At 44.8% G+C, this 288358-nt stretch overlaps 1 protein-coding gene across 1 annotated transcript; it reads right to left on the bottom strand.

Moving 5' to 3' along the window:
- Window positions 1–3383: 3383 nt before the first annotated feature.
- On the bottom strand, window positions 3384–129956 carry TMEM164 (transmembrane protein 164). Its single transcript, XM_088482925.1, has 6 exons — window positions 129178–129956; window positions 55058–55107; window positions 50965–51031; window positions 28467–28545; window positions 14847–14947; window positions 3384–4637 (listed from the first exon to the last, which is right to left on the bottom strand). Exons 1-6 carry the CDS (start codon window positions 129571–129573, stop codon window positions 4431–4433), a joined length of 900 nt encoding a protein of 299 aa, XP_088339051.1. The 5' UTR covers window positions 129574–129956; the 3' UTR covers window positions 3384–4430.
- Between the last annotated feature and the right edge of the window lie 158402 nt (window positions 129957–288358).

Consider the following 288358-nt stretch of genomic DNA (forward strand, 5'->3'; position numbering starts at 1 on the left):
CACAACATTCAAAATAACTGGGCGACTATTGCTATGTAAATAACCAATATTGAAGTCGGTTATTAACAAAATAAAACTTAAACTAGCAAAAACTGTATGTTGTAATAGATTATCTGGAATGTAAGGACTATGAGTAGCAATGGAGTGAGACAATAACCAAAACTCAAGTTCTAGGTTTTATATGCATAGGGACTGATGAGGAGTTGACTGTACGCCCATTTGTGGAGTGCATCTTGCATGTTCCTTACTACGCATGATTCAGAAATGGGCATATGCCAAGTGCAGATAAGGCATGGTCATACACATTTCTGTCTCATCTCCAATACTGACTGAAGCAGCTACCTAAACTGTAATGGGGCATTCTTACATAGGCAATTGTCAGCAAGGGTGTGCTGACTTAACTGCGGGTCGATTTGGACTTAAGTATAGATATGCCTGTTTATCATTTGCACTAAGTATAGACTGGTGAAGGTACACACTGATGTTGACAAGAAGCAGCAAACCAAGTAAACAGACTGGGGTAGCCACCTGTGTATCGCAAAGATATGGGCAATATACGTAATGCTAGAGCATCGATTGCCAATTTAAGTTAAATCAGCATCACGCCCATACTCTGCAATATTAATGTTTTAAACAGCATTCAGTTCCCAGACAGTTAGTGGACAAGCTGAGACTCTTGATACTGAAGGTGCTGTCCTCATTGATTGACAACTCTGAAAGCAAGAGCCTGGTCAGACTGATTGGGGATCTATAAATCAAAAAACAATTGTGTACAATGGCACTTGAGAAACAGTAAATAGGATAAATAAACTTCACTTATATCTCAGGTGTTTCTGATGTTTTTTCCACAGGCGTATATACACCTCAAACAATAGAAAGAAAAATGGAAGTAGCATGATAGAGTTATTACAATGAGCCAAAAGTGTTCTTGAAATTGGAAGAGGTGAGACCATCATAAAAACGCCACCTTTAGAAATAGGATTCAGATGGGGTCACACCCTAATCAAAGCACTTACAGTCTCAGGCTGAAATATAGACATGTAGACATGAATGATTTAGATGGTACAAAGACCTTAGTGGACACATACCATTCTTTTTGTATCAGTAAGACCAAACAAAAAATAAAAATTAAAAAGAAACCCAGGTACTTGTATACTTTACGGACTTAATGCAGAGAGAACCCAATTAATGTTTTAAATGGTACTTGTGTACTTTATGTACACAAGTACCGAAAGTTGTCCCCACCTAAAGAAGAAAATTGTCCCCTCGCTGCATTCGCCACGCTTTGGGCTCGATGGGTCGCCACAAGGTTATATTCCCCCTCTATGCCCACTTGGATGGTAAGGAATGACGCTAGGCACTGGAAATGACGCTGGACACTGGCTGATGACATCAGGGTCCTCTCCGTGAAGGGGATTTAGACATTAACATGATTAATATTAATGAGTGTTATGTACTTTACGGAATCATTGCAGAGAGAACCCAAGTGCCGAAACCCATTATCCTAGTTGGGTGTGCATGTATCGCTCAAATTTTATAGACTTATTTGGTGAGTGCGGACATAAGTTTGCTCTATACCGGAGGTTCCCAAACGCGGTCCTCAAGGCACCCTATCAGTTCAGGTTTTAGAGATATCCATGGTTGAGCACAGGAGGTTAAATCAAATTGACAGAGGTACTAATTAAATCACCTGTGGTCAAGCATAGATACCCTTAAAACCTGGAAAGAGTGTGCCTTGAGGACAGAGTTTAGGAACCTCTGCTCTATACAATTATAGAACGCACTCAAGGCATTGAAGCAGTTTTAGAGTGCTTGAGAAGATGAGAAAGGCATTGGTTTTACCCATCAGCATAATTATTTCCTTTTTAAAGATGAATTGTAGTCAAAAGGTTGGCACAGCAATGGGCACTAGGTTCTCCCCTAGTTATGGTAACATTTTTATAGACCTTTGGGAGGATAAAACCCATATGGGGAAAACCTAGTGTCCTGGCCTCGTTACATAGACAATAACTTTATTTGGAAGGGAGACCGTGCTAATATAATAGAATTTGGTACCTTTTTATATAGTAATAATTAGAATATTAAATTGACTTTTGATATAGGAGATTAACTTTTTTTTAATGTAACTATTTATATTGAAGACAATAAGAAATCTACAGGCTCTTTATCCTATGGTCAATTCAAAATACTTAGATGTAACTGCATGGAATTGGATGTCTTAACAGCAGGACAATGACATGAAAAAAGTATACTTAGCATGTGGTTATGACAAAATAGGGTTAAGAAAGACTTTGAGGAAGCTAAGAATTTAGAAATTCGATTACTTCTCAACAATAACCCACTAAAATTTGTTTACAATGGACCACATGTGGAGTCAATCAACAAGCATTAGTCGTAGCACGCATGCTGCAATACGGGCACTGTATACTGTTGACCAGGAACTATGTCATATCCGGGTCCTGCAACTGAAGCTGGGCGCTGCGTCCTCACCAGAAGTCCGCAGAAAATTGCAGGACACGCAGCCGTGGAAAGAACAGTACCAAGGATTACTAATGGGCCATTTCCTTTTATGTACTGTGGGATATTGTTAATTCATACAGCGGGATTTGTGCCATTTGCTTAACTTGAAAGGAAGATTGGTTAATTAGGAAGGGTATATACAACTGGACTGAGCAGACTTCCTCCAGACCTGAGAAAGCCCTCCTAAGAGATCTAAACATGTTTGTTGGGGTTATCTCCTGCAACTTGATGGTTTCTTACATGGAATGGTAGAGGGACTTCTATTGGTGACTGGGTCCCCGTTTAGATCTTACTGCAAAATGCCATCCACTTTCTGGTGTGAGCCCAATCCTATTTTGAGGATATAAAATAAATGTATTTATATATATATATATATATTTATATATATATATATATATATATATATATATATATATATATATATATATATATATATATATATATATATATATATATATATATATATATATATTAGGGATGAGCGGGTTCGGTTTTACTCTGATCTTTTTATTGGCTATCGCCGAACACGTGTTTTGGATAGCGAATTAAATCGAGCCGAAATTGCGGTAAAGTGGCGATAAGAACCGAGTAAAACCGAACCCGCTCACCCCTAATATATATATATATATAAAATTGTATTTCTAAGAAAAAGTTTTACACTATGGACCTTTTTTTACTTAGTGGAATATCCTATTTGTGAGAGAAGGAAGCAGTTCCAGTACTGTATCTAGCATTCAAATCTACTTACCTATATTTTAAGTGCTTTGATTAGGGGGTGACCCAGTCAGAATTTCATTTCTAAAGGTGGCGGTTTTATGGTGGACTCACCATTCCAATTTTAAGAACACCGACTCATGGCGATAACGGTGTTCGGTTTCCAGTTTTTGTCTCTATTGTTTGAGATTATATGCCTGTGGAAAAGACAAGAGACACCTGAGATATAAGGGAAGTTTATCTACCTTTTTTACGGTTTCGTGCCATTGTACTTAATTGTTTTTTGATTTATTGGTTCATTGTCTGGAGCAAGGGTGTAGCTCTTCCTATGTTGTGCATAGGTAGCACAACATGCACACTGGGAGATGCTATATGTTTTTGTTATTTGACTGGAGATCTAGGTGAAGCCATTTTCAAAGTAACTTAGAGTTAGCAAAATCATTAATGTGTGTGTTACTAATGAAATGATAATCCTTAGATGTACAAAATATTTCTTGATAACGATGAAAATATGTCTTACCAATGTGGCAATCAGATCACCTCAATTTCAGAAAAGACCTACAAGCATGCTATGCATGTTATAGGCAGGACCAGTGAATGAAAAAGGACCAGGGGCTAGCTTTCAGTTCTGAACCACAGTAAAAACATGTATAAAACAAGGCAAAGCCTCTTAGTTTGCGAAGGGTAAAACGTTCTGCCTTACCATAAATGCAGGCCTAGATAAGGCTTTTAAAAAAAATATATAAATGTGATTGCTCTATTACAGCACTGCTCATTCAGGTAAAGCTTTATATAGCTGGAGTGGATTTAGGTGTCTGTTTAGTGCTCTATAAGCAAGCCCCCTATAAATAAAAGCATACTCTTTTGTAACAGACTAAGTATATATACATAAAAAAAAAAGTCATTTTCACAGTCCCCATGCAAAAGCCATCATAGCCATTGGGCAATTCACTGCTCTGCTGATAAAAGGAAACCATTTTGGCTCATAGGGCAGCAAAATGAGGAGGAAATGTTCATAAAAAATTAATCCAGTACTGGACACTGTGGCTCATTCTGTAAGGTCACTTGTTTATGCAACTTGAAGTCCGTAACACTGTTAAATCATCAAAGTGCTGGTAGCCCTTTTAACCTCTACAGATTAGATCCACATTTTGGCTGTGTAGAGGTTAAAATCTGACCAATCCTGCAGTGGCCTTTTAATCAACTTTCTTTCCTGAAGAGGGAATCAGGTACACAAGGAACCTGTAGCCCGGGAGCCCAGAGGAGAACAGGGTGACAATCAGCTTCCCGTGAACCATGGTCATAATAGTTTGATGTCCTGAAGCCCATATACGATACCACGGCCCGTAGAATGGGTCAGACACAGCTGGGCACAGCATGTTGTTCAAGTTTACTTCAGTCATCTATTGAAAAAGCATAAGAAGTGTGAAGTCAGTACGTATAACCGTACCGAGGATGATGAAATGTTACTAAAATACAAACATTTTCTGCAACAATCTTCACTTTACAGAGAGTCCACACTACTTAACCTAAAGGCCTTAACAAATACAGTCGACAAGACGTCTGATTTAAATGAGCCACATCTAGATTTATTCACATAAAACTCCAAATTTGAAAGGAACATAATATTATTAGAAGTCAGTTTTTCAAGGTCACATGCACAGGGATAAATGGTTCTGTCTACATCACAGAACTCCAAAGTAAATACTAATATAATTCAAATGAATAACAAAGTGATCAGTAAGCACAGTTTAGACAAATAGTGTTCCCGCTAGGCTGTTTCAGCGGGGTGTCGCGTCCTGCCTGATTTGAAGATGCTGAAACTCGCCCTACCCTTAAGGCAGCACCCTGTTGAAACAGCCGGCCCTACCAGTGGGCCGCAGTGTCCCGCAGGGGGTGGGGGTGGTTGGCAAAAGATCCGGTGAAACAACCCCCGGCAAGTGAATAGATTACGGCATCTATTCACACTTGGGGAGAGCTTGGGGCAGCCCAGCATCTTTGGGAGTGCTGGGCATGACCACTACAGTGATGAGAAGGGGGCGTGCATCTTAATGACATTCCCCCTTTTCTAGTGGCCAGAGTCCCTTTTTCAGTCGCACGCAGATGAGTATCCTTCTGCGATAGTCGCCCTGCTCACGCTAGAATGAACACTAGACAAATCTTAAAATTTACTGCAGAGGTACAAGTAAGCCATAAATAAATTCTTGCAAGTCCTTTGTCAAAACAAAGACAAGTCTGCAAACTGTGATGTAACCCTGTAGAACAGTGTTTCCCAACTGCAGTCCTCAGGGACCCCTTACAATGCATTTCTAAGCTGTCCATACATTAGACAAACTTTCTTTCAAATCCTCCAACTGGCCAACCGTCCAACCAAAAACCATGCTCCACACTCCTAATCAACTTTTTTTATTTTTAGACCTGGTTTTTCATTAGACCAGCGTAGTTCTTTCCAGCTTGTGATGTAGCAGAAGTAGGCGGACACCGTCTCCCTACTTCTGCATGTTTTGAATAAATATTGTATGTCTATTTTTTTTTTCAATAAAAATATGAGATATGGTAAGAACTTACCCTTGTTATCTCTATTTCTACGAAGTCCATAGGGTTCCACAGGATACCTTGGGGTATAGGTGTGACGTCAGTCGCAGGGCACCAAAGAGTTAAGCTTTCAGCCTCCCAGGATGCACTAGGTCCCCCTCCTATACCCCGCCCCCGAGCCAAGGCACCTCAGTTAGTTACCAAGCCATAGGCCGGAGGAGGAGAAGGAAGAGAGAGAACAAAGATCTGGACACATAAAAGAATCACATTCTCACCAGAGGGAGACGGAAAACCGGTGACCAGAGCAAAGCCCATCTGCAGCACAGGTGCGACAGGGCGGGAGTCCTGTGGAACCCTATGGACTTCGTAGAAATAGAGATAACAAGGGTAAGTTCTTACCATATCTCATATTTTCTACTTCAGGGTCCATAGGGTATCCACAGGATACCTTGGGGATGTCCCAAAGCAGTATCCTTTAAGGGTGGGGACGCTCCTGTGCAGAAAGGAGAATCCACCGCCCGAAGGAAGCATCCTGAGAGGCGAAGGTGTCAAACCTGTAATACCTCACGAAGGTATGGACAGAAGACCACGTAGCAGCCTTGCAGATCTGAACTGCCGAGGCACCACGTCGAGCTGCCCACGAAGGACCCACAGACCTAGTGGAATGAGCCTTCAGAGAAGGAGGGACCGGTAGGCCTTCATGAAGATAAGCTTCAGAAATAGCCATACGGATCCAGGCTGCCAAAGTTTGCTTTGAAGCAGGCCAACCCTTTTTACGGAAGCCAAAGAGGACAAACAAAGCGTCCGACTTCCTAAACGAAGAAGTGCGGTCAACATAAGTCCTTAAGGCCCGCACAACATCCAAAGAGGCCTCACCCACGGAAAGACCCGGTGAGTTAAAGGCCGGAACAACTATTTCCTCGTTAATATGAAACTGGGAAACAACTTTGGGAAGAAACTCGGGCCGAGTGCGGAGCACTGCCCTGTTCCCATAAAAAACCAAGAAAGGGGGTCTACAAGAAAGAGCCCCTAACTCAGAAACACGTCTGGCCGAAGCAATGGCCAGAAGGAAAACAGTCTTAGCTGTTAGCCATTTAAGATCCACTGAGCCCAGTGGTTCAAACGGCGGTCCTTGGAGAGCCCTCAGGACCACAGCCAAATCCCAAGGCGCCACAGGTGGAACAAAGGGCGGCTGAATGCGGAGAACACCCTGCATAAAGGTGCGCACATCCGGGATTGTAGCAATCCTACGGTGAAACCAGACAGATAGGGCCGAAACCTGTACCTTCAAAGAAGCAAGGCGAAGCCCATGATCTAGTCCCGCTTGCAGGAAGGCGAGAATCCGAGACAGACGAAACTCCCGCGGTGCATAACCTCTCGGTCGACACCACTGGAAGAACGTATGCCACACGCGATGGTATATCCTCGCGGAAGACGGTTTCCGAGCTCGCAACATGGTACGCACCACAGAGCTGGAAAACCCCCGGGACCTCAGCATGGCCGTCTCAACAGCCACGCCGTCAAAGACAGCCGAGTCAGGTCCGGGTGAAGGCAAGGACCCTGAGACAGAAGGTCCGGTCGTAGCGGCAACCGCAGAGGAATGTCCACGGACAGACCCTGAAGGTCTGAGAACCAGTGCCGTCTGGGCCACGCGGGAGCTATCAACAGGAGCGTCCCTCCTTCCTGTTTGAATTTCTGGATTACCCGTGGAAGAAGGGAGACCGGAGGGAACAGGAATGCGAACCGGAACGTCCACCGGACGGACAGAGCATCCACCAGAGACGCCCCTTCGTCTCTTGTGCGAGACCCGTACACCGGCAACTTGTTGTTGTGCCGGGACGCCATGAGGTCGATTTCTGGAAGACCCCACCTGTCCACCAGTAGTTGAAAAACGTCCGGGTGCAGGGACCATTCCCCCGGATGAACGTCCTGGCGACTTAGAAAGTCCGCCTCCCAATTGAGCACTCCCGGGATGAAGACCGCTGATATGGCCGGAAGATTGCGCTCCGCCCAAACCAGGATCCGAGAGACCTCTACGAGAGCCGCCCGACTGCGAGTTCCTCCTTGCCTGTTTATGTAGGCCACGGTGGTAGCGTTGTCCGACTGGACCTGCACCGGGCGACCCTGGAGAAACCGCTGTGCCTGCTGGAGAGCATTGAAGACCGCACGGAGTTCCAAGATATTTATTGGAAGCTCCGCTTCTGTCGGCGTCCACCTGCCCTGGAACAAGTGTGGACCCGAAACTGCTCCCCAGCCCCGAAGACTGGCGTCCGTTGTCAACAGGACCCAATTTGGAACCCAGAACGGACGTCCCTTGTTGAGGTGGGTCGTCTGTAACCACCACGTAAGGGACAGGCGAACCTCCTGGGTGAGCACAATCGTCTGGGACTTCAGAGACTGAGTCAGCCCGTTCCACTTGGACAGGATCAGGTGCTGCAGAGGTCTGGAGTGAAACTGGGCGTATTCCACCATGTCGAACACCGACACCATGGAGCCCAGTAACCTCATCGCCGAGTGTAAGGACACCCGGCGGCTGTGCAGACAACTGCGCACCCTTGACTGTAAAGCAGAGATCTTGTCCTCCGTCACGAAGATCCTTTGCTGTCCCGAGTCCAATAAGGCTCCAAGATGCAGAATCCTCCGAGACGGGATTAGAGTGGACTTCTGCCAGTTGATTAGCCAGCCGTGCCGTTGCAGCAGTGCAATGGTCAGGTCCAAGTGGCGTAACAGGAGCTCTGGAGATCCTGCCACCAATAACAGGTCGTCCAAATACGGCAACATGCGGACTCCCTGCAGCCGCAGAGAAGCCGCCATGACCGCCATCACCTTGGTGAAAACACGTGGTGCTGTTGCCAGGCCAAAAGGTAACGCCCGAAACTGGAAGTGGTCGCTGCTGATTGCAAACCTGAGGAACTGTTGATGGCGCCAAAGAATAGGGACATGCAGGTAAGCGTCCTGTATGTCCAATGACACCAAGTAGTCCCCAGGTTCCAGCGCCAGAATGATGGACCGTAGGGTCTCCATCCGAAACTTCGGGACCCGCAAAGACTTGTTGAGTGCTTTGAGGTTGAGAATCGGACGATATGACCCATTGGGTTTCTGTACCAAAAATAGATTTGAATAGAAACCCTGGCCCCTCTGGGAGAATGGAACCGCCACTATAACTCCAGCCTGGAGCATAGTGTGCAATACCTTCCGCAGCTCCGTAGCCTTGTTCCGGTCTGATGGGAGACCCGTGGTGAAGAAGCGAGCCGGGGGTCTGTGCCGGAAGGAGAGGGCGTATCCGTGGGAAACCACCTCCAGAACCCAAGTGTCTGTCGTAGTGGTCGACCAACACTGGGCGAACTGTAGCAGGCGGCCTCCCACCCTGGGATCCCCCAAAGGGAGGCCCGGACCGTCAGGCCGCAGGCTTGTCATCTGGCTTGGGGGCCGGACGTCTGGTACTCCATGCCTGCTTCCGGGGCTTGACCGATTTCTTAGGGCCAGCCTGTCGAGGAAACGACTGTGGTTTGGGCCTGCCCTGGGCCCTAGATGACCGAAAGGACGATGGTCCCGAACCAGAAGGAGCAGCGGCCGACGGGAGACAGGCAGATTTGGCTGCCGCCAGCGTGGCCACAATCTTATCCAGATCCGGACCGAAGAGAACTTCTCCGGTAAACGGCAACGCTTCCAGACCTTTCTTGGAATCTGCGTCCGCCTTCCAGGATCGCAGCCACAAGGTGCGACGAGCAGCTACCGCTGCTGAAGAAATTCTAGACACCAGAGTACTAATGTCTAGAGCCGCCTCGTTGATGTAGGTGGCCGAATCACGGAGATTGCCAATCAACTCCGCCTGATCGGCCGGACAGTCGGATTCAAAAGAAGCCTCTAATGAATCCGCCCAGCGCTCCATCGCTCTGGCAACCCAGCAAATGGCCATAGCCGGCCGTGCTGCCCCCCCTGCAAGGGAATAAGCGGACTTCAGGCAGATTTCTACCTTGCGGTCCGTAGCATCCTTAAGGGAGGACATGGATGGCATCGGCAATGTGGCACTACGGACAAGACGGGTCACGTGAGAATCCACCTGTGGAGGGGATTCCCACTTCGCAAAATAATTATCCGCGAACGGATAAGCCACCGCCAGGCGTCTCTGCGGCTGGTATCTTTTGCCAGGTTGTTTCCACGCCTCCTCTAAATGGTCCACCAACTGACCCGAAAGAGGAAAGACTGTGGCATCGCCCTTCACATCTTTGAAAAAGGCATACTTAGATTTAGCCGCTGGGGGAACTTCGTCCTCAATCACCAAGGCTGTGCGGACCGCCCGAATAAGTCCAGGAATATATACTTTGGACTTAGCATCAGCGTCCTTAGTATGGAGAGGTTCCTGATCGTAAGGATCTAGAATCTCCCCATCATCAGACGTCCCTTCGTCATCCTCATAAGGAGCGGACAGAGACGCCACCGGCCTTTTATGAGACCGCATCACAGACTCCCCTTGCAACACATCCGACAAGTGCTGTACAGAACTCGTCAGGGAGTTAACCCACGCTGGCTCCTGAGAACCCGGGAGCGGGGAAATAGGGAGACTGTGGGGTACCACCAATTGTCGTGGGAACCCCTGCATGGGTGACGACACCACAGACTGCTGGGACAAACCCATCGGAGTAAACGCGGGCTGCGGAGCTAACTGGCCCACTAAAGCTGTTAACGCCTGAGCGAAACAAGCCCAGGGCGGCTCCTGTACCGGTGCTGTAACCGTAATAGGCCGCGCCATGGACAAACACTGCCGGCAAAGGCCCTCCGCGCTACCCTCCCCCTCCGCTAACGGTACTTTGCACGTGGTACACTGTAGCCGGAGGGGAAAATCACTTTCAGACATGATGGCACCACGTATGTGACCTCTCTCACCAATTAAGTATTAAATAGGCGAGAGACCACCCTGCAGCACCGCACCGCAAGGGCTTTAGCAGAAAGAACAGGGACAGTAATAAAGCTGACAGTTTAGAGAAGAAAAGATTACAGGCAGCAGCGCTAGCACAGTCACATACAATGCAGAAAAATAACAATTCCTGCACTAACAGCGCTGATCAATCAACTACACAGACACAGGGCCTGGTAGGACACAGCGCTGCATACACAGACCTGACCACAGCGGAGGAGAGGTATGCGGGGGGACCCAGACCACGATGCTTCCTTCCAGCGCTTCCAGCAGCGTTCACCATGCGTTCTGGAGAAGATGGCCGCCGAGGAGCAGAGAGGAGGCTGGCCTGGGGGAGGAGCGCTGCCACAGGACCAGTCGGCAGCATGCAGAGAGGGCTGTGTGCAGCGGGGGAGGCGCCGGCTGTGAGACAGGGAAGGCGCGCTCCCCTGGCATGCATTTAACCCCTGGGACGCCGCAGCGCTACCGCTCTGCTGCGGTCCGCTGTCCCAGGGGGTAGTGGAAGCGCAGGTTGGTCGCCTGGCTCCACGCTGCAGCCAGTCCCCAGGGAGCCCCCTGCCTGGGGACTTAGGACCATGTGATCAGCGGGGACCCACCGCGGGACCCCGCTGCTTACCTCTGTCCCCCTTGAATCCGGCCATGGTCCGGAGCATCTGGGGTCACCGCTAGCTGTGACCCCAGACGCCCACCAGCATCCCCGGATCAGTACCGGCGTTCTGGTACCGGCGGGGTGTAGGGAAGACAGCATGGACGTCAGGACTGACTGTCCATGCTGTTCATCCAGTTGTGCAGCCACAGCTGCATGAAGAATAAGCTTCAGGGGCTCTTCTAGCCCCCACTCCAACAGGTGCACCCGACTCCGGCCGGGCACCAAACTAAACTAAACTGAGGTGCCTTGGCTCGGGGGCGGGGTATAGGAGGGGGACCTAGTGCATCCTGGGAGGCTGAAAGCTTAACTCTTTGGTGCCCTGCGACTGACGTCACACCTATACCCCAAGGTATCCTGTGGATACCCTATGGACCCTGAAGTAGAAACTTTTTTATAAATTTTTTTTTTTTTGCACAGCTTTTGTATAGAGAACTACAGATCCCAGCCTGGTCGGGCGGCCAAGGCAAGCTGGCACTTGAACAGCAAGTGCAAGCCTCCCCTTGTACCTGTAGTTCAGTATCTCCTGAAGCAATTATTTATTTTGAAATATACCCTTTGGACGACTTGCGGACAGCGTTACCAAGTATGAAATAAATGAAAAATTGAAGAAAACATTTGGGGGGTGAGTTCCATTGCTGTTGCCAGTGCTAACACACCATTGCAAAAGCAACTCGTCTCCTCGTGTGTGTACACACTGACAGTTATATTGCTCGTTCCACTGAACGGGCGCTTTATCTGTAGTGCATCAGCGGGTGTGCGCAGGTCTGCCCTGCAGAACAGCCAGTGCAGATATATGGACACGTCTGGGTGTGTACGCGTGACCCGCCTACCGCCCCTACACCTGCTGCAGGGTCCACTGGTGACTGATATCTCAACTAGGCAGGATTGAGCCCCATGACTTATAATGAGTGTAATAGCTCAGGTCTAATCATACAGTGTACTATTCACAGGATCAGGCTGTTCCCTAATGATAGGTCATTAAAGACACATTACCTTGGAATCCATAGGTGTTCTATACAGGTTCCTTCAGTTTAATACCATGGAGTGTCGTGCTCTTGTTACACAAACATACATATATAAACATACACACATCCAGTAAATCAACACTTAACGTCTAAATTCAAAACATGTTGGGGTTGATCTTCATTTGAGCATGGTGGCTCTAATCCAAATATATCCAGAATAAGATGCTCTCACCAGACTTGCAGAGTAGAAACAGCAGGACTTCAATCACAAAATAGCCATCAGACAGAGATCAGATCAGATCTGTTTTATGGCTATTTTGCAATTAAAGTCCTTCTGTTTCTACTCTGCAAGTCTGGTGAGAGCATCTTATTCTGGATAGATATTAGGGCACAGTCGAGCAATTATATTAAGGCTGAATCTAAAAAAACTGAATTCTCCTATAGAGAACTAAGGAGGGGGCATGGAGTTTAAGGGGCTACAACTCAAAAGCTATTGGAGGTACAGAGCTGAAATGTGGCAATAAGGATTTGAGAGTAATCTAAAGTTCCAACTGGTAGCGGGTGTTAGCTGTGGCCGGGATCCAGGGAAGGTAACGGGCAGCGGTGGTGCAGGCTGCAGGACCCGGGGGAGGTGTGCTTCTGTGTAAAAACAAAAAAAATTAAAACCTGTGTAACAAAAAAAAAAACCCATGACCGATCGATATTTAACCCTCGTCGCCCACACACACACTACACAATTATTGGGGCGATCTGCCACGATAATTGTATAGTGAATGCCCAGCATTAGAATGAAATGGAAAACAGAATAAGAGGCTATTCAGACAAATTACTTAAATCAAAAAAAATTTACAAAAATGTAAAAAAAAAATTTGTCCTATTTCCAGTGATAGGGACCATATGATCAAATATCTTTTTTTCTCATACAGACAGATGTCTGACATAGGTATATGCCCAGCATAAGACATGCACTGTTAGGAGTCCCTGAGGGCTGGGAGTTGGGAAACACAGCTGTAGAACTTTTGAATATTCAGAAGATGGTAAATATCTCATAATGCAAAAACAATTCAACTGACTGTAAAGGAACACTAAGGGGCATGTTACCAAAAGAGTAGAAATAGAAAAATATTGCACTAATATCATCACTGTTTAATGAATTGCACATCTAGGTGACAATTCAATTAGAGGCAAGCGGGACAAGCGATGTAGCAATGGTGTGAAAATGCCAGAAACTGAAACCCATCTTGCCCGGACCTTGCACAGCTTTGCCATTACTAAGTGTGAATATGGTTTTGATCAGTTCTTAATGCGATTAATTTTTTTTCTAAATGTTGTGATGTCACCAAACTCACTAAGTGGCGTATTTATCATTGGTGGCCATGGGGACCTGAAATCCTATGATTTTTCAGGGCTATTTAACGAACATCCCTCGCCAGCAGCAGCCTCCGATAGATCATCCAACACAATCTGTCGATGGGGTTAGGTAATAGGGTCGCACTCCAAAAAGCACTTGGTAAATTGGTCCAGACTGCAGTCCTTATTGTGAATAATGATGGCGGTATCCTACTTTAGTTTGGGTAAAGCTAGAGATCTCTTGGATATTTTCAGTGTCACAAATTTCATATATAGGAACTATAATTAAAGAATGGTGAAACTACAGCTTCTGCATATTATTAGAGAGGATCCCTTAATAAATACGTCCTAAGACAGGTTGGGTATGAAAATCCAGACAGTGGTAGCCTGAACATGCAGAATCCCGACGGCGGCTGTAAGTATACTAACCCTCCCCCCCTCCCTTGGGGGTGCCTAACCCTAACCGTCCCCTGGGGGGTGCCTAACACCCCCCCGTCCCCCCACCCAGTGGTGCCTAACCTTAACCCCCCCCTCCCAGCAGCCTAATCCTAACCCTCCCAGGAGTGCCTATCCCTAAATCCCCCCCCCCCCATCGTGGCTAACACTTACCTGGGTCCACTGTCTTACGATCGGGATGCCGGCTGTCGGGATTCCAATGCCAACGTACCTACACAGCCAGGGCAGGCAATGAGGGCACATGTGTTATCCTGATCCCTAAGGTGATAGTGGCGTCGCCATATCGACGGCCGGCATCCCATCTGCCGGCAATATAACTACTATTCGTAGTTTTTTAAATTTAGCATTTAAACTGTAATGTACGCTTTATGGAATCTGCTCTGACAGAGAACCGAAACTGCTGACTTGTTATATTTTTCCCCCATTATATATATGTACACTTATAAATTACATGAATTGTATAGTAATGTTTGTCATAATTTCAGTATTCATTAGGAGCACATGTGACATGCAGAAAAGACTACACAGCTTTTATATGGAGATTGAATCCCACTTAAATTGTTTATACTAAGAGTTATTTATATTGGTTTCATAACATTATCTCATGTAACCAGTGTACAGTACATTGATTTTCTTAAGCAAATATTTTATAAATGTTACCGTACCACTTTCAAAATTTGTCTTGCATATGTTATCTGCTTTATCTACTGATAGTCTGGAAGTCCTAAAACACACTCACCAAGCCCAGGATCTGGAGAAGGCTGAAGTGGTAGAAGAACATGAGTCCAGTTGCTAGAATTGCCCACCAGAAGTTACAAAGTGGCTCTGGTGTGTACACACCTAGAAAATATTGATATTATAATAATTATAAGCCAAGCAATGCATACAAGTTACATTTAATATACTGTAAATCATATATAGGTGTTGTCGAGGCTTGTTAAGGTATACCTATAAAATGTAAAGATCCCTAGTAAATAAAAAAATATATAGGTATAGATACACACACACACACAAAGGGTGAGAAACAAGTGCTCTATAGTGTATTAAATTTAGTATGATTTGAGCTCCATATATGTTATGTGTACCTCAATAAAATCATATATAAGCTCATCAGGGTTATATATCTTTCCCGGATTCTTTCAAGAGGACTTCTCCCAGGTCTCAATGGACAATATACCAAGATGTACCTGATGTCTTTACAACGGTATAATGTTCTCCGATATAGATGTACTAGGAAAAGGGTATTAACTTCAATATATTCAGAGAAGAAGGAAATTATTATGTGTACCGTAATTACATAGTTTAAACGCTCAAAACCAAAAGGTGATCTTTCAAACGGTCATCAAGGTCATCTCTCCCAGTGTTAGGGTTTACCAAGATGTACCTCCCCTGATCCAGATCAGCCCCACAATGCCTCCTCAATACCATTCAAAGTTTATGGGGATATTATAAGAATAATATGTACTCTTATGGTATATTTATCTTCAAATGATAGGGAAGGTACATCTTGGTAAACCCTAACACTGGAAGAGATGACCTTGATGACAGTTTGAAAGATCACCTTTTGGTTATGAGCGTTTAAACTATGTAACTACGGTATGCATAATAATTTCATTCTCCTCTGAATATATCAAAAGTTAATACACTAGGAGGTGGCCTCTACCTCACCCCCCTTTTTCCTAGTACATCTATATCGGAGAACATTATACCGTTGTAAAGATATCAGGTACATCTTGGTATATTGTCCATTGAGACCTGGGAGGAGAAGTCCTCTTAAAACAGGAAAGATGTATAACCCTGATGAGCTTATATATGACTTCATTGCGGTACGCATAATATAAATATTATATTATATATATATATATATATATATATATATATATATTAGAGCTCAAATCATACTAAATAATTTAATACATATAGAGCACTTGTTTCTCACCCTTTTTAGTAATCTTCAACCCTTTTGAGACAACACAACGCCAGTCTTCTGGGAGCACTAACAGTGGCCACCTGAATATAGGGAGTGTATTTGAAAAATATACGTACTTTTGTATTGTAATTTGTTTAAAGACATATAGTGACACTCTGAAGATTGAAGCGCTTTTACAGCATTATTGTAGCAAACCTTGCCTTTTATACCACTGTCTGTCTGTCATATATATATATATATACACACATATATATATATATATATATATATATATATATATATATACACACACACACATACACACACAGACTTTGGTATAAAAGGCAAGGTTTGCTACTCAGTGTTACCCCCGGTAATGGCTATGTATTGAGATGTCTTGAAAAAGATTTGTGACAGGGGCCGTTAAGTCAACTTATATGTACATTTTTATGGATTAAAACATTTTTTTTTATTATTATTGGTGAGGGCCTTCTTTATGAATTTTTAATCTTAATTATAAGGCCCTGTAGAAGGGGATGAAATTGACAACACAATGCATAAGAAACAGACTAATTAGCCAGTACATAAATTCCAAAAGATACATAACAGTGTGCATAATTATGTAGAGAAGTCAAAAAGATGAGTGTGTGTACCAGGGCTGGCTGAAGTGGTACCATGCCATAGGGGACAAACCACAGGGCTGACTGACTCAGAGATTGGCACTATGCTCGGTTCTCATATTCCCTGAACTGCCTGAGGCTGGCCTGGTGTACTGGATAACTGTGTCCCATGATGTTACGGTCAGAGACAGATCCAGAATACAAAGCCCACCCCTACCAGTCCTGGATGCAGGAGAAAACAGAAAGGCACGGCTGGTCTGCACTGTGTACTGGAGCAGCAGCGGCATCATGTTCTTTTGCTTGCAGCTCAGCTAAAGCTGCCCACACACAAAGATTTTTTACCTGATCTGGCCGATTCAGACACATTGGAATGACAGATCGGGTAAAAAATGCCCAAATCGTGAGTCCCCACTCACGATCACAATGCGATGCGCGCCCCCACAGGTCGTGCCGTGCTGTTCGGCAGATCTGACAATCTAGGACACAATGCACTATAAAAAAAGTCTGGCTGCAGAAAATCGGATGAAGATTGGACAGCATATCGTGTGCTGAGAGAGTTTCAAGGGAAATCGGACACATCGTTGGATCGTAAGTATATCAGTCTGTGGGCACCTTAAGTCTTTCAGGAGAAGAGAATTTCAGGATGGCTGTAATTTTACCTCTGTTTGTGACTCACATGTGATGCTTATTTTTGTTGTGGTTAACCACCATTGTACTGTGGGGTGAAAGATATATAGGGCACTGTGGGGGCAATGGTATATATGGGCACTGGGGGGATGCCATGATTTATTTAGTGCTTTAAAAATTTGAGAACAGGATGCTAGTAGAGGGGGGGGGGGGGGTTAGGGAGAGAGATCAAAAAATTCTGAGATTTCAAGGGTCGGCACGTTTAGTCTCACTTAAAGAGGTGTCTCAATTATCCAGTTTCTCACTTATCCAGGTTCAATAAGTGTTCCTCATTCTTAGAGGTTCTCAGTCCTGTAAATCCAGGTACAGACAGATAGGGGTATTCAATATGGGTGCGATAACATCGTTTTTTGCGTTAATATCACTTGTTTTAGTTTTATACCGTATTCAATTTCAAAGACTCATCGCAGTTTTGAAAAGTCTTTGATAAAAAACGGTGATAACTTTTCACCATGGAATAGGTGTTGAAAAAAAGTGCAGAATTGGGGTTTAGGGGTGCAGGCTTAAAAAAAATAGCCTGCACCCCTGAGATTGACATTTAAAAAAGAACTGTGTCAAAAAAAGTAAAAAAAAAAAAAAATAGGGACACCCCAAAAAATGAATGTAAAAATTGGGGTGCAAAAAAAAAAAAAAAAAAAAAAAAATGGGAAAAAAATTGTCTAACAATAGGGAAATAGGTTCAGGACTATTCTGCATGTATGCGGCAGGTGTTTTCTAGAATAGAATTATAGCGGCAGGTGCACAAATGCAGAATTTTTAGAAAAATTACTTTAGGGACACCAAAATATGCTAGTACCCATTTTCATGTACCCCAAATTTGATGGGACCACTTAAAAAACGAAAAAAATATCCTAAGTGCTCTTCTGCATCACTTCTTCAATGTTGGAAAAAAAAAACCTGCTGCGGCTATTTAAATCCCCGACTTTCAATTAAAGGCTAAAACTGGGGTACCCATAGTGTTCCCCCATGTTTTTACAACTTTAGGGGTCTTACAATTATTTTAAGGAAAAATTCGTAACTTTACGCAAATCCAACTTCGGAGTTTCCCGTTTTCGTTAATTTTATTTTGAATACGGGGATAAGCGGGCGCCCGCACCATACCTTTACGCAGAAAAAAACTCCGATATGAAACGTTAACTTCGCCAGGGAAGTTAACCTTTCATATTGAATACCCCTCAGAGACTTGCAAAACCTGTACTAATCTCAGTTACAGAGGTTCTAAAGGCGGTAGTCTCAGTTATAGGTTAATAAATTGAACTAATCTCACTTAAAGAAGTCCTAATAGCAATCGTCTCCGTTATAGAGCGGATTATTCCTAATCGAGAAAAATAATCGATTAAAAATCAGTCTCAGTTAAAGAGGTTTGACAGTCCCACTAACAGAGGTTTTTTGGCGCACAAATGCCAGGACCTCACAATTAGTCTCAATAATAGAGGTTTCCAACTTATCCAGGTTCGACTATTATCTATAAATTAGCAGCTCCTCTAGGCAAATCCCCTATTAGCACGGGATCAAAATGATCAAATACATTCTAACAATGGACATATTAAATTAGAAGCGAAAAGCAGAGATCCGCGAAAAAGTATCTCAGATTGCGACTTTTCGCCAGGCAGAAAAGTATCTCTGTATTCAATTCCATTCACTTTTCGCGTATGCGGAAAGTCAATGTAATGTAATAGGCGAAAAAGATTTGCCTCTGAATAGGAGAAAAGTGCAACATTTTTATTTAGTGGTGCAAAGGTGGGCAAACCACTCAGAACCCTTGGAACAGGCCCCCAAAGGATAACTGTCAAAAAAATCCCTAAAAATAAGGAACACCCCACAAAAAGTAGTTTGTACTTTTTCGCCCCCAAATTCAAAGTGGGGGGACAAACATAAAAAGTAGCTAAATAGACATTTTGGGGGTCTGCAAGTATGGGTGAGGTGTTTTTTTTTTATTGTAGGTGTTTGCTTAAGGTGCGTTTTTAAGTACCCCAAATTTGACAGGACTACTTATTTTCTCAAAAAAAAACTGCTTAAAGCTATTCTTCACCACTTGTGCAAAGACGCTAATTAGAAGCAATTGCACCAACTGAAGTACCCCAAACAGTTTAATTTGGGCTAATCGGGCACTACTACATTGATCCCCAATGTTTCTGCATCTTTTTTTTGGAGGGGGGGGGGGGTTCAGTCTGATTTCCCCGATTCTGACACCATTTTTCACCTGTTCGGACTTTGCGTCTCCGTTTTTGCGACTTTTGGAAGTGAATAGGGCGAATAGCGGGTACACGCACGATAAGTTTCCGGGGATAAAATACGCAATGTAGGCGAAAAGTCCGGCAGGCGAAACTTTATCGCGTACACAAAACTAATTGAATACGCCCCAAAGTCAGGAAAGCACTCAGTGGTGTGTGCTTAGAATACTTTTAAAACCAATAAAGATATCAATGTCTTTACAAGATGAATCCGCTTATCTGAGGTTTTTAGTACATCATATTGTCGAAGCTGAATAATTGGCTGAGACAAGTTCAGTTTAAAATTTAATCGTGGCGATGCCATCTTGTGACTGGCCGCAAGACGCCATCTTGAAAATGAGATTGCAAGACGCCATTTTGCGAATGGTGGCCTAAGCGCCATTTTAGATAAACTCACATTTTAGTACATGTGGCGATGATACTATTAGCACCATGCGATTGCATTTTTCACCATTTCTCATACACACATTAATACGTACAATTGCGCTGTTAACTAGTCGCATATTAGCGAATGCATAGGACTTTGTATGAAACCGCTGTTTTATTAGCTTTATGCGCACGTATCTGCCCCAAGTTAACTAGCGTCCTTATATCAAACCCTCAATACCCACACATTACATATTCACACATAAGGTTCAATAAGCTTTAAAGTGTATGATTTAAGTTGGTTCAGTTACTTTAAATGCTGAGAAATAAAGAGATTTGATAACTAAGGTATTACACATGCTAAACAAGTCGTGTTTGGTCTTGTACTGATGCATATTCTTTTTACAGTATTCCGGTGTTATCGGTGGGGAGGTCGCATCATGCAAACTCGAGTTATGGATCACAGAACCTACAAGCAACAAAATGTATATTTCAGGAACAACTGTTAGGATGTTGCAGGGGGCGTGAAGAGAAAGATCTCCAGCTGTTAGAGGCAGGGAGAGTCTATTTGAACCAGCCTGTTAAATGTGCTGTAACAGATGCTTCTCCCCTGGGAACCAATGACATCAGCAACAAACTTCCCTATTGTCCTGTTTATTCTGGGGGGGTATAAATATGTGTGCACGAACGCTGGTTCTGAGTCTTCGTACTGAACACTGTATGACTAGGGGTCTCTTGCTGATGCTTATCTCCGGGTCCGGAAGCGCCTGCGTATGTATACTGTACTTGGGTCTGTATAATTTCCTTTTGCGCCTAAATTGTGTCTAGATCAATTGCGTGTAACTGTCTGAACTTTTACCTGAGTAACACTTGTGCTTTGGAACCACAGATTCCACGTCTAAGTCTTTATTTATGGTATGACTGCGTACGCAAATTAGCGTCATCGTAAGAAGGTATAGGCAGGTCATTAGAAGGTATAGGAAGGTGTGTATAGAGGTTCTGATCCAGTATCGTTAATATGTATACCCCTAACCAGGAATCTTCCTTTCCAAACAGAGATAGAAAGAAAGAAAATACTTTCAAACCAGTCTAAGTGTTCTCGTCATAAAGAAGATCTATGGCGAATGTCTTAAAATCTTTCGGATTCTGGAATTAAAGCCTTTCAACAGAAAAAAAACAAAAAGATGGTCCATGGCCACTTACTGTTTAGTATTTGAGAAAAGAGGATTTTCTTATACTCACCGCAAACTCCCTCCTCCCCTATTTAAGCCCTACCATCTCCTCCAGCTAGCCAGTTATTGATCTAACAAAGCCAAAAGGAGAACATAAAATCGCGTAAGGCAGGGGTTCCCAAACTGTGTGCCGTGGCACCCTGGGGTGCCTCGGGACACTTGTAGGGGTGTCTCAGGTTGGTGGTCCAACAGCAAATCAAATTATTTATGGTCAATGTAATGTAAATATGTGGACAAACAGAAGCGTAAACCTCTCCCCCACCACATAACTGAGCCTAAGGATGACAGGTCAGCACAATTTACTACCCTTTACTACTTCACTACATTTTTTTCTGAATTTCTCAACAAACATTTGGCACCCCTAAGTGCCGGGAAAACAATGCTGTTACTACAAAAAAGTTTGGGTACCACCAGAGGTGGACTGGGCCGGGGGGCAGGGTGCCATCTGCCCCCCGGGCCGGTACAATGTTTGTATTCCACGGCCGCCTGACTTTCAGGCACGCAGTCGCAGATGATGCTTCAGCTCCAAGTCCGACAGTCTGCTGCCCAGCTACGCTGCTAGAGAGATCTGAGACTAGTTACAGAGGCTAATAAAAAATGGCTGCCCCCATACCAGCTACAAGCTACAAAGAAATGGCCGCTGTCGACCAATGGGGAGCCAGGTTTCCTTTCCCAGGAACCCTAGAGGCCGGAAAGCGGAAAAAAGGGGGCGAGGCTTGTTGGGGAGTCTGTCAGGGAAGAGGAGCTGAAAAATAAGTTTGATCGATGGCACCCAGGGATGAGAGAGACAGAGGGGGCAGAGGTGAGGAGTGATCCAGAGTGCAGGAGAGCCTGCTTACTATCTTCTCTACACTTTTAGGTACCAGGTAAGGGGAGGGTGGAGCTTATGTACAGTGTATGTGTGTCTATCATGTGTATCTATCTATCTATCCATCTATCTCCTATCTATCATGTGTATCTATCTATCCATCCATCTCCTATCTATCATTTGTATCTATCTATCCATCTATCTCCTATCTATCATGTGTATCTATCTATCCATCTATCTCCTATCTATCATGTGTATCCATCTATCCATCTATCTCCTATCTATCATGTGTATCCATCTATCTCCTATCTATCATGTGTATCCATCTATCTCCTATCTATCATGTGTATCCATCTATCCATCTATCTCCTATCTATCATGTGTATCCATCTATCTCCTATCTATCATGTGTATCCATCTATCTCCTATCTATCATGTGTATCCATCTATCTCCTATCTATCATGTGCATCTATCTATCCATCTATCTCCTATCATGTGTATCCATCTATCTCCTATCTATCATGTGTATCCATCTATCTCCTATCTATCATGTGTATCTATCCATCTCCTATCTATCATGTGTATCTATCTATCTCCTATCTATCAAGTGTATCCGTCCGTCTGTCTGTCTGTCTGAGCAAATCTGTGGTTTGACATTTCATGAGGGAGAAGGAGAGTTATCAAATTTGAGGTACAGCTTTTAATCTGCAATGGGGGGGTCACATCTGAGGTAGGAATTTTCATAATGGGGGTTTGGGTCAGTTAAATCTGGGGTCTAATTTAAAAAGGGTGTAGTGGCCAGATTGTGGATCTGGTTTTATGTCTAATCTATAGAGGTCACTGTTATGGTCTCTATATTTAAGAGAGGACATGACTAGTATACTTTCTGTTTTTTTTCAGATGGGGCTGGTGGGTTATGTATTTGTTTATAGCTCTTTCATATAACAAGTTTGTTCTATTGCTATTTAACCCACAACCATATTAGATACACCACACCTCTGAGAAATTTATTATGCTATTTTTTCCATCGCAGTTATTTGGCAGAAAATCGAGGGCCTTATGCTTCTGTTTGCCCCCCAGGTTTATAGTTGCCAGCCAGCCCCTGGGTACCACTAGCGTAAGGTATAACTCAACCAACGTGCCAGAGGCACATGCAAGTTAACAAAAAACAAGGGAGTAAACTCAGTGTTCCTAGATGGACTCAAAATAATTGTTTTGACGGAGAATGCAAGAAAATCCTGGTTTCCTCTTTCGTCATATCTGGGAACACTGACTAGTATACCCCAAAAAAATCCCTTGTCCAAAGCTAAAAAGTTATCCTAAGTAATTTTGTTCAAAAAATGTATGCGGTAACTGCCCAGCTGGTGCATAAAGCCGGGTACACACTAGACTATATGTCATCCGATCCGAAGGATTGGAGCGACATATCGGGCACATTGTCTAGTGTGTACCCGCAATGTCGGTAACAAGGGGGTATGTTTATAGGGAACAACTATGGTCCAAGATGACCCTCTTCCGGGGCAGGGCATGGGTTGCAGCAGGTGAGAGACGCTCAAAATAATTGTGCTTCTTCCTGCAGTCACTAAATAAATATCTGCCTAGCTGGAAAAGATAGGAGGGCTACTGTTTAGTACCTACTTCTCAGCCTTTCCACTTAACCCAGCATCAGTGTTCCCCGGATAATTATTTATAAAGAAATCTTCACTATAAAATATACATTATATAGCATTTATAGCCAATGCAGTATGACCCCACTTATGGTGTGATGTTGCACGGCTACTTGTCCTACCTTCCCTAGAAGGCGTGAACTCTTCACAATGGCGTCACCTAGTGGAGGCAAGTCATGCATTTTTCACCCTACACATTTGGTCTATAATGAGACTTCCTCTGCGGTAAATCTAACTGCAGTTGAAAGAACCGTAACCTATTATTAACGATTGCATCATGTTCCACAACGGGAATTAGTGCACTTTATTCTCTCTGCTAGCAGATATATATATATATATATATATATAAATAGATAGATAGATAGATAGATAGATAAGAGAGATTATATATAGTGCTTATAAAAGTTTTAATCATACAAAACAAACAGAGAATCCTGTCTGTAAGCATGCAACATTCGTACCTTAAATCACACTGAGTGGGCTGATTACCATTTGGTTTCAATGTAATTATACCCGGCAATATATTAACAGATACTATACCCTGTGGGATTCCTGGAGACCTTGAAAAGGGGAGCAGCGGCTTCAACATAGGAGCCTAGTGCAGACATCACATCCTATATTAGGATAATGAGTGCTGGACTAACTTATTGTATTTCCATTCTTTAATTTTATTGAATATTTTACAAGCAAATGGTAATATGAGCATCTGCTTATACTGTTTATATACACATATACATACATATATATATATATATATATACACACACACACACACATATTATATAGATAATGTAGATAATGTAGAGAAAGACAAACCGATAGGGCCATTAAATGAAGTGCCCCATACATGATTATTTAAAAAAAATAAAAATCTGTAACCATGTTAGGATGACAAATTAAATTAGTGAACAAGAACTTCAAACCTTTCCCAAAATGAACACTAGATGGCAACAACATGCAATATTTTACAACAGAAATAATAATTGGGATGAATTTGTATTCAACAATATTAGAAACCACTGAAATACAGGAGGACGTTCAATGCAAAAAGAATAGTGCAGCAAAGAAAGCTTCATTGCTTACAGTTTCATATAATGAGGAAATTCAGTTAGTCCCGGTAAAATCTTGGTTGGCATGACATGAGGCGCGTATAGTAAGGTCATTTTGCTTACTGTGCATTTTAATTGTTAAAGGCTTATCCTGGCAGTTGAACAATAATTTTCTATGACGCTAGGGGCCATATTCAATTAGGCTGCGAAAACCCATACTTTATCGCCGATGAAGTCATTTTCGCCGATTTCACTTTTCCCCGTATTCAATTTCAAAGACTTTTCGCAGGTGCGAAGTGTCTTTGGCAAAATCCAGGGATAAGTTTTCACCATAGGATAGGTGGCGAAAAAAAAGTGCAGAATTGGGGTTTTGGGGTACAAATTAAAAAAAAGTATCCTGCACCCCTTTTACTGTTCCCTAAAGGTATTGTGTCCAAAAAAAATTAAAGTTTAACAGGACATCCCAAAAAAAGTACTTTCGTTTTGGGGGCGATAAAAAAACAAAAACTGGGGGTCAAACTTCTAAACCAGCGAAAGAGTCAGGTGTTTTTTGGATTGCAGGTGGATTATTCACGATTTTTAAAACTTCACATTAGCCACTTTAAAATATGCTACTGTGTTTCCTCGATAATAAGACCTACCCCGAAAATAAGTCCTACCCTTACTTTTGAAAAACGGTCCAAAATAAGCCCTAACAAAAAATAGAGGAAAAAAAAATAATGGTAAGTAAAGAATTGTAAAGCAGGACTGAGGCCATGATGGGGATAAAAGCAGGACTGAGGGCATGATGGGGATAAAAGCAGGACTGAGGGCATGATGGGGATAAAAGCAGGACTGAGGGCATGATGCTGTCAATGTTAATTAAAATAAGCCCTACCCCGAAAATAAGCCCTATGGAGTTTTTTCGACCAAAAAATAAAATAAGACAGTGTCTTATTATCGGGGAAACACGGTAGTACCCATTTTCATGTACCCCAAATTTGATGGCACTAGTGGTTTAAAAAAATATACAAAAAATTGCTAAATGATAGTCTTCACCACTATCTCAAAAGGTGCTAAAAAGCACCTATTGAGACCATTTAAAAAACCCAAATACCTTTAGCAGGGCTATTCGGGGGTACCCATAGTTATCCCCATGTCAAACCATCTTTTTGGGGGTGTCAGGCTGATTTCCCCAAAAATGACAGGACTTTTCGTACATTACCTTATCGCTGGGTCCCGTTTTTGCCGATTCCAAATTGAATGCGGGGACACGCGCGATAACTTTTCACTTGCAACACCTCCGATGATGGTGAAAAGTCCGGAAATTGACTTTTCGCCTCAAATTGAATATGGCCCTAGGTGTGTTAAGTGTGAGGGAAAGATGGGCAAATCAGGCTGTACCCCAAAAAAGTGCAAACTAACATAGGATAACAGTATAGAAGTATATTAGTGGCCAACACAAAGTATATGGGGCGCTTCAAAAGGTGTCAAATGGCTGATTTTTGAATTTTTTAACAGTAAAAGAATAGTAAGCAAGTGATTTTTCAGAAAATTAATGCTCTAGATCACAGGTTCTCAAACTCGGTCCTCGGGACCCCAAACGCTGCATGTTTTGAAGGTCTCCTGACAGAATCACAAGTGAAATTAGCTCCACCTGTGGATCTTTTAAAATGTGTCAGTGAGTAATGAACACACCTGTGTACCTGCTGGGTGACCTGGAAAACGTGACTTGTGTCGGGTCCTGAGGACAGAGTTTGAGAACCACTGCTCTAGATCAGTGGTTCTCAAACTCTGTCCTCAGGACCCCACACAGACAACATTTTCCAGGTCATGCAGCAGGTGCACAGGTGTAGTCAATACTCACTGACATTTTAAAACATCCACAGGTGGAGCTAAATATTTCACTTGTGATTCTGTGAGGAAACCTGGAAATCATGCACTGTTTGGGGTCCTGAGGACCGAGTTTGAGAATCTGTGCTCTAGATGGATCTGGGGTGCATAAAAATGCCTGTAAGTTGATTTTTGTGTCATTTTAAGCTACAAACACCTTTCCCACATATACCAGTCCCACATCATTTAACCCATTCTGCAGAATATCACCCCAAAATGCCATTAGCCAAATTATGGCACTAAAAAAAATCTTCTAAGCGCCTAATTAATCATTAGGGGGCTGCCCCAAGGGTTCTGAACCAAGTTCCAACATTTTAACCTTAAAATAGGGAATGTCTCCAAATCTTCCCCTGCTCAGGGGCTGCTAACTAAAAGGCATGTTAAATTCCTATGGAGTGGTAATGCAACTTAACATATGCAGCTATATATCAGGCTAATTGAATAAGGAAATTCGCTCCCAGCAATGTTAAGTCGCATTTACCAATTTAAGTTAGTTAACACTCCTAATTGAATTTGGCCCAAAGAATGCACTACACAAAGAGAATTTCTAAATAAAAAAAATGTATTGCAGGGGTTCTTGAAATACAGGTGCCTGTCACTTTGTGCCATTATAGAACAGAGACCATTGTGCACAGATACAGATCACGCTTAACGCCAGGACAATAGTGAGTACAACAACTAAGTTCACGTTCTCCAATGCACTCTTAGATCTCTCCCTTATGTATCATAACATTCCAACTAAAGACCATATTGCCTCTTTACAGAGATTGTTTAAATCACACACATCAGTTCCTGCTGCTATGGTGAAACTTACAAGCTAAGGGCCTGAATCAGAGATGTACGTTCATCATCGGATGAACATACATCTCCGATGGTAAGGGGTCTGCGTATGTGCAGAATGGGTCCTGTGATTAGTCTTGTAGACCCATCCAAGCCACAGTATGATTGACATGCTGCGGCGTTTGGGGGTGCGGAGCAGGGGCATGGCTGGTCACCGTACCCAGAAACAGGGGCGTGTTGCCCCCTTTTTTCAAGAGGGACGAGGCCAGGGTCTACTACTGTGAGTCTGTGATAGTCACTTCAGAGGCCAGAAATCTGTGGATGCAGATTATTGGCCTCTAAAGTGACCAGCACATAGGTCAGGCTGTGGGAAGCTTCAGCTTCCACTGCCTGACCAAAGGAGCAACAAACGCCGACCATCTCAGCCTGCGACATCAGTCGCAGTGCTGGGATCGCAAACGCAGCAAGGAGGTGTCTGACACCTCCTTCTGCATTTGCATTAAGATGGATGGAATTGCAAGGCTGCTTGAATGTGGTTCAGCAATTCCATCCATCTCTGAATCAGGCCCTAAATCTAACTAGCCCACCTATACACTTGAGTCAAATTCATTAGATGCAAATTAACAATTGTAAGCTTGCGGGTCCAGTTTTACTACTGTTTTGTTTCCAATTGTAAAGCACAACGGAATATGCTGCCCTACATAAATAAATGTTAAGAAATAATAATATAAACAAGTATTTTTTGGATGGTGGGAGGAAACCATGTAAGTTTAATTATGCTTGCTCCGAACATGGGGAGAACATACAAATACCAAACAGATCGGGTCCCTGATCAGAATGAAACACATGACCCCAGCATGTTCAATCATCTTAAACACATTATTAGCATATTTACTACTTTTAATGGAAAAAGTGTGTTGTTTTCATTTGTGCATCAGCATGTGTTTGTATTTTGATACTTAGCAGTTTGTGATGTAAGAAATCAAAGACAAAACAATTAGATTTAAGTAACTAAACTGCAAGATACAAATATAAATAATATAACTGGATGTATTCAATTAAATACTGAGTATAGTTTAAACAAAAAGTATAAAAATCCATGCGTAAAGGAACAGAGGTTATTGCAGGTCATACCTCTCTTCCGCAGCAAGTAGATGGGAACAACGTACAGCAAGATGTGCTGAATATAATACACCTCAACTTCGAATGGCAACTGCAATTAGAGAAGAAAACAAGAACCAACACGTTTAGCCCTTCTTATTGTGAACTCAGTACAGGTGTCTCTAAATTGCTCCAACCAAAGTACACAGAAACATCCTGACAGAAATATGAACAAGAGAACTATTCACAGATGAAAAGGGGAAAGGGCAAGAGTAAAGATTATTTATATATTCCTGCCCAGCTACCAGACGTGTCCCATGGATAATAGTACTGCTTCAGATGGTGTGTGGTTACTGCCTGGTACGGTGCCATCTCAGGCTTAAGGAATTAGTGGCAGTCTTTTCTGCAGGTTTTTCATACACTTTACTTTAGAGCTGTGAGGGTGGAAAAGGTTGGCAAATAGATCACATCAGTATTCAGAAAACCAGATGGCATTCAAAGACTTCACCAAGCACGTTTCCTATAGTCCAGATACAGGACCTGATGTACAAGGCACGCTGGATGTGCCGCAGTTCCTAATAATCCAGCCAGAGCACGCAAAGGTGCACACTTCTCCTCCACTAAACACAAATTAGAGGAAGGCCTAGGTGCGTGACGAGGAACGAAAACGTCCAGAAAGTGTAAACTGCTTTCCCATGTTGAGCTGATGGCTTCTTGAATTTTCTCTTCCTTAAATGTAGGTTTCTTCAGAATGACGGGTAATAGAGGTTTAAATATAAACAACTTTGGTTGTGAAAGCATCTGCAAACAACTAACCATCCGGCCTCCACATGAAACAAAGCCCAAAAAGCAATGCAGACTAAATTATTTACTAGAGCTAAAAGAACCTGCATTAAATCAATGCTTAATTGCATACAGTGGGTCTTACTCAGTCTGAAATCCTAAATGAGATTTTGTTTTGGTCTCACATTGCGATTTTACACATTAGGACAATTTTTAGCAATCCACGTCTTTTTATCAGTTCCAAACGTGACTTGAGACTGTGAGTGACTATGGAGCAGAGACTGTGGCTGGTCCTGGAGTTGCAGGAAGTAAGCATGGGTGTGCAGCCGCAAGAAAGTACAGTAAGGTCATGGTGTGGGCATGCAATCGCATAGTGCGACTAAAATGGATGGTAAATAAAAATTGCAAAAACAGCCCTCTAAAGAGGTCCGAGTTGCATGTGTTCAGTATAAAGTTCATAGTAAAGACTGCATGGGAGTTCTGCGCTGACAGTATAGAACCTTCTTATATAGACAACATAGCAGCCTCAAAGAGAAATGGCTAGCTTCTTAAAGGAAAAGACAATGAAAAAGAATGTATGAGGTGCTGGTGTTGCTATAAATCAAACAACTTGAGCCCAGTTTTAAACATTATGGCGTCCATGTACTTTTAAAGTTTAATGAAAATATCCCCACTATGTACCAAGTGGAACTCGCAGGGACAACGGTTGCGGTTACTGCTGTCCCTGCGAGTTATATCCCCGGCATTTAGACGAAGTCTTTCACAGAAGTGAAAGACTTCCCCGGGGGAAGCAGACACTACGCATGGTGTCAGCTTCCGGAATTGGCCGCGTGCTGCGGGAGAGAGAGTGAAAGATCTCTCTACTGCCCCTCAAGCCCCCATATGCTTACAGTAGTTTTCACCATCAGCTTTGCTTATTGGCATTTAGTACATAGGGGTCAGATCATAGCCCCCATTGATAATAATGGGGACTGCGATCTGCAGTGCTAATTAGCACTTTGCCGGAGAATGATGTGAAATCTCAGGCACTGTGCTTTTAGTACAAAGGTTCACTACATAAAATTATGCAGAAAGTGCAGTTTGACACATAGGCCCGTAAGGGTATTCTACTTTAACTCATAAAATGTACAAATTAGTACAATAAGTATATATAAAAAATTATATACTAAAGCAGAGTTAAAAAAACGAAATACATAAACTTATATGTAAATTTAAAAAACTAGTGACGTCAGAGTAATAATTTGTCTCTGAAAATATGGTAAATTTGACAGTTCCAAAGGAATGATGTGAGAAGCGGATTTAGGGGAAATTCAATTGTTTATCTGGCGTTGGTTAGTAATGGGCACCTGATGGAGGAATTCAATTGTTGCTCTGATAAGATGTGAGTGCCCGTGGGCCAGACATTTCTGCTCACACCCTCCTGAGGTGGTGGGCAGAAATTTATTTCATTTATTATCAGTTACTTACATAGCGCCAACATAGAACGTTGTGCTTTACAATTGGGAACAAACAGTAATAGTCTGTCCGTTATTACCCAGTCTTGTTCTAAGATACGAGGGCTTTGCTCGCAAGCTTACATTCTATAGGGAAATGGGCACTGATACAAGGATAGGGGCTACCTATTCGCAAACAGTGTGTTTTGGGTGCCCAGACATTTTTTTTTTTTTTTTTAAACTCTACTCATAAAACATACAAATTAGTATGTTAAGACATATACAATATATAATAAAGCAAAGTATGATACTCAAAGGGGGCAATTCAATGGTTTTTGCCAATGGCTCTGACTAATGAGGTAGCGAGCAGAACTGTGTGATAAATCTGTGGTGTGGGTGCCCAAACTGCTGTGTGGACAACCTAACCAGGACAGACAGGTTTAGACGGTTTACAAAACCCAGTCTAATTGGGTGAGACAAGAGTGATAATAAATGGGCGCCAAAAACTCTTGAATTGCTACATTGGGCGCAAATTAACATGGCTAAAAAAAATAAAATGTATGGCCCCTTAATGCTTAAAACTGGGCTCAAGTTGTTTCATTTATAGCAATATATAACATCAGCGCCTCAGTCTTTTTCAAATGTGAAAATATGCCCATTTATGCAAGACCTCTACAACCAATGCATCAGTGTTTTAAGTGATTTTACACTGCAGTATACACAAATAAATAATGCTTATCTGCTATATCTGGCCGCTACCTGTAAACACAATTGCACTTTGTACTGTTACTTCAAACATTTAGCAAATGCATGCACTCGTAAACAAGTATCATCTCAGCCAGGAATAACAAAGGGAGGGAGAGGCATCCTAAGGGGAAGGAGTCATAGCTTGATATTTGCGTAAGTGACAGACTCAACGGGGACGATGAAGATGTTTTCACCCATGGTTGTGACTAATGTGCCACCAGACAGAGCAATTAAATTGATGCTCCGTACAGGTGCAAATGCCGCGGGTGGACACATTTCTGCTACCTCATGCAGTGGCAAGCACAAATGTGAGAAAAGTCCTTGTCTTAAGGTGCCCAAGCTGCTGTTTGGGCGCGCTAACTGGGACTTTAGATGGTATTAACCATTTTACGCAGCCAAATCCGGTCTATTTGGGCAGGACACGTGCGAAAATAGGATTTTGGTACTTACTGGTAAATCCTTTTCTCTGATTCCACAGGGGCACTGGAGGTGCTTACGCTGGGGTATAGAGGCGTGGTTAGCTGGAGCTGGCACTTTAAATAATTTAGAAGTGTGAAGCTCGTCCCCCCTCTATTCCCCACAAGCCCTCAGTTTAGAAAATGAAGACCGAGAGGAGATGGAGAACAACCGGAATGAAAGGAAGAGGATATCACACAACAACAAAACCATCCAACATATGGAACAAACTGAACAGGCAGGCGAAGAGCGCTGAGGTGGGCGTCCAGTGTCCCCTGTGGAATCAGAGAAAAGGATTTACCGGTAAGTACCAAAATCCTATTTTCTCTTTCATCCACTAGGGGACACTGGAGGTGCTTACGCTGGGGACGTCCCAAAGTTTTCCCCACGGGCGGGAGCGCTATGAGGAACCTGCAGTACAAGGCGGCAAAACATGATGCTGAAGCCGCAAATGTATCAATTCTATAAAACTTCACAAAAGTTAGCACTGAAGACCAAGTGGGCACACGGCACAATAGTAAAGTAGAGGCACCCCTAGGTGCTGCCCACGACGTACCCACAGAACGTGTGGAATGAGCAGACACGGACATAGGAGGTTGACTATCATTGCTGACATGAGCTTGACAGATTGTCAGTCTAAGCCAACATGCCAACCCTGTTTGGACGCTGGCCAACCCTTCCGAACAGCCTTATAAAAGGACAAAAAACAAACAAACAAACAAAAAAACAACAACTCAGACTCGCGTAAGGACACCGTCCAAGCAACAGAGGTGGAGAGCTATAACCGCATCCAGGGTAGAATAAATACCGGAGTCCCCTACCAAAGTAGGTACCACAATAGGCTGATTTATGTAGAAAACAGACAACCATAGGAAGGAAATTAGCTTGCGTCCTGAGCCCCGTCCTATCATCATGAAACACAAGGCTTATAAAACAGAGCCCCCAATTCAAACCCCTACGAGCCGTAGCCAAAGCCCGGAGGAGGACCGTCTTCCAAGACAAATACTTAATATCAACCTCTTGGGAGGTTCATGGAAGACTGAAGAAACAAAAGTACCAAGTATAAGACTTAAGGAGCCATAGGTGGTACAAAGGGTGGCTGCACCCACAACACCCCCTGAAGAAAATCTGCGTTGCAGGTAGGAGGGCCAACCTGCGTTGAAACAAAATAGAAAGAGCAGAAATCTGCACTTTTAATGATCCTAGGTGAAGACTAGAATCTAATCCCGTTCTGAGAGAAGTAAAAACAGGATAACGAAACACCCTTGACGGAAGGCCCCGACTGTAACACCATATGATAGAAGAGCGCCAGATGCAATGATAATGCGCATCCGAAACCAGTTTCCTGGAGCGAAGCATGGTGGGAATAACAGAGTCTGGGATGCCCTTTCATCTAAGATATCGGATTCAAGAACCACCCCGTTCCACGCAGTTGTGCTAAGTTGGGGTGAACTAAAGGACCCTGCTGCAGAAGGTCCGGATGAAGAGGAAGCAACCCGGATGGATATCCTGGTGACTTAGGTAATCTGCTTCCCAGTTGTCCACTCCCAGGATGAATACTGCCGACAGGATTACTGACGGACTCTCGGCCCACTAGAAAATCTGAGATACTTCTCACATTGCCACACGACTTCGAGTGCTGGCCCGGCGGTTAATGTAAGCGACAGCCGTCGCGTTGTCTGACAGAACTCGTACCAGACGGGACCTTAGAAACTGCGCTGCTTCTAGCCGAGCATGGGAAACTGCTCCGAGTTCCAACACACCGTCTTTTCTGTAGGGACCACCGATGAGAGTAATAGTAGAGGACCATAGTTCACCATCCTCCGTGCTGGCGTCTGTCGTATCCACCAGAGGAGTGCCACCCTGGTTGCAGGGGCCAAATGGATCAGTTGATTTAGATGCAGGCGAGACCCTGATCCCTGTGTCAGCAGGGCCAGCTGGAACACTCGGAAGTGGAATTGTCCGAATTGTAGTGCCTTGAAAGCAGCTACCATCTTCCCCAAGAGACGAAGACCGAGAAGCAAGGACACCCTCCTTGGTCTGAGGGCTAGCTGAAAGAGCAGCCGGATGCCAAGTCTTCAAAAAGGAAAAACCTCTGTAATGCCGTATCTAGGATCATCGGACTCGGATTGGGTTTCTTGAAATTGATTATGTCAGTGAGGCATGGTCCAAGAGAAGTGGTCCGATGGAGCCTTGATTAACTGATCGACATGACAGACATAATTTTAGTGAAAACACTGGGAGCCGAGGATAACCCGAACGGCAACGCTCGAAACTGATGGTGAGTTTGCAAAATCGTAAAATGCAGTAAAGCCTGATGCGGTTCCCAATTTGGGACATGGTGATGCACATCCTTTATATACAGAGAAATGAGGAACTCTGCCGGTTCGAAGCTTGCAATGACAGACTGAAGTGACTCCATAGTGAAACGATACAGCTTCAGATACTGTTTGAAGACTTTAGGTTTAACAGGGGCCTTGTCCATGGACACCGGCAGACTCGCAGAGAAGAACCGATGTGGAGTGGAAACGTCGAAATCTATTCGGAACCGCACGGAAAGTAGCTTGCGAATCCACGGATCTAAAGAGGTCTGGTTCCAAGCTTGTTGAAAAGTCTGTAAGCAAGGTCCCATCGCAGGAGATCCCAGGTGGGATGGGAGACAGTCAGCCACCTGTTGGTCGACTCGTCTTTGATCCTGTGGACGTGTAACTGTATGTGGGCGACCTCTACCTCTGCCACCCCTAATGTGCGAGGGGGTACCTCTGGCCCTTTAACAAAAGGGATGCATGAAAGGAATGAAATAAGGGACCAGTGTAAGTCCTCCTGGGTGACGGAGCATTCTAAGGAAGGAAAGGAGACTTACCCCCAGTGGCTTGGGATATCCATTTTTTCAGTTCTGGACTAAAAAGCATATCACCTGTGAACCGTAGACCCTCAACAGCCCGTTTGGAGTCTGCATCCACCTGCCAAGAGAGCAAGCAGAGAACTCTGCGGGCAGAAACAGCAGAAGCGGACATACGAGCACTGATCTGACTGATATCATGTAAACTGCTGACTCACGGAGAGTTCTGCTAGTAATCGTAACTCTGCTCTAGAAGTATCCAAGCCCATAATCAACTGGTCCACCCAGCAGTTACAGCATTGTTAACCCAGGCGCTATCAAGCGTAGGCCTAAATTGGGCTCCTGCTGCTGTAAATGGATCGCAGTGTTTATTCCAACTTGCGAGCAGAAGAGTTGGAGAGCCACAGTAGTATTTTTATGATCAGTAGGCAGCAGAAAAACAGCCACACACACAACTATGTCAAAACGCTGCAAACCTTTACTGACTGATGCAGGAAGTGCTGCGACTTGTCCAGCAATCAGCCTTTAAGCAGCCACAAGACTATAACCGATCACATCGCTGGTTACGTGAGTGGCCCGGCAAAGGAATCGTTGTTTCCTTAAAAAAAAAAAAACGAAAAAACAAATGCATCTACTGGAGGAGGTGTTTTCCACTGTTCCATCATGGATAATGGAAATGGATAGCCAATGTGGATTTGGAACCGCTTATCCAGTTGTTTCCAGGCCACAGAGAGCTTGTCTAGAAGCGTTTGTGTGAGCTGCAGGAACTACTTCCTCAGGTAGATTAAGGATCTGCCTGACAGCTAGAATTTTAAGGCTCCACCTCGAGTGACAGATTCTAAATCCGGCAGCGCGGAGCTGCGAGGGGTTCCTCATACGACTGGAGGACAGTCGGCAGAGGACGCTCACTGCAGGCTTATGATAGGCAGTGGAGGACAATGTAGAAGTGGTACACATAATCTGTACCAGTCCAGATATTTGGTTAACCCTCCTATTAGCCGTCAATTCTGACGTTACAGCCGTCATAACTCCTGCCATGTCAGCGGCCCATGGAGGAGTAGGCGATACAGTAATAGCCACAGAGGTTTATAATGGTGTGTATATATATATATATATATATATATATATATATATATATAGTGGGAGGAAACCGGAACACCCGGAGGAAACCCACGCAAGCACAGTGAGAACATACAAACTCCACACCTAAGGGCCGTAGTGGGACCCACGACCTCAGCGCTGTGAGGCAGCAATGCTAACCATTACACCATCTGTGCTGCCCCTTGTGTTACTAAACAAGCATCACATAGCGTGGTGTCAACAGCAATTGGCTTAGTTTGTTGTTACATTTAGAACAACCAAACATTTTCTGATAATTGGTATACACACACAGCCACTCAAACAGAATCAGTACAGAGACAGAAGGCTAGTGGGAAACAGAGGAGGAGGTTCACACCACTCCCTCCCAATAATTCAGATTCCCTGGACCTTGTACACCCCAGTGTTATCTTCACAGACCCTTTTGGAAAGGATCCTGTAGAAGGGGTGTGTGCCAGGAGATCATCCTTCTGTCCACACTGTGTGGCTTCTGCACTCTCCTGTAATATGGAGAGATGCAGGTAGTGTGTTACAACAGTGTGGCTGCCGTTTCTAACAGCCGCTTGCCGCGTATAGAGAGAGCCCGCTCACTAGACTCCGCCTCCTTCCTCCTCCTGAGGCATGCAGTATGGCTGCTTAACGCTGGCCATATATCAACTTCCCCCTCTGACTGCCCCGCTTGCCGCTCTACTAGCGGGGAGAGGGGAGCCTGTGTACCGCTGGCTGCAACACCTGTCAGCCCCTCTACAGCCCGCGATGTTCTAAACTAGCGGGGAGAGGGGAGACTTAGTAGATAGAAAGCAGCGCTGTAGCGCTGCTCTAAACCAGCGTCGGGAAGCAGGGCGAGAGATGCGCAGCTGAGTGTACTCACCGCGCTCCCTCAGAGGTCTCTTCTCTAGTTCAGCTCAGCACTTCTTCTTCTTGTGACCTTGTCACTGTGTAGAAGTGTGCTGTGGCGATAAGGAGCTGTCAGTTGCTTTTAGGATAAGCACTGTGCACTCCTTCCTGCTCTACTAAGAACAGGGCGCCAGGTACCCGGACCCCACCTTTAGAGAGGTGGCGAAGGGTACCTAATATAGTGTAAAAGATGTAGTAAAAAAAACTAACCTAAATTAAAATAAAAATGAAATGTATTGCTGGAGCACAGCATATTGTGACCAGCTCCATGAGGCACATTTTCTAAACTGAGGGCTGGTGGGGAATAGAGGGGGAGGAGCTTCACACTTCTAAATTATTTAAAGTGCCAGCTCCAGCTATCCATGCCTCTATACCCCAGCGTAAGCACCTCCAGTGTCCCCTAGTGGATGAAAGAGAAAAGGATGTGGCGCGATAAAACAATTAAATCGCCACCCACTCTTCACAAAAATGCAAATGGATTTGAGATTGCCCTGTGATTACGGATGCAACAGACTCTGAATAAGGCAGACTATCTGTATTTATCCTTGAAATTCTAAGCTCGTTATACACTGCATGGTTTATCGCCTCTAATCCATATATCTTTTGAAGGCAGGACATACAGATTGGATGCAATCAATGGGCCAAACTTGGTGCGTGCAACTTGATTGTGAGTAGATCCACAAAAACTAGAAGAAAATTCAACAAAAACAAACAGGTTCAACTTCAAACAACCTGGAAATTCTGGTGTCTTACTGCTTAAAGAAGATAAACCACTTTACCTCCCAATTAACTGGATCGCTAGGACATGAAGGAGTGTAATCCTATAATCTACTGTTCAATATCATTACCACATCCACAACCACTGACAGAAATATCCCTGTGATTCACATTTATGGATGTACAGCGTCAGGCACGCCTCTATGAAATCACACAGTGACCAGCAAAATAAAAAAAAACGCCAAATGTGCAAGGGATAAACAGATAAATACTTTTTACTATATTTACTTCCTAAAGGTTACCCGTTCTCAAACAACTAAAGCAAACACTTTCCAGTAGTTGTTAATTAATCTTGTAAAGGCGAACTCAGACTTTGAGCATCTTCCACTCAAGTTCCTCTATAAAAAATAAGATTTATGGTAGACTCACCATTGATAACGCTTACTTCGAGGTCCATAGCGTCCACAGGGATACTATGGGGATGATGTGGTTGGAGTGATCCAGGCACCAAATAAACAATTAAAGTTTTCAGCTGCCAAGATGCCCTGTGGTATCCACAGGGATACCATGGGGATGTTCTCAAGCAGTTCCCCTAAGAGTGGGGATGCTCCTGAGCAGAAAGGAGAACTAGTCACCCAAAGGAAGCATCCTGAGATGCAAAAGTATCAAAGGCGTAAAACCTGAGAAAAGTGTGAATAGAAGACCACGTGGCTGCCTTGCACAATTGCTCAGCAGAGGCACCTCGGCTAAACGCCCAAGAAGGTCCTACAGACCTAGTAGAATGTGCTTTCACCATGTTAGGAACAGGGAGATCAGCCTGTGTGTATACCCGAGAGATAGTGATATGTAACCATATATAGCCAGAGTCTGTCTGTTAGCTGGCCATCCTCGTTTGTGAAAACCATATAACACAAAAAGAGTATATGATTTTCTAAAAGAGTTTGTACACTCCACATACATATGGAGAGCACAAACTACTTCCAGGGAGGCTTCAAAATACTGAAAAGCTGGAACCACAATCTCTTCATTCACATACAAACGGGACACTACCTTAGGAAGGTAACCCTCCCTTGTCCAGAGAACAGCGCTATCCTGGTGAAAAATCAAAAATGGGGAGCGACAAGCGAGCGCTACCAAATCAGAGACTCTGCGTGCAGAAGAGATAGGGGAAAAGAAAAAAAAAAAAGTGTCCTCGTTGTCAACCATTTCAAATCTACATAGTCCAGAGGTTCAAATGGGGGAGCTTGTAGCCCCTTGAGAACCAAAGAATAAACCCATGGTGCTACAGGTGGGACAAAAGGAGGCTGAACTCTGAGAACTCCCTGAAAAAAAATTCTAACATCTGGTAAAGAAGCAATCTTTCTCTGGAACCAGAGTGACAGTACAGGTACCTGCACTCTCAAAGTGGCCAGGCGGAGACCAAGGTCCAATCCAGCCTGGAGAAAAGCAAGTACCCAGGAAACCCTAAACACCTTAAGGTTAGGAAGGCTTTCGTGCCCTAAGCAGCGTTGAATCACAGAGCTGGAGAATGGAAGACTCAGAGCCACGCCGTCAAAAACAAGCAAGGTCAGTCCGGATGCAGGCAGGGACCCTGCGTTAATAGATCTGGCCATAGAGGAAGAGGATACAGACTGTCTATGGATAAATTCCGTATGTTGGTGATCCAATGACGTCTGGGCCAAGCAGGAGCCACTAATATTACTGCTCCGCCTTCCTGCTTGAATTTCCTGAGAACCCCTGGGAGGAGGGAAATCGGAGGAAAGAGATACGCCAGCTTAAGGTCCCATCTTAGTGCTAGTGCATCCATGAAGACTGCTGAGGGATCTCTGGTCCTGGACCCGTACCTGGGGACCATGTAGTTGTGACTTAATGCCATGAGGTCTACGTCTAGTAGGCCTCATCTGTTCACCAGTAGTTGAAAAAACCCCGGGGTGGAGAAACCACTCTCCCGCGTGTATATCATGACAACTTAGGACTCCCGCAGAGATGGCTGGAAGATGAAGTTCTGCCCAAATCAGAATATTTGTCACTTCCCTCATGGCTGCATGACTTGACATGCCTCCCTGATGATTGAGAAAGGCTACTGTGGTCACGTTGTCGGACTGGATCTGGACCGGCCCTCCCTGGAGCAGGTCCTGTGCCACAATGAGTGCTTTATGTACTGCTCAAAGCTCCAGAATGGTTATTGGTAGAGGACTTTCCTGATTTGTCCATCTTCCCTGAAAGATGTGATGACCTGTCACTGCCCCCCATCCGCAAAGACTGGCGTCCATGGGGAAGCACCCAATTTGGAATCCAGAATGGGCGACCTCTGTCCAGATGATCCTTTTGTAGCCACCATGAGTAAGAGAGAGACAAACCTATGGCGTGAGAAGGATCCTCTGGGACCTTATTAGATTATACTGTCCGTTAAACATGGAGAGAATCCATTTTTCAGAGGCCTGGAATGGAACTGAGCATACCCCATGTCGAAGGTGGATACTATCGACCCCAGGACCTGCATCGCTTGCGTACTTGCAATGATAGGGCCGCGATCTTGTCCTCTGGTAAAAACACCCTATGCCTGAGAATCGAGAAGTGCACCCAGATGTACCATCTGCTGTGTTGGAGAAAGAGAGGATATCTTCCAATTGATGATCCAGCCATGCTTCTGTAGACAGAAAAACACACAAAGTATATGGGAGCTGGTCTGTTTAACAGATCTTACTTAATCAAGCTGCTGCTCTCTCTGGGAGGGTTGCCAACCTCCAGTAAGAAAATCACAACAATTTTATAGAAAAAAAAATAAATCCTTCTAATGAGAGAGCGCTGCTTAATCAATATTGAATCGCCTACAAATGAGTACATAGATACTAAAAATAATACAATATCACATAGAAATGGGCACATGAATAGTTAAAACACTATAATATTAATGTGGATCCATGATATTAAACACTCAATAAAAAAATATAAAATAGAAAAATATTACATAAGAAAAAACAAAAAAACAAACAAACAATCTGTTTGGTCCCTTACTGATGGTCAGAAAAATTGCTCAATGGCTACGTTCCGGAATGCATTGATAATATAAACATAGTTCATAAATCCAGCGTATGTTAGTATTTGGTAATTGAAAAAGTCCAGTAGTAATTACAGTATGCTTGGTTAGTACATGATCAGTTATGTCATAAAGATAAAAGGCTCGTTTTAAAACATCCCCCCTTCCAATCCACTTAGCATATATAACAAGCAGCCAATTATAGGTTGAAATGCTGCACAGGGTACACAGTCCCAAAGCGTAGCAGACTTGCATTGGCAGGTACCGGTACCTATTTAGAAGTTGTCCGCATATAATCAGTTCACCACAATGGTCAGCGTGTCTAGCCGAAAGTGGGGGCCGCAATGAATATTGATTACGCGTTTCTCCGCCTCCAATATCAATCAGCGGCTTCCTCAGATAGTTCCCTGTTCCTCAAGAGCCTTTATTTATACCTCCGGCACTTTTAATTAGGCACAGTGCCGCGCATGTGTACCAAGCACTTCCGCGTTCAGAGCCTCATTTTCGATATCATCGCTCATCTGGTGGCCATCTTCTATTGTAAATCAAGCCTCGCTCTCATTACTATCGGGCTTCTGGCAGCCGTGGAACTAACTGACCAAACCTCTTTCATCTCCGGTCACCATATTGTTCCAATATGGTTCCACAGATCTAGCTATCTCCATACTTCCCCTCTTAAAGACTAACAATACCGACATGGACCCCATCACCCTTAAAAAATATATATGTCCATGAGCATCCTATATAAAAAAAATATATTTATTAACAATGTACACTCATGTAAAACCTACAAATAATCCTATATTATTCATTCATAAGTTGGCCACCATAAAAAATGACGGCCATATCCCTCTATATAAATAAAGAGGTTTTGACAATAATCCATTTTAAATACCATATAAAAAATTAAACATTATATATACCCATATATCCTCTATACAATAATTAAGTGTTTATGACAATATTTTAATAAGACCAATTACAACCTCATTAAACTTTGTGGCAAACAGGTCATCATGAAGGGATAGCCATACACCTATAAGAATATTCTAATTATAATAAACAAAGGTGGCAATTATAAAACCCTTTAGAATCAAGGTATTAAATTCAATTAGGAATCCACTCGAAAATTCTAAATATAAACCTTACAAAAACCCTTATTAGGGAATCATATACTCCAATTTATTGTTCAAAAAATCTAATGAGGTTGCTCATTAGACATAGAGAAATTAAAGTAAAAGAAATACAACAAGAAATAGAGAAAATTCAAGGCCTTCTAAAAAGTTTTGGCAGCGAACATGGCTTCCAAGATAGAGATAGTAAAGTGAATAAAAATGTGGAAGATTTTGAAAAATCCTTAATGTCAAGGAAAAATGGAAAATTCACTACAGACCAAACAGATTATGAAAAAGGTGAAGTACACTCATTTAATAGAGGAATGAAATAGAGTATATTCAGATTTTAATCCTTAAGCTATACAAAAGAATCACCGACCCCCCCAGATAGAATAAATATAATTCTCCATATAGATTACCAATTTAGGAATAAGAAGGGAGGTAGCTATGTCCAAAGTAGGGATCATCATAATGATATAGGGCCTTCCTTAGAGGATAGGAGATTTTGAACCAAAATGATCCAACACATGATTCATATACACCTAGATGGAGACAAATAGAAAATATGAGAAGGGGAAGGAGAGAGTCATTTATTCAATATAGGGAGTCACAGAGAGAAGGATTTTTTTTTTAGGGGAGAGCTACAGACATGCAAATCGCCCAAATGGAAATCAAACAAAACTAAGTTGGCCAACAACAATACAGAGACCAAGAATCAGGGGAAAGAGAGGAAAATCAAATAAAAAGTGTACGCCTGAACTAAATAAGAAAGGAATAGTCAATCTGTCTTCTAAAGTGTTGACTGAGAAAGAAAAAGCTTCTAGAAAGAGGCCTCAATTTCACACCCACATCAAAACCAAATTTGTTCGATCTATTTATTGATTTGAATAGATATGTAAGGACTCTAAGTAGGAAGCGATATTTTGCTATAAAAACACTTAACAAAAAGGGAGAGATAGGGTCCCCTATCATCCAAGATAAAGATGATGAGATTGTCGATATACTAGAGTCCTTAGCCTCAGAAACATCGGAGGAAAATAAAATAGAATATCTATATGATGTAAGAGGAGGGATTGAATAATAAAAATAAATTAAAATCAGATTTCTATCCCCTCCAATATAGGGGTCCATATGTTGAAGCTTTTATGAGGCTACCATGGAGCAGTTCAGAGTTATGTGCAAGAAAACAAATAAGAAAGCCCCAAAGAGTAATCTAAACAGCAAAGAGAAATTAGCATTGAAAAAACTATGTAATGATTCCAACATAGTTATTAAACAAGCTGATAAGAAGGGGGAGGGATGGGGGGAATCGTTATTCTGAATACTCTGGACTACTCCATGGAGGCCTATAGACAGTTGGATAATATGGTTTTTCTACAAAAGATTAGATTAGATGGTAATCCCACAATACGATTTCAGAGAGAAATGAGATATATGCTGGAAAATGCCTTGCTGGTGGATGCGATATCCAGAGAAACTTTTTTGTTTTTGAACAATACCTCACCCGGTTATACCCACCTTTTATTATTTGCCAAAGCTACATAAATCTATAATTACCTCACCTGGGAGACCCACTATCTCAAGTGTGGGTTCTATGACAATCTCTCATCGTTTGTAGATAGTCATTTACAGAAATATGTAAAGAATTTAAAATCATATATTAAAGACACTACATATTTTTTTGAGACTCATTGGGGATATGAAATGGAAACAGTTATCTTATCACATGCGATGTTGAGTCTTTATATTCAAATATAGAACACGATTTAGGTATTGGAGCTGTGGAATATTATTTATCATCAGATAATTTACTTTCTGAAGATTTGAGAGGATTTATTTTGCGAGCAATTAAATTTATACTTAATCATAATTATTTCACTTTTGATTCACATTTTTTTCTTCAGACTCGTAGTACCGCCATGGGGAACAGATTCGCTCCGAGCTATGCCAACCTATTCATAGGCAGGTTTGGGGACCACCATGTGTGGGGGCAGAATCTCGGGGCGGGTCTGGTCCTCTATGGTAGGTACATCGATGATCTTTTCTTTATTTTGGATGAGAACACTATATCTATATATGATTTTTTAGATCAAATGAATCACAATTCTTTTGGGATTAAACTCACTAGCACAATACACCAGTCATCTATTAATATTTTGGATATCGCAATCACCATCAAATATAACCAGATCACAACTGAAACCTTCATTAAGGAGGTTGATCAAAACAGATATTTAAACTATTGGAGTAATCATCATAAAAATTGGAAAGATAACATACCGAAGGGCCAACTTTTGAGGCTAAAAAGAAATTGTTCTACTCCAGAAGCTTTTTCAAGACAAGCAGAATGTTTATATAGATCTTTTCTAGATCAAGGCTACCAGGTCTCTCTGTTAGATCAAACTCTAAAAGAAGTAAACAGTATTGATAGGACCAACCTATTGAGGGAGAACCAATTTGGAAATAAGAAAAAGAAGGGGGAGGCTAATGGAAGATCGATGTTATTTACCACTAAATACAATGCTAATGCATAGGAGATAATAAAGATTATAAAAAATTATTTCCCGCTTTTGGAACTAGATGCGTTATTAAATAAAGTACCAGGATTGAGCAGTAATGTTATATTTAGAAAATCTGATAACTTAAAGCTGAAATTAGCCCCTAGCCTCTTTAGGAGGAGTAGATCAGTAAAGAATGAAAAAAAGGAGGTACCTCTTGGTAACCACAAAGACCAAAAGGATTCTACAAGGAACAAGGGAGTGTAATACATGTAGAGACACAGACAAGAAAAGTATAGAATTTGAGTCTTGTCTCCTCAAAGAAGTTTCTGATAAATAGCTTTATAAATTGCAGATCCACATTCGTTGTATATCTATTAGAATGTGGATGTGGAATGCAGTATGTGGGCCGGACGATCAGGTCCCTACATGTTAGATACACGGAGCACCAACGGAACAAAGAAAGTCAGGAACAATACTCTATTACAGACATATTTCGATATGTGAAGCAGGTCAGAGTGATAACCTCAAGATTAAGGCTATTGAACAGGTGAACAAAACTCTGAAGGGAGGTGATGGATACATTAAATTATGTAGGAAGGAAGCCTATAGGATCTTTCGGCTTAAGAGCTTGTCCCCATTAGGTCTGAATTATACAATAGAGCTAAATAATGTGTAGCTACTTATATAATTTAGTCTGGTTTAGGTCATCTCACGCGTCATATAGGGGACATCTAGGTCTCTCATAAATTCAAGATTATTACCTTCCTGGAGATTATAGGTTAGAGTCTTCACATTTTATAAGATTATGGCGATTAATATAGTGTTGTAGATGGTCCTTCCATTGAGGTATCCATTTATAAACTATAAATTAAAATATATGATTCCCTATAATGGTTTTTGTTAGGATTTTTATAGAATTTTTGAGTGGATTCCTAATTGAATTTAATACCTTGGAGCTAAAGGGTTTTATAATTACCACCTTTATTATAATTAGAATATTTTTATAGGTGTATGGCTATCCCTTCATGATGACCTGTTTGCCACAAAGTTTAATGAGGTTGTAATTGGTCTTATTAAAATATTACTGTCATAAACAATAAATTAGTGTATTGGGGATATACGGGTATATATAATGTTTTATTTTTTGATATGTGGTATTTAAAATGGATTATTGTCAATACCTCTATTTATATAAAGGGATATGGTCGTAATTTTTTATGTTGGCCAACTTATGAATGAATAATAAGATAGGATTATTTGTAGGTTTTACATGTGTACAGTGTTAATAAATAATGTTTTTTTTTATATAGGATGCTCATGGACATATATATATTTTAGGGGTGGTGGGGTCCATGTCGGTATTGTTAGTTTTTAAGAGGGGAAGTATGGAGATAGTTAGATCTGTGGAAGTTAATGTGAATATGGCCACTGGAGATGAAAGAAAGGCTTGGTCAGTTAGCTCCCTGGCTGCCAGAAAATTAATAGTAATGAGAGCGAGGCTTGATTTACAATAGAAGATGGCTGCCAGACAAGCAATGATAATGAAAATGAGGCTCGGAACGCGGAAGTGCTTGGTATACATGCGCGGCACTGTGCCTAATTAAAAGTGCCGAAGGTATAAATAAAGGCTCTTGAAGAACAGGAGACTATCTGAGGAAGCCACTGATTGATATTGGAGGCGGAGAAACGCGTAATCCATATTCATTGTGGTCCCCGCTTCCGGCTAGACACGCTGACCATTGTGAACTGATTATATGCGGACAACTTCTAAATAGGTACCGGTACCTGCCAATGCAAGTCTGCTACGCTTTGGGACTGTGTGCCCTGTGCAGCATTTCAACCTATAATTGGCTGCTTGTTATATATGCTAAGTGGATTGGAAGGGGGGATGTTTTAAAACGAGCCTTTTATCTTTATGACATAACTAATCATGTACTAACCAAGCCTACTAGAGGAAGTCCTACTACTTACACTATAAAACGGACTTAATCTCACTAATTTAAAATTTACTCCGGATTTAACAGGTTGTCCACAATACTAATAACTAGTGGAACATGCTGTTCAATGACCATTAGACCTGGATAAAGATTACTAACATTACAAATACTAATTACAACTGGACATTTTCAATTACCAAATACTAACATACGCTGGATTTATGAACTGTGTTTATATTATCAATGCATTCCGGAACGTAGCCATTGAGCATTTTTTCTGACTATCAGTAAGTGACCAAACAGATTGATTGGTTTTGTTACGTAATATTTTTCTATTTTATGTTATTTTTTATTGAATGTTTAATATCATGGATCCACATTATTATAATGTTTTAACTATTCATGTGCCTATTTCTATGTGATATTTTATTATTTTTAATATCTATGTGCTCATTTGTAAACGATTAAATATTGATTAAGCAGCGCTCTCTCATTAGAAGGATTTATTTATTTCTATAAAATTGTTGTGATCTTCTGTAGACAGGCAATGGTCAGTTGGAGATGGTGTTTTAAAACAACTGGACACTGTGCCAATATCAGGTCATCCAGATATGGTAGTATTCGGATTCCCTGACGCCTGAGATAGGCCGTTATAACCACCATTTATTTGGTAAAGACCCAGGGGCCGTAGATAGACCAAAGGGCAGTGCCTGAAACTGGTAATGTTGTTGCAGGCTAGCAAAATGTAGAAATTGCTGGTAGGATGGCGTAATAGGCACATCCAGATACGCATCCTGAATGTCCAGGGAAGCCATAAAATCCCCAAGCTCCATTGCCAAAATAACTGACAGAAGAGTTTCCATACGGAACTTGGGTACACGGATAAGGCCTTGACCGTATCTGATGGAGGATTTGTGCAATAAAACTTCTGGGGAGGATGCATCCAGAAAGTTAAGGCATACCCCTGAGAGACCACTTCTCGGACCCAAGCATCTGTTTGATGCCAGTACTCCGTAAACTGAAGAAGTCGGACCCCCAACCTGGGATCCCCCAGTAGGAGGCCCACCCTATCAGCCTGAGGGTTTGTCGTCTGGCTTAGAAGCTGGACGTCTGGCCGGCCCAGATCTCTTAGCTTGTCTCATGGTTGTCCTGCGAAAACTAGACGGCCTGGAAGAAGATTGTTCCTTTGCTCGTCCCTGAGGACGAAAGGACTGAAAAGAAAACTGGCTAGACTTTAATGTAGCTGTAGATGGCAGACCTGAAGCTGCCAGAGTAGCTATTTTATCTAACTTTGCTCCAAAAAGTATATTTCCATAGAAAGGTAAGGATTCCAGAGCCTTCTTTGGTTAAGGGACTGGAAATCTGATACAGGGTCAAACGGACCCTATGAGTCACCACTGAAGCTGCTGATGCTTTAGAAGTTAAGAGTCCCACATCTATTGCAGCTCCTCCCAAATAGGAGGCTGCTTCCTATATGTCAGAAATATATGTGAGCTGTTTTCTGGTAGCATCTGGTAGAGAAAACTCCAATGCCCCGTCCTTTCTTCAACCACTTTGGCTACCAAGGCTCCAGCAATAGCTGGATGAGTAACAGTTCCAGATGATGAAAATATTGCCTTAAGACCTGTTTCAATTTCCTGTCTCTAGGATCTTTGAGAGAAGATGCTGACGGAATAGGCAACGTAGCATTCATGACTAAGTGTGTCACCTAAGCATCCATAGGAGGGATTTCCCACTAGTACATTCAGAAGCTGGGAAAGGATACAATGATTATTATCTTTTAGAAACATAAAAACAGTTTATCCCGGTTACCCCATGCCTCTTCCATAATGCCGCGAATCCACTAGGCGATTAAATAGGCGATTGAACGATAACTATATGGTTATCGTTCAATCGCTTGTTAATTGCCCGCAAATCGGGCATTTAAATGTCAAAAACGACCAGCAATGCACGTGCCCGCTGGTCATTTTTGCCATCTATCATCGCCCTAACATGCTGGTCAACCTGACAACCTGATTGTCAGGTTCAGCATGTACTGGGATGATGGATGTGCCTACAACTGAACGACTGAACGTTCAGTGTAGGCAAATCACAGACATTGTAATCGTGCTCTCGTTTCGATGTCTGTTAGTGGATATGCACCTTAAGTTCAGCGAGCTGCTCGGATTTAGGAAACATAGCTTTTACCACGTTCCATTGTTTAAACACTGGAGCCCCCTTACTAGGAGCTGGTTCATCATCCTACATATCTAGGATTATTTAACCGCCTTCACCAAAGATGGAACATCCACTGTAGAAATATGGTTCTCCTCTCCCGAGGTAGACCCCAAAGAAGAACCCTGCACATCATCTGATTCCTCCAATGATGCATCTGAATCCATATGCTGAACAGACCTATAAAGAGATAACTTCCGTTTAGGCGCTCAGGAGACACTGGGGTACCATCAACTGCCTGCGGTACCCCTGCATGGATGACGACACAACCGACTGTTGTGATAACCCCATCTGGGGGAACGCAGGGGGCATCACTAGCTGGCCCACAATGGTTGTAAGTGCCTTAGCATAACAAGCCCAGGGCGGATCCTGCACAGGCGCAGTGACAGAAATCAGGCGTGATATAATATAACATGCCCTTCTCCCCAGAAAATTTTTCCAGCCGGGTGGCATCATGAAGTAGCTGGGCGGGGGCCTTCGCAATAATAAAATGTTTTAAACCTTGACCTTATGATTTGAAATAACATTTTATATATTAATTATCCTCTTTTTATTAGAGGCCCAGTCGTCTGATTGTGGAAAATCTGCAAAGTCTGTAGGATCTGGTCCTTTTTATACAGCTCCCAGATACTGTCCCCACTTGCAGGCTTCCAAAGTGCCGGGTGGTAGGCTGTTTCTTGCCGGGTGGTGCACCCGCAAAAAACAGCCTGGGGAGAACACTGCTACATAAACCCTCAGTGTTTCCATCACCCTACGCTAATAGTACATTTCATGTGGTGCACTTTAGATGAAGAGGAAATTCACGTTCACTCTCAGACATGATGAGTGTAACAGAGTGTATGTGACTCCCCTCACAGATAAATGCTTTTACAGTGAGGCAATGAACACCCTGCAACACTGCACTGCAAGGGCTTTAGCAAAGGAAGAACAGGGATAGTAAAATGGCTGACAGTCAAAAGTGAAAGTACAGGCAGCAGTGCTAGCAGTAAGTCACATACAATGCAGAAATAAATCCCTGCACTACCAGCATATGATCAACTACACAGACACAGAGCCTGGTAGGAAACAGTGCTGCATACTCTGACCTTAATCGCAGGAGAGGTATGCGGGGGGACCCGGACCACGATGCCACCTGTAATCAGTGTCCAGCAGCGTTTGCACACTTCTCTTGAAAATAGCCGCCGAGGAGCAGAGAGGAGGCGGGCCTGGGGGAGAAGCGGTGACACAGCCCGCCAGACCGCTATGGAGAGGCACTGTGCAGCGGGGGAGGCACCGGCTGTGAGACAGGGAAGGCGCGCTCCCCTGGCATGCAATTAACCCCTGGGACGCCGGAGTTTAGCCGCGGCCCACTGTCCCTGGTGGTCTAGTGGAAGCGCAAGTTAATACCTGGCTCCACGTTCAGCCATTTCCCAGGGAGCCCCCAGTCTGGGGACTTAGAACTTATCGGCGGGTACCCTCCGCGGGACCCAGCCGCTTACCTGCCCCCTTGAATCCGGCTACAGTCCAGGTAATCTGAGGTCACCGCTAGCTGTGACCCCAGACACCCACCAGCATCCCCGAATCAGTACCGGCGTTCTGGTCCGGTGGAGGAGCGACACCATAGACGTCAGTACTGTCTATGCTGTGCAGCTCATCTTGTGCAGCCACAGCTGCCTTGAAGAACTTCAGGGGATATTACAGCCCCCCTCTGTAAAAGGTGATCCAACTGAGCCGTGCACCAACGACACTGGTTTGCCTTGGCTCAAGGGCGGGGTATAGGAGGGGGACCCCAGTGCATCCTGGGAGGATGAAAACTTTAACTCTGTGGTGTCAGATGTCTGACGTCCTCCTCCTATACCCCAAGGTATCCTGTGAATACCCTATGGACCCTGAAGTAGAAATATACTTTCCTGCATGCAATGCTTCCGGAAGTCCTACTGAAAGGCCGATGCCAACACTGGTGCTGCTAAGTAGGACCGCCTTTTTACATAAGATTTGGGAGGGGGTGGAATAGGCACATTTAACTAAGCATGGTAGGAATAATTCAATTACATTATTGCTATGATGGTGCAAAACTCTGATCATTGATGTGCTTAGCTCCCAATCGTCAAGGCACAGCTCAACCAAATAGGTTCCTCCCATCAGAAAACACTATTTTACCATTACCCACTGATGCTGCCAATTTCACGTGTAAAAAACCTCCCCAATGATAAAGCACTTAGGGACCACAATATGGTGGTATTACATGCATCTCTGCTCAAAAATGAAAGCATATTACATGCACACTCACTTTCGTTCTGCCTCAACCATATACCCAGACAGCAGTATGGAGGATTAGGGAATAACCTATACTGTATTTGCTGAATTACAAAGAAATAAACCTATCACTGGGTATTAAAGAGCGCAGTTTATATATTTAATACAATTTAATAAAATACAAGCAAGTACATAAAAATCCAACAGTATATAATACACACATATAAAAGAAACAATTCTAAATCTTGGCAGAGCATAGTCCTTTTAGAACTTTATAAGTTTGCAATGAGCCAAAAAGAATCAGCAATATATTTGCTTATGTTCCTGGTAGCTGTGCAACTCCACAGTCTGACTGTCACTGCACAGGATAGAATATTTGCTTAATTGTAAGTATCCCAGGTTGGGTTGAAGATACTTTTTATTTTGCATTCCTTCAAAATGGCTTAAGAGTAAATCACTAAAAACAAACTACTAGGAGAAAATAGCAGGGACTAGTATAAAGCACAGGATACATACCAATCGTGTGTTCAGCACTGGAAACACCAAAGCAAGAAGGGCCCCATTCAGCATATGCATCTGCAACCTTCAAAAAAATAACGTGTTACATTTTACACAGGGCAATGTGGTTTCTTTTGTAAACTATTGAAATGCAAGAATCCACAGAGGATATATGTGACTATACATAAAGCATATAGCAGTCTTCAGTTACAGAATTCAAAGACATTATTTAATATCCATACAATTTACTAATGAGGATGTTGCTACTTATATTATTTGTGTGTTCCTTTCAATAGCGAAGTGATCATTAAATCTGAAATACAGTTGTAGGTTTAATATGGAAAGGGAATGGGGAAGAATAAGAAGTTGCATCAAATGAAGATTAAAAGATTCAAATTAAACCGCAACACTTCTTTTTAACTTCTGCAAACATTGCAATGAGCGAGGTCATAACAATGAGGGGCGTAATGAGAATTCATCCTGTGTATCCTAGTACAGGGACAAAAGGAATAAGACTGTTTGTTAAATGTTTTTTATAGCATTAAAAATGCTAGGAAAAAAACTATTTTAAGTTATTTATATAGCACACATATATTCCACACCGTTTAAAGTATGTGAATTGGTATAGCAATTTAACGCCTTAGTTTCCATTTCTAGGGAAGATTAACTTATGCTGGCCATACACGCTACAATTATCGGGGCGATCCGCCTGATATCGGCGGATTGCCCCGATAATTGTAGCGTGTGGGGGGGGGGGGACCGAGGGTTATTATTGCTCGGTCGGGCATGCTGGATTGTCCAGCATGCCCGTCCGATGCGATATTTACCGGTAAACTGTCGGCCGCATCGAGCAGTGTATGCCCAGCGCGGCCGACAGACAGACATTTCCTGTGTTCCTTCCTACGGAAGGAACAGGGAAATGTCTCCTCCCCCGGGGGCGGAGCACAGATGTCGGGCTGATACACTGTGAGAGAAATCTCACAGTGTATGCCGGCGACATCTGGGGCTGGCAGGCTGCCAGATAAAATGTCTGTTGGTCTGACAGACATTTTATCTGGCCGTGTATGCCCAGCATTAGAAAGTGGTTGCAACCCAACCGGAGACCCATCTGTCAACACACAATATTTACGAACAATTCCAGTCAGGATTCAAGAGAAGGGATGGTACTGAAACAGCTTAATGATCTCCCGATGGTACTGGCAACCTGATGGATTGTTCAATCTTAATCCTCCCGGACCTTTGCAGAATTTGATACCATAGACCATGGGATTCTAAGAGTGTCTGAAGAATTTTTGTGGACTGGATGGCACAATCCTTACATGATTCATATTGTTTCTCACTGCCAGGTCACAGAAAGTGTCTTCAGGAGAAGGTGAGTGCCAGTTGGCAGAGAATGAATCCTGATAAAACAGATTCTGATGATAGGAGCTCAAAGTCTAAAGATACATGTTTAAGGTGAGTACACACCTGACAGATATATCTGCAGATGATGGTCGTTCATACACACTGAAAGGCCATCATCTGCTTGTGCCCTTGGGTCAAGACAGCCGGTGTCGCTGTGTGTGTACGGTCGGCTTGCAGACTGTCCGTACACACTTGCCGATGGACAGATATGTCTGTAGTCATATCTGTCCATCGGCTGTGCAACACAGCCAATGCGATATGACTGTTAACGTTCACCGACATATCGCGGGTACACACTGGCCGACGGGCAGCAGATATATTGTCCAATCAAAAGATCGGCCAATGCATCTGTCAGTGTGTACCCAGCATTACACAAGCATTTCTTTAATGTCCAAATATTCTCTAAACCCCCCCCCCCCCCCAACACAAATGCTTATTACTGCTAATTGCTGCACTGTGTGTTTAGGTCTTTATTTTGTATTACGTGTTTTCTAACATGCAAATGAAAAAGCGTTTTGTATCCTATGGGGAGAAACACGCTATATAAATAATTAGTTCCAATGATCCCATATCCACAAGCATTGGTGGTCAAGAGTATGATTTTTCCATTGTTTTATGGCACTGTATGCGTGAATGGATTAGAGTCAATGAAGTGTCCCCCTAATGATACCTCAGCAATTGTTTGTTACCATCACATGTCAAATACGATCATGCAGCAGCAATGCACTAACGCTTCAAGTAATGCCAGTGGGTATGCTGCTTATGTGCCGAGGGTAAAAGGGCAGCAAGAGGCAAGCAGCCATGTTCCTTATGTAAGAGAATTCCTCAGATACATAAAATAAATTTGGTATCGCCATCTGCTAATGTATTGTTTTTTTTATCTAAGTTCAGTGTCTCACACTACATTGATTAATGTGTTAGATTGCACGTAACAGTCATTTTATATCTGTAATGCGCTGAGCTGCAGTCACAAGGTTTCTAAATGGGGTGTGGTATAGAAGAGAGACAGTGTCTAGACAGACACTCAATAGATTGTCTGACAGCAGATGGTAAGACAATAAGTCGACAGGTACAAAAGGAAGACATGACTAAATGGTCGACCCACATACGGTCGACAAAAAAAATAAATAAAAATGGTCGACTATTTTGTAATTTAAGTCTAATCTTCACCCGAATCCTCCCCGTAGTGTCTAACCTCTCCCAGGTGCCCAACCCTAACCCTCTCTAAGTGCCTAAACCAAACCCTAGCCTAACCCACCCACTAGTGTCTAACCCTAGCCCTCATCACGAACCCTAAAAATGTTGAAAAAAAAAAATAATAATAATGTCTTGACGAATTGTGTGTCAACCATCTGCACTGTCGACCGTTTGTCCATGTTGACCATCTGGTGTCAACCTATTGTCTATCTAGACATTGTCGTTCTTTAATCCGGATATCTTCTAAATGATCAATAGATTAGCAATACTAATTTTTAGCACGGGAAAAAAAAAACCTGCATTCATGGCTCACCTGTTTTTAGTAAAACTACCTTGGGTACTTTGTCATAGAACGTTATATAGATCACCATTTTTCAAGTATTCCAGCTGCAACTGCCTGCTGATAAATGCAAAGCAGGGCTCCCACCAAGGGTAGAAGAGAAGCCACCAATGAGTGAGAAGCCCGAATGTAGCCGAGATACATACATACACGAGTAATATAAAAGTCAAATAATTTCGTGCACTGGATGCCAACATTCAGCACCTTGTTAAAAAAAATCACTAAGTAATCACTCTGGTATTTAATATAGCTATTTAAGTGAACTATATTTCAACCTCAATAATTATATTTATTCATTTAAATACACTATGCATCATACATTTAAGAACAGTGTACTCGCTGTAATGGGAGTTTCTAGTCTAGTGAATACTATAAAAATAGAGCGCAGTCATTTAACTTACAAAAGTGATGAACTTACATCTATTTTGTAGCTAACACCGTGCCATCTTTATAGGAGCACTTTCATGTTAAGGTCCATCTATGCTGTTCCTTCCGTTTAGTGGAGCCCAGGAACTGGTGCTGAGACAGTTACTTCCTGAAGCTTTAGCGTTTCAGCAGTACAGCACAGCAAAAGATAATACTTTGTCAACCAATAGGAAGCTACAAGCAGAGCGCCCCCATCTAACATACATATTTGGCAACTTAACACACAACGAGCTGAATAAGCTGGGAGCGATTTCATAAAATTGAAGCAGTACTGGGAAATACTGCTCCAGTGTGCAGAGTCCCTGGGGCTCCGCTAAGAGAAGGAGCTGGTCAGTTAAACTTTAATTTGCTGGTACATGTAGAAAAAAAAAAAATATATATATATGATGTGCAGGCTCGGATAGGTTCGAGTTTGCACGTGGAGTTCGGATTTTTCCCTCCAAAAAAACGGAACTCAGAAAGAGGCAAAACGTCATCTTACATGGACGAACATCATCATTCCTGGACAAAAAGGAATGATGATGTTCGTCCATGTAAGATGACGGTTTGCCTCTTTCTGAGTTCCGTTTTTTTGGAGGGAAAAATCCGAACTCCACGTGCAAACTCGAACCTATCCGAGCCTGCACATCATACATACATACATATATACATACATATATATATATATATATATATATATATATATTAAACAGACTTATTTATATTATTTTAACATATTCCAAAGTCAGTAAGCAAAGTACTCACCTGAATACTATTGTGGCAACTTTACATGGGGGACATGCCAGGAGAAATATCTGCAATGCAAAATGAGGAAGAATTGATACTGTTACTAAAACATAAGGGCAGAGAACATCTATGTGAAAATGAGACTTTATATTAAAGGTTAACAAAGCTCATACAAGGCTTCACATCACCATGGACAGACTGGCACACAGCTGAAGGGCAATCGCTTTGTCACAAGGTCACACAGCTATCCACAGTGGTGGCAGGTTAGTGTTCATCACAGAAGTGTCAAACGTTCCTACTGTAGGTGTTTAAACACATTTATCCACTGACAAATGGAATGTACAACCTTTATTTCCTATGGATATATACATTTCACATAGGTTTCGTTTTTTATTAATTTGGTCATTGAGTAGAAGTAAATTAAGATAGCCATACGCAATAAGTCACAAATGTGAAGTAAACAAGAATTCCCACTAAGAAAACCATGGCTCTACCATTAGACAATTACAGATAAGGTAGCTGACACAGGAGCAGAACATCAGAGGAAAAGCTTGATGTAAAGGACAATAAGCGCGATTCAATTCAATGCGATATTGAATAGCCCCTGGAGGGAGCTCCCGGACTTATTCAATTCAGCGCGGTGTTAAGTCGGAGAATGCCAGTTCTCGCGACTTAACCTGGGGGGTTAGCCGCGAGAGCTGGCCTTCTCTAACTTACGTGCCAGCCGCACAGGTGTTAGCACTGATTGAGTTAGCTGCGGGGCCAATATATAGAATGTATCGCATTCCAGATATTGGTAAATTTGGCAGCATCACATCCCCCATAGAAACCTATGGGGGATGCAGCTGCCAGCGCTAATGGAGGGATCACAGCAGGTATCGGAGAAACCTGCTGCGGTCCCTCCTTAATACATCCGGGGGATACTTAGTATTTGAGGTAAACCTCCGAAAATGGGTGTTTTCGGGGATTTTAACTCAAATACACTTTGATAAATGGGCCCCCATATGAGATATTTGCAGACCCTGAGGGGTTAATTTAATTAGAAGCGATATGGGTTCCGTAATCCGTTTTTACAGCACTGCGATTTTCTTTTGCAACTGAGATGTGACCATGCCAGACTGGGTCTCCCTGACACAATCACAGCATTCTATATACCCCTGCTATCGCAGTTGCACTCTTTTGGGGTTCATGATGAATTACCCACTTTTTCATGCACTTCTCCATTAGCCACGATGCTGCAAATTTCCATCTCTAAACAATTTTTAAGCTGCGAATACACTTTTGCAAGATTGCTCCTAATTGAATTGACCCAGCTGAGAGTTCCACAGTATCAAACACGGTTACATTCAGCTTTAGAGTAGGTATTTAATAAAGGCTATTACCAGGGCATTTGGGGGAAGAGTAAGATATGGGTAGGCAATAGAACACAGAAAGGAACCTTTTACAGAACCTATTCACACTTCTGCTCTATGACACAGCTGCAATCTAACTGATGAATGTTCAAATAAATGTATCATCACCTAGGATATTCTAGCTATGTTCACTGCGAAACAAGCTTACATAAAAGAACAAGTAACGAGTTAAAAGAAAACTCCCATCAATGGATAGCAAAAAATGCATACAGACCACCACATTAAAATGTCATTAACGTTTAACAATTGGGTTTGTACAAAAAATACATAACCATCTGAGTTCTCATTGTACATATTGATCTCTCTCTGCTTAATCCTTCATGCGTGTATTGAGAACTTTTATCAGTTATTATAATAGTGGGTGCAGTACATCATGTCTGGTGTTGCAGCCACAGCGTAGTACTCAAACACCATAGTCAGTGTTACAAGACTGATGCAGCCCCAGTGCACCTTTTCCAACATTGCCACCAACTCTACTATCAGCCTTTAGAAGTCAGCCACATCCGCCACCCTGTACTATCGTGATCTGAGATTTATTGTCCACTAAGAGTCCCGAGTGGGAGGCTCCATACTCTGGAGAATCTGCTACACTACTGTTCACAAGGCCTGACATTAATTAGAACACCAGGAACTTCTTGCAGCCAGAATCAGATATGAATATGCCATGAAACTGACACACAGACCATACAGGCTCGGAATCTAGCAGCAATCACCACCATTCTCTATTTGCTGTGCAATCGGATTCTCAAAGTTTACATTGCTGAGATGTGACCTATTTGTGCAAAAAAACAAAAGATTTCCACAGAAATCTTACATTTGTAGCCTAAGAAATTATTCTTGCTGTCAAAATATTGCTCTGCTCCACAAGTCTCAGTTAACCCCAGCCCTCTGCTCTGGACTAATGTCATTGCTATCACTAATAAACACACAGTACTGTACTGTCAGCAGAAACTCATTCTGTCTTCGTATAAAAACAAACAGACATATTATGCAGCACAGTTACCTCCTTTTCACAAACTTCCAAATTAGAATTTGGTGTTTAATAGCAGAAGAAGAATCAATAATCACATGTATTGCCTCCACGGCCTATTAAAGCCACCAATGAAAACAATTTCCTAATAATTATCCATTAACTACTTCACCTATCACCTTCCCTGATTTTTTTTACTTTACTTTATATGCCAATAGCCAGAAAGTCAGAGGAGGTGACTTGCATCATTACTTATAAAAATTAACATCAGCCGCAAAAAGATAAATAATAACCCTGCCTATCCACCATCTCACTCTGACGACCCCACTCCTATAACAAGGAGGAACATTCTGTCCTGACTTAAAGAGATTAAAGACACGAAGCAGAACACAATGAACGGACCAGGTGGAATTCTGACTTAAAGGGCAGGAATGCAACTGTTTGCAGCTCCCTTTGCGCCAGTCGAAGCTATTTAATTGTTGCTCCTATCGTGCGCGATCAGCTGCCAGCGCTCCATTTCAGCTCACAGCCCCAGGGGGTGCGAGCCGAAATGGGTGCAAAGTGACCTATGGGCGTCCAAACTGCACTTTTCGCGATCGCACCCAGCCCTTTGGTCGGGGGAAGCCAATTTACGTGGCTAAACCTGGCCAGTTTGGGCGCGATCAGCGCGAAAAGTAGTAACAATTGAAAAGCACCCACCGATCTCCCGTCGCTTTAGACGGGAGATCCAGACCACGAAAACAATTGCATACCGCCCAAAGAGTTGGTCACATAACAGGAAATAACAGAGACCAAATGCTACCAGCTATGCTAAGAAATTTACAAATAGTCCAAGATGATAGAGATAAGGCCCATACAACTACAACTACAATGTATTGCCCCAATTCCCCGTTCGACTGATGAATAGGGAATCTGCAAAATCCAATATGTTGGAAATACTTGATTCACATATCCCAACCAAAAAATTATCAGGTTTGGTGAGGCGGGATTTTTTATCATCCCCGATCTGAAAATGGATCACCGGCCATTAATGTTTGCATTTTTGATTGGCATCAGGGAATTGCAGAGCTGATGTATGGCCCGCATTAGGAAAAATAATCTTTATTATTTAACTTTCACTGACCACATACAAGCATTGCTCTCAGATGGAGCAAACTGTGCACGTCATCCCTAACTGCAGTACTACTCAACATCAGGACATAAACGAGGGGTGATTGAAAAGTTTGTGGCCTAAGGTACAATGAAATGTGCTAAACAGTTATTTTCACATAAAATTGAATTTTTAGGATTAGGGTTAATAACTGCTGTTTTTCTTTTACATGCATTTGAAATGGATAGGATGACAGATTTTGAAAAAAATAAATGTAATTGCTCATCGCGCAGTCATTCGCTACCTGAGGACATGGCTATGACGCTAGCGGAGGCTGCGCCTTACAGCATGGTTAAGAAATGGACAGCAGAATTCAAACAAGGAGATGATCCCTGTCCAGGGAGGTCCATTACCACACAAGAAACCATTGACAAAATCCGTGACATGATATTGGAAAAAAATCGAAGAATAACAGAGAGTTACATTGCCAAACATCTGTGTATCTCCCAGGAACGTGTTCATGCCGTTATTCACTACGAACCCTGAATGACAAAGGTCTCAGCACAATGGGTCCCAAAACTTAGTATTGATCACAATCGGAAACGTCTCCCCATCGGGTTCTGTTAGATTCTGAGAGGTTTCTTTAGCAATTTGGAACCATGGATGAGACTTGGGTGCATCACTTGCAACCTGACACTAAAGAACGATCAAAGCAGTGGAGGCATCAGGGATCTCCTGCTCCAAAGAAGATGAAATCAGTGCAGTCTGCTGGAAAGGTGATGGCCTCCATCTTTTGGAATGCAGGAGTATTGCTAGTGGACTACCTAAAAAAAAAAAAGTAAAACTAACACCAGGACCTTTGCTGATCTTTTGAAGCAGCTACGACAAAAAAAAAAAATAAAGAAAAATCACTGTGGGAAATTGGCAAGTCACTGGTGGTCATGACAACCATCCAGAATTGTGGATTTGAACTGCTTGAAACCCGCCTTATTCACCTGATTTGTCACCCTCTGACTACTACCTCTTCCACAAACTGAAAAGCGAGCTTGGTGGTCGCCATTTTGCCATGGACAATTACGTAATTGAAGCCGTTGATCAGTTTTTGAAGGTACAAGATGCTGACTTCTACAAAACAGGGATATGTATGCTCCACGACGCTGGTCTAAGTGTGTACATCTACAAGGGGATTATGTTGGAAAATAATGCAGTTAAATTGCCTTCAAATAAATCCTTGTACCTTAGGCCATGAACTTTTGTATCACCCCGTGTATTAAAGAATAATAATAATAATGATAATAATAATATACCACTAAGGAGGCCATTTTGTGGGAATCTTAGAAACTTTACGTCATCACCTTTAATAAATAAGCTACAAATTTCCCAGGAATGGTCCCTAATACAGTTCATCACACTATTGCTGCAGTCACACCAAACAGCCATTCTAGGTGAGCCAGTTCCCTTGCGGAGAGCATCTTTTTCGCATAAAAAAAGCATCTTCGCTGCAATCATTTCAGGAGACTCCACTGATTAAATTGATAAGTGACAATTGTATATCTATCTATGTTCGATTGAGTCTGAATCTGTATATGAAATGCTATGATGCAGCAGTCGCAGCGTTTTGTTCAGGCCAAGTTCCATTGTGCTTCATATACAGAGTCAGACGCACACAGATATACAAGTTTTGCACATCAATTAGTGAAGTCTTAAAGTGGATCTAATTGCGACAAAGACGCATTTTTGCCCAAAAAACATGAGTCGCCTGGGACCTGGCAGTTTATTTGCGTCAGGCATCTTGCGACTCATTGAGGCTAGGGAAATTGACTAAGATGGGAGTTCTATTTAAGAAGTGATTTTGCCTACAGTAACCAATCAGATTCTACTTCTCATTTACCTAGCACCTTCTAGAAGATAACACCTGGAATCTGATTGGTTGCTATGGGCAATATCACTTAATAGAACTCCCATTTTAGTAATTTACTCCTAGGTGTCCGAGGACACACACGTATCTGACTATACATAGGTATTTAAATCATTTACATCCCTTCTAAGGCAATATAATATTAGGTATAGATCGGAGTACCAATTGCGCATCCAGTGCTGCTGCTGCCGCCGCCACCCCACTCGGCCCCTCCCCCAGTGAGACAGTGCCTGCATTTCCATTTACCAATTCAATCCCGGGGATACCGGGATTGAGTATTTTTCAATCCCGGGTTATCAGAAATCAGATATCAGAACACCCTTCCTACAGACATCACAAGTTACCATTCTGGGATTATCCACAAACTATATATTTGTTTTTCCCAAAGGAGTGTTTGGATTTTGGGACACAATCAGTGACACTTTCCCGGTCAGGGATAGGATTACCTTGGACTTCTAGTCAAATCCTATAAAGAACATCCTACCCACAGATTGACTTTTTGGACTTGTGTACACACATTTTTTCACCATAATACATTAAGATACACAACACTTATCAGGAAGATCTCTGAGCGCACCACAATTTTATGTATAATTTATGTTCTTTAAGAGATTGGGATATCTCTATAAGTGGAGCGGCTGGAGAGATTCTAACCAAAAGATTTGGAGCGCAGTAATTCCTATCTGTAATAGCATGTTGGGAATAGCAGTTTCAGCTGGAGAGCAGTAAGTTGGCCAGGCCTGGAATAGTCGTTTCAAGGTGCTCTGGTTTTACACATTCCAGATCTGGAACACTTTGTCCATCTGACCTGATCTGAATTAGCTTAAGAATGGGAGAACTCTTACTAAGCCTGTGTTTGCAGTTTTCTCAGTACCTTTAGAAAACAAAAAAACAAGTCCCATTTCCCAATCACTTATTACCACAAATGTGTATTTAATATTCTCATTTTGCTGCAAGTTATTACCACTGTATCCACAATGAATATGGAATGATATAAGACATTTTTTTCTCTCTCAATTGGTTTTGGCCCCATAGTAGAGCATATATAATTGAATTTGTTACAGCAGAGGTTCTCAAACTCCGGTCGGGATACTGGTGCTGGGATCCCAACCTGTCAGCATCCCACACGCCGGGATGCCGACTGCATCCCGTAACAAGGTATGGTACGTGTATCAAATGCAATATATTATGAGCCTCATGAGGAACTACTCTGTGGGCTCCCTGGGCAGACCAACCCCTACTTAACTGCTGACTTAACAGTTTATCTGGTCTTCTCAGTGATAACAACTCTCCTGGATACTAATCTCTCTGTGTGATACTTCCCTTCCCAGCTTTCGCTCTTATTTGAAAAATTACACCACAGGTACTATCATTTGTTATTTCTTATTGGCAGTTGCATATTATTACAGTAACTTTGATTAGCGTCAAGTTTACTATTATTGTGCTACTGTAACTGATTTGGTGCTTTTAGAACACACTTTAAAAAAAAAAAAAAAAAAAGATTTGCAACGGTTACTTGCCAATGCTATACATTATGTTCTTCAAATGTCTCTTAAAAATAAGGACTTTCCTGTTATATTCTAAAAAGGTTTGTACTATTTTGACCATTTGCTTTCACCATTTAATATAAAAGTATTTAAACAAACAATACAGCAGTTATTTATTTTCTGTAGTCAAAATGTTCTTTTGTTGAAGGGAACAATGCTAATATTCAGGCATGCACTAAGCAAGCAATTCCAAACATATGGCCTTATAATAACGAGTGTCTCCTGCTCAGCACCTGCTATACTGTACACCAACCATCACGTCACACTGTGATCTGCTCTGTGCTAAGATAAACATTAAAGAAGTGGTCCTTTTGTTATATGTGAACTGCTATCCCTAGAGAGCATCCCCAGGGTATGGTGACATTCTGTAACAAGAGGTATCATCACCTAACAGATACAATAAATATAGTCTTAAAGAATAGCCACCTGAATCCTCAACATACATGTGCAAAACAAAAAAACTAAAAAACAAAAAAAACTTACTTGCACATGTTCCAGGTGAGCAGTTTCTACATTTATGATAACAAATCACAGATGCACGCAACCCACTGCTAGGAGACAGGAGCTTAAAAAAAAAATTGTGTTTTTATTCTCTGATAGCGGATTGTGTGATATGGTGTATTTCTAGGTAATCATCATATGCAAAACACAGCTCTGATGAAGAAGCTATAGCAGCCCCTTACTATAGTATACAGCCATGGCCCAAAGTTTTGAGAATGACAAGTATTAATTTTCACAAAGTTTGCTGCTTCAGTGTTTTTAGACCTTTTCGTCAGATGTTACCATGATATACTGAAGTAAAATTACAAATCATTTCATAAGTATCAAAGGCTTTTATTGACAATTACGTTAAGTTTATGCAAAGAGTCAATATTTGCAATGTTGACCCTTTTTCAAGACCTCTACAATTTGCCCTGGCATGCTGTCAATCAACTTCTGGGCCATATACAGACTGATGGTCGCCCATTCTTGCCTAATCAATGATTGGAGTTTGCCAGAATTTGTGGGTTTTTGCTTCTCCACCCGCCTCTTGAGGATTGACCACAAGTGCTCATTGGGATTAAGGTCTGGGGAGTTTCCTGGCCATGGACCCCAAATTTTGATGTTTTGTTCCCCAAGCCACTTAGTTATCACTTTTGCCTTTTGGCAAGGTGCTCCATCATGCTGGAAAAGGCATTGCTCATCACCAAACTGTTCTTGGATGGTTGGGAGAAGTTGCTTTTGGAGGATGTTTTGGTACCATTCTTTATTCATGGCTGTGTTGGGCAAAATTGTGAGTGATCCCACTCCCTTGGCTGTAAAGCAACCCCACACATGAATGCTCTCAGGATGTTTTACTGTTGGCATGACACAGGACCGATGGTAGCGCTCACCTTCCAGACAAACATTTATCCATATGGTCCAAACAATCTGAAAGGGGATTCATCAGAGAAACTATACCCCAGTTCTCAGCAGTCCAATCCCTGTACCTTTTGCGGAATATCAGTCTGTCCGTGATATTTTTCCTGGAAAGAAATGGCTTCTTTGCTGCCCTTCTTGACACCAGGCCATCCTACAAAAGTCTTCTTCTCACTGTGCGTGAAGATGCACTCACACCTGCCTGCTTCCATTCCTGAGCAAGCTCTGCACTGGTGGTGCCCTGATCCCGCAGCCAAATCAATTTTAGGAGATGGTCCTGGCACTTGCTGGACATTCTTGGGCACCCTGAAGCCTTCTTCACAACTACTGAACCTTTCTCCTTGAAGGTCTCGAGGATCCGATAAATGGTTGATGTAGGTGCAATCTTACTAGCAGCAATATCCTTAACTGTGAAGCCCTTTTTGCACAAAGCAATGATGACTGCACGCGTTTCCTTGCAGGTAACCATGGTTAACAGAGGAAGAACAAGGATTTCAAGCTCTACCCTTCTTTTAAAGCTTTGAGTCTGTGATTCTAACTCAATCAAATTGCCATCATAAAAACTGAAGCAGCAGACTTTGTGAAAACAAATACTTGTGTCATTCTTAAAACTTTTGGCCATGGCTGTATAGCAAAAAATAATTATGTACACTACAAACCTCATCGGCCAGTGTGTACCAGCGATATGTCTGAACGACATCGTTCACAGACATATCGCGTCGGCTCTGCTGCACAGCCAATGGCAGATATATCGACCACCCGTACACTTGCAGTCGAGGCCGCAGGGAGGGGGGCACAACGCAGATGACAGATGATGGTTGTTCAGTGTGTATGAAAAACCATCATCTGCAGATCAGTCAATCTGTGTGTACCCAGCTTTAAACTTCATAAGAACTGATAAAGAAAAAAAAAAAATAGGTGGGATCCAGCAGTTTGATATGTGAAGGGTGTTTGTACCATGGTCACACTTTCTAGAACTTAACTTAAGGTGGGTACACACCTAGCAGATATAGCTGCAGATCGAGTGATTTGTAGACTGTCCATCCCCCTCCCGGCGGCAGCCATTGCATACACACTTGCTGATGGACAGATATGTCTGCAGATATATCTGTCCATCAGCTGTGCAGCATAGCCAACACGGTAGCCCTGTGAACGACATTCACAGACATATCGCTGGTACACACTGGCCGATAGGCACCAGATATATTGGCCGATCAATAGATGTACCCAGTGGGTACTTATACACTAAACTACCTCGCATCCCAGACAAAATGGAATTATTGAATGGATTAAGAGGGATTGGTAGAAATGAAATAGAAATAAAATGTTGGCATTTGTAGCAAACAATCCAATTTTATTAATTTTGTTTATGTCTTCTAGCATCCTGAAAAGAATGGGAGGACAGTAATGTGCATACAGTATTAAAGGGAAACTTAATTTTTTTTTTTTTAACACAAGTGCTATGTAGTATATTAGGTTCATTAATAACTGTCATATGCATGTTAATGTTTCCACAGGTAAAAGATTATATCAGAGAGATACATCTTCATTAGGATGAATAAGCATTATAGATTAATAAGAAAACGTACAGATAATTTAGCTTTAACCTAAGTTTATTCATAATTCAAGATTGTAAACATTCCAATGCAACATAGACCCGATAAATTGATGAGCCTAGGATGAGAAACCCCGTATTAGCATCTTCTATACGGAAAGAGCTGTGGATTCATAATATATTTATAATGGGGCCTTCAGAATTCAATACCCATAATGAACATGCTGCCCTTAGATGAACTACATGTTATGTATACCATTACAATGTGATGTATATTATTTTAAATAAGAGGATTTTATTAAGGACAACACACTTATTTTATGCAAATTATATCATAGGAGAAATTAAATTCTGCACGAGTTTGTTAAGCTCCCAGGATGAGTGCCCAGAGCTATTCAACTGCCCGCATCACACCCGGCCCTTAAGTTGGTAGATGCAGTCGAGGTAAACTGCATTTTCTGACATAAGTGTCGGGTGCTTGTCTTTTACCGCATGCAATAACACTGCGACTAGCCCCAAGGCACTAGATAAGTAGAAATATGGTAAGAACTTACCCTTGTTATCTCTTTTTCTACGAGGTCTATAGGGTCCACAGGAAACCTTGGGGTATAGGTGATGACGAAGACATCCGGGCATCATGCAGTTACATTTTTTTCTCCCAGAATGGATGCAACGGGGTCTGCCTCTATACCCCACCCCCGGGCCGGAGGCTCCTCAATTACGTAGCAAGCCGGAAGAGGATAAAAGAGAGAAGAAAGTCTGGAACACCACTAGAATCATTCTCACACCAAAGGAGACTAAGCCCATCTGAAGCACAAGGGTGTCAGGGCGGGCACCCTGTGGACCCTATGGACCTCGTAGAAATAAAGATAAGGGTAAGTTCTTACCATCTCTCTATTTTTCTACTTCAGGGTCCATAGAAGGTCCACAGGAAACCTTGGGGATTTCCAAAGTAGTACCCTCAAGGGCGGGGACGCTTCTGTGCAGACAGGAGAATCCGTCGCCCCAAGGAAGCATCCAGAGTGGCAAAGGTATCAAAGGTATAATACCTCAAAAAGTTCTGGATAGAAGACGACGTGGCCACCTTACAAAGCTGTACACCCGAGGCACCACGACTAGCTGCCCACGAAGGGCCTACAGGCAGAGTAGAATGAGCAGTAACAGAGGGCGGGACTGGAAGGCCCTTATGAATGCAAGACTCAGAAATAGTCATGCGAAACCATCTAGCCAAAGTTTGTTTATTGGCTGGACATCCTCTCTTGTGGAAGCCATAAAGAACGAACAAGGAGTCCGATTTCAGAAGAGAACTGGTACGATCCACATAAATCCTGAGGGCACGTACCACATCCAATGAGGCCTCCCCTGCCAAGAGATCTGAGGACTTAAAGGCTAGCACAATAATTTCTTCATTAATGTGGAAACTAAAGCCCACCTTAGGAAGGAACCCAGTGAGAGTTCGAAGCACTGCCCTGTCCCTATGAATAACTAGAAATGGGGAACGACTAGAGAGAGCCCCTAAATCAGAAACTCTTCTGGCGGAAGCAATGGCCAGAAGAAAAATTGTCTTGGCAGTAAGCCATTTGAGATCCACTGAACCCAGTGGTTCAAATGGAGGGCTCTGGAGAGCCTTAAGGACAACAGCCAAATGCCAAGGCTCTACAGGAGGGACAAGGAGGCTGGATAGGAAGGACCCCCTGCAGAAAAGTGTGGATATAAGGAAGAGAAGCAATCCTTCGCTGGAACCCCACTGAAAGGGTCAAGATATGGACCTTCAGTGTAGCAAGGCGGAGACCAAGGTCTAAACCCGCTTGCAAGAAAACCAACACTCTGGGTATTCTAAACACCTGGGGGTCATAACTTTTTGGACAACACCATTCAAAATAGGTATGCCATACCTGGTGCTAAATTCTAGCAGAAGCAGGTTTACGTGCTCTGAGCATGGTGTTAACCAGAGCCGGAAAAACCTTTGGACCTTAAGAGGGATGTCTCAAGAGCCACACCATCAAAGACAGACGACCCAGATCTGGGTAGAGGCCAAGACCCTGAGACAACAGGTCCGGACATTGAGACAACAGCCACAGAGTGTCGATGGAGAGACTCCGAAGATCTGAGTATCATGGACGTCGGGGCCACGCTGGAGACACCAGCTGGACCATACCTCCCTCGTTTGAACTTCCAAATTACTTGAGGAAGGAGGGAGATTGGAGGAAACCGGTACACAAACTGGAAAGTCCACTAGACTGACAGTGCATCCACCAAGAGAGCACTGGTGTCTCTTGTCCTGGACCCATACTGAAGCAGCTTGTGATTTAGTCGAGAGGCCATGTGGTCCACGTATGGAAGGCCCCACCTGTTCACTAGGAGTTGAAACACTTCTTGGTGAAGAGATTACTCCCCTGGATGTACGTCGTGACGGCTGAGGAAGTCCGCTTCCCAATTCAGCACTCCTGGAATGAACACTACAGATATGGCTGGTAGATGGCCTTCCGCCCATGTCAGAAGGCGTGACACCTCTGTCATTGCCACCTGACTTAGAGTTCCTCCTTGACGGTTTAAATAAGAAGATTGCCCACAGTTCCAATATATTGATTAGAAGCGCAGATTCCTCTGCGGTCCACCTTCCCTGACAGGAGTGGACCCATCACTGCGCCCCAGCCCTGAAGACTGGCATCTGTCGTCAGAAGGACCCAGTCAGAGATCCAAAAGGAACGCCCCATGGTGAGGTGAGCAGTCTGTAGCCACCAGGTTAGCGACTGGCGTACCTCTGGAGAGAGCACCATCATTTGAGTCCGTATATGATGGGGAAATCCATCCCGCTTGGAGAGGATCAAAAGCTGCAGAGGCCGGGAATGAAACTGGGCATACTCCACCATGTTGAATGTCGACACCATGGATCCCAGTAACTGCATTGCTGAGTGGACTGACACACTGCGATTGTGAAGGCATCTGCGTACACACGTCTGCAAAGTGGAGATCTTTTCTGTCAGAAAAATCCTTTGCTGTTGTGAATCCAACAGGGCTCCCAGATGGAGCATCCTTTGAGACTGAATCAGTGAGGACTTTTTCCAATTTATCAACCACCCGTGTACCTGGAGTACAAATATCGTTAGCTGCAGGTGGTGGTGAAGTACCTCTGAGGACCCTGCTAGTAGTAAGAGGTCGTCCAGGTATGGAAACAGGTGGATCCTCTGCAGCCGCAGATGGGCAGCTGCCATTACCACCATGACCTTTGTAAACAGCCGAGGTGCAGTTGCAAGGCCAAACGGCAGAGTCTGAAACTGGAAATGTTGTTGTGACAAGTGAACCTGAGAAAACATTGGTGGGCTGAAATAATCGGAATATGCAGGTATGCATCCTGAATATCCAGGGATACCATAAAGTCCCCAGGTTCCATGGCCAGTATAACTGAGCATAGGGTCTTCATTCTGAACCTGGGTACCCTGAGGAATTTATTCAGGAACCCGAGTTTGAGAATAGGACGGTAAGAACAGTTTTGCTTCTGGGCTAGAAAAAGGCTGGAATAATACAGTGTTCCTCTTTGGGACATCGGGACCGGTACAATGACTCCTGCCTGTAGCATGGATTGTACCACCTATTGAATAGCCAAAGGATTGTCAGCGTTTTATGGAAACCCTGTGCAAAAGAATTGATGGTGAGGCCTTCTGCGGAAGGAGTGAGCGTAGCCCAGAGAGACCACTCCCATCACCCAGGAATCCGTGGTAATTTATTTCAGTTCGCCCAGTACTGGTGTCAGTCGGCCTCCCACCCTGGGGTCCCCCAGGAGAAGGCCCATCCAGTCAAGCGGAAGGCTTGTCATCAGGCTTGGCAGCCGAATGTCTGGTACGCCAGGGCTGCTTCTTAGGCCCGGCAAATTTCTTGGTGGTGGATGGCCTGGGAAAGGACTGAGTTCTAGCCTTACCTGGGGCCCGATAGGTCCGAAAGGAAGGAGTCCGAACCCCTGAAGAAACTGGAGCAGAAAGCAGACAAGCAGACTTCGCTGCTGCCAAGGTCTTCACAATCTTGTCCAAATCAGGGCCAAACAAGACTTTATCATCATAAGGCAAACATTCCAACCCCTTCTTGGATTCTGCATCAGCTCTCCAAGAACGGAGCCACAGAGAACACGAGCCACAATGGCCACCGAGGAAACCCTGGCATTTAGTAGGCCAATATCCAATGCTGCCTCATTTATATAGGTAGCCGAATCTCAGATTTCCCACCAGATTCAGCTGTTCCCTGATAGCATTAGAGGCTAAGGATGTTTCAAGGCTTTTAGGTTAACATTCCATGGCCAGAGCCACCCAGCAAAAGGCCATAGCTGCTTTGCACGCAGCCCCTGAAAGGGAATAAACAGATATAAGGAATACAGTTACCTTCCTATCTGTAACATCCTTCAGGGACGACATGGAAGGCATAGGCAGTGTTGCACTTCTTACCAAGCGCGTGACATGGGAATCCACCACCGGTGGAGTCTCCCATTTGGAAAAATAATTCTCAGCAAAAGGGTAAGCAGAGACTAGATGCTTCTGCAGTTGATACAGCTTTCCAGACGTTTTCCAAGCTACCTCCAAGTGATTCACCAATTGGTCAGACAATGGGAATGTAGCCTCAGTCACCTATTCTTCCATGAAATAGGAATGCCTAGATTTTGGGCGCAGGAGACTCATCCTCCTCAATGATCAGGGCTGCTTTTACAGCTTGTATTAGCCCTGGAATATATATATTAGACTTGATCCCCGCCTCCAGAGGAGGTAGCTCAGAGTCAAACTCATCCAGAAGCAGTCCATCATCAGATGACATCATCAACATCCCATACAGTAGATTGTGACGATAGCAAGACCCTTTTAGCTGGTCTGCTGATAGGTGCGTCCTGCTGGCATATCTCGGTCGCACCCTACAATATAGCAGGAAATGTATTAACTCCACTTAGGGGGTAACACCTGTGAAGGTGTAGGAGGTTGCAGCAGGTTTTGCGCTGGCAAAAGGTGCTGTTGTTCAAAACTGAACTGTGGACACATAGGAGGGCCTGCTAAATGCCCTGCAATGGTTGTTAGTGCTTTTGCAAAGCACTCCTATGGCAGCTCCTGCTGCATGGCCGAAGCCTCAGAAGAACCCGGGGCAGTGTAACACCAGAAACACAACTCCTCAGAGTCCCCTGCCCCTAACACTGCTGTACATTTTTTACAGCGCATTATAATAGGGGTTAATTTAGTCATATCACTCTCACTGCCAGACATAGTAAAGAGGATCACTTAATCAGAGACTGAGGGCCTGATTCGGAGCTGAACGCTCTGACCAGAGCGCTCGCTCTGAATCACGGCCCTCCTACCTTTTTTTGGAGCGTCCTCATGGACGCTCGCATAGCTGTGGATTACCACCCACAGCTATAGCGAGCGTCCATGATGCATCGGGCTTGCGACGGAGACCCTGCGGTAGGGTCTCGCTGCCGCAAGCCCTGGAGTGATTTTGGCTCCATCAGAGCCAAAATCACTCCCACTGACATCACTAGTGATGTCAGTGGGGCCGGCTTGAGACGGTAGGCGTTCCCATGGGAACGCCTCCGTCTGGCAGGCACGCCCACCAAAGGGGGCATGCTGTCAATCAACATCGACAGCACGCCCCCTTTGGTGCGAGACCCGGAGCGATGGTGAGCACGTCGCTCGCCGGGTCTCGCGCATGCACACGACGGAGCTCCCTCCGTCGTGCACATGCGCAGTGGGCAACATCGACCCGCTTGCGAGCGTCCTGCCGCTCGCGAGCGGGTCTGAATGACCCCGAGTCTCAGCTGCGACTTGTGCCACACCCGCACCAGACCCGTGCTTATGGCCTTTTCAGAATAGCAGAATAGGTACAGGGATAGCAACAAAAGAATGATAGTTTTTTAGCAAAGAAAACAGACAGAGCTAGCATACAGTCGCAAGAAAACAATAATACCTGCACTTAAAGGCACTTTCTTAAATCAACTACAGAGACTTAGCGTCTAGTAGGATAAAAAGTGCTACATACACTGACCACCAGCCAGAGGAGAGGTATGTAGCGGGACCCGTACTCAGCACTGCCTGTGTAGATCAGCGACACACAGCCAGGAGAATGACCATCGAAGAACTGACGGGGAGCAATGCCGGAAACAGGAAGCCATCACAGATCAAGCCAGACCACAGTGGAAAGGCGTGTCCAGCAGCGGGGAGGAGCCAGCTGTTAGACAGGGAAGGCTGCCTCAGCTTGCCAGCGTTTAACCCCTGGGATGCTGGAGTGTTCCGAAAACTCCAGTCCCAAGTCCCAGGTGGCTTAGTGTGGACGCGGGACTCAGTGCCTGGCCACACTTGCTGTCATCCCCAGGTTGTGTCCCCCAACCCTGGAGGAAAAAGACTTCGTCTCAGCAAAGCACCACCGCGGTGCGTGTCGCTTACCTGCACCCCTTAGCGTCCAGCCGCAGTCTAGAAATCCTCCGGGGTTCCTGCTAGCCAAGACCCGAGGCGCGTCGAGAGGCACGGATCAGTACCGGCATCTCAACACCAGTGGGGTGATGATACGGCCGTGCAAACTTCCACTAGACTGTTCACACTGACCGCACTTAGAAAAACTTGAAATGTTCAGGGCTGTTAGTAACAGCCCTACTGCAATACAGTGACCCGACTCCGGCCGGGCACCAAACGAAGCTGAAGTGCCTCCGGCCCCGCGGCAGGGTAGAGGGATGCCCCGTTACATCCTGAGAGAAAAAATTTAACTGCATGGTGCCCGAATGTCTTCGTCGTCACCTATACCCCAAGGTTTCCTGTGGACTTCTATGGACCCGGACGTAGAAAGAGCAGATTTGTGCTCTTACCTCAGGTGGCTGCAAGCAGAAATCAGCTAGCTATGGGTTTACAGCGCAAGCAATTGAATAGCTTTGTGCACTCAAACGCACGCTGAATTATATTATTAATACTAGATAAAGATAATCTGTCACGTAATAAACACATGTGGTAACGTGAATGCTGCTTCATGCATGCACAAGGTTATGTTAATGACATATGGGGATGGTGATCTATACAAGATCAGTTTCCCCATCTGTCTAATTAACAATCATTAAGTCCAGGAGGAGACCCAATTACTATTTACAGGTGAGCACAATGCCTCTCGGCTGACGACTCACTGTGCAGCCAAGAGAGCAACTACCATGGGACGTGAGAATAACGGCACTCTAGAGGGTATATTTACTAAAGTGAGGGCTTATATAAGTGAAGGTGTCGCCCATAGCGACCAATCAGGTTCTACGTATTTAGCACCATTATTCTAGAAGATAATAGCTAGAATATGATTGGTTGCTATGGGCAAACTCTCCACTTCTATAAACCCACACTTTAATAAATATACCCCTGTGTGTGGATCTTAATCCTCCTAAATTTTATGCTGCTATGTGAATTAACTTTTTACTTACTGACAAATATTTTTTACTTTTCTAATCAATTCTGATCATTCAAGGATACCACAGACTTATGGGGGGCATCCACTAGACGATAAAGTTGAACGATTGAACGATAATGATAAAATCGTTCGATAATCGTTCGATAATCGTTCAAACATCGTTTGCAAATCGTGCAGAATTGTTTCTAACGATGTACGATGCGCGCTCCTGCTGGTCGTTTGATCATCTCCTCCATCGACTGAACACGCAGGTCAATTTCACTTAATTGCTTACAAATCGTTTACACATCGTTCACGCTGAACGATCAAACGATGAACCACTGTCTGCCCACTATAGCTGAAAGCTCTCAATCACAGATTCAAACAACATAGTTTATCCTTAGATCTTTTGCAAATCGTTTGCAAATCTTTTGCACATTGTTCAGAGTGGAAGATCAAATTTCAGGGGAAACTTCAAGGGAAAATCGTTAAGAGGTTGGACAGGGATAAAATCGTCTAGTGGATGCCCCCCATAAGAAATATCTTGTTTTGGCATAAAATCCGCAGTGATGAACTTACCTCCTACAGCCTGAGAGCATGTGTAATGTTAGTAACATATACCGTTCATAAAATGGAAACAAAAAAGTTAAACTGAATAAAAAAGGTGCAATTAATTTTTGTAGTATAATTGAAACATGCTTGTGTTCCCTATAAGGCAGGAATGGGCTATGTATTTTACATTATTGTAATATACCAAATAAAACTAATAGCATTTAGTTTATGAAGGAATATTAACTACACTGGATACACTTCTTTCTTTTGTTTCATGCATAGTTGCAAGATTGTGCATATAAATTAATGATTAGCAAACACATGCATCAAACCAATAATTAAAATGATAATGAATGGTCCAAAAACTTCCAACCCAGCTGATAAATACATTAAAAACTATTGCACTGAATGACAACATGTGCACATTGCCAGCTGCATTGGTTGTTCAATTGTGTCCCACTGACAGCAATGAAAGGAAGCACTACTTTACAGACTGCCAGTGTCAAGCTATGAATTGCAATGCATGAGGGTTGATGTAGTTTCATGCATGCAGGTTTACAGTAAGTTATGCAAGCCATGTACCTCCTTAACATCTTCAAATTCAAACAGCAGTCAGAGTCGGGAACTGTTGGGAGGACATGAAAAGGCTATTTATTATTAGGGAGGGAAAATCAAAATAAACCATCTTAATTCACAATAATACTGAAATCTCATATATATAGTTTTATTGTTATTAAATGGGACTTCCTCTTAAATATGAACGGTGAGAATTTATTTTTTCTGTATACATCTGTTGCATGCTATGGATGAAGACCTATCCTACTACAGCACATTGAGCAGAAGATACTCAATGGTCATCTTATAACAAGACTACTTGTAAAGGATAAGCAGCATTTGCACCAACCTTGAGAAAGCACCTCCCTACATGAAGTGTTTGTGTGTGTGTGTACTGTGCAAACTGCTGCAAATCCTGAATAGGTAAAATACATAGTGTGTGTTTTGGATTGCGTGCCAAAACGAATATTTAAGATATGAAGTTAAATTAAAATAAATATAGTTACTAATCCTCTTGTTTACTTGTGGTAAATGGACTCCTGTAAACACATTTGCTACATCTGATGAGAATGGTAAAGAAAAAGATGCAAGTATAAGATTACCATAAGGAAGTTGCAAAAGTATTTTGATATAAAAATGGGAAATGAGTCACTGAGGGCTGAAGATTTCCCCTATCTGAAAGAGAGCTGGTCTTTTCCTAGGAATTCAAAACAGTCACCCATCATAGAAAAGAGAATTGTAAGCAAAATGCCTTCTTTTCAGATAACGGATAATTCCAGCTTTAGATAATACTTGTGAATCAGCTAACCTATACCAAGAAATGTATCAGGTCTTTTGTTTTAATATTGCAAGAACTTTTATACATACTTCTATGATTAACAGTAGTCTGCATTTTATCTTTTAGAAATGCAGTCACAGTGGTCTAAGGGACATCACAGCGTTATACAAATTGTAGCCATGGACTAAATGTGCCATCAGCCATTACATGCATGCATGCAATTATACTATTGTGCTAGCACAAACTGATAGAATTGGGAGAGGGCAAGCAAGACAGTTCTATAGGTCTCATGCTCAGAGCAAGCAAATATTATTGCAAATGGGACCAAGTGTACAGTCTGTACTAGCGGTAGGCAATGTCCGACACTCCAGCTGTTGTGGAATTATACCTCCCAGGATACCCTTACCACAGTCTTAGCATGCCCTAACAGCAAAACTGTGCTAAGGTATGCTGGTTATGTGTAATTCCATAGCCTGCCCCTGGTTCTATACTAAAGCTCAAAGTTATCAAGTAAAATATATTTTTTTTAACCCAATATATTTATTGAATTGCATTTGCTTGAAAATGGACATATATAATGCAAATAGCCCATACAGACTTTTAGGTTGTCGGATGTATATGACCTCAGTGTACTGGGGAATTTTGCTTCTTTCTTTCCTGGAGGAAATATCTGCATCTCTACAAGCTCTCAGATTTCAACCTGTACAGACTAGACATGCTGCTTCTGACTGCCGCTAGCAGCAAACATATTATACTTAACCCTTACGCTGGAATAGTACCGTGACTAAGGTATTTGAAATCCCTAAACCTGTTAAAGCATATCAGGAAACACATAGGAAAGCTTTGTCCAAGGTAATGAAAGCAGGATGCTCCCAAACACTGTCTGTGCCCACACAGATGGTGCAATGTATCCAGTCACAAATTACTTTTTAATGCCAAGAGCAGCAATCTTTCATTAGACATGAGATCCCAATAACAAAACAGCACATCACTGGTACAGGTTTCTTCTCAAAGAGCAGTAAATCGATGTAGTTGATTTATGGATTCAAAAATATCTGAATACACCAATGTATAACCAGGGGTTTTAGCAGAACATTTATAGCCAAAACCATGGCATACAAAGTGTTCATTCTAGCACCCTGCACCTGTCACAACCCGTGCAGTTTCTCTTTCCTGCCTGGGGTGTCACACTCTGCTCTGGTGCTTCTAGCACACTTTGGTTTGTATCTCAGCAGTTTGTTGCATCATCTCTGTGATAGAAGCACAGAGCAGAGAGCATCACCCCAGGCAGGAAAGAGAAACTGTACGGGTTGTGACAGGCGCTAGAATAAACACTACACAAACGATTGATTATACAGGAACATTACAGTACACCTACAAAGGTGCTGAAACAAAGATTGTCAATAAACCAAATCTTACTTTTCATTATAGCTTGGTACAGTGAATCTATCCACACCAAACCTCAACAGCTTGCTACATGGGAAAAAAAAAAAAAACCTTTTCGAACATTGATGAATTTACACAAACTTTCGATAATTTCCGGCCATTAAAGTGTTCCTATGTTTACGCCAGTACTTCAGTACCATAGAGTAGATTCCATTTTTAGTCAAACTGTCACCACCAGTTTTTCAACAATTTCAGAAACATACTTCAGAAACTTTAAGCCAAAATAACATGTCTAATAACTGTTTGTGGGTAGGTCACAATTTTTTTTTTAAATTACACCACTGTACCTGGTCTGAACTAAAAAAACAAACACTAAATATAACAGACTGCTCCTTATGTTCAAATCAGAAGTCAGTGAGTTACCTTAGGTCCAGATTTAGTTTCTCACATATGTGTACTTCGCATGACAACAAAATATGAGATACAGGTTAAGTCTCCCATATCCAAAATGCTTGGGACCAGGGGCATTTTAGATATCGGAATATTCTGTATGTTGGAATAATGCATACCATAATAAAATATCTTGGGAATGGAACCCAAATCTAAACACATAATGCATTTATGTTTTATGTACAGCTTTTACACACAGCCTGCCGGTAATTTTATACAATATTTTCAATAATTTTGTGGCTCAAACAAAGTTTGTGTACATATATGAAATTCATTTAGGTTTCATATACACCTTATACACACAACCAGAAGGTAATTTTATTCAATAATTTTTATAATTTTGTGCTTTAAACATTGTTTTTTTGATGGTTTGTACACAAACTAAGGTTTTACTATCTCAGTCATGCTAAAAATATTACGTATTTCGGAATATTTGGATATGGGAGACTCAACCTTTAGTACTGTGATAAAATGATGTAATGTGGTTCCCAAAACTGCACTAAAAGCAAATAACACAATTGAAATGGATTGGCATGTTTGTAAATACAGAAATAGTGTATTCATCTACCCACCTTGTAAAAGGGCACCCAGTTATGCCCAAAATTTGCAGACAGATAGATCCTGTTGGTCAGTACTCAATGGAATTGGCCCATTTTTAGCTGACTTCAGTCATGTATGACACCTCTAGGCATGGTTTAGGAAATATTAAAAGTATATTGACTCGTATGATTCCGGATTACTTCAGTAGTTCGTATTTGAGTAACTATATATCAAAAAGGTATACTTTAGAGCACCATGCTTCCTAATGTAGAATATATATTAACATACATACAAATAAAGAAAATATATATAATTTATTTGATAATTGTTATGCATTACATACTATAGACCAGCGAGAGATCCGCAGCACCACAACAGCAGGTAGAATAAATGCACATATGGAAGTCCAGCATAGTACTGGCTACAGTGTGCAGAACATTTAGACATATTATAGAATTGGATGAAATAAAAGAAAATAGAAAAGTGCTTGTAAGTTTGAGATTTTAGAAGCATGTTAAAGAATTATCTAGTCTGTGCTCCAGTGCTGGTAGAGAAAGGAGGATGGCACTACCTTGTGAAACCACATTATATCGGTTGAGTGCTATACTATGGGGGAGCACAGACTGTGTAATGGTTAGCATTACTGCCTCACAGCACTGAAGTCGTGGGTTCAATTCCCACTATGGCCCTGTGTGGAGTTTGTATATTCTCCCTGTGCATGCGTGAGTTTCCTCCCACAATCCAAAAATATACTGGTAGGTTATTTGGCTCCCAACAAAATGAACCCTAGAGTGTGTGTGTGTGTGTGTGTGTGTGTGTGTGTGTGTGTGCGCGCGCATGTGGTAGGAAACACAGAGTGTAAGCTCCACTGGGGCAGGGACTGATGTGAATGGCCAAATATTCTATTCTAAAGCGCTGCGGAATATGTGTACGCTATATAAATAACTGGTAATAAAATAAATAAATAATACTATGTATAAGTGTAATGAGAAGACTAGCAAGGAAAAGGATCCCAAAGATAAACCATACCTGTGTAGAAATAAAAAAAACACTGCAAAATAAAACAACTTCTTGCAGCTCTTTGGAAAATCACTAGTATGTAATATGGCAGTGTTGAAAGCTTTCCTGTTTCGAAGAGATCTGTCCCCTGTCTGACTAGACAGGGGCAATGGAGTAAAGAGGAAGACAACACTGAACAATCTAGATTGGACACCCTGCTGAAAACATCCCCTAAGATATGCCTAGTATATAAAGTGAACCTTTAAATTTGTAGTAGAAATGGACATTTCTTATGGTTTTATACAAGGAGTACATTGTTGAGACAGTGTGTAGCCTTCTGGGGGAAGTAACAAAGCTTCTACAGTGTGAACTGGGCCTACCTGGGAATAACCCAGGTTAAAAGGGGTTTGACCTGGGTCACATCTGGGAATAACCACTGTTCAAAATCCCGGGTCAGACCCGGGATTTTGGTGTGCAAGGGGTATAATTGAAAACGCATCAAATCTTTAATGCCAACTACTTCAGACACCCTTCAACAGGGCAAAATAATTATCCCATACTGTACTGAATACTTTTATTATCCATTACATAAGCTCTCTGAAGGGTGGGTGCCAGGCATATTCAATACAGGTGAGGTCCATCCAAGACACCTTTTACTTGCAATGAGTTGTATATAGCCTACTACATTGCATTATCAAGGGTTTTATTTGTAGAATTTGAAAGTTTGTCTGGTCTGATGTTATTCTTTTCCCAAAAGTAATTTCCTATGACAATTAGATTAGGGATATTTCTAGCTCTTCAAAGAGCAAAAAAAAAAAAAAAACACTGGATTCCCCTTCAACCACCAGCTCATAGGATGGAACTACAGGTACCAGGCCTGAGTCAAAAGGAACCAACAAGTACACACATTCACATTGTTAGCTGTAACAGGGGTGGAAAAAAAAATCACACCTGAATAATACAATCAAAAGGTTAGTTGGAGCAGGTAAATAAATATTGCTGCTACATTTGAGTTAACACCTGGCATTTTTCCCTGCCTATTTCCTTAAAGTGGACAAATAATATGAGATATGGTAAGAACTTACCCTTGTTATCTCTATTTCTACGAAGTCCATAGGGTTCCACAGGATACCTTGGGGTATAGGTGTGACGTCAGTCATCGGGCACCAAAGAGTTAAGCTTTCAGCCTCCCAGGAAGCACTAGGTCCCCCTCCTATACCCCGCCCCCGAGCCAAGGCACCTCAGTTAGTTACCAAGCCATAGGCCGGAGGAGGAGAAGGAAGAGAGAAAAAAGATCTGGACACACACAAGCATCACATTCTCACCAGAGGGAGACAGAAAAACCGGTGACTAGAGCAAATCCCATTTGCAGCACAGGTGCGACAGGGCGGGAGTCCTGTGGAACCCTATGGACTTCGTAGAAATAGAGATAACAAGGGTAAGTTCTTACCATATCTCATATTTTCTACTTCAGGGTCCATAGGGTATTTCTGTGCAGAAAGGAGAATCCGCCGCCCGAAGGAAGCATCCTGAGAGGCGAAGGTGTGAAACCTGTAATACCTCACGAAGGTATGGACAGAAGACCACATAGCAGCCTTGCAGATCTGGACTGCAGAGGCACCACGTTGAGCTGCCCACGAAGGACCCACAGACCTAGTGGAATGAGCCTTCAGAGAAGGAGGAACCGGTAGGCCTTCATGAAGATAAGCTTCAGAAATAGCCATACGGATCCAGGCTGCCAAAGTTTGCTTTGAGGCAGGCCAACCCTTTTTACGGAAGCCATAGAGGACAAACAAAGCGTCCGACTTCCTAAACGAAGAAGTGCGGTCAACATAAGTCCTTAAGGCACGCACAACATCCAAAGAGGCCTCACCCACGGAAAGACCCGGTGACTTAAAGGCCGGAACAACGATTTCCTCGTTAACATGAAACTGGGAAACAACTTTGGGAAGAAACTCGGGCCGAGTGCGGAGCACTGCCTGTTCCCATGAAAAACCAAGAAAGGGGGTCTACAAGAAAGAGCCCCTAAATCAGAAACCCGTCTGGCCGAAGCAATAGCCAGAACGAAAACAGTCTTAGCTGTTAGCCATTTAAGATCCACTGAGCCCAGTGGTTCAAACGGCGGTCCTTGGAGAGCCCTCAGGACCACAGCCAAATCCCAAGGCGCCACAGGTGGAACAAAGGGCGGCTGAATGCGGAGAACACCTTGCATAAAGGTGCGCACATCCGGGATTGTATCAATCCTACGGTGAAACCAGACAGACAGGGCCGAAACCTGTACCTTCAAAGAAGCAAGACGAAGCCCATGATCTAGTCCCGCTTGTAGGAAGGCGAGAATCCGTGACAGACGAAACTCCCGCGGTGCATAACCTCTCAGTCGACACCACTGGAAGAACGTATGCCACACGCGATGGTATATCCTCGCGGAAGACGGTTTCCGAGCTCGCAACATGGTACGCACTACAGAGCTGGAAAACCCCCGGGACCTCAGCATGGCCGTCTCAACAGCCACGCCGTCAAAGACAGCCGAGTCAGGTCCGGGTGACGGCAAGGACCCTGAGACAGAAGGTCCGGTCGTAGCGGCAACCGCAGAGGACTGTCCACGGACAGACCCTGAAGGTCTGAGAACCAGTGCCGTCTGGGCCACGCGGGAGCTATCAACAGGAGCGTCCCTCCTTCCTGTTTGAATTTCCGGATTACCCGTGGAAGAAGGGAGACCGGAGGGAACAGGTATGCGAACTGGAACGTCCACCGGACGGACAGAGTATCCACCAGAGACGCCCCTTCGTCTCTTGTGCGAGACCCGTACACCGGCAACTTGTTGTTGTGCCGGGACGCCATGAGGTCGATCTCTGGAAGACCCCATCTGTCCACCAGCAGTTGAAAAACGTCCGGGTGCAGGGACCATTCCCCCGGATGAACGTCCTGGCGACTTAGAAAGTCCGCCTCCCAATTTAGCACTCCCGGGATGAAGACCGCTGATATGGCCGGAAGATTGCGCTCCGCCCATACCAGGATCCAAGAGACCTCCACGAGAGCCGCCCGACTTCAGGTTCCTCCTTGCCTGTTTATGTAAGCCACGGTGGTAGCGTTGTCCGACTGGACCTGTACCGGACGACCCTGGAGAACCCGATGTGCCTGCTGGAGAGCATTGAAGACCGCACGGAGTTCCAAGATATTGATTGGAAGCTCCGCTTCTGTCGGCGTCCACCTGCCCTGGAACAAGTGTGGACCCGAAACTGCTCCCCAGCCCCGAAGACTGGCGTCCGTTGTCAACAGGACCCAATTTGGAACCCAGAACGGACGTCCCCCGCTGAGATGGGTCGTCTGTAACCACCAGGCAAGGGACAGGCGAACCTCCGGGGTGTGCACAATTGTCTGGGACTTCAGAGACTGCGGCAGCCCATTCCACTTGGACAGAATCAGGTGCTGCAGAGGTCTGGGGTGAAACTGGGCATATTCCACCATGTCGAACACCGACACCATGGAGCCCAGTAACCTCATCGCCGAGTGTAGAGACACCCGGCGGCTGAGCAGACAACTGCGCACCCTCGACTGTAAAGCAGAGATCTTTTCCTCCGTCACGAAGATCCTCTGCTGTTCCGAGTCCAATAAGGCTCCAAGGTGCAGAATCCTCCGAGACGGGATTAGAGTGGACCTCTGCCAGTTGATTATCCAGCCGTGCCGTTGCAGTAGCGCAATGGTCAGGTCCAAGTGGCGTAGAAGGAGCTCTGGAGATCCTGCCACCAATAAAAGGTCGTCCAAGTACGGCAACATGCGGACTCCCTGCAGCCGCAGAGAAGCCGCCATGACCGCCATCACCTTGGTGAACACACGTGGTGCTGTCGCCAGGCCAAAAGGTAACGCCCGAAACTGGAAGTGGTCACTGCGGATTGCAAACCTGAGGAACTGTTGATGGCGCAAAAGAATAGGGACATGCAGGTAAGCGTCCTGTATGTCCAATTACACCCTGTAGTCCCCAGGTTCCAGCGCCAGAATGATGGACTGTAGGGTCTCCATCCAAAACTTCAGTACCCGCAAAGACCTGTTGAGAGCTTTGAGGTTGAGAATCGGACGATACGACCCATTGGGTTTCTGTACCAAAAAAAGATTTGAATGAAACCCTGGCCCCTCTGGGAGAATGAACAGGCATTATAACTCCAGCCTGGAGCATAGTGTGCAATACGTTCCGCAGCTCCGTAGCCTTGTTCCGGTCTGAAGGTAGACCCGTGGTGAAGAATCGAGCCGGGGGTCTGTGCCGGAAGGAGAGGGCGTACCCGTGGGAGACCACCGAGAACCCAAGTGTCTGTCGTAGTGACCGACCAACACTGGGCGAACTGCAGAAGGCGGCCTCCAACTTTGGGATCCCCCATAGTGAGGCCCGGACCGTCAGGCCGCAGGCTTGTCATCTGGCTTGGGGGCCGGACGTCTGGTACTCCATGCCTGCTTCCGGGGCTTGGCCGATTTCTTAGGGCCAGCCTGTCGAGGAAAAGACTGTGGTTTGGGCCTGCCCTGGGCCCTATAAGACCGAAAGGACGATGGTCCAGAACCAGAAGGAGCAGCGGCCGACTGGAGACAAGCCGATTTGGCTGCCGCCAGCGTGGCCACAATCTTGTCCAGATCCGGACCGAAGAGAACTTCTCCGGTAAATGGCAACGCCTCCAAACCCTGTTTGGCATCTGCGTCCGCCTTCCAGGATTGCAGCCACAAGGTGCGATGAGCAGCCACCGCTGCTGAAGAAATTCTAGACACCAGAGTACTAATGTCTAAGGCCGCCTCGTTGATATAGGTGGCCGAATCACGGAGATTACCAATCAACTCCGCCTGTTCGGCCGGACAGTCGGAATCAAAAGACGCCTCTAATGAATCCGCCCAACGCTCCATCGCTTTGGCAATCCAGCAAATGGCCATAGCCGGCCGTGCTGCCCCCCCCCCGCAAGGGAATAAGCAGACTTCAGGCAGATCTCCACCTTGCGGTCCGTAGCATCCTTAAGGGAAAACATGGATGGCATCGGCAATGTGGCACTACAGACAAGACGGGTCACGTGAGAATCCACCTGTGGAGGGGACTCCCACTTTGCAAAATAATTATCCGCGAACGGATAAGCCACCGCCAGGCTCCTCTGCGGCTGGTATCTTTTGACAGGCTGTTTCCACGCCTCCTCTAAATGGTCCATTAACTGACCTGAAAGAGGAAAGACTGTGGCATCGCCCTTCACATCTTTAAAAAAGGCATACTTAGATTTAGCCGCTGGGGGAACTTCGTCCTCAATCACCAAGGCTGTGCGGACTGCCCGAATAAGTCCAGGAATATATACCTTGGACTTAGCGTCAGCGTCCTTAGTATGGAGAGGTTCCTGATCGTGAGGATCCAGAATCTCCCCATCATCAGACGTCCCCTCGTCATCCTCATAAGGAGCCGACAGAGACGCCACCGGCTGTTTATGTGGCCGGATCACAGACTCCCCTTGCAACACATCCGACAAGTGCTGTACAGAACTCATCAGGGAGTTAACCCACGCCGGCTCCTGAGAAACCGGGAGCGGGGAAATAGGGAGACTGTGGGGTACCACCTATTGTCGTGGGAAACCCTGCATGGGTGACGACACCACTGACTGCTGGGACAAACCCATCGGTGTAAACGCGGGTTGCGGAGCTAACTGGCCCACTAAGGTTGTAAGCGCCTGAGCGAAACAAGCCCAGGGCGGCTCCTGTACCGGTGCTGTAACCGTAAGAGGCCGCGCCATGGACAAACACTGCCGGCAGAGGCCCTCCGCGCTACCCTCCCCCTCTGCTAACGGTACTTTACACGTAGTACACTGTAGCCGGAGAGGAAAATCACTTTCAGACATGATGGCACCAAGTATGTGACCCCTCTCACCAATTATATATCAAATAGGCGAGAGACCACCCTGCAGCACCGCACCGCAAGGGCTTAGCAGAAAGAACAGGGATAGTAATAAAGCTGACAGTTTAGAAGAAAAGTTACAGGCAGCAGCGCTAGCACAGTCACATACAATGCAAAGAAATATCAATTCCTGCACTAACAGCGCTGATCAATCAACTACGCAGACACAGGGCCTGGTAGGACACAGCGCAGCATACACAGACCTGACCCAAATCGGAGGAGAGGTATGCGGGGGGACCCAGACCACGATGCTTCCGTCCAGGCTTCCAGCAGCGTTCACCATGCGTTCAGAGGAAAATGGCCGCCGAGGAGCAGAGAGGAGGCTGGCCTGGGGGAGGAGCGCTGCCACAGGACCAGTCGGCAGCGTGCAGAGAGGGCTGTGTGCAGCGGGGGAGGCGCCGGCTGTGAGACAGGGAAGGCGCGCTCCCCTGGCATGCATTTAACCCCTGGGAAGCCGCAGCGCTACCGCTCTGCTGCGGTCCGCTGTCCCAGGGGGTAGTGGAAGCGCAGGTTGGTCGCCTGGCTCCACGCTGCAGCCAGTCCCCAGGGAGCCCCCTGCCTGGGGACTCAGGACCATGTGATCAGCGGGGACCCACCGCGGGACCCCCGCTGCTTACCTTTGTCCCCCTTGAATCCGGCCATGGTCCGGAACATCTGGGGTCACCGCTAGCTGTGACCCCAGATGCTCACCAGCATCCCCGGATCGGCATCGGCGTTCTGGTACCGGCGGGGGTGTAGGGAAGACAGCATGGACGTCAGGACTGACTGTCCATGCTGTACATCCAGATGTGCAGCCACAGCTGCATAGAAGAAAGCTTCAGGGGCTCTTCTAGCCCCCACTCCGACAGGTGCACCCGACTCCGGCCGGGCACCAAACTAAACTGAGGTGCCTTGGCTCGGGGGCGGGGTATAGGAGGGGGACCTAGTGCATCCTGGAAGGCTGAAAGCTTAACTCTTTGGTGCCCGATGACTGACGTCACACCTATACCCCAAGGTATCCTGTGGATACCCTATGGACCCTGAAGTAGAAATATAGCATCACTATACATTTTTATCCCAAATTTACCAGCAACATATCACTGGTACGGCCAGTTTACAGATGCGTAGTTTACAGGAAGCCAGAATATGGGCTCCAGTGAGACTTTCATTATAAAAAGAAAATTTCACTTAGAAAATACTTTAGCTTAATATCATCCTCCCAAACTGATTGAGGCTTGGTAAATCGGGTAAAGCCATATCTACAGTGAATAACACGTTTTCTTTTCCCCTTTCATAAAGAAGCTTTATACATATAAAATTCCTTTACTTGGGAATTCTTAGCTTTGATCAACACAAAATAAACATACCAACTGACAACTAAACTTTTTTTTTTTATTTATTAAAATAAAAAGTAAATACATAATTCAGCCCTTTTGCCAAAAATACCTCAAAAACACTGGTGCAATCACTTGCCTTCAGGGATCTCGTAATTGATAGGAGTCCACCAGTGTACAATTACAGTGATTCAGTTGAATTGTAAGTAATTACAATCTATCAGCGAGAGGTCCCACAGGTGGATATTGTGCATTTGCAAACAAAACTCCGTCACGAAGATCAAAAAAAATTCAAAGCAAAATCAGAGAAAGTCAACTATGGGGAAGGACATAAGATTTAAAAGCCTGTCTGTACACTAAGTCCATAGAGAATATGGGCCTGTCCTCAAAACGGAGCACCCATGGAAGGTGCACTTGTAAGGAGGCCCATCAAGAGGTATTCAGGTGTACAGCTTCCCCCGACTGAGACAACTGCCTGGGCACTTCACAAATCACTGCTCTGCAGGATGGTAGCAAAAAGAAAGCCATTGTACAATAATCTCAATGCAACCTGTCCTAGAGTTTGCCAGAAAGCAGATTGTACAGATTGGCAGAAGCCTAAGATCATTACAAGAACACTATTATGCAGTATGGTGTTGGCAGCACAGTACTATGAGGATGATTATTGGCTTAAGGTAGCGTTTCAAAATTGTGCGCTGCGGCACTTTAATGTCAACATTAAGTGAGAAATGTCAAGGGGGAAAAACATTGTATAGCTACTGAATATGTAATGTACACATGAAGTGCCAAAAGTCACAGGATAGCAGTATATAAAGGTAATGGTAGGTGATGTCACCGTACTGTGACATCTAGGAAATGCCCGACCAAGCTGCTCATGGCAAGGCAACGTGAATTATCAGGGGTGCCAGTGTGTTTAAACACTGTTGCAGGGGCGTGCATAAATTATCCACAGCGATGCCATATGCAGCTTTCACTGCGTGCGATGAGGTTAGCAATTTCCAAGGTCTAGCCTTGTGCAATTGTGCGTGAGGCTCAGATTGTACTCAATGTTACAGATGGTTTCGCAGTCTCGCTAAACATAGATGTGTAAGATAATGTGGATGTCCTTATGCTGTGCTGAGACGGCTTAGCAAATCATCGCAGTGAGACTGTGTGCATAATCACAGCCAAGATCACGGTTGCGATCCTTGCTGAATCAATGTAAAAACACAGTAAAATTGAGTGTATAATCTGGTGTATATTTAGTTATATTATATTGTTTTCCCATTGATAGGTATTTGGGTAGATACCATTAGCCATATATTAGTGACCTGTATTTACGCCTAAGAAATTTGGGAAATCAACGTAATAAAATGCATTAGGGAATTAAAGGACCATAAAAGTAAAAACAGAAGTGTGAATTCCAGAAAGGTTATACAGATTTATATAGAACTGGTGTTTGACAATGTAAGCTTGCATCTTGGTCTATCTATATATATATCTGTATCTATATATATATTAGGGGTGAGCCGGTTCGGTTTTACTCGGATCTTTAAACTGCATTTTATTGGCTATCGCCTATCATGTGTTTTGGATAGCCAATATAATAAATCCGAATTTGCGGTAAGGTGGCGATAAGAACCGAGTAAAACCGAACCCGCTCACCCCTAATATGTATATATATATATATATATATATATATTAGTATAGCTTCTTAAGAAGGAAAAACACTCTCCAGGTTTTCAGCAAAATTATTCAGTATTTAATGATTAGAACAATATAATTTGCCAACGTTTCGGTCCACTACGGACCTTTGTCAAGGCACAATAGCTTCTGAACATCAATAGGTCACTAAGAGGGAGTACATATAAACAACGTAAGCATTCATAGTCTGACAGGTCCTTTAAAACACATAAGTTCAAAATATCTTAATCCATGATCGATATCTATAGGGAGAAATATGCCTAATACAACAGTAGCATGATATCCAATAGAAGCCCAAACAAAGGAGACTATTCACAGCAATGAGTGCCAAAACAAAACCTTAATGCAGCAGCTATTAGAATACAGGGATCCAATATGCGCTCCAATGTGGACTATAATAATAGCCAGGGAGGGGGGACAATTTCAAATGTGTAGTCATATAACACGCAACATGTACATAGTTACCAAGTGGATAAGGGTATGGACAATACAACCCCCAGGTGTGTATATTGCACCAGTATGCATGAGGGGGCTGTTAGAGCCTAGAGGGTGGAAAAAAGTTGTCTTACCTCAACGCTGGTCTATCAGGGAATATGCTGATGCTGGAGCATGATCGGAGCTCAGGGTTTAAAAACCCCGTGACCGGAAGTGCGTCACCTCCACTGGCAGACCGGAAGTGTGCAAGCGCGATTATATATGTTCTAATAGATGCCAACTGATCTGAATTACTGAAGTAGCATATCCATAGGCATATATACTCACTGGTATCAGCCTATTGGATGGTGCTAGGGAGAAAGTCTCCAAGTCCCCTTGCCACAACCGCAAGTGGGACATGCTATAGACAGGAAGTGGGGCACTTTGGCATAAGCCGGCGGCCATCTTGTGTGTGGCTAGGGATATATAGTAATAACTGTCTATGAGCATTAAAAGGATCTTAAGTAATGGGCAGCTACTGATGGTACTGAAACTCCTAAAAAGGAGCTGAACAGGTGTTATTAGGGATATAAATGCCATAGGTGCATATTATGTATACCCAGCCAATAAAAATTGTAACATGGACATACATATACACACGCATATTATATATATATATATATATATATATATATATATACACACATATATACACACACACAGATATAGATATATATATATATATATATACATACACACACGGTCAGTTATAGAAATCAGAATAAAGGATTTTTTTATGTGTAGTAGGACCTGAGACTAAGGGACCTGGGGGTACAGAAAAAACATGTGGATCAACATCATGAAATGATTTACATTAGGTGAACAGTACAGAAGAATACAATGTTAGATTTAATACTTGGTACCGTATATAAATAAAGTAATTTTCTGAGAAAAATACCCAATGGGCAGTTCTCATTAAGTCCACGTGGTGCCACAGTGTCAAGCCTGTAGATCCACCGGCTTTCACATTTTTTAAGTAGAGCCAGTCTATCACCTCCTCATTCAGGAGGCGGCATCCAGTCAATAAGTTTGCATTTGAGGGTTGCTACCTGATGTCCCATCTGTAGAAAATGTCAGGCAACAGGTGTATCCGACTGACCACTGTTATAGGCAGCTCTGATGGACGCCCTATGATTGGTCATGCGTTCCCTGAAGATCCTGGAAGTAAGCCCAACGTAGTAAAGACCGCACGGGCATATGGAGTATGTAAATAATATGATCCATTTTACAATGGAGCTTCCATTTAATCTTTATGGGTACACCCGTATGGGGGTGAGCAAGAGTATTGCCCGGAATCATAGAACTGCAGGTCACACAGCCTCCACATCGGTAACTACCGGGTCGGTTCTGCATGACTTTGATGATAGAGTTACTAAGTTCAGGGTTCATTGATGGCCTAAGTAGCAGTTGTTTCAGGTTGGGCCCTCTTTTATATGCCATCATGGGCGCTTTGGTGTTGGTAAATGGTAGGGTAGGGTCTGATTGGATGATCGGCCAATGATGTCGGATTGATATTTCTGTTAATCTGAATCTGTTGCTGTACTGGCTGACATAGATGACATGGTCACCATCAGTAAGTTTAGGTCGAGGGTTTGTATATTTATTTCTGGCCTTGTTTAGACAGCTCTTAAGTAGAGAATGTGAGTATCCTCTTTCTTTGAGCCGAGCTGTCATTTCCAGGAGTTGAGTGTCTTGCCGTGTTATATCTGAGTTGTTACGTAGCACCCTAAGGTATTGCGAAATCGGGAGGCTATCTTTCAATGCAGGGGGATGATGACTCGTTGCCTCTAAAAACATATTCCGGTCGGTATCTTTCCTATAGAGGGTTGTGCCCAACTTGTTTCCATCCCTGTATATAGTGATATCTAGAAAGTTGATAGACTCCTTGTCAATGTGGTGGGTGAACCTTACTGGATGCTCCAGTGCGTTTAGTTGTTCCACCATTAGGTTAAATGAACTGTCGGTGCCTCTCCATAGCAGGAAGATATCATCAATAAATCTGAGAAAGAGGACTACCTGGGTGTCATAGTGTGGTATTATGTAAGTTTCCTCATATTTGGAAATATAGATATTGGCGTAGGCTGGCGCCAAATTCGACCCCATGGCTGTGCCTGAGCATTGTATGAAATATGTCTCTTTGTATTTAAAATAATTGTTACATAGGATCAATCCGGCTAGATCCATGAGGAATCTCATTTGTTGTGGTTTTGTTTCAGCTCTAGTAAGGGCATCCTCCATCGCTAGTAATCCATCTTCATGCGGAATGATAGTATATAAGGAGCAGACATCCATAGTTGCCATCCAGGTGTCTCCTTCAATAGTGATTGCTTCCAATTTATTAATAAATTCTCCAGTGTCTTTGATGTAACTTGGTATTTTGATGACTAAAGGTTGTAGATAATAGTCAACATATACAGCGAGTGGTTGGAGGAGCGATTCTCTGGCTGAGATGATCGGCCTACCTGGGGGTTTGTTCAGGGATTTATGTATTTTCGGCAAGGTGTATATTATAGGGCATATGGGATGATGCACCGTCAAGTATGCCAAAGTATCCTCATTGATTAGGCGTGTCAGGAGGGCTTCTTGTAATCTGGCATCTATTTTATTTTTGATTTCATACGTGGGGTTATGGTAAATTTTATTATATGTTTTCACATCCATAAGTTGTTTGAGAATTTCTTCATTGTAGTCACTCCAGTTTTGGACAACTACTGCACCCCCTTTATCCGCCGGTCTTATTACCAGGTTCTCATTTGTGCGAAGATTGTTCAGTGCCTCTTTCTCGCCAACCGACAAGTTATTGTAATATTTTGGCGTATCCCTGATGTTAGTTTCTTGATTAATTAGGCATAGATAGGTTTTGATGCTGGGGTTAGTGGAGGTTGGGTCGAACTTGGATGGATTTCTAAATGGATTATAGGGTTGTTGTAAAGTTGTGTTCTTAAAATGTTCTTTCAATCTTAGTCTACGACCAAATTTGTAGTGGTCAATGGACCAATTGAATTAATCATGCCTATTGGTTGGAACAAAAGATATACATATATACACTGTGTATGTATGTGTGTGTATATATATAACAGAATTTAGGGTGCTTGCAAGTTATCTGGATCTCTCTTCAGAATACAGATCAGTAGCGTCTCTAAATTACCTTTCCAGTTGCCATAACAACATTTCCTGTAGCTTTAATGAGTAATTCCTCTAACCATGCAACGGCAATTAAATTATTAGCCAGACCTAGTGACTTTAATGTCCCCTGGCATCTAGAAAGGAGTTCCTGCTTGTAGAGGCATCAATGGAAAAATTACAGATGTATAAATATACATAGAATTTTCTCTGATGTCAGGTCTACGTGCAGGGTAAAGTTTTATTTAGCTATCTGGCTAATATGTATATTCCTTTTGTGAAATGGTAGAATAGCTCAGTCTGATAACAGATTTAGAGGTACCAAATGCTGTCACTTTTTGGGCAAAAATGTAATAAAGGCTAGGCGTGAATTACATTATTTTTTCATTGCAGAATTTATTGTTTATGAAATTATAAAAAAAAATGATGTGAAAAGAAATCAAATATTTTCAAATATAAACAAATGGTAAGACAGAATCATAGAGGGTAACTCAAATGAATGCGGTGGTGGTTGAAGTAATCCCTATACTAGTGATCCAAACCTACAAGAAAAACAAGCAGTAAAGCAATTAAAAGGGGATCATAGTTTAGTCATTAAGACAGCTGACAAAAAGGGGACAGTAATCTTACAAGATAAGGAAAATTATTTGAAAGAAGCTTATATGATTCTCAATGATTTGTCTACACTTATGACAGACTTCCAGCAAATCCAACTAGTCAATTTCAAGAGGAGTTGTTCAATCTCTTAAATAAAGCAAAATTAGCTGGTTTCATTTGTAAGAATGAATTTGAGGACCTATTTGTTAAGAATCCTAGGACTCCTATTTTTTACCATATCCCATAGGTGAACAAAAATAAGGAAACCACTCCGGTCGCCCGATAATTTCGGGGGTTCAGTCACTAACTGCCAATTTGTCGCACTTTATAGATTTAAAACTACAGCCATATGTTAAAAATTTGAGATATTATTTAAAGGATTCCACAGATCTTTTAAGAACTATGTGGTCATCTTTTTATTGGTTAATAGTAGATATGCAGGTGTTACCCTTTTCATGGGGAATGGAAGAATGTATCAAGGCAGTTGAGAAGATTCTATCTAGTGATCCGGATGTGTCATTAGCAGAAAAGGAGTTTCTGACAAAAAAAGTATATGCTTCAATCTAAAACATAATTTCTTTGAATTTGAGGGAGAATTCTTCTTGCAAAAACAGGGTATGGCTATGGGCACGAAGTTTGGCCATGTCTATGCCAACATCATCATGGGGGAGTGGGAGCAAAAGTATATTTAGGATTCCAAATTTGACCACACTAATATTAAAATTGTATTGCGCTTTATAGACAATCTTATAGTGATTTGGACAGGAGATTTAAACAGCATAGATAATTTTTTCTCTCATATTAATGTGAATGGCTTTAATTTAGTTTACACACAAACAGCACATAGATTGTATTGACTATTTAGATGTATTTTTGGAAGGTGAACCAACTAAAATCATTAAGACAAGTACACATTTTAAAGAGATAGATGCAAATAGCTTCATACCTTCATCTAGTTGTCATTTTCAGCCCTGGATTCAAAATGTATCTTAAGCCCAATTTCTGAGATTAAAGAAAAATTGTAGCGAAGAGGCCCAATTTTGGAATCAATCTGATAAATTAAGAGAGTGGTTCACTGAAAGGGGATATGCCGAAGAACTTATATCGGAAGCAGTAGTAAGGGCTTCGAAACTAAAAAGAGAGATTTGCTTAAAAGAGAAACCGGTTCAAAGGAAGAAAACTGTATTTAAACAGTAGACCATTCAAGTTTAATAGAGAAAACAGAGTGATTACTAGAATCTTGGAGACACTGGAATATTTTGCTGAAGGATCCTATTTTGGAACCGAATATCCCAAAAGAACCTAATTTAGTGTTCAAAAGAGCAAATAATTTAAAGAGCATATTAGCTCAGAGTAAGCTTAAACCCACTAGGGAGGGTAAAACAGAAATTCAGGATAAGCAGAAATTCTTGACAAAGACAACGGGTTAATTCAATTTCTCTTGCAATAAGTGCATTTGCTGTAAATTCATGGAAAAAACCTTTCAATTGGATTGGATATGATGAGAAGTAGTATTAAATTTGTGACACCATCACATGTAATACTGATTTTGTTATTTACAGAATCACCTGTGTGGTAAGGCTTATATAGGCAAAACTAAGATGACTTAAGATACGCATACAAGAACACTTGCAAAATGTAAAAAATAAGAACTTCCCATTTTCTTCCTAGACATGAATCAGAAGACAAAACCTTGACTTTCACTGAGTTGGAACACATTAGAGAGAATCCTAGGGGAGGTAGTAGAGAACTAGGGGTAAATTTACTAAAATTAGAGCTATTAGAAGTGAGTTTTAAAAGTGATGTTGCCCATAGCAACCAATCAGATTCTAGCTATTATCTTCTAGAAGGTGATCGTTAAATGTTAAGTAGAATCTGATTGGTTGCTATGGGCAACATCACTTTTAAAACTCACTTCTAAAAACTCTCACTTTAGTAAGTTTACCCCCAGATCTCTCAAAAAGGGAGTCATTTTGGATCTACGTGCTGAATACACTTTCCCCTAATGGTCATAATGAAGGCATTGATAGTGTAATTTTTGTAAAATTGAAATATAGAGATAGATCTCTCTTTGACCAATAGTTCTCTAATATCGACGTATTGTATTAAGGATAACAATATTTTAAGAGCTTGGTATTATGAAGTTACGATCTCATATTGAATCCATGTAGCATTTCTGTATTTTTATATTATTTAAAAGCTTACCAAAAGGGGTGACGATATGATTTTTTCAGATAATGAATTTTATTGGTAATGGTTGTAAGAATTAATTTAATATATGGGACTTATTTCAGTTGGTTAAAAAGGTTTCAATTATATTTTTTGTTGTGAATATAATTTATAAGATGGCTGTTAGAGTACATAGGGGGCATTATTACTAAAATATTTGGATTTAAGGAATTATGGAGAAAGGAAGTATAATCACATGATTAAAACTTATTAGTATTCTGATTTTCACAGTTAAGGGTAGAAGTTATATAAAGTACACTATTTGAGAATGAGTCTTTCTTGGGATCAGTATATTAGGGAAATTGGACATTTAAGTCTACTAAACATGGGGAGAATAGGTTTTATAGAGTTTTAAGTAGATATATTAATTACATGGATTAAAAGTTATTGAGGGGAATAATATAGGACTATTATAGGCCGAAGCAAAATTTATGGGTGGTGAGAGGGACCTAATAGTTTAGATTTGTAAATAAGGGGGTTTGTATGTTTTAGTAGGGCAATAGTAAGTCCAGTTTTGTAAATATGTATAGTTTTTAGGTACATTAAAGCCTAATTGATAATACCAATGTTCTTCAAGGTACCGATAAAATGGCTGCAGACATGAGATAGACTATAGGATGCCGGTAAAATGGCCGCCATCAGTGCCGAGCGAGGGAGAGCTCTAACAGGAAGCATGTTCCCCGTGCACTTGTGTTCTTGCTTTTGTCTCCCTCACTGTATATCGCGAGAATCCAGATCAGCCACCCTCAGTTTCAGAGAGGTGGAACGCAAACTGCGTGTGTGCAGTGCATGTTGGGAGTTGGAGTCTCTACCGGGAAGTAAAGACACTTAAGTTTATATCTTATATTTTTTTGATTATTATAATGAGTTTCATTCATAGATCGGAACTATAGAGAGTCCGCCACTGGCTGAACCGTAGGAGATAATAGTTAGAACAGTTCAGCGGAGCCTAAGTAGTTTTTAAAGTTTTTTTCCACATTATTATTTATTATTATTATTATTATTATTATTAGAGGAAGTGATGTCATCCCCAAGAGAGGGATATAAGGAGCTCCTGGCTAGCTTAGGTCATTCGACAAGGCTGGTTATGCACGGTCACTTGGATTTTGAGTAAGTACTTATTCGATTCCTTTTGTTGATTCTGACTGTTTATATTGGATCATATTAAATGTGTTAAACTGTGGGGCTTTTGTATTTGGCTTTTTTTTTTTTTTTATAATATGTCTATTAATGTCAGTTGTATAGATACAACTTTACGTTTATATGTATTGGATTATACCATTATGGGAAGTAGAGTGTTTAGTGATTTTGGAGCATTATGATAATTATAGAATATAAATGATCATCAGATTTTAAAGATTAAAGGTGGTAAAAGTTATTGGTTGATATTACTGAAAATTGTATATATTTGACAGATTTTTCCCTTTGGGACTTGTTTAAGAAAACATTCAACGTTACATCACAGAATTAATTAAGCTTTTGAATTGCATTGAGGTATGTATACTTCGTTTGTATGTTAATTTTAGAAGAGTTGTTTAGGCATTGATGTGTCAAACAAATATATGTATATGGAGATGTACAATGAAGTGTAATAGTATATTGTCAAGTTCCACCCACTCTGTTTGTTAAAGATTTACCCCTGATGAAGTCCTGCTGAAGGACGAAACGTGTCGGGTTGAAAGTGTGTTTAACAGCGGTTAATCCACGGTCACGAGCTCACACCCTTTGGGTGAAGCAGGGGTATTGATACCACCGACCATTTTTACGGCCATTAAACAGCATCTTGTAGAATACATCAATGTAAGCATATTTACTATGTTCTGCTTGTTTAATGTCCAACAAACAGTTTTTAAACATCTTATAACGTTTGGTCATTCGGCCGTTTCTTTGGATGTGTTCTCTAGTGCGAAGGTTTATTTTCAGAAGCTCTGTGGATTACTCCTTACCTCAAAGGATTATTTCCAAGATTTTAAGAATCAAGCAATATTGCAGGAAGATCCTTAAAAGAGATATTTTGGACTTGCCCGTACCTACCATCTATCTATTGATTTGAAGGTTTTAATACAGATTGATATCTAGCATAATGAGCTTTTAAAGTAATTGTGAAAACTGTATATTTGGAGCGCCCTTTGTCCTATTTTTATGTATGACATAACATTTCCTGTAGCTTTAATGCGTAATTCCTCTAACCATGCAAAGGTAATTAAATTATTAGCCAGACATAGTGACTTTAATGTCCCCAGCAATCTAGAAAGGAGTTCCTGCTTGTAGAGGCATCAATGCAAAACATTACAGATGTATTAATATATACAGAATTTTCTCTGTCATGTCATGTCTACGTGCAGTGTAAAGTTTTATTTAGCTATCTGGCTAATCTGTATATTCCTTTTGTGAAATGGTAGAATAAGCTCAGACTGACAGCATTTGGTACCTCACAACCTCTCCGGGTAAAAATGTAATAAAGGCTAGGCGTGAATTCAATAATTTTTTCATTGCAGAATTTATTGTTTATGAAATTATAAAAAATGATGAGTGAAAAGAAATCAAATATTTACAAATGTAAAAAAAATGGAAAGGATACGGGGGGTGATTCAATTGAATGCGGTGTTGAATAGTGCCGTGAAGTAGTTCCCGGAGCTATTCAATTAACTGCGCTGTTAACCCCAACTAGAGGATTTCTGCTCACAACCACCGGAAATGCGAGCAGAAATGTGACTAAACTAGGACCGCGATGCTGGCTTTGCGCTTAACGCTTGCCTAACAGCATCGCAGCCAGTACTTAAGTCCGGAAAATGCAGGTTACCGCTTTAGGCACCTTAACCTGCATCTCCTGACTTAAGTGCAGGGGCGCGACTGGGACAATTGAATAACTCCGAGATACTCATTCCCGGCACTATTCAACACTGAGTTCATCTGAAACACTTCCATGCAGTTTAAAACAATGTACAGATGGGAACTTCTCACTTGCCCAACATACCTCCAGTTTTTGCTGTTGAAATGGAAATTTAATTCATTTTGTCTCCTTTATTCAGGATAATGATAATTATATTATTATACAGTACACACTGCATGTTAATAGCATAACCGTCCTTCCTTCAGCTGCATGCTGCAATAGGTCTGGGGCACGAGAAGCGTGACCCAAAGAGAAAGCCACCCAAGAGTATGCATAGTGCAATATATGGTCCGACAGCAGAAATGGTGTGGTGTAGCAATAAATGGATCTCTATGCTGCACTACTTGCCCAGAATGGGGGCTTGGGGATATCTTGAGAAACTGTTCATGAGCAAGTAGTTACTGGTGCGCAACATTTTTCTGCTTTCATGTTTTGTTGAGCTGCAGTCAGTCAGTATTTGCAAAATTATAATAAGGGCGAATTCAATTCAGTGCAAGTTTGTTAAGCTCCCAGGATGAGTAGCCTGTAGCTAGTCAATTGCCCGTGCTGCAAACCCGAAACTAGCGGATTCCTGTTTCCACCCTCCTGAGGTGCAAATAGAAATCCACGCTAACTAGTGCGCCCGATGAAGGGGTCAGACTGGGGTTGCAAAACAGTCCTGGCATAAATCCCTGACTCTCACTCCACAAATGCGCACAATCACGAAAATGGAACATGGCCGCACTGAGGCGTGACCTCGACGCACATCTCTGTCTCTCAGTGTCATGGCTGAGCAGTGTGCCGGGAGGCGGAGCTGCTCACGCCAGGGTTTCAATCCGGCCCAGGCCAACAGGCTATCGGCCCTTCTGGCATTTGCCAGAAGTGCCAGGTGACCAGTCCGGCCCTGGGTCAGGCCCTAAAAGTATGGTTTCTATACCATATTAAATAAACATTCTCACTAGGAAGTATAGGGGGCATGTAGTGGCTGACGTCTTTCCCAAACTGTAGTCCAACATCATCAGATTATGAATGCTTTCCTTCAGCCGTCAGACACACTAGTGTCAAAAACCCCAACATTTCTGAATATTTCTGCTATCAGGTGAAAAACGTTTAAAAGCTAATTCACTCAATTATGTAACTTTTGTTGAAAAAAAGTAATCTAACACTGTCCTAAGGCTTTTTACAATGGTGCAACCCAGTGTTACGGCGATCAATATATCGATGCATCGCTCGCGCCCTACACACCAAGATCTGCATTATGACGATGCAATGTATTACTACATGCTGCTTGCAACTACACCACGTCGTTCATTGAATCATCCCATCTGAGGTGCAGCACAGCAGATGGGATGATGCAATGAACAACAGCCAGAAACAATGGATCAGGCGTAGAGACTATACAATGTTTACGATAAATTGTTCCGGTCTGCATTGGGACGATATATCATACAGTGTGTACCCAGCTTAAGTGTCCGTGAAACTGGGGGCGTGGCCACAGAGAGCATGTAATAGCACATGTTTAGGTGCGCTCTCCGGATCAAAAATATCCGTGCTATAATCCTGTCAGCTCCACCGGGAATTCATAGCGGTGACTGGCTGGCAGAAACACTAGTGGCCGTTGAGAGCAGCTTTGTCACGGCTGCGGGCGCAAACTTACCCGGCTAGAGGAGATTGAGGTGGACTGGGCCTGTCCGCGTGACCTGCCGACGCCATCTTCCCTGCATGTGCAGAGTCCCGGCGGCGGCTTGTGACTGCGGGTGTTTCTTCCCGGCGGCTGGCGGCAGAGAGGCAGTAAGGCAAGTGGTCTCCCTGAGCTGCTGATTATGTGAGTAGCCTCTACTGACCTTGAAAGTGGGCTCAGTCTGGATGCTTATGATACAAGGCAGTGCTTTTACACTCACACAGAATTACACAGGAGGGGCCATCCTCTTATCCATCATATCTCCTGACAACTGCTGTTCTTAATATAATTCCCACCTGTATCATCAATATAGAAAGAGTTACTCTTTATATATCTTCCTCTACACTACTATTTTAAGCCCTATACAGTAATATACGGCTAGACCCTCTCATATATACTCTAATGATGGGGAAAAATTCTGCTGCTGCAGCAAAGCTAGAGAAATTCTCCAGAGCACCTCCTGCTCAATCCACTTCTACTGCACGGGGTGATAACTCCCCTCCTACATCTCCAGCAGAATCGGTGGCCTCGGTTGAGCCATCAGACGCTGCGCTTCAACGCGTTCTCAAGGCGGTGACAGCCTGTGTGACTTGCTGTCAGAAAAAATTGGAAAAGTGCAGTCGGATCTCTCAATTATACACCATGACCTGCAGTGTGTGCGTGAGAGAGTTGGTGAGGTGGAAATACACACTTCCACCCTGGAGGATAAGATAAGACCCTTGAGTGTCAAAGTTGACTATGGGTTCACAGCTTCTTTCTATACAGGAGGAAAATGTCTGACATGGAAAAACGCCTGAGGCGCAATAATGTCCGATTCGTGGGATTACCAGAGAAAGGAGGAGGGTCCCAATCCTGAAAAATTCCTGCATAAATGGCTGTCTGATATGTTTGGTTCTACTTCTTTCTCATCCTAATTTTACAATTGAGAGCGCTCACAGGGTGCCTTCTAGACCCTTGCTGCCTGGGGCGCCAAGGCAACAAGGACCCCACTAATAGCAAAGTTCCTGCACTATCATGACTGGGACTCTGTCTTCAGTTTGGCCCGCACTAGTGGTCCTTTGCAATGGAACGGGACTCGTATCTCAGTGTTTCCAGATTTCGCTATGGAAGTTCAAAGGGAAAGGGCCCAATTTGTACCGATAAAAAGGCGCCTACGGGACCTCAATATTTCATATGCCACGTTATACCCATCTAAACTCCGTGTAGTTGCTGATGGGGAAACCAAATTTTTTACGACTCAGAGGGAGGCAGCGCTTTGGCTGGACCATCGCAGACCCGCCAGGGATGCAATGGCTAATGATTGATGTCTGGCTCTTCATAAGCCAGCTGTTAACATCCAGCAAATGTTTTTTCCATCTTGATATAGTTTATAAAGTTTGTGCTTTAATTGCTTGAATAGACGAATTATGTATATAAATTAGGGCCTACTGATGTTGACGCCACATATTTATGAATATACTCATAATATCTGTTATTTCATAATGTCTGGGTAATATATCCATTCGTTCCATTAATAATGGTGGGATTTTTAATCTCGTATTAGTAGATTGATATATGTGATTCCGCTGGTTAGTTATCGACCAATCCTACACTGTATTTTTCAAAGACGTGTGTTTATTCCCAGGGGCCGACTCAGTGTATGGAGGCTTCCGAGTGTTTTGTTCTATTGCCATTATATATTTTGCTCCATTTATTTTGTTGGTAGTAAGGTAATAATAGTATAACTGCATTGCCTAGTTTAGTTTAATAGAGTGGGGTAGGGTGTTCAGGGATGGGTATGCCTAGGTTGGGTTTGGTATACAGGGTGGGGGGCGTTCTAGGGAAAAGGCCACTATCAGTTGATATGTGATATTTTATTATTTTTTTCTGTGTAAAGGTTTCCTTCTGCTATGTGTGGTATTGCATGCATTTTCTCTGTATGTTTCCAGGGCTAGTTAGGTACTTTCTAAAATATATCAAATGACGGCATTGCAAAAGGTTAAATATTCTCACTTGGAATGTGAGGGGTTTAAACGATAACATCAAGAGATCATTAGTGTTCAGGCAGGTGAAACCGTATGCTTCAGATATAATCTGTGTTACGGAAACTCATTTGATTGGAGGGAAATTGATGTCTTTAAAAAAGCTGTGGATTGGTTGGACATATCATTCCACACACACTTCTGCATCCAGGGGCGTGTCCATATTAGTGCAGAAATCTGTCCAATTCTCAATGGAGCAGGTGCAGTGTGATGCCTGGGGTAGATATGTATTCATAAAATGTTAAATTAATTCTATATCTATATTGTTACTGGCGGTATACATTCCACCACCATACTCATATGAGGTTCTCAAAAAGGTGGCTGAATTTTTGGCTATATTCCCTGACACACCCGCCTTGTGCCTGGGGGATTTTAATAATATCCTAGACCCATTGCTAGACAGGAATAGAATGTTGGCTCCAGATACACAGGGGAGGGGAACTGGTTTTTCAAGATTGGCCTGGGGAATGGAATTGGTAGATGCTTGGAGGATGAGATATCCTAATGTGAAACAATATTCTAGTTTCTCTTACCTGCACTCAACATTCTCCAGGATAGATATGGCATTAGTTACTACAGGCTTATTGCCGAGAGTACATAAAATAATGTATGAGAAAAGGGGTATATCCGACCACTCCCTATTGTCAGTCTGTCTGGACATGGAGGGACAACGCAGTCAATAGTTTTGGAAATTCAACCAGTTCTGGTTGTCACGCATGGGACCTGGGATAGATGGCTAGATTCTCCGTATAATCGGTCGGGAGTGTTGGACCCTTCTCTTTCTTAGCGTGTAGATACAAGAGGAAAAAAAAATGTGCGGCGCTGTATTTGATGTCATACTTATGTTTACAGTTGTAAGATTACCACGTATACTGGTTTGAGCTGTATGCGGAGGAATTTTGGTAATATACAGTGATATTTGAATAACAGAGAAACCACACTTGTATGTAATTTTTATTTTTCTATTTTGTTTTATTGTTTTTAGTAAGTAATGTTTTATTAATGCAAATGTGTTTTTTTTATATATGTATATTCAAAAGGAAAAAATGTAATAAAAAATTATTGGATTTAAAAAAAAAAAAAGTGGCAGACAGCATTCATACATTGTACTTGTGGTATTGGAATGAAACTGGTGTTTAAATGGCCAGAAATTTGCATGTACAAGAAAACAAAAAAATAACAGCCAGGTTCATGGAACAATTACAAATTGGGTACAAAAAAAATACACGACAACCCTAAAGAAGTAATTTCAATAAGTGAAACACAAGGATAATGCTGAAGCATCAATATAAGAATATCTCTCACACACACAAAAAAAGAATGGCACAGGCCTTTTTCAAACACTGCATGCGGCATTGCTCCAGTCCACATTATCCTGCCAGCTGTGAATGAATCTCTTTCAATATGTGATTCAGAGTACTAGATGGGGACAGTACTGAGACACACACATTATGTTAGAAAGACAATGATAACGTTCCTTCAGGGAATGCATAATTAGTACCAGAAATCGGTCAGCAATTAGTTCTGGCAAATTATTCAAAGCAAAATAAATGGCCAGCCACAAAAGAATAAAGACACTGCAAAGTCAACTGGCTTGCAATAAATAATTTGAAGACTTTGTACAATTTATGCGGTTTACATCAAAGTAAAAGCGACACACACTTTAATTCTGTGTGTGCGCGCGTGCATAAATATATATATATATATCTATCTATATATATTTACACACACAGTCAGGTGCATAAATATTGGGACATTGACAGAATTTTCATATTTTGGCCTCTATTCACCACCACAATGGCTTTGAAATGAAACAAACAAGATGTGCTTTAACTGCAGACTTTTGGATTTAATTTGAGGGTAATTACATCCAAATCAGGTGAACGGTGTAGGAATTACAACGGTTTCTATATGTGCCTCCCACTTTTTAAGGGCATCAACAGCATCAATTCTTCTAGGTACACTTGCACAAAATCAAGGATTTTGTAGGCTTAGAGTCAAGTGTATGATTAAGCAATCACACCAAACAGGTGATAATGATCATCATTTTCATATGTAGGTTGAAACACAGTCATTGGGCGGAATTCAATTGATTTTGCGTCCCGCATCTCCCGTCTAAAGTGACAGGAGATCGCGGGCCGCTATGCAATTGTGCCAGCTTTTCACGCTGATCGCGCCCATAGAGGTCAGGTTTAGCCGCGTAAAGCAGCTAAACCCGACCAAAGTGCTGGGCGCGATCGCGAAAAGTGATGTTTGGGCGCCCAAACATGTCACTTTTCGCACATTTCAGCTCTCATCCCCCAGGGCCTGCGAGCTGAAATGTAGCGCTTGGCAGCTGATCGAGCCCGACAGGAGCAGGAACAGAATAGCTCCGTCGGGCGCGATAGGGGCTGGAACGAATTGAATTCCGCCCATTAACTGAAACAGCTGTGTAGGAGGCTTAAAACTGGGTGAGGAACAGCCAAATTCTGCTACAAAGGTAAGGTTGTGGAAGACCATTTCATGCCACAGGTCATACACCATGACAAGACCTGTGAATAGGTATCTATGAATAGAAGGGATGCATTTTGGACCAATCAAAAGACAAACTACATGCCAAAAGGCGCCTGTATTCTCACCTTTTGTATTTCATGAATATTTTGGGGACCGACAGTCCCAATGGAGAATTAGGAGCTGCCACCATGATTTCGGGGAGGTGTATGAGAAAAAATAAATTCTCTGCTGAGACATAAAATACAACGGAACTAACATTTTGGGGTGTAGCGCCAAAATTAGTACCCATTTTATATACACACACACACACACACACACACACGTGAGCCAGCACCTAAACCCTATTGGAAAAGCATAATGTGTATTTAAATCTATGTGATACCTAGAGCCAAATGCTCATATTTTTGAAAGTCAGCGTAGGGACTGACCAGAATGGGAAGACCAACAATACTTTGGAACCAACATTCCCTAGAATCATAAGTACAGTTTGGAATAGAATGGTGAGTGCTGAGTTTATTTTATATATATATATATATATATATATATATTAATTACAGACACACATACATACATTTATTGATGGACAGTAATTAAAGTGCTGGAGGGTCTTATGATGCCCATAGTCACTAATCTCAAAATCCTATAAAACATAGAAGCTGCTCAGAAAATAGTGTGTACTGCATACTGAGTAGCAATAGTTCCTATGCAAACATTCATTAGATTTTTACATTTTTGTTAAATTGCTATAGTAAAACATGTGTCTTAGCGACAGGCCGTGCAATGACAGAATGAAGAACAAGTATCAAGTAATTACATAATCTCTGAGGGGAATTCAATTCAGTACAATGGATGAGACTTGCCATTCTTGAACTGCATTTCCATAACTGGTTCATATATGCGTGCAGTCATGTACCGAAGCAATACCCTGTGGCACATCCGCAGTGCATCTTATCCCGAAGGATTTCTGTTTTAAGGTGGTGTCCAAACGGCGCTTTTCACTCCCTACTTAAAAGCACGGTATGCAAACGCTGCTTACTAAAACAAATTATTGCAGTATAATAGTAAGGACGTCACACTGGCACTTTAATCACTTCAAAATGCAGATGACAACATTTTGGAAAAAATAAAGCGTATTCAATACCAATGAATCTTAACTGAAATATTTTATAGTTGAACAGACCCCTTCACAGATTTTTAGGAGCTCATTATCAGCTATGATCTGTAAAAGTGCTGGGCTTTATAGTAAAGGTAAATATGTTAGGAACACTAGGTATCAGCTCTCCTAAAGTTAGAATAGCATGAACTTTAAAAACACCAGTGATGAATGGTGAAGATAGGTGACCCTTTAAGGGCCGTATTCAATTAGCCGCGATAAGTCAGTTTCTGCGGAAAAGCATCGCGAGTGACGTCATTTTGCCATGCGAAAAGTTCCCTCCGTATTAAATTTCAAATTCTATCTACAGTGATCCCCAATGTCAGACCATCTTTTGGGGGTGTCGGACTCATTACCCCAAAACTGACAGTACTTTTTGCATATTACAGTTTCGCCGATTCCCGTTTTCGCAGATTTCTAATTGAATACGGCAGAAAGCGGACACGCGCACGATACTTTTCCGCATTGAAAACCAGCGAAGTGGTCCAAAAGTGCTGCATGCAAAAAGTATGGCCCCAAGTTGGATTCATTATTCCCAATAAAGCGATTTACCTGGGTGGACACAAAATCTAACGATGTGCCTGTGGCATCAACTGCACAGACACAGGACCTAGCAATGTGTCTGTGGCATCAACTGCACAGACACAGGACCTAGCCACGTGCCATTAGTTGCATACACACAGGACCTAGTGATGAGCCTGTGGCTTCAACTACATACACACAGGACCTAAGCATGTGTCTATATCAACTGCGTTAACTGTAGGACCTATTGATGTGGCTATGGCATCAACTGCATAAACACAGGACCCAGCTATGTGCCTGAGGCATCAACTACATACACAGGATCTAGGGATGTGTCTGTGGTCAAGAGTTGGCCAGAGCGAAGAGTAAGTGCTGTGTCTGTAGTCATCAGCTGCCTGGAGCCAGAAAGTGCTCGTGTATCTATGTACCTACCTCGTGTATCAACTTGCCTATTGTCATAGCTTCTATCCTTACCAATAACTACAATTGCTCATACGCTATCATTAGTATGTAGTATAAACCACACCATTTCTTAAATGAAAGCCTCATTTGGGTCATCTTTACATATTCAAATGTCATATGACATTTGTTCGTATCATGAGTCCCTTGAGATACAGCTCTGCAAAATAAGTGTGGATTTTTATTTATTTATTTATTTTAACACAAGTGCATTTGTTACTAGCATTTAGAGTGGTTTATCCACTAGTACTGGGTTACCCACAGTAAACTAGGTTTGTGCAATAATAAATATTCCATCACTGTAACAACATTAAGAAATCTATTGCAAAAATGATGTGTATCAAGATAAACATCCTGTAGAAGGAGCACAGGCATAACGCAACCAATTACTCAACCATTCCTACACATACCTGACAGATTGCAATACACCCGTCTCACCAATATATCTCGCCTAATACTCTGATCACTTTACACAGGTTTTAATCATACTGATTTCACTACTACTAGACTGAGGATTTTGCCTTAAATACCTATTGTTTTCCTTAAAAATAAAGGTAGGCTTTTAAGGTAACAATCATGAATTTATAGGCACAGCAAAAGAAATCTGAAACTTTTTTTTTTTTTACTTGAAAGCCTACATTTTATGATGGATTTGATCTCCTGAACACTCAAACACCAAAGTTATTGATTTCACATGCATAAACCTACTTCTGTCTTGACCTAGCTGTGAGCATTTGAATCCTCAGCTAGTGAACAGAGGATGGGTTTTATTTATTTTTTGGTGGGTGGGACATGATACCATCATACTGTTATTCTCTGCTACCACAGGATTACATGGGACTGGTATTTCATACCACGGTATTACATGGGACTGATATATCACCCAACCCTTAGTTAAACATGATCAAAACACCAAAATGCACTCTGAAAAGTGATATGCAATTAGATCACTGTTACACTGCTAGCAAACACGAACAGCAAAGGCAGGGGGTAGTCGATAAAAGAAGCAATGTGTTTTAGGGACATAAAAGCTTATATGCAATTCACTAGTGGGTAATTCTTCTGGTGATGCACGGGACAGCTACACAATTTCAAACGACAAACTTCGCCAAAATACCAAGATATTAGTGGGTCTTCAGTTATTAGGGTAAGGCATTGCTACTAGGCAATTAAGAAATAGTTGTTATATGAAAACTTAACAGACCAGTTTAAATGGAAAACAAATCTAAAAGCATGTGATGCACGGGACTCATAGAAAATAATAACAGAATGTAATGAATAATTCTGTGAAGTGTGAGGGTACATGCTTGTTAAATGCATTTTCTATTTAAATATACTTCAGAGATTGCTTTGGTATAAATTAAATTAAACAACTATGATATTGTGATTTTTTTTTTGTTTTAAACCAAGTGATGCACGGGACTTGTGTGAATTATTACGTGTTTTCCAGTCTTGAAGGCTGTGTTTAGCATTTTCGAACAATGATTTGGGCAATTTTATGCTTGGTTCAAAACATAATAGTCAAATTACTTGTTTCTACCATGGCCGGTGGATGGAGCTGTAGTTCCAGGCCCTCCATTGTAAATAGGCCCACAGGTTCTCAAACTGGCTGGCCGAAGTTCCATCCACCCTACATGGAATAAAACTGTCTGCCGGCACCGCCCCCTGGCCCGCTCAGACTAGTTATTGCTCATCTCAGTCAGACGACTGAGCTGTCTGGTCAATTTCTAATGGTCTCTGCTCTGTAACTCCGCCCACTGACAGCTGCTGAGCTGCGCCCAGTGGGTTGCCCTGCTGTAACGCTGAGATTCCCGATTTGTGCAGGAAGTCCTCAGCAGTGTCTGCTGTGCACCTATTGTGCAATCTGCTCACGATTTTGCAGAACTTGTGAAGTCACTGATGCCGGCCGCAAGAGTCCTATACATTGGTGAAAAAGACATTCCATGTAATGATGAGATCTGGAAATATGCAATAAGTATTCCAGGAATATCCAAGTTACTTGGAATTAAATGCACAACAAGCAAAGAAGTACAGGTGTATTTAAATGCAGTATCATCCAATAATGAATTTCAGTTTCAAGTCACTAAAAATGAAAGTGAAAAGAAACTGATTGTTTGTAACTTACAATGGATAGCAGTATCCTGGGGAGGAGACACGGGTTATTGGATCTGAAGTTGAAGTTTCATTAATGATTCAGCACAGTAGAACTAAACAGTGGAAATGGCCAACACAGGAGGATAAGGTGTTTTAGACCCAGGACAACATTGTAAGAAAGATATAGCCTCCAGAAGTTGCAAATTCAAGAGGGTATTACTACTTTCCAGATTTAGTTTGAGGTGTGCGATGCACAGGATACTTTTGTTTCTCTATTTTAGAGCAAATATAAACAATTATCTTAATTTGCTCATGGATTTTAGTTACATATTCAGACTACAAAAATGAGCTGTGGTGGTTTTGTTTTGTGATGATTATTATCAGTACAGTATGAAAATGTTGCCTTTCACAGTGATGCACGGGACAGGGCACTATTAAGATTTTTAATTTGAGTAATTATGTTTTGAGTGACATTGAAAATGCAGTGTTGTCTAAAGGCCTTAAGTTTGCACCTTCAAACAATATTAATTATTTTGATCTTTTTATTGATCTACAAAAATTTATTCTGAAGTTGTCAATAAAGAGGTTTTTTGGAGTTGAAGCAATAAATAAAGTGGTTCCTAATACCACGTTTAAGAAAAAAAATCAGTTTTTAATACCTTTTTCCAAGGGTTGCTTTGTAGAAGCTTTCTACAAAAATGATATCCATGATATAGATAACATTAAAAATAATCCTGGTCATAAATTTTAAAATAATATTACCCCAGAAGAAAGATCTGCTTTAAAAATTCTACAACAAAATCAGGATATCATAATCAAACAAGCAGATAATGGGGAGGATTGGTGATTCTGAATAAATCTAGCTATATTAAGGAAGGGTATAGACAACTCCGTAATGGAATCACATAAGACTCTTAAAAGTGATCCATCTCAACATCTTTTATGCATTCAAGACTTTTATTCATCAGTATTTGAATTTGGGTGTTATCTCAAAAGAAATTTCAGATTTTTTAATCAATGAAGAATATTCTGTCCCTGTGTTATATTTACTCCCCAAAATGCATAAAAATAGCATTCATCACCAGGGCGTCCAATAGTGGCAGGGACTAATGCCATTGCTGCCAATTTGTCTGCAAATATTGACCACTATTTGCAACCTTTGGTGTGTAAAGAAAAGTCATTTAAAAGACACCAAAGATATTCTAAATAAATTAGAAACTGTGTGTTGGGAGGAGAACATGTTCTTCGTCACAGCAGACGTGTCCTCTCTTTACACCATAATTTCTCATTTAGACGGTATAGAAGCGATTGAAAAAAAACTTTAAAATCTACAGTTTTGGACATTCAATTATGCAGATTTCTTGTTGAATGGAACACCTTCATTTTGCATAATAATTATTTTAATTTTGATGGTCATTTCTTTTTACAAAATGTTGGTACAGCCATGGGCACCAGGTTCGCGCCCAGTTATGCTAATTTGTTGATGTCAAGGTGGGAGGAGTCCCACGTCTGGAGTGAGCATGACTGGAGCGCGAACCTGGTGCATTGTTGGAGATATATAGATGACATTTTGTTTATCTGGAGAGGGGATAGATCCATTTTGGAGAGTTTCTGCGATTATCTTAATTCTAACACCCTCAACATTCAGCTTACCTATGTTAGTGATATTAAGGTGATTTTTTTAGATTTAACTATTGAGATCATTGATGGACAGATTGCCACATATAATTACAATAAACCCACTGATTCCAATACCTACATAGCTAGGAAAAGTAATAATCTACCACAGTGGTTAGACTGAGTACCTAAAAGGAGGCTACGCCAGAACTGTTCAGATCCAAATGTTTTTTGTAAACAAGCCAAAGCAATGGCTAATAAATTTATTCAGAAGGGTTATAAAGCAGACTCTCTTAACCAGACGGTGAAAGATGTAGTGGAAATGGATAGGAGAGAATTACTCAAGGATAATGTTAAAGATTTACAGGCTAATAAGTATACTATGTCCTTTTGCACTACCTTCAATACACAATATAAGAGTGTTGAGGGTATTAAAAGAAACTGGAATATTCTTCTTAAGGATGAAAGCTTAGAAAAAGTTTTACCTGTTCAACCCAAATTTATATACAGACATGCACCTACCTTTAAAAATCGATTAGTATCTAGTGTTGTGCCAATGGACAGAAATAGATTTTTTCCTAGAAATAAAGGCTTTTACAGGTGTGGTGAATGTAAACTATGCAAAGCTTGCCCTAGTGGTATGTCCAAAATACCTGAATTTCAAACTCAAGGAAAAAATTATAAGATCACGGATTTAATCACATGCCATACACAGTATGCCATATACGCCATTAAGTGTTCTTGCAAGATGGTATATGTTGGCAAAATGAAAAGAGCATTAAAAATAAGATGGGCAAAACATGCAAGGAATATTCTAAAAGGGTCAGAAAACCACCCGTTCTCAGCACATTTTAAAGACTAAACATGACAGTTCGCTCAAAAAGCATTGTACGCTTTTGTGACATCTCTTTAGTTAAGGATAATTGGAGGTCTAATAATAAAGATTTGCATTTAGCCCAACAAGAAATGAGATGCATATGATCTAAATACCTTAAAACCCGCAGGTTTAAATAATTTTTTTGAGGTTAAGTGGTTCTTTAGTTTTTTTATTATTATTTTATTTAATTATTATATGAAATATTTATTCATTTATTTAGGATTGTCTAATGGATTTTAGTAGGTATATATATAGGTTTTGCATTATATGTTTTATAATATTCCATGTATTTTTTATGTATATTATCAATATATTTATTGTCAAATCTATTGAATGTAATTTGAGATATGTGAGGGTGTCACTCGGGTTTTCTACTGAGGTTTATTCTACAACCAATCATAGTTGTTTCTAAGGGTTGTTTACATAGCAACCTATTAAATACTATGTAACCCAGTTTATTCTCCCCAAAGTATTCTAAACCCCGATCACATGACCCGTTCAGCCGCGATCACGTGATCTCAATAAACTTTATTGAGATCTGTGTTCTATAAAACAGGCCTCTACATGGGCAGTGCGCCGCTGTTCTCCCTGCTATCGGAGAGCGCGGCTGACGAACTGGGCTGTGGAGCAAGGTCTGATATATTCTATTTAAGGTTAGTTACAGTTATTATTTTTCTCCGTTTATAACACAGAGTTGGACTTCCGGTACCGCACTTCCGGTATTGGGGCATTTAAAGTCCCATTTTACATCTATGCACTCCACTATGAAAAAGACATCCAGGGGTGTCGAAACATGTCAAGAGGAGTGCCGGTGGAGGTTTTTCCATAGTACCTGAGGCTGGATCCTTTGTATGTATTCATCACGGTGGAATACCCGGGTTTCATTGTTTTGTTGGTGTACATACCTTTGTGAATGCTGTTTATCAGCTATTTGGTACGGAGGCTAAACCCCCACTTTTGAGATTTTTTTCTAATGTTTTAAATAAACTTTTCTGTTAAAACCTATTACACCATATCCAGTATCTTTCTTATTTTTGGGAGCCTTTATGAGATCATATATGAGTTAAGAAGATAAAGAAACCTTTATAAGTTTTCTACCTTATATGACAAAGTTGTGAGTACGCACTAGTAATACAATTGAAATGAATGGAAAATTGCTATTACATAATTGATACCAACATCATGGTTCATCACAATAAAAAAAATTTTTGGATGACTCCAAGTTGGTGGTGCACCCTAAAGGTTTGTGCTAAACACATATAAAAGTACTTTCTGCAAGTAGCAGAGGAAAAGGACAAATATGCCTTTGTAGGGGCACTATTATGACAGATAATTGTTTATATATGGATGATGATGGAATGATTAGTGTGAATAAAACTTAACGTTTAATATACACCTTTAAAAGGAAGTTCTCCCCAGAGAGTGATGTGTAGATATAACATAGAAATCTACTAAGGACAGAAAAAAACAATATAAACGTCCTTTGAAGTGTAAATGAGTATTATTATTTATTATTGATAAAATTCAATGAGTAATCAGCTCCTGTTAAGGGTAATGAACATTCTAATTAACCCTAATTCAATCTACAGGGAGGCACATATGATTACTTCATACAGTACATATCTGGCCAACTATAGTAGTTTTTAATTAGATCTCTGTTGTGATCGACATATACATAAATGATAGTCGGTCAGAAACAATTGTATATTGTAAGAAACCACACTATGATAACTAAGAGAGATGATTTATTAGGATAATCCAGCAGCTTTGAAATCTGTGTCCCCTGTAGATGAGTGAGGGATATATTGTAATTAAATATCAGTACACATATATAGACATTGCTGATAGTTATATGGAGACACAGACTTTATCACTAAGTGGATTGTGTTTTGGAGGACTTATATCCCAAGTATGTTAACTCATATTGGTTTTAGCACATATGCTAGGTGAAGAATAGCACACCTTGGAATAGTGATAAATGCATATATTAAATTGCCATATAATATCAGCAGTTTGCACTGTGAGAAACAAAGTGATCTCTCAAAACAGAAAATATGTATTTGCTAAAACCAATATGAGTTAACATACTTGGGATAAAAGTCCTCCCAAATACAATCCTCTTAGTTATATGGGGGCACCGTCGGCAACCCCCCCTCCCCCGCACTGCCATTGAAGCAGCAGCCACGGCTCATGTAGCCGCAGCTGTTGCTGTGACCCGATCACTGTGGCCAGCAGTGATCGGGCAGCCAGCCCCAGCCTCAGCTCCTCCTCCTCCCCCATGATGCCAGTTTTGATAAGGGCATATGTGTGTGGGTGTGATATATATATGTGTGCATACTATATATATATATATATATATATACACATATATATACATACACACACACACACACATACATATACACATATATATCTGTAGATATATATATATATATATATATCTCTAGATATATATATATATATATGTTCCAATAATCCGGCACTTCTTAGCTGTTAGTGCAACTTGGTGTGCTCGTGCTGTTTAAAATACAAGTCCATGCACGGCACTACCAGTGAAAAAAGTTTTAATAGGTACAAGTTTGTACCTCCATTAGTACATCCAGTTCATTTACACAGCGTAATAGCAACGTTTCTGGATCCCTCCGGACCCCGTTCTCAAGCTGCTGTGGTCATGGCAATAATGTGCAAAATGACAGTCAGTTTTTTAAGCTATATGGCAGATTTCATATTTAAATTTGAAAATACTGCATATTGGGTAGAGTGAACAAAGATAAGGTAATTCCAAACAGTTGCAATTTACAGCACAGTGTGCTGTGAAAGCTTTGTTATAAAATGTAGCTTAGCTTAGATTTACCTCTAAGTAGTTTCTTATACTTTGGAATGTGTACATTGAATAAAAACAAATTGCTGATTAGTAAAACTTATTTTTTTGTAGTTTATGTTCACTTTCTGGAGAATTGCCCTAGTGTAAAAAATAGTAGCACATCCTGCGTTAATAACATCAGTGAGTAAAGATCGTTCTACGGCACGATTTGTCTGGATAAATAGTGTAGTTGAGCACCAGCTCTGAGGTGCATTGATCAGAATTAACGCCAAATACAACCAGAAGGTTTAGACACTTCATACGTTCAGGCCCTTGCATGTACCCCATGTGAGATGTAGAATCAGGGTTACATGTGTAAAACATATCAGCTGAAATAAGCAGAAAAAGTCCACAGTCCAAGAAAATAAGAAAGAAGCTATAATGAGTCTCCATATATTAATAGCGAACAATATCTGAAAGTGATGTCCTTTTGGGGCTCCATACATGATGCGATAGCAGTCCACATGCACACTATACGCTGAGAACATTGCAACATGTATTGTTGGGTTGCTGCTAGTTTAAGCAGTGTGGATAAGAACTGTGCAATGACTATGCTGGTACATCACGCCCCATTTGCATGGCGAAATAAAATCTAACTGCACAGCATTGTATAACCTGTCAGTTCTCCATTATGAAATCACATGTAAACAGTTAAGAAATGACACACACACTACTGACAGAATGTAAACGAAAACCACACTCCATACAATGGGGTAGGAAAATTATATTATACAAGTAAACATGCAACAATAGATTTCTTTATTTCACTATGTGAAAAGGCATATGCCAAAATAAAATCCCTTCTTTATGTTCTCAGAACACACCTCAAACACACACTGTTAAACATGAGATGGTAAAGTCTATTGAATAAAGAGTTACTGGAATCCAAAGATAATAAGGGGCGCATTTATGAATGATCGCATTTGCAATGTGATCTGGGCATGACATTACCACCCATGATCGCATTGTAAAATGCCATGATCAAGCCATGATGCATCATCCGACTCACGCAAGGACAGGGGCTCAGAAATGAGCCCGTCCCTGCGATGTGCCCGGAATGCTGTCGGGGTCACTGCACGTGTGCAGTCGCACTGACTGGACATGCACGGCTGCCTCTATCTTGCATTAGTCATTCTCACAGCCAAATATTCATAGAGCAGTTTATTCATCCCATGAAATTAGCAGAAACATAAACCAGATTGAGCAATGATTTCACATCATTAATTTTGGTATTTTTGGAAATTATATTGTTAAGTTTGAGTTGAACTTTTTTGTATGTATATAATAAATAAGACCCACATACCGTATATACTCGAGTATAAGCTGAGGGACCAGGAGCGGGAGTTTCAGGTAAGTGATTTTTTTTTTTTATTACGAATCTCTCTACTTTGGGGGGGTGGGGGGGGATTACTACTGGAGGCACTGAAAGGGGGGATTACCACTGGGGGCACAACCAGGGGGAATTACTACAGGGGGCACTACTAGGGGGAATTACTACTGGGGGCACTACCAGCTGCTGCCATTTCCCACCCTAGGCTTATACTCGAGTCAATATGTTTTCCCAGTTTTTTGTGGTAAAAGTAGGTACCTCGGCTTATATTCGGGTTGACTTATACTCGAGTATATACGGTATAAGCATTCCATTACCGATGCAAACAAAGGGGGCAATTCAATTCATTGGGAGTTAAAGAGTGCCGAGAGGGAGCTCCCAGAGCTATTCAATACACTGATGTTTACTGCATCAGGAAGCAGCCAAGTCTGAGAATACCGGTCCTAGCGACGGAAGTTGGGTGTTTAGCGCCGCTCTAAGTCGGAAAACAGCCTTGCAGGCGGCACAGGAGGGAGGGTGCGAGAAGAAAACAGGATTTTTGTACTTTCCGTTAAATCCCTTTCTCCGATTCCACAGGGGACACTGGAGTCTCAGTACAGTGGGGTATAGATGTGGGATTACCGGGAACTGGCACTTTAATAAATTTGAATAGTAGCTAGCTCCTCCCCCTCTATACCCCTCTACAGGTCAGTCTTAATAAACTGTGCCAGAGGAGAGCTGGAAATAGAATAATAGAGGAGAAGAGAAGTAGAACATAGATAAACAACAAGCAAATATGCAAACAGACCTTGAAGAAAAAAAACTGACTGTCCAAACCTGGCAGAACAATAACAAATGCAGGTGGAACAGCGCCGGGTGGGCGTCCAGTGTCCCCTGTGGAATTGAGAAAGGGATTTAACGGTAAATACCAAAATCCTCCTTCATCCACTAGGGGACACTGGAGTATCAGTACAGTGGAGACGTCCCAGAGCTCACATCCCGGGCGAGAGAGGGTTGAGAAGCCTGCAAAACAGCACGGCCATACTGTGAAGCAGATGCCGAAAACGTGTCAAACCGGTAAAACTTTGTAAAAGTATGCCGGCCCAACCAAGTGGCCGCTCGACAAATCTGGGTCAGGGAAACCCCGCGGGTAGCCACCCACGAAGGACCCATCGAGCATGTAGAATGCGCTGTGATGGAAGTAGGTGGTTGCTTTGATGCAGCCAGACAGGCTTGTCTGATTGTCAGACGAATCCATCTAGAAATAATAGCCTTAGAAGCCGGACAGCCCGACCGCGCCATATATCGAACAAACAGCGTATCCGACTTCCGGAGGGATGCCATCCTATCAACATAAATACCGGAGAATCCTCTTTAAACACCGTAACCACGATCGGTTGATGTGAAACACAGACACTACCTTAGGCAAAAATTATAACTGCGTGCGTAGCTCTGCCCTATCTTCATGAAAAATTAGGTAAGGCAGACGACAAGAAAGCGCCCCTAGCTCAGACACACACCTAGCAGATGCGAGTGCCAACAGGAGAACCACTTTACAGACTGTGGAATTAAAATTTTTATCATGGAAAGGTTCAAATAGGGAAGATTGGAGAAAAGAGAGGACCAAATCCAAATCCCATGGGGCCGTAGGAGGTAGAAATGGAGGTTGTAATCTGACAACCCCTGTAGAAAAGTCTGAACATCTGGTAATATGCTAGTCGCTTTTGAAAGGAAAATCGACAAAACCGATACTTGAATTTTTAAAGATCCCAGACGAAGACCTGCTGATAAACTAGCCTGTAAAAAATGAAGCAGCCTGGCCAAGTTGAATTCTGACGCAGGTGCACCCTTGCGTTCACACCAAGCGACATATGCCTTCCATATACGATGATAGTGCTTAGAGGCAACTTCCTTTCTAGCCCTTAACATAGTAGGAATCACCCTGGAAGGGATACCCTTCTTTCTTAAGATAGCCCTTTCAACAGCCATGCCGTGAAACGAAGCCGCTTTAAGCCCTGAGAAATAAACGGACCCTGTTGCAGTAGATCTTCTTGCAGAGGAAGAGGCCACGGGTCGTCTATCAGTAGAAGACGTAGGTTGGAATACCACGCCCGTCTGGGTCAGTCTGCAGCCACCAACAGAACCTTTACCCTTTCTCGTTTAATTCTTTGCCGCAGACAAGGAAGGAGTGGGAGTGGTGAAAACAGGTAGACAAACTAAAACTGCCAAGGAGCTGTTAAGTACATCCACCGCCACTGCCTGTGGATCTCTTGTCCTGGAGCAGTAACGTGGCAGTTGATGGTTCTCGACGCCATAACATCTACCTGAGGGAGAGAAACGCTGAATCAGTTGTTGGAAGACCTGTGGATTGAGCATCCACTCTCCCGTATGAATGTCCTGTTGACGGAGGTAATTGGCCTCCCAATTTTCTACCCCTGGTATAAAAATTGCTGATATCGCTACCGCATATTCCTCTTCCCAGAGAAGAATGCGGCTTACCTCTCTCATGGCGGACCGACTCTTGGTACCGCCCTGTTTGTTGATGTACGCCACAGCCGTTGCGTTGTCAGATTGAACTCTGTTGAAGGGCCAGGCCATCAGAGGATATACCACCTGAAGAGCATAGAACACGACCCTTAGCTCCAGAATGTTTATGGGCAGTACAGCGGCCCTGAAAGTGGCTTCCCTGAGTCACTGCCTCCATCCTCTCAAACCTCTTGCCTGCTAATAGGTGACAGGAATTCAGCCACCAAAGGAGAGATGTCAGAGTCCTAGGTGACAGCTGAACTCGCTGGTGAAGGAAGAGGTGGGACCCTGACCACTGAGAGAGGAGGTCCAGTTGGAAAGGACGGGCATGGAACCTCCCGTATTGGATGGACTCGAAGGACGCAACCATCTTTCCCAGAAGGCGAATACACAGGTGCACTGACACCCTTCAATGTCGTAGTATCAATCGCACCATGTGTTGGATGGAGGTGACTTTTTCCTGTGGATGATATACCTTCTGCTCTACTGTATCCAAAATCATCCCTAGGAAAGGCAGACGCTGTGTAGGCTGCAGATGAGATTTTTGGTAATTCAGGATCCATCCGTTTTGCAACAGTAGACTCTGTGTTACCCGGATGTCCTGCAGTAATTGAGACTGAAGGAGCCTTGAGGAGTAGGTAGTCCAAGTAAGGGACGATAGTAACCCCTTGTATCCGAATGGCCATCATTGCTGCCATGACCTTCGTGAACACTACTGGTGCTGATGAAAGACCAAAAGGTAAGGCCTGGTATTGAAAATGAGAGGCCCGCACTGCGAACCAAAGGAATGCCTGATGAGGAGGCCAAATGGGTATGTGGAGATAAGCATCCTTTATGTCTACAGTTACAAGAAATTCGCCCCTCTCTAGCCCTGCAATGACGGATTGCAGGGACTCCATCTTGAACTTGAAATTCCGCAAATAAGGATTGAGCGGTTTCAAGTTCAGAATGGGTCTCACAGAGCAGTCTGGCTTGGGAACCACAAAAACCTTGACCTTGCAGGTGGATAGGGAAATGCACTATTACTCGAGAAGACAGTAGCTTTATTGCCTCCTGTATAACAACCCGTTAGTCCACAGATGCCGGCAAATCGGTTGTGAAAAAACGAGGAGGTCGGACGTGAAAATCCAGCTTCAACCTCTGAATAATGATGTCCCAGACCTACGCGTCCTGGCAAAACTTGATCCAAACTTCTTTGAAATTGCAAAGGCGAGCTCCCACCCTGGGGGTCCCCCAGGAGAGAAGGGAGCCAGTCATGCTGGAGGCTTAACTGAAGCCTTATCCTGCTGGGAGGAGGATGCAGTGGCTCTACCCCTGCCTCTGGAACCACGAGAGATAGTGGGAGCGCCTCTGCCACGGCCCCTGAATCTCCCTGGAATACGAAAGGACGGTCTGGCAAATGGCTTCCTGGGGGAAGGAGCAGCAGATGGGAGATAAGTGGACTTACCACCTGTGGTTTGAGATATCCACTTATCCAGTTCCGTCCCAAACAGAGCTTCTCCTGTGAATGCGCTTCCACGGCTCTCTTGGATTCCGCATCCGTCTGCCATTTTCGCAGCCACAGGGCTCTGCGTGCTGAGACAGCCAAGGCCGAGGATCTAGAGGAAAGACTACATATATCCTTAGAAGCCTCTCCAAGAAAAGCCGCAGACTCTGCAATTTGTTCTTCTAAAGGAACCAGATCCTCTGCCGGAGCTGCGCAGCCCATGCTTCCACCGCCTTGTTGACCCAACAGTTGACTAATGCGGGTCAAAGAGACACCCCTGCTACAGTGTACATTGACTTCAAGGAAGTTTCTAACTTCCTGTCAGAAGGCTCCTTTAAAGACAATGTTCCTGGATCAGGGAGCACTGTCTGTCTTTTTTGCCAGATGTGACACTGAAGGGTCCACTGAAGGAGGCGTTTCGCATAAATGCCTGCTTTCAGCAGGAAAGGGATAGTATGATAAAAAGCTTTCTTGAAATCTGAAACTTTATCAGGGTGTTTCCATGCTGAGGTAAGGATCTCGTCCAATTCCTCAGACACTGGAAAGGAGGCTGCCAGTCTTTGCTTTTTATTAAAGATAGACGGCCTAACCTCTACAGGATCCCTGTCCTCAACATGTAACACCTGGCGTATTGCTGCAATCAGGGTCTCTACCCCCTGATATACAGGCTCCGCTTCCTCTGGCGCCTGTTCCTTTATAGGTTCCTGTACCTCCCCTTCCTGCGTATCAGGCATGTCGTCCTCTTCCGGATAATACCCACATAAGAGTATTAGACTCCTGGCAGGGACACTAGAGGACGATGCCACAGGAGGAACCTGGGCTGACATAACCCTAGTGAGCCCTTCAACAGACCTGGCTAAAGGCCGTGCCCAGTCTGGTTCAGAGAAGGCAGACCTTTCTCTTCCTGCGAGAAGCTTCTAGCTCTTCAGACGTTTGAGACATGACTGATGTAATTTTATCAGTCCATGAGTTTTGTGTTGATGCTGCAGTCTGTCTCTGAAACACACTTCTCACACAACAGGGAACTGGATGATAGTCCCTGTGTATACTTTTCTGCACAATTCTTACAGGAGAAAGTTTTTTGTGCAGCCTTAGATCCCTTAGATGACATTCTACCACTTCACTGCACACAGACACAGAGAAAAGTAGCGATACAGAAAAACACACAGAGAGACTGTTTGAAGAAGAGATAAGGGCATAGAGGGAGATTATGCCTTCAACCCCGCCCAACCAGCGCTGCTTCAGAGACCAACGCTATTAACACAATATAATGCTGGAATCACTGTGTAAACACAGTCCGACCTGGTCTTCACAAGTCTATCCCCACTGTGCAGGCACAATCTGGGCAGACAGGTCTCTTCCTCTGCGTGTGTCAGCAGCCTTGTGTTGTAAAATGGCCACCAGCCTCCTTCTGGAAGCGCTGGGATGCTGGGAGGCAGGAGCAGAACTGCGTGTTAGGCTACACCCCCTCCATTCTGGCACCTTTCAGCGCTGCTGCTTAGTGCTTTTAATGCCCGCCTGTCATTTCCTCCTGGTCACCCTGCTACTCAGAGTGCCAGGAGTCACTAACCTTCTGCTGCCAAATGCTGCAGGCAGCGGGCTTGATAATGGGGGGAGCTTGACGAACGCCGCAGGCAGCGCATCTGGCTACGCCCCAGAGACAGTGGTCTCTGTAGCTAAAGACCCCAGCGCATGCTGCAAGCAGCGGCGGTGAGGTCTCTCGGCAGCTCCAACGAAGCAGACAGGCAGGGGCAGTGAACTGCCCGTCTGATTCTCATGCTGATCAAGGATCCATTGATTTTTGTAGCAGAGAGCTCTTGTATATGACCAGCTCCCTTGGCACAAAATTAAGACTGACCTGTAGAGGGGTATAGAGGGGGAGGAGCTAGCTACTATTCAAATTTATTAAAGTGCCAGCTCCCAGTTATCCCACATCTATACCCCACTGTACTGAGATTCCAGTGTCCCCTAGTGGATGAAGGCAAAATCATTAGACGGACTAAACAGCACGCTGAATTGGATAGCTCCGGGTGCTCCCTCTCTGCGCTATTCAATTCCCGCTGAATTGAATCGGCCCCAAAATGTTTTATGGAAAAATACAGCAAAGCAAGTATCATCATTTTATTCCTAACTCTGAAGCGGAACAAGTGAAAAATCCCTCACCATGCTTTAAGGCTGACCATGCTGTTAAGGACATTGCCTTGCTCCAGCACTGTCAAAAGTAGCTGATTGCACTCTGAGCAGCTTTCCTCTAACCTGCGGGAAGGAGACACACTGTGTTATCACACCAGGACCAGTGAATCACCTGCTGACATCTGAAAGGTGACTGCTGGTAAATATTGCCAGGACATTTGAACGGCTTGTACCTCTGCATCAGTTGGCACTACTATCTGACACTGAGCTGTCACAGGTGTATTCATTTTGCCCGGAATTTCTATCACATACTTCACTAGATTTTATGAATGAAGCATTGCACTGAAGCGTAACCAGAATTACTAATTGTCTCACTTCACCCACCATCTTGATGTTTAAATTTTACCTATAAAAAGGAGGTGAGCATTAAGGATATTTAATTGAACTCTAATATACAGGCAGTATGGACTGCAAATCCTTTCAGCTGTGTCTTCTTTTTTTGTGCTATCAAGTGGACGAATTATACTTACAAGTGGAGGATTTTGGGGTGGAAATGTTTTTTTTATATGTGTATTCTCTAATTATGCGGCTTTTAGGTAATGTGTGACAATTTTTTTTTTTATAAATATGTTATAATTTATCAAATTATTTTAATTCTTTATGATCCTTGGTTGTTGCGCCCCCACAGGTTATTTAACACCTACAATTCTTTGTATATATTAAATAGGTAGTGTTAGACTTATTTACTGGGGGCAGTGTTTTATATTTATTCTCAATATAAATTATTGTATGGTTTTTGCACCCGGTTATTATGTGAAAAACAAAGGTCAGAAGACTGGGATATGTGGCACAGTGATTAGCATTGCTGCCTCACATCATTGGGCTCATGACCTTAATTCCAACCAGGGCCCTATCTGTTTGTAGTTTGTATGTTCTCCCTGTGTTTGCATGGGTGTCCATTAACAGTCCACAAAACATACTGGTAGGCTAATTGGCTTCTGACATGTGTGAGATGATGTGGTAACAAATATAGATTCTAAGCACCACTGGGGCAGGGTGTGAATGATTTCTGTAAAGCTCTGCGCAATATATGCAAGCTATATAAAAGAATGGTTAATAGTATCGTACATGCCATATAAGTAATTGTGTGGGTCAATTATCTACTTTAATCATACACAAGCCCATATGCCAAACACAAAGACAAAATGGTTTCCAATTCTTTTAAGCCACAAAAAGTATACACTCAGTATGCTACTTGTACTGCAGGATGTTCACTTTCTACACATAGCTGTATCTTTACAAACCTACCCTACAATCAGTCTATAAATATCATATATTAAAGAAGTTTCTATTTGAAACTAAAGAGACTTTATCACCATTTTTCCCTGCTATGTAATTGCGGTAACGTGAACTTGCTACTGTTGAGTGAAGATTTACACATGTATCAAATGCAAATCTAGCTTATTATAAGTTTAACATATGGTAATACATGCTCATGTGGGCAGATTAATTTAGAAGCTGTGCTTACCACAGATCCATAGCAGTGTACAGGCTATTCAATTGCAGCCTTCAGTAAGCCCGCAGGCAGCATTTACCACGGGTTTCTGTTTGCACTGTCCTGAGGTGTGAACATGAGCACTTAACCCCATAGAAATATAATATAGGTATAACAGTGCTCATAAACCTATAAAAAAAACGAGGTGAGAAACAGATGTATAATCCTAAAATCACATTTATTATAAATAATGAATTAGAGTAAAACTATATTCAAAATTAAAAAGGGATCCACAAAAAAATGTCAATAGAAAAACATAAGTTCACTGCTGGGAAGGCTCCCATTTGTTTCAGTCTCTGAATGGCATTTAGGACTTGGTCATTTTGAAATGTTATAGAAGGAACAAACAGCAAATATTTACCAAGTGGTTACTGTTGATGTTTTAAGGCAGTCCCATTAGCTGTATTCCGCAAAGGCAAAATGAAGATGGGTATTCCAATTGTAGCTGTGTGTCCAACAATCTGGATATGAAACGGTATCGTTAGCCACAGAAAAGATATTAAAGTCCAATAATGTGTTGCCACCGATTGATATTTTCTTTTGATATGGTAGTCTTACTCCAGAAATGCGTTTTATAATATAGGCTTAATGCGTTTCACTGGAGAATGTCCCTCCAGCTTCTCCAGATTGTTGGACACACAGCTACAAGTGGAATACCCATCTTCATTTTGCCTTTGCGGAATACCGCTAATGGGACTGCCTTAAAATATCAATAACCACTTGGTAAATATTTGCTGTTTGTTCCTTCTGTAACATTTCAAAATGACTAAGGGCTCTATTTATTAACATTTTTACTAAAATAAAGTGAAAAAGGGTTTTTTCACACCCTTTGCACATTATTTTAGTATCACCTAAAGTTACTACAGGGCAATTGGAGTAGAATTCATAAAATTCTACTCCAAGCCCTAATTATCACTTATTTTTAGTAAGCAGAAAGCATTTCCCATAATTGTAATGGGAAATGTGATCTGGCCAAAGTTATTAAAAATAACTTGTGATAAAATACCGGGGAAAGCCCTGTGATGATAACGCCACCTGGAGGTGGCGTTATCCATGGTCTTCCCTGGTTACCGCACTCCTGCTCCACTCTAACGGGCAGAGCAGAGCCCGGAGCTGGCCACAGTGATCAGCTGTGTGGTCTAAACAGACCACACGCTGATACACTGTAGAAAAAAAAAAAATTACTTCCGTCCAGGGACCGGTGATCGGGGCTCCCGTGATGTCCTCCCTCCGGTCAGCTGGTCTCCCAGCTTGCACTGGTGCCCGGTCGTCACCTGACTGAGTCCCAGTGCAGTATGGGACGTCAGCTGACCGAAGCCACAGAGGACATCACCAAAGCACCGATGACTGCAGGTAAGTGTAATTAAGGGAGAGGGGGGGCCGCGATCGCGGGGGGCAGGGCTTATTGACAGTCAGTCGGCCACATGCAACGGCACTTGTCACGATATTTTTTTGCAAAAATACCGTGATAAGTGTGCGGAGGGGATTCGCAGGGACAGAGCTTTATTGCAATCTCTGTCCCTGCAAGGTATTTGTAGTAAAGGTGCCCACACACATACCGATCTGCCCACGATCAGCCGATGTGTACGATTTGTGTACGATTTCCCTTGAAACTCTCCCCGGCAGCTCTGCACACGATCTCCACACGATCTGCACACGATTTGGTGTCCAATCTTCAAACAATCTCTCCTGCAGTCAGACTTTTTACAGTGCATCGCGTCCTAGATTGTCAGATCTGCCCTACTGCACGGCAGATCTGAAGATGCGATGTGCGACCAGCGGGGACGCACATCGCATCGTGAGTGGGGACTCACGATTTGGCCATATTTTACACGATCTGTCGTTCCAATGTGTCGGAATCAGCTAGATCATGTAAAATATCGCTATGTGTGTGGGCACCTTCAATCCCTGTGATATTGGCTGCATTCGCAATGCAAATTCAGTCGGTAATATCACACTACAATCTGCATTACAAATGCAGATTGTAGTAAATAGAGCCCTAAGTCCTAAATGCCATTCAGAGACTGAAACACATGGGAGCCTTCCCAGCAGTGAAGCTATATGTTTTTCTATTGACATTTTGTTGTGGATCCCTTTTTAATTTTGAATATAGTTTTACTCTAATTCATTATTTATAATAAATGTGTGATTTTAGGATTATACATCTGTTTCTCACTTAGTTTTTTTAATAGGTTCATGAGTGCTGGTTATACCTAGATAATATTTCTAGCTGATACTTTAGAGGCTGACAACCTCTAACCAGCAGCTGATTGGCGAGCGCACACAGGTTTTGTCTATGTGTACTGTTTACAACTTAAACCCATAGCTCCATGTAATTAACCCAGACTCTATGGGTTAACGCGCATTGGCCATGGGCTTACCGCGGAAGAAAAATGGCAATAATTGAATAGCTCCAGGCATTAAAGTTTGAGGTTATGTACCCGCGGTAAGCACCATGGCTAACAATCTGCAATTCAAACCCCCCTGTATTGTGTCTAGCACAGAAAGGCAACCCAAAAGAAATAGTTATAGTAAATATAGATACACACAGAAACCTATCTGGAATTTAAAGCAGTAATCTCATGTAGGGAGAAAACGCAAGTCACTGGCAGGCTTATAAGATGTATGCTGTTATTTACCATTTTCTGATGCTTTTTTTCCCATCAGGCTGCTATCAATGGTTTATGATTTTGAATTGCCATAGCAATCACAGTCACATGGCAGCAGGGAAGCTTTGTAAAAGGGGGTATCCACTAGGCGATTTTGACAGGCGATTGCACGATAACGACGTCGTTAACGTGCAATAGCCCGCAAATCGGGCATGTAAATGACAACAACCAGCGATGCGCGTGCCCGCTGGTCGTTTTTGCCATCTATCATTGCCCGTACATGCTGGTCAACCTGACGATCTCTTCCGGTTCGGCATGTACGGGGAGCAATAGAGAGCACCTACTGTTCTCTTGCTGCCGCTAGACCTCTGTGCAATACACGGGAAAGGAAACAAACAGTCACAGCCTGATGACGCTGGACACTTACAACATGTGAGAGAGTGTCCAGCGTCATCAGGCTGTGACTGTTTGCCTTCCCGTGTATTGCAGAGATGTCCGGCGGCAGCGAGACCTGTGTCTTGATCTGTCTAGACTGTACGAGTGAACGTTCAGTCTAAGCAGATCCCTAGATATACAAACGAGAGCATGATTGCAATGTCGTAATCGTGCTCTCGTTTGTATATCTAGTAGTGGATACCTGCTTTAACACCCCTTGGAGTTCTGACTGCACAGATCCAGCTTCTCCCTCCTTTGCCATAACAGGATACATGAGATGCTGAGAGCGCCGAAAGAGCTTTTTAAAAGAGGAAAAAGACAATTGTGAAGTGTAGCGGTTCCCAAACTCAGTCCTTAAGGCACCATAACAGTTCAGGTTGTAAAGCTAACCATGCTTGATCACAGATGACTTAATAAGTACCTCAGTCAATTTGATTTAACCTCTTGTGCTCAAACATGGATATCTCTAAAACCTGAGCTGTTGGGGGCCTTGAGGATCGCGTTTGTGAACCTCTGGTTAAGTGGATTGCTGCTTTAAGCTATTTTTATTTGATACTGAAGTCTTACATCTTTTTTAAGGTTTCCTTTTCTATTAAGAAGTCTGCCACCTGGAACCATTATGCCTCTGCATTTTCACGATTGGTTTAAAAATGTGACCATTTATAGTGAACATTGCTTACAAATCTGATGGTGATTTATGAAAAAGCCTAGGTCAGTTCTGGCGAGTCTAAATCCAAGAGTTTGCAGCTAAAATACAGGAAGAAATCCAAAGCCATTTGGAGAAGGAAACACATTTCTTCATCTGTTTGTGGTCACTGAGGCTATTCACACCAAATACATTAATATATAGTAGTAGTCACAGCTTTAATACAGAGCTATACTCAACATTCCTCACTGTTTGCAACTCAACACTTCATTCATTTTTCATATTTTGACAAATAGACCTCTACCTCAGGAGAGAACAGGTGTTATAACAAGTATTACATACATACATTACTGACGGCAAAAATGTAGGCAGGGTCTCACAAGCAATAGCTTCCACATGCTAAGCATGGGGAAGTATAGTTAACAAGAATTCTTGTTTTGTAATCAACAGCTCAGGATAATGAGAATAGAAAAACAAAATTAAAAAAAAAAAAAAAAAAATGCTTTATTCTTTTGAATATATTTTTCTTTTTTTTTTACAAAATAGTAGAGGGTTTGTTTTCTCTTATGTTTTTTAAGCCAAGTCTGGGCTATCAGATCTACTGTGCATATCCCTTCAGACTGGCCCAGCAAAAGTGATAAGTTCACTTTTTGGGGGCGATTCAACTATTTTTTGGGTGACCATAATTAATGGGCACCCGAATGAGGAATTCAATTGTTTTAGGGGCTCAATTATCGCGCTTGTGCTCAAAAGCACTGGGTTTAGCCGTGCAAAGCGGCTAAACCCATCTAAGGTAATTGGTGCATCATGAAAAGTGCCCTTTAGGCAGCCCAAAGCAAAAGTTTTAGCACATTTCTGCTCAACACCCCAGGAGGCTGTGACCAGAAATGTGAGTGCCGGCAGCATTAGCGCCCAATCGGAACAACAAATTAATTGCTCCTTCAGGCGCCCATAAAAACAATTGAATAACCCCTTTGTGCTCTGGGCCAGAGTCGTCATAGGTGCACAGTATTACTCATCTGCCTCAGCAAGATTTTATTGGTACATTACAGCGATAGAAAATCGCCTATCGTCGTGATAAGCTTTGAAACATAAGTAGCCTTACCCTGCAATTTATTAAACAGACCAGTGAAAGCGCCATCCTCCGCACTCATATGACAGGAACACAAGATGTTCTTCTGGCAAAATGTCAAAACGCATACAGGCACTTGCTGAACGCTATGTTAGATACTAAGTGAATAATTCCCATAGCCCTCTATTGTACTTTAGGCATGAAATGGACGCAAGTGACAAGAAGCAAAAGCACGACAGTTAGCATACTCTTACATTATCTTCTGGACTATAATGGCCATTACACACAGAACGATGTAGTCAACAATACGATCTCGTTAACCATTTCCCTTGAACTCCCCCGACAGCTCCCCTGCACTCCAGGACACAATGTGCAGCACAATGTGACACAAGATCTATCGTGTGTGATCTATTGATTTGCATATCATTAGATCATGCACAGATCAGGGAGATCCATAATGCTAGAATCTGTGATTCAAAAAAAAAAAAAAAAATGAAACGAGCCGCCATGGTTTTGGAAATACAGGGGACAAAAAGAGTAGGGGTCCCGCGTATTTTCGTTTTGCCAAGACTTGGGATGCCTACATGGAACGAAGAGGATGTGATCCACGCATAGGAAGAGGCGAGTGTGGTATTTTTTTTTTTGTTTTGTTTTTTACAGGTACCTGTGGATTACTACTTGGAGAAGGGGATGTGAATGGCTTCAGGGATACTTGGTGAGTATGAGTGATTGTGAGTGTGCATGTATGTTTTAATAAACTTGTACTTCCACGGTGTGTATGTTTCGTCTTTATTTTAATATTTATTTTGCAGTGGAACAACAGGTACCAGAGGGCCCGTAATGCCCTGCATGCAGGTACTTGTGGTTCTCCACGTACCAGCATGCAGGGTAGGCTTGCTGGGAGCAGTAGTTCTACAACAAAAGACTATTTTAACTCTTTACTTGCACCACATCTTTAACACAATAAACCTGGCTCCCACCGCTCCATGGGTGCCGGGGACAGCCCAAAGCCATCAGCCCAGGCCTGGGGTGCCCTGGAGAGGGGGACCCCCTCCTTCCCAAGGATCCCCGGACTGGGCTGACTAGCAGTCAGGGGTAATGCATTGGTCAGGGGGCCCGGTGAACGGGTTCCCCTGTCTGGCTTCTTCCCCTTGAAGTATTGACAGACGAAACGCGTTGGTACAGTGCTATCCTGCCTTCCTGGAAATTCCTAAAAAACTGAGAAGCTCAAAACATTTTTTCCTGGCTGCTTTAAGCTTTCTCCATCGATTATTTAAAAAAAAAATGTATATATTTATATTGTTGACTATATTTATTCCATTTATATTGTCCATGTGTATGTTTCTCTTTGCAAACCTTTATTGTACAGTACTGCTGTCTTTTTTTAAATAGTATACCTTTAGTGTAATTAACATATCATTGTGAGTTTTTTTTATATATGCATTACCCACTATGCACTAATGACACTTTACATCGTTATTACTTGTTTCTATGTAGCTTGCACTTATTATTGCACGTACACACTTTATTTTTGCATTTTAAAAGTGGTTGAATTACACATTCAATTATCTATTTTATTCTTATAAGTCACTTTGCACTTTTAGGCGCTCTATATCAAATCCACTTATTAATACATTTTATCTGTGACAGAATCCAACTGGCACATTTTTTTTTGATAAAGCTGACACCCTTTTGAAATTAGGGGAGTATATTAAGGTTATCATTGAATAATCACTGTTTAAAGTACCTTTTGTTTACCCATCTCCTATATACCACTCAGTGGTTTTATAAGGGGCGCCGAATTTTCATCTATCTATGGGGGAAATTCAATTCAGTGCGATGTAGAATAGCTGTGGGGGAGAGCTCCAGCAGCTGTTCAACACAACACACTGTTTGGGCGGGCAAAGGATTTCTTCTCGTACCCCCCTGGGGATGCGAGGAGTAATCCGACAAAAGTGCCAGGCACGCAGCTGTTTGCCAGCTTAGCGCGGCACTAACAGCCGCGCGCCCATCACTTTAGTCAGAGAATGCCGGTTACCGCGCCTTAACACCCAGGTTAAGTCGCAAGAACCGGCATTCTCTGACTTACTTGCTTCCCAACAAGGCACACTGCGCATTGAACAGCTGCGTGAGTTCCCTCTCACGGCTATTCATCATTGCGCTGAATTGAATTCCCCCCCAATATATACACACAAAAGCCTCGGACATCACAATGAGAAGTGTCAACTAACTTCACTTTGCACTGTTTTACCACTCTGTACACTGCTAATTATACAGTGACAAGATGATTTTAAAATGATGGTTGTTCATACACAATGAACCACAATCATCTGTGTTCTGTGTGTTGGAGGGGGCGGGTCGCGCCCCTCCTTGCGGCTTGCAAGTGTCTGGACGGTTGGACGACCGTCCGTACACACAGCACGATGCCCCAATATATCTGCAGATATATTAGGCATCAGCTGTGCAGCAGAGCAGAAGAGATATGTCTGAGCGACGTCTTTCACAGACATATCGCTGGTACACACTGGCTGATGGGCACCCGATATATTGGCCAATCAATTGATTGTCTAATGTATCTGCAAGTGTGTACCCAGCTTTAGTGATGCTTCTTGTCCCACTTCACATTAATTTACTAGCAAAATCAATGCATTTGTTTCTCTAAAAAGAGGTTCCCAAACTCTGCCATTACAGTCCATTTTTTAAGGATATCCATGCTTGAGCACAGGTAACTTAATTAGTACCTCAGTCAATTTGATTTAATAATCTGGACTCAATCATTGATATCCTTTAAACCGGGATTGTAATAGCGTAGTTTGAGAACCTCTGCTCTAAGAAAAAGTTGGCAACACCTCAAGTTGCAGTATGCTCTGGCTGGCTGGCCAGGCTGCAGGTCCACAACAGTTACATGGGCACAGGTTGCAGGGCTAAGCCTGCTCTAAAGCTTACCAGATGACTGGTCAGTAAATATAAATTTTCCAAGCAATAGAGATCAGAAATATAGTGCACTTTATAATCTACAAAAATAGAGAACTCCAACTGTATATCTGCATTATTACCAGTCTGCATTGTTCACTGTTTTCAAATTGCTTGTTGCACCACACGCATACAATGGCAGATGGGTCATAAAGTGAAATTAATAAAGCAATACAAGCTCTCTGCACACAGACTAATAATTACAACTGAAGTGACTAAAGACAGTGGGTGACATGACAGGGAGATGTGTGGAGGAATTATCACGGGGATCAAATGACAGGGGCTCAGCAGATAAATGACAGGGAGATGTGTGGGTGCATTATTACCTGTAGCATGGTGAACACATGACAGGGGCTCAATATGTAAATGACAGGGAGATGTGTGGGTGCAGCATTATTATTATTAGCATTACATGCAGCATGGTGACCACATGACAGGCGCTCAGTATGTAAATAACAGGGAGATGTGTGGGTGCAGCATTACCATCATTACATGCAGCATGGTGAAATGACAGGGGCTCAGCAGGTAAATGACAGGGAGATGTGTGGGTGCAGCATTATTACCATCATTACCTGTAAAATGGTGACCATATGACAGGGGCCAGAAGGTAAATGACAGGGAGATGTGTGGGTGCAGCATTACCATCATTACATGCAGCATGGAGACATGACAGGGGTTCAGTATGTAAGTGACAGAGAAATGTGTGGGTGCATTACCATCATTACATGCAGCATGGAGACATGACAGAGGCTCAGTATGTAAATGACAGGGAGATGTGTGGGTGCAGCATTACCATCATTACATGCAGCATGGAGACATGCCAGGGGTTCAGAAGGTAAGTGACAGGGAGATGTGTGGGTGCAGCATTATCAACATTACCTGTAACATGGTGACCACATGACAGGGGTTCAGCAGGTAAATGACAGTCTTGGTGGCAAATTTAAAGCCGACCTCCACTCCAAACGTCAGGCAGAGCGCCACCAACAGCAGGTTCTTGCCCAGGCTATCCGGACGGGCAGCGGCTGCCGGTAGGTCCCCGTCCCCCGGCTTCCCCCTGGTGATACGCCTCAGAGAAAGCCCAATTTCCAGCAGCGATACCAGCAGCAGGACCAAGGTCTCGCTGAGGCGCTGCCCTGCCGGCAGGAAGGACGCGCACTCCGGGCCCCCATTGCCGGCCAGGCTGGGGTCCACCCCTCCGTACAGCCAGTCCGAGTAGCGGGACATGCTTCCCTCAGTCAGCAGCACACCTCCGCTGCCTCCTTCCTGGCGGAACATCAAATGCACGGGTGTCTCAGTCAGTCAGGGCGGGAGCGGGGAGCATCCCGGGAGGGGGTACGGGAGAAGATGGCGGAGGGAGGAGGATACGGTGATGTCCACACGTGCGGCGGGTATCCAGCGCCGGTGTGAGCAGTGACTAGTACACAGGGTCACTGCGGTATAGAGGAGGACGGGTGTGTCTGTGTGTGCATGTACACAGGGGGGAAGGACATCTGTAACATGGTATTATAGACAGACAGATATCTAACGTGCGTGCGCATACAGCGCTGCCCGCAACATCCCCAGGGGGAGGGTGTACCTAGTAAGTGCGCCCTGTGTCAGCCTCCTCCACGCACTCTCCTCCATGAGCAGCAGACGGGCTCCTGCGCATTTCCCCACTGTACTCTGTGTACGGTCCCGAATCAGGACCTACGCCTCTTCCTATTGGTTGAGATCCGCCTCCAAAAACCCGCCTTCCCCGGTGACATCACGATCACTGGGACTGCTTTCCTCAGAAATATGTTTCAGCGATGTACAGAACATGTTACAATACATGATGAACCTTTCATATATACAATGTACAGAACATGTCACAATACATAAACCTTTCATATATACAATGTACAGAACATGTCACAATACATAAACCTTTCATATGTACAGAACATTTTACAAGACCCTGCTATATATACAATGTACAGAACATGTTACAAGACCCTGCTATATATACAATGTACAGAACATGTTACATGATGAACCTTTCATATATACAATGTACAGAACATGTTACATGGGAATAAGTATGAATGACTGCGGGTCGCATGGGGGAAACATTGTTACCTTCTCTGCCATCGATAGTGGAGAACCATTTAATTGATGGTCCAATGCCATTCCTAATGTGGCCACTTTCCCAAAACTGATCAGTTTACCCCCCAATGTTGGGAGATAGGGGAAAGAACAAAGTATATGGCTCTTTCACAAATATACTGCACAGTTGCAACGTCAGTCCTCATTATAAGTGCTCTAAGTTAAATGTACATAATAGACGTTACAATGAATAGCTTGGAACTTATAAACAAGCTAATGTGTAGCTTAAATAATGTAATGAAAGCTAAACATCCAAATCAAATGACACTTTGAGAAAGAAAACCATTTCCTCATGTGTTGGCTTTACAATAAGAAAACTTCAAAAATTATCATTTATATGTCTTATGAGATGTATCAATATGTATTGAAACTTTAGTCTTAAACATAGAATATGATATGCTTGAAATAAATATACAAAATTACATTAAATAGGTATCTCGTTTTGAAGTATAAAATAACTTTGAATACTGTAACTGGCAGCTTATTAATAAGAATAGACTGAGGGGCCTATTCATCATAAATGGCCCGGTAACGTTAGGTTACCAGGCAATTCATCATCAGGGGTCCGATAGGACCCCCTGATATTCAGCAAACTCTGCAGACGGCGCTTGCTCTCGTAGCCCCATTCCTTCCTATGGGAAGGAGTTCCGGGGATGCAACTTTGTGTATTCGTGACCCGAGGTCACACATGCGTAGCCGGGACAACAGGGAGGAGGTAAGTAATGCAGCTACTTCTGTAGCTGCGATACTAATGGAGGGGACAGCTGCTTTTCGGAGCAGCTGTCCCCTCACCGGAGCAATGATGAATTGCTCCGGTGTCAAGTTTCCCCCGCTGTGAGTTGGGTACTTAAGTATCCCTCCCTAAGGGGCCTATTTATCATTAAATATTTGCAGGATATCCCCTGAAAACAATAGTTTTAGAGAGGTATTCATAAATATTAAGGATCCCCCAGATGTACTATGGAGGAATAGCTGCAGATACCTCAGATATCTGCTACCGTTCCTCCATTTTTGTCAGCAAATACAGCTGCTATAGGTTTCTATGGTGGTTGCTGTGCTGCCGTATTTACCAAGCTTGCCCCCTATAGGTAATGCCATCTCCAGATAACGTTATCCTATTGTAGCCTATGGGCTACTATTTTGCTAATTTTTACAGAGAGGAAGGAATCCCTCTCTGTCACCCATCCCTAATTCCCTCTGGTGACGCATGCGCCTACCGCCCATTGTGCGCCGAGGACCCGAAACAGGAGGCAGTGTCATAGCTTTAACGGTCCAAAAGATTTTCCATGCCTGCAAGAAAAGAAACAAAGATTAGTAATAATAATACACCACTATGACACTACAAAATTACACAAAGCATTATCCAGACTAATTGCTCAGAGATTTGGAAATGTTTAAGAATGTAATAACCAGGTTAGAAGTTGCTGAAATCAATTTTATAGACTGTAACAGGGGTTTCAATACAGGGGTATATACAAGAAACTGCAAAACCTTTCCCCAGCTCGCACTCATAGAGCCGTATTCAATATGAGCCGAGCCGCGATACTTTTTTGCGGCCCGGAATTTCCGCCTACTTCGCTTGTTTTGTAGACGGAAAAGTATCGTGGCCGTCCCAGCTTTACCCTGTATTCAATATGGAAGTACGCGAAAACGGGACACGGCGAAACTTGAACAGGCGGAAAGTACTGTCAGTTTTGGGGTAATCAGCCTGACACCCCCCAAATGATGCTCTGACATGGGGGTTCCCTATGTACCCCCTGATTTGGCTTGCTGAAGGTATTTGGTGTTTTTAAATGGGCTCAATAGCTGCTAAATAGCATTTTTCTATACTTGATGCAGAATAGTATTTTGGAGTTTTTTTACCAAAAAATAAGTTATCCCAGCAAATTTGGGGTACTTGAAAATGGGGGTCAGCATATTTAAAATTTGCTAAAGTAAAGTTGAAAAAATCGTGATAAATCCACCTGCCGCAAGCACCTGCAATCCAAAAAACACTTGGGGCATACGTGGGGACCCCCCCAGAGTCAAGTTCGCTAGTTTTTAAGTGTGTACCCTAACATTTTTTCTTTTCGCCCCCTTTTCAAAGTAATTTTTTGGGGTGTCCTTAAGTGTTGTTTTTTTTTTAAATGGACACAGTTTACCTTTGGGGGACTGTCTGAAGGCTGCAGGGGGGTTCCCGCAATGTTGCACCCCAAAACCACAATTCTGAACATTTTTCCGCCTCCCATTCATAGGCGAAACTTTTCCGCCTATCACATTGCATTGCAAATTTTTACAGAGAGGAAGGAATCCCTCTCTGTCACCCATCCCTAATCCCCTCTGGTGACGCATGCGCCTACCGCCCAATGTGCGCCGAGGCCCGAAACAGGTTGAATACGGGGTAAAAGTCAAACAGGCGAAAATAACGTAATTGGCGAAAAGTTTCCGCCAAAAACATGCGAAAACTGACTTTTCACCTCAAATTGAATACGGCCCATAAACCGATACAAAAGCTAACATTCTATGGAGTATATTTACTAAATTGCGGATTTTTAGAAGTGGAATTGTTGCCCATAGAAACCAATCAGAGCTTAGTTATCTTCTAGAAGGTGCTTGATAAATAAGTATAATCTGATAGGTTGCTATGGGCAGCAACTCCACTTCTAAAAACCTGCACTTTAGTAAATATACCCCAATATGTAAATAAAATGCAGAATTTTTATGATTAAAAAATTCACAAATTACATGTTAGTACAAATATTTGTCATCAGTACATTTTTAGAAAATTGCCAATTAATTTGTTTCAAAGGTCTATCTATCACACCTGTTATTATTATATTTTCTTTAAATGACACCACAATGGTTTCATAGCACTGTACAGAGGAACATACAGCAAAATTACTTAAAAAGTACATGGGTAATCATACAGGACACTAACAGACAAGTCCACATTCTTACAAATAGGGCCACCATCAGGGGGGTAGAGGGAGTACAGACATAAGGGGCATGAGCTGATGAGGGGGGCCAACTGATGTTAATCATACTTGCCAACTCTCCCTGATTGTCAGGGAGACTCCCTGAAATAGTCACAATCTCCCTTACTCCCTGAAGAATCTATCAGTTTCCCTGATTGCACCTTACCCCTATTCTGAAGCTGTTATATTAAAAAAACAGAGATATATACATTTAAATGGGCTCTTTAGTCATACTAGCCTACTCTCCCGATTTGCCCGGGAGCCTATCGAAAATCGGGTGGAGTTCCCGGACCCCCGCAAAAGCAGGCAAGCCGGCAAACCCCCCTCAATTCTCACACAAATCCCTGCAGCGCGGGGCAGATGACACGATTTGCGCTGAATCGCGTCATCATGATCCTGCCCCCTGCTTCACAATGTCGGTAATCTCGGTCCCCCTATGCCGCACCACACAGCCCGCTATGCCATGCTGACCAGACTGCTCCCTCCCGGAGGGGGCAGCCAGAATATCGGCAAGCATCTCATTAGTGTTATTTCCCTGCATTGGTTATAAAGCACAACTGCTTTGTGGCACATTTACATTTGGATGTAAGTCAGGTTTATGACACGCCTCCCAGATGTAGCAGTACTTTACCGCCGGGCTCATAGGGAGTGTATTCACAATCTCCCTGAAATGCTTTTCAGAAGTAGGCAAGTATGATATTAATGATCCCGGCAGACCTTTGATCATCGACACTGGAGGTTGGAGTATACATATTAAGGAGTAGGCACAAGGCCGCCCCTCACGGTTCCTGCAGGATTAGGAGTGTGCTGCGCGTGCTGCCTTAAGCTGGAAGGCACCATACAATGTTGCGACCCGGCGACGGTACGATGCAATATAACAATACATTGTTATTCGTCATAAACACTGCACAATCCGGTGTACGGTGACGTGATGTGTCATTACTTGCTGCATGTAATTGCATCACAATGTTTATTGCATCGTCCCATCTGCTGTGCAGAACAGCAGATGGGACATGTTACACATTGTGGTATTAGTCCTATTTATCACGCCTGGCGGCACCATCTCCAAGTTGTTCGCACATCATTTGGCTGTCCACAGTGTACTTGAGCACCGCACCTCCATTATTGTGTTTACAATCCAGCAGCATGAGCGTGGCCATGTTGGATTTCATCAGGTGACTGGCCCAGCCCATTCATAGTTCTGTGTATCAGTGTGCGAGTTCCAGACCTGTGTGCTGGTTTCAGCTCCATTTCTGGTCTCAACGCTGAATCATGTGCTCCTGTTTCCAGTCTAGCTTACTGCTGTTCTGAGTTTCGTTGTAGTTGTATCTTCTGAACTCCAAGGAGTAGGGGACAGCTCTGGGTTCCTGGATTCAGGGTCCGGAGTTGAATTCTCCACGATTGGTTCCAGTTCTTATTGCTACTGTTTCCAGTTCATGCTCTGGCTCCATATCTGATCAAAGATTACATCCTTACTCCCAGTGCTATTCAAGACCTGGTGGTTTCATGCACAGGAATCTCATACAAAAAACTCCCAGTTTTAGCTTCATCCCTGCCTCAGCTAAGCCCAATGGTGCCGATATGGAACTGAAACCACAGGCCCCCATGACAGGACAATGCAGTGAAAGACGTATTGGGCACACACACTGTACATTGTGTACAATATATCGTTCCGTTCCGCATCAGAATGATATGTCATACAATATATCGTATATTGTGTACCCAGCTTTAGGGAGCTAGTGCAGCATCTTTATTATTCACTATGTCTCTGCCCACAGAATCCATCTTTCCCTCCTCTCCTCTCGGCTTCCTTACTGATCAGGAGGGGACTTTGTAACTGCACAGGCACACAACTCCAGGAATAATGCTTCAGCACAGTTATGGGCCCATACACCAGGCAGCTATAGAGGCAATGCCACATTCAGCCGATGCCTCGATCGGGGCATCAGTGAAATCAATCCTAATTCACTGATTCTGAGCCAAAAATTATTGAAATCGACGACTCAGGGATTTTCAATCTGCTGTATTTTGCCAGTCCTCTCAATAGATCGCCGATCATCGATGTCCACCAATCAGCGTTTTTTGATCGCCGATCCATAGATCGGATTGGCATCAGCAGAATGAAATCTGCCTGTAAATGGATGGCTTGCATAAGTAGTATAGGGATCTCACCGCCTGTGTCTACAATCTGCATGATACAGGCTGATTCTACTGTCACCACCATCTCCCATCAACCCATCTTATTAGTTTCTATCCCGGCAAGAGATTTTTAGCACATTGTTGAGAAATTTTAGTTTATAGGGACCCAATGCCACCAAAGATGAACAGATTCCTAAAACTTAGTTATTGATAGGAGTTTTTAGATATTTTCTCAGTTTGCACACCCTTATTTACTTTTAAATTACACTTCAGTGTGTACATTAGGAAAACTATGTGCTTGCAGAGAAGTCTAAGGACTTGCAAACAAGAGGTGTGGACATTTGATAGGGAAGAAAAAGTTGTAAATGCAAACAGATAAGTAATCTACTGGCTGGATGCCAATTAACTTTTGCTGTGAACTTCTAGTAGGATGTTCTGTGGCTTTCACAAACATGGAGCTGTCTCTCATAGATAGAACGCAGCAGAACAAACTAAAGTTTTACTAAAAAAGGGTGTTACATGTACTGTATATAATAAAGCTTCAATGGAAAACATTTATTTTTAAAAAAATGCACTTACTGTCTGCAGAGTGGTCTTGATAAGCTCATGCCACATAGGTGCAGCACTTTACAGAGAATATTTGACCAATCACATCAGTCCCTGCCCCAGTGGAGCTTACAATCTATGTTTCCTACCACATGTACACACATGGATTCATATTTGGTGGCAGCCATTTCACCTACCAGTACATTGGGTTTGGGAGGAAACCAGAGTACCCAGAGGAAACCCATGTAAGAACAGGGAGAATATTCAAACTCCACACAGTTAGGGTCATAGTGGGAACTGAACCCATGACCTCAGTGCTGTGAGGCAGTAATGCTAACCATTACACCATCCGTACTGCACCGCCAGAGAGGAGGCAGCCCGATCAGAGCCTGCACACAGGGCCCCTCCTCTCTTAAAGCTCCTCTGAGTACAATATACTGCATTTGCTATAAACCCCATATAAGAAATAATTTGTTGGGATAAAACTCTGCTAATATAATAGTTTTCTGCTTGTTTGTTTGTTGGGATCTGTATTTGGATTTAAATCATACTTACCTACTTTCTCTTTCTACGCTCCTGGAGTTACCGGGAGATACAAGAGGAGGGATGGGGACTTGGTGCTGCGATCATGGCATTATAGATATGATACAGCCAATCTCGTCATCATGCTCCCAGTCCATTACACTAGAAATTTGGGATAGGCTATGGGGGAGGGAGTATAGGGTTAGGCTGGGGTAAGGGGGGTTAGGTTTTGGCACCACTGGGGGGGGGGGGGTTAGGCACTAAGAGGGAAGGGTTAGGTTCAGGCATTAAGGGGGGAATATATTTAGGCACTACTTTGGAGGGTTAGGGTATGGTAGGGAGGGTTAGGGGGAGAGGGTTAACATACAGACCTCTGCGGGAAACTGAACATCGGGATGCAGATGTCATTATTTTGACAGCTGGCATCCCAACTGCCGGTATTTCATATCCATCCCCTAATTCACAAATCGCTGGAAAACCATTATTTCTCTGGCAAGGATTTATTATGTATAGAGCCCCCTTACTCTTATAGAGAGAGCCTCATGCTGTAACTGGGAAGATTACATCTCATATTGGAGGAAAGGAAAGTAATGGTAATTGTGTTATTACAAAATTAACCATACAGTATGTATTTGTGTGATAGAGAATTAAGACTAAAGGCTCCACTGGAGCAGGGATGTGAAAGATTAAAAACATTCCGTTAAGTGCTGTATAATAAATATATCATGGCTATAGTAATACATCTTAATAAATAAATAAGTCATATTTGCCCACTATCCTGGAATTTTCGTTAGACTACCTAAATTCTGGGTTTTCCTTTGGACTCTTGGGACAGTAGACTACTCTACTGGAACCGACTGCACCATTAAAGTTTGTTGCAAATACTGTATCATCATTGTGGCCCCACACACCACTGAAAATGCTGCGATATTGCAGCAGGGCTGGGGCCATGATGGAGTGAAATGTGTGTGTCATTATGCCCCCGAAGTGTTCTTTGAATCTCACTGATATGATCTATTGGTGTAGAGCCTGGGTGATTACAATAGGTACCAGCGGAATGTGAAATGGAGGTAGGTCCATATAGTGGGTCCTTAACCAGGCTTGCAGGTTTATTGGTAACAGCAGTGGCTGTATCAGCGGTAATGCAGGTAATATACAGAAGTAATCTGTCTCACCTCTGAGGAGTTAAGTACTGCACAGCAACTGTTCAATAGGGTGTGTTGTTATGCCCAATGCCGGAGCAGGGCCATTTTCCAACCTGTGCGCCCCCCGGATATGTGGCACCATGATGTCATACTGATGAGGTGGGGCCACCGGGAGAAGAGCACTGCCCAAGCGTCTTCCAATAACTGCAGGAACCTGCAAACCAAATGCAAGTTCTGTAGGGCAGCAACAGTGCCACCCTCAGGGCTCCACGCAGCAGTACCATTCGCACACACCTAGTTACGGCCTGGTCATGCAGGCTAGGAAAACTATAATCTTTTTCCTTCTTGCAGTCTGTTAGAACTCTGGGCCTGATTCATTACGGATCGAAACTGTGATCACAGCTGCGATTACGCACGCAGACCCGTTACGAAAATATGCTAATGCCATTGCAGCCCAACATATGGATCGCTATGCCATTGCAACCCAACATATGGATGCCCACTTCCCCTTACATCCGTAATACTTTGCAAGTCTGCGAAACCATCAGTATAATCGAGTACCATCAGAGCCTCATGCACAATTGCACAAGGTCAGACCTTACTCAGAAATTGCTAACCTTCCAGTACGCAGTGAGAGCTCAAGCTGCGTATGCCATCGCAGTGGCTCATTTATGCACACCCCTATAACGGCGTTCAAACGCACTGACGCCTGTATTTCGCCGACCATCCCCCTCGTCAACACCCCCAAATGCTCTCTTCCTGTCAATCACTCTGCGTGGTCGCTGCGAACACAGTGATACCTTCACGCACTGCGATTCACACGCAAGCACAGTACGCAGCAATCGGCCTTCTGTGTGCATAATCCAATTTTTTTGTATTGAGCCTACAGTACCTCTGTGCTACCAGAGGTGCTACTGATGCCTATTTTCATAGTGGTGGTGCATTTTACATTTCCCACTACAATCAGAATGGTGATACTAGCAGAAAAATTTATGATTTAAATAAAAAATTTTTATTAAGTGAAATATATCAAATTAAGGCCCTCATTCAGAGCCGTACGCTCTGAGCAGAGCGCACGCTCTGAATGAGAGCCGGCCTCCATGAAAATGGAGCGTCCTCCTGGACGCTCGTATAGCTGTGGGTGACCACCCACAGGCTATACGAGCGTGCAGCTTGATGGCCGCGATGGTCTTGACCATCGCGACCATCGAAACTGCGAGCCGGAGCCTGCGGTTGAGGTTTTCAACCGCAAGCTCCGGAGTGATTTTGGCTCTATCAGAGCCAAAATCACTCCCACTGACATCACTAGTGATGTCAGTGGGCCGGCTTCTGACGGGAGGCGTTCCCGTGGGAACGCCCCCGTCAGGGAGGCACGCCCCCGGCACGCCTACCAAAGGGGGTGTGCTGTCAATCAACATCGACAGCACGCCCCCTTTGATCAGACACAACGAGCGAAGGACTTTCCTTCGCTCGTCGCGTCTGGTGCATGCGCACGACGGAGCTCCCTCCGTCGTGCGCATGCTCAGTCCAGAACATCGACCCACTTGCGAGCGGACAGCCGCTCGCGAGTGGGTCTGAATCAGGCCCTAAGTTTGTATATTTTTTTTGTATCTAAGGGGCCTATGTTTAAAAGCTTGATGAGAGATAAAATTGTAAGAGAAAAAGTATTAACCAATCAGCTCCTAACTGTCATTTTTCAAACACAGCCTATAAAATGTAAGTTAAAAGCTGATTGGTTGGTGATTTATATCTCACAATTTTCTCTCTCATCAAGCTTTGATACATAGGCCCCTTAATGTGACTGAAAACCAAGTCCAGCTTCCAGTTCCACTGTGTATGTGTAAGTTTAACCCAGTTAGCCAGGACAGGCATGCCCATAGTACAGTGGTATCCAGGGCAGACTCGAGGCACATTCTGTCTGTGTGGTCTCACAATGGCACCAGGACCGGAACCTGGCTGGCTCCTGGAGAACCCTGCCCTACACCCACACGCTGGAGTTATTAGCATATAACCTCAGGGAGAGGAGGAGAGTAGGGGGGGAGGGAAGTGGAAGTGTAGAACAGGATGGCGCTGGGTACCAAGAAACCTAGCGGCGGCCCTGCTTTTATCACTCAGCTCTTCCAGTGATATTTTAATAATAAACTGTGGCATTGATTAATATATTATTTTGCTGCAGTAAAGTGACGATAGAAAATGTTACGCTATCTCCACACACTCCAAAATACCTATGGAGCACATCTTTGTGTGGTACAGCAATGATATATATCAGGTGGGGCAATACAATATATTTATGCCCCGTTATGTAAATTATTTTAAGCGACACGCCTGGTAAATTGTGCTGATGGATTCCTATATGTATGCTTGGCTCCAGATTTGTACATTTAAGAAACAATTGAGAAGTTCAAATCTAAACACTGGACCAAAAAAGAGTTGTAATTGTCTATTGGAAAAAAGAACTAAAGTTGGTACATTTGTAAAACATGATAAATGGTTACCGCAGTATGTAACAGAGACCTCCTACCTTATGCTGTCAAATACATTCCATCTCCGTGAATGGGTTGGGCCAAATCCTGGTCACCATGGTCCATCTGTCCCATGATCTTGATAGTGAATAACAGTAGAACAGCCAGTAGAAAGCTTGCTTCAATGTAAAGACACACACCCATTCAGTTGGTTTACTGTAACTGGCACCGAAGTGAGTGTGGAAGCAACCAGACTAGAAGGTTGACAAATGTAAACAATTACAACAAGATTTATTCATCCTTACTGTTTTCATACATGTAATCAGTGGTGCAAGTAAAATAAATTTCTTACCGCAAAGGTGCACACACATAAAATGGACGTAGTGGCATCATGGCACAAGGGGTGTGTCCATGTGGCACAGGGGAGTGTTCGTGCTTGGCTGCCCCCAGTCACTCACAGGCTGGCCCGGGTGAGTCTTGCCCAGTCATTTATGGGCTAGTCCAAGCTCCAGGGTCCACCGTGCGTTGTGACTCGCTTGGTGGCACTAATTTCTTAATGGTACACTGTACCAGTCCGTACCGCCTTACTTGCACCACTGCATGTAATAATAACAATGTCGTAGTGTAAACAGCTAAGATTTGAATGGATTATTTGACAGTAAGGACTTTAGTCATGTGATCTGGTGAAATCCACAATTTCTGGGATTATTTGGGTAAATTACAAACTGACAGATTTATTAAAGGAAAATCGACTGAACATCACTTAAAAATCTCTTATTTTATATTCTGAATATAAATCGTTGGATTTATTAAGTTGCGGTTTCACAAACCACCCTTAAACCTTTTGGAAATGTGTGAACTACTTTGTGTTCTAGCAGAGTTGTGTACACACTAGCAGATATATAAAGAATCAAGGTTTCTTGTGGACAGCTGTACTCCCTGTTACACTGGTTTTGTCCAAGACATGAAGTGGAACTTTTAGCCAGAGACATAACTAGGGCTCTGAGTGCCCTGTGCTGGCCCCGTCCCTTTTCCGCGTGACGATATGATGTCAAACATAAGGAGGCAGGGCCGCCGGCACTTGAAGCTGCAGCTGTGTCCGGAGCATCTTGAAGATGCTCTGGGCAGCTGTAATTATGGATGCTACAGCTGTAACAATGGACGCTACAGACAGCACTGCCACAGCGGTGCTGGCTGCAAGGTGCGGTTCCAGGCACACTCCAGCCAAAAGCAGGGGCTGCGGGTTTGCAATGGTGCCACCAACAGAGCCCAAACTCTGGGCGGTCGCACCGGCCGCACACCCCTAGTTACGGCCCTGTTTGTAGCTAAGTGGTTTTAGGCAACTCACCAGCCGGTGACTGTCTCATGTGCTGCAGCAATGGTGCAGGCACTGGAGCAGTGGTAATAAGTGGTTATTGTTCTCAGGAGCTAAGAGGAGGACAGCCATCCTCCACCGTATTGCTTATACACAATGACGCAAGATGGCACTGCGCATGCGCAGCTAGGGTATCTGTGGCCATCTTAGTAAGGGAACAGTAGTGTCCCTTGAGGAGCCATGCTGTTGGAAACTGCGCAGTAGCATCAGAGGTGTAACTAGGGTCTTCGGAGCCCAGGGCAAGTTTTAGATTGGTGCTCCACCATATAGCAAGATATATTTGCGCACCGAAGTCGCGCTGCAAAAAATGGGCATGGTCACAAACTGGAAGGGTCATGGCCACTGAAAATGGGGCATGCCAACATGACACCACCCATTTCTTGTCACTCTGGAAACAATCCTTTCCATTCCATATGCACCTTACCTATATGGTGGTTTCTCACAATGTGGAACCTCACACCATCATCTCTCCCCTGCGTTGTCTCTCAGTACACAGACACACACTGACACACATACACAGACACAGAATACACACACACTGACATATACACGCACACACTGACACATATACACACACTGACATATACACACACACACACACTGAGAAAGCCTACACAGACACACACACCTCTTATACACAAATGCAGCCAGCCAGCACCCCCCTCCCCGCGGCAGCTTAGCCCCCCGCCCAATACACACTTGCGGTGAGCGGAGAGAACGCCAGGGAAGGAAGAATCACTCTGGCAGTTCTCAGGTCAGGATAGAGAACAGGAAGAAGACTGCCTGAGAGGGGGTTGCGCGCTTCCACTGCAGCTCCCCCTACAGGCAGCCCAGTCAGCACCAGCAGGCACACCTGCCTGCTCATTAAAGTCAGGCAGGACGCCTCTGCTGGGCCTGCCATGGTGCCCAGGGTACAAGCCCCGCTCAACCCCACCCCCCATTGTTACGCCATTGAGTAGCTTACTCCACTTATTACAAAACCTGCCTAATCACCAGAAAAATTAGATGTAGTTGGCCTGCGAGATGGCCAGGACATAATAATGTGGTTTGCTAATTAATAAACGAAAGTGGCTACTTATGAACATTTACTTATATAGCCTACCTTCCAACTTTTGCACTCACAGAAGCGTGATATCCTGCATGCGAAAAGGGGGTGTAGTATTGTGGCCGCTAGACCATACCCCCACCGCAGAGCAGTCGTGACAGAGACTTTCATTGATATCGTAAATTATTGAGGGATATTCAGTGGAGAAGTGTGTGTGTATGTCCCCCTCCATTGGTTGGTGGATGCCTACATTCATCAGTGATAAACAAGTTCATCGAGGTGACCCTACAGACCTCTGCAAACAATTCAAATCACTTTCCTCTTCAAGGACTAAATGGATTTTTTTTATTTTACACAGTATGTAGAGACTGACTGATGCTGTAATGTCTGTATGCATTAATTCCAGACTCAGAATAATCAATATATACTGTAAAAGCAATCTGAAATATATTTCTTCATTCTTCCCAAGCACAAGATAAATTTCATAAATAACAATGAGCAGTATTAAATTACAGGAGTAAACATATAAATTGGAAATAAACAATAGATCATGTTCTCCATCATGTATAATCATATGAAGTTAAAATATACATTAGAGTACATTTTAAAAGAATAATGGCATGTTTGTTGCTCTGCACCATGTATAATATTATAATGTTCCGTTACATCAATGTCACTGTGCCTGACCTGTGTGTGTCATTTCTGCATCAGAAACGTTATCTGTTGCACACATATAGTACTGTCTGCTGTTTGTTTCTGATTGATAGTAATGTGTGTGACCCAGATGCTAAACCCCTCACCCCCCCTCCCCCTCCTTCTTTCCAGACAGATTATCCTGCATTTAAAGCAATCGTTTGGCTCTCACCCTTTCCACTTCTCTTTTAGAGATGTATAATCTGTACAATCCTTTTAAACAATACACTGTATGACAGAGCTTTTTTCATTTGTCTTCTGTGAGAAGTCTGATACAGCTCCCAGGTACAATTGAGTTGAAGTAATGGTAGGTACACACTATACAGATATATCTGCAGATCGAGTGATCGGCAGATATATCTCCAGATGATGGTTGTTCGTACACACTGAACAACCATCATCTGTGTCTGCCCGTAGGTCCCAGCGACGAGGGGCGTGTCCCTGCGGGCAGTGGACATGTCCCGCCCCCTCCTCACGGCTGCCGCTGTGTGTGTACAGGCGGTCTGCCGACCATCCGTACACACCTGCCGATGGACAGATATGTCTGAAGACATATCTGTCAATCTTCTGTGCAGCGCATCAAATGCGATATGTCGGTGAACGCCGACATTCACCGACATACCGCAGATACACACTGCCCGAAGGGCAGCAGAAACATTGGCCGATCAATTGATTGGCCAATATATCTGTCAGTGTGTACCCAGCTTAAGATGATATATTCTGAAAAAGCATTGCAAATTGATAGGCAAGACTATGGTGTCCTCTTACTATTCCTAGCTGGGTGGTACAATCCAATAAATCACTCCATCATGGCAGCAAGTACTCAATCTCTGCTTCATCCAACATGGTCTTGTTAGAACTAGGGATGTGCGCCGGACCATTTTTGCCGGATTTGGTTCTAATTCATTGTCCGGCTTTGCATTTGGATTTGCCAAACTGCGGTGACTGGCTTTGGATTTGGAGTTTTTACAAAAATTTACAAAAAAAGCTAAAATCACATAAATTGGGCTTTTTTTTTCTTCCTAGATTATTATTAACCTCAATAACATTAATTTCCAGTCATTTACAGTCAATTTAGACCACCTCACAGCTTATAATATTGTTTTTATCAAGCGTCAGAGCAGTTTCCTGTTCCTGGAGTCAGGCTTAAATACCCCTGGGTAGCTGATCATTGGATCAGAGGATCAGGTGAGTGACCACAGGACTACCATTGGGAGAGACTAGTCAGGTGATATGAACCAACATGGCTGCGCCCATGCCCGGCACCCCGGAAACCAGGATGCACGCACAGAAGCCCTAGCGGACCCCAGGGAGAATACTCAGTCACCACTCACCTCCACTCCCAGTGTCTGGACACCTAAGCCCAAGGACGCCAGCGCAGAGGTGAGTAGCAGCAGATCCAGGGCTGCATCCTGACAGTGAGCTAATGCCCAGTCACGTAACTTGTATAACACAGTGGGCTTATGCCCAGTAAAGTCACGGAGCTTGTGTACACACAGTGGGCTTATGCCCAGTCACGGAGCTTGTATACACACAGTGGGCTTATGCCCAGTCATGGAGCTTGTATACACGCAGTGGGCTTATGCCCAGTAACGGAGCTTGTAACTAACTAACGGAGGTCACACAGACCAGACTCCTCACCTCTCTCTCTAATTGAAAATGGCGCTGAGTCCCGGGCGCCACGCCTTTTATAGAGGCTGAACGTCGGCCAGGTGACGTTCGGCCTCGAGGTGGAATCCGAGTCAAGTGGGAACACCCGAACTTGCATTCGGTTGGACTCGGATTCCCCGTTTGGAGTTGTTCGGATTCCTCAGAATCCGAACCGCTCATCTCTAGTTAGAACACGATGGCTCATGAGCAGCAAAACACGGCCCTCCCCATACCACATCACAGCCACCTATCTGTTGCTTAATAACTGTGACATGTATGAAGAGTTGTTACCTCTAATTCCGGTAACTGCGCACATTATGTGCTGCAGTTACCAGTTCCCTGCATGTAAAAATGCGGGAAAGTGATTAGAATGATGGGGAGGGGGGTTGCTACTGTATGTGCTCCTGACATTATTGGTGCTGCTATACCAAGATAGGATGCTATCGGTTTGGCAATAACAATCGCAATCGCTTCAGGAAGTAACTTTCCTATTTAGCCAGGCTAGATGTTTAAACGGGAAGCAGTCGGGAAGCCGGCAGACGCAATGCCGACCGCTGGCTTCCCGACTGCTTAATCCCGGCAAGGGTTAAATGACATGGGTCAAAATTCCGACGCCTGTCATTTTACCTACCGATCGAAGGGATGCCGGGCACCGCCGCGGACAGGTGCAGGGAGAATTAGGTTTAGGGCTCCCGGGGGGGTGCCTAACCCTAAGTGCCCCTCGGGAGCCCTAAACCTAATTCTCCCTGCACCTGTCCGCGGCGGTGCCCGGCATCCCTTCGATCGGTAGGTAAAATGACAGGCGTCGGCTAGGTTTAGGCTAGGGGAAGGGGGGGTTAGGGTTAGGCACCCCCAGGGGGAGGATAGGGTTGGGCACCCCCCCGGGGGACTTAGGTTTAGGCGGCGGGGAAGGGGGGTTAGGTTTAGGCACTGGGGGGCAGGATAGGCATCCTAAAGGAGGGTTGGGGGGGGGATTAGATTAGTTATACTTACCTCTTTAGATGATCGGGATTTCCTCCTGTGTCGGGCAGCCGCTGTCGGGATTTGACTTACCGCTGTCGGTAAATCATACTGGGTCCATTTAAACCAGTGCTCCTGAAAGGAGGCCGGCAGTCGGGATGCCGGCTGTCTAAACACTGACAGCAGCACCCCGATGCTCACAATCCCAACAGGAGCCTCAGTAAGTATCCTAACCCTAACCCATCCTTTTGTATCAAAAGGGGAAGATTAAGTCTGGGTATAGATGTCGCACTATGCTTCTCCTCCGTACGAGTGTCTGCTCAGTCCTCCTTTAGTAAGAACAGTTCATTTCTAAAGATAAAAAAGGGGGAGAAGGACAAACGCCTGATAGTGTAATACGTTAGATAACAATCAATCCAAGTTAAGTGCTCCAATATATATGCGTACCATATGTACACTTGTCAGTTAAGTGTATAAAACAAATCTATGGCCATCAGCTGTAGGACTTCCTAACAGAAAACAACTCCAACACACTCCTTCCTCTCAGATACACGTACGCCACAGAGTGATTTCACAGCAACCTTGTCAATGCAAAATAAATTGCCTCCTTAGGCCCGTATTCTATTTGAGGCGAAAAGTCCGGATCCACGATACTTTTGCGCCGATGACGTCATTTTCGCCTGTTTTGCTTTTACCCCGTATTCAATTTGAAAGACTTTCTGCCTAGGCGGAAAGTCAATGCAATGTAATAGACGAAAAAGTTTCGTCTATGAATAGCAGGCGTAAAAAAGTGCAGAATTGGGGTTTTGGGGTACAATGTTGCGGGAACTCCCATGCAGCCTTCAGACAGTCCCCCAAAGGTAAACTGTGTCAAAAAATGTTTCAAAAACACTTAACACCCCCAAAAAAATCACTTTCATTTTGGGGGTGAAAAAAAAAATGTTGGGGGACAAAGTTAAAAACTAGCGAACTTGACTCTGGGGGGGGTCCCCAAGTATGCCCCAAGTGTTTTTTTTTATTGCAGGTGCTTGCGGAAGGTGGATTTTTCACGATTTTTTTCAACTTCCCAAATTTGCTGGGATAACTTATTTTCTGCAAAAAATACTCCTGAATACTATTCTGCATCACATATAGAAAAACGCTATTTAGCAGCTATTGAGCCTGTTTAAAAACACCAAATACCTTCAGCAAGCCAAATCAGGGGGTACCATAGCTAACCCCCATGTCAGAGCATCTTTTGGGGGGTGTCAGGCTGATTTCCCCAAATCTGACAGTACTTTCCTCCTGTTCAAGTTTCGCCGGGTCCTGTTTACGCATACTTTCTAATTGAATACGGGGTAAAGCGGGCACGCGCGTGATACTTTTCCACCTACAAAACAGGTGAAGTAGGCAAAAATTCCGGCACGCGAAAAAGTATCGCGGCTCGGCTCAAATTGAATACGGTTCATAGTGTGGTATGTTGTAACAAACAACTGAATTTATTTACACGATACACATACTTCACACACAATAAAACAGAGGCCCTAATTCAGAGCCGGACGCAATTTGCGGACGGTCGTTCAGGAAAAGGGGGTGAAAAAATACGCCCCCTGGCCGCTCGCATCCTACGTCATATCCGCTATTTATTAGATTAATCGAGTACATCGACCAGCGTATGAACTGCTCGCGATTCTTGTGGTTGGTTTTTGCTACCACAATCTTTAGAGCAGTTCTGGCTATAAAATAACCCAGTGACGTGGTCAATGACGCTGCTGTATTAATTATGCACACCCATAAAACGCACGTTTTGACCTTTAAGCACGCCTGCGTTCGGATCTCCACTCCCCGTTTTCAAGCATCTTCCCCTGTTACCACCCACATACACTTCATTCTGTCACTCAAAATAGCAGGCATTCGCTATTTAGCGAACAAACGATTTTCGGCCGCACTGACTGGTTCGCGCATGCGTATTACGATCCGTACGCATGTGCAGTTGGGCAAACATCGATCGTAGCGAACGAGCGGCCGCTTACGAATCAGGTCCAGAGCGCTCGCTCTGAATCAGGGCCGTCCCTGCTCCTTTTTGGAGCGGCCTTCTGGCCGCTCGCATAGCTGTGGGTGACCACCCACAGCTATAGTGAGCGGCCAAAATGATGGTCAAGACCATCGCGACCATCGGTCTTGCGATGAGACCCTGCGGTAGGGTCTCATTGCCGCAAGCCCTGGAGTGCTTTTGGCTCTATCAGAGCCAAAAGCACTCCCACTGACATCACTAGTGATGTCAGTGGGGCCAGCCCCAGACGGTAGGCATTCCCATGGGAACGCCTCAGTCTGAGCAGCCACGCCCCCGGCACGAGCAAACAGGTCGATGTTGCCAAAGTGCGCATGCGCACGACTGAGGCGGCTCCGTCGTGCGCATGCGCGAGACCCGTATAACGACGGCTACGCCGTCGTTATGGGTCTCGCACCAAAGGGGGCGTGCTGTTGATGGTGAGTGACAGCACGCCCCCTTTGGTGGGCATGCCGGGGGGCCTACCGTCTGGGGCCGGCCCCACTGACATCACAAGTGATGTAAGTGGGAGTGCTTTTGTCTCGCGACCATCATTTTTGCTGCTCGCTATAGCTGTGGGTGGTCACCCACAGCTATAGTGAGCGGCCAAAATGATGGTCAAGACCATCGCGACCATCGGTCTTGCGACGAGACCCTGCGGTAGGGTCTCATTGCCGCAAGCCCTGGAGTGCTTTTGGCTCTATCAGAGCCAAAAGCACTCCCACTGACATCACTAGTGATGTCAGTGGGGCCAGCCCCAGACGGTAGGCATTCCCATGGGAACGCCTCAGTCTGAGCAGCCACGCCCCCGGCACGAGCAAGCAGGTCGATGTTGCCAAAGTGCGCTACGCCGTCGTTATGGGTCTCGCACCAAAGGGGGCGTGCTGTTGATGGTGAGTGACAGCACGCTCCCTTTGGTGGGCATGCCGGGGGGCCTACCGTCTGGGGCCGGCCCCACTGACATCACAAGTGATGTAAGTGGGAGTGCTTTTGTCTCGCGACCATCATTTTTGCTGCTTGCTATAGCTGTGTGTGGTGACCCACAGCTATGCGAGCGGCCGGGAGGCCGCTCTTAAATTCAGAGGGACGGCCCTGATTCAGAGCGAGCAAAGGACGCTCGCAAACGGGTCGATGTTCCCCCACTGCGTATGCGGACGACGGAGGGAGCTCCGTCGTGCACATGCGCGAGACCCGGACTGCGACAGCCAAGCTGTCGTTCCTGGTCTCGCACCAAAGGGGGCATGCTGTTTATGTTGATTGACAGCACGCCCCCTTTGATGGGCGTGCCTGCCAGACGGAGGCGTTCCCATGGGAACGCCTACCGTCTGGAGCCGGCCCCACTGACATCACTAGTGATGTCAGTGGGAGTGATTTTGGCTCTGATAGAGCCAAAATCACTCCAGGGCTTGAGGCAGCGAGACCCTACCGCAGGGTCTCCGTCGCAAGCCCGATGGTCGCGATGGTCAAGACCATCGCGACCATCATCATGGACGCTCGCATATGCTGTGGGTGGTCACCCACAGCTATGCGAGCGTCCAAGAGGACACTCCATTTTCAGAGAGGAGGGCCCTGATTCAGAGCAAGCGCTCTGGTCAGAGCGTTCAGCTCTGAATCAGGCCCTAAGTGCGGAGCATGCAGGTAAGTCCAAGCAAGTTCAATTGAGGTCAGTATTAGTAGAGGTTGTTGAGGGTCAAAGGACCCTACACACTTCGAATGTTTTCCGTCTTCCTTAGTGGTTAATAGTACTGAGTACAGGGAGACCTTATATACCCACCTTATCCCCTCAAGTTTAATCAATTTTGGCGCCATTAGATGACACTTACGGTCCGCGGCAGGCCGGAACCAGAAGTGTGCATCACGTCCGGTATATGCCCGATACCGGAAGTTGCAAGTGCATCCTGGAATAGTTGCCGCGATGTGTGGGCTTTTATTTAGACTTCCAGTCTCTGGGGGGCCGGCCCTGGGTGCTATTAGAAAGCGCTCCCCAGGCAGGTGCCTACATAACTATGAATACATAGTATAACACTGGGTAATTCAATGTAAGGCCGAGTATGTATCTGCGGTGTAGACCTTATCGCCAGCTCCATTTTGGGATGTTTTTTTTGGGGGGGGGAAATAAAGGTGGTATATATGGCCTTGGTATAGAAATTCCACTATATTATATATATATATATATATATATATATATATATATATATATATATATATACACACATCTCACATGTGGAAATATGAACCATGAACAGACTGATGTAAACAATACTCTAGGGTTAAAAACACTTCAGATATTGCATTCCCCTAAAGGTTTTAAATATAAATTTTTAAAAAATTATTATAAAATGTATATTGTCTAATAAGCACCCAATGAATGTTGGTAAACATTAATATCATGGCAATAAATAGATCATTCTTTATATAGACAAAATACTTTCAGCAAACTATGAGCCATTCGTAATTAATTAGGCATAAAACATATATGAATGGATTTGGCTTTTTTACAGTACTCCTTTGCTTACACCTTAAAAGGACTGAAAATTAACATAATATAACGATATCTAATAAAACTCCCATTTTAAAAACATGACCTTATTTTGTATAACAGAGAGATTCCATACTAACTAATTATTGGGCATTGGCAGAGAATCAGAGGAAATGTACTATTTCATAGCCCTCATTGTGGCCGATAGGGGTAAATGTGTTTAATTCGTAGATCCAATACATCTTCCTTCGTAAATGCAATAAAATTTTGCAATCAATAGAGGTTTTTAGCATAAACATGGCCAAGGTTATGGGCCTACCCACCATATCCAGGTAACCTCTTTCGGGTAGGTCCCTAACATATTAGGGTTCAAATCCAGAGCGCAGGACCCCCCAAAACCGGCCCAGCCAAGCCGCCCCAGGGCACCACCATAGTAAGAAAAGTGCAGTGTAAAGAGATAGTTAGGACGGCTTGGCTGGGCCGGTTTTGGGGGGTCCTGCGCTCTGGATTTGAATCCTAGTATGTTAGGGACCTACCCGAAAGAGGTTACCTGGATATGGTGGGTAGGCTCATAACCTTGGCCATGATTATGCTAAAAACCTCTATTTATTGCAAAATTTTATTGCATTTATATATATTATTAATAATTTGGAGTTGTGCACCTGAGATTTGTTTGTTTCTGTGCCTGCAATTAGTCTCATCAGGTAGCACCTCCCATCATTTATATAGTCAGGTTGTGCAGTCCAGAAATCTTTCCCATATACTCCATTTAATGTGCTTTATTGCACTTCTGAGGGAAAAGAGACTCCCTCATTCTGGACTAGCACCCTTCCTTATTGGTTTAAAAGCATGGAGTATGGTAATGTATATGCACACTGTATTAGGCACAATTCTAGATAAGTCCTACAAGTTATATACTGTAGTGCAACTTTGGTTCATTTTTGGGGTGTGGGTCCCCCTGGATTGCGTTGGTTATTCTGTCTCAGGGCACTGCATTATAACACATTTTCCTTTATAACACATTTTAACCTTTCACTGTGTTTAATATATATGTACTTCACTTTTTTATTTTCATTATTTATATGCAGCTGCGGCTGCTCCTTACTATCTCTTTACACTGCACTTTTCTTACTATGGTGGTGCCCTGGGGCGGCTTGGCTGGGCCGGTTTTGGGGGGTCCTGCGCTCTGGATTTGAACCCTAGTATGTTAGGGACCTACCCGAAAGAGGTTACCTGGATATGGTGGGTAGGCCCATAACCTTGGCCATGATTATGCTAAAAACCTCTATTGATTGCAAAATTTTATTGCATTTATATATATTATTAATAATTTGGAGTTGTGCACCTGAGATTTGTTTGTTTCTGTGCCTGCAATTAGTCTCATCAGGTAGCACCTCCCATCATATATATAGTCAGGTTGTGCAGTCCAGAAATCTTTCCCACATCTTCCTTTGTGCCAATAATTTCAGCAGAACACCTCCTCTCAGTCCTAGGGTCACGTGTTCTATCGCCTTAAACTTGATAGAGGGTGGCTTTCTATTTTGTTCTTAATATTGTGTAAATGTTCTTGTATTCTCAGCTTCAACAAACTCTTAGTTTTGCCGACGTATTTCAGTTTACAGCTGCATACATTCAAGCATGTAAACAACGGACGTGATATTACAATTTGTGAAGTGTTTTCATTTATATTCCTTGGTTTGATCTGAATTAAAAATGGTTCTGTGGTTCGGATCTACGTATCGGCAGATGTTACAGTGGCCACGTTTATAAGATCCTATACATCTGGGCATTGATTGCTTATTAACTTCACCACTCTTCTCTTTAAGTCTGGTTGGAGTCAGTATTTATTTCAGGTTCTTTGATTTTCTGAAAGCAATGTCTGGTTTACTCAGTAGTAATTCTCCTAATGTGGGATCCATCTTCAATATGTTCCAGTGTTTGCTAATAACTTTCTTGATCTTGGTTTCCTCGCTACTATACTGTATAATGAATGGAATGAAGGTATCTTTCTTCTCTATCTTCTCCTTAGTACCCTGGACCAGTAGTTGTTGTCTGTCTATTTGTTCACTCTTGACTAGGGCCTGTTCAAGGCTGCTTTCAGGATATCCTCTTTCTCTGAACCGATCCGCGTATATCTCGACTTGTTCTTAATAGGTTTCTGATTTAGAGCAGTTCATCTTAATCCTGTAGAACTGAGAATGCGGAATATTGGTCTTCCAGGATTTCGTACGGCCACTTTATAGTGCAAGTAACTGTTAGTATCAACAGCCTTAATATAGTTCTTTGTGACCACTGTGTCCCCTTCAGTTGAGAGAATTAAATCCAGGAATGGAATTCCACATGGCTTCTGCTGATATTATATGCATACATGCCTACCCTCCCGGAATTTGCAAGAGGCTCATGATTTTTCAGGTAACCCCCACATCCCCGGAAGAGTAGGCACTTCTCCTGCATTCTGCCCACGTCCTAGTGAAGTGGGTAGAATGTGGAGAAAATTAGCAGGGATTGGCGGTTCCGAGTGTTGGGGGTGGGGCCTAATGCCGTGATTGTATGAGAATCACGTCTTTTAGCCCCGCCCCTGTTTTAAATATGCACAATCACAGTGAATTCTCGTGAGGGAGTGGGGCTTAATGATGTAATCCTGTCGGCCCCTCCCCAACTCCACCCACCTGCTTCACCTCCCCGGGCTTCTCCCGGGGAGGAAAATGTAATAGTTGGCAAGTATGATTATATGTAAATTTGAGATTAAAATCATTCAAGTGTATGAAGTCAATACATTTCTCAAACACCTGTTTATCTCCATCCCATATAATCATTATATCATCAATATATAATTAGTAAAATCTAATTTTCTCATAAAATCCTTAAAAATATAATTATCTTCCCACATGCCCATTAAAATATTTGCATAACTAGGTGTGAAAACTGTGCCATGGCAGTCCCGCAGATCTGTAGATAAAATTGGTCTAAAAATGTAAAATAGTTGTGGGTTAAAATAAAACGCAATAAAATACAGATGAATTCCTTGAGTCGCTTCGGTTAGGATCACCTTCCTAAATTCTTTGGCGTGTTAAGATTTCTTTCTCATGTTCGATAGACGTATACAGTGATTGTACATAAACTGTGGCCCATTTGTAGTTTTCCTTCCATTTAAATGTTTCCATGTGGTTTAGTATGCAGGTGGTATCTTTTAAATATGAGGTAAGCTTTTACATGTGGGTTTAAAAAGACATCCACGTACTATGAAAGATGGGCTGTTAGTGAGTCAATCCCTGCTATTATTGGTCTACCCGGGGGATTCTCCAAGTTCTTGTGAATCTTTGGTAAGTGGTAAAAGATCGGAATTATGGGAGTGCTCTTTAGAAGATATTGATATTTATCCTTAGATATAATATTATTGTGTAAACCATGTACTAAAATGCCTCTAAGTTCTGTTAAAATTCTTCTGTAGGGTCTTTTGGTTGGGGTTTGTATGATTTGATGTCACTTAGGAGTCTTCTATCTTCTTTCTCATGGTCAACTCTATTTTTGGGTAACCAGGCCCCCTTCTTTGTCGGCCGGCCTCAGCACCTAATCCTCCTTATTTGTTAGGGTTTTCATAGGCAAACGTAGGGGTTTTCCGTCTGCCTGGAAACCCTCCTCTGCAGCCCACAACATTACCACAATAGAAATAGTAATATAATAGAATTTTACTAGTGCTGCATGTTCTTGGAATGGAGCCCACATCTAAAATAAAAACAATAAGCTCAGTTAGCATGGACCTACTGCCACATCTAATGGCTTACTGTGATCGCTGGTCCTGTATCTGCTGGAATTATAACACACAATACACTTTGTATGACGTATATTAAAGCTGGTTAACTGCTAATTATACCCTCTTTATGGACTGGCCGCACTCACTCTAAAATCGAGCATTTGGAAACCCCCCTCTAGAAATCCTGCATTTGCCACTGGTTTTGAGGGCATGTTTTTCGGCGTTGGTGAGATTCGTCCAAGAGTTCTTTTTTTACCAGGTCATAAAAGGTACTTATGTGGTGTCCATTTGATTCCAGTGGATAGAATTTTGACGGAAGTTTCAAGTTTGATTTAGAGGCATTATAGTTTGTTAGGATTGTGGTTTACGTTTTTGCGAAACGTCTTTTCAATTCTTCTGACGAACTTATTAAAATCTATAAACATCTCAAATTTATTGAGTTTCTGTATCGGAGCAAATGTTAGACCTCTGCTTAATAGGGGAACTTCTGGTGTGGTTAATTTATGTAATGATAAGTTAAATACGCCTTTCTTAGTGGGATCCATGCTTATTGGAGATATTTTTTGGGGGGGTTTCTGTCTGCCTCCTCTCTTGCCCCTTCTCCTAAAAATCTTCTTTTTAGGGGGGAGTCTCGTCTTATGTTGTCCCTGATTGGAACTTTCCGGTTTGTATCTTGGTATCAGGGGTATCTCTAGAGAGGAGGGGGCCCGTGTGCAGTCTCCGACATGGGCCCTCTCCTCTCTCTCCAGCAGCCGGCAGCGCACTGAGCTTTGCGCGGCCAGCGCCGGAGTTATAGACTCAGGGCACTAGAGTGTGCCCAAAGTCTATAGAGTATGCGCAGGTCGCCGAGAAAATGGCCGCAGTGGCCATTTTCCCTGTACTGCGCATGCGCAAACATCTGGAAAATGGCCGCAGCAGCCATTTTCCAGATGCTTTTACAGCTCTGGACTCCTGCCAACGTGGGACTCCAGAGAGGTAAGTAATATTATGGGTGCAGGGTGTGTGGTGCGGGGCCCCCTTGGACCCAGGGGCCCGTGCGCCCCGCACAACCTGCACCCATTATAGATATGCCCCTGCTTGGTATGATCGAACTGGAGTAGGGGATAAAAATTCATCAGTATCTTCTCCTGAGTTTAGTCTGTTCAATGTAGCAAATCGTTTTTTCAGTGTGGGTGGTTCTTTTCTTGTAGATCTTGGCGGTTTCTATGTGTTTGTAATACTAGGGAAGGGAAAATGGGAGACTCTGAGCACTGGTGCCAAATGAATTAAGATGAAGGTAGAATTACTCCAAATAAATAAATATGCAAATGCAGATAGTAGTATCAGGGATATATTATCCTTATGGAGGATCCACAGGCCACTCCAGGTTTTGGGCCTTTCAGCCTGGTAACAGGCTCATTAGGGCTTGCAGCCGGAGATGGCTAATATAAGCATGGTTTGTTTGTGACTGAGTGTCTCACACCTGGGAGAGCAGGCAGACTAGCCTGTTCAGAGACACTTGGTGATAATCCTTGTAAGTACTGTGCACGTGTTTTGTTGATGGTGAGGGCAATAGGCCCTACCATTATTATAGAGGGGGAATCTGCTGTGTAGCTAGTGCCCAGCCAGGCTAGGACTTATGTTTATGTTTTGTTTATGTTTAAATTCATTGGGCACAATAAAGATTGGCGCCGACCAGTTTGTACAAGAACCCCTGACTTGTATCCTGTTTCTACGGCTGCTGTGTGTGTAAAGTGGGAGTCCATCTACCCCAGGAGAGGGACCCCTATCCCGACTGTGTTACATTTGGTGGAGAATGTGGGCAATCACACACTGAAAAATGTAAAAGGGACAGACACCAAGATGTTACATTTGGTGGAGAATGTGAGCAATCACACACTGAAAAATTTAAAAGGGACAGACACCAAGTCGTCAGTGTCGATATAAACTTGTGTCCTTTGAAGTCCATAGAGGTGGCATCCGCAGATGCTTAGGTAAGCCAGATTCTGCTTCCAACCTACACCCCAGGCCAAAATGGAGGACATTGTTAAAGCCTTGTTCCAAGCTACGGCAGCTCAGCAAGAAGCTACCAGGGCTCAGCAGGAAACAAACAAAATTCAGCTTGAAGCTACCAGGACTCAGCAGGCAGCTACCAGGGCTCAGCAGGAATCCACCCAGGTGCAACTATTGGCCTTGGAGGCAGCTCAGAGGCAACAAAAAGTCACCATCGAGGAATCCCACCAGGCCATAGTGAAAAACAGCCAGGCCATAAAAGAGGTGGTACAACAGCTTGTAGTCCGGTCTGGAGATGCTTCCCCTGCTCTTCTAACTAACACTCACACCATACGGGCCAGTCACTTTCTGCAAAAGATGACCCAGAGTGATGATGTGGAGGTGTACTTTATGGCCTTTGAAAAAACCGCCGAAAGAGAGAAGTGGCCTAAAGAGCAGTGGGCAAGTTTCGTGGCACCCTTCCTGTCTGGAGAACAACAAAAGGCCTACTATGATTTATGTCTGGATGATGCCAAGGACTATGCAAAATTAAAACGGGAGATCCTAACCCCCTTGGGAGTCACCTCATTTGTTCAGGCCCAATGAGTCCACCGCTGGGAGTTCCAAATGGAAAAACCTCCACGCTCTCAGATGCATGACCTCGTCCATCTAACCACAAAATGGCTGCAGCTCGAGACGCTGACAGGACCACAGATTGTGGAAAGAGTCGTGATGGACCGGTATCTGCTATCGCTACCTGCGTCTCTGCATAAGTGGGTGAGCCATGCAGACCCTAAGTCCGCAGACCAGCTAGTCGAACTGGTGGAGAGGTACGTGGCAGCTGAGGAGTTGATGAGTGTGCCCCACCGAGACCCGATGGCGCATCGGCGAACTCCCATTGACACTGGTAAGACTGTTCCAGGGGAGAAGAGTGCTGGGCAGAGGAATGTACTCAAGACTGGGGGTGTGGAACCTGGAGACGGGCCAGCCAGGCCAGGAAGGTTCCTACCCCGTAAAAGACTACATATTAATGTAATTCAATGTTTCCGATGTGGTGGTTTTGGCCATATTGTTGGTAATTGTTCACTTACCTCTGAACCTATGCAATGTGATACTGCTCATGTCAACTGCAGGGGTTTTTTTCTTTGCACAGCCAGCCTGTACTGCTGACCAACGGGCTGAGGCTGATAAGCACATGTGTGTACTCACTGTAGAAGGCAACAGTGTAGAGGCTCTGTTAGATTCCAGTAGCCTGGTGACACTTATGAAAGCTGAGCTGGTGAACCCCTTGAAGCATAAGGGGAAAACTATTGGTGTGACCTGCATACATGAGGACACTCGCTATTATATTACTGCAGAAGTGAACATCGAGACACCATGTGGTTCCACGATAGTCTCTGTGGGTTTGGTACAGGGCTTAATGTATGATGCAATATTGGGGAGAGACTTTGTTCACTTCTGGAAGTTGTGGGAAAGCCGATTTTGCACAGAGGTAAATCACCCTGAATCGTTTCAGAGGGTTACTGACGTAGTAGCAGAGTCAGAGATGTTCCCTTTTTCTAGTATCATTGGCGAACCAGAGAATGCAGAGCATGATGGTGGCTCACCAAGTGATGTGTAGTGTAGTTGAGTCAGTTAATCGTCTGCCTGAATTAGAGGTTAGAAGAGAGGTCTTTGCCGTGCAGTAGTTAAATGACCCTACTCTGGCAAAAGCCAGGGAGAATGTCAGGGTGATCAATGGTAAACCCATAGACCCCGATAGTCCTTTGTCATATCCTCACATGGCAGTATGTCAGGATATATTGTATCAGGTGACTAGAAAGGGGAAGATATTGTGGAACAATGAATAGTTCCCAGAGTATACAGAAGAACAGGGTTAGATCTGGCCCATGGTCATATAACGGCAGGCCACCTAGGGGTAGAGAAAACTACTGAGTGAATTGTGCAGAGGGTTTTTTTGGCCCGAGGTCCATAAAGAGGTATCTGACTATTGTGCCTCCTGCCCTGAATATCAGTATCATGCTCCAAGGCCACATTTCAAAAATCTCCTGATTCCGTTACCCATTACTGAGGTTCCGTTTGAAAGAATAGCTATGGATTTGGTTGGATCATTAATGAAATCTGCCCGGGGCCATCAATATTTTCTGGTGATAATGGATTACGCTACTAGGTACCCGGAAGCGATACCATTACGCAATACGTCAACCAAGATAATTGCTAGAGAATTAGTCCATGTCTTTAGCAGGTTGGGAATACCCAAGGAGACCCTGACTGACCAAGGTACCCTGTTTATGTCAAAAATCATGAAGGAGTTATGCCATCTGTTTAAAATTGACCAATTAAGAACCTCTGTGTACCATCCCCAGACCGATGGGTTAGTGGAGAGATTTAATAAAACTTTAAAACACATGCTGAGGAAAGTAGTGGACAAAGATGGTAGAGTTTGGGATTACTTGTTACCTTATTTGCTGTTGGCCATAAGAGAGGTTCCCCAATCCTCCACAAGGTTTTCCCCTTTTGATTTATTGTACGGGAGACATCCAAGGGGGTTACTTGACATTGCCAAAGAGACATGGGATGGGCAGTCCAGTTTGTATAAAACAGTTATTGAGCATGTTTCTCAAATGCAAGAAAGAATTGCTGCTGTGGTGCCGATAGTAAGAGAGCACTTGGAGCAGGCCCAACAGGCACAGCAGAGGGTATACAACTGCAATGCTCGCTTATGCAACTTTGCTTCTGGGGACAGAGTGTTGGTGTTGGTTCCCACAGTAGAAAGTAAACTTTTGGCTAAATGGCAAGGACAATTTGAAATCTTAGAAAAAGTGGGGCAGGTCAATTATAAAATTTACCAGCCGGGGAAAAGAAAGCCAGAAAAGCTATACAATGTAAATCTTATAAAACCCTGGAAGGATAGAGCAGCACTGTCAGCCATCCGAGCCCCTCCAGTAAACCCAGGGCCCATGGTACCCGAAGTGACAGCCAGTCAACAGCAGGAAGTTAAGGAATTTCTGATCAGAAATAGAGTGCTGTTTTCTGACCTAACAGGGAAAACCACGGTCATCAAACATGACATAATCACTGACCCAGGGGTTAAGGTTAACCTAAAGCCCTATAGGTTACCAGAACCCAAAGAGAATCAGTGTCGAAGGAAATTAAGAAAATGTTTGAGTTGGGTGTAATTGAAGAATCGCATAGTGAGTGGTCAAGTCCCATTGTGCTCATTCCAAAACCCGACGGGAGTGTGCGATTCTGCAATGACTTCCGGAAATTGAACAGTTTGTCAAAGTTTGATGCCTACCCTATGCCTAGGGTGGACAAACTAATTGAAAGGCTGGGAACAGCCAGATATTTAACTACTCTTGACTTAACCAAAGGGTATTGGCAAGTGCCGTTAACTGAGAACGCCAATGAAAAGACAGCGTTTTCTGCACCAGAGGGGTTGTTTCAATACAAGATGTTGCCCTTTGGGCTACATGGGGCACCTGCTACGTTTCAAAGAATGATGGATAGGCCCCATAGACAGTATTCTGCTGCTTATCTGGATGATGTGGTCATTCATAGTCCTGATTGGCAGTCTCACTTGCCCAGCGTACAAGCAGTGTTGGACTCCATCTATAAGGCAGGTTTGACAGCCAACCCAAAAAAGTGTTGTCTGAGGATGGAAGAAGTAAAATATCTTGGGTACACCATTGGCAGAGGTTTGATAAAGCCACAGCTCAATAAGATTGAGGCAATCCAAAACTGGCCACGACCTCTCAATAAAATGCAGGTGAGAGTTTTCTTAGGGATCACTGGGTATTATAGGAGGTTTATATCCAATTTTGCCACCATTGCAGTCCCACTGACTGACCTTACCAAAGGCAAAACAGAAAGTCATGGTGGAAAGGGGTCCTGAAGCAGAGAAGGCTTTCCTGGAGTAAAAAATAGCGTTATGCAACCAACCAGTTTTGATGACCCCTGATTTTGACAGAGAGTTTGTTGTACAAACTGATGCATCAGATGTAGGCATCGGAGCGGTCCTGTCCCAAAGCAAAGAGGGTGAAGAACACCCGATTTTCTTATTAAGCCAGAAATTAAATGTACATGAAAGAAACTATGCTACGGTCGAGAAAGAAGCATTGGCCATAAACTGGGCGTTAGAGACTCTCAGGTACTATTTCATGGGAAGAAAGTTCAGATTGATCACTGACCATGCCCCTCTGAAGTGGATGTCAGAAAACAAGGACAGTAATGTGAGAATAACGAGATGGTTCTTGGCATTACAAACTTTTAAATTTACGAAAGAACACAGGCCAGGAAGCCAGCTGGCCAATGCAGATGCTTTGTCACGTGTCTATTGTTTGAGGGCATACGGTTGTTCCGCCCCACAGGTTGAAACAAAAGGGGGGGATATGTGATAGAAGCACTGGTAAAGTGGTCAATGGCAGGTACATTTGTCCAAGGTTTTTGACCTATGTGTTCTAAAAAAACCCAGGAGAAGTCTGTTTTGTAAGCAGACCATAGTATCGGCTTTTGGAAAAGCCGGTTTGGGTCCTGGGGGTGTGGATGTAAGGAGAGGGAGGGCTCCATCCACAGGCCACTCCAGGTTTTGGGCCTTTCAGCCTGGTAACAGGCTCATTAGGGCTTGCAGCCGGAGATGGCTAATATAAGCATGGTTTGTTCATGGCTGAGTGTCTCACACCTGGGAGAGCAGGCAGACTAGCCTGTTCAGAGACACTTGGTGATAATCCTTGTAAGTACTGTGCACATGTTTTGTTGATGGTAAGGGCAATAGGCCCTACCATTATTATAGAGAGGGAATCTGCTGTGTAGCTAGTGCCCAGCCGGGCTAGGACTTATGTTTATGTTTTGTTTATGTTTATATTCATTTGGCACAATAAAGACTGGCGACGACCAGTTTGTACGAGAACCCCTGTCTTGTACCTGTTTCTACGGCTGCTGCGTGTGTAAAGCGGGAGTCCATCTACCCCAGGAGAGGGACCCCTATCCCGACTGTTTTACACCATATACAAGTGTAGTTAATGGGGCTTGAGCGGACCTGCCTCCTATACCCTGGCAGTATGAAGAAAGATATTGGCATCTGCTATTTATCCAGTCTAACTCACTGGGAGTCTGGTGAAATCAGCGCAGGCTCCCTGGTGCAGTGTCCAGTAAATGAGAGTGCCATATGTATAAGAAACAAACTGAAAATCATGAGTAGGAAATCCTGAATGCTGCTGCCCTATATTTGAGATATAATCTCAGACAATATGAGATGAGCGGTTCAGGAAGCTCCAATCCCAAATGAAGAAAGATACAGGGAGAGAGCTGGTGTGTATAGGTCACTCTCACCCCACTGTTGTCTGAGACAGCGCAGTGGGTGGCCCAAAATTAGTAAGGTGATACCACCCAGCGAGTCCCTGAAAAGAAAAAAGGTACCTGATGTTGAGTCTGCTATAGCAGTGGTGTGCTGTCAGTGGAGTCCCCACGTGCACAGCGGGGGCTCCGCGGTCAAGACATACGTTTCACCAGAGAGTGGCTTTGTCAATTGAAGTCTGTATGAGCTCAGAACTGCTCGGGTATATATGTGTATATCCGGCCATTGATAGGTGAGAGCAAGTAGCAGATGGCCAATCAGGTACCACTAAAGGCGGGACTAGCCTCCAGCATATGTAATGAATTACAATGTAGCTAATTGCCTGTCATCTGTCCACATCTGTTAGTTTGGCTCACATGAGCATAATCAAAATCATTAAGTAGGCTAGTTACTTTATTACTGGTATAGCAAGTAGTAAGCTAGGATAGGTTTGTATGTGTTACCTGGTTTTGAACCTACTTTAGTCCAACCCGACTGTTTAGGTTTAGCGTAATGAGTGCTTTGGTCTCTTTTGTGGTGATCTGTTTATGGCCATTATTTTAATGTTTATCAACGTTTCATTGTGCGATTTTTAGACCAATACATTTGTATAACAATTAAAAAAAAACACTTTTTTTAACTTTTAGGGAATGCATTATCTAAAGTGTTTTTAACCCTAGAGTTTTATTTACATCAGTCTGTTCATTGTTCATCTGTGAGATATATATTTATACATACATATATACATACACACATATATAATATATATATATATATATATATATATATATATATATATATATATAATGGAATCTCTATACCAAGGCCATATATACCACTTTAATTTCCCCCAAAAAACCATCCCAAAATGGAGCTGGCCATATGGTCTACACCAAAATGGCGGCAGCAGATACATACTTGGCCTTGCATTGATATACCCAGTCTTATACTATGTATTCATAGTTATGTAGGCGCCTGCCTGGGGAGCACTTTCTAATAGCACCCAGGGCCGGCCCCCCAGAGACTGGAACTCTAAATAAAAGCCCACACATTGCGGCAATTATTCCAGGATGCACCTGCGGCTTCTGGTATTGGGCATATACTGGAAGTGACGCACACTTCCGGTTCCGGCCTGCCGCGGACCGTAAGTGCCGTCTAATGGCTTCAAAATTAATTCAACTTGAGGGGATAAGGTGGATATATAAGGTCTCCCTGTACTCAGTACTACTAACCCCTGAGGATGCTGGAAAAAACACGTAGGGACCTCTTTGACCCTCAACAACGTCTACTAATACTGACCTCAATTGAACTTGCTTCGACTAAAGGCCCCCATACATCAGCAATTGATTGCAGTAATTCTGCAATTTGCAATTGATTGTGTATAAACATTTTTCCCTTTTTCAATCGATTGCAGATTGCAGAATTGCCACAATCGATTGAAAAACTGAAAGATTTTTATATACAATCGATTGTAAATTGCAGAATTGCTGCAATCAATTGCTGATGTATGGGGGCCTTTACCTGCATGCTCTGCACTAATTTCCATAGGAACCTGCCACAACTAAAGATAAGCACCTTTTAAACTCTGTTTTATTGTGTGTGAAGCATGTGTATCGTGTAAATCACAGGTTCTCAAACTCGGTCCTCAGGACCCCAAACAGTGCATATTTTCCAGGTCTCCTCACAGAATCACAAGTGAAATAATTTGCTCTACCTGTGGATCTTTTAAAATGTGTCAGTGAGCAATGACTACACCTGTGCACCTGCTGGGTGACCTCGTAAACGTGACCTGTGTGGGGTCCTGAGAACCGAGTTTGAGAACCACTGGTGTGAATAAATTCAGTTGTTTGTTACAACATACCACACTATGGAGGCAATTTACTTTGCATTGACAAGGTTGCTGTGAAATCACTCTGTGGCGTACGGGTATCTGAGAGGAAGGAGTGTGCTGGAGTTGTTTACTGTTGTGAAGTCCTACAGCTGATGGCCATAGATTTGTTTTATACACTTAACTGACAAGTGTATATATGGGACGCATATATGTTGGAGCACTTAACTTGGATTGATTGTTCTCTAACATATTACACAATCAGGCTTGTCCTCCCCCTCCCTTAACTATATATTAGAGATGTGCGCCACCCTCGTGTTTTGGTTTAGATTTTGGATCTGGATCTCCCCTGGTTTTTGATCTGGATTGGTTTTGCCAAAACCTCACCGTCATGTTTTGTTTTTCGGTTTTGGTTTTGGATCTGGATTTTTTCTTAAAAAATTAAAAAACAGCTAAAATCACATAAAATGGGTCTGTTTTTGTTCCTACAGTATTATTAACCTCAATAACATTTATTTCCAGTCATTTCCAATCAATTTTGACCTCCTCACAATATTATTTTTTTCATCTAGTTAAGGCCAAAAGGTTGTATCCAGCTAGCTGACTTACTAAGCTAAGCGACACAGTGGGCGGCACTATCATGTGTCGGTTCAGCTTCCAATTTCCAACACGGATACAGTGTGGGTTGGATACACCAATAGTGCACTTACTGGGACAGCAGTGTCAACAGAGCAGGATTGCTGATGGTGTCCTCAGTACATGGGATGGCAGTGCTGCAGTGCTGGCAGTGTTAGTACAGGATAACGGTGATGTCAGCAGAGCAGGCGTGCCAGTAGTGTCTTCAGTGCAGGTTTGTTGGTTGTGTCGGCAGTGCGGGGGTTGCTGACGGTGTCCTCAGTACATGGAAATGGCAGTGCTGCAGTGCTGGCAGTATTAGTGCAGGGTACTGGCGGTGTCAGCAGAGCGGGGGTGCCAGCGGTGTCTTCAGTGCAGGTTTGTTGGCTGTGTCGGCAGTGCGGTGGTTGCTGACGGTGTCCTCAGTACATGGAATGGCAGTGCTGTGGTGCTGACAGTGTCCTCAGTGCAGGGTACTGGCGGTGTCAGCAGAGCGGGGGTGCCAGCGGTGTCTTCAGTGCAGGTTTGTTGGCTGTGTCGGCAGTGCGGTGGTTGCTGACGGTGTCCTCAGTACATGGAATGGCCGTGTGGGAGTGCTGGCGGTGTCCTCAGTGCAGGGTACGGCAGTGTCGGCAGAGCGGGGTGCCAGTGGTGTCCTCAGTGCTGGTTTGCTGACTGTGGCGGCAGTGCAGTGGTGTTCTCAATACAGGGTGCTGGCAGTGTCGGCAGCATGGGGAAGCCAGTGGTGTCAGCAGCGGGGGTGCCGGCGGTGTCAGCAGTGGGGGTGCCGACAGCTTGTGTGTCGGCAGCGGGGGGTGCCGGCAGCAGGTGTGTCGGCAGTGGGGGGTGCCGGCAATGGGAACCAGCGCCATCTTCTTTTTTCCATGCATTCAATGAGCTTAACACTGATTGGCCTAGAGCCGTGACAGATGGCAGCCAATCAGCGCTTTGCCCGTTGAAGGCAAAGGGATTTTTATAAATGGCCGCTCGAGGCAAAACCTCGAGATCTGACAGAGGATCGCAAGGTTTTGCCTCGATTAGGGATCTGGGCAGGATGAGAGATCCTCGGATTGCCCCAGGTCCCCGAAGTTCGGGCGGGTCTGGTTCCCTGAGAACCGGACCCGCTCATCTCTAGTCACTAGTCGGAGGTTCAGATGTACTTGGATGATATAGGGTTCCCCACTCTTCCAAAGGCGGTAGTTCAGACTCTGGAGCTTAATTTCATGGAGACTGAGTTGTCTGAGGCTCTTAAAGTGACCGCCAATGGGAAAAGCCCAGGCCCGGATGGGTTTCCCATCACTTATTATAAGGCTTTCCAGGATAGCTTGGTCCCCCTTTTCCTAAGTGCTTGTAATGCGGTTTCATAAGAGACACCGTCCTCGGACCAGTCCCTGGGCGCTCACATAACTGTCATATCGAAAAAGGGCAAAGATCCTTGTTTACTGGAGAGTTAAAGACCTATCTCACTTTTAAATGTTGACATTAAATTGCATGCAAAACTTATGGCTAATTGCCTTAAACAGTGGTTACCAAGTATAGTTCATTCCGATCAGGTCTGGTTTCTACCAGAGAGAGAAACTAAGGATAATACCACTAAGGTTATAGATTTAATAGCATACGCAACTACCAATAATATCCAAATGGTACTTCTCTCCACGGACGCAGAAAAGTCCTTGGACTGGGGCTTTATGTCGACAGTGTTGAAAAGATTGGGTTTGGGGGACTCGTTCATTCAAAAAATTCTCTCACTATATAGAGCGCCCTCGGCACGGGTTAGGGTCAATGAGGTCCTCTTGGATATTGTACATATTACTAATGGCACGCAACAGGGTTGTTCTCTAACCCTTAATTTTTGTGCTCTGCATGGAGGCATTAGCGAAGGCCATCAGGAGCAATCCCAACATATCGTGTGTAAAAGTAGGCTCTCAAGATTATAGTCTTGCTCATTTTGTGGATGACTTACTAGCAGTCATAACAAATCCAGTACCATCTCTCCCCAATCTCATGGGGTAATTTGGCTGTTTTAGCCAACTCTCAAACTTTAAAATGAACTATAACAAGTCCACGGCTCTAAATGTTACTGCCCCTGTGGAGACCGTTTTGGCCCTCCAGTCCTCATTCCCTTTCTCTTGGCATCCCACCCATCTGAAATATCTAGGTATATTGATACCACGCAACCTATCTAGATGTTTTAAATCATATTCCTCTTCTGAATAGGAAATGATTAGACTTCTCACAATGGCTACCGCAGAAATTTTCCTGGTTAGGTAGAATGAATGGGTGTGGTATGATTGACCGCTGGACGTGAGCCTGGTAGTTCAAATCCCGACACCAGTATGCCGAAAAGCGCAGATCCTGACGGAGTTAAGTAAGCTATCTAACCCTCCCCTCTCCCCCCTAACCATAACTCTCCTTTAGGGATGCCTAACCTCCCTCCCTAGTGCCTAACCCTAACCCCAGGGGTGCCTAAACCGAACCCCCCCTCCTCGCACCCTAAACCTAACTCTCCCAGGGGGTTGCCTAACCATAACCTCCCGATTGGGGGTGCAACCCTAACCCCCCCTTCCCCTAGCCTGACCCTAACCCTCCTGGGGGTGCCTAACCCTAAGTCCCCCCCGGGAGCCCCTAAACCTAACTCTTCCCTCCGTGGCTGTCTGCTCGTGACGCCCAGCTTACCTCCGTTTGGTATGACGGGCATCGGGATTTTGGCGGGTGGATAATGATAGGTGTCAGAATTTCGATGCCTATCATTAGTCCCCTGCCGCGATTGCACAGGAAGCTGATTTGTTCCAAACAGTACCTGTCAATCTTCCTGTTATTTGTCAACTGTTCATTATGTTGTTTGAGATTTTGTGTGGAATGGCAGGAAGCCGAGATTGAAGCACCAGATATTGTTCCGACACAAATTATTAGGGGGAGGACAACTTCCCATGGTTTTGGCATATTACCAGGCTACTGTCCTTCATAGGATAGTGGATTGGTATCGGAATGCGCAAGAGAAGAAGTGGGTTGCCATAGAATCAGCATCTACCAATTTACATTTAGATATTATTCCGTGGTGCTCCAAAATGATAAGAACACCTCATCCGACTGTGGACCAACTCTGGCGATGTGGAGAAAGTTGAGAATGAGATCTAGTGTGTCCTCTGTGATTTCTCCCCTCACCCCTATAATATATAATTCCCTTTTCAGCCCCGGCGACTCAGGGCGAGTGGCATATCGGTGGACAGCTTTAGGTTTACACAGATTGGACAGCTGGGTATCAGGAGGAGTAATTAAGTCCTTTACCGTTCTATCTAATGAGGTTAGTTTGTCTAAGCAAGACCACTGGTTCTATCTACAAACACATCATTTCGCGTCCTCTTTGGTAGATACAGCCCAATTCGGTAGACCTCTAACCCCTTTTGAATCCATTTGTACAAGTGTTACCACCCCCAAACATGTTGTTTCCACTATTTACTAGAGATGTGCGCCGACCCTCGTGTTTTGGTTTTGGATCTGGATCGCCCTTGGTTTTGGATCTGGATTGGTTTTGCCAAAACCTCACCTCCGTGTTTTGTTTTCATGTTTTGGTTTTGGATCTGGATTTTTTCTTAAAAAATAATAAAAACAGCTAAAATCACAAAATTGGTCTGTTTTTGTTCCTACAGTATTATTAACCTCAATAACATTTATTTCCAGTAATTTCCAATCAATTTTGACCACCTTACAATAGTATTTGCTTCATCTAGTTAAGGCCAAAAGGTTGCATCCATCTAGCTGGCTGACTAAGCTAAGTTACACACTGGCGGCACTAACATGTGGCAGTTCAGTTTCTAATTTCCAACACTGATACAGTGTGTTATACAGTGTGGGTTGGATACAACAATAGTGCACTTACTGCAGTGTCGGCAGAGCGGGGTTGCTGACGGTGTCCTCAGTACATGGAATGGCAGTGCTGCGGTGCTGGCAGTGTCCTCAGTGAAGGGTACCGGTGATGTCGGCAGTGCGGGGGTGCCAGCGGTGTCCTCATTGCAGGTTTGCTGACTGTGTTGGCAGTGCAGGGGTGTTCTCAATGCAGGGTGCTGTCAGTGTCGGCAGTGCGGGGGTGCCAGCGGTGTCATTAGTGCAGGTTTGCTTTCAGTGTTGGCAGTGCAGGGGTTGCTGGCGGTGTCCTCAGTACATGGAATGGCAGTACTGCGGTGCTGGCAGTGTTCTCAGTGAAGGGTACCGGTGATGTCGGCAGTGCAGGGGTGCCAGCGGTGTCCACATTGCAGGTTTGCTGACTGTGTCGGCAGTGCAGGGGTGTTCTCAATGCAGGGTGCTGTCAGTGTCGGCAGAGCAGGGGTGCCAGTGGTGTCCTCATTGCAGGTTTGCTGACTGTGTCGGCAGTGCAGGGGTGTTCTCAATGCAGGGTGCCGTCGGTGTTGGCAGAGTGGGGGTGCCAGTGGTGTCCTCAGTGCAGGTTTGCTGACTGTGTTGGCAGTGCAGGAGTGTTCTCAATGCAGGGTGCTGGGGGTGTTCTCATTGTAGGGTGCCGGCGTAGTCGGCAGAGAGGGGGTGCCAGCGGTGTCCTCAGTGCATGTGTGATGACAGTGTCAGCAGTGCAGGGATGCTGGTGGTGTCCTCAGTGTGGGAGTGTCGGCAGTGTGGGGGTCGCTGACATTACGTTGGGCAGCAGTGCATGACTGTCGGGTGAAGGAACTGGGGCAGGCAGGTCGTCCTGGATCCCCGAAATTTGGGCGGGTTCAGATCTCTGAGATCCGAACCTGCTCATCTCTACTATTTACCAAATTATCCTGGCTAGTTCTCTTTTTGATGAGACATCCTTTCGGGTACCTTGGGATAAGGATATAGAGACCAAAAATATTCAGATTAATTGGAATAAGGTATATCAATATGCCAGTGCATGTTCATCTAGTTTAGAAGTTATAGAAACACAATATAAAGTTCTAACAAGGTGATATCCTGTCCAGCGGTTATACAGAAGTACTCTCTGGGGGTGTCTCCCCTTTGCTGGAGATGCAAGAATGATAGAGGCATGATGTTCCATATCTGGCGGGATTGTTCATTGATTTCACCTTTTTGGACTGGGGTCATAACTTTGGCATCGGAGATTCTGGGCCTTTCAGTTCCCACAAGCCCCAAATTTTGGTTTCTATCAAATACTACCATTCCTCTGTCTTGGTATAAAAATCTTTCCTCAAGCATATGATCAATGCCGCAAGAGCAGTAGTTCCACTACGCTGGCGATCTTCCCAGCCACATACTGGGCCTGATTCAGACCCGCTCGCAAGCGGGTTGATGGTGGCCCAGTGCGCATGCGCGGCATGCGCACTGCGTGTGCGCGAGCCCCAGAGCGAGCGAAAAAGCACTCGCTCCGGGACTCACTACAATAGGGGCAGCTGTCGATGTTGATCGACAGCTCGCCCCATTTTGTAGGCGGGGCGGGGGGTGGCTTCACAAATGGAGGCATTCCCATGCGAACGCCTGCCGTTTGTGGGCGGTCCTACTGACATCACTAGTGATGTCAGTAGGTGGACTTCTGCTCTAATAGTGCAGGAAGTCTACTGGGGCTTGCGGCAACGAGACCCTACCGCAAGGGTCTCGTCGCAAGCCCAATGGTCGCGATGGTCTTGACCATCGTAACCATCATCATGGCCGCTCGCATAAGCTGTGGGTGGTAACCCACAGCTATGCGAGCGGCCAAGAGGCCGCAACAACAAAAAAAAAAAACACACGCTCTGATTCAGAGCGAACGCTCGCTTTTTGCGAGCACTCTGAATCAGGCCCACTGTTTGGGACTGGTGTCAAAGATAAGATTTTTTATATGCAAATTGATGATGTATTTCACACGGCCCCAGAGGCACAACCTGATTTCACTGCTCAGTGGTTTAGTTGGCTAGACTTTAAACTTACCTCATATAAAGCTCTGGGCCTGATTCAGAGCTGCTCATAAGTGGCCGCTCGTTCGCTCTGAGCAATGTTCGCACAACTGCGCAAGCGTATGGTTCGCAATGCGCATGTGCAAACCAGTCATTGCGGTCGGAAATCATGCGCTCGTAAAACAACGAGGGGCTGCTAATTTGATTGACAGAATGTACCATTTGTGGGTGGTAACGGGAAGGTGCTTGAAAACGGGGGAGTGGAGATCCGAACGGAGGCGTGCCTAACGGTCAAAACGGCATTTAATGGGAGTGCATAATTAGTAAAGGAGCGTCATCGACCACGTCACTTGGTTGTCTTTTAGCCTGAACTGCTCGCAGTGATAGCGGGAAGTAAATCCTACCACAAGCACTGCGAGCAGTTCAGATGCCTTTCGATGTTCCCGATTAATCAAATAAATAACGGAGATGACATGTGATGCGTACGGCAAAGGGGCGTCTTTACAAAATAGCGAGCGCATTTTTCGGACGCTCGCTCAGACATAGAGGCGTCAACACACCGCAAAGAGCGAGCGCTCAATTTAAATATCCGGCCCCTTTTTAAGAACGAGCGACCGCAAATAGCGTCCAGGTCTGAATCAGGCCCACAGTTCCCTCGAGGCTCAGATTGATTGACATTCCTATAGTGCTTTGACAGATTTTGTTATTCTATGTCCTGTGACGCCGCTGATATTTTAGCTAATGCTGGGTGTCCTGCTAGTAATCACAGTATTTTCATTGTATTTCCTTTACCCCTCCTTATACCCTTATTTTCCTTTGTGTTTACCCCCCGTTATGTTTTCATGATATTTATTAAGTTTTGAAGAACTGAAGGTTCACAATTGGTATAGTATGTGACTCTATGTTTTTTGTATATTTATATACTGAAGTATAATTTTTTGTGCTGTGTGATTCTTTTGGGTCCAATTTGATTGTGCGGTCATGATATTTGCTGGAAATGTTAAAGTCAATCTGAAAAATTGTAAATAAAGAATTTATTTAAAAAAATGGATATGTTGACCATAGTAACCAATCAGAATGTACCTGTCATCTTCTAGAATGTGCTAGATATATGATAAATAGAATGTAATTGGTTGCTATATTTACCCCACATGAAATAAAATGTAATAAAAATATTCGCACCCCTTGCATTGCAAAATGGATTGTCCAGATGCAAAATGACTTGCTGAGACACAGGGATGGGGGCAATCACGAAGAGAACATACAAACTCCACACAGATGGCTGAGAAGTGAACTCATTCTCCTCTGTGCTGTAAGGCAGTAATGCTAACCACTACACCACTCTACTCCTAATAGTCCTTTCATTCTTCTTATGGGAGTTTCCCATATAGAATAGTAAATACACAGGGTCTGATTCAGAGGTGGACACTGTTCATGCATGGCTGCAATTTATTATGGATTTGTAACTGCAAAATGATGCAAATGCCAGTTTTAGCATTCACCTTCTGTAATAGCTTGTGACTGACTGTGTAAACTCTGAGATGCCCACTTACACTATCTGAGCACAGTGCAAACTTGCTGGTGGTTAAGAACACTCCACCCCCGACGCACCATCTCTCGACCTATCAATTCCTCGAGAAGCCAGTGGCTCGCACAATGTATCCATCTCAAATCCCTCAAAAAATGGTTGCGGGGATGTGAAAGATAACGCAACCGCATTCATTTACACGGCTACTTCGGGTCACTGCCCAGAATTTGCAGTCTCCTAATGATACAGATCCCATATGCAACTGTGACCACTATCATACAGTTAGGTGTTTCTCTGAATTTTCTTCATGCGCAGTAGCCAAAAATCGCTCAACTGCGCAAACATCGGCTTAGCGTACACCCCTGTATGAGGCTCACAGCAACTAATTGTTCATATGAGCAACTCTATGGATGACTCCTTATTGTGTGTAATGTACAGCTCACATTAACCTTGGTACAGAGAAGGGCTAAATATATTTCTTCCATTCATTCATCTTTCCATGACACTTGCTACACTTCTGACCTTAGCTTGCTATTGAAAATATTCAGGAGGGCTGTCCAACTTCACACACAGGATTATTTTACAAGACTCTCAGTACTCAATAGCATTAAAGGATCCAAGCTTCAGGCATCCATGTCAATATTTCCATTAAAAGAGACCAAAATACCATTATTTCTATTTATAATGAGATTCATAATCAGTTTCCAAGGAGCTATTCATAGTTAGTAGTTGTCACGGAGCTGTTGCATTATAAAACAAAAAGTATTCAAATAAGAAAAGATTAAAATAAATAATATTGTAACAAAATACTGTACATTTAAACTAAGACGAAACTTGCCCTAGAACCGGAACAATAACAGACACATTTAGTTACCCCGTCGTGACCGCCATGATACTCTTGCTGACAGTCTATTTGCGTTCGATTTTAAAAGATCATTTTAACTTTCTAAAAAGAAGTATTTATTTCCTGTCGGTTTCATCTTCAATTGAATCCCAATTTTGATGTTAGGTGGTTTTTGCAGCTCTAAATGCCATCAGTTTTGATCTTTCAGTACAAAACCGACGGCAATGCCCCAAAACAGAAGCACAGCCCAGATCAGTATGATTGTGCAGGCTTCATTTGGTTAAAAAGTAAATAAAGCGTTAACATTTAAAAAAAATAATGCTTGGGGTCCCTCCCCAAAACAATAACCAGCCCCGGGCTTCTCCTCGGCTGTTACAGGAAAATAGGAGGAAAAATTGGTGTGAGGTTCTCGCTATTTTCCTTGAACCAGCACCAGGCTAAACTAGCCGGGGTGGTAATGCCATAGCAGGGGGACACACAGCGTGGTGTTCCCTTGCCAAAACATTAACAAGCCCCAAACTGGTCAGCCTAGGGCTGGAATTCCTTGGAAAGTGGGGACTCCAAAAATAATGTGGAGTCCCCTCTTCTGAGGATCAATAAAAATATATAATATTGTTCTTTACAGTGGGACTACAGGTCCCAGCAAGACTGTTCCGGCATGCAAGCACTTGTGGAACAACAAGTGCCAGTATACCTGGACATTAAGTGCCCACTGGCACCAGTAGTACCACTAGTACTAACACTGAATTGGGAAGTCCTTTATTTAAATAAGTAAATATTACCTTTACTTTACTTGTAACCCTAAGAAGCCTGCACAGATCATAGTGATTTATGCAGTGCTTCTCCCAAACTCACCTGCCACAGTCAGGTCTATTATTTGTTTATTTGTTGGCCATTATACAAACCGACATAGTAAATCTGGGTGCTTCTATAGTCGCCTATATAAAAGTAACGATTGTGCGTCCATTGTTCAAAAGTGTTCTAAACAACGTCAGGTCACCTCATTAAAGTCACTTTCCTGTACAGAACCTCTATAATAGTCATATCAGTAATTACTGTTGACAACTCTGGCAGCAGCACTGATCCAGTGTCTATTTGCTAGAGGAAGAAAACCAGCTTCAGTATCCAGGGCTGCAAAGAGCCGCGCCGGGCCCGAGTGACAGGGGGTGTGGCCTAATGGTGGGAGGCGTGGCCATGCCCCCTTAGGAAAACAAACACAGAAAAAAGAAACATTTTAGCAGCGGCGCTTTCGCGCTGGGAGGGGGTGCTGTGAGCCCCTCAGCCCGGTGCACAGCCAATTGAGGGCACGATCAACGTGATCGCTCCCCCCATAGGCATAGGGGAGAGCGATCAGTCTCCCACTGCAGCCCAGCATACAGCAGTGTGTGCTGGGCTGCTGTGATGTAGAAGGGGAGGGGGAGCGGTGCTTGACTCGGGCACCCGCCGGGCCTCTCCAGCAAGGCCGGGCCTGGATAATTTGTCCCCGCTCCCCCCCACTCGGCGCCCCTAACAGTATCCCCTCCGCCCCCACGCCCACCCATTTTATATCCAAACCCACACGGACCCATCTATTCCCAATTTTAACATCAGTGGGAGTCTGGAAGTGTCCTTCACAGCAATGTTCAGCACTGATATTCTGTAGATGTGAGTTGTGTGCAGAGTAGGCAGGGCCCCTAAGCCTCCGAGCCCCACAGCAATGGCACCTTCTACCACCACTATAGTTACACCCCTGAGTGGATCTATAAGCTTAAGACAGATCTTCCAGTTGCACTGGTAAAGCTCAGTCATGTATGTGTAAATGTATTCAGGATTGGTGAGTGAAGAGCTAAAACTTTTCCTATTAACAGTAATTTCCAGTAATACAAGATTTTCTATAGTTTCAATAAGCGGTAACAGAAAATCTTTGGTATTGCCGTATATTGTTAAATATATATTATATATATATATATATATATATATATATATATATAGTCTGATGAGATGGGGAAATTGTGGCTTTTACTTGTAAGTGTATATTCTAAAGATCTTTACAGGAGTCTCTGATCTCTGCAACCAGATAATAGTAGTCATAACCAGTAAATGTTTTCTAGATTTTACTGCTCATTGAAGTAAAAATAAGTACTCCATACAAATGGCGTACAGGTTCAATAAACACACAACATTTAGTTCTCAGCAGCAAATGAAGTCTTTTGGTTGGACAAGTCTTAAGGTGCGTATCCACTAGGCGATTAAAATGAGCTATAGAATGATAATGACATCATTATCGTTTAATCGCTCATTAATCGCCACAAATCGTTCATTGAAATGTCGAAAACGACCAGCAATGCGCGCTCCCGCTGGTCATTTTCGAAATCAATCATCGCTTGAACATGCCGGTCAATCTGCCGATAATGACAGATTGTGTATGTTCGGGGATGAAGGAGGGTGTCTGCACTGAACGACATATCGTTTAGTGAAGGCACTATACAGGATGAGGAAAGACTGTACAATTACATTGCTGTAATCGTACCGTTGTTCCTCTATTGCCTAGTGGATATGCACCTTTACTGGATGCTCTGGCTGTACAGTGCACATATAATTGCTCAGGGCTGCATACCTGGGACAGTAATCAAAGTCTGCCCTACAGCCAGAAAGCTGACGGTTTTTCTCTGCTTATCACAGCAGGTTCTATTCACAGTGAACGGATTAAATTAAGAAAGTCTGTAAGCGGTTTTCATGCTTACAACTGTTATATTATATAGTTCAGTAGCACCAGCACAATAATATTACAACTTTACAAGAGCCTATAAGTGTAATGTTTTCCTTATTTGGATGTCTTTATATTTCTTACATCCCTGGGGTCCATTCATCATGTTTATTATCGGGAGCCGGACAGCCCCTGATAATTAAGTATCCAACTCAATATAAATTCACCAGAGCAATTCAACATTGTGGAAACAGTTGATCCAAAAATCAGCTGTCTTAGCACTGCTGAGTCTGACTCAGCAATGTAAAGCTGCATGCACACGTAAAGATTTTCTGTCCAACCATCCAATTAGTTTATTGGTTGGAATGAAAATCTGGTAACGTATGGGAGTAAATGATGATCAGCAATTTGCTCCTAAATGCCAGAAAACAGATGAAAATAGTCGTCAGACAAGTCTGTTAAATGTTTGATCTAAACAATTTGTTCAAACAACAGTTTTTGTCCATTTTCTGGCGTTTGGGAGCAAATTGCTGATTGTCATTTGCTTTCATACCTTACCAGATTTTCATTCCAACCAATCAGCTAGTTGGATGGTTGGACAGAACATCTTTACGTGTACCCAGATTTAGAGTGCCTGCATAGTTTGCAAGTATTTTCTACATGCATGTGCGGATGATCAGCACGCTGCATGCTTTATGGTTTTCAGAGGTAAACCCTTTGAGACTGCTTTAGTAGTTGCTCAGTTTTTTTACATTTATTATACCATTATTTATCAACTAACAACTATTTTTTTAAATATAATATGTAATATGGACTCTATAGACCTTATATTAGGTATTATAAATAATTATTTTTCATATAATGGGGGAGATGCATTGGTGCGTATCTATAATGGCTGCACACTCTGCAGCCATATAATTATACTTTCCACTACGGAGTCTCGCATCAGTGCAGACAGAAATCACAGATAAAAAGGCAAGTCAGCCATATTCCAGAAGATTTGTGCATGCGCAGTAGAGAAGTCTCTGGGAACATAAGGCCCGATTCAGACCCAGAAGCTAAGCTGCGCTCTCACGCAGCCAAAAGGGGCCGGGTATGCAAATGCCGCGATCGCACTGTCTGGTGTAAGGACGCCCTCTATGCCTCAGAGAGCGACGGCAGAGCGAACGCACGCCAGCATAAAGACGCCCACCTTTTCACTCTTAGCCCACGTCATCTCCAGGAAGTGTGTGATTAATCGGTGACATTGAAAGCCATCAGAGCTGCATGCAGCGCTTGAGGTAGACCCTACCCCACCGCAAGCACTGCGATCAGTGCTGTCTAAAATGCAACCAATTGACGTGTACAATGATGCTTCTTTGTTAATTATGCACACCTCTAAAATGCCATATAGACGCCCAGACACGCCTGCGTTCGCAGCACCACTCCCCCGTTCATAAGCACCTTCCCCTGTTACCACCCACAAACGGCGCTGTCACTCAAAATAGTGTCCAGTCTGTGTACTACGAGAGCACGATTCCCGGACGCAGTGATTGGTTTGTTCATGCGTACTTTGATGCATACGCATGCGCAAACGTGCGATAATCGCACATATCGTGCATCCACAGCTTAGCGAATGGGTCTGAATCGGCCCCATAGCACGTTCCTGGAGACCAACACATGCACAGTGGACTCTGGCACGAAGCCTCTCTTAAACCACCCCTGGGAGATGTATCATTCCATGGAGAGAGATAAAGTAGAGAGAGATAAGGCATCAATCAATCAGCTAGACAGTTAGCAGCTGTTTGGTTGGTACTTTATCTTTCCCATTATGTTTATTTTACACACAGGACCACCATCAGAAGGGACAGCCCAGGTAGAGAGAGCACCCTCCCGCTGCTGCTGGCAATCCCACCACCGGCTCCAACCACCAGTGCTGTGCTGCAAAGCCTGCGCGTGATGTTATGACGTCATGCTGTGGCGCAGATAGAGAGAGGATCCGCGGCGTGTGAGGAGCAACATGAAGTAGCTAAATGTGGGGCTGGCTGGGACTGGCTGGGTGTGGCTGGACTGGAGACAGGGTCAGACTGGTCCATGGGTACGGAAGCGGTATGAAATACCGCCGGCCGCATGGCCGGGAGTTCAAATCCCGGCAGCGTCAGGCAGACAAATGAAGAGATCGCGGCAGCGGGAGCCCGACAGCACTGGAAATCCCGATCGTCCGTAGGTGAGTACTTACTAACCTAACCCCCCTAAGCCTAACCCTCCTTAGGGGTGCCTAACCCTAACCTCCCCCCCTGTGCCTAACCCTAATCCCCCCTCTAAGTGCCTAAACCTAACCCCCCTTTCCCGCTGCCTAAACCTCCTAAACTTAACCTCCCCCTTCCCCGCTGCCTAAACCTAAGTCCCCCCGGGGGGTGCCTAACCCTAACCTCCCCCCGGGGGTGCCTAACCCTAACCCTCCCTCCCCCTAGCCTAACCCTAACCCTCCCGGGGGGGGTGCCTAACCCTAAGTCTCCCCCGTAAGCCCCTAACCTAACCCTCCCCCCGCGGCTGTCCGCTCGCGGCGGTCTTCCGGCATTAGAAAAATTACAGGCGTCTAGATTTAGACGCCTGTCATTTAACCCTCGCCGGGATAAAGCAGTCTGGAAGCCAGCTGTCGGGCTTACGTCAGCCGGCTTCCCGATTGCATCCCATGGGTACAGAGGAAACACCCGATGGGCCCCACTGCCCGAGGTCCCACTCACTCCTCGATCAGGTTGCAGACTGTGCACTTGAATTATGCATTATACATATGATACATTATATAGCACAGGACTATAGTGTGTTTTCTGCAGTGCATTGCTGTTATTAATCTGGTACATTATCTTGCATACACTAGCAGTATTTGCTATATATATTTTTAATAGAGCCCAGACCATGCCCTCACTAACGGTTAGCCAAGCCTCTGTGGAGGCTGGCCATACTTTTCTTGGGAGGTTGGCCACACCTCTATGTATGGATCCCTATCACTGAATTCTCCCGGTGGGCCCTTCATGCCCCAGTCCGACACCGACAAGTCAGACAGCAGGGCTGGACTGGAGAGACAAAAGGGTGCTAGTGGTATCAGTCCAGATTACTACAGATTATTACAGATAACTGTGTAGTTCTGCTGTTCTGAACATGGTTCTGCCTTTTGCCTTTTGGGATGAGAAAGTTAACTCCAAAAATAAAATGAGTACATAACTAGAGTTTTTTATAGTATAATTTCTTATCATAGAAAGACTATTACAATATTTCTGAAGTGTTAGCAGCCTCTAAATGCAACCATCACCCCTATTGGACAACACAGACTTATAGTTGTCCTTCTTCAAACTAAAGATGCTGGCATTCTTGATCATGCTTTCCAATGTATGCAACAACTGCTGATTATAGAAATTATATACAGCCATTGTGGGTTTAAAGGGTGGTTATGGACCTGCCTAAAGAGTCTACCTTGTCATGGTGGCAGGCTTGATATTTTTTTGGCCAAATCCTTTGACTACATTTTTTTGTGTAGGTATAAGCTAAAGGGGGGCTTTTTTTGGGGGTGGGGGGCTGCCTATTTTGTCATTCCCAGGCCCCACAATTTCTGATGGCATCCCTGTTTACACATGTACATATTAGGGGTGAGCAGGTTCGGATTTCTGAAATCCGAACCCCCCGAGCCCCCCCGATCCGAGGCCGATCCGAGTCAGGCTCGACTTTTCCCGCCTGACTTGGATCTGAAATCAAGGCAAAACGTCATCATCCCGCCTTCCGGGTCTCGCGGGTTTTGGATTCTATATAAGGTACCCGCGTCTGCGCCATTTTCTCACTCAGCTGTGGACAGTGAAGAGGGAGGGTGGGAGTTAGGGCTGGCTGGGCTGTGTAGTGTAGTGTAGTGTAGTGCAGTGTAGTGCTGTGCTGCGCTGCGCTGTGCTGCTGTTTTCCATAGGGGCTGTGTCCACTCCTCCAAAGTCCATAGGGGCTGGCTGTGTTGTGCTGTGCTGCTGTTGTCCATAGGGGCTGTGTCCACTCCTCCAAAGTCCATAGGGGCTGGCTGTGTTGTGCTGTGCTGCTGTAGTCCATAGGGGCTGTGTCCACTCCTCCAAAGTCCATAGGGGCTGGCTGTGCTGCGCTGTGCTGCTGTTGTCCATAGGGGCTGTGTCCACTCCTCCAAAGTCCATAGGGGCTGGCTGGGCTGTGTTGTGCAGTCAGTTGTCCATAGGGGCTGTGTGCACTCCAACGTCCTGTGCAGTGTCCCAGTCCTAAAGGGGTGCTGTAGTGTTGTCCACGGGGTGCTCTGTTCATCAGGGGTGCTCCCCTAAGTGCAAAAAAAAATTAATATTTTTGCTGTGTTTGTGAATTGTGTGCACAGTAGCCGCACGTGCATCAACAAAGTAGCGCCAAGCGTGCGCCTGTGTCATAAGTAAAGGGCCGGCTGGCTCATCAGTTAAAGGGTGCTGTAACCCCCAAAGTGCACTCCAAATAATTATAATATATTTTTATTTCTGTGTTTGTGAATTGTGTACGCAGTAGCCACAAGTGCATCAACAAAGTAGCGCCAAGCGTGCGCCTGTGTCATAAGTAAAGGGCCGGCTGGCTTGACCATTAAAAGGTGATGTAAACCCCAAAGTGCACTCCAAACAAAATAAAAATATATTTTCTGTGTTTGTGAATTGTGTGCAAAGTAGCCGCACGTGCATCAACAAAGTAGCGCCAAGCGTGCGCCTGTGTCATAAGTAAAGGGCCGGCTGGCTCGTCCGTTAAAGGGTGCTGTAACCCCCAAAGTGCACTCCAAATAATTATAATATATATTTTTTTCTGTGTTTGTGAATTGTGTACGCGGTAGCCACAAGTGCATCAACAAAGTAGCGCCAAGCGTGCGCCTGTGTCATAAGTAAAGGGCCGGCTGGCTTGACCATTAAAAGGTGATGTAAACCCCAAAGTGCACTCCAAACAAAATAAAAATATATTTTCTGTGTTTGTGAATTGTGTGCACTGAGGCCGCACGGTTATCAACAAAGTAGCGCCAAGCGTGCCCCTGTGTCATACGTAAAGGGCCGGCTGGCTTGACCATTAAAGGGTGCTGTAACCCCCAAAGTGCACTCCAAACAAAATAAAAAAATATTTTCTGTGTTTGTAAATTGTGTGTACTGTGGCCGCACGTGCATCAACAAAGTAGCACCAAGCGTGCGCCTGTGTCATAAGTAAAGGGCCAGCTGCCTCATCTGTTAAAGGGTGGTATAAACCCCAAAGTGCATTCCAAACAAAATTAAAAATAATTTTCTGTGTATGTGAATTGTGTGCACTGTGGCTGCATGTGCATCAACAAAGGAGCAGCGCCAAGCGTGTGCCTGTGTCCCATAAGTAAATGGCTGGCTGGCTTGTCCGTTAAAGGGTGCTGTAACCCCCAAAGTGCACTCCAAAAAAAATAAAAATATATATTTTTTTGTGTTTGTGAATTTTATGCGCAGTAGCCGCACGTGCATCAACAAAGTAGCGCCAAGCGTGCGCCTATGTCATAAGTAAAGGGCCAGCTGGCTCGTCTGTTAAAGGGTGGTGTAACTCCCAAAGTGCACTCCAAACAAAATAAAAAAATATTTTCTGTGTTTGTGAATTGTGTGCACTGTACGTGCATCCTCAAAGCAGCAGCGCCAAGCGTGCGTCTGTCTGTTAAAGGGTGGTGTAACCCCCAAAGTGCACTCCAACAAAAATAAAACATTTTCTTCTGTGTTTGTGAATTGTCTGCACTGTACGTGCATCCTCAAAGCAGCAGCGCCAAGCGTGCATCTGTGTGTTAAAGGGTGGTGTAACTCCACAAAAAATAAAAAATTCTTTTTTTTCTGTCTTTGTGAATTGTGTGCACTGTAGCGGCACGTGCATCAACAAAGGAGCAGCGCCAAGAGTGCCCCTGTGTCCCATAAGTAAAGAGCCGGCTGGCTCATTACTTAAAGGGTGTTGTAACCGACAAAGTGCACTAGTCTCCAACAAGAATAAAAAATAATTTTCTGTGTTTGTGTGCGCCTTAGCCGCACGTATATATCAATATAACATAAATGGAGGACCAAACTTTCTCCGATAAAAATAAAATAGGGAAAGATCAAGAACCACTTCCTCCTAGTGCTGAAGCTGCTGCCACTAGTCATTACATAGACGATAACATGCCATCAACGTCGTCTGCCAAGGCCGATGCCCAATGTCATAGTAGAGGGCACATACAATCCCAAATGACAAAGTTCAGGAAAATGACCTTAAAAAAAACCATTTAAATCATCTGAGGAGAAACGTAAACTTGCCAATATGCCATTTACGACACAGAGTGGCAAGGAACGGCAAAGGTCTTTCCCTATGTTCATGACTAGTGATTCAGCTTCACATGACGATGGAAGCCCTCCTCCCGCTAAAAAAATCAAACGAGTTAAGCTGGCAAAAGCACAGTGAAGAACTGTGCGTTCTAAGAAGATATCACAAATCCCCAAGGAGAGTCCAAGTGTGGTGGCGGTTGAGATGCCTGACCTTCCCAGCACTGCACGGGAAGAGGTGGCTCTTTCCACCATTTGCACGCCCCCTGCAAGTGCTGAAAGGAGCACCCACAGTCCACTTGCTGATATGCAAATTGAAGATGTCACTGTTGAAGTACAACAGGATGAGGATACCGGTGTAGCTGGCGCTGAGGAGAAAGTTGGCGAGGAGGATTCTGATGGTGATGTGGTTTGTTTAAATCAGGCTCCGGGGGAGACAGTTGTTGTCCGTGGGATGAAAAAGCCCATCACGGTCATGCCTGGGCAGAAGACCAAACATTCCACCTCTTTGGTCTGGCAATATTTCTATCCAAATCCGGACAACAACTGTCTTACCAAATGTACCATATGTAAAGGTGAAATAAGTAGGGGTAGGGACGTTAACCACCTAGGAACATCCTCCCTTATACGGTACCTGCAGCGCGTTCATAAAAAGTTACTGTCAAGTACAGAAACTTTGGCTAAGACCGTAAGCAGTCCAGGGACACCTAAAATCCCGTTGTCCTGTTGTATCCAAGCGCCTGCAAACCACACCGTCAACTACCTCCTCGTCAATTTCCTCCTTAGGATCGGAAGTATTCCTGCAGGCCATGTCACTGGCATGACTGACTCTCCTATCCGGGATTCCTCCGGAGGATCCTGCATTGCTATGCCTACTGCTGCCGCTGCTGCTGTTACTGCTGCTGGGAGTCGTTCATCATCCCAGAGAGGAAGTAGGAACACCACTACTTTTACTAAACAATTGACCCTCCAACAGTCCTTAGCGAGGAGGATGAAGTACGACAGCAGTCATCCTGAAGCAAAACGTATAACTGAGGCCTTGACTGCTATGTTGGTGTTAGACGTGCGTCTGGTATCCGCCATTAGTGCAGTGGGATTTAGACAATTGATGGAGGTAGTGTGTCCCCCGTTCAAAATCCCATCTAGATTCCACTTCACTAGGCAGGCGATACTGAGACTGTACAGAAACGTCAGGAAAAGTGTCCTCAGTGTCCTGAAAAATGCGGTTGTACCCAATGTCCACTTAACCACGGACATGTGGACAAGTGGAACAGGGCAGACTAAGGACTATATGACTGTGACAGCTCACTGGGTAGATGTATCACCTTACGCAGCAACAACAGCAGCATCACCAGTAGCAGCATCTCAGAAACGCCAGCTCATTCCAAGGCAGGCTACGCTGTGTATCACCGGTTTCAGTAAGGGACACACCGCCGACAACCTCTTAGAGAAACTGAGAGAAATCATCGCCCAGTGGCTTACCCCACTTAGACTCTCCTGGGGACTTGTGATATCTGACAACGCCACCAATATTGTGTGGGCATTACATCTGGGCAAATTCCAGCACATCCTATGTTTTGCTCACACAATAAATTTGGTGGTGCAGAATTTTCTGAAAAGCGACAGGGGCGTGCAGGAGACGCTTTGGGTGGGCCAAAAAATTTCTGGCCACTTTCGCCATTCAGCGACTGCGTGCCGAAGACTGGAGTGCCAGCAAGCATTCTTGAACCTGCCCCGCCATCACCTGAAGCAAGAGGTTGTGACGCGGTGGAACTCAACCCTCTATATGCTTCAGAGGATGGCGGAGCAGCAAAAGGCCATTCAAGCCTATACATCCACCTATGACATAGGCAAAGGAGCGGGTGTGCACCTGACTCAGTGCACAGTGGAGAATGATTTCCATGTTGTGCAAGGTTCTCCAGCCCTTTGAACTTGCCACACGTGAAGTCAGTTCAGACACTGCCAGCTTGAGTCAGATCATTCCCCTCATCAGGCTTTTGCAGAAGCAGCTGGAGAAAGTGAAGGAGGAGCTAAGACGGAGCGATTCCGCTCGGCATGTGGGACTTGTGGATGAAGCCCTTCATTCGCTTTGCCAGGATTCCAGGGTGGTCAATCTGTTGAAATCAGACCACTACATTTTGGCCATCGTGCTCGATCTTAGGTATAAAGCCTATGTGGTGTCTCTCTTTCCGGCCGACACAAGCCTGCAGAGGTGCAAAGACCTGCTGGTGAAAACACTGTCAGCTGAAGCGGAACGTGATACGTCAACAGCTCCTTCTTCATTTTCTCCCGCAACTGGGGCTGTCAGGGAAAAACTTAGGTGTCCTAAGCAACCCGCTGGCAGTGATGCAGGGCAGGCAGGACCAAGTTTGGACATCTGGTCCGAACTGAAGGACCTGGCAACAATTTCTGACACGTCTACTGTCACTGCATATGATACTGTCACCACTGACAGAATGGTGGTGGAATTATTTCCTGTGTTCTTGAATTGTGTGCACTGTGCCTGCACGTGCATCAACAAAGGAGCAGCTCCAAGCGTGCGCCTGTGTCATAAGTAAAGGGCCGGCTGGCTTGTCCGTTAAAGGGTGCTGTAACCACCAAAGTGCGCTCCACAAAAAATTAAAAAATTCTTTTTTTTCTGTCTTTGTGAATTGTGTGGGCTGTAGCTGCACCTGCATCCTCAAAGCAGCAGCGACAAGCGTGCGTCTGTCTGTTAAAGGGTGGTGTAACCCCCAAAGTGCGCTCCAACCAAAATAAAATAATCTTTTTTTCTGTGTTTGTGTGTGAAATGTATGCGCAGTAACCGCACCTGCATCCTGAAAGCAGCAGCGACAAGCGTGCATCTGTCTGTTAAAGGGTGGTGTAACCCCCAAAGTGCGCTCCAACCAAAATAAACTAATCTTCTTTTTTCTGTGTTTGTGTGTGAAATGTATGCGCAGTAGCTGCCCCTGCATCCTCAAAGCAGCAGCAACAAGCGTGCGTCTGTCTGTTAATGGGTGGTGTAACCCTCAAAGTGCGCTCCACAAAAAATAAAAATAAAAACTTTTTTTTTCTGTCTTTGTAAATTGTGTGGGCTGTATCCGCACGTGCATCCTCAAAGCAGCAGCAACAAGCGTGCGTCTGTCTGTTAAAGGATTACATCGGTGACAGCATCCAAGTAGGCATGTCAGACAGTCCGTACCTGTTCTGGCTGGAAAAAGAGGCAATTTGGAGGCCCCTGTACAAACTGGCTCTATTTTACCTCGGTTGCCCCCCCCCTCCAGTGTGTACTCCGAAAGAGTGTTTAGTGCAGCCGGGAACCTTTTTAGCAAAAGGCGTAGGAGTTTGCTTCCACAAAATGTGGAGAAGATGATGTTCATAAAAATGAATTATCAACTCTTCCAGGGAGACCAGCCTCCAGAACGTACAGAGGGACCTGTGGTGGTGGATTCCAGCGGGGACGAATTAATACTCTGTGAGGATGAGGATGTACACAACACTGAAGAGGGTGAGGAATCGGTGGATGAGGAGGATGAGGACGACATCTTGCCTCCGTAGAGCCAGTTTGTGCAGGGACAGATTAATTGCCAGCTTGTTTTGTGGGGGCCCAAACGAACCAATCATTTCAGCCACAGTCGTGTGGCAGACCCTGGCGCTGAAATGATTGGTTTGTTAAAGTGTGCATGTCCTGTTTATACAACATAAGGGTGGGTGGGAGGGCCCAAGGACAATTCCATCTTGCACCTCTTTTTTTTCTTTGCATTATGTCCTGCTTTGGGCCTAGTTTTTCAAACTGCCATCCTGTCTGCCACTGCAGTGTCACTCCTAGATGGGCCACATGTTTGTGCCGCCCACTCGTGTCGCTTAGCATAGTCATCCAGCTACCTCGGTGCAACCTTTTGGACATAAAAACACTATTGTGAGGTGTGAGGTGTTCAGAATAGACTGGAAATGAGTGGCAATTAAGGTTATTGAGGTTAATAGCATAGGAGCAGAAAAACCAACACATTCTGTGATTTTAGCTATTTTTATGCTTTTTTTCAAAAAATACAGATCCAAAACACAAAACCCAGAACCCAAAACACAGAAGGGTGGTTTTGGCAAAATCAATCCAGATCCAAAACACGAAGAAAGATCCAGATCCAAAACCAAAACATGAAAAGTGGCCGGTGCACACCATTAGTACATATTATTAAACGTTATCTTATTAGGTTCCATAATTAATAGTTGAATCTTACATATACATCATGAATTTTATAACACGCTAAACCACTTGTTATTTGATCACTATTTATATTATTTTTTTAATTGTGGTCATCTACTTTTTAGAATATGGTCATTATTTCTTTACATTTATGATATAAGGCATCTAAATTTGATGACAGCATTATCTATTATGATGAGGCGAGCAGATTTTCCATCGAAACGCGTAATTTTTTCACCTTTGGTCATATAGCAAAATTGAATACTGTACTGTGCTAAATGTTAGGTTTATAGCAGGAATCATGAGGTGTGTGGACAGTCAAATAACAGTCTTTATTAATATCACAAATAGATCAAAACAGATGAATCTTAGAATGTAGAAATGCAGAACATTTTATGCAGAATATTATGTGCAGAGCATCTTATGCAGATCATTATGTGCAGAACGTCAGGTAAGATGACAAACATGATTATACCAGACAAAGGTGGGGCTCCTCATCTTCTATCACCACTTATCTGGCACGTGCATGAGATGTGACCACAGCCAGCTAGGCTTTCATCTCATCCACTTCCATCCCCTGGCTGTAATAGAGGAGATTTCCTCCTGCTGCCCCGGCCCCCCGAGAGTGATGTAACGGTTTGTTACTACCACAGAACTCCAAAAATTGTGAGAATGGCACTTTGGGGCACATGCTCCAGAATCAAATATGTGAGGAGGGCAATTCCCCCGAGCACTATCTGGCTGATCTTTGCATGTGCAGAGATCAGCTGCAACAGGGGGGACTGATGATCCTGTGCTCTGCAGGATGGTATGGGGGAGGGGTCGGTGGAAAATGTCACAGGGGGGACAGTATTGTCGCACTATACAGTTATTAGGGTAATATATATATGTATGTGTATATATGTATGTGTGTGTAGATATATATATTATTAACATGGGGGTATTTATGGACACTGGTGGGTGGGAGTGCTCTACCACTGGGGATCTTTTACCACTAGAGGGTTGGAAAAATTCCAATGGGTATCTATTGCCCTTGGGGGATCAGTTGATACTGGTGGGTGGGAGGTACAATTACAATGGGGGTCTAAGGAGATGGGTAGGGGGGTGCAAGACACCCCCAGGAATATTCTTTGCAATAAAATCTTTAAATGCATTTTTACAAATACATTCTAAATTTAATTCAATAAAAAGACAATTTCCAAGCAGTTTTGGGAGAGAAAAAAAATGATATCTATTTCCAGTAAGGAATTTTGGAAAATAGACTTCTTGGTATTGCCTTTTAGAATAATGTGATAACCCTACTTAAAATAAATTTAACTCCTCTGGTTGGAAAAAAAGCCAAAATAATTTATTTGAGTCAATGTCTGCGGAAGAAATCAGAGAAGATAAAGTCGACAGAAAGAGTAAGTATCCCAGTTGTGGGAGTAATAGGCCTGGATAATTAAATAGTTCTCAACAGTCACAGGTATATTTTGTCCTCTGCAAACCAGGAATTAATAGCACAATAGCAGAACCACAGGAATGAATAGTAGCAGAGGCCTGAGTCATACTCATATGCTAAAATATCCTTTGCCTTGTGTAGTATGGAAGGAGGTATAAAGGATCTAGTTTGGCTAGTTTGGCACACTATTGTTAAATGTAGCATGGCTCTATATCTGGCTCCGGTACCAGGTCATAAAGATGAGTTGTTCGATGCAGTAGTGGAAGGAATCAATGGTCATTTGTTTTTTTTTGGCATCCCAGCAATGTTGTCTACATGGATTAGTGAAGCTGCTCTACTGTAGAACGTCTAACTTCCCTTGAAGACAATTCGTGGAAAGGTCTGGTGGTATATTGGGGCCTATCTTTAGTTGAGATATAAGAAGTCATACTTTTGATAACTTAACTGGATATACCAGAAAAAACTGGGGAACCTTTTAGTAGTAGGTTAGGAGAGGAAATGGATATGGCATAGGGAGTTCTGTCCACTGAAAGGACATTGAGTCCATCTTCTAAACTCCGCTGGTCCATATCATTGACACAAAAAGGGGAATTTGGACCCCCCGAAGAAAGCGCTTTTGCTAGATTACTGAGGTTTCCCAGCATGTCTGACCCGTCATTTCTTCCTGGGTCTCGAACAGGGTTTTACGTGTGTAAAACCTGGATAAGGCTCAGTGAAAACGGGTATCCTGGGTCATCCGACCCGGGTCCTGTTGACAGCATAGAGAGACGCATTTCCTGGCGCTTGGAGATTATGTAATCTCCATGCGTCGCCAGAGGTAAGCCCTGGCCATATCCAGGGTCCAGCGGTGGAAAGGGGGTTCAAGCCACTGTGACACGGCTTGAACCCAGTGTTCAGTGTCCCAGGCTAGTCCCGGAATTTTGATGGAAACTGCTAACAGTGAAGCAGCTGAGCCTCCTTGTTTCCCCAGCTCCAGCAAGCCCCCTTCTGTCTCTTCAGCCTTCCACTGTCTCCCCAGCTCCAGCCAGCCCTCATCTGTCACTCCAGCCTGCCAGTGTTGCTCCAGTCAGCCCCTTTCAGTCTTTCCAGCACCCCAGTTTCTCTCCAGCTCGAGCCAGCCCCTTTCTGTCTTTCCAGCCCACCCCAGTGTCTCTCCAGTTCCAGCCAGCCTCCTTCTGTGTCTGCAGCCCTCGTGGGGCCTTTATGCTTGAGCCAACCCTGTTCTATCTCTCTAGCCGCCAGTGTCTCTCCAGCTCTTCACTCACTTGGGGATGAGACGTCATGATGTCTTGTTCCCCACTCACAGCCAAACTCGGAGCATGGAACAGCTGAGCTGGCGCCTCACTTCCAGACTGGCAATGCAGAAGCTGCTCAGTGGAAAAGGTCATCCCAACCTCTCCACGGCCCTGCCTGTGAAAAGAGGAGGCTTGGGGCACCTTTGAGCCGCCCCGGCCCAACAGGAACTCTCAAGACTCCAATTGGCCAAATCCGTCACTAACATCTTCCTTATTGTTTAACAGCAGGGTGCTGGGGTTCTGTGTGTCTTTCTTTTCTAGCACCTGCTGTCACTTTTAAATTGATTAACTTCCATTTTTTAAACAAGTGCCAGAATTGAAAACCCAGGTTAAAAGAACTACTTGAATGAAAAATACATTGCTACCTCTTTATGTCAACCTATTTTATAACACGACCCTTGTTTAACACAGATAGTTTGCTGCCAAGGATCTGCATTGTTTGTATTCATTCCTTTGTTACCCTCTTTGTAATGACACACCAGCTATAGTTTGCTAAATTTTCCAAGCTACTGTTAAAAAAGTGACATTGCAATATATTTCAAGCATCATAAATATAATATCTCACAACAATCTTGATTTGAATGGTCTATGGGTACAACCACTAAGGGAGTAACTAGCATAGGTGCAGTGGGTGCAGCTACTATGGTGCGCACAGCTGAGGGGGATGGGGAGGGGAACTGTTTTCCCTGTCTGTCCCATGTAAATTTTTGCCACTGGGTGGTACATAGGGACATTTACAAATGTTGCTATGGAACCCACAAATTAGTGGCGGCACTGAAGTAGGTGACACCCAGTACGGAAAGTAAAACTCCTGTGGCCTCTCATGGAGGGGACATGGCCTTGCAGCACACCCCCGGTTTCATCACTCTGGTGGCGTGTCCAGCACTCCTGGAGATGCTGGACTTCCCCCAGAAACTTTCCCTGCACTGCTGGCTCCTCCTCAGTGACTGGGTGCCTGGCACCATAGGCGTCTTTATATTGGGTGCAAGATGTGCGGTGCACACGGGCCCCTGGATCCAGGGGACCCACACCAGACACACCCTGCACCCATAGTTAATAATATACTTACCTCTCCGCAGACTACGATGGCAGCCATTTAACCAGTGATCTGCACATGCGCAGAAAAGATGCCCCCAGGAAAAATAGGCGCCGGCTACACTTTTCCGGAGAACCGCGCATGTGCAGTAGATTCTGGCATGAAGCCAGAATCTACAGCGCTGAGTGCACTGACAGAGAGGAGAGGGCCCAAACGAAGGCTGCACAAGGGCCCCTTCCTCTATTAAAACAACCCTGCCTGGCGCTGCCTTGCGATGTTAGTGTGCAGCGACGGGCTCCCTGTCACTGAGGAGGAGCCAGCATTTTGGTGTCACCCCCTCGAAGGGTGACACCCACCTAGTCATGCCACTGATGCAAATGACAAGTTACGCCCCTGACTACCACCATGTCTTGACCATCAGCACACTTGACCCAATGGTTATAACACAGGGAGGTAAGTCCCATTTACCACTACACTGCCCTGAATGGACAGGAGTGGTAGGTCCATGCAGCAATTAATGGATATTTTGAAGGGAGAGGAGGGGGTTAAGGGTGCTTCAGAAGTGCTAGGAACGCCACAGGGGTGACCATTCCCATCTGTTATTTGGCTATACCTTCTTTAAGCAGCACACATAATGGGCCCCTATTTGATTTATTTATTTTTTAATTGTGAGGTTTATGTATTATTCTATAAATACACAGACTGTACTATATGGTCTTATTTGGTTACTGATTGTGTGACAGAGGCTAATAAAGTCACTTCTCCCATGCTCTCTATGGATAAAACATATGATAAGACATGGCCACACCCCCTTTTGTGTGCGCATTGCCACGCTTAAGGAAGCCTAATGTTGGGAGGCCTATGTTTGCTGTTACCCAGGGCCGGACTGGCCATCGGGCACTTCTGGCAAATGCCAGAAGGGCCGATGGTCAAATGGGCCGGTCCGGCCGAGCGCGCGCTTACCCGGCACTGCAGCACCGCCTCCTGGGCGGCACCATGTTTGTTTACTATGTGCCGCGGCTGTAATGATGTCATGACGTGGCCGCGTCATGACGTCATCACGTGGCCGGCGGCTGTGTGTGAGTATCACATTGGGGCATTTGCAATCTGGGCGGGCGAGCGGGCGGCAACACGCTATTCAGCCAGCTCCTGTGAGCTGGGAAGATGCTGGGCCACCCGGTGTTATGTGCGGCCGCGTCATGACGTAGTGACGTCTTTACGCGGCCGTGTAATGATGTCATGATGCGGCCAGGTATGAGGACGCGCGGCAGGGGTGGGGTCCCTTGGGTAATCTGGCTGGACGCCATTCTAACAACTCCTGTGATTATGAAGATGAAAAGCCTACTGCAGGCGGGGGTGGATTTTGAGCAAAGCCTACTTCAGAGACACCTGATGGATGGACACCCGTTGGATGCTATCTGCACACGCCGACGCCGTACAGTACATGTAATGTACCAGTAATTTTTAAATATTAACCAGATCTGGTCTTATGTCTTAACAACACTGGCACTTGTTCATTTATATTTGCTCATTATACCTGATTGTGTTATTATTTCAATTCACTTGTTTTAGATCCTTGCTCTTATTTCTTTCTTCTCTCATGTACATTTCAAGCAGATATACTTGCACTCATATTTATATAAATTAACCAATTTTTATAGTGAATATAGATTTGCTGGCCAACAGGGTGGTCTCTGCAGGGGTGCAATATGTTCTCATCTTCTATGAGAGAAGCTGGGAGGGTAGGGGTTGTTTCTGGTTGCTGCTGGCTGGGCATACAAATATGCATTATCTTGGCAATCTTGGCAATGCAAGATTATTTATTTATTTTATTTATTAACAGTTTCTTATATAGCGCAGCAGATTCCGTTGCGCTTTACAATTTGAATCAACATTAACATTATACTGCGTTGTAAAAGACATACATACATACATAAGGGTAAGAGGGCCCTGCTCACAAGCTTACAATCTATAGGAAGGAATGGGTATGTAATGCCGGCTGTCGGGATGCCTCCTGTCAAAATACAGACAGTGGCATCCCGATGGTTGGTATCCCAACAGGGGTCGAGTAAGTATACTTACCCTTCTCCCCCTAAACCTCCCTTCTTGTACCCTAACCCACCCCACACCCTAACCGTCCCCGTTAGTGCCTAAACCTAACCCTCCCCCATTAGTACCTCCCCCTCCAGAGGTGCCTAAACCTAACCACCTCCCTCCTCTAGTGCCTAAACATAACCTCCCCGTACCCTAATCCTAACTCTCCCCGGTGCCTAACCCTACGCCTAGTGCCTAACCCTAATTCCTCACCCTAACCCTCCCCTAACTGGCGATACTTACCTTCTTGATGCTAGCGGTGGGGATACTGCTGTTGGGATTAAGGTGCCGGTATTTAGACTGTCGGCATCCCACACGCCAGGATGCCAACTACATCCCATAGGGATCATTGTGCCTTTTACCCAATGCAGGGAAATGGCAGAGATAATCCCATTTGAATTTATATATCTGATTTATTTATTTTCTTTACATAACCGCTACATAATGGGGGTAAGGTGCAATCAGGGAGATTTCTACTGCTTCAGGGAGTCTCCCTGACAATGGAGGTAATGTGATGAAGGGGCACTACTGTGTGGCATAATTTGAATTGGGGATACTATTGTGTGATCAGGCCCCTTCGCAATGAGCAAAAATGGCAGCTGCTCAATCAATCTAGCAGTACTAATCAGGTGCATGAAAGGGAGGAGTCATACCAAGTAGAAAAAGGAGGGGGATTTAACCCCCTATTGTACCTCAGCACACTGAATAATACCTGCAACAATATATAAAGACTCTATGGTCATAGAAATTCAGAGATATTAGTTGCATGCATTTGCAAATACATGGGAGGCTGCTGGGCCACGTCACGGCTTCTCTGTTACCAGCAGTCCCTAACACTAAGGGGTTCACGTCCGGGGCGCAGTGCACCCCAAAAAACGTCCAGCCCAGGACCCCCCCAGGGCATCACACGAAAATGGAAAAAGAGTGACAGTGCAGTGTAAAGTATAGCTGTGTGTGAGTAATCATTAAGTGTGGAATGAGAGGTTAAAATATATGTGAAAAAATACATGAATAATAAACAAACATAAAAGGTGATGTGAAAAGCAACTATGTGTATTAAGTGGTGATGCCCTGAGGAGGCCCAGCCAGACCAGTCCCGGGGGCCCTACGCCCAAACGCTCCCCCCAAATGTAAAATATACCAATTATAAGGCCTCATGATAAAGGCACATATATAATTTTGTCAAATGTAAGGCCTCATGATAAAGGCACATACATAAATGCATCCAAATTGAGAGCCAGCTTACCTGGGAGTCACCCCTGGGATCTCCAACTAGCACTACTAGAACCAGCATGCCCTACTAATGCTGGCTCCTTCATGCAATTCATAACAAACAAACAAAAATGGCAGCTGCTCAATCAATCTAGCAGTACTAATCAGGTGCATGAAAGGGAGGGGTCATACCAAGTAGAAAAAGGAGGGGGATTTAACCCCCTATTGTACCTCAGCACACTGAATAATACCTGCAACAATATATGAAGACTATATGGTCATAGAAATTCAGAGATATTAGTTGCATGCATTTGCAAATACATGGGAGGCTGCTGGGCCACGTCACGGCTTCTCTGTTACCAGCAGTCCCTAACACTAAGGGGTTCACGTCCGGGGCGCAGTGCACCCCAAAAAACATCTGCGCCCCGGTCGTGAACCCCTTAGTGTTAGGGACTGCTGGTAACAGAGAAACCGTGACGTGGCCCAGCAGCCTCCCATGTATTTGCAAATGCATGCAACTAATATCTCTGAATTTCTATGAATATGGGGACTGTCCGTAAGTGCCGGGTACGCCCCCAAGAGTGACTAACAGGGGACGCGTCATAAAGACATGCCCCCTTTTTCATTGGCCATGTCCCCTTTTCTGGTGCGCCTTCGGCGCACACAAAAGGGCCCTAGCTCTAGGTCTGGTGCCCCTGCCTGCTGCCAGACCTAGAGTGAACACTATGTACACTTGTATGTTCTAATATTAATTATATTTGTAATGGCATAAGCTAAGTGGGAGGAGTCAGGAGTAGTAAGGTGAGGAGTCTATGGGGCCTATTCATTAAAGCTAAAAATTCTCTAGAGATAATTAGGTTTAGAACTCGCATGGAGTTCTACCTAATTATAGGTGGAATTCATCATTCCACCTCTCCATAAGTATTCCAAAAAGCTGTAATTTTTGCGATGACAGCTTTTCAGGAAATAGATACTTTTCCCTGCCTACACTACCTTATCGCATCTGGAAACAGTGCTGCGCATGCGCTGTTACATCTGTAAAACCAGCACATGCACAGCACTGCCTACAGATGTGTTAAGTTAACGCAGGGGAACTTAGCAAGGAGATATCTGTGATATCTCCTGTGCTAAGTCTGTTCATGAATACCAAAATAACGTTATTTAAGGAAAATGTCCTTAAAAACGTTATTTTAGTGTTGATGAATAGGCCCCAATATCAGGAGCCAGATTCTGACGTGAGGTGGGCCTGTGTGATTTAAATGCCAGGGCCTATTTTTAGTCCCAGTCCGGCCCTGCTGTTACCCATATTGATTTATAAATCTATTTTTTGCATTTCTATTAGCATGAAACGTAGACTTATGGATTGTCTGATTTTACATGAATATATTAAAAGATAACTTCAAATAGCCAGTACAGCTTATATCAGCAATTATTAATTATTCATGTTATTTCACACATTTCCTACAAATGTCTAACTGGCAAAGTTCTAAACAAAAAGCAGACAAAAGCAAAATCTGAGGAAGAAAATGAGGGATTGAATTCTCAAATAATCAGCAAACGTCAGTCCCTTAGGAGAAATAATAACATCAAGCAAGAGAACACTTTGGCTTCAGTCTGAAACGTCATGTTGTTATAGTCTGCCTCCTTCTGGTTCTTCATAAAACTACAGTGACATTACACAGACAATTATCTGTTAATTCAGGTAGGGGCAATGCTCACACTTTAGTGCACTCCTGTAGTAGCCACTAAGTTTTAATACGCACCCCAATGGGGCTGCAAACGAATATGCATGATTTATGGGTGAAATCAATGCAATTTGAGGTACCAGTGCTTTTGCTTCAAGGCCATTGCAATGGCACATCACGGGCATAGTCTGTGATTCGCCCCTAATTGAATTGTCCTTACATGTGCCCAGAAACTCTCATTTAGTACCAACGACTACTTAAGATTGGGACATTTTTGTCACTGCACAAGCTGCAGGCAAAGGGAGTGTGATTTGTAGACTTTTCCCATAGACGGACATCAGTGGTGGATTAAAATTGTAACACTGTATTTGAATGGGAAACGACAAGGGTCCCTTACTGTCTTGGGACATTTGCTAGTGCCTTAATTGCCCCTATTATAATCTGCTGATGTATATGATATACCAGAAACTATTAAATGGCAGCAAAGGTATATTTTTGTTTTTCTTAAGCCCTTCATCTGGAACAGTGATAAACAACCTAACATACTTCAAGGGCTGCCTGTGTGGCTCTCCAACCAATTTTACCACATGCACTCAGACATTTGGGTATTAACACAATGTAATTAGAGGAGCTAAAAGTCTCCTTCCTTTGTGGATCCTTTTCATCCCTCTGTCCAAACACATGGTCAGTGAGCTACTACTATCATTTACAGAACTGGTATCGTATATTGGTAACGCAGAACCCTACATAACGCTGTCGCTGATGCCTCTTTGTCATTGCTGTGACACTGGACTGCCAGTCAGTGCGATCTAGCAACATCGGCCATCCCAATTGGGCTGCAGCTCTCCGTGCGATTCAGTTGCAGTCTTAGGTGTAATGTTCTATCCTGCATATTCTTTATTCTTCTATAGTGAATGATACAGGGCTATTTTTCTGGAAGAATAGGTTCAGGAATTGTGGGTGTAGCTACTGTGGGTGGAGCTATAGAAAAACAAATATATATATATATATATATATATATATATATATATTATATATTATATAGGAATGGGTATGATATACTGCCGGCCGCATGGCCGGCGGTTCGATACCCGTCAGCGGCAGTGATGCTGGGCGCTGGTCTCCCGGCGTCGGGGAAATGCGGGCGTCTACATCTAGACGCCCAGCATTTCACCCATGCCGGGATAAGACAGTCGGGAAGCCTGCTGCCGGTATATAGACAGTTGGCTTCCCGATTGCTTCCCATTATATATACATGTATTTAGAAAAGAAGGCACGCAAAAGGGACTTTAAAATAAAACTTATCTTATGGAAAATATATACTGCTGAGTCTCGCAATCTCCCTGATTGCATCTTACCCCCATAATGAAGCTGTTATATTAAAAAAATATATAGCTATATACATTTAAAAGGGATCATTAGTATCATTTCCCTGTATTGGTTATGAGTCAAAATGATCCATATGGCTAGAAGCATTTTCTGAAAAGTGCCATCATCAAAAACTAGATCGTACCAACTGCTTTGGGTCTCATTTACATTTGAATGTAAATCCATTTTATGACACGCCTCTCAGATGTAGCAGTACACGCCCACTTTAACGGCGCACTCATACGTGTTGCTTTCACAATTTCCCTGAAATGCTTTTTCAAAAGTAGGAAAGTTTGTCTCAGGGATAACAATGACATGTGGAGTAGAAAAAACTGGTGTAATCAGGGCCGGCGCTTCCACTAGGCAAGCTTAGGCAGCTTCCTAGGGGTGCCGGCTACTAATGGGCACTTCTCAGTCCGCCTACGGAGGGTGCAGGAGGTACAGTTGCTATGGGACCCGGCAGCTCAGCGATTGCACCCCCTGCACCCTCCTTTTGCAGGGCGCCCGCTGAGATTGGCTCGTGGACCGGTGGCCAATCAGCAGTGACCTGCAGGATATTGAATTTGGCTCCGGCCGCAAGCCAATCAGGGGCGGCCACGTGGTCGTCCCTAATTGGCTGCCGGTCTGCAAGCCAATTAGGGCCGCACCTCAGCGTCCTAAGTGCGCAGTTCGGCGCACCATCGCCAGTGTTAACCCGGTGTCATTGGCTGCACCTCATCGTCCAAAGTGCACAATCCGGTGCACCATCGCCAGTGTCAACCCAGCGGCATTGGTCACACCTTAGCGTCTAAAGTGTGCAATCTGGTGCACCACCACCAGTGTCAACCCGGCGACATTGGTCTCATCTCAGCATCAAAAGTGCGCAACCCAGCGCACCACCATCAGTGTCAACCCGGTGACACTGGTCGCACCTCCACGCCCTTGGGCATATTACACCAGAGACTTACCAGCGATCAAGGCTGCCTCCACAGCCCAAAGGCTGCATCCAGCCCTCAAGGCTGCCTCCACAGCCCAAAGGCTGCATCCAGCCCTCAAGGCTGCCTCCACAGCCCAAAAGCTGTATCACACCCTTGGCCCTCAGGCCACAACTAGTCAAGGCATATCAGTCCTCAAGGCTGCTCCCACAGCCCAAAGGCTGCATCTCACCCTTGGCCCTCGGGCCACGACTAGCCAAGTCATACCCAGCCCTCAAGGCTGCTGCACGGCCGCATCCAGCCAAGGTATGCCAACCCTCAAGGCTGTTGCAGGACTAATTCCCTATGGTCATGCCCAAGCCTTAACAGGAACAATGATATAAGCCAGAATGCCAAGCACAGTATAAAATCAGTATAAATTCCAAGCATCATGTTAAACTTACTAAATGTAGCAGATCAAAATCAAAACCAAGATGGCGCCCGTCATCATGCGTTTCAAGCAGAGACAAACTCTGTGTGTCAAAGACCGGGGATCACATAGACATCCGGATGTGATGTCAGCGTGCCTCAGAAGACAACAAACACACCCCCAGCTCCCGGCTGTCACTAGCGCTCTGTGTCCTGTGGCAGGGACACCATGTCAGCACACAGCACAGGGAGGGGGAGCAAATATAGTACATATAGTAGGCATCAAGTGGAATGATGTGTGCAAGGATATAGGAAAGGGGAGGAGGGAGAACAAGGACATATAGTGGAAAACATGGCCAGCAAAGCATCACTGGACAATGTTTCAATATTAGACCAATAAAAACAACATATATAGGAGGATATAAATCATGAAACCACTTGAAAAAATTATGAATGTAGTGACTAATAAGTCAGTCAAACAATATTACCAAAAAAACAAAAAAGAAAGAAAAAAATAATAATACAAAAATATATACATATAAACACCAGACATAAAATGATTGATCCTGTGACAACACTAAGGGCCTGATTCAGAGCCGGACGCTCTGAAAGAGTGCTCGCCTTGAATGAGGGCATCCCTTATTTTTTTTAAAGACGGACTCCTGGCCGCTCGCATAGCTGTGGGTGACCACCCACAGCTTATGTGAGCGGCCAGGTGATGGTCACGATGATCAAGACCATCGCGACCAGCGGGCTTGCGACGAGACCCTTGTGGTAGGTCTCGTGGCCGCAAGCCCCAGTGGACTTCCTGCTCTAATAGAGCAGGAAGTCCACCTACTGACATCACGAGTGATGTCAGTAGGGCCGCCCACAAACAGCAGGCGTTCCTTCGGCAGCGCCTCCATTTGTGTAACCACCCCCCCGCCCTACAAAAAAGGGGCAAGATGACGATCAACATCGACAGCCGCCCCGTTTTTAGTGAGTCCTGGAGCAAGAGAATTTCAAAACCATGCACAACCATATGCAAAACCATCGACCCGCTTGCGAGCACATAGCGCTTGCGAGCACATAGCGCTTGCGAGCGGGTCTGAATCAGGCCCTAAGTCCAATATCACAAAAAACGAGAACTTGTTTTTGCAGAAAAACTTGTAAAGTATTAGCCTTATTTAGACCCCTGGTGGCCACGGTGTCCAATTCAAAGATTCACTTTGTTGTCACCACCACGTAGAGATGTGGGGACTTCAGGCTAGAGACTGAATGTTTAAGATTCGCAAAATGTCGAGCCACTGGTTTGTCTGAATCATTCATTTGTAGAGTGCTCCGAATTGAAGAGCGATGATTCGCCACGTGTTCGCGAAAACTGTTCGTAGTCATACCCACATAATAGTAGCCACAAGGGCAGATGATCAAATACATCATATGGTCACTAATGCAGTGTAGTCTGTGGCATATCTTGATTTTATTGCCACTATGGGGATGTGCAAAATATGCGCCGACCAACATTGATCGACATGTCGTGCAGTCGGCACATCTAAAACACTCAGTTTTAGGTGTTGGCAACTAGGACTATTGCATATTCGATGGTTGCCTAGTGGGTCTCATTAGCAACTGCTTGAGGTTTGTACCCCGCTGGTATGAACACATGGGAGGTTTCTTACTGATCCCTGCAAAACTAGGGTCAGTAGTAAGAATGGTCCAAAACTTCTTGTAGGCCAATTGTGCTTGATGAGGCCTAACATCAAACGTGGTGGTTGAAATCATTCTCCCCTGTCCAAATGGCTTTTCAAGTCTATGTGCTACCTGTGAGTGCCTGGATCTAGCCTTAGACAAACATCTATCGATGGTGGTTCGAGTGCAGCCCCTCTCGAGGAAACGATCCTTCATTTCTATAATTTGTAATTCCATTATCTAGTAGGAAGTGTTGTTTCGCAAAACATGCATGAATTGAGAAATAGGCAAGCTTTCTTTCAAGCTTGTCGGATGGTGACTCCTCACATGGAGTAGACTATTGCGATCTGTATTCTTGCGGTACAGAGTAGAACCAAGGTGACCATCAGAAAATGAGATAGTCACATCCAAAAAATGAATTGCACATTTGTTGAAATGATATGTGAAGCGTATTGGGCTATCAAGGGTGTTTAGGTTATTGACCATCTCAACAAACTCTACCTTAGTGCCTTTCCATAAGATAAAAAGATCGTCGATATAGCATCCGTAAAAAAAGATGTTATCACCATATCTCAAAAAAATGTGTCGTTGCTCATAGCAACACATGTAAAGGTTGGCATTAAAGGGGGCAAGGTTGGAACCCATTGCGGTGCCTGTGCACTGTATGTAAAAACATTGCGATAAATGAAGTGATTGCCAACTCTAGAAGAAACTTGATAGGTGGGCCACTGTGTGGACCCTCAGTCAAAGCCGTACGTAAAGCATCTATACCCTCCTCATGTGGTATTACCATATAGAGGGAGCTTACATCTAATGATGCCAACCAAATCGTGTCCGGTATGACCCCAAGAGTGAAAATGTTATCTAGAAAATCAGTGGTGTCACAAAGATAGCCCCGCAACGTTTCAGAGCTCGAGGTTCTTTCATCAAGACTATACAAAGTATACAGCTATGATCTTTTTCTGAGTGCCGGTCCACAATTGTTTATATATAGGTCCGGCGCTCCCAACAACATGCCAAGCTTTCAGAGGTGCGCTCACAGATAAAATACAAACATCCAAAGGTGCGGCAGTCTAAATAAAAAATTTTAAGTAACACCAGCGTGTATCAACGTTTCAGTACTTTATGTACAGGATCCTGAAGATAGTACAGAAAGTACTGAAGCATTGATTGATACACGCTGGTGTTGCTTAAAATTTTTTATTGTGAGGGCCGCACCTTTAGATGTGTGTATGTATGTATATATATATATATATATATATATATATATATAAAATTTAGATTAGATTCGTTTAGCTGGCAGTTTATACTAGGTAGTTATAAGTTAGACTAGCTTAGCTTCCTTTAGGCAGTCTAGACTAGATAGTATAAGTATTAGGTAGTTTACATGGTGTTAGACAGTTTAGACAAGGTAGCAGTGTTCGAAGTGGGGCTGTATACGGCTGTATGACAAAACGCCAATTGTCGCTGCCACTTGATTTTGCTGCAGTAGAGAATGTAAACTACCACGCTGGGATCGAGTATGGGATCCCAGCACTGGAACAGCAGTGGCTTGTGTGGAGATGTGTCCCGCTGGGGACACATTTCATTCGGCAGCTGTGCTGAGATGGAGTCGGGAGCATTGGGTCCTGGCTGCACTGCAGTTTAAAGTTAGCACTGGCCGCCAGTCAATGCAGCCGGTCAACATTGAATGGGTCACACCCCTTAGTCACCCAAAGGGCACCGCTGATCCCTGTGTGAACAGCTCGGTTCACTCAATGTGCTGATTCAGGGGCAGAAGCACCAATCTGCTGTTGGTGCTTCTGCCTTCTGGATGCAGAATCAGACAGACACTGCTGTGACTCTCTCTGGATCAGGTTCTTGCTTCTCTCTGTGTAGCCTCAGCCATGATCAGCATAGACAAGCAGCCCTCCGAGGAGATAATGGACGCAGTCCTCAGGTCAGAGCCCTGGCAGGAAAGGGGCTGTAGGGGGAAGGTGGAGATTCAGATTTCCACACCACCACCTCTAAATTCCCACTTCGAGCACTGCTAGGTAGTTTAAGTATTAGGTAGTTTAGATTGTGTTATGCAGTTTAGTCAGGGCTTTGTGTTTGTGTGTATGGTGTACACTAGGGGTGTTCACCGGCCACTTTTCGTGTTTTGTGGTTTTGGTTTTGGATCTTTCTTCGTGTTTTGGATCTGGATTGGTTTTGCCAAAACCACCCTTCCGTGTTTTGGGTTCTGGTTTTGTGTTTTCGATCTGTATTTTTTTGGAAAAAAGCATAAAAACAGATAAAATCACAGAATTTGTGGGTTTTTCTGTTCCTATGCTATTATTAACCTCAATAACATTAATTTCCACTCATTTCCAGTCTATTCTGAACACCTCACACCTCACAATATTGTTTTCAGACCAAAAGGTTGCACCGAGGTAGCTGGATGACTATGCTAAGTGACACAAGTGGGCGGCACAAACATGTGGTCCATCTAGGAGTGACACTGCAGTGGCAGACAGGATGGCAGTTTGAAAAACTAGGCCCCAAACCAGGGCCGAAAATATGGTTTTTGTCACCCGGGGCAAGGCAGTAATTTGGCGCCCCCCTTGGTAATTCCTCCATAGTAATGCCCCCTGCATAAGTGCCCCCATAGTAATGCCCCCTTCAGCAGTGCACCTATAGCAATTCCGCTGTACTAGTGACCATATGGTAATGTCCCCATAATAATGCCCCTGTAGTGCCCGTATGGTAATGCCCCTGTAGTGCCCCCTGGCAATGCCCCTGTAGAGCCTCCTGGTAATGCCCCTGTAGAGCCCCCTGTTAATGCCACTGTAGTCCCCCTGTAGAGCCCCCTGGTAATGCCTCTGTAGAGCCCCCTGGTAATGCGCATGTAGAGACCCCTGGTTATGCCCCTGTAGGTAATGCCACTGTAGTCCCCCTGTAGAGCCCCCTGGTAATGCCACCTGTAGTACCCCCTGATAATGCCTCTGTAGTGCCCCCTGGTAATGCCCCTGTAGTGCCCCCTGGTAATGCCCCTGTAGAGCCCCCTGGTAATGCCCCTGTAGGTAATGCCACTGTAGTACCCCCTGTTAATGCCCCCATAGTGCCACATACACACACAAAAAATATATACTTACCTTAAACCTCGCTCCTGTGACTGCCGCCATCGGGTCCACCCGGCAGCTCCTCGGAACTATGGGAGAGACATCGTTACATCTCTCCCATAGTGCCTGTGGGGAGAGCCGGAAGCTGGAGTTCAGGAGAGAACTCCAGCCTCCGACTAGCACGGCACTGCAGGGAAGGAGCCGGGCGCCTGCTGGTAATAACATCTCAGCGGGCATCCGGCTTGGAGTCTCTCTGCGCTGCTGGGCTGGAGGACACTGGTGCCAGGTGCAGCAGTGCACCCGGTGCACGTGCACCTCCAGCCCCCACCTAGTTGCGGCCCTGCCCAAACAGTGCATAATGCAAAGAATAAAAAGAGGTGCAAGATGGAATTGTCCTTGGGCTCTCCCACCCACCCTTATGTTGTATAAACAGGACATGCACACTTTAATAATCCAATCATTTCAGCGCCAGGGTCTGCCACACGACTGTGGCTGAAATTATTGGTTCGTTTGGGTCCCCACAAAACAAGCTGGCAATTAATCTGTCTGCACAAACTGGCTCTACGGAGGCAAGATGTCGTCCTCATCCACCGATCCTCACCCTCTTCAGTGTTGTGTACATCCTCATCCTCACAGAGTATTAATTTGTCCCCGCTGGAATCCACCACCACAGGTCCCTCTGTACTTTATGGATGCTGGTCTCCCTGGAAGAATTGCTAATTAATTTTGTGGAAGCAACCTCCTACGCCTTTCGCTGACAAGGTTCCCGGCTGCCCTAAACACTCTTTCAGAGTACACACTGGAGGGGGGGGGCAACTTAGGTAAAATAGAGCCAGTTGTACAGGAGCCTCCAAATTGCCTCTTTTTCCTGTGATGTACAGGTACGGACTGTCTGACATGCCTACTTGGATTCTGTCACCGATGTAATCCTTCACCATTCTATCAATGGTGACAGTATCATATGCAGTGGCAGTAGACATGTCAGAAATTGTTGCCAGGTCCTTCAGTCCGGACCAGATCTCCAAACTTGGTCCTGTCTGCCCTGCATCACTGCCAGCGGGTTGCTTAGGATACCCAAGTTGTTTCCTGGCAGCCCCAGTTGCGGGAGAAAATGAATAAGGAGCTGCTGACGTGTCATGTTCTGCTTCAGCTGACAGTGTTTTCACCAGCAGGTTTTTGCACCTCTGCAGGCTTGTGTCGGCCAGAAAGAGAGACACCACATAGGCTTTAAACCTAGGATCGAGCAAGGTGGCCAAAATGTAGTGGTCTGATTTCAACAGATTGACCACCCCCGAATCCTGGCTAATCGAATGAAGGGCTTCATCCACAAGTCCCACATACCGAGCGGAATCGCTCCATCTTAGCTCCTCCTTCACTTTCTCCAGCTGCTTCTGCAAAAGCCTGATGAGGGGAATGACCTGACTCAAGCTGGCAGTGTCTGAACTGACGTCACGTGTGGCAAGTTCAAAGGGCTGGAGAACCTTGCACAACACGGAAATCATTCTCCACTGCGCTGGAGTCATGTGCATACCCCCTCCTTTGCCTATGTCAAAGGTGGATGTATAGGCTTGAATTACCTTTTGCTGCTCCTCCATTTTCTGAAGCATATAGAGGGTTGAGTTCCACCGCGTCACAACCTCTTGCTTCAGGTGATGGCGGAGCAGGTTCAAGAGTGTTTGCTGGCACTCCAGTCTTCGGCACGCAGTCGCTGAATGGCAATAGTGGGCAGAAATTTTTCGGGCCACCCAAAGCATCTCCTGCATGCCCCTGTCGTTTTTCAGAAAATTCTGCACCACCAAATTTATTGTCTGAGCAAAACATGGGATGTGCTGGAATTTACCCAGATGTAATGCCTGCACAATATTGGTGGCGTTGTCAGATATCACAAATCCCCAGGAGAGTCTAAGTGGGGTAAGCCATTGGGCGATGATTTCCCTCAGTTTCTCTAAGAGGTTGTCAGCGGTGTGCCTCTTACTGAAACCAGTGATACACAGCATAGCCTGCCTTGGAACGAGCTGGCGTTTCTGAGATGCTGCTACTGGTGACGCTGCTGTTGCTGCATAAGGTGATATATAGTCCTTAGTCTGCCCTGTTCCACTTGTCCATATGTCTGTGGTTAAGTGGACATTGGGTACAACCACATTTTTTAGGACACTGAGGACACTTTTTCTGATGTCTCTGTACATTCTCAGCATCGCCTGCCTAGTAAAGTGGAATCTAGATGGGATTTGGTACCGGGGACACACTACCTCCATCAATTGTCTAAATCCCGCTGCACTAATGGCGGAAACTGGATGCATGTCTAACACCAACATAGCTGTCAAGGCTTCATTTATCTGCTTTGCTTCAGGATGACTGCTGTCGTACATCATCCTCCTAGTTAAGGACTGTTGGAGGGTCAATTGCTTAGCAAAAGAAGTAGTGGTGTTCCTACTTCCTCTCTGTGATGATAAACGACTCCCAGCAGCAGTGGCAGCAGTTGGCGTAGCAATGCAGGATCCTCCCGAGGAATCCCGGATAGGAGAGTCAGTCATGCCAGTGACATGGCCTGCAGGACTACTTCCGATCCTGACTGAGGAGGAAATTGACAAGGAGGGAGTTGACGGTGTGGTTTGCAGGCGCTTGGATACAACAGGAAAAAGGTATTTAGGTGTCCCTGGACTGCTTACAGTCTTAGCCACAGTTTCTGAACTTGACAGTAACTTTTTATGAACGCGCTGCAGGTGACATACAAGGGAGGATGTTCCTAGGTGGTTAATGTCCTTACCCCTACTTATTCCACCTTTACATATGGTACATATGGCAAGACAGTTGTCCGGATTTGGATAGAAATATTTCCAGACCAAAGAGGTGGAATGTTTGGTCTTCTGCCCAGGCATCCCATCGACAACAACTGTCTCCCCCGGTGCCTGATTTAAACAAACCACCTGACCATCAGAATCCTCCTCGTCAACTTCCTCCTCAGCTCCAGTTACACCAATATCCTCATCCTGTTGTATTTCAACAGTGACATCTTCAATTTGAATATCAGCAAGTGGACTGTGGGTGCTCCTTCCAGCACTTGCAGAGGGCGTGCAGATGGTGGAAGGAGCCACCTCTTCCTGTCCAGTGTTGGGAAGGGCAGGCATCGCAACCGTTGCCACACTTGGACTCTCCATGGGGAATTAAGATATCTTCTTAGAATTAGAAAGCACAGTTCTTTGCTGTGCTTTTGCCAGCTTAACTCGTTTGATTTTTGTAGCGAGAGGAGGGCTTCCATCGTCATGTGAAGCTGAACCACTAGTCATGAACTTAGGGGAGGACCTTAGCCATTCCTTGCCACTCCGTGTCTGTCGTAAATGGCATATTGGCAAGTTTACGTTTCTCCTCAGATGATTTCAATTCATTTTTTAAGGTAATTTTCCTGAACTTTGCCATTTGAGATTTTATATGCCCTCTACTATGACATTGGGCATCGGCCTTGGCAGACATTGTTGATGGTATTTCATCGTCTGTCATGACTAGTGGCAGCAGCTTCAGCACTAGGAGGAAGTGGTTCTTGATCTTTCCCGATTTTATTTTTATTGGACAAATTTTTGTCCTCCATTTATGTCATATTGATGCACGTGCGGCTAAGGTGCACACAAACACAGAATTTTTTTTTCTTTTTTTTTCTGGCACTTTGGGGGTTACACCAACCTTCAACAGATGAGCCAGCCGGCCCTTGACTTATGACACAGGTGCACGCTTGGTTCTGCTACTTTGTTGATGCACGTGCGGCTACAGAGCACACAAGTCACAAACACAAAAAAAAAATTGTATTTTTTATTCAGGCACTTTGGGGGTTACACCACCCTTCAACAGACATGCTAGCCGGCCCTTGATATATGACACAGGCGCATACTTAGCGCTGCTACTTTGTTGATGCACATGCAGCTACAGCGCACACAAACAGAAAAAAAATAATAGTTTTTTTTTCACTTGGGGGGAGCACCCCTGATGGACAGAGCACTCCCTGGACAACACTACAGCACCCCTTTAGGACTACAGCCTTTATGGGACACTGCACAACACAGCCCAGCCAGTCCCTATGGACTTTGGAGTGGACACAGCCACTATGGACAACAGCAGCACAACTCCCACCCTCCCACTTCACTGTCCACAGCCGGAGTGAAAAATGGCGCAAACGCGGGGACCTTTTATAGAATCCAAAACCCGCAAGATCAGACAGCGGGATGATGACGTTTTGCCTCGATTTCAGGTCCGAGTCAGGCGGGAAAACCCAGCTCAGATCGGGTGGCTCGGGGGGGGTTCGGATTTCAGAAATCCGAACCCGCTCATCCCTAGTGTACACTGTTATTTATTTGCATTACTATCTTGCAGTACTATGTTTATCCTCTTCATCAGTACCTTCAGTAGGATCAGACACACTGGTCAGCAAAGCAGCCAAGTCCATTCCACCTTATAGCGGACTATGGTGAACACTTTTGCTATCTTCGATTCTGTCCCCATGGAAGGTAGTGCCAATATTGACAGGAGTTTGTTCATCATGATTTATTACCTTTTGTAAATAAATATAATTTAGTATACAGTTTGTTAGTGATAGTTTATACATCATTCCAAAATATCATTGGTTGTGATACACAGGGCTGGCACAATGCGTTCAGCCAGCCCTGTGCGGCCGCTGCCTACTCCCTCTGCTGGGTGTCTGCTGAGATTTTGTTACCAGCGGGTGCCCGGCCCCTTCCCTACAGTGTCAGCCGGAGACTGGAGCTCCACCTTCCAGCTCCCGCAGTGGTTGAAGCGAGAAGCGCCATGACATCTCTTCCATAGTTTCGGGGAGCAGTCGGATGGCAGCAGATGCAGGATCGAGGCTTAAGGTAAGTATTGTTTCTTTTTGTGTGGGGGCACTGCTAGTAGGGCACTACTACTGGGGGCACTACTACTGGGGGAACTGCATAAGGGGCACTACTAATGGGGGCACTGCATAAGAGGTACCACTCTGGGGGGCACTTCATAAGGGGTACCACTACTGGGGGCACTGCAAAAGGGGCACCACTACTGTAGGCACTGCAAAAGGGGCACTACTAATGGTGGCACTGTATAAGAGGCACCACCAGTGGGGGCACTGCATAAGGGGCTCCACTACTGGGAGCACTGCATAAAGGGCACCACCACTGGGGGCACTGCATAAGGGGCACCAATAATGGGGCACTGCATAAGGGGCACTACCACTGAGTGCACTGTTTAAGGGGCACTACCACTTGGAGAATTCCATAAAGGGCACTACTAATGGGGGCACTGCATAAGGGGCACCACTAATTGGGGCACTGCATAAGGACCACCACTACTGGGAGCACTACTACTGGGGACATTGCTTAAGGGGCACTACTACAGTGGGCATTGCATAAGGGGCACTATCGCTGAGGGCATTATGTGTAAGAGGCACTACTGCTGTGGACATTGTATAAGGGGCACTACTACTGTTGGCATTATGTGTATTAGGGGCACTACTACTGTGGGCATTTTGTATAAGGGGCACTAATGTGGGCATTGTGTTAAAGGGGCACTACTGTGTGTCATACCATGAACAAGGGACACTACTATGTGGTGTAATGTCAATCAAGGGCACTATGGACCTGATTCAGAGCCGCTCGTTCGCTCCGAGCGATGTTTGCACAACCGCACATGCGTACGGATCGTAATACGCATGCGCGAACCAGTCAGTGCGGCCGAAAATCGTTTGTTCGCTAAATAGCGAATGCCTGCTATTTTGAGTGACAGGAGGAGGCATATGTGGGTGGTAACAGGGGAAGGTGCTTGAAAACAGGAAGTTGAGATCCGAACGCAGGCGTGCTTAAATGTCAAAACGGGCGTTTTATGGGTGTGCATAATTAATACAGCAGCGTCATTGACCACGTCACTGGGTTATTTTATAGTCAGAACTGCTCGCAAGATTGCGGTAGGAAAAACCAACCACAAGAATAGTGAGCAGTTCATACGCTGGTCGATGTACTCGATTAATCTAATAAATAGCGGACATGACGTAGGATGTGAGCGGCCAGAGGGCGTAGTTTCCCAAAAAATTACCGCAACTTTTGTTCGCTCGTTCAGATCTAGAGGTGTGAACAGACTGCAAAGAGCGAACGGTTCATTTGAATAGCCACCCCTTTTTTCTGAACGAGCGAGCGCAAATAGCGTCCGGCTCTGAATCAGGCCCTATGTGCGGTGTAATGTGAATAAGATTGTGATACTGTGTGGCGTAATTTGCATTGAGGATACTATTGTGTAACCACGCCCCTTTCTTTTGAGACAACGCCCCTTTTTGTGTCCCACACTGTATTTTTTTTTTAAAAAGGGAAGGGAAAGCGCAAATTTATAGTTTGCTGGGGGGGCGCCGAACACCCTAGCACAGGTCCTGGTGATACAGGTTGTTTGTAAATAAGGATAGATGAATACACTGGGATGAGAAATTGGCTCTATTGACACAGGATTATATTTTGGGATCATATGCCAATAACTCATCTGGTCTGAAGTCCTCACCCCTACTGGTGCCACACTAGATTCCCTCAGCAGGCCAGTTCTCAAATCTACAGTAGATGGAAGAGGGGATACTCAGTGAAAGTGGACATATATTTTAAAGTTTTAAATAAACCTGCAGAATTCATATACTCCATGCATAGTATTATGCAAAACTGAAGAACTATCACCAAAAATATAAAAATAAAATACTGCAAGCTCCTAATTTAGCTGCAAATGACATTTATGGGTATTATAACATCTACAAAACAGAACTTCTCAACTAAATTTTACATATTCAAGATCAATTTGAATTGCTAATTCAATATTTAGCCACCAAGGGGCACTGTAGAATAGCTATCTAGTGTTCCAAAAACTAACGTCATTATGTTGTAATTGGTCTTTTTCATTTGACATGCAAATTACACATTGTAGTCAATAGATGCTGATTGTGATTAAATCTGTAGTTCCATAGCTGGCCATGAAAGTTCAAGCAGATTTTTTTCTTTTTCTTTTTTACTTAGATTTTTTGTTATTTACTCTACTAATATATCTAGATTTTAGCAAAAGATTTTGATGTTCCCTAAAAGTTTTGACAAATTGTATCACATTTTTTTAAATTAGTTTGTGAAAAATCTAGGAATAAACTCTAAACTGAATTTTTTTGATAATTAGCCCTAAAACTTTTAGCAATACTTGAAATCTATTTTTAATAAACTACATGACTTCTTCATTTGACATCAGTGCTGTAACTAGAGGTTTGCGAGCAGGGCAGCCACTCAGAGCGCAGGGCTCTCCACCTCACAGCTCTTCCTTCTGGCTAGCAGGGTGCCTGGAACGGCAACCTGTAGCCAGGATCGCTACTGCAGTGCCGCTGGAGCATCCTTTAGATCAGGGGTTGGCAATAAGCGGCCCACCAACTGGTTTCTGCCAGTTCTGAGCTGTACTACACCTCCCAGCATGCCCTGCCAAAGTTTTGCTATTTGGCCATGCTAAAACTGTTGCAGTATACACAAAGAAGAAATACAGGTGCACAACTCCAAATTAACTGATTATATATAAATAAATACATTTTGCAGTAAATACAATAGATGTATTTGGCATAATCTTGGCCAAGCTTATGGGCCTGCCCACCATATCCGGGTAACCTCTTGTCGGGCAGGTCCCTAACATACTAAGGCTCAAATCCAGAGCGCAGGACACCCCCAAACTAGCCCAGCCAATCCACCCCAAAGCACCGCTCTAATAAGATAGTGAAGTGTTAAGAGCAGCCACTGGCCGCATATAAAGCATAAAAATAAAAAAGTGAAATACATATATATAAAGGAAACAGACAGTGAAGTATTAAAATGTGTTAAAGGAAAATGTGTTTTACTGCGGTGCCCTGAAGAAGATCAGCAAAGCAATCTAGGGAGACCCACACCCCAAAAATGAACCAAAGCTGCACTACACAGTCTAAATATTAGCAGGACTTACCTATTATTGTGCCTCTGACTGGTGTGCATATTACATTGCCAGACTCCATGCTGTAACCAATGTAGTAGAAGTGCTAGTCTGAGTGGGAAGTGGCTCAGGCTTCCCAGGTGTGCAAATCAATGCACTAATTAGTTTACAAAGAAAATAGATCTCAGACTGCACATTCTGGACATATATATATAATTGGAGGTGCTACCTGTGGAGACCATTGATATATACACAAAGAAGAAATACACGTGCACAACTCCAAATTAACTGATTATATATAAATAAATACATTTTGCAGTAAATACAATAGAGGCATTTGGCATAATCTTGGCCAAGCTTATGGACCTGCCCACCATATCCGGGTAATCTTGGCCAAGATTATGCCAAATACCTCTATTATCCTGCGCTCTGGATTTGAGCCTTAGTATGTTATACCCCTTTTACACCTGAGCTAAAACCCGGGTTTTTGAAGGGTTAACCCGAGCAGTTCCCTGGTGTAAAAGGGCAGAGGGGTGGATCGCCGGGTCGAGAGACCCGGCAATCCAACCCAAGTAACTAGCAGGGTTTAACACGGGCGTAGCCCGTTAAACCCTGCTATGAGAACAGCGCATGCCGGGTCACAATGACCTGGAGTGCGCTGCTAGCCGGCCGATTGGTCCGGCTTCAGTGGCGCTTGGAGATGACGTCATCTCCAAGCGTCCACTTTCACTCCGCAAAAGCCGGGTCTATGCAGACCCGACTGCGGTGTGAGCGGCGCTGACTCGGGAATATCCCGAGTCAGCGCCGGCAAAATTCCGGGTCTGATCCGGATAGGAACTTTGTTCCAACTCCGGGTCAGACCCGGAATTTAGGTGGAAAAGGGGTATTAGGGACCTGCCCGACAAGTGGTTACCCGAATATGGTGGGCAGGCCCATAAGCTTGGCCAAGATTATGCCAAATACCTCTATTGTATTTACTGCAAAATGTATTTATATATAATCAGTTAATTTGGAGTTGTGCACCTGTATTTCTTCTTTGTGTATATATCAATGGTCTCCATAGGTAGCACCTCCAATTATATATATATATATATGTCCAGAATGTGCAGTCTGAGATCTATTTTCTTTGTAAACTAATTAGTGCATTGATTTGCACACCTGGGAAGCCTGAGCCACTTCCCACTCAGACTAGCACTTCTACTACATTGGTTACAGCATGGAGTCTGGCAATGTAATATGCACACCAGTCAGAGGCACAATAATAGGTAAGTCCTGCTAATATTTATACTGTGTAGTGCAGCTTTGGTTCATTTTTGGGGTGTGGGTCCCCCTAGCTTGCTTTGCTGAGCTGCTTCAGGGCACCGCAGTATAACACATTTTCCTTTAACACATTTTAATACTTCACTGTCTGTTTCCTTTATATATATGTATTTCACTTTTTTATTTTTATGCTTTATATGCGGCCAGCGGCTGCTCTGAACACTTCACTATCTTATTAGAGCGGTGCTTTGGGGTGGATTGGCTGGGCTAGTTTGTGGGTGTCCTGCGCTCTGGATTTGAGCCTTAGTATGTTAGGGACCTGCCCGACAAGAGGTTACCCGGATATGGTGGGCAGGCCCATAAGCTTGGCCAAGATTATGCCAAATACCTCTATTGTATTTACTGCAAAATGTATTTATTTATATTAGGGGTGAGCGGGTTCGGATTTCTGAAATCCGAACCCCCCCGAGCCCCCCCGATCCGAGGCAGATCCGAGTCAGGCTCGACTTTTCCCACCTGACTCGGATCTGAAATCGAGGCAAAACGTCATCATCCCGCCTTACGAGTCTCGCGGGTTTTGGAACCTATATAAGGTACCCGCGTCGGCGCCATTTTCTCTCTCGGCTGTGGACAGTGAAGAGGGAGGGTGGGAGTTAGGGCTGGCTGGGCTGTGTAGTGTAGTGTAGTGTAGTGTAGTGCAGAGTAGTGTTGTGATGTGCTGTGCTGTGCTGCGCTGTGCTGCTGTTGTCCACTACTTCAAAGTCCGTAGGGGCTGGCTGTGTTGTGCTGTGCTGCTGTTGTTAATAGGGGCTGTGTCCACTACTTCAAAGTCCATAGGGGCTGGCAGGACTGTGTTGTGCAGTCAGTTCTCCATAGGGGCTGTGTCCACTCCAAAGTCCTGTGCAGTGTCCCAGTCCTAAAGGGGTGCTGTAGTGTTGTCCAGGGGGTGCTCTGTCCATCAGGGGTGCTCCCCCCAAGTGCTAAAAAAATTATATTTTTTGTGTGTTTGTGAATTGTGTGCGCAGTAGCCGCACGTGCATCAACAAAGTAGTGCCAAGCATGCGCCTGTGTCATAAGTAAAGGGCCGGCTGGCTTGACCGTTAAAGGGTGCTGTAACCCCCAAAGTACACTCCAGTCCAAACCAAAAAAAAAATTATTTTCTGTGTTTGTGAATTGTGTGCGCAGTAGCCGCACGTGCATCAACAAAGTAGTGCCAAGCGTGTGCCTGTGTCATAAGTAAAGGGCCGGCTGGCTTGACTGTTAAAGGGTGCTGTAACCCCCAAAGTACACTCCAGTCCAAACCAAAAAAAAAATTATTTTCTGTGTTTGTGAATTGTGTGCGCAGTAGCCGCACGTGCATCAACAAAGTAGTGCCAAGCGTGCGCCTGTGTCATAAGTAAAGGGCCGGCTGGCTTGACCGTTAAAGGGTGCTGTAACCCCCAAAGTACACTCCAGTCCAAACCAAAAAAATATATATTTTCTGTGTTTGTGAATTGTGTGCGCAGTAGCCGCACGTGCATCAACAAAGTAGTGCCAAGCGTGCGCCTGTGTCATAAGTAAAGGGCCAGCTGGCTTGACCGTTAAAGGGTGCTGTAACCCCCAAAGTACACTCCAAACCAAAAAAATATATATTTTCTGTGTTTGTGAATTGTGTGCGCAGTAGCCGCACGTGCATCAACAAAGTAGTGCCAAGCGTGCGCCTGTGTCATAAGTAAAGGGCCGGCTGGCTTGACCGTCAAAGGGTGCTGTAACCCCCAAAGTACACTCCAGTCCAAACAAAAAAAAAAATTATTTTCTGTGTTTGTGAATTGTGTGCGCAGTAGCCGCACATGCATTAACAAAGTAGTGCCAAGCGTGCGCCTGTGTCATAAGTAAAGGGCCGGCTGTCTTGACCGTTAAAGGGTGCTGTAACCCCCAAAGTACACTCCAGTCCAAACCAAAAAAATAATTATTTTCTGTGTTTCTGAATTGTGTGCGCAGTAGCCGCACGTGCATCAACAAAGTAGTGCCAAGCGTGCGCCTGTGTCATAAGTAAAGGGCCGGCTGGCTTAACCGTTAAAGGGTGCTGTAACCCCCAAAGTACACTCCAGTCCAAACCAAAAAAAAAATTATTTTCTGTGTTTGTGAATTGTGTGCACAGTAGCCAAACCTGCATCAACAAAGTAGTGCCAAGCGTGCGCCTGTGTCATAAGTAAAGGGCCGGCTGGCTTGACCGTTAAAGGGTGCTGTAACCCCCAAAGTACACTCCAGTCCAAACCAAAAAAAAAATTATTTTCTGTGTTTGTGAATTGTGTGCGCAATAGCCGCACATGCATCAACAAAGTAGTGCCAAGCGTGCGCCTGTGTCATAAGTAAAGGGCCGGCTGGCTTGACCATTAAAGGGTGCTGTAACCCCCAAAGTACACTCCAAACCAAAAAAATATATATTTTCTGTGTTTGTGAATTGTGTGCGCAGTAGCCGCACGTGCATCAACAAAGGAGCAGCGCCAAGCGTGCGCCTGTGTCCCATAAGTAAATAGCCGGCTGGCTCAGTTCTTAAAGGCTGGTGTAACCCACAAAGTGCACTACTCTTCAGCAAAAGTAAAAAAATATTTTCTGTGTTTAGCCGCACGTATATATCAAATCGATATAACATAAATGGAGGACCAAACTTTCTCCGATAAAAATAAAATAGAGAAAGATCAAGAACCACTTCCTCCTAGTGCTGAAGCTGCTGCCACTAGTCATGACATAGACGATAACATGCCATCAACGTCGTCTGCCAAGGCCGATGCCCAATGTCATAATAGAGGGCACATACAATCCCAAATGACAAAGTTCAGGAAAATGACCTTGAAAAAAACATTTAAATCAGCTGAAGAGAAACGTAAACTTGCCAATATGCCATTTACGACACGGAGTGGCAAGGAACGGCTAAGGTCGATCCCTAGTATGTTCATGAGTAGTGGTTCAGCTTCACATGACGATGGAAGCCCTCCTCCCACTAAAAATCAAAAGAGTTAAGCTGGCAAAAGCACAGCGAACAACTGTGCTTTCTAAGAAGATATCACAAATCCCCAAGGAGAGTCCAAGTGTGGTGGTGGTTGCGATGCCTGACCTTCCCAGCACTGGACGGGAAGAGGTGGCTCTTTCCACCATTTGCACGCCCCCTGCAAGTGCTGAAAGGAGCACCCACAGTCCACTTGCTGATATGCAAATTGAAGATGTCACTGTTGAAGCACAACAGGATGAGGATACTGGTGTAGCTGGCGCTGAGGAGGAAGTTGGCGAGGAGGATTCTGATGGTGATGTGGTTTGTTTAAATCAGGCTCCGGGGGAGACAGTTGTTGTCCGTGGGATAAAAAAGCCCATCACGGTCATGCCTGTGCAGAAGACCAAACATTCCACCTCTTTGGTCTGGCAATATTTCTATCCAAATCCGGACAACAACTGTCTTGACATATGTACCTTATGTAAAGGTGGAATAAGTAGGGGTAGGGACGTTTGCCACCTAGGAACATCTTCCCTTATACGGCACCTGCAGAGCGTTCATAATAAGTTACTGTAAAGTTCAGAAACTTTGGCTAAGACCGTAAGCAGTCCAGGGACACCTAAATCCCGTTGTCCTGTTGTATCCAAGCGCCTGCAAACCACACCGTCAACTACCTCCTCGTCAATTTCCTCCTTAGTCAGGATCGGAAGTAGTCCTGCAGGCCATGTCACTGGCATGACTGACTCTCCTATCGGGGATTCCTCCGGAGGATCCTGCATTGCTACGCCTCCTGCTGCCGCTGCTGCTGTTGCTGCTGCTGGGAGTCGTTCATCATCCCAGAGAGGAAGTAGGAACATCACTACTTTTACTAAACAATTGACCCTCCAACAGTCCTTAGCGAGGAGGATGAAGTACGACAGCAGTCAACCTGAAGCAAAATGTATAACTGAGGCCTTGACTGCTATGTTGGTGTTAGACGTGCGTCCGGTATCCGCCATTAGTGCAGTGGGATTTAGACAATTGATGGAGGTAGTGTGTCCCCGGTTCCAAATCCCGTCTAGATTCCACTTCACTAGGCAGGCGATACCGAGACTGTACAGAAACGTCAGAAAAAGTGTCCTCAGTGTCCTGAAAAATGCCGTTGTACCCAATGTCCACTTAACGACGGACATGTAGACAAGTGGAACAGGGCAGACTAAGGACTATATGACTGTGACAGCCCACTGGGTAGATGTATCACCTTACGCAGCAACAGCAGCAGCGTCACCAGTCGCAGCATCTCAGAAACGCCAGCTCGTTCCAAGGCAGGCTACGCTGTGTATCACCGGTTTCAGTAAGAGGCACACCGCCGACAACCTCTTACAGAAACTGAGGGAAATCATCGCCCAGTGGCTTACCCCACTTAGACTCTCCTGGGGATTTGTGATATCTGACAATGCCACCAATATTGTGCGGGCATTACATCTGGGCAAATTCCAGCACGTCCCATGTTTTGCTCACACAATAAACTTGGTGGTGCAGAATTTTCTGAAAAGCGACAGGGGCGTGCAGGAGATGCTTTGGGTGGCCCGAAAAATTTCTGGCCACTTTCGCCATTCAGCGACTGCGTGCCGAAGACTGGAGCACCAGCAAACACTCTTGAACCTGCCCCGCCATCACCTGAAGCAAGAGGTTGTGACGCGGTGGAACTCAACCCTCGATATGCTTCAGAGGATGGAGGAGCAGCAAAAGGCCATTCAAGCCTATACATCCACCTATGACATAGGCAAAAGAGGGGGTATGCACCTGACTCAAGCGCAGTGGAGAATGATTTCCGTGTTGTGCAAGGTTCTCCAGCCCTTTGAACTTGCCACACGTGAAGTCAGTTCAGACACTGCCAGCTTGAGTCAGGTCATTCCCCTCATCAGGCTTTTGCAGAAGCAGCTGGAGAAAGTGAAGGAGGAGCTAAGACGGAGCGATTCCGCTCGGCATGTGGGACTTGTGGATGAAGCCCTTCATTCGCTTTGCCAGGATTCCAGGGTGGTCAATCTGTTGAAATCAGACCACTACATTTTGGCCACCGTGCTCGATCCTAGGTTTAAAGCCTATGTGGTGTCTCTCTTTCCGGCCGACACAAGCCTGCAGAGGTGCAAAGACCTGCTGGTGAACACACTGTCCGCTGAAGCGGAACGTGACACGTCAACAGCTCCTTCTTCATTTTCTCTCGCAACTGGGGCTGCCAGGAAAAAACTTAGGTATCCTAAGCAACCCGCTGGCGGTGATGCAGGGCAGGCAGGACCAAGTTTGGACATCTGGTCCGGACTGAAGGACCTGGCAACAATTTTTGACATGTCTACTGTCACTGCAGATGATACTGTCACCATTGACAGAATGGTGGAGGATTACATCGGTGACAGCATCCAAGTAGGCATGTCAGACAGTCCATACCTGTACTGGCAGGAAAAAGAGGCAATTTGGAGGCCCCTGTACAAACTGGCTCTATTTTACCTGAGTTGCCCCCCCTCCAGTGTGTACTCTGAAAGAGTGTTTAGTGCAGCCGGGAACCTTGTCAGCGAAAGGCGTAGGAGGTTGCTTCCACAGAATGTGGAGAAGATGATGTTCATCAAAATGAATTATCAGCTCTTCCAGGGAGACCAGCCTCCAGAACGTACAGAGGGACCTGTGGTGGTGGATTCAAGTGGGGACGAGTTAATACTTTGTGAGGATGAGGATGTACACAACACTGAAGAGGGTGAGGAATCGGTGGATGAGGAGGATGAGGATGACATCTTGCCTCCGTAGAGCCAGTTTGTGCAGGGACAGATTAATTGCCAGCTTGTTTTGTGGGGGCCCAAACGAACCAATCATTTCAGCCACAGTCGTGTGGCAGACCCTGGCGCTGAAATGATTGGTTTGTTAAACTGTGCATGTCCTGTTTATACAACATAAGGGTGGGTGGGAGGGCCCAAGGAAAATTCCATCTTGCACCTCTTTTTTTTCTTTGCATTATGTACAGTTTGGGGCCTAGTTTTTCAAACTGCCATCCTGTCTGCCACTGCAGTATCACGCCTAGATGGGTCACGTGTTTGTGCCGCCCACTCGTGTCGCTTAGCATAGTCATCCAGCTACCTCGGTGCAACCTTTTGGACATAAAAACACTATTGTGAGGTGTGAGGTGTTCAGAATAGACTGGAAATGAGTGGAAATTAAGGTTATTGAGGTTAATAATAGCATAGGAGCAGAAAAACCTACAAATTCTGTGATTTTAGCTGTTTTTATGCTTTTTTTTTCAAAAAAATACAGATCCAAAACACAAAACCCAGAACCCAAAACACGGAAGGGTGGTTTTGGCAAAACCAATCCAGATCCAAAACACGAAGAAAGATCCAGATCCAAAACCAAAACACAAAACACGAAAAGTGGCCGGTGCACACCCCTAATTTATATATAATCAGTTAATTTGGAGTTGTGCACCTGTATTTCTTCTTTGTGTATATATCAATGGTCTCCACAGGTAGCACCTCCAATTATATATATATGTCCAGAATGTGCAGTCTGAGATCTATTTTCTTTGTAAAACTGTTGTAGTGCATGCTGGAATGTGTAGTTCAATAGGAGCTGGAGGGCCGCTTATTGCCCACCCATGCTTTAGATGCTCCTGGCAGGCATCCTGCAGTCTGTCCTGCTGATTAGATCATCCTCAGGAAGCTCCAATCAGTGCTGTACTTATCTGTGCTGCCAGCCCCGCCCCCTCTGTGCGATATCATGATGTCATGTGCCTGACATCATGACATCAGGCGCTATGGGGGTGGGCCAGCACAGGGCAATATTCAGCCCTGTTACGGCACTGGTTGACATAGTACAACATGAACTATATACTGTTATTATAAAGATGGTGACGCTTAGGGCCTGATTCAGACCCTCTTGCTAGATGTGGCTGCTCACTCCCAGCGTATGGAAATTCAGCTAAGTGACGTCAAGGCAGCCGCTCACACGGCAAGGCATAAGCATGCCCATTATGTCTTGGCGAGCGATCACTTTGTGTTTACAGATGCCCACCAGCCTGTCTTTAGCCGCCCATTAGCGTACGTCATCTCCAGGAAGTATATGCAACCATTGGTACATCGGGTTCCATCGGATCTGACCGCAGCGCTTGCGGTTGACTGTACGTTAACGCAAGCACTGCGATCACTTCAGTGTATTATTCAACTAGGTGACGTGTACTATGATGCTGCCTGTTAATTATGCACGCTCCAGGAACGGAGTGGAAACGCTCTGACACGCCTGCGCCCGCAACTCCACTCCCCCGTTACTACTGCCCTGCCCCTGTTACCACCCACAAACGGCCTCTCCTGTCACTCATTCCACTGGGCTGTCTTTGCAGGGCGAGCGAGCACATTCCGATAGCTACTAGTTTGCGCACGCGATCTACAAGCATGTAAATATCGTCTGCAACGAGCGGCCGCTTGTTAGCGGGAGGGTCTGAATCAGGTCCTTAGTGGCATTAAAGGCTTGTTCAAGAGAGATGTAGTTATGAGACCGGTGACCACATGGCCGCCGGTCTCAATCCCGACACAGGAATCCCGGCAAGGGATTTAACATAGGCGTAGAATTACCGTTGGAATGATGGAAGAACCAAAGCTTGATTTAACTTCTGCAACACTAGAGACAGTGTCAGTTTCTAAAGGAATGGAGGGCCTGATTCAGACCCGTTCGCGAGCGCTGAGCGCTCGCAAGCGGGTCGATGTTGCCCAAGTGCGCATGTGCACGACGGAGTCGCCTCCATCGTGCACATGCGTGAGACCCGAATAACGACGGCCAAGCCCCCTTTGGTGGGTGTGCTGGGGGGTGTGGCTGCCCAGACGGAGGCATTCCCATGGGAACGCCTACCATCTGGGGCCGGCACCACTGACATCACTAGTCACTAGTGATGTCAGTGGGAGTGCTTTTGGCTCTGATGAAGCCAAAAGCACTCCAGGGCTTGTGGCAGACGAGACCCTACCGCAAGGGTCTCATCGCAAGCCTGATGGTAGCGACCATCATTTTGGCCGCTCGCTATAGCTGTGGGTGGTCACCCACAGCTATGCGAGCGGCCAGGAGGCCGCTCTAAAAAGTCAGAGGGACGGCCCTGATTCAGAGCGAGCGCTCTGTCAGAGCGTCCGGCTCTGAATCAGGGCCGGAGTCACTAATCATTCTCCCATATTTCACTAGTAATGGGTGGTGGCTGAGAAGAGAGAGAGGGGCCTATTCATCAACACTAAAATAAAGTTTTTAAGGACATTTTCCTTAATTAACGTTATTTTAATATTCATGAACACACTTAGCACAGGAGATATCACTGATATCTCCTTGCTAAGTACCCCTGCATTAATTTCCACACTCCCCATACATTAGTATGGAGATATGGAAATTGTGCTATTCATTAAATTCCGAAAATGATGTATTTTCGGATTTGATGGAGTTACTATTCTCCACTGTGAGGTTGCGAATAGCAGGTGACACTTACCTGCTTCCAGCTGGTGAGGTCCCCCGGTGTCTTCCTCCGGTGCTCTTGTCCATTCTCTGGCTCCTGGTGCTGTGCAGACATGAGTTCTCCCAGCAGAACACAATAAAATTTAAAAAAAAATTTTTTTTTTCTTCTAAACTGTACTGTGGGCTGCTGTGAGAATACGTGACAGCACAGCCACCGGAGCCGGAGGCGCTGCAGCGGGCAGGTAAGTACGGGGATGAGGGGGAGGTGGACGGGGGGAGGTGAGCAGGGGGGGCAGGTGAGCGGAGGGGGGAGGCACAAACTCACCGCCGCTGTAGGCAGTGCTGCGCATGCGCTGGCTTTATGAATGTAACAGCTCATGCGCAGAACGGATTCCAGCTGTGGAAAGTTAGTGTAGATAGAGATAACTATCTATTTCCTGAAAAGCTGTCATGAGGAGGAGGGAGGAGGGAGGAGGGAGGGGGGAGGAGGAGGAGGGCGCTTGATTTAGAGTAGCACGCTATTCTGATGAACGCAGTTGGGCGATGTACGTGTCACACTACGCATGGTTCCTGATTATTACTGCACCTAGACACAGAATAAATTTGGGCGCAGGGAGTGTAGATGTTAGTTTGTGTACCCAGTGCTGCCCATCCACTAGATGAGCTGAAAACTACTGCACGATTACGACATTGTAATCGTGCAGTCGTTTGTCAGTCTGTGATGAGCCTGCACTGAACAAGCAGTCATTCAGTGCAGGCTCATCAATCATCTGCAAACATGCTCAACTTGACGTTATCGTCAGGTTGACTAGCTTGTTTGCACGATGATAGATGTCGGAAACGACCAGCGGGCGCGCGCATTGCTGGCCGTTTCTGACATAAATGTGCACGATTTGCAAGCGATTGCATGATAATGACGTAGTTATTGTGCAATCGCTTGCAAATATCGCTATGTGGATGGGCAAAGAAGGATGGCTAGCCAGAAATGGCCAGGACGCTGGCAGTGGCTGCGTCTAAAGACACACAACCGCTCACACAATAGGCCATGTTCAGATGGAGAAACCACACCTGCCATAGGGCTGGTCAAGTTTGCACCATCGTCTAAAGATGTGCCGAGATGGATTTCCACGTGCACGCTGCATCTGGGCATCTCAGTTTTAATGAAATTGGGCTTGGTATTCGCATAAAGACGCAGCCACATCTGTGGCAAAAGAAGCAGCCGAGTCTCCGTGAGATGAGAATCAGGCCAAAAGCCTCATGTTCTATACAGGGCTCCTGCTCCACTTCCTCCACTTAATAACAAGGACTAATACAGTATGTGCATAACTGCAGCAGGCAATTTTAAGATACAAATATGATCTGCTATTTCCTCATACTGTGCCTTAACTTTGCTATATTTTAAATAGAGACTTGCTCTTGAACTCTGGACTTTATATAAATTGAAATAGCTAAGTGAATGATCCAGGAAGCGAGTGCATGATATGGCTGTGAGCTTCTACATACATCGCTTTGTGGGTTTTCTCCCAATGGATTGTGTTGGATGAAGAAAATCAAAAATTATAGATAAGTAACTTATTTTATCACTACACTACAGAAATTATTAGGAGGAAAAATAATTAAATCAATTATGATAATCCATAAACGTAACAATTTATTATCAAGGGTGCACAGTTATTATAGCTATTAATAAAGGTGGCTGTGTTACATTATCTATAAATAAAGGCAACATACACTTGTGGTGTCCGCTACCGTGGCATGCATTAGCACACCAGTGCATTGCAGGCAGTTGTAGTGCCACCACAATGGACTATGGGGCTGATTCAGCATTGCACGCAAGTGCAATGTTGATCGCAGATTTCCGAGTATCGGGAATCTGCGCATGCGCAGGACTCATGCTGCTAGTGTGCAGAATGGGTCCTGCGTAATTGCATGCATCCCCTTCGATGCCTCTGCCTGATTGACAGACAGAAGCATTTAAAGGGTGGGGGCGATGTGGGGCGGGAGCGGCCAGCATTCCCGGACACACGGGCATGTCCACCCCATTTTCTGAGAGTGGCAAGGCCAGGGACTGCGTCGACAGACGCAGTTTCCTGGCTTCGCAAACTGGCCAGCCTGAGCAAGCTGAGGCTCACTCAGCTGGCTGACGGCCCGGTGCCATCCACCATCACGACCGATAGTTGTGATAGTGATCCCAGCCTAACACCTTGTCGCAGTGCTGGGATTGCAAATGCAGCAAGGGGTGTCATACACCTCCTTCTGCAGTTGCATATTTGCAAGGATGGAATTGTCTGCATACAGCTTTGCAATTTCGTCCACTGCTGAATCACCCCCGATGTATTTTCACATTTGTACCCCGGTATTCATCATCCAGAGGTACCAGTAGGAGCCTATTTCTATCCAGCATATTCACCTCTCTAGATGCAGCATGATTGTTTGTTGGAGCCTACCCTTAAGCCCAGTACATACTAGGGGTGAGCGGGTTCGTATTTCTGAAATCCGAACCCCCCCCCGAGCCCCCCCGATCTGAGGCCGATCCGAGTCAGGCTCGTCTTTTCCCGCTTGACTCGGATCTGAAATCGAGGCAAAACGTCATCATCCCGCCTTCCGGGTTTCGCAGGTTTTGGATCCTATATAAGGTACCAGCGTCTGCGCCATTTTCTCACTCGGCTGTGGACAGTGAAGAGGGAGGGTGGAAGTTAGGGCTGGCTGGGCTGTGTAGTGTAGTGTAGTGCTGTGCTGTGCTGCGCTGTGCTGCTGTTATCCATAGGGGCTGTGTCCACTCCTACAAAGTCCATAGGGGCTGGCTGGACTGTATTGTGCAGTCAGTTGTCCATAGGGGCTGTGTCCACTCCAAAGTCCTGTGCAGTGTCCCAGTCCTAAAGGGGTGCTGTAGTGTTGTCCAGGGGGTGCTCTGTCCATCAGGGGTGCTCCCCCCCAAGTGCAAAAAAAAATAATATTTTTTCTGTGTTTGTGAATTGTGTGCACAGTAGCCGCACGTGCATCAACAAAGTAGTGCCAAGCATGCGCCTGTGTCATAAGTAAAGGGCCGGCTGGCTTGACCGTTAAAGGGTGCTGTAACCCCCAAAGTGCACTCCAAACAAAATTAAAAATATTTTCTGTGTTTGTGAATTGTGTACACTGCGGTTGCACGTGCATCAACAAAGGAGCAGCGCCAAGCGTGTGCCTGTGTCCCATTAGTAAAGGGCCGGCTGGCTTGTCCGTTAAAGGGTGCTGGAACCCCCAAAGTACACTCCAAACAAAATAAAAAAATATTTTCTGTGTTTGTGAATTGTATGCACTGTGGCTGCACGTGCATCAACAAAGGAGCAGCGCCAAGCATGCGCCTGTGTCCCATAAGTAAAGGGCCGGCTGGCTTGTCTGTTAAAGGGTGCTGTAACCCCCAAAGTACACTCCAAACAAAATAAAAAAATATTTTCTGTGTTTGTGAATTGTGTGCACTGTGGCTGCACGTGCAACAACAAAGGAGCAGCGCCAAGCGTGCGCCTGTGTCCCATAAGTAAAGGGCTGGCTGGCTTGTCCGTTTACGGGTTAAAGGGTGCTGTAACCCCCAAAGTACACTCCAAACAAAATAAAAAAATATTTTCTGTGTTTGTGAATTGTGTGCACTGTAGCCGCACGTGCATCAACAAAGTAGTGCCAAGCGTGCGCCTGTGTCATAAATAAAGGGCTGGCTGGCTTGACCGTTAAAGGGTGCTGTAACCCCCAAAGTACACTCCAAACAAAATAAACAAATATTTTCTGTGTTTGTGAATTGTGTGCACTGTGGCTGCACGTGCATCAACAAAGGAGCAGCGCCAAGCGTGCGCCTGTGTCCCATAAGTAAAGGGCCGGCTGGCTCATTTCTTAAAGGGTGGTGTAACCCACAAAGTGCACTAGTCTCCAACAATAATAAAAAATTATTTTCTGTGTTTGTGTACGCCTTAGCCGCACGTATATATCAATATAACAAAAATGGAGGACCAAACTTTCTCTGATAAAAATAAAATAGGGAAAGATCAAGAACCACTTCCTCCTAGTGCTGAAGCTGCTGCCACTAGTCATGACATAGACGATAACATGCCATCAACGTCGTCTGCCAAGGCCGATGCCCAATGTCATAGTAGAGGGCACATACAATCCCAAATGACAAAGTTCAGGAAAATGACCTTAAAAAAAACATTTAAATCATCTGAAGAGAAACGTAAACTTGCCAATATGCCATTTACGACACGGAGTGGCAAGGAACGGCTAAGGTCTTTCCCTATGTTCATGACTAGTAGTTCAGCTTCACATGACGATGGAAGCTCTCCTCCTGCTAAAAAAATCAAACAAGTTAAGCTGGCAAAAGCACAGCGAAGAACTGTGCGTTCTAAGAAGATATCACAAATCCCCAAGGAAAGTCCAAGTGTGGTGGCGGTTGCGATGCCTGACCTTCCCAGCACTGGACGGGAAGAGGTGGCTCTTTCCACCATATGCACGCCCCCTGCAAGTGCTGAAAGGAGCACCCACAGTCCACTTGCTGATATGCAAATTGAAGATGTCACTGTTGAAGTACAACAGGATGAGGATACTGGTGTAGCTGGCGCTGAGGAGGAAGTTGGCGAGGAGGATTCTGATGGTGATGTGGTTTGTTTAAATCAGGCTCTGGGGGAGGCAGTTGTTGTCCGTGGGATGAAAAAGCCCATCACGGTCATGCCTGGGCAGAAGACCAAACATTCCACCTCTTTGGTCTGGCAATATTTCTATCCAAATCCGGACAACAACTGTCTTGCCATATGTACCATATATAAAGGTGAAATAAGTAGGGGTAGGCACGTTAACCACCTAGGAACATCCTCCCTTATATGTCACCTGTAGCACATTCATAAAAAGTTACTGTCAATTTCAGAAACTTTTTGTAAGACCGTAAGCAGTCCAGGGACAACTAAATCCCTTTTTCCTGTTTTATCCAAGGAATCGGTGGATGAGGAGGATGAGGACGACATCTTTCCTCCGTAGAGCCAGTTTGTGCAGGGACACATTAATTGCCAGCTTGTTTTGTGGGGGCCCAAACGAACCAATCATTTCAGCCACAGTCATGTGGCAGACCCTGGCGCTAAAATGATTGGTTTGTTAAAGTGTGCATGTCCTATTTATACAACATAAGGGTGGGTGGGAGGGCCCAAGGACAATTCCATCTTGCACCTCTTTTTTTTCTTTGCAGTATGTACTGTTTGGGGCCTAGTTTTTCAAATTGCCATCCTGTCTGCCACTGCAGTGCCACTCCTAGATGGGCCACGTGTTTGTGCCGCCCACTCGTGTCGCTTAGCATAGTCATCCAGCTACCTCGGTGCAACCTTTTGGCCATAAAAACAATATTGTGAGGTGTGAGGTGTTCAGAATAGACTGGAAATGAGTGGAAATTAAGGTTTTTGAGGTTAATAATAGCATAGGAGCAGAAAAACCCACAAATTCTGTGATTTTAGCTCTTTTTATGCTTTTTTTCAAAAAAATACAGATCCAAAACACAAAACCCAGAACCCAAAACACGGAAGGGTGGTTTTGGCAAAACCAATCCAGATCCAAAACACGAAGAAAGATCCAGATCCAAAACCAAAACACAAAACACGAAAAGTGGCCGGTGCACACCCCTAGTACATACTGGATGATGTGTGTACAGAGCAATGTCTGATGCGGCGGGCCCGGCGGGGGTGCTGGCATCAGCAAGTGCATACACCCTTGCCGATGTCAGCAATGACGAACAACGGTGGGGGGAGGGGGGAGAGGGGCCATGCTGCATTCGGCAGCATGGCATCGCTAAAGATATCCCCAGATTGGACTGCATGTACAGACGACTGGGGATATCGTTAGCGACCCACGGGAGCGCGCATCGTTCATCGGTAAGTACATATGCAATGGAAGATTTCAACAATATATCATTCAAAGATATCATTATTGTTCAAATAAATCAGCCAGTGTGTACGGGGCTTTAGAGGACTATATAGCACAGGGACTTTAAATAATATAAGTGAGTTTGTTTATTTTTTTCTTTTATGACAGTGACAGGCAAAATAGCTGATACAGCATGCAACTTGAGCTGTGTCACCAGTCAGAAGCAGGTCTAAAAATCCTGCCACATGGGCTTCGAGTTGCCCTGAAACCTCCCTGAAATTCTGGACAGATCCAGACTTGCTGCAATGCCCGATAGAACAGTAGAATTGGATTATGGAATAGTGGGCCTGATTCAGACCCGTTCGCTAGTTGCATACACTCGCTCCCAGCGTATGCAAATTCGGCTAAGTGACGGCAAGGCAGGCGATCGCAAGGCATAAGCACGTCCACTACGTCTTGGCGTGCAATCACCCTGTGTATGCAAGACCCCCACCAGCCTGTCTTTAGATACCCACTAGCCCACGTCATCTCCAGGAAGTGTATGCAATCAACGGTACATCGGGTTCCATCTGAAGTGAACGCAGCGCTTTAGGTTGACTATACCCTACCGCAAGCACTGCGAGCACTTCAGTGTATAATTCAACCAGGTGACGTGTACTATGACGATGCCTGTTAATTATGCACGCCTCTGAAACGGCGTTAAGATGCTCAGGCACGCCTGCGTTCGCACCTCCACTCCCCCCGTTTCCAGTGGCCTGCCCCTGTTACCACCCACAAACGGCTTCTCCTGTCACTCATTCAGCTGGACTGTCTATGCTGAGCGAGCGTACGCCTCCCGATCGATCTTACTAGTTCGCACATGCGCACTGCGATGCATACGCATGCACTCATTGCAAAACATCGCTAGCTCCGAGTGATTGCTTGCTAGCGGACGGGTCTGAATCAGCCCCAGTGACCACATCTGTAACTAAAACCTTCAACTCAGATGGGCTGACCCTACTGTCACATCTAGCGGATTACAGTGAACACTGGCCCTGTATATCTCTGAAGTATTGCATACACTACACATTGTATGAGTCATATATCAAATATATAGTGCAATGAATAGTGTAAATCATGAACAATGAAAAAAAAAAGATTAAAATATAAACAGATGCTAAAACAATTAGTAAAGTATCTATAGTATAGTATCCTGTTAAAAGTATCCTATTAAAAGGTCCTAATCCAGATGGCAATTGTTAGGTTGTAGCAGGGTTTAAAGTGGGCTGGCACGGGGTGGAGCTGAGGACCTCATTCAGACGCGCTCGCTAGATGCGTTTTTTGGTCGCTGGATGCATATGCAAATTCAGGAAGGCAGGCGATCGCACGGCAAGGCATTAGCACGCCCACTATGTCTTGGCGTGCGATTGCTTTGTGAATGCAGACGCTCACCAGCCAGTCTAAAGATGCCCACTTGCGCACGTCATCTCCAGGAAGTGTATGCAACCATCGGTACCATCGAGTACCATCTAATGCATACGCAGCGCTTGTGGTTGACCATACCCTACCGCAAGTACTGCGAGCACTTCAGTGTAAAATACAACCAAGTGACGTGTACTATGACGCTGCCTCTTAATTATGCACGCCTCTGAAACGGCTTTAAAATGCTCGGGGGCTCCTGCGTTTGCACCTCCAAGTTCCACCTCCACCACGTCCTTGCACAGAGGTCCCACAGACAGAGAGCCATTCTGTCTGGTGGCGGCCGCCAATCCCTCCTCGGTTGCTGACTCCATCTTCCGCCTTCTCCTCCGCCTGCCATCCACCCCTCCTGTCACACACTTTGTGGGACCAAGCTGCTAGTGGGATAGGATATACAGTGGTTGGGAGCTTCTGCTAGAGGGACACAGGGGGATAAGCTACTGGTGGGAGAGGAGACACAGGGGCACGGAGTTGCTGGTGGGGGACATGGGCAGGGAGCTGATGGTGGGGGATGCAGGGGCAGGGAGCTGCTGGAAGGACACAAGGGGGTAAGCTGAAGAGACACAGGGTGGATGTTGTTTGAGTGAAGACACAGGAATTGCGCTGGTGAGATGTGGGGGGGCTGATGCCTTTGAAACACAGGAAGATGGTGCTGAAGAGACGGTAGGGGGATGGCATTGGAGAGACACATGGAGGATAAAGCTGGTGAGATGCAGAGGGATGATATAGAACTTTTTTTTTCTTTTTAAGTGACCTAACTTTGCAGTCTCAGCTGATGACAGGAGTGTTAAAAAAAAGCATCTAAAATGTATTTTACACTGTCGTAGCCCCCAAAGCCTCAGGGGGCCTAGGCGGCCACCAGTGTCCGGCCGTCCACTTTTTCCTATGCACAACAGTGTGTGTGTGTAAGAACAGTTCTTACACTTGCTCTGGCCTCTCAGAGTAGCACCGCCTAGCGTGGGGGGGATGGGGGGGTTGTGGAGTAGGTGACCGAGTAGAGGAGTTCCACCACCTCTCCAGGTCCACTTTAAGCCCTGGATTGTAGGTACAGTGATTGGCCTCAATAATAATAAAACAGGATATTGTCCAGCTATAGATATAATTACCAGCCTTGAGGTGCACCGTCACATCCTAACTTTAGACAGTTATGCCTGCAAATAGTGTAGAGTTGGAGTGGTGCTGCTTGTGAATGGTCCGCAAAGAGGTCTCAAGTAGATAAGGTAAACACGTTTCGTTGTGGAGAACCCACAACTTCCTCAATAGCATGTTAGCCTCAAGGCTGGTAATGATATCTATAGCTGGACAATATTATTTATTTATTACTAGTTATTTATATAGCGCACACATATTCCGCAGCGCTTTACAGAGAATATTTATCCATTCACATCAGTCCCTGCCCCAGTGGAGTTTACACTCTATATTCCCTATCACATGCTCACACACATACACACTAGAGGTAATTTTTGTTGGGAGCCAATTAACCTACCAGTATATTGGAGTGTGGGTGGAAACCCACGCCAGCACAGGAAGAATATACAAACTCCGCACAGTTAGGGCCGTAGTGGGAATCGAACCCATGACCTCAGTGCTGTGAGGTAGTAATGCTAACCATTCCACCGTCTGTGCTGCCCCAATATCCTGGATTTTTATTATTGAGGCCAATGACTGTACCTACAACTTAACAATTGCCATCTGCACTAGGGGTGAGCGGGTTCGGATTTCTGAAATCCAAACCCGCCGAGCCCCCCCGATCCGAGGCCGATCCGAGTCAGGCTCGACTTTTCCCGCCTGACTCGGATCTGAAATCGAGGCAAAATGTCATCATCCCGCCTTCCGGGTCTTGCGGGTTCTGTGGACAGTGAAGAGGGAGGGTGGGAGTTAGGGCTGGCTGGGCTGTGTAGTGTAGCGTAGTGTTGTGCTGTGCTGTGCTGCTGTTGTCCATAGGGGCTGTGTCCACTCCTCCAAAGTCCATAGGGGCTGGCTGTGTTGTGCTGTGCTGCTGTTGTCCATAGGGGCTGTGTCCACTCCTCCAAAGTCCATAGGGGCTGGCTCTGTTGTGCTATGCTGCTGTTGTCCATAGGGCTGTGTCCACTCCTCCAAAGTCCATAGGGGCTGGCTGTGTTGTGCTGTGCTGCTGTTGTCCATAGGGGCTGTGTCCACTCCTCCAAAGTCCATAGGGGCTGGCTGGGCTGTGTTGTGCAGTCAGTTGTCCATAGGGACTGTGTCCACTCCAAAGTCCAGTGCAGTGTCCCAGTCCTAAAGGGGTGCTGTAGTGTTGTCCAGGGGGTGCTCTGTCCATCAGGGCTGCTCCCCCCAAGTGCAAAAAATATATATTTTTTCTGTGTTTGTGAATTGTGTGCGCAGTAGCCGCACGTGCATCAACAATGTAGCGCCAAGCGTGTGCCTGTGTCATAAGTAAAGGGCCGGCTGGCTCGTCCATTAAAGGGTGCTGTAACCCCCAAAGTGCACTCCAAATAATATATATTTTTTTCTTTGTTTGTGAATTGTGTGCGCAGTAGCCGCACGTGCATCAACAAAGTAGCGCCAAGCGTGCGCCTGTGTCATAAGTAAAGGGCCGGGTGACTCATCCGTTAAAGGGTGCTGTAACCCCCAAAGTACAATCCAAATAATATATTTTTTTTTCTGTGTTTGTGAATTGTGTGCACAGTAGCCGCACGTGCATCAACAAAGTAGCGCCAAGCGTGCGCCTGTGTCATAAGTAAAGGGCCGGCTGGCTTGACCGTTAAAGGGTGCTGTAACCCCCAAAGTGCACTCCAAACAAAATAAAAAAATATTTTCTGTGTTTGTGAATTGTGTGCACTGTGGCCGCACGGTTATCAACAAAGTAGCGCCAAGCGTGCGCCTGTGTCATATGTAAAGGGCCAGCTGGCTTGACAGTTAAAGGGTGCTGTAACCCCGAAAGTGCACTCCAAACAAAATAAAAAATTATTTTCTGTGTTTGTGAATTTGTGTGCAATGTGGCTGCACGTGCATCAACAAAGGAGCAGCGCCAAGCGTGCGCCTGTGTCCCATAAGTAAAGGGCCAGCTGGCTTGTCCATTAAAGGTTGCTGTAACCCCCAAAGTGCACTCCAAAAAAATAAAAAATATATATTATTTTGTGTCTGTGAATTGTGTGCGCAGTAGCCGCACGTGCGTCAACAAAGTAGCGCCAAGCGTGCACCTGTGTCATAAGTGAAGGGTCGGCTGGCTTGACCGTTAAAGGCTGCTGTAACCCCCAAAGTGCACTCCAAAAAAATAAAAAATATATATTATTTTGTGTCTGTGAATTGTGTGCGCAGTAGCCGCACGTGCGTCAACAAAGTAGTGCCAAGCGTGCACCTGTGTCATAAGTGAAGGGTCGGCTGGCTTGACCGTTAAAGGCTGCTGTAACCCCCAAAGTGCACTCCAAACAAAATAAAAAATTATTTTTTGTGTTTGTGAATTGTGTGCGCAGTAGCCGCACGTGCATCAACAAAGTAGCGCCAAGCGTGCGTCTGTCTGTCATAAGTAAAGGGCCGGCTGGCTCGTCTGTTAAAGGGTGGTGTAACCCTCAAAGTGCGCTCCACAAAAAATAAAAAAATCTTTTTTTTTTTGTCTTTGTGAATTGTGTGGGCTGTAGCCGCACCTGCATCCTCAAAGCAGCAGCGACAAGCGTGCGTCTGTCTGTTAAAGGATTACATCAGTGACAGCATCCAAGTAGGCATGTCAGACAGTCTGTACCTGTAATGGCAGGAAAAAGAGGCAATTTGGAGGCCCCGGTACAAACTGGCTCTATTTTACCTGAGTTGCCCCCCCTCCAGTGTGTACTCCGAAAGAGTGTTTAGTGCAGCCGGGAACCTTGTCAGCAAAAGGCGTAGGAGGTTTCTTCCACAAAATGTGGAGAAGATGATGTTCATAAAAATGAATTATCAACTCTTCCAGGGAGACCAGCCTCCAGAACGTACAGAGGGACCTGTGGTGGTGGATTCCAGCGGGGACGAATTAATACTCTGAGGATGAGGATGTACACAACACTGAAGAGGGTGAGGAATCGGTGAATGAGGAGGATGAGGACGACATCTTGCCTCCGTAGAGCCAGTTTGTGCAGGGACAGATTAATTGCCAGCTTGTTTTGTGGGGGCCCAAACGAACCAATCATTTCAGCCACAGTCGTGTGGCAGACCCTGGCGCTGAAATGATTGGTTTGCTAAAGTGTGCATGTCCTGTTTATACAACATAAGGGTGGGAGGGAGGGCCCAAGGACAATTCCATCTTGCACCTCTTTTTTTTCTTTGCATTATGTACTGTTTGGGGCCTAGTTTTTCAAACTGCCATCCTGTCTGCCACTGCAGTGTCACTCCTAGATGGGCCACGTGTTTGTGCCGCCCACTCGTGTCGCTTAGCATGGTCATCCAGCTACCTCGGTGCAACCTTTTGGACATAAAAACACTATTGTCAGGTGTTCAGAATAGACTGGAAATTAGTGGAAATTAAGGTTATTGAGGTTAATAATAGCATAGGAGCAGAAAAACCAACACATTCTGTGATTTTAGCTGTTTTTATGCTTTTTTTTCAAAAAAATACAGATCCAAAACACAAAACCCAGAACCCAAAACACGGAAGGGTGGTTTTGGCAAAACCAATCCAGATCCAAAACATGAAGAAAGATCCAGATCCAAAACCAAAACACAAAACACAAAAGTGGCCGGTGCACACCCCTAGTCTGCACTATATATTTTATATATGGTTATATTTTTAATATGCAGCAATAAATGACTATCTGCGTTTTTTCAACCCAAGCTGTATACAGTCATACAGTCATACTTTTATACATTTATAAGTGTATTGATTGATGCACACTGATTCTGAGTGAGATATTTAAGTGACTACAGTACATAGTATATATATATTTACTCACTACCATCCTAGCGCCGTCCATCCTTTTATCTTTCCAATTCAGTGTATGCTAAGAGGCTGACACCCTCCCTTCGACCAGCGGCACATTGACAGCGCCACTTTGATCTTTGTTTTTTTGTTGTATACTTTGTATGAATCCTACTATAGCTTCTTAAGTGTCAATTATGCCCTCTACATGGATTGGCCACACTCGCTCTAAAATCAGGCATTTGGAAACCCCCCTGTAGAAATCCTGCATTTGTCCCTGTGCCATCTTTGTGATTATACACATGGTTTTGCATACTACACATTCAGGGCCGATGCTAGGGTGTTTGGCGCCCCCTGCAAACTATGAAATTGCACCCTCCGAGTCCTACAAATATGTCCTCTTGACATGTCTCTTTACAATGTTAAAGCTAGCTGACTAGTACTCTCACCGCCTTCATGGACAGGCAGATGCTAGCTGTCTTTCTGTCTCACTGATTGGGTTTTCCTCCTGGTGTTGCGATGCAAAGCTCCTCCATAGCTGGTCTTCTTGGGCACACCACACACAGAGAGAGAATGTGTACGCATACAGCATAGCGTAATCATGTCCGTCGTGCGTGTTACCTGCCGGTTTACTTTACTATTGCTTATAACTAAGGCCGGGAAGGCAGAGCTGGGGAGCTAGTTAGATGAACTTGCTCCTCCTGCTCAGGGGCAGGCAATGCTGGGCAACTAAATCCGCTCCTGACTGTGTGGCCCTGGACTTAAAATACATTTAAATTCAGGCAGAGCTATGATCTGGCTAATTGGTGGTCTGGTTCACCCCCGGACCAACACTTAGTTTTGTCTATGTCCCATGACACTGCTGTGCTGGCTGCCTCAGCCTGCCTGTCATACAGTTTGACATACACATCAGCGCAGCAAGTGCAGGTAAATGGTAAAGGCGCTCAGAAAGCAAGCAGCGGGGAGGGGGCCTCTCCAGCCCGGTACCCCCTGTAATGCTTACCTTGCGGACTGCATCACGCTGGCCCTGCACACATTCATGAATCGCATGCTTAGAATACCTGCCATTTGATAAAATTGCCAGAACTGGTCTGACACTAATGTCCATAGTCCAGGGAGTGTAGATAAATGCAAAAAAAAGACCCAGCACATCCAAAATAATGCAAGAGTAGAAATATATAGATAGAATCATCAGAAAAATCCAGCATAGGATATCACATTTCCACAGAGTCATGATGACAGAGTCCACAACATCCATAGACAATACTTTAGCATAAGTGTCAGGGTGGTCAAAATAATCAGCCTGTCATCCTCAGTGGTCTTTGGTCCATCCGACAGCTGTTTCGGTGCTTACCACCGCACCTTCCTCATGGACTGGTTAAAGAGGGCTGAAGGAACACTACTTATAGCTGCATCCATCAAGCTAACACCACTCACCTGTGTCTAAACGCCATCAGCAGTCGGGACCCGGCATTCCGGAACCGGAAATAGCGTCACATCGCTATCCGGTGTTAGCGTCCTGGTAACCCAGCAACATAGTCACCAGGCATCAGAAACACAAAGAACCTATGAAAGCTGGGCATATTATAGCAGAAACTAAACTATAGACGTAGAATAACATACAGGTACCAGCCCAAATTAATGCAGATACAAGCGGTACTCCCTTTACAAAAAAAGCTTTATAAACACTTCATAGATGCATAACTTTCAGGGAATACCCAATAGACATGTTGCAAACAACACAATATACATAATTAATACATACATAAATAATGCAAATGTGAATATAGCAAAAGAAACTAGTATTAAGATAAATTCATAAATGGCAATTAAAGTAAATAGATAAATTCATAAGTAGCAATTGAGATATTGGGCTCTATTTATTAACATTATTTTTACTAAAATAAAGTGAAAAAGGGTGTTTTCACACCCTTTTCACATTATTTTAGTTTCACCTGTAGTTATTACAGGGCAATTGGAGTAGAATTAGTAAAATTCTACTCCAACCCCTAGTATCACTTATTTTTAGTAAAGCAGATCGCATTTCCCATAATTGTAATGGGAAATGTGATCTGACCAGAGTTACTAAAAATAAATTGTAAAAAAATACCTGGGGAAGCCCTGTGATAATAACGCCACCTGGAGGTGGCGTTATCCAGGGTCTCCCCCGGTTACCGGGCTCCCACTCTGCTCTAACAGGGAGAGCAGAGGCGGGAGGCGGTACCAGTAATCAGCTATGTGGTCTAAACAGACTGCAAGCTGATTGCTGTAAAAAAAAGAAAAAAAAAATTGAAACATTTTTTTTTTACTTACCTGAATCCAGGGACCGGTGATCGGGCCTCCGGTGATGGCTCCTCTCCGGTCAGCTGGTCTCTCATAGTGCACTGCGGCCCGGTCATCAGGTGATCGGGTCCCAGTGCAGTATGGGAGATCACCTGACCGGAGAGGAGCCATCACCGGGGGTCCGCGATTGCGGGGGGCGGGGTTTAGCGTCGTGGGGGGGTAGCAGAGACGGTGGGTCGGCGCATGCGCGAGCTCTTAGTTGCTGTATTTTTTCCAAAAATACCGCGACTAGAGTGCGGATGGGATCCGCAGGGACAGAGCTTTATCGCAAGCTCTGTCCCTGCAAGGGATTTATAGTAAATCCCTGTGATATTGCCTGAATTCGCAATGCGAATTCACTCGGTAATATCACACTACAATCCGCATTCAATATGCGGATTGTAGTAAATAGAGCCCCATGGTCCTTTATTGAGTCCGCTAGGAACAACGATATTTAGTCAGTCAATTCAAAAGCATTCTTTCTGCAAAAGTGGTTTATTGCGATCACCGCCACGTCTAAGTGGGGGGATATAGTCAAATGAGCGTGCAACAGAAATCCTTAATTGTATGTCTTAATAGTGTCTCGTCACTGGCAGGGCCGAGCTAGACTTCTAGGCACCCCCCCCCCCCCGTACTTATTTATGTGAAAATGAGTTTGCACAGGTGGAGTGGCGGATAAGTTTTGTGTTAAAAAAAAGAATATACATACTGTATATACTGTATATATAAATAAATAGAACACAAAACTGATCCGCCATTCCACCTGTGCAAAGTCATTTTCACCTGAGGGGCTAAATGAGTACGAAGAGGGGGTGCCCCTTACACAGTGCCCCCAGAAGTAATAATGCCCCCTGTAGTAGTACCCCCAGTAGTATTAATGCCCCCTAAAAGTAATGCCCCATGTAATAATGCCCCCTGTAGTAATGTCCCTAAAAGTAATGCCCCCTGTAGTAGTGCCCCCTGCAGTGCCCCCACTAGTATTGCACCCTGTAGTGCCCCTAGTTGTAATGCCCTTGTAGTGGCCACAGTAGTAATGACCCCTTAAGTTGCCCCAGTAGTAAGACCCCCTGCAGTGCGTGCCCCCAGTAGTAAGACCCCCTGCAGTGCGTGCCCCCAGTAGTAAGACCCCCTGCAGTGCGTGCCCCCAGTAGTAAGGCCCCCTGCAGTGCGTGCCCCCAGTAGTAAGGCCCCCTGCAGTGCATGCTCCCAGTAGTAAGGCCCCCTGCAGTGCGTGCCCCCAGTAGTAAGGCCCCCTGCAGTGCGTTCCCCCCAGTAGTAAGGCTCCCTGCAGTGCATGCCCCCAGTAGTAAGGCCCCCTGCAGTGCATGCCCACACACACACACACACACACACATAAAAACAAAAACACTTACCTTAAACCCCGCTCCAGTGCCTGCTGCCGTCCGTCCCCGGCCCCGGCCCCGCTCCTCCTACTATGGGACTGACATCATAGTGCACTGCAGGACCCGGAAGATAGAGCTCAGGAGTGAGCTCCGTCCCCCGGCTGGCGCCGGGAGGTGGGGTGAATGGGGGGGGGGAGGTAGGGAAGGGGCCCGGCAAATAGGGGAGGTGATCAGAGGGCCGGATGCCCTCCAGGGCCGGCGGCCCTAGGAAGCTGCCTAAGCTTGCCTAGAGGAAGCGTCGGCCCTGGTTACTGGTGGCGTATTCAAATCCAATGTTACCAAGGCTTTTTTACTAGAGGAACGTTGTAGAACAATGCGTTCTTTTATTACCGTATAGTCTTACCTACATAAAGTAGGTTACAGGGACACCTGAAAAGATTTTGTGGACTCTGCCATCATGCCTCATTGGAAATTTGATATCCTATGCTGAATATGCACTTTATGAATTGCTGCTGGATTTTTCTGATGATTATATCTATAAATCTTTACTTTTGCATTATTTTGGTTGTGCTGGCACTTTTTTGGCAAATATATATATATATATATATATATATACCTGTATGAGTATATATATATATATATATATATATAAGGCAGGTATGTATAGGGCATTTATCTATGGGTTGCCTTGTAAAACATAAATTACCAATTTGTGTATAAATAAGTCCACGTATGTGATATGAAAGGGGGTCCTGCACTCGTCCTGTGTTGTCACAAAGAAAAATAATTTTTGAATCTAAAATAAATTCTCTTAATGCATCTCCTATACTGGGGGCCATTTGATATTGTCTACTGTCACGGCTGCCGACACTTGATACTCCTGGGAGGAGGCAGGCCTACTAGGCACAATAAAGTGGGATGGCTTTAGGAATCTCGATAGCACAGAATAAAAGTAAATAGAATTTATTCACAGGAGAAATATAATAGTAACGTTTCACATAAAGTCTCAACAACACTGAGGTTCACATAAGCAATAATGAGTACAGGAGAAAACCCCCCATATAGTCTTTAACACAGAAAAGTTAATATGGTAGGGAACCCTGAGTCCAGTATGAGGCTAACACCTCAGGATGGTATAGAGGAGCTTCACCTGGATGGAACCCTGTAGTGATGGAGATCCGGAGCAGAGTGAGCCCTGTGATGCGGTGAAAGACGGAGCAGGGTTGAGCCCTGTGATGCTGTGAGGTTGAAGCAGGGTTGAGCCCTGTGATGCTGTGAGGTTGAAGCAGGGTTGAGCCCTGTGATGCGATGAAATCGGAGCAGCGTTGGGCCCTGTGATGCAGTGAGGTTGGAGCAGGGTTGAGCCCTGTGATGCGATGAGGTTGAAGCAGGGTTGAGCCCTGTGATACGATGAGGTTGAAGCAGGGTTGAGCCCTGTGAAGCGGTGTGGTTCTTGAACAGGGTTGAGCCCTGCGGTGTAACTAGAATCCAGAGCGGGGTTAAGCCCCACGATGCAATGAAGGTTGAAGCAGAGTTGAGCCCTGGAAAGCGGTGTGGTTCCGGAACAGGGTTGAGCCCTGCGGTGTGACTAGAATCCGGAACGGGGTTGAGCCCCGCATTGCGGTGATGACATCTGTAATGGTGCAGTTGACAACTGTAACGAAGATGGGTTCAATGTCCACAGGAGTGAGAGGTAACAGGCAAAGTAAATAGTGCAGCAAAAGGTGAAACCACAGCAGTGGAGCAAAAAGCAATACTTAGGCAATGGCTATGCTGAGCTCTGTAGTGCGGCTGGTAACTGGCAACAGAAATTTAGCTGGAACATGAGCGGAGATATAGCAAAGTCCACTGCAACCCACAGGCACAGGAGTCCAAGAAAGACCTGAAAGTAACGTTGCACATTCACTGAGACACAGTTAGTAACAGGCTTTATACTAGAGGTCTGTGATCCATAGGAAGTTCAGAAAATGTGACCCAAATGGAATCAGGTTTGAAATAATGAGCAATCTAGGAATCCCACAACCTGACAACACCTTGGAAACAGATGATCAATTTAACTCTCTATTCCCTGTATGTGAAGAACGCCAGCAAGCAGGATAGCTCCTCCAACGACCACAAAGGAACTTTGGAAAAAGTAATCTATCTTTATGTACTGAAATAGTCGCAGTCCTGACACATACATTGAAGATTAGGACTGTCGGCTTACACTTTACTAGGTCTTAGCAATCATCAATATAATATCTAGAGATGTGCGCAGACCCCCATGTTTTGGTTCTGGCAAAGGCCACAGTCAAATTTATGGTTTTGGCAAAACCACCCTTGAGTGTTTTGATTCTGATTAGGTTTTGGTTTTGGATTTGACAAAATGATCAAAAACAGCTAAAATCATGTAATTTGAACCTGTTTACATACAATCCAAGACCCGAGATTCAGTTCCGAACCAACAGCAAACCTGAGATGGGACTCAGGGCCTAATTCAGACCCGCTCGCGAGCGCTGAGCACTCGCGAGCAGGTCGATGGTGCCCTAGTGCGCATGCGCACGACGGAGGGAGCTCCGTCGTGCGCATGCGCTAGACCCGCATAGCGACAGCCAAGCTGTCGCTATGGGTCTCGCACCAAAGGGGGCGTGTTTTCGATGGTGAGTGACAGCACGCCCCCTTTGGTGGGTGTGCCGGGGGCGTTGCTGCCCAGATGGAGGCGTTCCCATGGGAACGCCTACCGTCTGGGGCCGGCCCCACTCACATCACTAGTGATGTCAGTGGGAGTGCTTTTGGCTCTGATAGAGCCAAAAGCACTCCTGGGCTTGCGGCAGTGAGACCCTACCGCAGGGTCTCGTCGCAAGCCCGATGGTCGCGATGGTCTTGACCATAGCGACCATCTTTTTGGCAACTCGCATAAGCTGTGGGTGGTCACCCACAACTATGCGAGCGGCCAGGAGGCCGCTCCATTTTTAGGTAGGAGGGCCCTGATTCAGAGCGAGCGCTCTGGTCAGAGCGTCCGGCTCTGAATTAGGCCCTCAGTTCCACTCGGAACCCCAAAACTGATCAGAGATGGGACTCAATTCGACTTGGAACCCCAAAGACCGGGTATGCTCATTTTCCAGGGAAACTGAACTGTACATATCTAATAATATCAGTAATAACGCCCTCCTCTCCTTCTCATACCCCTCAGAAGTGAGGGCGAAACATAGGTAGCTAGGGAATAAGCCACCAGTAGCTTTCAACTAAAATTTAGGACATGGATGTGACAAATATTCTTAGTTCTGTCCAGGGGCGTTGGAACGATTTATGTTGGGGGAGCAATATAATTTAATTTTGGTGGTGCTCCCCCCCGCCCACCCACTCCCTCACCCTCTCCCTCTGTCCCTCCCTCCCTCCGTCGCAAGCAGGAGGCAGGGACTGTGCATTATAGCTATAGGCTGCACAGGCCCTGCACTCCGGGAGGAGGAGGAGGAGGAGGAGGAGATGTAATGTGTGGTTCTCTAACTTCAAGACTGCACATTACACCTCCTCCTCCATGCATTGTGAGGGCTGTGCATCCTATTGCTATAATGCACAGCCCCTGACTGTCCACAGCCACCACTGTCTGTCCACGGCCGCCGCTCTCTCAAATGTTGGAGGAGGCAAGCTGCTACCTTGCCCCCCTCCCGTTTTGATGCCTATGTTTCTGTCGGCAATAATAAAGTGCAGCCAATAAATATACTGAGCCCAATATAGACTGGTGGCTACATGCTGTGTCATAAGTATCATTATGACATCACAGACTGTGAGATGATTCCGTGATGCTGACCGTGGCCTCACTCTCAGATTAGTGAGTGAAAGAGACAGAGTGTTTTGAAAATGCTTGTTGCTTTTTGTTTGATTGGCTTTATTTGCCTATTTGCCATAGCATCGGAAGGTAAGTAACATTTCATTTATATGAATCTATTTTAGCTTAGAGCTCTAAATCAATTAATTTAAAATTATGGACCCATTTATCAAGTGCAAAGAGCCCTTTTACCGTCAGAAACAGCTCTTCCTGTCACACGAAGGGCTATTTGCATTCTATTTGAGGGTAAATTATTAAAGTGGTAGAAAAAATACTTTATTCATTTAAGTTAAAAAAAACAACTATTTAGGATATGTATTATACATAATGTTGATTATGGGCCTTAACTCAGTCGATCTGAAAGGCAATTTGAGATGTGTTTGGTCTCAGAACTTGACTTGAGACTGTGTTTGATTAGGGGCAGAGACCTGGCTTGGAAGGGTAACAGCAAAACTACCCTAAGAGAGTGGTGTGGGTGTGTATTCACAAATTGGGTCTAATATAAAAGCCTAAACGCAGCCTCCTGTGGGGGTCTGAGCTGCATGTGCTCTGACCCTGGTGTAAGTGTAACATTGATATTGATGACTGCATCTGATTGGTCACAAATGTGAAAACCCCACCCATTTATTCCAATACATAAACATTGTAAAAGAATGTTTGAAAAGACACTTTACACAGCAGGAACTCTCATTTTCAGATATGAAGAATGATTCACGGGCAATAGGGGAAGGACAAGCCTGCAGATATATTTATAAGTATTGAAATAAATAAAAATAATTCTAATTTCATCTGCTTCGCAGAGCAAATCATATGCACTAAGCCACTTGGGTACTTTTAAGTTGCCATTAGCGTGAATATATTTCCATTGTATGCTGCGATTTTTAGCAATTTCTGTACTCACAGTGAAGCCTCCAGTCACATTTCGCCCACATCTCAGACAGGTACAACATGTGGAGGGAGTCGCAAACACAGCCTGTAATGTGACAGTTAGGAGCTGATTGGTTGGTACTGCATCTCCATCCACTTTGTCTCTCTCCAAGGCCTAGTACATAGACCCCTGTGTCCCTGTGTCTCTGCTTTTTTATACTTTATTTTAACAATTTACTGTCTTATATAATGTAACTGAATGGCCAAATCTGGGTTTCAGATAATGTTACAATTTAATATATATTTTATCTGCAGATACAACCCCGGAAGTTCCGGCAATCCAGAATACACATGGTGAGTTTATATTTATCCAATAAGTATTTCCTATCTCTATAAAGAACAAAAAATTGATTCTGCTAAAAATGATGTCATCACGTTGGCAGGTAGTGACAGTTGGTCTGACCTCTGACCCCTCCCACCAGTGTCAGCAGTGACCTCTGACCCCTCCCACCAGTGTCAGCAGTGACCTCTGACCCCTCCCACCAATGACAGTGAAGTTACAGGAAAGAGTGAGGGGGCAGTAATAGAGAGAGACAGTGTAGGGAGGGAGGAGAGGTGGGGAGAAAGTGTTGGGGTGGGGGAAGAGAGAGAGAGAGGTGGAGAGAAAGAGAGGAGGGTGGGTGGACATAGAAAAAAAAAAATAAATAAAAGCCAGGCTACAACGGGCGTTGCAGCTAGTTTGTTATATATAGCACTAAAACGGTTTCCAATTATGTCTTACAACTTGTTCCAGGAAATTTGCCATTTAATAAATTACATTGATCCCACATTTCATATTTTATGTGTTATTGTGGTGGGCAATACCATGATTGCAACAGTAGTCAGCATTGCTGACTACTGTGCTGGGGTCATGAGTTCAATATCAACTGGTCTCTTTGTGGAGTTTGTATGTTCTACCCATGTACATGGGCAAACGCAGGACTTTTACAGTGGGGGGTGCTATATATATATTATTATTATTAGCAGTTATTTATATAGCGCACACATATTCCGCAGCGCTTTTACAGAGAATATCTTACCATTCACATCAGTCCCTGCCACGGTGGAGCTTATAATCTATATTCCCTACCACATGCTCACACACATACACACTAGGGCTAATTTGTGTTGGGAGCCAATTAACCTACCAGTATATTTCTGGAGTGTGGGAGGAAACCGGAGCAACCAGAGGAAACCCACGCAAGCACAGGGAGAATATACAAACTCCACACAGTTAGGGCCGTAGTGGGAATCTAACCCATGACCTCAGTGCTGTCTATATATATATATATATATATATATATATATATATATATATATATATATTAGGGGTGTGCACCGGCCACGTTTTGTGTTTTGGATCTGGATCTCTCTTCGTGTTTTGGATCTGGATTGGTTTTGCCAAAACCACCCTTCCGTGTTTTGGGTTCTGGGTTTTGTGTTTTGGATCTGTATTTTTTTGAAAAAAAGCATAAAAACAGCTAAAATCACAGAATTTGTAGGTTTTTCTGCTCCTATGCTATTATTAACCTCAATAACCTTAATTTCCACTAATTTCCAGTCTATTCTGAACACCTCACATCTCACAATAGTGTTTTTATGTCCAAAAGGTTGCACCGAGGTAGCTGGATGACTATGCTAAGCGACACGAGTGGGCGGCACAAACACGTGACCCATCTAGGCGTGAAACTGCAGTGGCAGACAGGATGGCAGTTTGAAAAACTAGGCCCCAAACTGTACATAATGCAAAGAAAAAAAAGAGGTGCAAGATGGAATTGTCCTTGGGCCCTCCCACCCACCCTTATGTTGTATAAACAAGACATGCACACTTTAACAAACCAATCATTTCAGCGCCAGGGTCTGCCACACGACTGTGGCTGAAATGATTGGTTCGTTTGGGCCCCCACAAAACAAGCTGGCAATTAATCTGTCCCTGCACAAACTGGCTCTACGTAGGCAAGATGTCATCCTCATCCTCCTCATCCACCGATTCCTCACCCTCTTCAGTGTGTATATCCTCATCCTCACAGAGTATTAATTCGTCCCCGCTGGAATCCACAACCACAGGTCCCTCTGTACGTTCTGGAGGCTGGTCTCCCTGGAAGAGTTGATAATTCATTTTATGAACATCATCTTCTCCACATTTTGTGGAAGCAACCTCCTACGCCTTTTGCTGACAAGGTTCCCGGCTGCACTAAACACTCTTTCGGAGTACACACTGGAGGGGGGGCAACTCAGGTAAAATAGAGCCAGTTTGTACAGGGACTTCCAAATTGCTTCTTTTTCCTGCCAGTACAGGTACGGACTGTCTGACATGCCTACTTGGATGCTGTCACCGATGTAATCCTTTAACAGACAGACGCACGCTTGTCGCTGCTGCTTTGAGAATGCAAGTGCGGCTACAGCCCACACAATTCACAAAGACAGAAAAAAAAAAGAAGAATATTTTTATTGTTTCTGGAGCGCACTTTGAGGGTTACACCACCCTATAACAGACAGACTCACGCTTGTCGCTGCTGCTTTGAGGATGCAAGTGCGGCTACAGCCCACACAATTCACAAAGACAGAAAAAAGAAGAATATTTTTATTGTTTGTGTAGCACACTTTGAGGGTGTCACCACCCTTTAACAGACAGACGCACGCTTGTCGCTGCTGCTTTGAAGATGCAAGTGCGGCTACATCGCACACAAGTCACAAACACTTAAAAAAAATAGTTTTTTAGTTTTTGGAGCACTTTGAGAGTTACACCACCCTTTAACAGACAGACGCACGCTTGTCGCTGCTGCTTTGAGGATGCATGTGGAATCTAGACGGGATTTGGAACCGGGGACACACTACCTCCATCAATTGTCTAAATCCCACTGCACTAATGGCAGATACCGGATGCACGTCTAACACCAACATAGCAGTCAAGGCCACAGTTATACGTTTTGCTTCAGAATGACTGCTGTCGTACTTCATCCTCATCGCTAGGGTCTGTTGGAGGGTCAATTGTTTAGTAAAAGTAGTGATGTTCCTACTTCCTCTCCGGGATGATGAACAACTCCCAGCAGCAGCAACAGCACTAGGAGGAAGTGGTTCTTGATCTTTCCCTATTTTATTTTTATCGGAGAAAGTTTGGTCCTCCATTTATGTTATATTGATATATACGTGCGGCTAAAGCGCACACAAACACAGAAAATATTTTTTTATTTTTGCTGGAGAGTAGTGCACTTTGTGGGTTACACCACCCTTTAAGAAATGAGCCAGCCGGCTCTTTACTTATGGGACACAGGCGCACGCTTCGCGCTGCTCCTTTGTTGATGCACGTGCAGCCACAGTGCACACAAGTCACAAACACAGAAAATATATATTTTTTTGGTTTGGACTGGAGTGTACTTTGGGGGTTACAGCACGCTTTAACGGTCAAGCCAGCCGGCCCTTTACTTATGACACGGGCGCACGCTTGGCACTACTTTGTTGATGCACGTGCGGCTACTGCGCACACAATTCACAAACACAGAAAATAATTTTTTTTTTGGTTTGGACTGGAGTGTACTTTGGGGGTTACAGCACCCTTTAACGGTCAAGCCAGCCGGCCCTTTACTTATGACACAGGCGCACGCTTGGCACTACTTTGTTGATGCACGTGCGGCTACTGCGCACACAATTCACAAACACAGAAAATAATTTTTTTTTTGGTTTGGACTGGAGTGTACTTTGGGGGTTACAGCACCCTTTAACGGTCAAGCCAGCCGGCCCTTTACTTATGACACAGGCGCACGCTTGGCACTACTTTGTTGATGCACGTGCGGCTACTGCGCACACAATTCACAAACACAGAAAATAATTTTTTTTTTGGTTTGGACTGGAGTGTACTTTGGGGGTTACAGCACCCTTTAATGGTCAAGCCAGCCGGCCCTTTACTTATGACACAGGCGCACGCTTGGCGCTACTTTGTTGTTGCATGTGCGGCTACTGCGCACACAATTCACAAACACAGAAAATATATATTTTTTTGGTTTGGACTGGAGTGTACTTTGGGGGTTACAGCACCCTTTAACGGTCAAGCCAGCCGGCCCTTTACTTATGACACAGGCGCACGCTTGGCACTACTTTGTTGATGCACGTGCGGCTACTGCGCACACAATTCACAAACACAGAAAATTATTTTTTTTTTGGTTTGGACTGGAGTGTACTTTGGGGGTTACAGCAACCTTTAACGGTCAAGCCAGCCGGCCCTTTACTTATGACACAGGCGCACGCTTGGCACTACTTTGTTGATGCACGTGCGGCTACTGCGCACACAATTCACAAACACAGAAAATATATTATTTTTTTAGCACTTGGGGGGAGCACCCCTGATGGACAGAGCACCCCCTGGACAACACTACAGCACCCCTTTAGGACTGGGACACTGCACAGGACTTTGGAGTGGACACAGCCCCTATGGAGAACTGACTGCACAACACAGTCCAGCCAGCCCCTATGGACTTTGAAGTAGTGGACACAGCCCCTATTAACAACAGCAGCACAACACAGCCAGCCCCTATGGACTTTGAAGTAGTGGACAACAGCAGCACTACACTACACTACACAGCCCAGCCAGCCCTAACTCCCACCCTCCCTCTTCACTGTCCACAGCCGAGTGAGAAAATGGCGCCGACGCGGGTACCTTATATAGGATCCAAAACCCGCGAGACTCGGAAGGCGGGATGATGACGTTTTGCCTCGATTTCAGATCCGAGTCAGGCGGGAAAAGTCGAGCCTGACTCGGATCGGACTCGGATCGGGGGGGCTCGGGGGGGTTCGGATTTCAGAAATCCGAACCCGCTCACCCCTAATATATATATAAGGTTGGATTTTCCATAGCAGTGCATGGCAGCACCACATAAGGAAAAAATTAGGCGCACTCCCAACTTCAAATGTGTTTAAAGGTGATGAAAATAATCAATACATCTATACAGAAAAAAGTCGACGTTTCAAGGTCCTAAGACTTTTCATCAGGACTGTACATACATAAATCAAATGTGAAAGAATAAAATTGTTTACCTTATAAAGGAGTGGGTTAGTGACTAGGTCTGACTGCTACAGCTCCGTGTGTCCCAACAGCGCAGCCAGCGGGGACATCCGGCGGAAGCGGGAGAATCCTCATGGTTCACCTAGCAACCACGGACGCCCGGCAAGCCGCGTCATCAGGAGGCACAGTCCTGCAGCAAAAAGTGTCAAGTGGTGAAACAAAACATAGAAAACAGTGTACATATGAAGCAAATAAACATCTCTAATGTGTAATGGAAGTGAAAGTGTAAGCACCTCGTGAAATAATGAAAAACTTACATATGCAGGACTGGATCTGATAAAACACACATAATAAATACTAACGGAATGTAGTCATCAGCTACAAGAGCGAAAAAACAACAACAACAATGTAGCTAACGTGAAACAGTATAGGAGAAAGGCTAATAAATATCTATATGATCTCCAATGGTAAGTACTCAATCTGATCGTCCAGGGGTAAAGGGGATATCCCCGGGCTATCAGCCTAGGCCTGTGGTACTCTGGAGAGGGGGACCCCTTTATTGGGGGGCTGACTAGCGGTCCAGGGTAATGCTTTGGCCGGGGAAACCAGTGAAAGGTTTTCCCTGGCTGTGTCATTACCCCCTGCTAGAAAGAGTCCGGTGCTGGTTATGGAAATTACAGGGGACCCCTACTCGTTTTGTCCCCTGTTTTTCCACAACCAGGATCGGCTCAGCAAAGCCCTGTGCTGGTACTTAGTATACAGGGGCCCCCTACGCATTTTGGCCCCTGTATTTTTAGAACCAGGACAGGCTTTATATAGCCCTGGGCTGGTTATGCTTCTGGGAAGGGGGTGCACCTCTTTTTTTTTATTTTAAAAGTGTTTTTATATGTACACAGAGAAACAGGGCCGTAGCTAGGGTAGTGTGGCCGGTGCCATCGCACAGGGCACCACAGGTCAGGGGGCGCTGTTTGGGCCTGTAAAATTTCTGTTTATTATCATTCTCACTTGTAGCTTCCTCTTATTTCATCCCCAGCATCTCCTGGCCTCCCCTATCTCTTCCCTGGCCCTTCCCCATGAAGCCATGGCCCTTTTTTGGGTGCATTATGTCCCTTTGAAAAATGAGGGGCGCACCAATGCTCTTTCTGGCACAGGGCACCAAAAAGTCTAGTTACGGCTCTGCACAGAAACATGCACATATCTCATGGATATGTGCATGTTTCTGTGTTACTCTGACCTGCTCAGGATAAACTCGCTACCCTAAAACTAGTCTATTGTTTTTGCAAGTTCTCTGGCAGTAATATTTGCGAGTGAAGCACTCACACTCTATTACATTGCCCGAGTTCTATCTAGAGAATGTGAAAACATCTGGATGCGAGATGTTTTTTGCGAGTTATAGTAAAGCCCCAAATTGCGAATTTTACTATAATCGCACCCTATTACATTTGTGAATGAGTAAAAAATTACATTTACCCCATGATTTGAGGAATTCTGTATGGAAGAACTTGAATGGCCCACACAGAACCCTGACCTTAACCACATCGAGAACCTTTGGGATGAATTGGAACGGAGATTGCGAGCCAGGCCTTCTCGTCCAACATCAGTGCCTGACCTCTACAGAATGCTCTACAGAATGAATGGACATAAATTACCACAGAAACCCTCCAAAATCTTGTGGAAAGCATTCCAAGAAGAGTGGAAGCTGTAATAGCTGCAAAAGGGGGACCAACTCCATAGTAAAGTATATGTATTTGAATACAATGTAATTATAGTCCCTGTTGGTGTAATGGTCAGACGTCCAAATACTTTGATCCATATAATATATACACACACACATCACACATGCATATATATATATATACACACATGCATATATATATATATATATATATATATAATACAAGAACCGGCACTCCATGTTAACCACTGAACCTTGCCCTGGTGCCCTCCCCGGGGGATGTGCGTCCTCCGTGTAGTATATATGGCAAAGACGGCGGCACTCACAGGACTTCCAATGTATTAAATCATGAGATACAGTGTCTCATGATTTAATCCATTGGAAGTCCTGTGAAGCCGCCGTCCTTACCATATATATATATATATATATATATATACATGTACACATAATACTATCCAGAGGGCGCACTCACATCATTAGCATTAGTGGTATCCTGGTGTGTCACCCATGACGTCCATATGGAAGGTCCAGAAATATAGAAAAATAAGCGGCACTCACCAGATTTAAGCACATAAGGAATATCAACTTTTAATCCTAAAATATTCCATGTTCATCAGTGATTGGTTGATCACTGATGTACATGGTGTATTGCTGTATCTCCTGAGGATGGTCCGGTCAGGACCGAAACGTCAAGACTGAGATTACCTGTTGAATACATGGAATATGTGAGGATTAAAATGTGATGTTCCTTATGTGCTTAAATCTAGTGAGTGCCCCTTATATTTTTCTCTCTCCCTATCTGTCTCTGTCTGTCTGTCTCTCTCTTGCTCTCTGTCTCCATGCGGCCTCCATTTGGGCACCCTCCTCTCTGACGGCGGCTTGAAGACAGAATCTACAGCGCATGCCCACGCCTACTCTCCCAGGGACATAATTTCTGTGCATGCGCAGATCACTGGGAAAATGGCCGCCACCATTTTCCCAGTAAGTGTTTGCTGCTCTAAGTATAATTACCTATGGGTGCAGGGTGTGCGATTGGGCCCCCCTAGACCTGGCGGCCCGTGTTCCCCGCACACCCTGCACCCATTATAGATATGCCTATATATATATATATATATATACATACATAAAAACTTATAAAAAATCCTTTATTGTAGTTTAGAGCATAGCAGGTTCATAACATATCGACGTTTCGGTCCCAAGTTTGGACCTTTGTCAAGATACATATTGAGTGTAAGTGCTACAGGCCCATTTATATACCCTGAGAGCATCTGAAAACACCACCCACTGGTGATTACTAAACCCGCCCCTATGTTAAAACATATCATGTCTGGCATAAAATATACAACCAAAAGATCCAAATGAAAGCAACCTGTGACTTGACAAGTTAGTGACATATTCATCATTGTACCATATAAAATAGAAACATTAATACATAATGCAATAAAAAAAGAAAAAAACAGATACCATTGTGAACCATTTCCATGTGTCAGTCGGGTGCGCTCCACCTAGGAGTCACTTCCTTTTTTGCGGTCTTGCTTTCTACATAGCTTATAATTGAGAAACATGTTTTATCTTTTATGGGTGTTTTTGTGACCCCCTTTTGGGTATGCTACCCCAGCAAGGTCATTAAGGAGACGTGAGTGTGGACTAATCCGGAAATATATATATATATATATATATATATATATATATATATATATATTACACTTACACACACATACAAATAGATTAGAGATGTGCGCCGACCCCCGTGTTTTGGATCTGGATCTCCCCTGGTTTTGGATCTGGATTGGTTTTGCCAAAACCTCACCTCAGTGTTTTGTTTACGGGTTTTGGTTTTGGTTCTGGATTTTTTCTTAAAAAATCATTAAAACAGCTAAAATCACATAAAATGGGCCTTTTTTGTTCCTACACTATTAATATCCTCAATAACATTCATTTCCACTAATTTCCAGTCTATTCTGAATACCTCACACCTCACAATATTGTTTTTAGGCCAAAAGGTTGCACCGAAGTAGCTGGATGACTATGCTAAGTGACACAAGCGGGCGGCACAAACACGTGGCCCATCTAGGAGTGGCACTGCAGAGGCAGACAGGAAGCCAATCAGCGTTATGCTGCTCATTTGCATGTAGTACGGACCCAGGAGATTCGTGCTACAGGCATCTGTGTGATTGACACAGACCTCGGACAGATCAGTGAGACCCATCTGTGCTGCTGTGTATTTCAGTTAAACAGATGCACGCTCAGACCAGGAGATCCGTGCTACTTGCATCTGTGTAATTGACACAGAGCACTGACGGGGCCGTGAGACCCGTCCGTCCTGCGCTGTAAAAGACCTGTGTAAAAAAAAGAAAAAAAAGGTGTGCCCCTCCCCCCAAAAAAAGAGCAACCAGCCCTGTGCATTAGTGACCCAGTGCTGGGTTTGCTTAAATACAGGGGACAAACGATGTAGGGGTCCCCCGTATTAAGCACAACCAGCACTGGGCTAGTCAGAGCCAGCACTGGTTGCCAAAATATGGGGGACAAATTACGTAGGGGTCCCCTGTATTCTGCGCAACCAGCACTGGGCTCTGATTCGTTCCTGGTTCTGGAAATACGGGGGGAAAAAATTTGTAGGGTTCCCATGTATCTTCCAGAACCAGCACCAAACTTTTTCTAGCGGGGGACAGATGCCACAGCCAGGGGAGCCCTTTCACCGGATCCCCCAGCCGCAGCATCAGCCCTGACCGCTAGTCAGCCCAGGCTGGGGATCTCTGGAGAGCTGGGGACCCCCCCAATAAAGGGGTCCCCCCCTCTCCAGGGCACCCCAGGCTGTTAGCCCGGGGCTATCCCCGCCACCCCTGCTGGAGGATTGATTGTGTGGTGTAAATAAATAATAGCAAACATTGTCTTTACAAGTAGAACTGCAGGTCTCAGAAAGCCTGCCCCGCATGCTGGTACTTGGAGAACCACAAGTACCAGCATGCAGGGCTTTAAGGGCCCACTAGTACCCGTAGTTCACCTGTAAAATAAAAAAAATAAAAACAGGCCACACACCGTGACAGTGTAAGTTTATTAAACATACATGCACTCACACATGTACACACACATACACACATGTACACATTCTCACCTATGTATCCCTGTAGCTATCGGTCCATTTCTACAGTAAAGTATCCATAGGGGACCTGTGAAACAAACTATACTCACCATCTCCTGTGCGAGGTTCTGTCCTCTTCGTTCCAAAGTAGGCATCCCACGGACTTGGCAAAAAAAAAAAAACGAAAATCACAATCCACAAACTTGTACCGTTCTATAGAACAGTACTTCCCGAATGACAGCTTAGTGGTGGAATATCACCATGGAAACCCCGCCGCTAAGCGTTCATTGGCTGAGAGAGGTCATCCCCCGTCTCTCAGCAAATGAACGGCTTCCTCCATTGTAGTCAATGGTGGGAACCGCAGGGTAATCTTTAATAACCCTGCAACTCTCCATTGACTACAATGGAGGGAGCCGTTCATTTGCTGAGAGACGGGGGATGACCTCTCTCAGCCAATGAACGCTTAGCGGCGGGGTTTCCATGGTGAAATTCCACCACTAAGCTGTCATTCAGGAAGTACTGTTCTATAGAACGATAAAAGTTTGTGGATCACGATTTTTTAATTTTTTTTTGCCAAGTCTGTGGGATGCCTACTTTGGAACGAAGAGGACAGAACCTCGCATAAGAGATGGTGAGTATAGTTTTTTTTCACAGGTTCTCTATGTGTACGTGTGTATGTGTGTGTAGATGTGTGAGTGTATGTATGTTTAATAAACTTATACTGTCACGGTGTGTGTCTCCTGTGTTTTTTTTTAAACATTTTTGTACAGGTGAACTACAGGTACTAGTGGGCCCTTAATGCCCTGCATGCTGGTACTTGTGGTTCTCCAAGTACCAGCATGCGGGGCAGGCTTGCTGGGACCTGCAGTTCTACTTGTAAAGACAATGGGGGTCATTCAGACCCGCTCGCGAGCGCAGGACGCTCGCAAGCGGGTCAATGTTCCCCCACTGCGCATGCGCACGACGGAGGGAGCTCCGTTGTGCGCATGCGCGAGACCCGGCGAGCGACGGGCTCTCCATTGTTCCGGGTCTCGCACCAAAGGGGGCGTGCTGTCGATGTTGATTGACAGCACGCCCCCTTTGGTGGGCGTGCCGGGGGCGTGCCTGCCAGACAGAGGCATTCCCATGGGAACGTCTACCGTCTGAAGCCGGCCCCACTGACATCACTAGTGAAGTCAGTGGGAGTGATTTTGGCTCTGATAGAGCCAAAATCACTCCAGGGCTTGCGGCAGCGAGACCCTACTGCAGGGTCTTCGTCGCAAGCCCAATGGTCGCGATGGTCAAGACCATCGCGACCATCATCATGGACGCTCGCATATGCTGTGGGTGGTCACCCACAGCTATGCGAGCGGCCAGGAGGCCGCTCCATTTTCATGGAGGAGGGCCCTGATTCAGAGCGAGCGCTCTGTTCAGAGCGTTCGGCTCTGAATAAGGCCCAATGTTTGCTATTATTTATTTACACCACACCATCAACCCGCCACTCATCACCACCAGGGGTGGCGGGGATAGCCCCAGGAGTGGGGGACCCCTTTATTGGGGAGGTCCCCAGCTCTTCACGGATCCCAGGCCTGGGCTGAGTAGTGGTCAGGGCTGATGCTGCGGCTGGTGGGCCCTGTGAAAGGGCTCCCCTGGCTGTGGCATCAGCCCCCCGCTAGAAAAAGTTCAATGCTGGTTAGGAAGATACAGGGGAACCCTACTCATTTTTTCCCCAGTATTTCCAGAACCAGGACCGCATCAGAGCCCAGTGCTGGTTGCGCAGGAGTCCCCCTACGTCATTTGTCCCCCATATTTTGGCAACCAGAGCTGGCTCTGACTAGCCCGGTGCTGGTTGTGCTTAAGTACAGGGGACCCCCTACGTCATTTGTCCCCTGTATTTAAGCACACCCACTAATGCCCGGGGTCACTAATGCCCGGGGCTGGTTGCTTTTTTGGGGGGTCACGCCTTTTCTTTCTTTTTTTTTTACACAGGTTTTTTTTTTTTTTACTGCGGTAGCACAAACAGGTCTCACGGACCCGTCATGCTCTGTGTCAATGACACATATGCAAGTAGCATGGATCTCCTGGCCCAAGCGTGCATCTGTGTAATTGAAATACACAGCATCACAGACGGGTCTCACTGACCCATCCTTGCTCTGTGTCAATCACACAGATGCAAGCAGCAAGGATCTCCCGGGTCCGTGCTACATGCAAATGAGCACAATAACGCTGATTGGCTGAGAGCCGTGACAGACGGCTCTGTCAGCAAATCAGCGCTTTACCCATTGAAGGCAAAGGCATCTTTAAAAATGGCCACTCGAGGCAAAACCTCGAGATCCGACACAGAGGATCGAGAGGTTTTGCCTCGATTAGGGATCCAGGGCAGAGGGAGAGATCCGAGGGGCACCTCGGCTCGCCCCGGATTCCCGAAGTTCAGGTGGGTTCAGTTCTCAGGGAACCAAACCTGCTCATCCCTAATATAGATATACACACACATACATATATATACACCACACATGCATATGTCTCACATACACTACACACATACATATGTACATACAGTATACACAAATGCAGGTCACACATACATTACATACACACTTACCTTGCAGCATCTGCAGGTTGTAGATGGGATGGGTACGGGACCTGGCAGGCAGGCACCATGTTAATAGGCACCTCTCCCTAAAGAGCAAAATGCAGCGATTTGCGAGTCAATTGGGAGGGGGCGGGGCCAAATGACACGATTCTAATGGAATTGCATCATATTGGCTCCACCTCCAACCAATTGATCCATGAATTGCGACATTTTACAGCGAGGGGGCGGGGCTTAATAACATGGTGCATGCTCTGTGTCTTCCAGGGGGGTTCTGGGTACACCTGCGTGCACTTCTGATGTATGCGTGAAAGGAGGAGCCATACCGGTATGTTCTTAAATAAATCCGTCAAATGAGTTACCAATCTAGTAGGTTAAGCAGGTAGATGTTTTGTATGTTGTGTAATTACATGTCTGTGTGAGAGATGTTATGCATGTTCTGTTATGTTTCTGGGGCATATATATCAATTTTCGGGTTTTAGACCCGATTATTGTAGTTTTTTATTTCCACTGTTCACAGCAAGAACAAATTATTTACCGGCCGAATGTATCAAAATTAGGGGTGTGCACCGGCCACTTTTCGTGTTTTGTGTTTTGGTTTTGGATCTGGATCTTTCTTCGTGTTTTGGATCTGGATTGGTTTTGCCAAAACCACCCTTCCGTGTTTTGGGTTCTGGGTTTTGTGTTTTGGATCTGTATTTTTTTGAAAAAAAGCATAAAAACAGCTAAAATCACAGAATTTGTAGGTTTTTCTGCTCCTATGCTATTATTAACCTCAATAACCTTAATTTCCACTCATTTCCAGTCTATTCTGAACACCTCACACCTCACAATAGTGTTTTTATGTCCAAAAGGTTGCACCGAGGTAGCTGGATGACTATGCTAAGCGACACGAGTGGGCGGCACACCCACGTGACCCATCTAGGCGTGAAACTGCAGTGGCAGACAGGATGGCAGTTTGAAAAACTAGGCCCCAAACTGTACATAATGCAAAGAAAAAAAAGAGGTGCAAGATGGAATTGTCCTTGGGCCCTCCCACCCACCCTTATGTTGTATAAACAGGACATGCACACTTTAACAAACCAATCATTTCAGCGCCAGGGTCTGCCACACAACTGTGGCTGAAATGATTGGTTCGTTTGGGCCCCCACAAAACAAGCTGGCAATTAATCTGTCCCTGCACAAACTGGCTCTACAGAGGCAAGATGTCATCCTCATCCTCCTCATCCACCGATTCCTCACCCTCTTCAGTGTGTACATCCTCATCCTCACAGAGTATTAATTCGTCCCCGCTGGAACCACAGGTCCCTCTGTACGTTCTGGAGGCTGGTCTCCCTGGAAGAGTTGATAATTCATTTTATGAACATCATCTTCTCCACATTTTGTGGAAGCAACCTCCTACGCCTTTCGCTGACAAGGTTCCCGGCTGCACTAAACACTCTTTCGGAGTACACACTGGAGGGGGGGCAACTCAGGTAAAATAGAGCCAGTTAGTACAGGGACCTCCAAATTGCTTCTTTTTCCTGCCAGTAAAGGTACGGACTGTCTGACATACCTACTTGGATGCTGTCACCGATGTAATCCTTTAACAGACAGACGCACGCTTGTCGCTGCTGCTTTGAGGATGCAAGTGCGGCTACAGCCCACACATTTCACAAAGACCGAAAAAAAAAGAACAATATTTTTATTGTTTGTGTAGCACACTTTGAGGGTGTCACCACCCTTTAACAGACAGACGCACGCTTGTCGCTGCTGCTTTGAGGACAGTATCATATGCAGTGACAGTAGACTTGTCAGAAATTGTTGGCACGTCCTTCAGTCTGGACCAGATGTCCAAACCAGCCCTTGACTTATGACACAGGCGCACGCTTGGCGCTGCTACTATGTTGATGCACGTGCGGCTACATCGCACACAAGTCACAAACACATTAAAAAAATAGTTTTTTATTTTTTGGAGCACTTTGAGAGTTACACCACCCTTTAACAGACAGACGCACGCTTGTCGCTGCTGCTTTGAGGATGCAAGTACGGCTACAGCCCACACAATTCACAAAGACAGAAAAAAAAGAACAATATTTTTATTGTTTGTGTAGCACACTTTGAGGGTGTCACCACCCTTTAACAGACAGACGCACGCTTGTCGCTGCTGCTTTGAGGATGCAGGTGGAATCTAGACGGGATTTGGAACCGGGGACACACTACCTCCATCAATTGTCTAAATCCCACTGCACTAATGGCGGATACCGGACGCACGTCTAACACCAACATAGCAGTCAAGGCCACAGTTATACGTTTTGCTTCAGGATGACTGCTGTCGTACTTCATCCTCATCGCTAGGGACTGTTGGAGGGTCATTTGTTTAGTAAAAGTAGTGATGTTCCTACTTCCTCTCTGGGATGATGAACAACTCCCAGCAGCAGCAACAGCACTAGGAGGAAGTGGTTCTTGATCTTTCCCTATTTTATTTTTATCGGAGAAAGTTTGGTCCTCCATTTATGTTATATTGATATATACGTGCGGCTAAAGCGCACACAAACACAGAAAATATTTTTTTATTTTTGCTGGAGAGTAGTGCACTTTGTGGGTTACACCACCCTTTAAGAAATGAGCCAGCCGGCTCTTTACTTATGGGACACAGGCGCACGCTTCGCGCTGCTCCTTTGTTGATGCACGTGCAGCCACAGTGCACACAAGTCACAAACACAGAAAATATATATTTCTTTGGTTTGGACTGGAGTGTACTTTGGGGGTTACAGCACCCTTTAACGGTCAAGCCAGCCGGCCCTTTACTTATGACACAGGCGCACGCTTGGCACTACTTTGTTGATGCACGTGCGGCTACTGCGCACACAATTCACAAACACAGAAAATATATATTTTTTTGGACTGGAGTGTACTTTGGGGGTTACAGCACCCTTTAACGGTCAAGCCAGCCGGCCCGTTACTTATGACACAGGCGCATGCTTGGCACTACTTTGTTGATGCACGTGCGGCTACTGCGCACACAATTCACAAACACAGAAAATATTTTTTTTTTTGGTTTGGACTGGAGTGTACTTTGGGGGTTACAGCACCCTTTAACGGTCAAGCCAGCTGGCCCTTTAGTTATGACACAGGCGCACGCTTGGCACTACTTTGTTGATGCACGTGCGGCTACTGCGCACACAATTCACAAACACAGAAAATATATATTTTTTTGGTTTGGACTGGAGTGTACTTTGGGGGTTACAGCACCCTTTAACGGTCAAGCCAGCCGGCCCTTTACTTAGGACAGAGGCGCACGCTTGGCACTACTTTGTTGATGCACGTGCGGCTACTGCGCACACAATTCACAAACACAGAAAATAATTTTTTTTTTGGTTTGGACTGGAGTGTACTTTGGGGGTTACAGCACCCTTTAATGGTCAAGCCAGCCGGCCCTTTACTTATGACACAGGCGCACGCTTGGCACTACTTTGTTGATGCACGTGCGGCTACTGCGCACACAATTCACAAACACAGAAAATAATTTTTTTTTTGGTTTGGACTGGACTGTACTTTGGGGGTTACTGGACCCTTTAACGGTCAAGCCAGCCGGCCCTTTACTTATGACACAGGCGCACGCTTGGCACTACTTTGTTGATGCACGTGCGGCTACTGCGCACACAATTCACAAACACAGAAAATAATTTTTTTTTTGGTTTGGACTGGAGTGTACTTTGGGGGTTACAGCACCCTTTAACGGTCAAGCCAGCCGGCCCTTTACTTATGACACAGGCGCACGCTTGGCACTACTTTGTTGATGCACGTGCGGCTACTGCGCACACAATTCACCAACACAGAAAATATATTATTTTTTTAGCACTTGGGGGGAGCACCCCTGATGGACAGAGCACCCCCTGGACAACACTACAGCACCCCTTTAGGACTGGGACACTGCACAGGACTTTGGAGTGGACACAGCCCCTATGGAGAACTGACTGCACAACACAGTCCAGCCAGCCCCTATGGACTTTGAAGTAGTGGACACAGCCCCTATTAACAACAGCAGCACAGCACAACACAGCCAGCCCCTATGGACTTTGAAGTAGTGGACAACAGCAGCACTACACTACACTACACTACACAGCCCAGCCAGCCCTAACTCCCACCCTCCCTCTTCACTGTCCACAGCCGAGTGAGAAAATGGCGCCGACGCGGGTACCTTATATAGGATCCAAAACCCGCGAGACTCGGAAGGCGGGATGATGACGTTTTGCCTCGATTTCAGATCCGAGTCAGGCGGGAAAAGTCGAGCCTGACTCGGATCGGACTCGGATCGGGAGGGCTAGGGGGGGGTTCAGATTTCAGAACTCCGAACCCGCTCACCCCTAATCAAAATACACTTGCAGGGACAAGGTCTCCGAAAGGAGCCCATCCTAGCGATGTGTTAGTAGTGAAGTGATTGCAGCAGCCGTCACTTCATTACTATATCGGGGATCCCCGGTGCGCTACTGTGTGGTCCGCTGACCCCACATGTGGGGCGGCCATTGCCAGAGATGATTCCGGGGAAATCCTTTCCTAGTAAATTTTGTGTAGTGTACCCCATAGGCTACAGCGGCTAGCAACCATCTTCAAATGGCGTTGTCTGGCAGGGCCAAGCTCTGTAAATCTGACAGCTTTGCAGCCCCCGTAAAAACGGAATGGGTATGTACCACAGGCAGTCGGGATGTCTCCTATCAAAATACCAACATCGGCATCCCGTTGGTCGGTATCCCGACAGGGGTCGGGTAAGTATACTTACCCTTCCCCCTTCTCCCTCTAACCCTCCATTCTTGTAGCCTAACCCTAAACCTCCCCACCCCACACCCTAACCCTCCCCATTAGTGCCTAAACCTAAATCTTCCCCCTTCGTGGCTAAACCTAACCCTCCCACATTAAAGCCTAACCGCCCCCAAGTGGTGCCTAACCCTAACCCCCTTTCCCAGTGGTGCATAATCCTAACCCCCCTCCCTAGGAGTGCCTAACCCTAACCTCCCCCCCAAAAAAACCTAAAGCTAACCCCACTAAGCTGCCTAAACATAACACTTCCCCCAGCGGCTAACAGCTAAGACTCCCCCGACTTACCTCGTTTGGGCTGGCGTCTGTCTGTATTCCGGCGTCGGGATTAAGATAGGCATCGGTATTTCGATGCCTATCTTAAATGCCGTGTTGGGCTTCCGCCGTCGGAATTCAGATCGGTGGCATGCCGTCCGCTGGTCTGCTAACTACATCCCGTAGAAATATATGGGGGCTGCAGCTGCTGTTGAAAATGGACGGACCGCAGCAGGTAAGGAGATATCTGCTGCAGTCCCTCCTTCATACATACAGGTGACACTTAATACATATTTGTGTGTAACCCCAGAAAACGGGGATTATTAGCAACAACACATGATAGACAGGCCCCTCTGTGTTTTAGATGTTTCGTATGTTCGGATTTGGGGGGGGGGGTTACTCAGAAGTCTAATTCACTAACCCGATGCTGGACAATACATGGATTAATAGTGTTTGTAATCAATGTATATTTCTTTGCAGAGAAGTATACCAGCCCCGAGGTATATTGGACCTATCTCATGCAGGATATAAAGGAGATAGAAGAAAACAGTAAGTCTATATTTGTTAGAGATGTTTTTCATATAAATAACACAGACAGTCCCTGGCTTGTATGACAAAGACTTGTGCATGTAGTTGTACAGTAGATCATTTGAGTTATGTATATACAAGTGGGTGTTATTTCCTTATTTCTCTGTACATTTATAGCATTGTACCATGTGAGTGTATTGTAGTGTACAGCGAGAGATGATAAAGAGTTATGCACACAGTAGTGATGGAGGGTAGAGAAGCAATTGTTAAGCACAAATCACACCTTCTGCGGCTAACAATAACCAGCCTGGTCCACCATGGGCTGCCCACAACTGCTCCAACAGCGTGGTATTACAATGGTGCCATGTGCCCTCTATTTGTCCCCAGATATCAGTCATCATACGCCAGTGATGGGTAACAGGCGACCGTCGTAAAATACAGTGACATACAAAGTAAGGAGATATCAGTCTGTGGTCTGAGCTTTTGTGGCCTGATCGAGTACAGAAGACAGTGTAACAGAGGGCAGGGTGACTTAGGGGGATAAGGGGTGGGCAGAGATGAAGCAAAGGGACTGCAAGCAGAAGAGACACAGAGATGAGGAAAGCAGCAGACGTATTACAGGAAAGACATGGAGGAGACAGTAAAGATGAGGCAAGAAGACAACAGGTTTACGAGACCTGAGGGATATGAGACATGGAGGCAGTGGCAAAACTAGTAGGTGGTGGGTCCAGGTGCAGCAATATGCTTTGCACCCCCTCCCGCCATGCAAATTAGGTACTTTTTGCTTATAATGAAGACGTGTGCCTACAAAATAGGGGTGTGGTCAAAGGATAAGAGGTGTGGCCTCAATAGTGCCATATAATGGAGAGAGCATCACAGTGACCACCATATAATACAGAGACAATCAGTGCCTGTCATATAGCAGTGAGCTCCATATAATGCAGGAAATTTCACAGTGACCACCATATAATGCAGATAACATTGCAGCAACCACCACATATTACAGAGAACATCATAGTGCCTGCCATACATTGCACTCTCTATGTTGCCATGCAAGCCAGTTAACGTAAAGAACATGGCAGTGTCTGTAATATAATGCAGAAAGCAATGCAGTGACAACCGTATAATGCAGAGACCATCCGTGACCCACATATGTTATAACACAAATAATATGAATACACCCCTCACAAACACATAAAATTAATACATACCCCCATAAACTACATTAATACACCAACCCCACCACAGACATAATTAAAAACGCACCCAAAAAATTCAACAAATACAACCCTCCCTATTGCATGAATATAAAAAACCCCTAGAAAAAATATTCACACCCTCACTGGCACTTACCTGTCCAGATGGAGAAGGAGATGGAGAAGGAGGATCTGTTTGGTCCCTGCTGAGGCTGAACTCTAGGGCATAGGAAAGGTGAGAGACAGTGCGAGACTGGAAAGGAAAGGGCGGGGACTCGGGGTTGGGCAGGCATAGGATGATGTAGAAGAATAGACAGAGGGAAGTAGGAGATGGAGGGTAATGGGGAGTGGTCTTGGGCAGGGATAGCATGCTGTAGAAGAATAGAGAGAGGAGAGGAGGAGGCGGGGAGGAGGGTGAAGGAACTGGGGACCCCACTTAACAATGATATATGTAAGCCCCTTTATGTCATTTTTCAATATTTAACAAACAGTGAAGCCTTCTAGTCAATTTGACTCATGATTAGTACTGCTCTCTGATAATGCTGCTGGCTGCGGGCACTTTCATTGCTACGGGTCCCAGTGCAATTCACGTGCTGCGCTGTATGGAGGCAGGGGTGACTGAGAGCTTCACAGGTCTGTCATGTCCGGATAATACAATATCCTATTATCCCTGTCTTTCTTTTATCCCCACAACCTGTGAGACATAAATACTTATTCTGGTTTAAGACTAATGTAATTTCCCTTATTAATAAGAACATATGTATATATTTCTGTTTATTTTTAAAGGACCTGGCATATTTCATAAAGTCATGCACTATATGAAGACTTGGTGGATCAAGGTAATTTAATTGTTGTATGGATTGTCCAATTGTATTGACAGAAAAGCCTCAACTAATGGTATAAATGGCTTAATTTACTGTATTTCTCTGCTAAGAGTGCGCCATCATAATCGGCTATTTATGTTAGCATGTGTCAGAGACAAGACGAGCGCCATTTCAGTTTACATACTCGGCCAGCAGACGTAATCTGACTCGAACCACAAGCCAAAAAAGACAATAAGGGATATATGTTCTAAGCTTTGGAGAAAGATAAAGTAGAGAGAGAGAGAAAGTACTCCTAGCTATCACTTTACAGGCTGCGTTTGAAAAATTAGTTAGGAGCTGATTGGTTGGTACTTTATCGCTCTCAACTTTATCTCTCTCCAAGGCTTAATACATAGATCCCTTATTGTCTTTTTTGGCTTGTGGTTCCCCTCACTGACATGGAAGAGAATGACCCAGCACTAACCGCAGACTTGCCAACTCTACCGCAGTGGCCGGGAGGCTCCCGAAAATGAAGTGGTGCTCCCAGCCCCCTGGAAGAGAGGGCAAGTCTCCCAGTTCGGGGGCAACCGGAGGAAACTCCCTCCGACCCTCTCGGCAGACATCCACTTAAGACAAATAGTGGGTTTTCCAGGGAGGTGATGACACGATTTGCGCTGAATCACGTCATTGTAGCCCTGCCCCATGCTTTACAATGCCGGATATCTCGGCATTGTATGGCGGGGCGGGACTGTGATGATGGGATTGCAGCACCACACTCCCGCACTGCCCACCATTGCCGCTACCACAACCCCTTTATTGCTGACCTGCCTGCCCCCTCCGGGGTATGTATGAGTAACATGTTAATAACTCCACTGAGATTAGTTCTAGCACTAAGTCTCTGAATAATGAGACAAGCTGCCTGTTCCTTTTAGCAGATGTGTCGGTGAGATTGCTGGCACACAGTGGGACTGATGCAGAGCGGAATGTACGCCCGTTTATGGTGGGCATATTGCCTTTCCTCCAGTGGCGTAACTTCATCCCAGGTGCCCGGAGGCAAGATAAATGTTGATGCCCACCCCAAATTAAAATGTACCACCCCCCCAGCACCTATGCCAGCCCCAGCTGCCGCCCCCCTATGCAGTTCCCCCAGTAGTGGTCCCCCTGTGCAGTGCCCTCTGTAGAGGTCCCCTATGCAGTGCCGCCTATGTAGTGCCCCCTAGTAATGGTCCCACTATGCAGTACCTCCAGTAGTAAGGGCCCCTGTAGTGCCCCCAGTAGTAAGCCCCCTGTAGTAAGCCCCCAGTAGTAAACTCCCTGTAGTGCCCCCAGTAGTAAGCCCCCAGTAATGCCCCCTGTAGTAAGCCCCCTGTAGTAAGCCCCCAGTAATGCCCCCTGTAGTAAGCCCCCAGTAATGCCCCCTGTAGAAATCCCCCAGAAATGCCCCCTGTAGTAAGCCCCCGTAATGCCCCCTGTAGAAAGCCCCCAGTAATTCCCCCTGTAGTAAGCCCCCAGTAATGCTCCCTGTCCCATCATGACGTCACTCCCATAGTGCATTGCGGGACCCGGAAGCGGAGCTCAGGAGTGAGCTCCGTTCCCCCGGCTGCCGCCGGGGGGAAAGAAGGAGCCGGGTAACACACTCAGTGGCGTCCGGCAAATAGGGGGTGCAACCGCACCCCCCGAATTGACGCCGCTGGAGGTGATCAGCGGCGCTCCATCTCCATAGCAGTGCCTGGAACGGCCCGGGGGACAATGGAGCCAGGTGCCCCCTTAAGGGCCGAAGCCCAGTGGCAAATGACTCCATTGTCTCTGGGAGTTCCGCCACTGCTTTCCTCACACTGCGGGTGCTCCAGAGACAAGCGTACACAGGTACAGGCAATGCTGAGTCCCACGCATTGCAGCTGCATATACGCTTGCAACTGAGCCGCTGTATCTGGGCTATAATAACGGGGAGTCCTCCTGTAGACAATGATATGTGAGGGCGCATCAACATGAATTGTAGGTGCACTTATTGCACCAAATATGTACAACATCATCGCCAGTCCTTCCTGATAATGATGGCTATTATACTAAGCCAGGGATGGGGCGGTCTGGCACATGAAGGAAAATAGTTAATATATTTATTACCATGCACACAATTAATAAATGTATATTTTCCCCTGTATGTGGAGCCTAACACATACTGCCCCTATCTGTATGCATGGTTAGTTACCCGTCATCAGTATGCACATGCACCAGCCTTACCCTTGGTACAAAAGATGCGTCTGCAAACAGGTGTATATATGCTTACAGCCACCTCTGCATGTCCCACACAGAGCATTACTTACATGAGAATGACCCCTTACAGCCAGTAATAAGTGCATATGCAATAACGACTCTGCGTCACCTATACATAGGCATGGTCTCAGAACATTCACAGTGCAAAAGCATGTAAGATATGCTCTGATCCCGGGCACATACTCAGCTCTCCATCAGCCCCAACATATTCAGGGGTCAATACATTTAGGAGCGAGTTTGCAAAAGCAAGTTGTATCATGAAACTCGCACTGCGTGAATGCGCGCACCCGAGGAATTTAAGTTCCAGCTAGAAATGGCTATTCTACAAGATGCGACCTGGGAGAAGTGCATGAAAAAGTGGGGAAGCAATCCTGGACCACCAAAAAATTGGCAACTGAGATAGGAAGACCATAAGTTATGTTACGCCACATAAAGCCACTGAGCTGAAGCGTACTCCCACCGTGCTGCACCTCCACTAATTTGTGAAACGAAAAGGTTAGTTTGACACAACAAAATTCATTAATGGGTGGGATGGTGGGTTTCAAAGATCCATAACCAAAGAGGCTGTCTTCATGCAAACGAGCCAATATATATACGGATAAACCAACTAACAATATCATTGGCTCTACCAAACATCTGACCAGCCAGCACTATAAACTGCCCAGCAACAAGGCTGTCATAAACAGCCATGCAGCAAAAACAGCAGTAATCTTACATATTCTCATGCTTATCCAGCCTTCACCTACTATAAGATAATACATTGGTTTATTGCTTCAATCCCTTAACAACCTTGTATAGCTTACTTACTTAACCTAATAAATAACGACACAGACAACAACAGCTTGGCTAAAAGGTCACAGCTTTTATTTATTTATAATTAATTAATTAATTAACCTAGCCAGGGTGGCAAGAGACGCTGCAGACTCAGTTCTAGCTTTCATCTCACTCAAATAGTCGGGGAACGACTGAAACGTCCCCCCTCAAGACGCACTAACGATGCAAGGATCTCACTTCCCCCCTGGGCCAATCCGAGGCGCTTATGCACAGAAAAGTGCCAGTTTCCCCCCGCACGGAGAAGGACAAGTTCGCCAGGTTCATCTAGGGCAAGTGCCCCCACAAAGTTATCTTACCCCACATAAAGCCACTGATCTGCAGTGTACTCCTGCCAAAGCCAGACTCCAAAGGACACTGGCCCACCACCCAAAACGACCGAGCCCTAGAACAACAAATCCTTATCACGCACACAGACCAAGGCCAATTCAGATGCCTTCCGACCAGACAGAAAATTCCAAGTTGAATTTCCAACAAAAGCTATGACACAGAACCAAGCTACCCAGCGACACAGCATGGCTGGTTACTGACACATTCATCCTAGACTAGCCCATACCAAAACACCATATTTGAGTGCCACTATCCAAGTCAAAAAATGAGTCACCATTATGACCACACACTCCTCCCATTTGGCCTATATTCCATTAATACTCTCGCCACCAACAATCAAATCCACACCTTTCAGCTGCCCCACGTCACTGTTCTAGACAGGCAACCCCACTCACCAAACACACCCAGGGTCTCATTCAGACACACTCGCTAGCACCGATGCGCTCACAAGCGGGTCGATGTAGAGGCCCTGTGTACGCGCAGCGGCCGCACTGCTCATGCGCAAGCCCCGGAGCGAGAGAGAAATTCTCTATCTCCGTCGCTTACTACAAAAGGGGCGGCTATCGATGGTGATCGACAGCTCGCACCATTTTGTAGGCGGGGCGGTGGCTTGCCAAATGGAGGCGTTCCCGACGGAACGCCTGTCGTTTGGGGGCGGCCCCACTGACATCACTCGTGATGTCAGTGGTGAGCCTCCGGCTCTAATAGAGCCGAAAGCTCACTGGGGCTTGCGGCAGATGAGACCCTACCACAAGGGTCTCGTCGCAAGCCCCAATGGTTGCAATGGTCTTGACCATTGCGACCATCAACCTGGCCGCTCGCTAAAGCTGTGGGTGGTCACCCACAGCCTAGCAAGCGTCCAGGAGGCCAGCTCAGAAAATAGATGCGGCCGCCCTCATTCAGAACGAGCGCTCGCATTTTGCGAGCGCCTCTGAATGAGGTCCCCAATGTGACCACCAAGGATCAAGCACAAAAATTTAAACTAAACCTCGCATACCCTTCTCCAACTTGTCACCCTTAAAAACACAAAACTGCCTCATAATCCAACCATGTCGCTCCAGCCCAAAATTATAAGAGAGGCCCACAAGCCTACCATGCTGTCAACTGCAGCAATTCCTGTGAAAACAACATTCTGTACCATGATTACCACACCAAACCCAACCAACCCGACACAACTTTGAGAAGAATACATAGCAACTACCTAGCAGGGATGCATTATAGGGGAAACAGATAACCCGCGTGAAGAGAAAAAAATAAAAAAACCTACCCGTGAACCAAATTGGGTCAGATCTAGGCTCCTGGGAGGAAAAATTCAAAAATCCCTTCACAACCCCCCAGTTGTTGAATGCTAGACGTTCAACGATTGGCTGGTAAACAACGTTTCAAGTTGGTGCCAGGTGCGCAACTACTAGTTGTCCTAACATATAAGTCTCGTAGTCAGCTAACTTTCAACGCCCTAAAATCTGCATGTACGCGATAGATGCCCCCTGTAAATGCTGCGCCAATAGCTGCCCTAATTTGAAAGAATTGAGTACCAAAAGCTGAAGCAGATGAACCTCACTCAACCAAACCCCGTCTAAACCGTAGCAAACTACAATTTGTACAGCAGGATAAGATTGAGATGTAACCACCATTGCACCTCATCCGTAGGACTCCACGTACATAATGCACCGAAGGGCGTGCCGGGCAAATAAACCTAAGAATGTTGAGCAAAGAAAACTATATTCCTTTTGCAGGAGACACACACTGAGTGATTAAATTGTATATGCGATAATCATATGATACGTGTATATAGGAGGCCCACATACCTTCTCTACACAGTAGAATACATGACAGTAACCTCTAACCCCTTGATATAACCACTTTTAAAGATTGCATGTCAATAGGCCGCCGAGGGATGGCGCAAACAGGGAACCCCTACATACAACTTGTAATAGCGTATCAAACATAAATGACTGGGTTGGGTCATGACTACTCCCAATCTCACAATAGTATGAGATCCCCTGCCTGTGCCTCCACCCGGCAATCATTGGACCGCCCTGCAACTACTGGATTCAAACAAAGGAGCAAAGCAAATATTCTAATACTTACCCTCAATAGATGGCTGATCTCTATCAGCTCGTAAAGCCTGCCAGGCAGACAAATATTTTGCAGTGTCATTGTGATGAGAAAAAACGCAGTGCCAACTGTATGTTAAAATCTAAAACTTCGACACCAAAAAGCACCACATAAAATAATGCAGCAACGCAAAACGAAAATTTACAACTGTCTTTGGTTGTTGATGGCATGAACTCAGGGGCGTATCTATAATGGGTGCAGGGTGTGCAGGGAACACGGGCCCCTGGGTCCAGGGGGGCCCCGCACTGCACACCCTGCACCCATAACAATACTTACCTCTCTGGAGTCCCATGTCAGTGCAGGCGTCCGGCGCTGTAAAACAAGTGGGAAATGGCCGCGGCGGCCATTTTCCCATCATTTCCGCATGCGCAGTACAGGGAAAATGGCCTCCGCGGCCATTTTCCCAATGACCTGTGCATACACTATAGACTTTGGGCACACTCTAGTGCCCAGAGTCTATTACTCCGGCGCTGGCCGCGCACAGCTCACTGCGCTGCCGGGCGGAGAGGAGGCGCCCATGTCAGAGACTGCACATGGGCCCCCTCCTCTCTAGAAACTAACTGAAACCAATTTTGTTGCACCAGAAATTAACAAGTCAAACAACTCCGTCGCACGGACCAGAGGACATGGCCATGACAATTGGGAACAGCTTCAAACAGCAACAAATAACTCGTTAGACCTACCTTGCACTAAACCCGAATCCAAGCAGCCACGCAGAAAAATCCCATCAGACTTAGGAGGCAAACACCCCGACGAAACAGCCGCACTGGTGAACAGATGCCTCAATAATTTGCCTTGAAGGTCAAGGCCAAATGCGGCTGCCATTAAATAGAACCAGAAAACCGGCCCAACCACGGAGTGCCTTATTGCCGCACGCTTACAACAAACATGATGATGCGGCTGGCTCTCCCCGGCATTGCCTGCTCACCGTCTTAGATACAAACCAAACCATGGGAAGATATAGAAAGCTATATTAAAGGATACAATAAACTAACAACCCACACTCACTACAGATTGTGCCCACCAGTAATCAACCCGCAATTTGACAATGCAACTGAACAACTTAGTTACTAATCAACGACCTCCTGTTATTATGACCAACTTGATCTCTAAACTAGAAACTGTATACACGACCTACCATCTTGTCATATCTAACTGGAAACCCCCGAACCAGAAAAGTTGCCTGAGCAGAAAAGAGGAGGTCCGAACCGACGTCACTCCTTCCTGAATCTAGTCAGAGAAAGTAACCAGATAATGAGCTACATCAACCTGACAAGAGACGGCATGAGCACACCATTGTTTAAGAATCTGGTTTTCTCAAAATAGGCACAGGGAACCACACAGCCCAACAGGCAAGCAATATTTCTCAAAGCACCTAAAAACCTCTGAAACTACCATGAATGGCACGGACTAGTATTGCAGACCACAAATTTGAAACCGACCCAGAATCCAACGAGACCATCAAGGCACCGTAACCCAAACTGCATTCTAAAAAAAAAATTCGACAAAATGTAGAAAATTTTCTGAAAGGACCTACAGGGATGTCATAATTAACAAAACTCTACATGCCTAGGAGAAATGCTGCACTGAACTGGAAACTAACACGCCACCTGTGTGGGAACTACCCTACCGGAGAGGTACAGAGATCCTGCAAGGGGGAACAAGGAAACGGAAACCCCCATCTGCCCCCTCAACACCTCCGCTCCAATTGGCCCGTAAAAGTCATTAATGAACCCTGACAGAGCGTAAGCTACGGGATGCCCTGATCAGCACAGACTCAACACATGCACAAAAGAAATCCGAATGAAAACCCTGCAACTACTATAAGATTTCTACCCCCAGTTTAGTATAGCCACAGAAAAGTAGCCAAACAACGGTGACTAAGCCTTAACTGGCTTCCTTGAAGCTGAACTCTAAGTCGGGAGCTAAGCCCAGTTTAATGTCAGCAATCCTAGGCCCGGAGCTCACCCACGCAGAGGTGACAAGAGAAATCAAACGACCAGCCCGACCCCCGAGAGCATCGGGAATCATAAGAGGCGACCATCCGTCTCCCGCCACCTCCAAACACTAGACTTACAAGCAGTATAAGCTCTGCGGGCGGCCTCGTGACCAAGGAGGGTCGACGCCACTGCAACCAAACCTAAGGCTCTTTAAATCCCAAAAGGCATACCACCCAACCATTGTAGCTCCACCCGAACTGGGCATCAAATTCCCTCTATGCCAAATAGGAACTGGACAAACAAGTAACACACCAAATAGATGTATCAATAAAATACCCAATGCTCATCAACCCACTCACCTAATAGCATTCTGTGAAGATGATCATATATGGTAATATATTTTGTCTCCCCCACGGCGCTCATCTTCTTAACCTGAATCACCCTACTATATCACACAAGTGAGCGAGCAAATTATACAAATTTACCTTTGCGCTATTTACTCGCTGAAGCGCAACCGCACAGAGAAACTTATTTCACACAATGTCTGTTTACTTTATGCTAACCCCTAAATCCCTGCATCATACTGCCATATCACCTAAACTCTTGAATAAACGCTGCGCAACCCTCTTGCCGCTTAATGTGCGCGTGAAAGGTAATGGAAATTGAAAGTAAGAAATTAAGTCAGCAAACAATCATACTCACCTCCTCCCAAAGAGGCTGTCTTCATGCAAATGAGCCAATATATACTGATAAACCAACCACTCCCTCAAACAATATCATTGGCTCTACCAAACATCTGACCAGCCAGCACTATAAACTGCCCAGTAACAAGGCTGTCATAAACAGCCATACAGTGAAAACACCATTAATATTACACATTCTCACGCTTATCCAGCCTTCGCCTACAATAACACCTCTACATACATGTGCCAAATCATTTACACCTCCAGATACCTGTCCCACATCATTTATACCTAGACATACCTGTCCCACATCATTTACACCTCCAGATACCTGTCCCACATCATTTACACCTCCACATACCTGTCCCGCATAATTTACACCTCCAGATACCTGTCCCAAATCATTTACACCTCCACATACCTGTCCCACATAATTTACACCACCACATACCTGTCCCAAATCATTTATACCTCCACATACATGGCCCACATCATTTACACCCCCACATACCTGTCCCACATCATTTACACCTCCACATACCTGTCCCACATCATTTACACATCCACTTAACTGTACCACATCATTTACATCTCACCATACCTGTCTCACATCATTTACATCTCACCATACCTGTCCCACATTATTTACATCTCATCATACCTGTCCACATCATTCACACCTCCACATACCTGTCCCACATCATTTACACCTCCATATACCTGTCCCACATCATTTACATCTCACCATAGCTGTCCCACATTATTTACATCTCATCATACCTGTCTGACATCATTCACACCTCCACATACCTGTCCCACATCATTTACACCTCCACATACCTGTCCCACATAATTTACACCTTCATATACCTGTCCCACATAATTTACATCTCACCATACCTGTCCCACATCATTTACACCTCCACATACCTGTCCACATCATTTACACCTCCACACAACTGTCCCACATCATTTACACCTCCACATACCTGTCCCACATCATTTACACCTCCACATACCTGTCCCACATCATTTACACCTACACATACCTGTCTCACATCATTTACACCTCCATATACCTGTCTCACATCATTTACACCTACACATACCTGTCTCACATCATTTACACCTACACATACCTGTCTCACATCATTTACACCTCCATATACCTGTCCCACATCATTTATACCCCCACTTACCTGTCCCACATTATTTACACCTCCACATACCTGTCCCGCATCATTTACACCTACACATACCTGTCCCACATCATTTACACCTCCACATACCTGTCCCACATCATTTACACCTACACATACCTGCCACATACCTGTCCCACATCATTTATTATTTTTTCAGCTTTTTAGAGAAATTCATCTGGAAACTGAATTTATTAACTGTTATTGGTCAAATTATGCTATTTAGGGGCATATTTATGAATCTTAAGGTCTAGGCTATTTGCGGCAATCAGAAATTGTGATTCGCCCGTATTAAAATACGCTTGCAAGGTCAGGGGCTCTGAAAAGAGTCAATCCCTGTGGTGTGTACAGTAAAGGTATCATATTCATGAACCCTTCACTACATATTCGAGAGCACAGCGCACTACTGGACATGTGCGGTCTGCTGACCATGCACATGCTGGTGGTGAGTGCCGGGAGGCATCTAACAGACCCCTCATTGTATTTTTTGCTAAATATAGTCCATAGGCTAGGACGAGCCAACGCTATCTTCAGATGGTGTTAACTGCCGAGACAAAGAGATGCATTCAGGAGCTTGGTAAATTTGGCTATCCCCCACAGGCTTCTATGTGGGCTGCTTTTTAGCCCAACACGGCAGAATGCAGCAGAATACTCCATTCGGGGATTACTTATTATTTGCGGGTACCCCTGGCATGCAGTATGGTTAGTGAGAGTGCTGGCATGCTGTATAGTTAGTGAGATTTCCAGCATGCTGTATAGTTAGTGAGATTGCCGGCATGCATTATAGTTAGTGAGATTGCCGGCATGCTGTATAGTTAGTAGGGATGTGCGCCGGACCATTTTTGCCGGATTTGGATTTGGTTCTAATTCGTCGTCCGGCTTTGGATTTGGATTTGGATTTGCCAAACTGCGGTGACTGGCTTTGGATTTGGATTTGGATTTCGATTTGGATTTTTTTACAAAAATTGACAAAAAAAGCTAAAATCACATAAATTGGTCTTTTTTTTCTTCCTAGAGTATTATTAACCTCAATAACATTAATTTCCAGTCAATTTAGACCATATCACAGCTTATAATATTGTTTTCAACATTATTGGCCAAAGGTTGCAGTGAGCTGACTGGTTACTAAGCGACAAAGCAGCGGCACAACGACACAGACACCACAGTATAAAGCACATCTATGACACATTGCCACACAGCAGTGGCAGAAATGAAAAGTAGTGCACCCACCCAGTGGGGTACGGCCAGCAGAGTCACAGTACTTGTTTACAAAGTGGGCTACGGCCCTAGGAGTCACAGTGCACAATCTTATTAGCATTACACCGCACATAGGGCCTGATTCACATTACACCATAAAGTAGTGTCTCTTATTTATGTTACGACACACAGTAGTGCCCCTTTTACACAATGCCCACAGTAGTGACCCTTTTACACAATGCCCACAGTAGCGGTGTCCCTTACACAATGTCCCCCAGCAGTGGTGCCCCCTATGCAGTCCCCTTAGTAGTACGGTCCACTATGCAGTGCCCCCAGTTGAATGCTCCCCAGTAGTATGCCCCCCATTAGCAGGCCCCCCCAGTAGTATGTCCCCCATTAGCAGGCCCCCCCAGTAGTATGCCCCCCATTAGCATGCCACCCAGTAGTATGCCCCCCCAGTAGTATGGCTCCCCCAGTAGTATGGCTCCCCCAGTAGCAGGCCCCCCCAGTAGTAGGCTGCTCCAGTAGTAGCCCCCCCTGTAGTATGGGCCCCCCCTGTAGTATGGCTCCCCCAGTAGTATGGCTCCCCCAGTAGCAGGCCCCCCCAGTAGTAGGCTGCTCCAGTAGTAGCCCCCCCTGTAGTATGGGCCCCCCCTGTAGTATGGCCCCCCCTGTAGTAGGCCCCCCCAGTAGTATGGCCCCCCCCAGTAGCAGGCCCCTCAGTAGTATGGCCCCCCCAGTAGCAGACCCCCCCCAGTAGTATAGCCCCCCCCAGTAGCAGGCCCCTCTGTAGTATGGCCCCCCAGTAGTATAGCCCTGCCCAGTAGCAGACCCCCCCCAGTAGTGCAGACCCCCCCAGTAGTATAGCCCCCCCCAGTAGCAGGCCCCTCTGTAGTATGGCCCCCCAATAGTGCAGATCCCCCCCAGTAGTATGGCCCCCCCAGTAGCAGACCCCCCCCAGTAGTATAGCCCCCCCAGTAGCAGGCCCCTCTGTAGTATGGCCCCCCCAGTAGTATTGCCTCCCCCAGTAGCAGACCCCCCCCAGTAGTGCAGACCCCCCCAGTAGTATAGCCCCCCCAGTAGCAGGCCCCTCTGTAGTATGGCCCCCCCAGTAGTATAGCCCCCCCCCAGTAGCAGACCCCCCCAGTAGTGCAGACCCCCCCCCCCAGTAGCGCCCCCGGACCTTTGACAAGTAAAAAAATAAAAAAAATAAAACTTACCTGTATCCCCGCTCCCGCGCCGTCCGCTCTGTCACACGCTGAGGAGGGAGCCGGAAGACGGAGCTCATGTGTGAGCTCCAGCCGGCTCCCTCCGTGCAGCAGCCAATGAGAGTCTGTGTGACTCTCATTGGCTGCTGTAACAAACACACAGCTGCCGCTGGCGGCTGTGTGTCTGTGTCTGTGTAGGGCAGAGCGCTATCACTGCGCTCTGCCCTACACGCGAGGAGACCTGATGTCGGATTCTCTAGTGAGAATCCGACATCAGGCGGCCGCCGTTCGGCCCCGAACGGGGATCCGAGTCAGGCGGTGAACACCCGAACAGGGTTCGGGTGGACTCGGATCCCCAATGTTCGGAGCGGTTCGGATTCCACAGAATCCGAACCGCTCATCTCTAATAGTTAGTGAGATTGCCGGCATGCATTATAGTTAGTGAGATTGCCGGCATGCTGTATAGTTAGTGAGATTGCCGGCATGCTGTATAGTTAGTGAGATTGCCGGCATGCTGTATAGTTAGTGAGATTGCCGGCATGCATTATAGTTAGTGAGATTGCCGGTATGCATTATAGTTAGTGAGATTGCCGGCATGCTGTATGGTTAGTGAGAGTGTCGGCATGCTGTATAGTTAGTGAGAGTGCTGGCATGCTGTATAGTTAGTGAGATTGCCGGCATGCATTATAGTTAGTGAGATTGCCGGCATGCATTATAGTTAGTGAGATTGCCGGCATGCTGTATAGTTAGTGAGATTGCTAGCATGCATTATAGTTAGTGAGATTGCCGGTATGCATTATAGTTAGTGAGATTGCCGACATGCTGTATGGTTAGTGAGAGTGTCGGCATGGTGTATAGTTAGGGAAATTGCTGGCACATGATAGTAAAGAAGGAAAAGGGATAATTACGCCATTGAATTCCCCTTGTGACTCCTCCTCACTCTTTAGCTAAATGTAGTCTTCTATTTATTCCTTCTCCTCTGCCAGTCATACAGCCCAGATATCTCCTGCATCCGCCAGCAGTTATGGCGCCCAACACAGCATGGGAGCATCACCTGCAGCCTCCGTGTGTTCCACAGCCTCCTCACCCACCTGATATTCTAGGTACGGATGACAGCCATTGCTTATGACATCAGGTCTGTATAACATACTATATGAACATTTCACTTTTAATGCCATGTGTGTTATACTTGATAATGGGAAGTGTATATGTATTATGTAATATCAATTTTATGTCAAATAAGTATTTTTCATACACATTTTATTGTATTCTGGACCTGATTCAGAGTTGTATGATAATGTCATTGCACCTGCGATTCCGTACGCTACTGTTGTGCGAAAATATGCAAATGTCGCAGACACCAAGTAATGTATTAAGATGCCCACTTACGGTTTTGCATATCCAAGCATCCATACACACAGAAGCAGATCCTTTGTATATCGGCCTCCTGAGTAACCCTGTGGTCGTGCAGAATGGCCGCGTGTACTGAGACTCCGGAGACATTTTTTCTTCCATACAGGATCGCAGACACAGGATGTGACACACCCAAGATACGGTCGCGACATACATGCAGTTTTTGCTGACACTCCCCGCTACCTTCCCCCAAATTCTGCCTGACTGTCAATCACACTGCGAGTACAAAGTCGCTGCAAGCAACTACAGTAATGTAGCTTGACGCATGCACATTGCGAATTAGATGCATGCGCAGTTTACAGATAATTCCTCAACTCCGTAAAATATCGGCATTGGGTACAACTCTGAATCAGGCCCTCTGTGTGCAAGTTTGTGTGCATTATGATAAAATATATTGGCATAACTATTATGCAATTAAACCAGTGCTCGCAGTGTGCTGGTATGCAATGGTATGACATACCGCCACTTCCTTCAAGCACTAAAATTATTTATTATTATTTACTGTTTCAGGCAGCTTGCTGAGGCTACAGGTGGAGGCGTGGCTTTAGTGAGGAACAGGACAGCTGCATGCAGCGTGACCCACACAGCCACACTCCGGAGCCCTGCTGTATACCCACCGCCCGCCGGAAAGTAGAGGCAAATTACCGCTACATAACCAAGCCGGCACCCTCAGGGCACTGCTCTCATCTGATGCAGTATAGCTGCGGACCCAGAGGGGAAAACTCTATGTAGTGCTGGGGCCAGCCAGAGTTCTCCCCCTACAGCAGAGCAAGTGGTGGGGTCTGATCATCGCGGGGCGCAGATTACTTCCTGCCTTGTCGCTGGCGGGCCATCCACCAAGACCAGCAGCTACTGCACCCGCGGATCATCTGCTCTACATCCTCCCTCCCCCGCTGCCAGCTCTGCTCTCAAGGTGAGTACATTAGCTGACCTAGATCTCCACAGCATAAGGCTCACTCATGGGTGTTGGGTGCTCTGTTGCCGGCCACTGATGATGTAAATTGCCGATTGCCCACACATATTACACCTAAGTATTGTATGTGAGCCCTGCAGCTCCCCCTTGTAATTCCCATGTGTTTTTTCCTACTGGAAGCATCCTGTTGTGGTCCTAGTTTGTCCTAGTGACTAGTTTGTATTGCCCATTACTGCTTTGCATTACACAGAACCATCCTCAAAGTAGACTTTGTTGGACTACAATAGTTAGGCCCCTCTCTCTATACTATATGTATCATTAAATATAGGTAAGGTGTATTTGTAATGAAATGAAGAGGAATGCTCCCAGAGTGACAAGAAACGGGCGGCATATCATGCAGACACACCCCAGTTTCAAGTGACCTCGCCCATTTTTCCAGCGTTCTGCACATGCGCAGTAGACTCCGGGCTTACTCTAGTGCCCAGAGTCTACTAAGGACTCTGGTGGCTGGCCAGCTGTGTCAGTTGGCTACTGGCCACCAGGGGGAGAGGAGGGGGCCCCGCACAGGGAGTGCACATAGGCCCCCCTCCTCTCTAAAGACACCTATGAAGGACAATAATCCTGAGTTTTGAGGGGCAGCCTTGTCTAGGCAGTGCCTGGGTGGTATGATTCAGCTTCCATTTCCTTACAATTCATCCAACAGTGCTCACTGTGGTATCCAAGCACTTGGATATTATTGTGTAGCCTTTTCCTATTTTGTGCATGTGTAAAGCTTTATCTTTTTCTTTCATTTCTTATCATGCTCTTTGGTCTTCACTTTCACAGCTTTTCTTCAGATTCACAGTATGATCATTGTTATTTGAATTAGGGAATATTTTATCCATAAAAGCTGATCTTACTTAATGATATACAGGTAAAGGCTAATTAAAGCCAATTTTTAGGACAGTATCTTTCATCTATGTAAGCTTGGAGCTTCCACAGCACATTGTTTGAATACTTATTCAAACAGCCTTTTGTCAGTTAAAACAAATCTGTAGAATAATAATGAATTATGAGTTTGATAATTAACTTGAAGAGCCCACTGGTGTGCAATAATATCATCTGGAACAATATGTGTAAGTGCAATACAGATGTTTCAACATACAGTACCACCTTTCCTAAAATCTAGCCATATAGCAAAATTTGCCATGCCTTTGAATCTGTGAATTAGCCATGCCTTGGATTTTTCTCCAAAATTTGCTACTTTAATCTGCCTACTTTATACAATTACTTTGCAGCAAAAAAAAATTGGTATCAATCCAATTGCTACTCGTCATGGAGCGTCTTAGCCATGCTGGCATGTCATGCCAAATGAAGCAAAAAAAGGAAAGGTGTATGAGGGACACATCTGTATGTAATACAGACCAATCTGTCAACTTTTTAGGGGCTTGAATACTTTTGCAAACCACTGTATATACCGTGTTATAGCATATGAGACTGAGAGGTTGCTCCGCTCCCTTCCCCCACATTTACCCAGGCTGCAACAACTTTCAGCTGATCTCTGGCTCCCAGTCTCTACTTGGTCTATCCCTTCTTTCTGTCCGCTGCAATGGGAGCCATTGCCAGCAAGAGGGCTGTGTGCACCACCAGGGTGTTTATAGAGTGTAAGAATGCAGGAGCCTATGGGATTAACCCAATTGTCTGCAAAGGGTGTGAGTTGCCGTTGCCATGGCAGTTGCCGTTGCCATGGCATTAAAATACCGGCAACTGCAACACATCTCGCACCCTTCGCGGCCCCTTCTGAGACCAATTCACACAGTATTGCTGGCAGCCCTATGCGAGTTCGGGATGCAATAAAGTGAGGCTGTTGCCGCGATGACTCGCACTCGTGAGATCATCACAGCGAATTGGATTGACCCCTATGTTGGAAACAAACGTGTAATAGGTCACAAAAAGAGATGCTTGTGTTTTAGTCTGTGATACTTTAATTAAAGATCTTCAAAAAAAGAGGTACTGTGACATGGAGTATTTTGCTTAGTACAGTGGTTAGTGGTCCAGTATATGGGTGAATAAATTAAATAAGGGTCTCAATTCAGCTTGTCGGAGTGATGCTTTATAATTACTGTATGTCAGCACAAAGAAAACAAACAACCTAGCCCCCATGCAGGGCACTACCTCACTTCAGCCCTAACTAACGAGGGCAGCTAGTTCACGCCCAACACAGTCACAGAGTCTTGCCTGCTTCTTGCAGGTCTGGCCCACTGGCCTCCTGGGCTGGCTTGTCTTGGCTGCCACAGCCCCACCTGGGCTGTATCCTTTGGGCCAGCCCATATGTGGGGTGCACACCTTTTAAAACGTGTGTGGGAGGATCCCACCATCCAATCACAGAATCAGTGGCTCACCAACACCACCTGGCTTCATCCTATCACAGTACTTATAGCATTTTTGATAAATATTGCAAACTAGCTGAAATACCCGGCATTGCCCGGGTTCAAATCTTCAAGTATTTATGTTTTATTATGTGATAAATATAAATCCATCCAGTGGAGTCCAGAACAGGCTCCTGGGTCAAAGTTCTGCCCTGCGCACTCTGCTGTGAGGTCTGACTGGGACCCCAACCACTCCAATAGGCATCCCAGACCAATTGCCACCCCTCTGTTAAGTTTTCATCCAAATCCATCCAGTGGAAGGCCCAGAACAGGCTCCCTGAGGTCAAAGTTCTGCCCAGCGTACACCAACAGGAGGTTCGACTGGGACCTCAACCCCCTAGTATGTCTTCTGGGAACCAATGTTACCACTCTGTGAAGTTTTTGCCCAAATTATGTGATGTTATCCAAATCCATCCAGTGAAGGCCCAGAACAGGCTCCATGGGCCAAAGTGCTGCCCAGCGTCCCTGAGTCAAAGTTCTGCCAGTGTACACCAATGGGAGGTCTGGGCAGGATCCAACTGGACCATCTCGTGTTGGTTTCATCCCAATCAGTGCAGGGTGTCCGAATGCATAACTGGACAAATGAACAAAGAAACAAACAGACCAATAAATACATACTGTACAATAATTGTGTTGGAAACTGAGGCCCTGAGCCAGCAGCGGATGCAAATGCAATCCAACTGCAATCGTCTAGGGATCACAGTTGCTAAAATATGCTAATGCTTGCAAAGCATAAAGACACCCACTGCTGCCTTCTCATATCCGCCCAATGTCGCTCTTCTGTATAAACATAGGTACCATCGACGCACATCAGGCAGTCACGCAGCTTAACAACAAGGCTGACCAGCTGCAAACACTGCAAGTCTCTTCGCATTGAGAGAGCTCTCATGCTGTGTATGCAATCACAGTGGCTAATTTATGCACGCCCATAAAACGGTGTTCAAACGACCAGACACGCCTGCATTTTTACCATTACCCTCCATCACCACCCACAAACGCTGACAGCCTGTCACTCACTTTGTGATGGATTTCTCTGTGCAGACGTAATCGCAATGCGAACGCTCAACATGCGCAGTACAGCATATACACATGTGCGATGGCAAACAATCGCTAGATTTGCATCCGTAATCGCCATTGCATCCGCTTCTGAATCAGGCCATGATTCGCTAATGTAGGCGTCCAGGACTGGTCTTCACATAAGCATTGTTTTTGTATTATTGAATGTACAGGTATTATTATTATATTTGGCTTGTATGATTTTTTACATGGTGAAATCTGGTTAAAAAAATATATTACGCTTGCTATATGCCACAGTTTTCTCATAGAGCATATCATCAATGGTGGAAAAAGGAATTCCAGGATATGAATATATGAAATAACAGATGAGCGATCTTTTGATCCTGTATCATGTATCTGGTATGAATTCACCCAAAGGAATTGAGGGCCTGATTCAGAGTTGGGAATAGAGAGAGAGATAGCACTTAACTGAGAACCTGAACAAACCATTTTGCAATGCAAGGGGTGTAAATACATACATTTTTATGCATGTGGGGGTAAATACTGGCTGCTTTTACATGTAGCCTACAAATACTGCACAGCTTTATTATTACTCTACAATTTAGATGTCAGTTTGGAAACACTCCTCCCAAATCCAAATCTCTCTGCACATTTTAAATCTGCACCACCAGCAGTGCAGCATGGTTTCACCAAGATGATCAGCTGAGAGAGATATCTCACTCTATTCCCAACTTGAATCAGGCCCAGAGTCTGTTTTCGTTTTCACAAGTCTGTGTTGGTTATGGTTTTGTATACATAAGAGCACTTTTTGGGGTATATGCTTTGCAGTGTGGTTCTTGGATCACTTATTGGTATTTTTGTAGAGGCCTGTGTTTTTTTTGTGGTATTGGGCACAAAAGCATTATTATTATGAACAGATTTACACTAGAGAATATTCAAATGCGGACGAGAATAGCAAAAATAGCAAAAATCCTGCACCTGCTATTCAATTAATTGAGTGTTTTTTGTATTTTGAGCGCCAGGAGGTTTTTTTTCTCGCACCTCCAGAGCAAGTCAGATTTTCCTAAATCGTTAAGTTTAGGAAAAACCAGTGGGACTTGCTCTGGTACTTCGGCGGCTCCCTCCCCCCCGAGAACTAATTAAGCAATTGGAAGTTTCCAATTAGCTTAATTAGTCCTTAATTACTCACCTTCTGCAGCGCTGTCTTATGCATCCAGCATCGGGTCTGCAGCAGCGGGGTAATGCAGTGTGTGTGTGTTTGTTAGTGTTTGTAGGTGTGTATGAGAGAGTGTGTGTGTATTGTGTGTGTGCACCTCCCCAGTGTCAGTGTGCTTCCCTGTAATGGGCGCTGGGAGAACTACATCTCCCAGCAGCACTTGTGCCTCCCAGCAGCCTCCGGGACTCCCAGCAACCCCCTCTCCAGTGAGAAGATGGAGGGGAGGCCATCGGGAGCTGCGGAAACCACCGGAGACTCCCGGGCAGGTAAGTGTAGAATTAAAAAAAATTTACGCGGTGGGGGGTCTTCAGAGCTGAAAACCCTGCGACCACTTTTTTTTAATTGGTGCGTGCTCCAGATACCGCGATAATCCAAAATTGGGTGTGAGGGGGCGTGAGGTTTTTTTCCTCGCTAAACCTCGCGCTCAATTGAAGATGCCCCTATATATTGTATATTTATTTTTTACTATTTTGTATGAAATCACAAGGAAAACAAGTTACTGGGATAAAGAGAAATCATTTTGATGGTGCTGTTTCTCATTTAGGGGCCTATTTATCAATAATGGCATACTTCATACAATTTGGGAACGATATTAGCGCCCATGAACGCATTGCAGTATATATGATCATAGCACCCGAATATATTAAAAAAGCACCAGCAGGGACTGGCATCCCCGTGATGTGCTGGGAATGAAGTCATCGCATCAGCTCTTCACTCCTGTGCCAGGACAGACCACAAATGCATGGTGACCATTGCCGGGGAGGGCACCTCCAGAACCATTGGCACAACACCATGTTTAGATGGCGTTAGCTGCGGGGCCAAGCTGTGACAGCATTGCATCCCTCATAGAACCCTATGAGGGTTGCGTCTGCTGTCGGAAGTGGAGAGGCCGCAGCAGATATCAGAGATATCCCTCTATAATACATCTGGGGGATATTTAATATTTGTGCCTATCCCCCATAAACAAGGGGGGGAGGGGGAATATGCCCCAAATAGTTAATGATAAATGGGATCTTTATTGCTTTAGACTAGGGTGGGCAATTAGTGCCCCCCCCAGCTGTTGTAGAACTACAAATCCCAGCATGCCCTGACCCTGACACAGTTTTGCTATTTGGCCATACTAAGGGGTCAATCCAATTAGGTGCAAATTGCGAGATGCGAGTTGCTATTTCAACTTCACATTCGCATAGCGAATTCATATTGCAATCCAATTAGCAACTCGCATTGATCAGTCAGACTGAATTCACAACTTTCCACTCGCACCTCCCTGAGGGTGAGAGATGGAAGGGAAAATCTTTATTTTAAAGTTAAAATGTGGGGACACTGTGCTGAACCCCTTGGACACCCGCCCTAATGACTAATTAGGCATTTGGAAGATTCCAATTAGCTTAATTAGTCCAATAATTACATGTCATATTTTGGGGGTTAAAAAAAGGGACTCAAATTAACACAAAATCAAACTTTTTCGTTAGGTTAGGTACCCCAAATTTAATTACAATAATTGTTTAGTTGAAAAATAATTGTTTTTATAATTTTTTAAATTTTTCAAGGTGCCCTCAAAGTACCCCAAAATCACCCTTTTTCCTACTTTTTTTGCATTTTTCGTTTAATTAGTTTAAGTTTAAACTAATAAAATGTGTTTTTCATAATTTACTTGCATTAAAAAAAAACCCACAAATCAGCCATTTGACACCATTTATAAACCTACATTACCTTCCTAATTCCCACAAACAGTTTTCTATACAGTCCTGCTAATGAAATTATCCATTTTGGGGGGTCCAGGATGGTCTCCCCACATTTTCATGCATTTCTTGCGAATCTCATTTGGCAGTCAATTTGCAGCCCTCCGCTCTCAATATTGTGAATAGGGATACTTAATTGAATTGGAGAATTCTCGAGAGCGCGATTAGCTGCGCAGTGTGCGAGTTTCAAGAAACAAACTCGCTACTCGCAATTCGCACCTAATAGGATTGACCCTAAGACTGTTTCAAGGCATGCTTGGATTTGTAGTTCAACAACATCTGGAGGGCCACTTATTGCCCACCCTGTTTAGATCCATCTATTGACATACAGAACAACAGTGTTATTGGTAATTAGCAGTGTCGCATTAGAAGGGAAGTGTGTTATACGTCTGGAAAATTATTTTACTACAAGACAGAGTCTTTTTCTTGGACTCTGTGGTTATTCTTTAGGTGTAGCGCTTATCACTACCATTTTATTGTCCATCTGTATGTGTTACCTCATTGTGCTAGGTGCGCATTTATAGTTTAGGTAAAATGGGTACTAAGAGCTAGCTCCTTATTGGGACTAATATCTCTTTACTTTCTGAACTGTGCTTCACCATCCTTGTCCCACATGCAAGATGTCATATTGTTTATAGAACTTAAATACGACAACAAAAATAAAATATAATCATGTTTTATGTTTCACAGAACATGCAGTGGTGAATGAGCCGGGGGTGACGGTGGAGGAGGAGCAGGCCCCAGGTATATCTTGTGAGGAGGGGGATTTCCCAGCTCCATCTCCTGTGGAGGAGGAGGATCCATGTCTGGCTGGCGGAGGAGGCTCCAGCCCTGACTTTAGACCAAGGAGGAAAAAGAGGAGGAACGCCACACAGTTGTTCCCAGCGAGGAGGACCCCTCAGTAAGCAGCAGCTCTCTGATCAGGCTGTCGTTCAAGATCTGCATGGAATTCATAACACTGAATCTCTCCGGCTTCAGCGACCTGGCCTTTACTATCAGCACAGGACATTGGCCTTTACTATCAGCACAGGACACTGGCCTTTACTATCAGCACAGGACACTGGCCTTTACTATCAGCACAGGACACTGGCCTTTACTATCAGCACAGGACACTGGCCTTTACTATCAGCACAGGACACTGGCCTTTACTATCAGCATAGGACACTTCTGCGAATTCTACACTGGTGGAGTAGCACCTATTGCCTCTATATCGGATCTCCTGCTGGACACTGTGCACACAGCTGCACCACACAGGGTGATCCAAGTACTGGAGCGCAGAACAATTGCTCTTGTCGTTCCTAAAGAACTAAGTTACTTATTTGGTTATTTTTTTTATTTCAGCCAGACACAGAGAACTCTTGGACTGTAATGGCAAAAAGCTCATTCTTAGCCATCATAATTAATTATTATTTTTTACATACAGTATCTTATATAATCCATAGGTGATTTATCTGTTATATATGAGTTGTCATTTATGCTATATAAGTATTTTTATAAAACTTTTATTTTTCATAATGTATTATTAATCTATATATCATTATTACACTGCAGGGTATAATATTAATATTCCATTTACATTTAGCAGACCATGATTACTGCTGTCCCACTCATTTTTTATATAGTTCTAGATTTTATGTCATAAACAAAATATGTCAGCTGATGTTCCCATGATGCTATAATCATTTCATGGCAAAATGTTGACCAATTGTATCTGAGTGTCTATGGGGGAGATGGATCAAACCTTGTAAAGAGCGTAGAAGCAGGCCAATGGGGAAGTTACCCATAGTAACCAATCAGATCCTACCTATCATTTTATAGAATGTACGTGATAAATGATAGCCAGAAGCTGATTGTTTGTTATGGGTAATTACTCCACTGGCCAACTTCTCCACTCTTTAGAAGTTTTAATACACTGTTACTTATTTATTTAGTAACAGTTATCTATATAGCGCACACATTCCGCAGCACTTTATAGAGAATATTTAGTCATTCACATCAGTCCCTGTCCCAGTGGAGCTTACAAACTGTGGGCTTGATTCAGACCTGTTCGCTAGGCTGCATTCGCACGGAGCCTGCCGATGTTTGCAATCTGTGCATGCATACAAGATGCAGTGCGCGTGCGCTCGGGAAGTGTTCACACCCTGTACACAGACGCTCCGCAAGCATGAGTGACAGGACGTGCAGTTTGTGGGTGGTGACAGGGGCTGGTCTATGGTGATGGGGGTGTGGTGGTGCGAACGCAGGCGTGTCTGTGCATTGGAACGCCATTTCAGGGGCGTGCAAAAGACGCAGCGTCAGCTTACACGTCACATGGCTGAATTACACACCGCAGCACTCGCAGTGCTTGTGGTAGGGTACGGTCAGCCACAAGTGTTGCGTATGGGTCCGATGTTACTCGATATTAATACTAGTGGTGTGCACCGGCCACTTTTCGTGTTTTGTGTTTTGGTTTTGGATCTGGATCTTTCTTCGTGTTTTGGATCTGGATTGGTTTTGCCAAAACCACCCTTCCGTGTTTTGGGTTCTGGGTTTTGTGTTTTGGATCTGTATTTTTTTGAAAAAAAGCATAAAAACAGCTAAAATCACAGAATTTGTAGGTTTTTCTGCTCCTATGCTATTATTAACCTCAATAACCTTAATTTCCACTCATTTCCAGTCTATTCTGAACACCTGACACCTCACAATAGTGTTTTTATGTCCAAAAGGTTGCACCGAGGTAGCTGGATGACTATGCTAAGCGACACGAGTGGGCGGCACAAACACGTGACCCATCTAGGTGTGATACTGCAGTGGCAGACAGGATGGCAGTTTGAAAAACTAGGCCCCAAACTGTACATAATGCAAAGAAAAAAAAGAGGTGCAAGATGGAATTGTCCTTGGGCCCTCCCACCCACCCTTATGTTGTATAAACAGGACATGCACAATTTAACAAACCAATCATTTCAGCGCCAGGGTCTGCCACACAACTGTGGCTGAAATGATTGGTTCGTTTGGGCCCCCACAAAACAAGCTGGCAATTAATGTGTCCCTGCACAAACTGGCTCTACGGAGGCAAGATGTCATCCTCATCCTCCTCATCCACCGATTCCTCACCCTCTTCAGTGTGTACATCCTCATCCTCACAAAGTATTAACTCGTCCCCACTTGAATCCACCACCACAGGTCCCTCTGTACGTTCTGGAGGCTGGTCTCCCTGGAAGAGCTGATAATTCATTTTGATGAACATCATCTTCTCCACATTCTGTGGAAGCAACCTCCTACGCCTTTCGCTGACAAGGTTCCCGGCTGCACTAAACACTCTTTCGGAGTACACACTGGAGGGGGGGCAACTCAGGTAAAATAGAGCCAGTTTGTACAGGGGCCTCCAAATTGCCTCTTTTTCCTGCCAGTACAGGTATGGACTGTCTGACATGCCTACTTGGATGCTGTCACCGATGTAATCCTCCACCATTCTGTCAATGGTGACAGTATCATGTGCAGTGACAGTAGACATGTCCGAAATTGTTGCCAGGTCCTTCAGTCCGGACCAGATGTCCAAACTTGGTCCTGCCTGCCCTGCATCACCGCCAGCGGGTTGCTTAGGATACCTAAGTTTTTTCCTGGCAGCCCCAGTTGCGGGAGAAAATGAAGAAGGAGCTGTTGACGTGTCACGTTCCGCTTCAGCTGACAGTGTATTCACCAGCAGGTCTTTGCACTTCTGCAGGCTTGTGTTGGCCGGAAAGAGAGACACCAAATAGGCTTTAAACCTAGGATCGAGCACGGTGGCCAAAATGTAGTGGTCTGATTTTAACAGATTGACCACCCTGGAATCCTGGCAAAGCGAATGAAGGGCTTCATCCAGAAGTCCCACATGCCGAGCGGAATCGCTCCGTCTTAGCTCCTCCTTCACTTTCTCCAGCTGCTTCTGCAAAAGCCTGATGAGGGGAATGACCTGACTCATGCTGGCAGTGTCTGAACTAACTTCACGTGTGGCAAGTTCGAAGGGCTGGAGAACCTTGCACAACACGGAAATCATTCTCCACTGCGCTTGAGTCAGGTGCATACCCCCTCCTTTGCCTATGTCATAGGTGGATGTATAGGCTTGAATGGCCTTTTGCTGCTCCTCCATCCTCTGAAGCATATAGAGGGTTGAGTTCCACCGCGTCACAACCTCTTGCTTCAGGTGATGGCGGGGCAGGTTCAAGAGTGTTTGCTGGCGCTCCAGTCTTCGGCACGCAGTCGCTGAATGGCGAAAGTGGCCAGAAATTTTTCGGGCCACCCAAAGCGTCTCCTGCACGCCCCTGTCGCTTTTCAGAAAATTCTGCACCACCAAGTTTATTGTGTGAGCAAAACATGGGACGTGCTGGAATTTGCCCAGATGTAATGCCCGCACAATATTGGTGGCGTTGTCAGATATCACAAATCCCCAGGAGAGTCTAAGTGGGGTAAGCCACTGGGCGATGATTTCCCTCAGTTTCTCTAAGAGGTTGTCGGTGGTGTGCCTCTTACTGAAACCGGTGATACACAGCGTAGCCTGCCTTGGCACGAGCTGGCGTTTCTGAGATGCTGCGACTGGTGATGCTGCTGCTGTTGCTGCGTAAGGTGATACATCTACCCAGTGGGCTGTCACAGTCATATAGTCCTTAGTCTGCCCTGTTCCACTTGTCCACATGTCCGTGGTTAAGTGGACATTGGGTACAACCGCATTTTTCAGGACACTGAGGACACGTTTTCTGACGTTTCTGTACAGTCTCGGTATCGCCTGCCTAGTGAAGTGGAATCTAGACGGGATTTGGAACCGGGGACACACTACCTCCAGCAATTGTCTAAATCCCACTGCACTAATGGCGGATACCGGACGCACTTCTAACACCAACATAGCAGTCAAGGCCTCAGTTATACGTTTTGCTTCAGGATGACTGCTGTCGTACTTCATCCTCCTCGCTAAGGACTGTTGGAGGGTCAATTGTTTAGTAAAAGTAGTGGTGTTCCTACTTCCTCTCTGGGATGATGAACGACTCCCAGCAGCAGCAACAGCAGCAGCGGCAGCAGTAGGCGTAGCAATGCAGGATCCTCCAGAGGAATCCCCGATAGGAGAGTCAGTCATGCCAGTGACATGGCCTGCAGGACTACTTCCGATCCTGACTAAGGAGGAAATTGACGAGGAGGGAGTTGACGGTGTGGTTTGCAGGCGCTTGGATACAACAGGACAACGGGATTTAGGTGTCCCTGGACTGCTTACGGTCTTAGCCAAAGTTTCTGAACTTGACAGTAACTTATTATGAACGCGCTGCAGGTGCCGTATAAGGGAGGATGTTCCTAGGTGGTTAACGTCCCTACCCCTACTTATTCCACCTTTACATAAGGTACATATGTCAAGACAGTTGTTGTCCGGATTTGGATAGAAATATTGCCAGACCAAAGAGGTGGAATGTTTGGTCTTCTGCCCAGGCATGACCGTGATGGGCTTTTTCATCCCACGGACAACAACTGTCTCCCCCGGAGCCTGATTTAAACAAACCACATCACCATCAGAATCCTCCTCGCCAACTTCCTCCTCAGCGCCAGCTACACCAGTATCCTCATCCTGTTGTACTTCAACAGTGACATCTTCAATTTGCATATCAGCAAGTGGACTGTGGGTGCTCCTTTCAGCACTTGCAGGGGGCGTGCAAATGGTGGAAAGAGCCACCTCTTCCCGTCCAGTGCTGGGAAGGTCAGGCAACGCAACCACCACCACACTTGGACTCTCCTTGGGGATTTGTGATATCTTCTTAGAAAGCACAGTTCTTCGCTGTGCTTTTGCCAGCTTAACTCTTTTGATTTTTTTAGTGGAAGGAGGGCTTCCATCGTCATGTGAAGCTGAACCACTAGTCATGAACATACTAGGGATCGACCTTAGCCGTTCCTTGCCACTCCGTGTGGTAAATGGCATATTGGCAAGTTTACGTTTCTCTTCAGCTGATTTAAATGTTTTTTTCAAGGTCATTTTCCTGAACTTTGTCATTTGGGATTGTATGTGCCCTCTATTATGACATTGGGCATCGCCCTTGGCAGACGACGTTGATGGCATGTTATCGTCTATGTCATGACTAGTGGCAGCAGCTTCAGCACTAGGAGGAAGTGGTTCTTGATCTTTCTCTATTTTATTTTTATCGGAGAAAGTTTGGTCCTCCATTTATGTTATATCGATTTGATATATACGTGCGGCTAAACACAGAAAATATTTTTTTATTTTTGCTGGAGAGTAGTGCACTTTGTGGGTTACACCAGCCTTTAAGAACTGAGCCAGCCGGCTCTTTACTTATGGGACACAGGCGCACGCTTGGCGCTGCTCCTTTGTTGATGCACGTGCGGCTACTGCGCACACAATTCACAAACACAGAAAATATATATTTTTTTGGTTTGGAGTGTACTTTGGGGGTTACAGCACCCTTTAACGGTCAAGCCAGCCGGCCCTTTACTTATGACACAGGCGCACGCTTGGCACTACTTTGTTGATGCACGTGCGGCTACTGCGCACACAATTCACAAACACAGAAAATAATTTTTTTTTTGGTTTGGACTGGAGTGTACTTTGGGGGTTACAGCACCCTTTAACGGTCAAGCCAGCCGGCCCTTTACTTATGACACAGGCGCACGCTTGGCACTACTTTGTTGATGCACGTGCGGCTACTGCGCACACAATTCACAAACACAGAAAATAATTTTTTTTTTGGTTTGGACTGGAGTGTACTTTGGGGGTTACAGCACCCTTTAACGGTCAAGCCAGCCGGCCCTTTACTTATGACACAGGCGCACACTTGGCACTACTTTGTTGATGCACGTGCGGCTACTGCGCACACAATTCACAAACACAGAAAATAATTTTTTTTTTGGTTTGGACTGGAGTGTACTTTGGGGGTTACAGCACCCTTTAACGGTCAAGCCAGCCGGCCCTTTACTTATGACACAGGCGCACGCTTGGCACTACTTTGTTGATGCACGTGCGGCTACTGCGCACACAATTCACAAACACAGAAAATAATTTTTTTTTTCGTTTGGACTGGAGTGTACTTTGGGGGTTACAGCACCCTTTAACGGTCAAGCCAGCCGGCCCTTTACTTATGACACAGGCGCACGCTTGGGACTACTTTGTTGATGCACGTGCGGCTACTGCGCACACAATTCACCAACACAGAAAATATATAATTTTTTTAGCACTTGGGGGGAGCACCCCTGATGGACAGAGCACCCCCTGGACAACACTACAGCACCCCTTTAGGACTGGGACACTGCACAGGACTTTGGAGTGGACACAGCCCCTATGGAGAACTGACTGCACAACACAGTCCGGCCAGCCCCTATGGACTTTGAAGTAGTGGACACAGCCCCTATTAACAACAGCAGCACAGCACAACACAGCCAGCCCCTATGGACTTTGAAGTAGTGGACAACAGCAGCACTACACTACACTACACTACACAGCCCAGCCAGCCCTAACTCCCACCCTCCCTCTTCATTGTCCACAGCCGAGTGAGAAAATGGCGCCGACGCGGGTACCTTATATAGGATCCAAAACCCGCGAGACTCGGAAGGCGGGATGATGACGTTTTGCCTCGATTTCAGATCCGAGTCAGGTGGGAAAAGTCGAGCCTGACTCGGATCGGACTCGGATCGGGGGGGCTCGGGGGGGTTCGGATTTCAGAAATCCGAACCCGCTCACCCCTAATTAATACATTTCCGGGAGATGACGTATGTTACTAAGTGAAAGTGGGCGTCTTGTGTCAGGCTGGTGGGAGTCTAAATACATACCGCGATCGCATGGCAAGACATAGTGGGCATGCTAATGTCTTGCTAGTGATCATGGGATTTGCATACTTTGGCTGCTGACGGCTGCATGCGACGCAGGCTAGTGAACGGGTCTAAATCAAGCCCTGCATTCCCTATCACATGTACATGCACATTATCCAGCCAGCATGCTTTTAGATTGTGGGAGGAAACTGGAGTACCCGGGGGAGCCCACACAAACACGGAGAAAACATACAAACTCCACACATATACTATATAGTGCCTTCGTGGGGCAGCAAGCTTACCATTGTGCCTCCATACTTCAGAGATTATCTAGTGTGTTATCAGCACCATATTTGTAGAATGATGTAACCCAGTTGTTCTTAAATTCGGTCCTCAGGAACCACAAACAGTTCCTGTTTTCAAGGTCACCGGTGGATTTTTAAAATGTATCAGTCAGTAATACACCTGTGCCCAGCAAGGTGGTCTGGAAAATGTGACCTGTTA

Source organism: Taudactylus pleione, unplaced genomic scaffold (assembly GCF_031769625.1).
Source record: "Taudactylus pleione unplaced genomic scaffold, aTauple2 ptg000296l, whole genome shotgun sequence".
NCBI classification, from domain to species: domain Eukaryota; kingdom Metazoa; phylum Chordata; class Amphibia; order Anura; family Myobatrachidae; genus Taudactylus; species Taudactylus pleione.

Excerpts from the sequence above, each read along its gene's own strand:
- TMEM164 (XM_088482925.1), bottom strand. The coding sequence starts at position 129,573 with ATGTTCCGCCAGGAAGGAGGCAGCGGAGGTGTGCTGCTGACTGAGGGA. Across the intron at positions 14,948-28,466 it reads CTACTTGCTGCGGAAGAGAG|GTGTGTACACACCAGAGCCA; the intron begins GTATGACCTGCA and ends AATATTTTCTAG. Across the intron at positions 4,638-14,846 it reads TTCTCCAGATCCTGGGCTTG|ATGACTGAAGTAAACTTGAA; the intron begins GTGAGTGTGTTT and ends CTTTTTCAATAG.